Source organism: Cucumis sativus, chromosome 7, assembly GCF_000004075.3.
Source record: "Cucumis sativus cultivar 9930 chromosome 7, Cucumber_9930_V3, whole genome shotgun sequence".
Lineage (NCBI taxonomy): Eukaryota > Viridiplantae > Streptophyta > Magnoliopsida > Cucurbitales > Cucurbitaceae > Cucumis > Cucumis sativus.
Genome location: NC_026661.2, coordinates 18,840,431 through 19,121,992, shown reverse-complemented (window position 1 = coordinate 19,121,992; position 281,562 = coordinate 18,840,431). Strand labels below are relative to the sequence as shown.

The 281,562-nt window shown below is 32.5% G+C and overlaps 36 protein-coding genes and 1 non-coding gene across 57 annotated transcripts in view; 22 read left to right on the top strand and 15 right to left on the bottom strand.

Annotated features, from left to right (window-relative positions):
- LOC101217800 (DNA-directed RNA polymerase III subunit RPC8) overlaps positions 1-337 on the top strand; it is a 3,623-nt gene extending 3,286 nt beyond the window's left edge. The window contains exon 8 of the mRNA XM_004135930.3: positions 81-337. Within this exon, the coding sequence (XP_004135978.1) occupies positions 81-179 (99 nt within the window). The 3' untranslated portion in view covers positions 180-337. The remainder of the gene's footprint in view (positions 1-80) is intronic.
- A 625-nt stretch (positions 338-962) lies between these two features.
- Positions 963-3,317, bottom strand: LOC101217885 (gibberellin 2-beta-dioxygenase 2). Its single transcript, NM_001305719.1, is given in 3 exon segments — positions 963-1,208; positions 1,516-1,885; positions 2,938-3,317. Coding segments are annotated over 3 exon segments (996 nt in total).
- Positions 3,318-18,278: 14,961 nt separating this feature from the next.
- Positions 18,279-26,316, top strand: LOC101218038 (SWR1-complex protein 4). Its single transcript, XM_011661104.2, has 17 exons — positions 18,279-18,686; positions 18,786-18,872; positions 19,770-19,835; positions 19,940-19,999; positions 21,468-21,524; positions 22,168-22,297; positions 22,455-22,522; positions 22,665-22,757; positions 22,854-22,901; positions 23,518-23,694; positions 23,888-23,998; positions 24,485-24,580; positions 24,799-24,870; positions 24,973-25,009; positions 25,405-25,439; positions 25,519-25,607; positions 25,856-26,316. The coding sequence occupies exons 1-16, from the start codon at positions 18,573-18,575 to the stop codon at positions 25,597-25,599; spliced, it is 1,332 nt and encodes a 443-aa protein (XP_011659406.1). The 5' UTR covers positions 18,279-18,572; the 3' UTR covers positions 25,600-25,607; positions 25,856-26,316.
- Positions 26,317-26,423: 107 nt separating this feature from the next.
- On the bottom strand, positions 26,424-28,895 carry LOC101218516 (nifU-like protein 1, chloroplastic). The gene is made up of 3 exons (XM_004135933.3): positions 28,419-28,895; positions 26,909-27,045; positions 26,424-26,789 (listed from the first exon to the last, which is right to left on the bottom strand). The coding sequence occupies exons 1-3, from the start codon at positions 28,753-28,755 to the stop codon at positions 26,601-26,603; spliced, it is 663 nt and encodes a 220-aa protein (XP_004135981.1). The 5' UTR covers positions 28,756-28,895; the 3' UTR covers positions 26,424-26,600.
- Positions 28,896-29,765: 870 nt separating this feature from the next.
- On the top strand, positions 29,766-38,176 carry LOC101218122 (DUF724 domain-containing protein 6). Of its 5 annotated transcripts, none has more exons than XM_011661101.2 (9): positions 29,768-30,489; positions 31,869-32,324; positions 32,724-32,835; positions 32,905-33,095; positions 35,461-35,532; positions 36,661-36,751; positions 36,845-36,907; positions 36,995-37,195; positions 37,277-38,149. In XM_011661101.2, the coding sequence occupies exons 1-9, from the start codon at positions 29,995-29,997 to the stop codon at positions 37,975-37,977; spliced, it is 2,382 nt and encodes a 793-aa protein (XP_011659403.1). In that variant the 5' UTR covers positions 29,768-29,994; the 3' UTR covers positions 37,978-38,149. The 5 variants fall into 5 exon arrangements, with proteins under 5 accessions (XP_031744892.1, XP_031744893.1, XP_011659403.1 ...); XM_011661102.2 differs by having other exon boundaries at positions 29,773-30,489; positions 37,058-37,195; positions 37,277-38,157; XM_011661103.2 differs by lacking the exon at positions 35,461-35,532 and having other exon boundaries at positions 29,769-30,489; positions 37,277-38,176.
- A 40-nt stretch (positions 38,177-38,216) lies between these two features.
- On the bottom strand, positions 38,217-42,877 carry LOC101218276 (probable pre-mRNA-splicing factor ATP-dependent RNA helicase DEAH2). Of its 3 annotated transcripts, XM_004135932.3 has the most exons (7): positions 42,395-42,872; positions 41,267-41,469; positions 40,071-41,155; positions 39,508-39,633; positions 39,183-39,421; positions 38,955-39,073; positions 38,217-38,750 (listed from the first exon to the last, which is right to left on the bottom strand). In XM_004135932.3, exons 1-7 carry the CDS (start codon positions 42,692-42,694, stop codon positions 38,624-38,626), a joined length of 2,199 nt encoding a protein of 732 aa, XP_004135980.1. In that variant the 5' UTR covers positions 42,695-42,872; the 3' UTR covers positions 38,217-38,623. The 3 variants fall into 3 exon arrangements, 1 of the variants encoding a protein (XP_004135980.1); XR_004218333.1 differs by lacking the exon at positions 38,217-38,750 and having other exon boundaries at positions 39,025-39,073; positions 39,508-39,608; positions 42,395-42,877; XR_004218332.1 differs by lacking the exons at positions 38,217-38,750; positions 38,955-39,073 and having other exon boundaries at positions 39,291-39,421; positions 39,508-39,737; positions 42,395-42,877.
- Positions 42,878-43,935: 1,058 nt separating this feature from the next.
- LOC101218362 (probable glycerol-3-phosphate acyltransferase 3) lies at positions 43,936-48,389 on the bottom strand. The gene is made up of 2 exons (XM_004136102.3): positions 47,452-48,389; positions 43,936-45,048 (listed from the first exon to the last, which is right to left on the bottom strand). Exons 1-2 carry the CDS (start codon positions 48,178-48,180, stop codon positions 44,149-44,151), a joined length of 1,629 nt encoding a protein of 542 aa, XP_004136150.2. The 5' UTR covers positions 48,181-48,389; the 3' UTR covers positions 43,936-44,148.
- An 8,972-nt stretch (positions 48,390-57,361) lies between these two features.
- LOC101218752 lies at positions 57,362-61,790 on the bottom strand. Of its 7 annotated transcripts, none has more exons than XR_004218357.1 (7): positions 61,597-61,790; positions 61,445-61,514; positions 60,914-60,971; positions 60,121-60,778; positions 59,768-59,906; positions 59,182-59,673; positions 57,362-58,000 (listed from the first exon to the last, which is right to left on the bottom strand). XR_004218357.1 is itself a non-coding variant. In XM_031889105.1 (6 exons), the coding sequence occupies exons 4-6, from the start codon at positions 60,653-60,655 to the stop codon at positions 59,661-59,663; spliced, it is 687 nt and encodes a 228-aa protein (XP_031744965.1). In that variant the 5' UTR covers positions 60,656-60,778; positions 60,914-60,971; positions 61,445-61,514; positions 61,597-61,790; the 3' UTR covers positions 57,362-59,660. The 7 variants fall into 7 exon arrangements, 5 of the variants coding, with proteins under 5 accessions (XP_031744965.1, XP_031744967.1, XP_031744966.1 ...); XR_004218356.1 differs by having other exon boundaries at positions 57,362-57,931; XM_031889105.1 differs by having other exon boundaries at positions 57,362-59,673.
- A 3,619-nt stretch (positions 61,791-65,409) lies between these two features.
- Positions 65,410-68,384, bottom strand: WRKY52 (probable WRKY transcription factor 68-like). Its single transcript, NM_001280755.1, has 3 exons — positions 68,044-68,384; positions 67,246-67,392; positions 65,410-65,650 (listed from the first exon to the last, which is right to left on the bottom strand). The coding sequence occupies exons 1-3, from the start codon at positions 68,382-68,384 to the stop codon at positions 65,410-65,412; spliced, it is 729 nt and encodes a 242-aa protein (NP_001267684.1).
- An 8,316-nt stretch (positions 68,385-76,700) lies between these two features.
- On the bottom strand, positions 76,701-77,822 carry LOC116404983 (transcription factor UPBEAT1). Its single transcript, XM_031888472.1, has one exon. It carries the CDS (start codon positions 77,553-77,555, stop codon positions 77,052-77,054), a length of 504 nt encoding a protein of 167 aa, XP_031744332.1. The 5' UTR covers positions 77,556-77,822; the 3' UTR covers positions 76,701-77,051.
- A 6,060-nt stretch (positions 77,823-83,882) lies between these two features.
- Positions 83,883-87,020, bottom strand: STS (steroid sulfatase (microsomal), isozyme S). Its single transcript, NM_001280746.1, is given in 4 exon segments — positions 83,883-84,587; positions 84,694-85,061; positions 85,149-85,326; positions 85,429-87,020. Coding segments are annotated over 4 exon segments (2,595 nt in total). The 5' UTR covers positions 86,914-87,020; the 3' UTR covers positions 83,883-84,023.
- A 3,965-nt stretch (positions 87,021-90,985) lies between these two features.
- On the bottom strand, positions 90,986-98,232 carry LOC101219458 (pentatricopeptide repeat-containing protein At2g31400, chloroplastic). The gene is made up of 4 exons (XM_004135937.3): positions 95,956-98,232; positions 94,965-95,181; positions 93,216-93,400; positions 90,986-91,393 (listed from the first exon to the last, which is right to left on the bottom strand). The coding sequence occupies exons 1-4, from the start codon at positions 97,893-97,895 to the stop codon at positions 91,129-91,131; spliced, it is 2,607 nt and encodes an 868-aa protein (XP_004135985.1). The 5' UTR covers positions 97,896-98,232; the 3' UTR covers positions 90,986-91,128.
- A 1,308-nt stretch (positions 98,233-99,540) lies between these two features.
- Positions 99,541-118,480, bottom strand: LOC101219699 (nodal modulator 3). Its single transcript, XM_011661096.2, has 27 exons — positions 118,152-118,480; positions 117,748-117,813; positions 117,473-117,559; positions 117,246-117,302; positions 117,072-117,136; positions 116,800-116,969; positions 114,255-114,316; positions 113,985-114,068; positions 113,133-113,292; positions 112,727-112,842; positions 111,442-111,570; positions 110,022-110,093; positions 109,734-109,829; positions 109,570-109,647; positions 106,393-106,521; positions 106,019-106,195; positions 105,152-105,355; positions 104,937-105,050; positions 104,589-104,836; positions 104,035-104,077; positions 103,702-103,950; positions 103,249-103,479; positions 102,272-102,363; positions 100,969-101,197; positions 100,501-100,857; positions 100,204-100,277; positions 99,541-100,104 (listed from the first exon to the last, which is right to left on the bottom strand). The coding sequence occupies exons 1-27, from the start codon at positions 118,248-118,250 to the stop codon at positions 99,993-99,995; spliced, it is 3,600 nt and encodes a 1,199-aa protein (XP_011659398.1). The 5' UTR covers positions 118,251-118,480; the 3' UTR covers positions 99,541-99,992.
- A 2,201-nt stretch (positions 118,481-120,681) lies between these two features.
- LOC101219938 lies at positions 120,682-126,013 on the top strand. Its single transcript, XM_004135939.3, has 8 exons — positions 120,682-121,107; positions 121,214-121,281; positions 121,586-121,652; positions 121,759-121,907; positions 122,034-122,104; positions 123,722-123,790; positions 124,494-124,594; positions 125,317-126,013. The coding sequence occupies exons 1-8, from the start codon at positions 120,847-120,849 to the stop codon at positions 125,656-125,658; spliced, it is 1,128 nt and encodes a 375-aa protein (XP_004135987.1). The 5' UTR covers positions 120,682-120,846; the 3' UTR covers positions 125,659-126,013.
- A 2,155-nt stretch (positions 126,014-128,168) lies between these two features.
- On the top strand, positions 128,169-131,281 carry LOC101220413 (peptidyl-prolyl cis-trans isomerase CYP21-4). Of its 3 annotated transcripts, none has more exons than XR_004218293.1 (9): positions 128,169-128,347; positions 128,856-129,045; positions 129,248-129,287; positions 129,503-129,553; positions 129,649-129,734; positions 130,031-130,168; positions 130,255-130,405; positions 130,706-130,846; positions 131,101-131,281. XR_004218293.1 is itself a non-coding variant. In XM_004135941.3 (8 exons), exons 2-8 carry the CDS (start codon positions 128,894-128,896, stop codon positions 130,790-130,792), a joined length of 705 nt encoding a protein of 234 aa, XP_004135989.1. In that variant the 5' UTR covers positions 128,169-128,347; positions 128,856-128,893; the 3' UTR covers positions 130,793-131,265. The 3 variants fall into 3 exon arrangements, 1 of the variants encoding a protein (XP_004135989.1); XR_970118.2 differs by having other exon boundaries at positions 131,083-131,281; XM_004135941.3 differs by having other exon boundaries at positions 130,706-131,265.
- Positions 131,282-131,940: 659 nt separating this feature from the next.
- On the top strand, positions 131,941-135,385 carry LOC101220175 (beta-carotene isomerase D27, chloroplastic). Its single transcript, XM_004135940.3, has 8 exons — positions 131,941-132,222; positions 132,323-132,412; positions 132,503-132,607; positions 132,751-132,850; positions 133,656-133,747; positions 133,835-133,915; positions 134,065-134,133; positions 134,701-135,385. The coding sequence occupies exons 1-8, from the start codon at positions 131,956-131,958 to the stop codon at positions 134,836-134,838; spliced, it is 942 nt and encodes a 313-aa protein (XP_004135988.2). The 5' UTR covers positions 131,941-131,955; the 3' UTR covers positions 134,839-135,385.
- A 2,333-nt stretch (positions 135,386-137,718) lies between these two features.
- LOC101220648 lies at positions 137,719-141,499 on the top strand. Of its 2 annotated transcripts, none has more exons than XM_011661095.2 (7): positions 137,719-138,135; positions 138,730-139,475; positions 139,809-140,427; positions 140,536-140,636; positions 140,742-140,831; positions 140,922-141,049; positions 141,154-141,499. In XM_011661095.2, the coding sequence occupies exons 2-7, from the start codon at positions 138,819-138,821 to the stop codon at positions 141,293-141,295; spliced, it is 1,737 nt and encodes a 578-aa protein (XP_011659397.1). In that variant the 5' UTR covers positions 137,719-138,135; positions 138,730-138,818; the 3' UTR covers positions 141,296-141,499. The 2 variants fall into 2 exon arrangements, with proteins under 2 accessions (XP_011659397.1, XP_004135990.1); XM_004135942.3 differs by having other exon boundaries at positions 137,726-138,135; positions 139,812-140,427.
- Positions 141,500-142,266: 767 nt separating this feature from the next.
- Positions 142,267-143,414, bottom strand: LOC101218596 (mitogen-activated protein kinase kinase kinase 17). The gene has a single exon (XM_004136103.2). It carries the CDS (start codon positions 143,412-143,414, stop codon positions 142,353-142,355), a length of 1,062 nt encoding a protein of 353 aa, XP_004136151.1. The 3' UTR covers positions 142,267-142,352.
- Positions 143,415-146,203: 2,789 nt separating this feature from the next.
- Positions 146,204-149,691, top strand: LOC105436179. Of its 2 annotated transcripts, none has more exons than XM_011661094.2 (2): positions 146,204-147,166; positions 147,820-149,691. In XM_011661094.2, the coding sequence occupies exon 1, from the start codon at positions 146,347-146,349 to the stop codon at positions 147,148-147,150; it is 804 nt and encodes a 267-aa protein (XP_011659396.1). In that variant the 5' UTR covers positions 146,204-146,346; the 3' UTR covers positions 147,151-147,166; positions 147,820-149,691. The 2 variants fall into 2 exon arrangements, with proteins under 2 accessions (XP_011659396.1, XP_011659395.1); XM_011661093.2 differs by having other exon boundaries at positions 146,205-147,181.
- LOC101218834 (DELLA protein RGL2) lies at positions 147,779-149,509 on the top strand. The gene has a single exon (XM_004136104.3). It carries the CDS (start codon positions 147,779-147,781, stop codon positions 149,507-149,509), a length of 1,731 nt encoding a protein of 576 aa, XP_004136152.1.
- Positions 149,692-150,498: 807 nt separating the features above from the next.
- On the top strand, positions 150,499-152,240 carry LOC101221975 (cytochrome c oxidase subunit 5C). Of its 2 annotated transcripts, none has more exons than XM_004135948.2 (2): positions 150,499-150,539; positions 151,819-152,240. In XM_004135948.2, the coding sequence occupies exon 2, from the start codon at positions 151,851-151,853 to the stop codon at positions 152,043-152,045; it is 195 nt and encodes a 64-aa protein (XP_004135996.1). In that variant the 5' UTR covers positions 150,499-150,539; positions 151,819-151,850; the 3' UTR covers positions 152,046-152,240. The 2 variants fall into 2 exon arrangements, 1 of the variants encoding a protein (XP_004135996.1); XR_970117.2 differs by lacking the exon at positions 150,499-150,539 and adding an exon at positions 150,548-150,667.
- A 1,119-nt stretch (positions 152,241-153,359) lies between these two features.
- On the bottom strand, positions 153,360-160,183 carry LOC101220886 (probable glutamyl endopeptidase, chloroplastic). The gene is made up of 11 exons (XM_004135944.3): positions 159,801-160,183; positions 158,318-159,314; positions 157,967-158,095; positions 157,220-157,519; positions 156,676-157,134; positions 156,486-156,551; positions 155,593-155,653; positions 155,365-155,514; positions 155,062-155,199; positions 154,584-154,894; positions 153,360-153,897 (listed from the first exon to the last, which is right to left on the bottom strand). Coding segments are annotated over exons 1-11 (2,913 nt in total). The 5' UTR covers positions 160,102-160,183; the 3' UTR covers positions 153,360-153,896.
- A 2,677-nt stretch (positions 160,184-162,860) lies between these two features.
- LOC101221747 (calvin cycle protein CP12-1, chloroplastic) lies at positions 162,861-163,566 on the top strand. The gene has a single exon (XM_004135947.3). The coding sequence runs from the start codon at positions 162,950-162,952 to the stop codon at positions 163,325-163,327; it is 378 nt and encodes a 125-aa protein (XP_004135995.3). The 5' UTR covers positions 162,861-162,949; the 3' UTR covers positions 163,328-163,566.
- Positions 163,567-166,736: 3,170 nt separating this feature from the next.
- TRNAH-GUG lies at positions 166,737-166,808 on the top strand. The gene has a single exon. It is a non-coding gene; the product is annotated as a tRNA-His (tRNA).
- Positions 166,809-166,883: 75 nt separating this feature from the next.
- LOC101219064 (DNA replication licensing factor MCM7) lies at positions 166,884-173,040 on the top strand. The gene is made up of 15 exons (XM_011661091.2): positions 166,884-167,042; positions 167,125-167,192; positions 167,340-167,399; positions 167,484-167,707; positions 168,258-168,435; positions 168,687-168,809; positions 168,917-169,006; positions 169,380-169,522; positions 169,697-169,874; positions 170,096-170,287; positions 170,410-170,582; positions 170,711-170,914; positions 171,380-171,545; positions 171,812-172,033; positions 172,692-173,040. The coding sequence occupies exons 1-15, from the start codon at positions 166,994-166,996 to the stop codon at positions 172,794-172,796; spliced, it is 2,175 nt and encodes a 724-aa protein (XP_011659393.1). The 5' UTR covers positions 166,884-166,993; the 3' UTR covers positions 172,797-173,040.
- Positions 173,041-174,063: 1,023 nt separating this feature from the next.
- Positions 174,064-183,576, top strand: LOC101219303 (DNA mismatch repair protein MSH6). Its single transcript, XM_004136106.3, has 21 exons — positions 174,064-175,094; positions 175,476-175,569; positions 175,775-175,877; positions 175,976-176,029; positions 176,115-176,189; positions 176,308-176,376; positions 176,503-176,586; positions 176,760-176,951; positions 177,540-178,090; positions 178,181-178,310; positions 178,449-178,540; positions 178,628-178,806; positions 178,887-179,089; positions 179,187-179,288; positions 179,904-180,066; positions 180,415-180,701; positions 180,785-180,922; positions 181,292-181,371; positions 181,477-181,576; positions 181,790-181,919; positions 182,600-183,576. The coding sequence occupies exons 1-21, from the start codon at positions 174,248-174,250 to the stop codon at positions 182,848-182,850; spliced, it is 3,924 nt and encodes a 1,307-aa protein (XP_004136154.1). The 5' UTR covers positions 174,064-174,247; the 3' UTR covers positions 182,851-183,576.
- A 737-nt stretch (positions 183,577-184,313) lies between these two features.
- Positions 184,314-190,073, top strand: LOC101221276 (GTP-binding protein SAR1A). Its single transcript, XM_004135945.3, has 3 exons — positions 184,314-184,669; positions 185,025-185,156; positions 189,392-190,073. The coding sequence occupies exons 1-3, from the start codon at positions 184,541-184,543 to the stop codon at positions 189,710-189,712; spliced, it is 582 nt and encodes a 193-aa protein (XP_004135993.1). The 5' UTR covers positions 184,314-184,540; the 3' UTR covers positions 189,713-190,073.
- Positions 190,074-195,589: 5,516 nt separating this feature from the next.
- On the top strand, positions 195,590-197,004 carry LOC101221516. Its single transcript, XM_004135946.3, has 2 exons — positions 195,590-196,069; positions 196,307-197,004. The coding sequence occupies exons 1-2, from the start codon at positions 195,866-195,868 to the stop codon at positions 196,688-196,690; spliced, it is 588 nt and encodes a 195-aa protein (XP_004135994.1). The 5' UTR covers positions 195,590-195,865; the 3' UTR covers positions 196,691-197,004.
- A 4,525-nt stretch (positions 197,005-201,529) lies between these two features.
- LOC101219543 (probable beta-D-xylosidase 2) lies at positions 201,530-206,423 on the top strand. Its single transcript, XM_004136107.3, has 6 exons — positions 201,530-201,980; positions 202,758-203,036; positions 203,118-203,287; positions 203,398-203,846; positions 204,883-205,296; positions 205,482-206,423. The coding sequence occupies exons 1-6, from the start codon at positions 201,579-201,581 to the stop codon at positions 206,084-206,086; spliced, it is 2,319 nt and encodes a 772-aa protein (XP_004136155.1). The 5' UTR covers positions 201,530-201,578; the 3' UTR covers positions 206,087-206,423.
- A 15,081-nt stretch (positions 206,424-221,504) lies between these two features.
- Positions 221,505-224,374, top strand: LOC101222380. The gene is made up of 3 exons (XM_004135950.3): positions 221,505-221,769; positions 221,882-222,279; positions 222,795-224,374. Exons 1-3 carry the CDS (start codon positions 221,710-221,712, stop codon positions 224,077-224,079), a joined length of 1,743 nt encoding a protein of 580 aa, XP_004135998.2. The 5' UTR covers positions 221,505-221,709; the 3' UTR covers positions 224,080-224,374.
- Positions 224,375-231,713: 7,339 nt separating this feature from the next.
- On the bottom strand, positions 231,714-238,683 carry LOC101219784 (BRCT domain-containing protein At4g02110). 2 transcript variants are annotated; one of them, XM_004136108.3, is made up of 10 exons: positions 238,341-238,683; positions 238,142-238,237; positions 237,902-238,006; positions 237,358-237,459; positions 237,172-237,256; positions 236,321-236,390; positions 236,159-236,203; positions 232,965-235,721; positions 232,563-232,779; positions 231,714-232,450 (listed from the first exon to the last, which is right to left on the bottom strand). In XM_004136108.3, exons 1-10 carry the CDS (start codon positions 238,419-238,421, stop codon positions 231,890-231,892), a joined length of 4,119 nt encoding a protein of 1,372 aa, XP_004136156.1. In that variant the 5' UTR covers positions 238,422-238,683; the 3' UTR covers positions 231,714-231,889. The 2 variants fall into 2 exon arrangements, with proteins under 2 accessions (XP_004136156.1, XP_011659390.1); XM_011661088.2 differs by lacking the exons at positions 238,142-238,237; positions 238,341-238,683 and having other exon boundaries at positions 237,358-237,470.
- Positions 238,684-240,140: 1,457 nt separating this feature from the next.
- LOC101222619 (transmembrane protein 205) lies at positions 240,141-244,774 on the top strand. The gene is made up of 3 exons (XM_011661087.2): positions 240,141-240,513; positions 240,931-241,150; positions 244,319-244,774. Exons 1-3 carry the CDS (start codon positions 240,308-240,310, stop codon positions 244,532-244,534), a joined length of 642 nt encoding a protein of 213 aa, XP_011659389.1. The 5' UTR covers positions 240,141-240,307; the 3' UTR covers positions 244,535-244,774.
- Positions 244,775-248,181: 3,407 nt separating this feature from the next.
- Positions 248,182-251,877, bottom strand: LOC101220023 (phospholipase A1 PLIP2, chloroplastic). The gene is made up of 5 exons (XM_011661086.2): positions 250,957-251,877; positions 250,173-250,652; positions 249,880-249,939; positions 249,327-249,743; positions 248,182-249,238 (listed from the first exon to the last, which is right to left on the bottom strand). The coding sequence occupies exons 1-5, from the start codon at positions 251,644-251,646 to the stop codon at positions 248,666-248,668; spliced, it is 2,220 nt and encodes a 739-aa protein (XP_011659388.1). The 5' UTR covers positions 251,647-251,877; the 3' UTR covers positions 248,182-248,665.
- Positions 251,878-255,415: 3,538 nt separating this feature from the next.
- Positions 255,416-257,876, top strand: LOC101223096 (transcription initiation factor TFIID subunit 13). The gene is made up of 6 exons (XM_004135954.3): positions 255,416-255,606; positions 255,913-256,053; positions 256,155-256,192; positions 256,846-256,905; positions 256,994-257,068; positions 257,415-257,876. Exons 2-6 carry the CDS (start codon positions 255,951-255,953, stop codon positions 257,544-257,546), a joined length of 408 nt encoding a protein of 135 aa, XP_004136002.1. The 5' UTR covers positions 255,416-255,606; positions 255,913-255,950; the 3' UTR covers positions 257,547-257,876.
- Positions 257,877-259,118: 1,242 nt separating this feature from the next.
- LOC101222860 (dnaJ protein ERDJ3B) lies at positions 259,119-263,308 on the bottom strand. Its single transcript, XM_004135952.3, has 10 exons — positions 262,965-263,308; positions 262,727-262,875; positions 262,521-262,647; positions 262,148-262,262; positions 260,877-260,993; positions 260,658-260,744; positions 260,361-260,420; positions 260,198-260,275; positions 259,638-259,709; positions 259,119-259,540 (listed from the first exon to the last, which is right to left on the bottom strand). Exons 1-10 carry the CDS (start codon positions 263,033-263,035, stop codon positions 259,382-259,384), a joined length of 1,035 nt encoding a protein of 344 aa, XP_004136000.1. The 5' UTR covers positions 263,036-263,308; the 3' UTR covers positions 259,119-259,381.
- Positions 263,309-264,717: 1,409 nt separating this feature from the next.
- LOC101202981 (probable protein disulfide-isomerase A6) lies at positions 264,718-268,988 on the top strand. Its single transcript, XM_004135955.3, has 11 exons — positions 264,718-265,101; positions 265,662-265,746; positions 265,905-266,002; positions 266,122-266,177; positions 266,970-267,087; positions 267,166-267,193; positions 267,279-267,370; positions 267,465-267,621; positions 267,700-267,824; positions 268,021-268,120; positions 268,696-268,988. Exons 1-11 carry the CDS (start codon positions 264,950-264,952, stop codon positions 268,768-268,770), a joined length of 1,086 nt encoding a protein of 361 aa, XP_004136003.1. The 5' UTR covers positions 264,718-264,949; the 3' UTR covers positions 268,771-268,988.
- A 7,865-nt stretch (positions 268,989-276,853) lies between these two features.
- LOC101203215 (CTP synthase) overlaps positions 276,854-281,562 on the top strand; it is a 7,490-nt gene continuing 2,781 nt past the window's right edge. The window contains exons 1-15 of one of the 3 annotated variants that reach the window (XM_011661084.2): positions 276,854-277,170; positions 277,698-277,777; positions 277,907-277,993; positions 278,083-278,133; positions 278,227-278,344; positions 278,438-278,494; positions 278,615-278,679; positions 278,839-278,922; positions 279,569-279,619; positions 279,709-279,771; positions 279,973-280,019; positions 280,313-280,382; positions 280,863-280,925; positions 281,229-281,318; positions 281,398-281,436. In XM_011661084.2, coding sequence (XP_011659386.1) covers positions 277,053-277,170; positions 277,698-277,777; positions 277,907-277,993; positions 278,083-278,133; positions 278,227-278,344; positions 278,438-278,494; positions 278,615-278,679; positions 278,839-278,922; positions 279,569-279,619; positions 279,709-279,771; positions 279,973-280,019; positions 280,313-280,382; positions 280,863-280,925; positions 281,229-281,318; positions 281,398-281,436 — 1,083 coding nt within the window. In that variant the 5' untranslated portion in view covers positions 276,854-277,052. The remainder of the gene's footprint in view (positions 277,171-277,697; positions 277,778-277,906; positions 277,994-278,082; positions 278,134-278,226; positions 278,345-278,437; positions 278,495-278,614; positions 278,680-278,838; positions 278,923-279,568; positions 279,620-279,708; positions 279,772-279,972; positions 280,020-280,312; positions 280,383-280,862; positions 280,926-281,228; positions 281,319-281,397; positions 281,437-281,562) is intronic. The other 2 variants (XM_011661085.2, XM_031889182.1) reach the window with 2 other exon arrangements.

The following is a 281,562-nucleotide window of genomic DNA, read 5'->3' as shown; positions in this document are numbered from 1 at the left end:
AAGCAATATTATGTTCATTCCATTGCATGTCAACTATGTTGTTAATAAGGTATTTTCCCCCCTTTTTTGGGTTGGTGTAGGCATCACTTGACCAAGATGGATTGGGTCCTGTTTCGTGGTGGGATGGGTCAGGAGAGGCCGAGGCCGAAGACGAGGACGAGGTCGAAGAAGATTCCTAAGATCAGTATCTTGTTCTGTTTTTGTGCAAATTGGTATTCACTTATTTATAACTTTGTATTATATGTCATTTATCATTTGGCACAAGCAATAATAGAGCTTGTAACGAACGATTAAGCAAAAAGTTAAGAAAAAAGGTCCATTTTCACATTTGTACTTAGTAGTGAGGGTGAATCAGGGCCTAAGATAAGGCCATAAGGCGTAGACTATGGACAACAAACTCCAATTGCAATGTAGGTCAAACTTAGCCATAAAACTTTTCAATCCTACCACAAAACCAAGCTGACAAAAATGCTTAAACCCATCACAAAAATGACTAAGGCAAGCTAAGTCAAACAAATTTGAAGTATAATATTTAGCATCAGTTTCATCCGTTATTTCAATTCAATCAGATGAGTAGGACCTGAGCAGATTGCAAGTCTAGTGCTCTTTTAATGGAATCCTTTGATTGATAACTTACAATGGGATTGAAACTAAGTAACCAACTAGAAGATAAAACTTAGTTTTGGCATTGATTGGTAGCAAGTCGTTTTTGTGGAGTTATCTAAATTTTCTTCATTCATACAAATATATATTATTTCAATGTTTTTTTTGTTCGAATGGTCAAACTTTATATCTATCTACTCAATTCTCATCGAGTCGAAGCAAAATAAAATGATCTAAAAGAACCTCTTTTTCCATTCCATATAAAATTTTCACTGTACAAAGTAACTTACAATAATTCAAGTACATACAAAAATATGTGCTATGGTAAGTGGTGATTGAGTTGCAAGTAATTATGAATATTAGAAAGCTTTGAAGAGATCAAGACGTGAATCTGCTAATCTAAGAGAATAGGCAGCTTTTTTGTACTGAGCCCAAGTGAAAGGTTTGTATAGAGATTTGTCATTTGGAAGCATCATTTCTGATAGAGGTGCAATCCAAGTATTCAATGGTGGTGCCCCAAAGTACATGATTGACATTCTTGGATTCTTGGAGTTGTTTGCCATTGCTCTATGTCTCACACTTACAAATCTTCCATTTGTCATTGCCTGTGTTCAAAACAAAAGACAACAAACCTCAACAATCTTTGAACTTTTCTAACCCTAAATACATGTGGCTTCAAATGCTTGTCTTCCATTAACTAATTGTGTGTAAGTACGTGCAAAAACGACTATAGTGTTCTATATGAGGACAAAAATAAGTACTAAACGTTTTTATTTTGTTAAGCATTGTGTTTTTTATTACATGATACAAAAACTTTAAATCGTGTTGCTACTTAGCTGAATCATTTAACAAAACCGATTAGAATATGTAATTTAATAAATGAAACAATGTGATATATATTTAATTAATTACCTGAAAAACGTCGCCAATCAACACGTAGAATGCAGATGGGTCGGGACAAACAGGTACCCAAATTCCATCCCGCAAAGAGATTTGAAGGCCATCGACATCATTGGCTCTCAAGATGGTTAAGACCTGAGGATCAGAATGCTCTCCAAATCCAATTCGGTTATTTGAAGGGTGCGATTTTGTTGAAAGTTCTCGGTTTTCAGTGTGTTGGACTCCAGGGTAGTAATTGATCCTCAAAACCGAGTCACTGTGGACATCTCTAATGAGATTACTAAACACAGATTTGTTTGGTAACCATAAACCTTCACCGATTAGGTCAAGAATCTCGCATCCTAAGTCTCTCACACCTTTAACATACTCATTCACAACATGGCTGCAACAAATTAAAATATCAATCAGCAAGAAATCAAATAGTTCAATCTGTCATAGAATAAATGCTCATTTTCAAATATTGTGAATAACCCTTTTTTTTTTCTTTTTTTTTACCTTGCATGTTAATTATAAAATGTCAAATATGAATCAAATTAATCAATTGTGGGTAAATAGCATAAACTTTCAACTAATAATTTCAAGTAAGAATAATTTTATTTTTTCTTTAACAAACTACTCAATTATAATTCCATAAAATTAATTTTAAAAACAAAGGAAAGAAACTATTTTGAAAATCCCTTGCAAACATAAATTATTCTAAAATTCATAATTCTTTTTGTGATTTCTAAAATTTAAACGTCATGCTTTACCCAAATAATAATGGTTAGATTTTTTTTAGCTACAACTTGAGTTTAGGATATAAACAAAATTCACTTTTGAAGCACAATTATTAAATACAAAATAATTATCATATCTACTAAATAGTTGTCCCTTCCCCCATTTTCTTCATATAATATAATTATACATATATATATGTATGTATATTCTAATAATATCATATGCTTTTCCATCGATAACGACTCAATGTATATAATATTTTTTTTTTCTCATAAAAACTATTGGTCTTTTTCCATTAAAAAAAAGATGTCATTTAGATATTGAATATATATATATACACACACATACATATGAATTTTTGCAGCTTTTAAGGCCAACTGGTTTGACCCCTAAAATGAAAATGCATTCTCTAATAGAAATTTACGCATCTTTATTGAAAAAAACTATAGAAAAATTAATTTTAATCTCAAAATATGATCATACAAATATTTACGAAGGATAATAATTTGCTTTATTTATAAATATTTTGATTTGTTTTATTATACTTAAGAATAGTTATTTTTATGAAATAAACAAAATATTCTAAAATATATTTACAAATGTAAAAAAAAAAAAAACTATTTGCAATTATCAAAATATTTTTTGAAAAAAAGTAGATATAAGTTGAAAAGTAGAACGACATATTAGAAACATTTTATAATACAAAAGATTTATAACCTGAAAGTAAGAGGGTCGTTAGAGATGGAGGTGGAGCTTTGGAGAATGGAAGTAGCTGGGTCGTGGGAGGGAAGAAGAAGGTATTCGAGGTCGCCCATGTCGCCGTTGGAGCCGATGGACTTGCAGCCATAACCGAAGGGGTTGGCAGGACCGGCGCGGTGCTTTTCAGAGGAGGGTTTTTGAAAGAAATCAAAGCCTTGGGATTCAAGTTGAGCAATGGCATGATGGGAAACTCCATGGTTGATTAGCTTGAAGAAGCCAAAATCTTGGCAAGCTTCAATAATGGATTTGGAAGTTATTGCTTTGCTTTGGGAGAGATCTATGGTGGGAATTCCAACAGCTCTGGTTTTCTTGGTTCTAATTGATGTGGGACAAGGCATGGTTTAACCCTTTTTTTTCTTTGGAAAAACTAAGGTTTTTTTTCTTCTTTTTTGGAAGAGTTAAGGTTTTTTTTTTTAAATTATTATTATGAGGGAGAGATTTTGATGAAAGGTTTTGGTTTGAAGGAGGAGAAACCCTTTGTATTTATACATGACTTTTGAGACGAGAGAGAGAGGGGAGAAAAGAGAGTTGTGTGATTGTTTATTATTGTTATTTTATATGTTGATTATAGTAATGGTGATTGTGAGTTTTAATTAATTTAAAGGACAACTTGGGACAAGAATAGTTTTTTTCTTTTTCTACAAAAGTAAAAGGGTATTAGGAGGATGTTCACTTGTGAGTAATTTGTTTGCTTGCTTTACTTTAATAAATTAAACTGTGAGTTTGGGAGTTAATCAATTCAGAATAACTAATATTCATTAAATGAGTTAATTAACTCATTATCGCCAGTTAAAATTTCAAACCTACCTTTATATGAATGAAATAAACATATCAGTATATTAACCAATAGATAAATATAGTTTGTCAATTTATCAACAATACATTCTATTACCGAGGAGTCATTTATATATTTTCATATGTTTAAATTCTTTTTAAAATGTTGTTCTACACTTAATTATTAAAATTATTGTTTTAAAATATACTAAAATGAAAAATATATAAAACAAAATTGCACTGTCTATCAATATCAGTGTTTATTATTGATAAATTTTATTACTACGAGAAGTCTCACTCGTAGATTTTCTATGAAATGTTGCTTTACGCACTTAACTATTAGGCTTTCTTTTAAAATAACAAAATTATAAAAAAAGTTTACAAATATAACAAAATTCACTATTTATAAGTATCACTATCTATTTAAATTAAAGATAGTGATATCCATAGAGAACGATGTTTTGTTATATATATTTTGTAAATATTTCTAGTTCTCATCTAAAACACAATTGTTTTTAATTAATTAATTTTAAAAGTGTTACCATACAAAATGATACCTTTAAAATCTTGTTTTTGTTTTTTTTGGATTTGACTAAAGATTATTCAATTATTTTACCAAATCCTTCTAGCTAACAAATTAGAGAAAATTAGAAAAGATTATTAGTTAGGAAAGAGATATTTTTAAATAGTTTCAAATTTTTTTTGATAAAAAAAGTTTTCAAACTAAATGATTTTGTAGCATTATAATTTGGTATTTGAAAGCATAGTCTAACTAATTGAATAAGATAAATATATATATATATATATATATATATATATATATATATATATATATATATATATATATATATATATATATATATATATATATATATATATGTATAACTTTGTTTGATCGATGTTCTCTATTATTGACCAAATTTACAAGAGTTTTCCTCATATGTTAATATTAGATTATCATTTTTATCATGGTTAGGATACCACGGAAATGAGAATAGATAGCAGTTTGGTTTGGAAAAAAAAAAAAAAACATTTATGATCCTAAGTATGAGTTTACCTTTTCATTTAGTTTTGAAAATCTAACATGGATAGTTATTAAGTTTTGTATTGATTAGTGCTTAAATTAAGAAGCTCTTACTTTTTTATTTTTAGATTATTGTTATGATACATTGAAGCAATCCAAATTTGAAATCACTCCTATTCAATTATATTCAAACTTGCTAGTTATAAAATTCACAGTTTTGTTTTGATATCTGTGAGTTCAGGCTTACGTGTATCTTAACTAATCTCACATAATAATCCGTCTGACCTTACAATATGTTAATGTCAAAAAAACTCGTAGGAAATTAATTTTTAGGTAGGTGGTCACCATAAATTAAACTCGTGACTTTCTAGTTAGTTATTGAAACTATGTCTCCCTTTTTATTACTAAAAATTGTAATAGATGAATTAAAAGTTATGAACTAGACTATTTTTTTTGTAAAAATATTATATGCGGAAAAATGAGGTTGTTTAAAAAAAAAATGTCATTAAACACATTATATGTCCAAAATGATGCATTTTATTGTTGATAGAGTTGAATCTTACCAATGGACCAAATTGTGTTTCATGGGTCAAATATGTTAGTGTGTCAACAATCGCATTACGCGTGATAACAATAGTTTAAATGGTACACATCAACTTGTTTCACAAACAAATAAACCGATCATCTTTTACCAATTAAACAAACGACTTTGATCACTATATATCAAGGATCATCGTCTGTTTTATGTCCCTTAAATAATTAATTATTTAAGCTATATATTTTTATTTTTCATCTTCTGAATCCAAATACTCCACACACACATATATATATATATGCAATAATGCATGATATTAAAAAATTAAAAACCCATACCATATGAGTTCTAAAATTTTTTAGATAAGAATATGTTGTGTTAAAATGAAATAATAATTAAATATATAAAAGAAAAAGTGGAAAATTTGTGTTAAAATGAAAAAAGAAAAAAGAATGATTTGGTGAGATAATTAGGGAAGTAATTAGTGAAAGAGAGGGAAAGAGACAAGTTGGGTCGCGGCTGTTTGTCTCCCCGTGCTTGGATTCTTCTCACCAAAACCAAAACAAACCGTGTGTGTGTGTGAGAGAGAGCGAGAGAGAGAGAGAGACTCTCTCTCTTTTTAATTTGAAAGTAAAGTCTTCTTCTCATCTCCACGTTGCCACTAATCTTTGACTTTTTCTCTCCCTTTGACTCCCTTTTGCACGTGCATCACCACCCCCCCTTCCCCCCCTACCTTCTTAGCTCTTTCCCCCTCCCTCTCTCTCTTATCCATAACACCTAAACAAAATTCTTTTTTTAAAAAAAAAAAAATACAAAGTTATATATATATATGTGTGTGTGTGTGTGTATGTATATGTATGAGGTGTTTTTATTTGTAGGAGGAGAAAGAAAAGGGTGTGAAGTTGAATTATAATGTGTGATATTATAATGGGTTTGGTCACCCACTTTAGGGACAATGAACAGTAAGAAGTCAAAGTGAATATGGAGTTCCAACGTGGGATACACAGCTTTTTTTCTCCTTCAAATATTATAATTCATAAACTTATGTACATATAATTTCTTTTTAACAAAATAACAAATTAATTACATTTTTCTAATTTTAATTCTTTGACTTTTCGTTTACCTTTTTCATTTCCCAATTCCCATCCCCCACCCCTCGGCTTTCATAAATATTTTATCAAGGTAGTTGTTTTCTTGTTCAAATGCTGTCTCCAATCCCTTTTAATTCATTTTAAACTCAAATTTTAAAAAGTAAAACGATTATCATTTTTATGTTTCAATTATGTCTATAAATTTCTATGTGTTTTACTTTTTATTTTGAATATTAAATTCTGTTCAAGATGTACTTTCCTGTTTTAAAGTATTACCAAATACATATATTGTTAAAATAAATTACATATTAGAAAGACATAATAATAATCCTTAATTTAGCAAATACCTACTTTTTACACTTTAGACTAAATTTAGTGATTTTTTTTTAATTAGAGGAGTTTCAAACATATTATTTTTTCAAAATTTGACTTAAGTTTGAAAAATGAACTTCTGTGGACTGATTTTTTTTTAAAAAAAATTAAAATCAAATGGTATCAAACAAAGGCTCTTAATTATTTTACAAGACGTTAGTTCATGTTCATTAACCTTTTCATGTTTAACTTTTAAGCAAACTATATATATATATAAATAAATAAGTAAAAGGGTCTGATTATAGATTGTATGAAGTAAAATGATTTGAAATGATGTAAAAAAAGAAAGATAACTAGCCAGTTACTGATCAAGGGAGGGGGTTGCATGTTAGGAGTATTAATAAAATAATTAAACAGAATTACATCATTAATTGTAAAAAGTGCCACATAATTAAATATATAGTCACATAACAATTATTGGAATTAACATTAATTAATTAATTAATTATATATATAGAAAGGCCGGCCAGCAGCATTAGAAAACATTAAAGAAAAGACAAAGCATATGAATATTTGGAGATAAATTACAAAGGAAATAAGACACCCATTTTCCTTTCAATTTTAAAAAAAAAATATTCACCAAAAAGTTATGTTGTGGGTCCCCTATCTCTTTGCTTTCGCCGCGTGGCACCATTTTGGATGCTCCAACACCCTCCCCAATATTATTATTTATTCCAATTCACATGTTACCCTAATGTATTAAGCTTCGCCATTTCTCCAAAAAAAAATAACACGTTTTCCCTTAAACTTTCTTAATAATAATAAGCTTCAAATATGTATTCTATTCCCCACTTGTTTACTTATAATATATCTATATTATCAATTCTCTAATTATACTCATTCTTCTATCTTTGTTATGTACTCTTTAATTTTAGTTAGATTTTGATATTAAAAACTATATAAATTCAAATTCAACAAATTTGTTTTGATCTAGCAATAATTCTGATTAACATATATACACATTCTATGTGTCTATTTCTTTACAATATTATTTTTAAAAATGGCTGTAAGAAAATATGTAATTAGTTTATTATTAACTCACAACTTATTCAACCATCATTTTATGTTTTCTTTTAAGAAAGTGCTATGATTTAATGTTTTTGTTTGGTTTGGAAAAAAGTTAGGTTTTTATCTTTTATTTTTTAAAAAATAGAATTTTAGTGCACTCAAATTTTTTTAGTTTAATGCGATTTATTTTTAGTTATTTGTTGAAGAAATTTTAGTTCTAAAATATTGTTATTTAATATTTTAATAAAATAGATTCTCATTATTGGTAGGAGCAGGTTTGGAATTTTGATTTTATGATTATATAAATGAGAAATTGCTATAAAGGATATTCTCAACTATCCCACCATTAATATAACAAACATAAATTTCATATATTTTAGATAATAAAGGAAAAACATATTATCTTTTCAACAAATAAATAAATTGCAACCCCAATAAAATTAGAAAATTATTTAAGTAGTAGTTAGGAACTAATTCAATTTTAATTATCATTAGAAATTTCAAGAAAAAATTAAAAGTAAAAACTTTAATGTAATATTATAAAACATATTTTTCTCAATTTCCTTGAAGAATTGGGTATGCAATCACAATTTAGTTAACCAATATGAATGGGATGTACATTGTCCAAAATATATACGAGTGGTCACACATAGGTAAAATATGACATTTTTTTCCATACTTTTTATTGCATGGATAGAAAGACTTTTTTTGTCGACATAAATTAACCTGAACAAAGTGGTCTTTTATCTATGCATTTTATTTGTGTCGGTAATTCAGCCAAAGCAACACCAATTTGTAGATAGAAGTTATAGCTAACGAAACTTTTACATCGACGTAGAAGGTAAAAACTTTATAGTGTATTGTTTACTAGAGAAATTTTTCTCCTCTTTTCAGCAAAATAAACTTGGATTCCATGTTGGAAGACAAAAATGATATTTTTGGGTTTTGCCTTTCTCAATTTGATTGATTCACATTAATTTGTGATTAATCTATTGAAACTTTTTAATCGATAGTATTTATAATATATTAATAGCTCTCGATTTTTCTTGTTCTCATCATTTTCATTTCGTTTCATAGTACTCATAGCCCATATATAGAGTTGTTGTTCAAAGGGCAATCCATTATTATCATTATATACTTTGATATATTTGATATTTCATTTCTTTAATTTTTTTTATTACTCTTAGAATTTATTTATTTATAATTAATTAATATATATATATGATATGTTCTCTCTCTAAATGGCCAATCCATTTAGTTAATTGTAGCTTTAGGAATTGGAAAGGATCAAATATAGGAGGTGAAAGCCTAAGATTACGATCAAATCTGAGATCTCATGCATATACTTAATTAAGATTTAATTTTCCATCTTGAGAGTGATGTCCATGTCCACACACCCACAAAAATATTGTTGTTTGTTTCGCTAATTACAAATAACCAAAGCCAAGAAATAAAAGTACTAAACAAAAAGCTAGGAATAAAGAAGAAGAAATTATTAATTAAAACTGGAAGTAAGTATGAAATCCTATAATATCTTAATGATGCAAGTTTGAGAGTGATGGGTTGTGTCCCAACCCTTCTTGGAAGAAGAATAATTATTTTGGTAAGTTACTAAAATAATAACAAGTATTGAATGTTTATAACAAAGAGTAAGAGGTAAAACTAGGAAAATTGGAAGGGCAAAGATCATATGATCCCTACTCCAAAGGGTTTTTTTAGACTCAGAGAGTACTAGAATATTTCACAATTATCATGTCTTTTGATTCACTTTTTCACACATTATAGATGCATGTATCTATGTAAAATTATGTTTACCATCACTTTTCAAGAAATAAATTCGAATTATAGCTTTGTCTACGACATTTGAATATTTTATTTTGTGTATCCTATGGTGTAATACCTAGATTTAGAGGGGTTGCGTGAATGAACAAAGATTACATTAGATCCTAAACAACTTAAAAGAATTTAAAATTATTGCCGTGCACTTTTTAAAATTTTCAATGACATAGGAACATCAAAGTTAAGCATACTTAGCTTGGACTAATAATTTTTCTAGAAAATACATGAGTAAGGACAAAATATATCGAAATGACTCGTATTGATTTCGTTTTTATGACAAGTGGTTAGCATGAACAAGTTGCAAGAGAATGTCGAGCCATTATGTGTCAAATCCTAATCTAAATTTAGGGTTTAGGGTTAAAATAGAAAGGTTAGAATTCTCTATATCTTAAATTTAGGTCAAGTAGTCCTTTTTGTTACTCATACTTGTTTTATAGGTTGTACCACCAATGGTAGACCATAATAGACATTAATAATGAGTGGAAAGTAGATAACTAAAAGAAATGGATCCACAAAGAGGGAAATTAATGTGTTTTGAGAAAAATGATAAAAGAGAAAGGGAGAGGAACATTGAAAAGACATCCATAGAAACTTCTACATTTCAACAAGTAGAATTTCCAATTAACAAATAGCACTGCAATATCCAATGGATATCTCTTCTGATTCTGCCATTATTTGTGACAAAATATCCAAAGCAAAAACCTCAAATAATAAAGGTTCCTCCTATACCTTTTGATTCTTGTGTTATAGGCTTATATCTCTAGACAATTAACAAATCCCATGAACTATATTGAAATCATTTATAGGTTTAAACCCTTATGAGATTAGGCCCTCTTTCAATAATAATCTATACATTATATTATATTAGTTAATAGTTATATGTTTGATTCACTCGTTCTTTCTTATCCAACGACGAAAATAGAATACATTCAAAAAATTAGTGTATGTTAAAGTTTTCATATTTTTATAGAGTGGATCCACTCAGTTGAGATATCTCGACGAACACACATTGACCTTTGAATCATGCATATTTTGTTATGTATATATCAAGTACTTGTTTTCAAAATATTTTTTCTACTTCATACGGAATAGCATCTTGAACAAAATTTAGTTTAAATCCTAATTGTTGATGGTTAGCTATTGTTATAAAAAAATGGAAAAAAATGTATTATTGTTGTCCATATAAATTATGGATTTAATTTAATTTTCATTTAACCCTAAATCCAAAATATTACTCTTACATTGCATGTCAATTCTTAAGTTTCAAAGGTTAGATTCGAACTTTATTTCAAGTATTTACTTTTAAGTTATTAGTGTTAATGATTAGTAATTAACGATTTAAAAATAACTATATGAGATGATGGAAGAATAGGGGAACTTGAATTAAGTATAATCCTAAGCAAAATCATAACTTAAAATAGTAAAAGTAGAAGAAAGAATTCGTGATATAATAAATAGTTGAGAAGTTGGAATATTTGGTTGATCACATTCACACAACATTAATTAATAATTTGCGTCTAGAAAAAGGTTAAAACATAATTAATAGAGAGGTGTGAGTGTGATTAAAAGTTTGGGCACTATGATCAAAGTTGGATTTAGCTTTTAAACATCCACCCGACATTGTCAGTTTGGTGGCCAAATCTTGTTTTCCATCATAATCATCTTATTAAACTCAATTCATTTTCTTTTAATTTTCTTCCCATTTTAGAAATTAAAAATGAAAATTCATATTTTAAATGCATTTTTACCTTAGGTGTCAAAATTATCCGTGATATATATATTATTATTATTTGAAAACTACCCGTGATCATCTCCCTAAACTTTTCTTTTCTTAATACAAATAAATATAGAAGGATAGTTGTAAAAATTTGACCACTAGTTTTAAATAATATAGTAAAATCTATCATCATTGACATTCATAAATCACGAGAGTATCAAGGATAGATTTTGTTATATTGACAATTTTTTTAAAATATTGTTAATATAATTACCCATATAATGAAGGGATTGAACCTGTTCGATATTTGTATTATTTATTGTGCACATCCAATAAAAATGTTATGTGTCAAAAATTATTATCTAATGACCAATTAAACACTACTTATAGGTGAGTTTAAAGATGATTGACATAGGTTGTTTTATTTCATTGAAATGTGAAGCTCAAAACTCTATTCTCACATCTTGCATTTAGTATAAGATATATATCAAAATGAAACACACGTTGTATTAACTCTATTTTATACTAAATTGTAATTGGTAGTTAAAGTTCAAACCACCTCTAAGTTCGACATTTATGTTTATTGATGTGTTAGAGCAAATAATGTTATCGAGTATATTTAGATATTATAATAGTGTGAATACTATTACCGATGGACTTCTTCATGGATGAAATTTTGTTATATTTGAACTGTAGTTTGAAACTGTTAACTTGACGATTAAAAAGCTAGTTTTTGTAAAGCTTTGGCCGACATTGATAGACAAAATTTGTGAATAATATATTTTAGGGCAAAATTAATTAGGGCTTCACCGACGACAATAATAGAAGAATAAGATGTCAAGTCCACAAAATCCACTTGTAGTTGAGGGATGCAACAACTTAATTTGATAAGTGGGGGCCTAAATATCAATTCTCATACACACAAATATGCCCTTTGAAATGACCCTTTTCTTTTCTTTTCTTTTTCTAATAACTCTTGTACTGCTCTTCAATTGCCAAGTATAAAACACACAGCTTCTTCACATTTTTCTGTGGTCTCTTTCTTGTTCGACAATCACTTCAATAAGAACAGCTTTTTTGTATATATCCTGATCAACCTCTTCAATCACCTCATGTGTTGAATAATGTTTGTGTTATGGATATTCTGTTAGGTTAACTGACATATTATACATGATCATATACTATTTAGTTGTGTAATATTTGATTACTTGTGTGTTTATATATATATTTTACCCACCAATCTCTTTCCAATCCCTCATGTTGAATTTGAACTAGGGAAAAATATAGTTAATACATGGTTGAGAAATACATGTATAGTGTGAGACTTGTGACTTAGGGAATAATAGTTAATAACAATGAAAAATCATATTAGAAGTGGTGAAGAGCGTACTCACATCACAATCGATTAAGATTCATGAGTTATTCCTCTTAATATTTCATGTATAATACTAGTACACGTGAAATCCAAATTAATAAATATTCAATTAAAAAATGTATATGATGATCCAAGAATGGTGTTGATCTTGAATGGACGACGTGCATGTTGACGATCGTTCATTGAAAAAGCAAAGAGATCCTGTAATCTTATAAGAACATTGTAATTATATGGATGATTTTAGACAGGAAAAAAAGTTAGTACGAATACAACTAGAAAAAGTTTAAGAAATAATTTAAGATAAAGCAGACTTAGGATATCAAATAATAAGTCCCAGTAACCTAACAAAATAACACCTACCAATTACTTGTGTGCTGCATGAGGAAAAATTCATCCATCTTAATTCTATGAAGAGAAGATAAACTTTAGGTCATTCTCTACAACTTTGAATCTCTGACTTTGACCGTATAACAATACTTCTTTGTTTTACAAGTTTTTTATTTTCTAAATTACAAATTTGCTTATTGTTGTTATCGCGTTGAAGGTTAGATACGTTTTTTCTTCTTTGGATTTTTGCATCAACAATGGTGATATATACTATAACACGTAATAATGGTAATGAACTCTTTATATTTTTATACAATTGTGTGAAAATCAACTTTAATTTAAGTCAAATCTCTACATTGTTTAAGTTTTATTTTTAAAAAGAAAAGTGCTATATCCAACTATACCTTAGAGTACCAAATATAGAGAATCTTTTTACATGTGTGTCTAGCTAGAATGATAGGAAGGGGTCGTCGTTTATTAATTTACTCATTTTCAACATCGTTTTTATATATCCCTACTTAAGTTTATCCTAATAGGACGTTAGGAAGGCATCTTTTCTTACTCATCATAATAGCCATAAAAGTAACTTGTTTACACTATATGAATGACTTTTATACTTATATATATGAACAATAATAATAGGTGACATATTGTTTCTTACTTATATTTGATAGATATATATTAATCTCTAATTTTGTCCAATGCTGTAAAACTGTATTCACATCATTGATATAGGATTGAGATGACCATTCCTGTCTTCTTGGCAGTTGAGATATTTCCAACTTTTTTTTCTAATAAAAAGAAAGATTGTCCAAATAATACAATGCTTTTGGGGACATAATTGAGAAAAAGTTGGCCACAGTTCAAATTTCTAATAATTGCATTAGCCAATAGAGACTTACTGGTTTGTGAGTTTCTAAAGTACTGTATGCATTTTTGGGATATAAAGTTTGTCTTTCACTTCAGAGGTTTGGAATCATCATTAACCCTTCAACATGTCCTTTCAAAGTTGTGGAATGTGATGAGATGTGGAAAAACACTATAGGATGCAAAAACTATTATTGTATATTAATTTCTAGAGCCACACAAAAGCCAACAAAAACAAAATTAAAAAGAGGATACTAGAAAACTAAACTTTTTAGACAAAAAGGCCACTGTTGACAAACAAAATGTCAAAAACAATTAACGGGTGTTTTGATCGACCAACTTCATGATAACTCAATGTTAAATAATTCAAATTTATCAATATTTACTCATTTGTCGAAAATTGTTATTATATTTTACATTTTTGTCACTTTTGCACATTTGTCGATGAACTTTAAAACTAAACAACATCGATATACACTCTAAACGTTCTAACTTCAAACTTCGTAATTCAACTCGAATCTCAGATACCTCTATAAAATTGTTTCTCTTTAGCATTTTGTTTATTATTATAATTACTAAAAAAATTGTTGTCCCTTTTCCTTCCGTTTATGATTTTTTTATATTAGGTCTTTATGTTGCCACGTAAAAGGTGATTGATCATTATTTAGTTACATCGATTTACAATATAGGATAGAAGATGGATAGACATTAATTCTATCACTTTCATTATTCTTATCGTTTATTCAAATATCTCAACTTATTGATCAACGTTTTAAAAATCTTATAAATCTTTGTTACAAAAGGTTAAATAATTATAGTTATTTTTTACATTTAGCTAGAGTAATTTTGAAAACAAATGACTTCTCCAAAAACATATGAAAAACCCTAAACCCTAATTTAGCAATAAAAACTAAAGAAAGAGGAAAGAAAATCAATGAAATGACAGCATTAATTAAATATGAAGATTTGGGATCTCCAAAACATAAGATTCTCTTCGTACATCCAAAGATGGAAGAAATCCAACTTTGGGTAACCTATTCTTTCTCATTTTCACCAACTTTTTAAAGATTTACCCTCCCCAATTGCACATCTTATCCTACACCTCACCCGTACGGTTTATAAACAATATTCGAGTGTATTCTAAAGTATAGATAGTTATCTCTATGAATTCTATGCTTTTATCTATGTATAAAAATAAATGAAATACTTATAAAAGAAAACTTTAAAAACATTCATTTGATAAATTATGATTGAATAATTTAGTGTGATAATGTAGGAAGATGGAATGGATTTTGTCGGATGTGTATCTAACCTACTTTCCTAAAACAAATTAATCTCTTTTTTTTTTTTTTTTTGTTGCACATCACTTTTTTCTTTTCACATATAGAGGAAATGAGATGTGACCCATTTTGATATTAAGAAAAGGAAATTATATTATTGTGTTTTTGATCCTTTCAAAAGGACATATGATAATACACCACCAAATCTCAACCATGCAAAGCCCTGCTAAAAAAAAGGTGAGGGTTGGAGGGTAGGGGCTAGGGGTCTTTTTTGTTGTGTGTGCACAATTAGAGAGGGTGACAAATTATAGTGCTTTTTTTAAAAAAGAGTGAAGAGGAGAAAGGTCAATTCTTTATTATTGAGAACATTTTCTCTTTTTATATTATTCCACATAAAAAGGTAATTGAATTTATCTTTTTTGAAATTGGTCAATTCTTGGGTTTTTCTCTTTCAAACAGTGAATATTCAATAAAACCATGTCTACAGAGTAACGTTTTCTTACACAACTACGAGTCATACTTGATCTCTTAAGATAACATGAAAAATATTTTATTTTTTTCCTCATTTGCTAATTTCGTGTCTTTTGAAAATATTTTCGCGTTGGTCGTTTGTTTTTACTTTCTTACCCAATATTGAGAGTTTTGAGTTGTATAAATAGTTACCTATAAGTCTTGGTGACTCTGTCAAATGTATGAAATATATTAGTGAAAGTATTTTATTTATTTTGAAAATCGTGCATACCCAATTAATAAAATGGATATAGAGCTAGACATACCAAAAGCAGGGGAGAGAAGCTAAAACAAAAAACAATCCAAACTAATTATTAATGAGGTTATAAAATGATATACTAGCATGAAGAATTACAAAGTCTTAAATCATGGATTGACCTAAAAGTTTAAACTAGTAGTTGAAGACAAATTTAATAATATAAATACTTGTTTTGTCGATATTTTACTTATTATAGAAAAAAGTGTATTTCAATATAATTTTAAAATAGATGAATATGATATTCCAAATAGTAAAAGCATCTATATGATCAAACATAATCTTGGTTCTAAATGGAGCTTTAAGGCCACAGGGATTTTGTTATGTATAGACATATAGTACATATATAGATTTAAACATGTACGTGTTTGGATAAAGCGTCTTTGTACATATTAGAATTTATATATTTTGTTAGAGTAATGCGATCTCTATTATATAGTTGTTGTGCAATATGATAAATTGTATTTATAACCACTAAATTCCACTCCATTGGAAATGTTATAGGATTATAATTAACATCGTGTGATTACGTTTACGATGCAAAAGAACGAATCGATGATAATTTTAAAAATGGACATTGTGTGATTACATTTATGATATATTGTTTGCATATGTACTGACACATGAAATCTATATACAAATTCATACAAAAAAATTACAATTCGATTGACGAGTCGAAAACTTGAACTCTCGATATTAATGTGTATGTATATATATATAAATAACGATTGAATACTCAGAACTTCAGTAATGCTCTATTAAAAAAACACAATATGTGACTTGTGTGAATTTATCATAACATTCTTGTTTGTTTATTCATTTTTAATCGTAGTACTTGTAACTTGGTTAGAATTCTATACCAACCCATAACCTATGTATATTATGTTAATCAGCTTGATAGGAAATTGCATACAAACATACACACACATATATAGCTATTGAATTTGTATATCGATCCCTCACACTATGGCATGAAATATTATACTAAATTTACTAGATAGATAAGGGTTACGTATTAGATTTAGCACTAAAATAAAGAATTTAACCTTATTTTAAGTACAAATAATTATAGTATGAACTCATGCATTTAGTAAGTTATAAGAAACGTAGGGTTAGACATATTTGAATAAACCTATATATCTATTATTACAAGTAAGGTATATATTTTTTTAAAACTTAAGATATATATTAAAAAGATGGATTAGTTATTTGAGTCAACTTCAACGTACATAATTTAACTAGCTAGTATTATATAAGTTTTAAAATTTTTATATCTTCAATCTATTTCGAGAAAACTTATATCAAAAGGCTAAGTTAATATTATTATAAAAGATTTGATCGAAAGCTATCATTTTGACAATATAAGAAATAAATTAATCGAACTAGCATGAGGAAGAGATATATTAAAAGTCGTAGACATGTTTGATTAATGAAATAATTAAGAAAAAACAAATTTGTGAAGAACATGAATGATCATGTCTTCATGTCATTGAGCATATATTGATTACAAATGTCAAATCCTCAGCATAGAAATATTATATTTGGAAACTTTTATATATATAAAATTGAAGTATAAATGAAATTAGAATCAAATAGTTGAGTTATTAATAATAGATGTGATTAGGTCAACTCTTGTCCAAACTCCCATCCATTCAACCTCAAATCATATTTGATTAAGAGATTATAATTTGGTCTATATAGAAATCACAATAGAGGTAGTACACCTACTTATTTTAGCATACTCATCCATCCCTAATCTATTTCAAATGAAAGGTAAAATGTTCCACAAATAAAAGAGATTTTTTAATTTTAATCAAATTTATCAAATGTTCGCTGATGTTGTTTCGTGTTGGTTGCAACACGATAAATAACCAATTATATCTAATAATATTGATAAATAGTCCATGTTAAGAATAATATCAATAAGTAAATAAATTTAAAATTACTTTTAAAAATCGGATGTAGCTTAAATGGTAGAGCATTTATTTGTTCGCCCACACGTCTCCATTTTTTTTTAAAATTAAAATTGTAACTATGAGAAAAAAAGCTCATTTATTAGGTTTATAAGTTGTATCAATTTTAATTGGTTAGTAAGAATTTAATTTAAAAACACTTTTAAATATTTTGTTTGTGGAAAAAACTTTTGTTGGATATAAAATTTGAAATGGGATGACAAGAATGATCTAAAACGAAAATTTGGATTATCAAATGGTTTGAGGTTCTCATCTCACCACACAATTGAAGTCTCATTCTTAAGAAATTTGAGTTAAGTTTGATTTCCCAGAGATAATAACGTTTTAAGAAAGATAAAAACACTAATTATGCACTTACTCACGATGGTGTTCGTCACCTACGGGTGAATTTAGTAAAAATCCGAAAATAACAACTCGTCTTCCTCAGCTCAACTGTTCTTTCGCGCTCTAATGAGGCTCAAAAAATGAAGCAACGACGATCTTCTTCCAATTCATCTAATCAAAATCCTCTTCCAATCGTACCCATGTGATTAAATTAGGGTTAAAGCAACATTGCTCTGTTAAACATTCGATTTCTGAAACTCCAGTTTCCCGGCATTGCCAAGTAGAAAGAAGCCCTAGAATTCGGGAAGTGAAGCTCTGATTATGGATGCTAAGGATATTTTGGGCTTGCCCAAAAACACGCTGCCTTTACCTCAAGAGAAGAAGCCTAGGGCTCAGAAAGATGCCCAGAGAAAGCGAGATGGGATTTCCCGGGAGGTAATGTTTTTCTCTGTGCTTCTGTGATTACATGGTTATTGTAATTTGGTTTTGTTGGTTATAGTAGTAATGGTGAGTGGGGGGTTTTTTGAATTGTAGGTTTATGCTCTTACTGGTGGTCTGGCGCCTATTATGCCCGCAATCGATGTGTCTGAGCTGAAGAAGCGACCTCCATCAGATGAGAAGGTTTTTTCCTGTCTTTTTATGCAATATGGGTATCTGGTAGTATGTTGTAGAAGTGTGGATAATGGTGAATTGAATATGGAAGTTGAAGACTTTGTTTGGTTTATAGTTCTCTGTACTGATATGAGAAATTTGGGAAACTAACTGTATTTGAATGCTTAAATGTGTTATTGAGTCGGAGATTTTTAATTTCTCGGCTGGCTTTTCATGTATTACTTGATTGCTTGGATCATAGTCGGGTAGCTTGCGTGTAATTGATGAATTTAGATGGGATTGGGTCTTTGAATTGTTCAGGTTATGTTTGGGGCAAAGAAAAACTATTGCTCAATGCTAGGGGAGGCGCTGATGCCCCTTTGAGAATAAGGGCGGGTTGTGTTAGATTAAATGCTTTGTTGTGGGCGTGACACTGGGGAGTTCCTCCATCTGTCTTTCAGTGAGAGGCTTGTTTCTGTGGTTTATCTGAGTGTATGCCTTGTTTAGAGATATTTGAGGGGAACAACAATAAAGTTTTTCGAAGTGTGGGGAGGAACAATAGAGTTTTTAGAAGTGTGGAAAAGGACCCTTCTGAGGAGTCTTTAGTGAGGTTTCATGTGTCTCTTTGGATTTCATGCTCTTTTGTAATTTTGTCTAGGTAATACCTTACCCCATTGGAAACCCTTTCTCTAGGTTTTCTTCTCCTCTTTGTATGCCTATTCTTTCTTTCTTTTTTCTCAATGAAAGGAGTTGTTTCTTAAAAAAATAAAATGTTGTAGTTATCAGTTTGGTATGATTCTTTTAGATTGGATTTTCTTTCTTTTGGTGGGCTCCCTTTGTTGAGTTATTGTATTTGTATTGCCCTTACACATTCCCTCATGTTTGAATTCAGATCATTCTTATAATGGTCTAGTGATTTTCTTTCAGATTACGTGGCAGTGGCTTCCTTTTTCAAATTCTGCTAGAAAGGATAATCTGCAGCTTTACCATTGGGTAGGCTTTGGCACCTCTATGAATCGTGGATATTTTAATTGATTTTGTTCTTATTCAAACTCAGTCACTTCTCTCTCCTTCCCTCTCAATTTTTCTGTTTGTAGGTTAGAGTTGTAAATGGCATTCCACCAACAGGGGACTATTCTTTTGCAAAGTACAACAAGGTAAGGCCTAGTCCTTTTTATTTGCTGGTGGGTTGTATTGTGTTCTTTTAAGTAGAAATTTGAAGTTAAAACTGTTTTCCCTGCTTAGACAGAAACTGGAAGTTTGATATGTCATTGACATCCATTTTTTTGACCTTGTCATTTATTATTCTGTATATTGGTGTAAAAGTTCGAATCTTTTTGCTACATACTCATATGCATCCCTTCTTACCAACTGAGTTACCTTATTGAATACCATGAATTGTATAACTCTTCTGTAATTTTATATATCAAAGAAAGTGTTCCTTATAAAAGAAAAATAATAACAATAAGTAACTCCAAGTCTCCAACATACCAGTAATTTTCTTTTTCATATATTGGTCAATTTATATTCTACATGTATGGTTAAAGCTCACCATGGTTTTGAGCAAGAAGGTAAGCATTAATGCTGAAAGATTTTGAAGTCAATTTTATAGTAAAATATTGACATTGATGGATTTTCATCTTGCTCAAGAAAAAGAAAGGTGATGGATAATTCTGAAACAGAAGGAATTTATAAATTATAATTAAGTATTCCACACCGTTTTCATATATTCACATCCTTATCGTTAGTATTTATGCTATTGGTGATATTTTTGTTGACACTTCTGATGTATCATTGGCTTTTGTGGTGCACTGAAAATATTATTGACCCCTTATGTGCGGAAACCTTCTGAGTATGAAATATCAGTTAGATTCCAAGTGATGAGAAAAGATCCTCCAATTGTTCTTGCTTTTCCACTTATCATCCGGTTATAATTAAGTTAGAATCCTCTTGGTTTTTACTCTAGTAACTTGGATAGCTTGGTTTTTACTCTTTGGGATACTACTAGGATAGACCGAGGAATTAGCGTGTTAAAAGTATAATACTAATTAGATATGGATTTAAGAAAAAAAAACAGAAGTTGTTATGGTGATTTGTTGTAAATGGAGTGGGATAGAGGTGCACATTGGTTTAGTTGGTTTAGGCCGAGCGATCTCAAGATGATGATCCAAGTACCTTGAAGCACGATCTCCCAAAAAAATCCTTAATCTTTGGCAACAGATGATCATGAAGTCTGAACACAATCTGAATGGTAAACTTGGTTCTAAGATCCCTGTCTGTAAAGCTTCTCATTTTTTTAAAAAAAGAAATAAATTTATTGATAGTATGGAATTACAAAAGGGAGACCCTAGAAGTTGTATGACAAAAAACATCTCCAATTGAAGAGGAGTATGGAAAAGCTATATAAGTTGATGGCAGAGGAGCATTTATCGCAAGAAACAACCACATTAATTATAGATTCAAGAAAATTGTATTAGTTGATTCCTTTGATTTTGCTTGCAATTAGAATGTGTCCTAGAACTCGCTGATAATTTTAAAAGTTAACCATTTCTTGAAAAATTAAGCACCAATATCTATATTACTTATTCTTAGTGAAACATATTTTATTCTTTGAATGTGGTGCAGTCTGTTGAAGTTGTCAAATACACGGATGAGGAGTACGAGAAGTATTTGAAAGACGCTGTGGGTATATTTGTCCTGTATTTTTAATGAAAAACATAAAAATATCTCTTTCTCATACACACACAAAACACAAAGTTTCGTGATATGTAGCATTTTTAAGTTATTATGGTAAATACTCATGCCTTGAGGCTCCTTTTTTGGGGGAAAAAATTGCCATCGAGACTCTTTAGGCTTACAGCTTAAAATTTTAAGTTTTGACACCGTCATAGTTTGTGTGTTTATATCCTAGATAATAACTTATCCTTCTCTTCATAGTCATACCATGCCACCATATTTTCCGTCTTTATTGTAATTTTGTTAAAGCCTGTTGGATGAAGTGTTTCCCCTAAGAAATTATTGTTTGTTGATTTTAACATACATTTTCTACAGATTTTACTTCATGTCAATTGTATCTTTTTACTATATTTTTTAAGATATAGTAAAAAAGAAGATCAAAGAGATGTGGTCAACTTTTTTTAAAAAAAAGAAAAATTTAAAGAAGGCTATTCAACAATGTTCAAGCCTAAAAACGAAACCATGAATCTAAATTAGAAGCATCAATTCTTTCACTATTGCATATATGTATTAGACTCTAGATTACTGTTCCCTTTTTCCTTTTCTTTTTTTTTTGTGGTGGAGATATTTACTTTTAAAATGTTTTCAGTCATGGACAAAGGAGGAGACAGATCAATTATTTGATTTGTGCGAACGGTTTGATCTTCGCTTCATTGTGATAGCCGACAGGTTTCCATCAGCAAGGACAGTGGAGGAACTGAAGGAGCGGTATTATCGTGGTAAATATAGCCTTTTTTGGTCTATTATGGCATGTACTTCTCGTTTTCACTTAGGTTGTCAATTTGTGCTGTTGATTTTTAATATACTTGTTTTGGATGGTTTGCAAATGCACGTGTGATTAATGAAAACTTATACTGTAATATTATATGTTTATAGTATCAAGAGCAATTGTGGCTGCTAGAGGATCAATATCTCGGGAGAGTTCAGGAAATACTCCCGCCAAGGTACGCAGTTTTTGTATTAGGTCTATTTTCAATGTTACCTATTTAGATTGGAGTTCTTGGATATCAATTTCCTCTAAATGATCAAGGAATTTGCTTTGTAAATTAACATTCTGCATGATTTTTTTTTTTTTTTTATATTAAGGATCCTTACAACGTCTCACAAGAGATTGAGCGCAAACGGGCATTGTCCATGGTTCTCTCCCAAACAAAACAGCAAGAACGAAAAGATGCAGAGGTTTTGATTCTTTTACATTTTAGTAAAGACCCAGTAATGAATTAATGTATATATATGTGGTTAAGTCCAAATCTTTTTTACTTTTTATTGTCCCAGGTTCTTGCTGAGGCAAAAAAAATAACTGAAGCACGCAAAGCTGAAAGAGTGAGTTAGCTTCTATATAGTAATTTTTTTAGGTTTTAGGACATGAATGCACAAAGCAGATCACAGGTCTACTCCGGGACTGACATTGCAGGATTTCATGGCTGAAAGAAATTGCATTATTAACCTCTAGGTTTTACTTAAGTTATTGTGCCATAAAAGTGTTAGTATTATAAATATCATGTACGGTTAATTACTTCATCGAATTTTTGCACTACTTATCTTTCAGGGTACACGCTGTCAAAGCTAAATTTTTCTCTCTTCTTTTTACCATCATGCCTTTTGCTTTTTAAGTATATCCGCACTATCTTTGTAAATGGTCTATACCCGTTCTTTAAAATAATATTTAGGTTAGGGATGCAAACACTGTTACCTTCCGTTTGGCGTTTGCACGTAGATACTTTCAGGAAACTTATTTTAGTAGTGTAATTTCTTAGTGGTATTGGTCTCTCACAATATCTACTTCTCCTACTTATCTTTCATTAGTTACGTTTGCAGTTTCAAAATGGATCCCAATTTTAGCTAAGTTCTATAGAATCTTGTGGATGATTTGTAAAAAAAATAATAATTCCATATTATAAATAGAGCTGGTTTATCATCTTGGTTTCATTAATTTTAGGTGGCTGAAGAATCTGAGTTGCCTGTCACTTCAAATGCTGTCCCAGAAGTTACTGAAAGGGTTGTCGTTCCTGGAGATAACGTACCATCTATATCCAATGTGCAGCCCCCTCCTCCAGCAGCCGTACCTTCAACCGTAGTGGCAGATAATGCTTCTACTCTTGCTTCTCTTCGCATGGTATACAGACTAAAGGAAATCTTTGCTTTTGCCTGTGTATATCTAGAAGCCTTTTATTTTTTGTTTTTCAATTTTATTTTGATATTTCTGTCAAAGAGGTTTTTGTGCTGGAGTTTGCTCTCAGAGCTTTGTTGATCTAGACCAGTATATGAAATTTGAAAATTTGGTCCTGATGACTGTCCCTACATTTCAGCTTCCTGTATACTTGAGAACATATGCACTCGAGCAAATGGTACAAGCTGCAAGCTCATCTGCTGGCCTTCGAACCATCAAGCGAGTTGAACAGACATTACAAGATCTTTCGGTTAGTTAAGATTCTGGCTTTTGTTAAATCCAAATACTCATTTTCTCATGAAGTAAAGCATTGTGGAAGAACTAATATTGATATCAATTTCCTAGCAGCTCATGAGAAGAAAGAAACGACGGGGCAAATTAAAATTCTCTGTTTCGAATTTTTACTCTTTGCTATTGTGAACACCTAATTAAATATTGACAATATCATATTTTTTTTATATTTTAAAATAAAAAGAAAAAACGAAAAACTAGTTACAATTGGAAGCAAGTGTAGAAGAGAATAATTTCAAAACTCTTTTGGTTCTCATAAATTTATAAGTAATGTTATGCCTGTCTCATGTGTTGAATCAAGCATATTGTGTTTTTTGTCACTATGTTAGACTTTCTTCTAAAGTCAATTCCCGAATGCTCTTCATGTTCTAGAGTTACTAAGTTACCATATTAATCACTCACAAAAGTTGTTTTTTTTCTTTTTTTAATTATTATTTGGAAATAGGTTAATTTAAAACCCAGGGTTCCAACAAAAGCTGTCTGTGCAGAGCATCTTGAATTAAGAAAAGAAATATTGACTCTACTGAATCTTCAAAAGCAGGTACAGTTATTTTTTTTCCATATGCATGTCCCAGCTGTAGCAAACTTATGCGCATCAAATTTGCATTAACATCCCAATCACAGAAACAGTAGATTTAATAATTCATTTCTTTTCATTCAGAGGGAATTCTGTTTAATGGAATCCTTTGATCATGCTATATGCCTTTAACATAGTTAATTTTAATTTTTGTTGTATATTTCCTGTTTTTTTTCAAACAGTTGCAAAATAAGGAGGCAGAAGGTTCTTCTTTCCGTGACAGTCCATACACTGAGGCACCTGGCACACCTAAGGTCAGTAGATCTACTCAGCTTACGTGAGCACTGTAATTTCTCATATCTGTGAATCTGTGACTCTTCCTCTGCTAACAGCATTCTTGTCATGCTCTTGTGCAGGATCGCACTTTTATTGCTGATTCTGTGAGTTTTGGAGGTAAATGGATACTCTAAATTAGAACTTCTATATCACTGCATGCTGCATCTATTTCAGAGTGTCCTTCCCCCTCTTGTCACGTGCGACTCTTAGTTCACGCCTATGAAGCTATCTATTCCCATTCATTGTTTTAAAAATGTAGATTTGATTATTTGCAACATAATTCTCACTTCCCAAGAGATTCTGTACATTTAATTCTTCAGTGATATTAGTTTCCATCTTTTTTCTGGAAAAAAGGAAAGAAGAAATTTGAAACGTACGTTTATATTCAGGGATCTAGTCCAATACAAGCAAGAGTTATAAATGAAGTTTTTACGTTATTTCCCTCAAAATGGAACTTGATTACTTTTGTTGCGCATGGGAGTTCACTTACATGTAAGTTTTTCTTGTGCTAGGGGAAAGGTTTGGTAAACGGGATCAAAAACGCAAGGTATGTTTGTCAACTATTAATCTTGTTTTGTGTGACAAATTATTTTTCTTATTGATTACTTTTTCTTCCTCATTGTTAGGCCACTGGAAGATTATCTGAAGCTCCATCATCACCAGCTCAATCTAAAAGGCCAAGAAAACAGAAGGGATCCGATCTGTGATCCTCCAGGTATGTTAGAACTTCATACATATGGTTATATCTCTAATATTGCTAAAATATCTTCTCCTTTTTCTCTTTTCTTTAACCTTTTGAATGAAATAAAAGAAAAGAGGTCCATGAAGTAGAACCTCATCTCCACCCGATTGGTGTATTTGATTTGGAACATTAATGATATTTTAGTGAATGTAAATCTAAGATGGCTGTTGTATTGTTTCATCATCTTTACAATTTTAATTACAATGATATGCATCTAAAAGGAGGCTGGCGGCTTTTGCTGGAAGACTCTGAAGAATATAATTTAGCTTTTGGAGCATCGTTATCTGAACTGAACTGTTATCTGAACTGAACTTTGATGCTGGTGTGGTTAAGACGCGTGATTTCCTCATCTGTGGAGTCATTAGCATCTGTGGAATCGAGTTAACAGCGGTCTGTTTCCTTCATTTTATCTTCATCACGAAGCCAAAGCTCTGGTTTGCTTACATCTATTAGCTAGTTTTATCTTTCTGCTCGCAGAGTCAGCAGGATAGTTCTCTTATATGATGGTGTATTATATGTAAATGGACCCAGAAATGAGGAGAAACAACTTTTTTTTTTCTTTCATTACTTCCATTTTTGTATACCAGTATTCGTTGGATCGTACCATTTTCAGTAGATTTAAAAGAATGATGATGTAAATTTTTTTTTTAAAATGAACAATCTACATATATTAGCAGGAGTATGTTGCCAGTTGAGGCTCTGGTAATTTACAGAGAAAATAATCTTGGTCCAAGGATATAAGGTTAATGTAAATCTGCTATATCAGAACAAAATTTTGTGTGAACAATGTTTACCCTTTTAAAATAAGTGCACTTCCTTTCTATGAGCATAAGATATGGCTATCAATAATATATAACATTTATTGGAAAAGAGATCATTACATGCCTATGAAAAAGATGAGCACCAACTTTTCAATAAATGAAGCAGCTATACATATTCTCTTTGCTTCAGAAACCTGAGGAAAGGTTAGCTTGAAAACACAACGTTTGTAATATCTGGGAATCTCTCCTTAATGGCTGCTTTAACTCCTGTACCAATAGATTCAGGACCCTCATACTTGACCAGGCAATCGCCACCATTAATTGATATTACTTCCACGCTCCCACCGTAGTTCCTTATGGCTGGCCTCAATATGTCAAGGTGACTGTTTACTGCCTGAATTTGTGCAACATCCAGGATTAATACTAAATTGCCTAACTAAATCAGCTCACTTTGTTTTTGTTTGAATTTTGACATCAGCCAATTTTGTATTCGCTCGTCTGCAGAAAACTCACCTCAGGTGTAGTCTCCTTTGGTTCTTCATCATATACTTGGCATATTTCCTTCACTGAATCTCCAAACTTCTCCTTTAGTACACGTTCGATCCCCATCTTCATGGTCGTTGTTGAGCTAGGGCAGCTACCGCATGCTCCTGAAGATCGATTCAAACATTTTTAGTTAAAAATGTTTATCATTATTACTTTTTGTTCATGACTTCATGGGAATACAAAGCAGTTAAACATCAAATCAACAAAGTTCTTACTCACACCCTTTTCGATGAAAGTGAGGGTTACAAGACTTCCTTTTGCCATTTAGTTCAAGGAGACCTTTTTCACCTTACTTGATAAGAAACAGATAAAACACACCAGTAACATGTACAAGATGATGGTGCTGTCCAAAACTTACCTAGACCAAGACAACAAAACAAATGTACTCCAACTAGTATATGCAGGAAAGAAACCGAAAGGCCACATCAGTCTGCAGTCCCTTCAAATGTCATGAGAACCCCACCCATGTCCTGAGAAACATTCCTGTTAGATATATACCAAATCTCCCACAAGATTGGTTAAAAGTGTTCACAAACAAGTGAAATTAAGGATCCTTTTCGTGGTTTTCTTTAAAGATAGATATCAAATCATCTATTCTCTGGTAAATCCTTTTCATTGGAAAGACCCTCATATAAGGAAAGGAAAATCATATCCATCTGCCCAAGTCTAAACTGTTCAAAATTTCCAATAGATTCAGTGCTAATGGAGGAAGATTGTAGTTAGGAAAGTTTAAGATTGTAAATAGAACTGCAGCACTACTAATCTTGATCTTGAGATTTCTCATTGGAGGTATTTTCCTTTTTCCTTCCTTTTCTAGTGGAGCCTTCAGTGTTGTGTAACAAACAAAAGATAGAGATCTCTCCGAGACAAGCTCGTCAGAATTAAAGACGTTGGGATCAGATTAGCAGACTACGGATGGATCAAGACATCGAGTAAAGTCTTCGTTGTCTCCCAAAGCGGGGTGGTTTGTTCCGAGTCTTCACCAATCGGGTGGTCGGACAGGGGTGAGAGCAAAATCTCTGTCATCTCGCTCCTTCCACACAAGACGACTAAGACCAAATGGGTTACAGTAATGCTAAGAAAGAGACCATTCTTTTTGAGAAAAAGGAATCACTTCTATCGGGCCAGCGTCGAGAAAGCATACACCAACTATTTGGCTATGTAAAAAGAGATGGGCTGAAGGGGCATACTCAGACCGAGAATCACAAAGATATCAACTTTGTCCTAAACCATACGATCCCAGGATTGCTTCGATGAAAGAAATGAATTAGACTCAAATCTCTAAAGTGCAGATACTACTAAATACCATAATGTGTAAAAGATATTCAACACAATTTGCTAAACTATAGAAACACCAAAGAACATACCCCAACAACAACCAATTTATAAGTAACAAAAATTTCAACACAAAAAATTAAATTAACAAGGGAAATTAAAACAAACCCATTCAATTCAACGAGACAAGAAATCTACCCACCAACGAGTTTGAGGGAAACTACTCCATCTTCAACAGAAACAACATCGACATTTCCTCCATCTGCAATTAGATAAGGCCTTACGTCCTCAAGAACCAAGTCCACGTTTCCAATGGTCAATTCAAATTTCTGAGCGGAGTACAGCCCTGGTGAGGAGGTCGTGGATGGACCCGAATTCGAAGGTGAAGCTCTAATGGCTCGTCCGGGAAAAGCCCTTTTGAGGGAAACGGGCAGTTGATGTTGCCCATAAGCAAAAGGTGGATATTGGAGAGAATTTGCAGGAGATTGGGAATTCTTAAGAGGGGTTTTGAGGAGGCCGGAGGTAGTTAAGGACGCCATTAATGAAGAAGAAACGAAGAGGAATCTAGGCGATGATGAGGTTGTAGTTGTTCTGCAGCACACTCCAAGGAGGGCTTTTCGTGTAAAATTGCTATTTATTGGTATTTGACGATTTTAGAGACATTGCAATTGAAGAATATTTTTAGTTTTCAACACTTGGCTGATTCTTTTCCTTAAAATATATATAGACACACACATATATATATATATTTATATAGAACAACAAAGAGAAATTTATAACTACGTAAACTCGGGATGATTTAGAAAAAAAATGAATTGAAAAACTCAATCAATCCAACCTAACCCATTGTTAATTCATTTGGGATCAATTAGATTAAGAAAATAAAAATCTTTTAGAATGATTGGGTTGGTTCATAGATTCACCAAAAACAACTTGAATCAATCCGAACTTATTATTGTTTCTAAAAATATATTTTTTCTACTCATGGTGCTACAATATTTATATATATATATTTGAGTTTGCCAAATGATAAATTTATTCCCATCTTAAAATGTTTAATAACAAACTCATATTTTTCAAGAAAACATCATGTTATGGCATAAATCATCTTGATCAAAGTCAAGAAAGCTGTTTTATTATTTCTTTTCATTTAAGTTTGATTAAGACACATGTGTAGTTAGCTATACTCTAAAAAAGTTTGAAAAAGAGAAGAAATATATTGGACTTGACATATCATTATAAATGAAAAAAGAAGTCAAAAACACACTCGAGTAGCATTTTGCTTGAATTGTACAAAACATAAAAAGAGCAAGAAACAAATGGCATATGGACAACAAGTCTCACCTAGTCGAGCATAAATAAGACAATAATCTAATGTCTTGAAGAGATTCAAACAAAGTTAGAATTTATTTCACATTATTTAACCTATAATCTAATGTCCAAAAAATCTCAACTATTTTGACTACAAGTGAGAGGATGTATTTTGTTTTCAAAACTAGATTTCAGGTTAAAATTTAATCCTCTCAAAGCAAACCAAGCTCAAAATGTAGTATAAAGAAGAAAAATGGAATGTAATGGTGTTCATCCTTTGATGTAAAACAAAGCAACTCTGCCGGATATTTCCATAGTGAGTCTACGCCTTCCCAAGAGACTGTACTATCCATTTCCCTTTATCCAAAAATGGACAGCAACGGATTTTAAACGTATACCGAATCCAAAAATCCAAAATTTCAAGGGTTTTTTCCTTTTTTTTTTTTATTTAGAACCGCCACCACGAAATGGGGGAATTTGGATCCCCTTCAACTAACACTCACATTCATCACCCCAACAACCATCGTCTTCATCAGTTCCCCTTCACAGTCGGCTCTGAAATCGAGGTCTCCATCGATGAAGAAGGCTTCAAAGGCGCCTTATTCAAAGCTACCATTTTGAAGCTACCCACTATATTTTCTCCTTCTAAGAAGAAAAAAGCTTTAGTTGAGTACAAAACCCTTGTCACTGAAGACGGATCTACCCCTTTGAAGGAGCATGTTGATGCTCTTAGTTTGAGGCCTTTGCCTCCTGATACTGCTGCTAAGGATTTCGAGGAATGCGACATTGTTGATGCGACTGATAAAGATGGATGGTGGACTGGTGTGGTTTGTAAGGTTTTGGAAGATGGGGGGTACTCTGTTTTCTTTAAGAACCCAATGCATGTCATGGATTTTCAGGGGAACCACTTGAGGCTGCATCAGGATTGGGTTGATGGCAAGTGGATTGTTCCCCAAAAGATGGTAATTTATCTGGGTTACTTTACATTCGAAGAATTATTCACTTGTTAGGATCATGAATGCATTAGGTTTTTTTTTTTTTTTTTCTTTTTGCGTTTTCGAGGTCAAAGGTCTTTAATGCTAACTACTTTCTGATATAATGTTATTATTCAGTTACAAGCTGTAATTGGATTCTGCTCAGTTAATTAGTTAAGTTCTGTTAGATTTGCTAGAAAACTGATCGAGGAAGGGTATTACTACGGTTCGTCTTGGTAGTTGGACAAGATCTTTCTTTTCTTTTTTGCGCTGGTTTTGTTCAAGATTCCTAATTACCGTAGCCTAAGTTAAAATGGTATCCGAGAACCCAATTCCAGGTCTTCTTTTTGGCCACTGAGAGTATCTGGTGATCCTGTTGCAACGATGGTAAGTTTGATCGTGCTGTAGCTGAAACTCCAGCAACAAATTCTTTCTCTTGAAGAAAAATCCATCAATTTGCAATCAAGGAAGGTTTAGTGTGAAGTTTTCATATTGTCATATCTATTAGTTAGCGTAAGATATTTTGAAAGTCTTTGGAGGGTTTCTTAAGGAAATAGCCTTGTCCTTCTGTTGTTGGAGTTTGGAATGCGGGAATGGATAGCAATCAAACATGGTGGGGTTGGGGATGGGACGGTGAATATACTCATGAAAAACATATGAAACTGATCTGCCTATCTGAGGAAAACATCTTCTGTATCTATCAAAATATTTTTATCTGAGAGTTTGGGCTAGACACTCTAATTTGATAAAGTTTTTAGATTTAGCTATAAGTTTTAACTGGTGACAATAGACCTTTAGGCTACTTATTGGCCCAAGACTAGTAATTGTGAAACTGGATGGTGTGTGTGTGTGAAACAGAAGGATTATTAACAATAAAAAGTTGCCTATTGACATATCTGAGTTGGAAGTATGATTAACATGTTACTTCCACCATTTTGATATGTTCTTCAACCTTTTCATTTATTATGCTATTTCTTGGTGTAATGGATCATATCTTTTTGCTTCATACTCATATGAGTCCCTGCTAAACAACTAGGATAGTTTTTGATAATATCATTGACTATATACCCTTTTACTCATTGCCTGAAGATCATTGGCCACAAAATCTTTTATTCTAACTTTTTGTGGGAGTTGTTATGTAGAGGTGGTAACATCTGATATCTCTTGTTGTGTAACAGTTCTGCCTAACTGTGTAGTCCATGCTAACTTTTTCTCCCATTCCTTTAGTGTGCTTGGCATTTTTAGTGACATCCAGTTCTATTTTGTTCTGCACCTAGATCATCTTTGAGAACTTAGATATCATGATGAAAGCCATATGTTCATTCAATACATTTTACTTGATGTTGAAACAATTTTTTCCACTTTAGGATGCGTCACTCTTGAGAGGCCAATTGAGTATCATTTCTGAGGATGCTAATGTACCTGAGAATGTCGAGCACAGAAGCTTAAAAAATAATGAAACAAACAATGAAAAAGAAAACTCTTATACCGTAAACTCAAGGAATGATTTGATGGAAAGGCCAAGTATTTATGATGATAGTTCTGCCTCATTTGCCTTGACCTCAAGCAAGAGAAGAAGAAGTTTCAGTTCTAAGTCGAGAGTTTCAAATCCTTTGAAGAAGTTGAGAGAAGGAGTTATTCTTGGGAAACCAGCAGCAGATAGGTCAAGGATGATAGACAAAACATCAAGAGGAAAAGCATTCAGTAAAAGTGCCACACCAAACAAAGATCGCAGAAGAAGAAGAAGCTACCTAAAGTTTAATGGTGATGATGACAGTGCTTCACCTATTAGATCTGGGAGTCCCAAAGGAGGCAAGAAACCGGTAATTTATCTGTGGTTTGAATCTGGCATCACCTTTTTAATATCTATTGCAGTCCAAACATTATCATGGAATTATCATATTTTTATTGAGGAAAATCTATCTAAACTATCGTGTCATTATTGAGTGCAAGCATGTCAATTACCTCCCCCTTTGATTTATTTTTGTTATGTACCAAAGTGGTATTCCTAAGAACTAATACAATCACTGACGTGGATGTCCCAACATTTCCTTAGGCAGTATCTGAAGTTCCTCATCTTTTCCTCAATTTTTTCTACTTGCTATCACCTATAATATGTTCCACTAAATGAGTTAAAAACTATTATAGGGCAGACTGCTCTTCACTGCTTTCCTCAGTAAAATGACTCTAAATTATTGAAGATGATTCAATGTCATGTGTAGAGAACTAAGGAAGATGTTGATGGCAGTGACAAGTTGAAAGTGCAAGTATTAAGTTTCATAAATGGCAAAAAAGGAAACACATACAAACAAAGCCAACAGACTCAAGTTACAGGTACACATTGCAATTGATGGACATAGGCTGTTATTTTTTGCTTGAATAATTTCTTATTCTGCAACTCAGATAAGGAGAGGAAAGAAGGTTACGATGTCATAGACTTAGAGACCATCTATAAGGAAGTGACTACAAACAATGAATCCGAAAGAAATGAACATTTAGCTTCAGATGAACAACAGGCACCAGTTAAAAATTCTCTTGGTGAGGTTGGAGATGGGGAGGAAAATTCAAAAAATCAGACAAAAGAGAAGGGCATGGTAAGCAAACTAAAGCAATTAACCTGATAAAATTGAATGGATTTTCATAGTGACTATCTCTTGTGGTGGTTTCTAGATGAATTTTCTTTCTTTGCATATTTTTCCCCCCGAAGACTAAGCTTTGTTACTAATGTATTTCTATGCACGATGTCAAGCCTTCAAGATCAATAGAAATAAATGCCAGATTCTAGGCTTGAACAACGATCCTGGTAAGGTGAGAGAGTGGGCCAATGTAGTGGGGCATGAGTCGGGTATCTTTTCAACAATGTTGCACGGTCCTCCTCTTGGAGATAATATGAGGTAGATTTCTTTTTAGGTGAGAAAGATGCTATTCTCCTGGAAGAGAAGCTACTTCTCAAAAGGAGGGAGACATACTTTATTCGTTTAGTTTCAAATGGTATCACAATTACATTTTCTCCCTCTTGAGAGCCTCATGAAAGAAAAATTTTCCTAGGTCATCAGTGCAAGTTTTAAGGACATATAAGCATTACTCACTAGTGGTCTAGGAGTGCAAGCTAGAGGTTGAGTTAGATGCAGCCTGGGAGACGATGAGCAAGCATTGGAGGAAGCAAAAGAGTTGCAATGGAGAATATAATTTTCATTGAGTTTAGGGGTGGGTGTTATTTTGCATAGCTGAAATTTGTAGAGGGAGCTTTCTTCTTTTTGTGGGTTGGTTTTCTGTATGCCCTTGTATTTTTTTCTTGGTGAAAGTTATTTTTTCATAAAAAAAAAAACATTGAATTTAGGGGTAAAATAAATTATTCCCACGCGATAAAGCTCAAAGGGAACCAAATACGATTATGATTGATTGTAGAAGCTGGATCAGCGTATAATTTTATTTCAAATGAATGGCTGATTAAGCTTCCCAACTGAGAAAACTGGTGGGAGTTGAGAATGAAAGGCATTGAAAAGGGCATTTTAACCTTAGGTTGGCGTGGCACCTGGTAACATGCAGGTTAACCTAACCTTGAATGTGAGCCATACTGCTGGACATTCATGGATTCGAGTTTAGGGGCAGTTTTATTGAAGAGCTAGCAAGCCTATTATCTGTTTTACTCACTTATAGCATAGCTTGTGTTTACTAAGGACTCTGCTGTAGCTACTCTATGGCCAACTACCACCATTCGTCATTCAATATAGTGACACAATCTTTTTGCCTCCCTTGCTTGGAATTGCATTGCTAGTCTGCTCTGCATTTCGTTGTCTTCCTAAGAGGGTGGATAATTGGCTCTTACAAGGGCTGTGTGGATGGAATTTGAATGGTAAAGCAAGGATGGTCAGTAGCTGTGTCTTCAGAGCATTCTTAGTGAATCTTTGAAAAGAAAGGAACACTAACGTTTGCAGATAAGCCTTTGTGCTTTAATTCCTTTTGTTACTCTGAACAAAATATAGCCTCTTGGTGGATTGGCTTATAACAAAATAATAATGATAACAATAATAAAAAGAAAGAAATTGTTACCACAGCTTATTAATTCTTATTAACAAGCTCTCAAGTTGTAGTCTATGTCTATCTGGGAGAGGGCTTTCTTGTCCCCCCCTCACCCCCAGTTGGTTCTATTTCTTATTTTCTGAATTATCCTTTATTGACATGTCTAACGGCACAATCTCTCCCCTTGCCTCAACGTACTAGTTCTTAGAGAGATTCGGGCATTAAATGGCTTAAGAGTAATATATCTGTTACAGACAACAGAAAGTTAATGCATCAACTGACAACCATTAACTTCATGTGGAATTTGTTTTAGTTTTAAGTTGCAACTCTGTTACCATGTTTGCTGTTAGGTCCTCCCAACCTAAAAGTTTGGTCATGGACCTTTTCTCATCATTAGTCACATGAGAAAGTGGCTTATCAGTAATACAAATAATTTCTCCTCCTCCAACTACTCACCCGTGTTTCTTGTACCATTGTTGAAACCTGCATTGGTTCTAATATTGACTCCACACTTTACTTTCAAGGCTTTCAACATTTTTGGAGCTCGCGATGTAGTAGCTGTCTGCAGTTTTGGATGATAATGGAAAATTGGGTTGGCCTATTGGCATGCTCTGGTCCCTTGTTTCTTATAGTTCTTTCTTAACAAATTTTAATCAAAATCATGTTTGCATTAAAGAAATTGTTCCAATTAAAACACTATTTGGTAGTAATAGTTTTGGATCTTTTAGTATTTAATACTGGCAAGAGGAACACCATCCAAAATTTAGCAATATCGTTGGGGTCTCAGGTTTCGCCTTTTACTAATAACTCAATAAGGTTAACCTGCTCTGTAGTTCAGGTGTGTGACGGCTTCTGAGATTTGGCATATGTTTTGATTTACCTCTTCTTCAGTGTGCTTGGAGTTTGATAGGATTGATGATGTCTATTCTTTATCAGGAACCTCAGCAGCAAGAAGCTACTGAAAACAGTGATAGACGAAAGCGGGGAAGGCCTCGTAAAATCATGCAGGTAAGATGCCAAGGAGGTAAATAGATCTTCAGTCTGTTTGAACCTCATAAAAACACCACACCACTAATGTCCCAGGAAACCTCCCTCCTTCGAATATACCAAATCACCCACAAAATTGGTAAAGTGGTTAGTTAAAGCAGCAGATCTTCAAACAGCAAAGAGGCGAGCCAAGATAAAAGGATTGTGTGTTAGAGGTTCCTCTATAGACTCTAGGCAACGGACATCTTTGAACTTCAAAAGAGTATCTCATAAATCAGGAACGTAGACTATAGGCAAAGAAGGAATAAGAGTGATAGATCTTGAGCTGCCTTGCCCCAAGAATGGACGTATTAGGGTTGAGAACATGGACGGTAAAAGTGTATCATATCTTCTGTGTAGCACTTTCAGAGCTATTTGAGCTTCTAAGTATCAAGGCCATAGAACTAGAAGTCCTTTAATGACATTTTAACTTGTAGGTCATCTTTGAGATCTCATATCTAAGGACCCTAGAACTCTGTTGCCAGGATATTATCATGGTATGTTTCTAAGGATTTGGGAACTTTTTCCTCTGATTATCTTGGGTGATTCCTTCAAGACAGTAAAATTCCTTGGACGACTTCTTCATATTGAAGGAGATTCGAAGAATAAGATTATTAAAACATTTAAAGAAAGTGAACAAAACATTTTGGTTCTTGAAATTTCATATAACAATTTAGTAATTGAACTTCAGTTTGTAATAATTTAGTCTGACTTTCAAAATATTATAGAAAATTGTAACAATTTATTTTCCAAACTTCAACAAAGAAACACTTTAGTCCATACTATGCATATTGTTAAGATTTAGCAAAAAAATTTACAGATGAAGATTAATAGACTGGTAAGGAATTAAGTTTGTAAATTTGTTTATGAACTATAAAGATTAAAGAACTGCATAATAAATTTGACAATTAACTTTGATAAAATCTATATGACTAAGAGTTACAAGTTTGAAAGTATAGAAACTAAATAGTTACAATTGAAGTTTTACTTTTGTGAAAGTTCAGGATCTTCAGATCTTCCACAAGTTTGTGAGATTTGGCAGGTGTTTATATTTACCACTGAAGAGTGTGCCTAGAGTTTGATAGGGTTTATGTTCTATATCTTCATTAGGAAATTGAGCAGCAACAAGCTAGTAAAAACAGTTACAAAAGAAAGAGAGGACGGCCTCGAAAACTAATGCTAGTTCCAACAACTGCGGAAGGTATCCTGTCCTTACTCCTGTGCTCCCTTTTATATATATATATATTTTACATTACTTATAACTGTGTTCAAGATTTGAGTTTTTGTGTTACAGATTCAAATAAAGATGGAAGCGTATGGAAACCTGAGAAAGCAACTTTAAAAAGTAGTGTAACTGGTGAGGCTGCTTTTCTTTAATGTCATATATCCTTAGAACCCATATAGTAGTATTTGTTTCACCTTTCTGAAATTATCATTTCACTAGCCAAAAGAACCAAAAGAAAAAAAGGCTTTAGGATAATGCCAATTTGTTTTGTGGATTTTCAAGATCTGAACAGAAGGAACGGGAGCGAAATCTCAGAATACAAGACAAATGGCTCTGGAACTAACAGTGTCGACGACGATGATCGACCACTGTTAATGTGGCTTGGAGGAATACAAGGTTCAGCAAGCAACAATGCGTTGAGTATGTATGCTAAACTTACACTAGCACATGAAAACTGTGTATTGTTTGTGAAGATCTTGATTCTATTTGTTCCCATTTTAGAATTAGGACAAGCATCTGGTTCTAGCGCCAAGCGAAGAACGAAAGGGAGTGAACAAGTAGATGCTGTGAATGGGGTGAGAAGAGTTGATGGAACGCCTGAACACGAAGTGGACAAGAATCAAGATTGGCCTTTTGTGAAGAATTCACCCGTTTGGAGTGCAATTGATTCATTAGAAGTCTTCAAGCATATTCCACAAAAGCCTCATTTCCAACCTTTAAGTACACACAAGGAGGAATGTCGTGAAGGATTGGCTATTGGCTGTATGGTAACTTTTGCAAGTTTGGTTGAGAAGATAACCAAACTTCAGTTCAGCAATCCGAGACACATTTTCGAAAGCACATTGGCCAGTCTATACGAATTGGAGCAACATGGATTCAATATTTCAATGCTTTGCAATAGAGTAAATGAGCTACTATTCATCAAAGATTCTGAAATGAGATATGGTGAGGAAACAAAAGTAACTGAGAACAAAATAATGGAGTATATTGAAAACAAAACTAAACTAGCTGAAGAGAGCAACGCTATTGAAGAGAAGATAACAGAGCTGCAGAAGAGACAAGCATCGATCAAAAAGGAAATGGAGACTACAGACAACGAGATTGATGCTCTGCAATCACACGTGGTGACCATCAGAGAATGTACCATGAATACTAAGCTACATTTTGAGAACCAAATTGCCCTCCCCTTGTGGCCAGTTTGAACCATCAGTTCTTTATGTGAATATACGACACTAAAACTCAGTTAGCCTCACTCTAATGATCCTCGATCATTTTGTGAATGGTAGCTCTAGACTAGAAGTTAGTGCTAACAACTCACACCTTTTTGTATGACATTGATGCTTAAAATGCAACATCTTGACAAGGTTTATTTTCTGCTTGTATAAAATCTTATCAGATCTACTCAGTTTGTCTACAAACACGTGCCATTGCACTATAGAAAAGTTGGCAAGTCTGGATATATACCGTTTCAACGAACATAAAAATTACACATTTATGAAAAGTTTGTGCGGAAGAGTTGAAATGTTGGCTATGGTCACATTGGCTTTTGAGATTTCATACATTAAAATAACATATAAGCAAAAAACACCATAGCGTTGAAAAATCAAAATCTAGCGAGTGTAATGTTTCGAGACTATATGAACCCTAAGAACACTGGCCTAATTTAACAGTATAGAAATACAACCAATTTCTTCCGCTCCTCAGCTAATAGTTATCTGCCATGGACGACATTGGAATGAAGAATGAAAGAACGATTAAGGTCCTGGGATGCCTCCCACTTTCATCACCCCAGAAGAAAATTGATGCTAAGTTGAAATCTCCAAGGGCAGAACGAGCTGGGGAAAAACCTCATTTTCTATTCCTGCTTTCTTCACGATCCTTTTCCCGCTTCTTGTACAGCCTTTCGAGAACACGCTTGGCCTCACATTGAGGGAAGTTCTCCAGATCATAATAGTGTGATGCTATGTCCACCAACCTGTTGGAAAAAGAAATTCGTAAAATATCAGTTTAAGTCCTCTTCAAATAATGACAATTACTCGGATGACTATATCAATATTGTTACCCAGCAAGCTAGTTACTAGTGCAAGTAAAGAAAACCTTGGATTATGTGTGGCAAAGTATACGTAAGACCACATGTAACATATATTCTGAATCCAAACATTTGACAAAAGGAACTAACCATTCACCCCGGATATCTGTCACTGTACGGATGAAATTCCTACTCGTTAGGACGTATTCATTGTAAATAACCCATTCTGGTTTATGATCCAAGCAATTTGATGGATGCAAGTGTACCACCTGTAGAACAGATGTTAATTGCAAATACGGGCATTGGAAGCGCAGAATACAGCATGACCTAGTACACCAAAAAACATTCTAAATCCAAAAAGCAAAACAAGAAACATACCTGGTTGTCCTTCACTGTTAAGTAGTGTCCAGTCCGTTCCAAATGAGCTACTTGCATGAAATACCCAGATAGCATGGCCTTCCTTATGTTTACGTAGTACTCACGGTTGTTGAAATCTGTGCTGCATAATTTGAGGTTAAACCTAGACATGATGCGGACTAGTTGCTCTCTCACATTATCTGCAGCCTTCATTGCCCTGTGATTGATAAAGTTCTCGTAGCACCATGACTGATCCTCATCTGTAAGCACAATAATCAGTTTAGGAATCTATCAGGATTGGATGTGCTTAATTGAAAAGGTCAAGGTGAGATCCATAAATACTTACTGTTTTGCTTGTAAGCATGGTACACGTTCAAGAGCGTAAGATGATCTCCATCAATGTGGCCAAACCTAGCTTTTGCTTCGTCAGCAGCCTTTTGAGCCTCCCTAGGCCGGACAAAGCAATTGGGTACTAAGAAAGAAATTGGTAATCACACACAGAGGAGGCCCAGGGAAGGTCAGCAGATGCATAGATGCAAGACGAGACCATTTGCTTCATGAGATAATACTGAGAAACTGCAACTAACTACATCAGCACTGACTGACAAATCTTATGGTGCATGCCATCTGAGGACATGGAACCAGAGAAGATAGTTGCTGATGACAACCTAGTTTGACAGAATAGTGTTCTAACAAACATGCACGTGAAAACACATACATGTCTACCAGTTAGAAGACATGGCAGATACACTGCAAACATGCCACGCCAATAAAAATGCATCAACTTTGATGCATTCTGCCCCTTGATTAACAACCATGGGCATTTGGCGTACACACTACATAGAAACTCGATAGAATATGGAAAGTGGAGTAAAAAAAAAAAGCAAAAGCAAAAGAGTGCTGAAGTACCTGAAAGCATGGCAGAAACTGATAATATTTCATTTGAACATTTGAATTCTGGACTAACAACGAGCATCTTTGACATCTGAGGATCTAATGGAAATTCACTCATTATTTCCCCAAGCTTCGTTAGATTCCCATCATCATCCAATGCACCTAAGTAATTCAGAACTTCTAAAGCTCGCATCAATGTCTCGGGAGCAGGTGGATCCATAAAATCAAAATGCACAAGGTCATCAATTCCCAACTTCTTCAAGGTAAGAACAGTATTTGCAAGGTTTGATCTTAAAATTTCAGGATATGTCTGTGGTTGCAAATCATTTTGGAAACTCTTTTCTGTGTAAAGTCTAAAACATTTTCCAGGCTGGGTTCTTCCAGCACGACCAGATCTCTGATGCGCACTAGCCTTCGATATAGGAGACACCAATAATGATTCCACACGTACTCGAGGATTATAGACCTTCTGTTTTGAAAATCCAGGGTCAATAACATAAACAATGCCATCTATGGTCAAAGAAGTCTCTGCAATGTTTGTGGAGACCACAATCTTCCTTCCAGCAGGTCCATCCTCTTTTACTGGAGGAGGAGCAGGTTCAAATATCTTCTGCTGCATTGCTGGAGGAAGAGTTGAATATAAAGGCACCACTTTCACAGGCCCAACCTGGTCGCCAAGGTTTCCAATCTCTTTATTTATTTTGCGACATGCATCTTCAATTTCCTCCTCACCAGTGAGGAAAACAAGTATATCACCTGGAGGTTCACACAGATGAATCTGTACAACTGTCCGGATAGCAGCTTCAAGATAGTCCCTTTCAGGTTCCTGTGTGTAAAATATTTCGACTGGATGAAGCCTACCAGGAACCTTCATAAGTGGAGCACCATAAAAATAACCCTGGAACTTTTCAGCCTCAAGTGTAGCACTCATGACCACCAGCTTTAGGTCTGGCCTATTTTTCAATACTTCTTTCAAAAGCCCAAAAAGAACATCTGTTGCTAATGTTCTTTCATGAGCCTCATCAAGAATAATTACTTTATACCTTTCTAAAAGAGGATCTGTCATCGCTTCTCTCAAAAGCATACCATCTGTCAAATACCTACCACCCATAAAATGTACAACAAATTTACAATCAAGTAAAGAATAAAATTTCAAATTATATAGAGAAAAGATAGTGGCAATGAGCAGGCACAAGGAAGAATAATCTTACTTTAAAACGGTTCGGGCACTACTGCAGTCTTCAAAACGGATACTGTAACCCACCTCTTCTCCTATAGTCACATCCATCTCTTCAGCAACACGTCTAGAAACTGACATTGCTGCCACCCTGCGAGGCTGAGTGCATGCAACCATCATCTTCTTCCGTTTATCTGGACTATCCAGGTCAACAGCTTCTAAAACAAATTGAGGAATCTGAAACAAGAAAAATCACAACATTAGAAATCAGAATAGGCAAAGAGACAATTTCAAACAAAATAACCATCAGACAGATTAACCAACAAGCAAACAAATTATCTAGAGACTCCACAGACTCCGAAAACCAAGTTCAAATTATCTTTAGATAAAAATGCCACAATGAAAAGTTATACATCATGAACAAACATGTTCATTTCCATAAATAACTGAAGGTAGTTAACTTCTAAATCCAATAACAGCTTCATCCCATTCTAAAGGGAACTACGAGCTTAAACTGAAGAAATTGGAGAGCTTTCCATACTGCCTTAAACACGAATCTCAACCCACTTGCAACACAACATGTGAAGTTCGACTCTCTTTATAGTCCATTCCCAGCTAGACTTTTCTTAAAGAGTAATAACTAGATCAAATTGTGTGCAATCTCCCAAGTCGTCCGATGTTTTGTTCCCTTCTCAAGGGAGGACAAATCCAAATCTTCTAGAATATCGCAAATTAATAACTAAAAAAGGATAAAATGAAAGTTCAGGACTAAAAATAAGATGTAATAGCACAAGCACTAAAATAAGAAAAAGCAAACCACAATATCCTAGATTAACATTTTTAGATATACTTTTGGCTCAGATTGATAAAATATGTAATTTCTAACCAAAATAGCAATACCCATCAATCAAACTACAGAGAAAAGGTTCTCCTAACATAAGCATCCCTAATAAAGCCTGACAATAGCTTGACAAACAAAGTACAGAATATAAATAATCACAATAAACAAAATAATTGTCCCCTAGAATCCAAGTAAAAGAAAAAAACCAACTACGTGTATCCAAAAGAAAAAGGAAGTTACGAAGAATTCTGAAGTTACTTGCAGTCTCAACAACGAACAACTATCTATACATCAAGCAATAGAAGGCTTTCCGCAACTAACCTGAGTAGTTTTACCACTACCAGTCTCACCAACCAAAATCAAAGTCTGACTGCTCTTCAAAACCTGGAAAAATTCCTCTTTCTGATGCCAAACAGGCAAAGTCTTCCTCTTCTCCAAAATCTCATAGTACCTCTGCGAGAACTGCCTCCCAGTCCACCTGTTGATGAGACTATTCCCCGCATTTCCACCGCCATTGTTCAACGGCGCTACTCCACCATTCACTTTGTTTAACTTCGCGGAGACCGAGGTTTCATCCACCACATCAAATAAACTGACCTTTCTCTTCCTCTCCGCACCCATCAAAACCCTTGCTAGTACAGAACAATAGAAATAGCTGAAGAAAAATAGCTGGACTCTACCTCAAGAGAAAGACGGAACCTGGCCGAAGCTTGCTTGGAAAAGCGATTGAAGAGGCCTTGTTTTGGGACTGCAATATTCCGAAACCCTAATTCGAGGGAAGGAAGAGAAAGACGGAGGAATTTACCTTTGTATGTTATATAGAACTTTCCAGATTTCCACAATCAGTCCCCAATTTCTGAATAATTTCCTCGGATGCCACTTATCTTGCGCCACACGCCTAAATTTCTTTGGGTCTGGCCCAATTTATATGGGTTCAAATACAGCCCAATAAAAGGACATGGGCCCAATCGGAGCCATTTCTCCCAAGTTCTAACATTTGGATTCATGTAAAAAAGCCAATAGAGAATGAAGGATAAACTGAAATTCTTCTATATTTGAGCATAAAGAAATTGGCTAAAAATCGAGATGTCATGCACAAAGAAAGGATGGCTTGAGATGGAAATAAACCTAAATAGACAACGATTCTGCCATTTTAGGTATGTAACCCTCCTGGATCCAAGGTTCGAAATCTAAACCAACACGTGATAGCTTTTTATATTTTATTTGTGATCTTACAATGTCAGTTTTATAAGTTTTTTTTAGTATGTTTCGTCCTCACTTGAATGCTTTTTAGAAATGATTCATTGAATTTTAAATTATGAAGGGATTAGACAAATTCATTTTGACCAAATTTACGTATCACAACATTACGTAGAATTTTTCTTTCTGAACTCCGCTCTTTCAATAATAATATTCTTGCAAAAGGAAAAAATAAAAAGGTAGAATCAAAGTTTCGTAGTAAAAGCATTTTAAGATATATTTGAAATCATCTTTTAAATGTGTGTATATGCTTTCCTTTTCACTTAAATTATATTTAAATCATTCACCAAAAGTAGTTTCAAGAGACTATTAGTACTAGGTATACACTTATCTCTATTTTTAGTGCAAAAGTGATAACATTAATAATCTCTGAACTTCGAGAATGTAGGAGTAGATTTTTCTATATTTAATTAAAATATAATCATGTTAGTTGAAATAAATTATTATTTGATGCACAATGAAATTTGTTACACACAATACTACAACAATTCCAAAAACATCAAAGATAAACACGGAAAAACTAGCTAGGAGTTTGGGAGAGATTTTCAAGGAAGGAATAAATCATTTCTCCCAAAAAAATACATGCATAAAAGTTATTAAAAAATAATAACAATGACTACATAATTGGGAATAAGATCAATACAATCAACACATAGTCACTGAACAATAATGTTTGTGTGTATCTTATGTACAATACATCAATATATAAATTAAACTTACAAAACATCAATCTCGTGTAAAATACATCAAATCAATTAAATAACTAATAAATCACCTCTCTTACAAATATTTTTCCCTTTATATATACACATACACTATTTTGAATGTACAATCCCTTCGTTGCCAGCCAAAATCAAGTACTTATCTCTTCTAGTAAGCTTTGTACACTCAAATCTCAAAGCTTTACCAATCTCATTTTGTACAAAATTAGCCACATCAAACCTTGAAGGACAATTTTGATCATCCTTTGATGATCCAAACAACAACGACCCATCAACCATATCCAATCTCTTAATAACGTAACATGGTTTAGGATTCATCAAGAAGAAGAATGGATCAAAGCACTTGAACCCGCTTGCAGTTGTGCCATAAAACATAGTAACATGTGTATCATTTGCAACAGGCACAATTTTTGTACTAATCTCAGTGAACAAAGGGCTAAACCTAAGGAGATATGGCTCTCTGCATGTGGTTCCTTCAGGACAAACAATCAAGTTTCCATCCCCCTTGGAGAGCAACTGCGCCATTAGGGCTGCGTCTTTGTCACGGTTTCGTGTCAATCGAACGGTTCGAATTGGCGATAAGAATTCCGAGATTGGACTTAGACTATAGGTCACAGCTGTAGGCTTGCTGATTTCTAATGCACCTGAAATGTAGAGAGGATCAAGGAGTGTTCTATGGTTACAAACATATAGAAGGCCTTGATTATTATTGTTATTGGATTTGGTTTTAGTGATGGGGTTTGACACAGTGACGGTCAGTCCACTTAAAGCACTGATGGGGTATGATAAAGTACGAGGCAAACACATGTAAGCAAATATTCTAATGAAAGCAAGAACCGGGGCAAAAGGGAGCCAAATGAAAAGGGTAAAAGTGTCAAAAGGAGTTGGGTTTAGGGCTAATCTTCCATCATGAAACACTAATGGCTTTGGAAATTTGTCTTTAGGCAGTTGCTTCCACCTTTTCTTTTCTGCTTCACTCACCGTATAAATTTCCTGTTTGTAAACATTATTATTCATCCATTAGTCAGTATATCTAGAATAATTTTAAAGAAAAAGCTATTAAATGACGATCAGTAATTTTTTCTATATATATTAATGATTATTTGGGTTCATTAACAACATAAAAATGAATGAAAAATCATTTTATATATGTTCATTTAATGATGATATGACTTAGTGATGTAAATGTATATCTAAACATCTATATATATATATTGATACTTTTTCATCAAGCAACTACCCTAATTTAAAATAAAGAAGAAGAAGAAGAAAGAATTAATAAGTATAGAATAATGATTTTTGTTGTTCAGGATAATACATAGATTAATTAAGCTTTTGTTAACTCAAATTTTCCACACAAAAAAAAAAAAATCAGAATTCTAATTAATATATATAACACTAATAATAATTACTGAATGGAATGAATAATTTTCTTTCCTTTTTTGAGTTATTGTGAATGCTATTTATGGTGTTCTTTTCTGTTTTATATTTTTTTGGAAAAAAGAAATTAAATCAGAACCACTATTTTTTTTGGAAGAAAAAATAAAATAAAAATCCATAAAAATCAGAACCAACTTGAAAATGTATAGAACAGAAAAAACCACAAATAATATATATTATATTAATCCACTATACATGTTTATTAGTTGTGATAAGACCTTGTAGATGTTAATGTATATCTAAACTATTAAAGACAAGATAGGAGGTACTGGAGGATTTGATTTTTTTTTTTTTTTCTTTTGTCATATATCTTGTAATATATCAATTTATTAAACAGTCAGAATATAAAAAGGAATGTTTTAAATATTTTAATATATCTCTTCATCATTTTTTATGTGTATATATAAGTACTTACTGATTGATTGATTGTTAATATTAAACATTAGTTTGTAGGAATATCATTAGATATTGGCTTTTTAAAACGTTAATTTATGAGTTGATGAATTTAGGCTAGGTAAATAATTAAATTAATTTACTTAATTGAAAACCATTTAAAAAGTTATTTACAAAAAAAGTGAAAAAGAAAAGAAAAAGAAAAAAAACTATTCACATTAATGCATGATAGTGATTTTGTTAACACCTCTATTCATTTTATTTAATATCTATAATATATTCAAATTGATTTTATTTTAAAAATATTTTGTCCTTTTATGTTAAGAATATGTTTAAAAGATGAAAAATTATTTTTTTAAAAAAAAGATAGAAGGAGGTAGAGAGAAAATATAGGTCTTTAATTTAAAAGATATGTAATGTGAATATTTAAAATAAAAAGAAAATTAATTATTTGATATATTTTAAGTACACAGACTTTTTAAATCTAAACGTACATTAATGTAATTTAATTAGCTAAACTCTTGTTTATCTATTCTAAAAGCTCAATATATAATTATTTCATTGAAAACTCTAAAACTAGAAATTAAGTTTTTCTTTTCTTTGGGTTTGAATTCTTGCATTGAAAATCTAATTTAATTAAATTAACTTTATTAAAGGAAGAAAACCATTAATTACTTGACTTTATTTAGCTACATAAACTCATTATCATCCCTACATGTGTAATCATATTATAAATTAGGTGATAAGAAGAAAAGAAAAAGAAGCTTAGACGGCCACCAATTTTTTGTGTATTAACAAAAGTCTCTCAAAGGGATAACTCAAAAGTTTCAATCTGAAAAATAATTGAACATAATATACACATGAGCCTAAATTCAAAGACTTATTTGTCAATATAATAATTATTTCAATAGATTTCTTGATTCAATTTTCTTTTTAAAAAGTCAAAAAAATATTAAAATATATACCCAATTATCAATATTTTCCCATACTACGTACCATATAAAATTCCAGATTATTTGAACCTACGTTGATAATGTATTTTAATTTGGGTCCATTTTATATTTTTTTTAAAATAATACAAATTAACTAATGTATGTATTTCAAAAAAAGAAAAAAAAAACAAGTATATGTTTTTCTTTATTCCCAAAATCATAATAGTAATATACATGTATTTCAAATAGTTTTTGAACTTTTTTCTAAAATAGAGATAGTTTTCACAATGTTTAAAAAAAGTTTCATTAGCTTAATGATTGATTTCCATTTATTTAGATGTGACAAATGCAAATTAAAGTTTAAAAACTTAATTTGATAACTATTTTATTTTAATTAGTTATATATTTCTTAAAATTAAACATATAAATACTACTCTTACCGATAGCTACACCTATAATTTATTTTCTTGCTACATTACCAACTTTTTAAAAACTTCATATTATTTGTATTTTCAAAAGTAAAGAACAAAAAGAATAAATAGTTATCAAGAAGGGCTAAAACAAACCAAGGGCATGAGATAAAATTTTCAAAAAGACAGTAAAAATTAGGGTTTAAGAAAAGAGAACTTACATTGCAAATGGGAGAAAGTAACTGAAAATCATAAGCCTTTTGAGAGCCACAAATCCCAATAAAATTGCCATTCTTATCAAACGCATCACTCTCTTCTTCTTCTTCTTGAGCGTGATTAATCAAATTTAACAATGACGAAACCTTCACTTTTTCATCCATCAAACCCACAAAATATCCACAAAAAACCTTCAATTCTCTCCCAACCACTTCCTCAACCTCCAAATAATCTCTCAAAAAGCTCTCAATCATAACTTGTGGAAAAACATTACTAAATCCAATTCTCTTCTTCCCTTTTCTCAAAGCCTCGAACGCCTCCAATCCAACATCGTTTAGAAAAAACTTAGGCAAAACTGATGACCCAACTCTAAAGCTTTCTTTTTTCACCCCAAAAAATGATATCATCACCATAATCTTCAACCCCAATTCTTGGCCTACAAGTCGGATTAAAGGGTACAACATCAATAAAGCTGTCGCACGGAGTAGTCCACTTGCTTCAAAAGCCACCAACATGAAATATGAGAAGAAATATGGAGACGAGGGTTTTAATAGACCTTCTTCCACGTTAAAGATCATAACCTTGCCGTCGCCGTTGACGGGGAGTTTCGTCGGAGATGGTTGTTTTTGGTGTTTACGGTGAACTGCGGCCATAGCTCGTCGGAATTTCTTGGAGAAAAATCTATGGAAGAAGAGGAAGGGAGCTTTGAGGAAGAAGAAAGGAGGAGAAGTCATGTTTAATTTTTTCTCTTGGGGGCTTCTTTTTTGGAATGGAAATCAACTGACTGAAAAAACATAGATTGAGGTGTGGTTTATTTATAGGAACTTTTATTTGATATTGCCCTTGGTCAAGGGGTTAATTACTTAGTTTGCCATAATGTTGTTTGTTTTTCTTGAGAGCTAGGGTAATAAGCTAGCCAAGTCTCTTTTACTTCGTCTTTTCTATTTGTGCAATTAATGTCACACGTAGTTTGACTATTATTTGAGTCAATAATTTCCCAAAGAGATTGGCCAAAAGCCTATGGCTAACAAATTCTGAGATTTCATACACGAATATTTATAAATCATGCATTTCCATATATTAATTAATCATTTAATTGTTTGAAATGGTGTGAATGATCCACGTTAAAAAGATGAGAAGACGTCTAGTTTTTATTTTGTCATGGTAATATAAAACACTCCCTATCATGGAACCAATTTTAGTATACGACGTTGATGCAAATCATCTATGTCAACGATTTTTCAAGATTACCATAACCTACCTCGTATCTACACGATTGTAAGAGTAAAGTTAGAATCGAGTATTTTCTTTATATAACAAGATAATTCAAATAAATAGAGGAAAAAAGATAAAGATGTGGGGAGAAAATATTTCGCATATATATGAGACAATTTTTAGTGCGAAAATAGTGTAGTTATCCAAACTTCCACATCCAACAGAACAGATGACAATGATGAGTTCGATGGGGAAATATTTTACTATCACCATTTTATCCCACTCTTTTATGAGTACCAACAAGCTTTAGTATACATTGTAGTGGGACATTATTGCACGACTCGAAAAATCAATATTATTTTTCACTTGTACTAATAATATTTTCTTTTATCTAATTAATGTAACAAATATTGTGATTATAATGTCCTAAACAGATCAAACCATATTGATCAAATTGGTAAGTAGATATAATACATGCATGTTTTAACCACAAAGTTAATCATGTAATTGGCAATACATCAACATCCTAATTCTACAGTAATTTCATTATTACCCAATTTTTAGAACACCTCAACTCCCAATGGTAACTAAATATGTACTTTAAGTTGTAATATCTATCCTATTACAAAGATGTGGCTTACTCATTAAGGTGTATGAAAAGTCACATTGTTATAATGATAGGTCGAAATAGAAAAGGCTGTAAAGTTTAATGTAGTGATGGTCCCATTTCCACTGGGGTTCAAAAAATCAAATTGGCAAATTGGCTTGAGAAATTAAAATTCTCAAAATCTTAAATACGTGTATGTAATTGCAACAAATTTAAAAAAAAAAACTGACCATAATTTTGAACAAAAAAACCTAGCAGTGGGACATATGATGGGATATGCAATGAAGATCAGTTGTTTTATAAAGGCTGGCGCTGACCATTTCATTTTCTTTCCATTGATACCAAGTTGCTTGGAAAGTATACTTTTCATATTGTACGATTGGAGGATTACATTTATGCATTCAAAAGAAACAAAAAATTAAACCAAACTTTTCGATTCAGTTTATCTTGTCGGTCGTTTCGGTTGATACAATTTCAAATTTTGAAAACATCGCTATCAGTTTAAACTTTGATCTATTTTGAGAGTGACCTATTAGTTAGGTAATTAGGGTATATCCTTTCTACGTGTATAAGCTACATGCTTAAATAATTATATAACTTCATGCGTTATGTTGGAATTAAAATGAATAGTACAAATATTAATTTGTAAATTTTAGATACATTATAACAAATAAAATTTTGAATTATTAATTGTATTAGTTTAAATTTTAAAATTTTCTAACTAACAAATGTTCAAAACCAATTTAATTTCTCAAAATAATAATTGTTACGGATGATTTTAGACCAAAAGATTTAATTGACATTTATAAATGACAAAGTCAAGAAGAAGCATATGATAACGTTGAAAGTGACACCAACTAAAAACCAAAATTGGGCTTAGGAAAAGGGGATTAGCTTGAGTCTGGTTCAAGTCAGTAGTCGAGGCCAAGGGTAAGGTTGACCATTGACAAATGTCCAACATGGCATTTTTACCATTCTCCGACCTATAGTCACACTTAAAGCTCAAGATTTAACGTAATGAAGATGTTCAGTCGAGGTCAAAGTTGAGGTAGCGAAATACAAAATTGAGCATACTTTTTGACTCGATAGATTATCGTTTCTTCTCCAAGAGTGCAACTTGAAAATTCTATTAAACAATCTAAGTCAACATTCTCTATAAATTCACCATCGTGATTTAATAGCATTCAAGTTTTTTTTTTCTTTTTTGTCCAAATTAAATGATAATAATAGCTATATCAATTTATATTCAATTGGTATATTTTGTTTTAAAATAGTTAATACCTTTCATACACACTAAGCTAAGATTTCTCTTAGATCTATATATATGACAATTAACTATTAAAGGATACAAATTGATTCAATTTTGGAAGTTTAAAGTTTAATTTAATAAAACTTTTAGCTTAAAATCAATATCACCCTAACATTTTTTAAAAAAAAATTGAAGAACCTATTAAACACATATATCTCTTTTTTAGCCTTTGATTTTGTGTCCAAGGTATGTTGATAGACCTATTTGACCTCCAAAACAATTTTACCCATTTTTTTCAAAAGAAGAATAAATTTAAAACGTATGGTTGAGAAGATTATTTTTGAAATTTTAGAAAACCTAGAGTACATTATCTTAACATAATATTCAATAAATAAAATTTTACTTTCATAATTACTAACGTTTATCACATAATAATAATAATAAAAGTTGGTGTATTGCCTTTGTGACAGTATACTCTCAATTATTGGACTTTTCAACATTGGGAAGTTTATATAATTAGTCCAACTTCAGCCAAATAAAAAGCACACAAATCTTATAAAAAGTACAAAATCAAAATTATTAATTTCAATGTTTAAGATCCTAACACCATGATTATTGTTTCAAACTGTTGTACCCACATAATTAAGTGAATCTATCAAAAAGTTAGATACCAAATCTTCTCTTTTTTAGATATTAAGATTTGAGGGGTTGGTTATCAATTAATTTTTTAAAAAAGAGATCTATACACAATGTATTTGAATCAAAAGTTCTATTGGCATTTTTGTTATGAAAAATGCAATTCATCAAGAGATTAATTAAATAAATAAATGGAGGTTATGTATGAACATTGAACAATAATTAATGGATATAAATTATTTGTGTTTAAGTCCTTATATATCCACAACAATTATTATTTGGGATGATATTGTGAGAAAAGAATTGGAAAGGGCTGCACAGTAAATTGTAGGTAAAGGGAAACATGCACTACATAACATGAGATATGTTTAAGGATTCTAAAATTCATATATAGTCCCATTGTAAAAATCCATAACACATGCATATTGTTGTTAATTAGATATTGTTCGTGTTTGTTGTCGTGACCCCACTACTGAAAAATTGGGCTTCAACGATGCAAAGTTTGTGTCAAGAAATACTATTTAACGACACTTCGAAGAATGTGTCGCTACAGATGCTTAGGTTACGTCAAGGTTGTGTCATTAATGTCAATATATTAACATGGATTGAATCCATGACCACTTAGTTAATTTTTTAAAATTTAACCACTAGGCCAACCTATGATGATTACAACTGTATTCTTGTTTAATAAAGGCTTATATGTCGAAACTTGTTTGGGATCGTTATTTTTCAAGTCATAACATATACTTTTTTACATATAAATGATGGATATAGATAAATTAAATGCATGATTCAACTTACCCATATATGTTTAGAACGATTCTTTTATTGATAATAAAATGTAAATTATCGGTAAATGTTTTGCAATAATCCAAAATGTAAATTAATTGTAATACATGTATGGTAAAGAAGGGAAACTAAAAAATTTTGAAATTTGAGGTTTTTTCATTTGTAAATTACATTGTCATTAAAATAATTTGTCGTTGATTAACAACGCAAAAATTGTGTCAAAATAAATTAAATTGTATCAATAAAACTGTGTCGAGAAATAATATGTATTTTTATTTTCAACAACACAATTTACCTCACCCCACCCCTTTTTTATTTTCAACGACACAATGTTTTGATTAGTAGTGTCATTAAAACTCATTTTTTCTAGTAGTGTGGGTTCCTTAAAGGCTTGACCTTCGACCCATTTCTCGTTCGCCTAAATCTCACTTTTGTAGCAGTCATCTATAGAGATCATCACACTAGTGTATGTAGTATAGGGGATGTATATGTCAATAAAAACATGTGAGAAGTAAGGTCAGAGCTCTCCTTTGTTGATGATAATAGGGTGTTATATTAAGTGTAAGCTCAATTATGTCTCAATCAGTAAACACTACAAGAATTTTCACTTTTATGACGAAAAAAAAATGTTGGTCATATATATAAATTATGCATCAGCATAAATATGTAAAAGAATGTATGAATTTTTCGTTTTTAAAACCTACGTTGACATTTTTTTCGTCGTCATATGTAGAATCTTGCATCGGCATAAATATGTAAAAAAATGTATGAGGTTTTTGTTTTTACAACTTATGTTGACGTTGTTTGTGCGTCGTCATATGTATAAAACTTACGTCGGCATAAATATGTATAAAAAAATGTATGAATTTCTAAAACTTTTGTCCACGTAAATTAATTATGCGCTGGGATAAAAAAAATGTCAGAATTGCCAAAAATTCTTATAGTAAAATATTTACCAATTTGGTTGGTCGACCCAAATCTTGAGGTGTAAACCTTTTTCTTTTCGGATGTGATTACCTTTGGCTTTGTGCCTTGGACAAATGTATAAAAATATATATATATAAAGTTATTAACTAGTGATTTTTAATTCAATAATACGTGGAGTAGAGAGATTCAAATCTCGAACCTCCTAATCGATAATTCATATTTTATATTTATTGAATAATTATGTTATATACGACAAAACAACGAAAAGTAGAGAGATTCAAACTACAAATTTGATGGTTATCAATATGTCAATTAAGTTAAGTTAAAACACTAGAGGAGAAGAAGAATAATTAATTAGGAGTTAAATGCACACTTAATTTAGATTTACTATTCAAAATATAGTAAAATTGTTAGATTGAAATTAATTGATAAAAGCTTACATACCAAACTATATTAATTTACCAAACTTTTTTTAAAACATAATGTAAATTTTGAAACATATGTTGTCAATAGGTGTTTTTTTGATGAAGTCGTAAACGTCGTGAATGAGTACACGACTTCTATAAACTAGGCCCAGTACTTTCCATTTTTATCTTATTTATATATATGTATATATATTTTGCTGGCTCCACACTTTCCCTTCTTTTCATTATTTATATACAAAGAAGAAAGTGTGGGGCTCGTCTAAAAATGAAATGTGCGGGTCTAGTTTATGTTGACTCTAAAAACACCTATTTTTGTCTATAATTTTGCATCTACTCTATTTTTTACCTATGTTTTAAAATTTACATTATTTTTTAAAAATAAGTTCTTAATTTACCCTTAAATTAAAAAATGATGGACGAGAGGTTATTTGTTGTAATTGGCAACAAAGAAAAGGAATCACAATTTGGTGTTCACATAAATAATCACTCTAATAGCGAGAGTTTGTCAAAGTGATTATAACTCCATTAGCTAGGCGTATTAATATTAATATAATATTAAGAAATATCATAAAATTGCCTTTACAAAGTTAATGTGATAATTAATATAATTAAATTACAAATTAATTTCTCAATCTAATTAACTTCTTTAAGTTGGACTCTCGATACTATTTAATTTTTAGTTTTTAAAATTTAGTTAAGTCGATAAACAATACTACTTTCACTTCCAAATTTATTTGTTTGGTTATATTTCACCTTCTACTAATGATATTTTCAAAAGAGTCTAAAGGTTTTAAAGAAGGGAAAGAAGTATAATTTTTTACCTGACAAAACGCAAAAAAATATTTTAAAACAAAAAAATTAGTAGGAAATTGAATGTAAAGTAAAAAAATTGGGAAACTAATTCATTTAGTATTATAATGTGAGTTTTTTCTTTTCTTTTCTTTTTTTCAAAAGTATAAAAATTTGACAATTTATTTCCGGTTCATACAACAAAACCACTAAAAGATAAAAAGAAATTATACTTGATTTTAAATCTTTTATCAAATATCCTATTTTTTACAATTTTCAAAAACATTTTAAAAGTTGTTAAAAAAGTTCATAAAAAATGAGGGAAAAATAATCAAAAACAGGTTTTCGTTTTTGAAAACATGTCATTTCCTATTTATTGGCTATAATTTGCAAACTCTTCATGCTCAAAACTAAAAGACCTTATCAAACTTTACCTTAAATTAATATCTCTTATGATTAAATTTAAGGTCATGTTTACCTGAGTGTAATATAAATGAATTTATAGTAATTTAAAAAGTGAGTTTCATGTGATTGTGTCTAATGTTATTTTTCCGTTTTCTACATCTACGGCACTAACACATGAAACCCACATCGAAATTCATAAACAAAAGTTGCAATTTGATTGACAAAGCAGATGGTGATAAATAATTATGATGGCTCTATAAATGAAATTTGATTACGATTGTACCAATTTTCATTACGAATTGGTAAACATATTATTGAATTAAACAAATACATAGACATGATCTTTTTCTATGAATTAATTAATGATCAGTCTATTCCATTTATCCCTTGAAATTTTCAAAATTATTGTAAAGTCACTTTCGTAATATTTGGGTTCAACAACAAATATACAAAAGAAAATATCATTATTTTTCTTGTATTTTCTAGCACAATAATGTGAATATTATATATGTATACATATATATTTCTTGTATTTTACAAAATTTGGAATATTCTGGTATGGACTAACAATCTTTGTGATGCAAATTTGTCAAAAAAAAAAAAGCTAAAATTTCCAAATTATATAAATGCTTATCCATCCCATTGAAATATTGATATGAAATCAAATTATATATTTCAAACCTAACCATTTCAATTACCTATCATAATAAATGTTGAGCAATACAAGTCAAAGACTCAAACTATCCATCTCATACCCAACGTTGTTCTTAATTCATATTTGTATGCATCCAAGTAATCAATTTTACAACTATAAAATAAAATTTTCATTTTCATGAGTGGTATAAAACCAACATTTGAGGTATTACGATATGTGATTGGCTTATTAAGCCTCTCGATCACAATCAACTTATATCTCAACTTATATGTTAATATCTGAAAAGAAGTGGTTAAAGTATCAAATGAGAATGAAATTGATATATAACAACAATTTCGTCTTTTTTTTTATTATTTAAAAGGCTAAAAGTGTATTTTAGAGGATGTTTCTTATTTCCACGTTCGTAAGTCTCACAATACGGAGAATTTCTTCTTTCACGTTGTTCTCCCTTTATTCAAAATGATTTTCTTCACTTACATGTTTCATGTATTTTTCTTTAGTTTATTAGGATGACAAGTTAGGTTTTTTTCTTTTTAAAAAATTAATTTATTGTGAATATTTCCATTACACTTGAGAATCTTTTTCGTAAAAAAATAAATTTTTTACCTTTTATTTTAAATTTAACCATTTTTTTTGCCTAATTGATTTTTGTTCTTAAATTCATTTATTATGAACTAATTATCTAAGTTTTATTTGAGAACTATTTCATTTTTCATTTTTGAGTTGAGTTTTTAAAAATTGGTATTTTAAAAATATAATAAAGCGCTAAAATATTTATAACAATTTTAAAAATGAAAAAAGTGCACAAGTTCACAATGGAAAAATACCAAAACTAAAATACTTAGAAACAATTTTTTTTTAAATGATCGTTTAGATTTGATTAGTCAAATCTCAAGCATTTTTTTTAAAGATTTTATTTGAAAAACGATTGTCGTACATGATAGTTTGATCGTTTAAATTTGGCTACCCAAATCTCAACGATTTTTTTCAAAAAAAAATTGGTAAGTTTATATTTAGAATATGATCGTTACAAAATTGTTTAGATTTGACTATTTTGGTATGTTATTCAATATCCAACGATTTTTTTCATGATTTTTTATATAATAAAAAAAATAGACCTTTTATATTTGGTACATTATCTTGAACCAAATAATCGTTTAAAAAAAATAAAAGAAAAACTAGAAAAATAGAAAAACATTGAAAAATAAGAAAAACGATGAGAAGAAATGACAAACCTTGAATATTTTATGAAATTGTCAGTTTCATAAACTTTTTTGTTTTGTTATACAGACAATAAATACTTTGTCAATGTGTTATATTTATAAAACTTAACCTTTCCCAAACAAACGGTGCTTATTTAATTTATTTGCATTTTCTTACTATTTTCTCCATATAAGCATTTTAATATATTTTTAATCAATTTTGAAACTATTTTTTGTTTACGATTTTGGTTTTGGATTTGAAAACACTCCTAAAATCTAAACAACAAAACATATAGACTAATTGGTGAAAGTGAACGTTATCAAATTAGGGGTAAAACCATTACCCAAACGAAAGTCTAAAATGTTAGAATGGTTTGAGAAATCGATAAGTTCATTCTTTTTTTTTCTTAATACGACAAGTAAAAAGGGATAAAAGATCAAAACTCTAACCTCTAGATAATTAAATCAAACATAATTGTCATCAACATGTTCCTACACCCATGAAATTTGAAAATAGGTAAACTACTTATATTTATGTTTCATTAAATATATATATATAACATTTGGGGATGGAAATTTCATATGGAAAAGAAAGCTAAAATTAAAGAAAAGTTGAAAACGAGAACGTAGCATATTGACAAAACTTTGTGTTTCCTAAAAAATGACAATAACACATGAAACCACCATAAAAATTGAAAAAAAAAAACTTGACTTAGCAAAGAAAGTTAATTCTTAAACTAAAACTAAAACTAAAATTTTCTTGAAATAATCTTGAAATTTCTTTCAAATGGTTAAACCAATTTCAAATTTTGATCTAAGATGTGGATGAAATTGTTTAGGGAGGTTACACATTGTGTTTGTATTACAACTTGAATTATCTGAACTCACCGAAACAAACTAAAGGAGAAAACACACTATCAAGTGCAGATCAAGAATTGTATGATTTGAACGGTCTAAAATACTTCTTCTTATACCTTTCTTTTTATCTATTTCCCTAAGAAGAATTGTATGACTCGTACAAAAAACGTCTCTATGTTTCTATTTAGTTCTTAAATTTAAAATTTTGACATTTTAGTCCCTCACCATGAGAAAATAGTTCAAATTTTCAATGAAGTTGTGACAGAGAAAGAAAATTCCAAAACACGTGCTCAAAATTCTACTCACGTTGGTGTGTTGCGTGTTGCTTTGGGTACCACAATATTCAATTAATTGCGAAAGAAATTGCCCCATCACTTGAATAGAACCAAATTGGACAATTACCATTTTGTTATCCAACCCACAGATGATCATACAAGCAGAGATTTCAGCAAAGCAGGGTCCCATGATGTCAATGCCTATCCCTATACCTTTTACTGAATGGCTCCGTTGCAAGGCCTCGACCTCCCGAGCTACATCCATGGCATTGCAACCTTGTACTCCTTCGACAAAAAAATGTGATCTTCGTAGTCGTTACAAATCAACACATTGCAGGCAGGTAGACATTCCTTTAAACTGCGAGCAAAATTTTCTTTACCATTCACTAACATTTCTACGAGGGTGATCTTGGCTATACCCTTTCATGTCAGTCATTTGCTGCAACGATGAACCTGCAACTCGAAATGAAAAGGTCGACATGGGATGCTTTCGTACATGTATCTGTAAAGATATTGCTGCAACTAAAGATAAAGTGTTGAGATACCTCCTAACGAGAGATCTAAAAAACACAAAAAACAAACAAAGAACACAAAGATGGATTTCTATTGCAATATCAATGGAGAAACTACAACATACCAAAGTCTTTCGAGAGGGTTACTCCCTCCTAATATTTTGCTATAAGAAATCCCTCTTAATATTTCGCTATAAGAAATCCCACAATATTCTTCAATGTCTTGCTCTCAACCCATTCCCACTATTTAATAATAACTAAAAGCCCGAACAAACTAACTGTCTCATTACTAATATTCTCCTTCTAATAACCATACTAATATTCTACAAATGCTCCCACTAATTCAATAGCTAGGGGTCATACAATAAGTATGACCAAAGAGGATACACTCCAATATCTGAAATAACTCATACTGAAGAAATTTAGTTTCCAAATGTGGCACCAATTAAGATTCATGGTAGTGATTTTTGGATCTCATCTTATGAACTCAATATCATATCATCAGACTCCATATCTCTCACATTCACAGAAATATTTTTAACCCATTTGATAACCATGGTTTAGAGAACCCACAAATTTTCATGTTTTGTTTTCCCTTTTCACTCTTTTTATAAAAAATAAAGTTAATTTTTGAAAACTAGAAAGAATAGTCTTTAAAAACTGTCTTTTTATTCCCAAGAAACAAACATAAATTTCAAATTTAGAAAACTAAAAACTAAATTGTTACACCTTAAGGTTCGATTTGGTAAGCATTTTGTTTTTTAATATTAAGCCAATAAACATTACTTCCACCTCCAACTTTCTTTCTTTGTTATAACCCGGTTTAAAAAATCATTACAAAATTTGAAAGCTAAAAAAGGTAACTTTCAAAAAGTAGTTTTTAGAATTTGGAATTTGGCAAAGAATTCAATAATTGTACTCAAGAAAGATACAAATCATTGTAAGAAACGAAAAAAAAATATTAAATAGGCTTAATTTTCAAAAACAAAAACAAAAAACGAAATAGTTACCTAAACGAGGCCTTAGCTTTCCAAGTCAGTAACAACAGTATATACAAACAAGCAAATCATTTTACTGCCAAATACCTGAAATCTTGGAAACTTTGATGTTTCATAGATTAGAAACTCGAGAGATTTGCCTTTAAATCTAACAAATGTAACTATGTAAGAATCAATTGGACAGAGGTCGTACCTGTTTGTTCTTGAACAGATTGGATGTTGTTTAACAGCAGCCAATCAAAGGTGCAAATGGTTAGGCATCAGCCAATCATATCATCATAATTCTGCAGGTTTGTTATCAAAATCAAAAAGGAAAAAGTTCATAATTCAATTCAACGAAAGAGAGCCTGGAAGCAAGCAGGATTTTCTCCTTAGCCTTTAAGAAGGTTCAGCTACTGACATCCTTGAACGTCACCATGAACTTTTTTATATAAATTATTAACATAAAGTTAAAATACAAAAAGCATTTGATCACAAAAAGAAAGAAAGATAAAAAAAGACATTCTTCGTATTTATGTACAAAAACAGTCAAACGCAACTGCGTATTAAAATAGCTATTCAAAAATCAAGGCCATACGAGCCACCATGCTGGCACCTAGGATCTCAACTTCAAAAAAAACTCCTCAAACCAGCCACCCTTTTGCCTTCTAGAGGAACAAAATCAGTAACGAGCTATGCAGCAGAACTGCATCGACAAGATAGAACAAAATTAGACTAGGACTACTTGGAAACTTCTATTCCATCCCATCAATCATAACCATTCAAATAAAAATACGCACTTAAACGAGGGGGGATTGGATACATTGCTTTCATTTGGGGGAAAGCTTTTAATGTACTGAACAGAAATGAACCCACTACTACCACCAACAGCAGGTTCAGGTGACCCCTGCAATATCGAACTGCTTCTGGGGCTTATTCCTGAAAATACAGTCGAACAAAGTGCCCTTAAAAACATAATGCTAAAAACAGAGATAAATTAACATCCAGATTAAAGAACCCAACAATAAGAACGCCTTCTGAACCTGCAGCTCAGATAAAGCAGAGGCTGATAAATCGAAGCAGTTCAAGTTTTTGAGACCAAGCAGTTTCTAAAAGTAAATGTAATACTGTAATAGAACCTAAATAATCTTACCTTGAATGATAATGACAAGGAAGAAGAGGAATGTGATAATCAAGGCAGGTATGCAACTATTGAAAGAAGATGTTTTCTCTGCTTTTGCCTTCTTCAATGCTTTCATTCTCTCAGCTCTTGCACGTTTTTTCATAGCAAGCACTGCAAGTTCCTTCACCATCATTCTGTCCGCAGCATCAAGCGAAGGACCTTTGGGAGGCCGTGGTGGCTTCGGAGCCTTTTTCTTATTCTTATGCTTCCCTCTAGCATTATTTTTCTCCACGTGCACAAAAACTTCATGAACATCTTCTCCTTCCAAGTTCTTATCTATCAACAATCCTAAGCTCTCATCAGCAATGACGTCGGTAATAGAATTAGCAAAATTACTGTTTGAGGCTATGGCTCGCTCATCTTTCAGCAGTGAATCCTCTGTCAACCTACTCCAAAAATTCTTTACATCTCTTTTGGTTGAACTCGGTTCCCCACTTCCAACCTCTTCAATGATCTTCCCCCCATTTTCGAGATCAAATATGAGATCCCTTTCTCTTAAAGCCATGTACTCAATCTCATAGCCTTTTGACTATAAAAGCCAAAATTCACTTCACACCACAAAAGAATAGAGAAAAGGGAAGTCGAACACCACAATTGAAGATGAATGTTCAATCCCAATGCAAATTTCCTAATCGTTGTGATATAGCAATGGCCATAAAGTTATGAAAGGAAGAAAAAGTAAAGCAATCAGCACTTCAACAAGATGAAATGTCCAACATAGCAAGTGCAAAATTTCAAAAGTCTTGAAACAACTAAAACATACTCAAAGTCAATCTCAAGGACATCAAAGGGACCTCCAAAGAATCTAACCCATGAGTTACCTAAATTAACACAAAATAAGCAAGAAAACAAGAATCAAAACAAGAAGAAGAAGAAGAAGAAATACAAATTCCCAAACATATAAAAAGTTAACATAACTAACATATCATAGCATTGGTGAAGGAAAAGCAACCATAAAAGCAATAGTTGAAAAAGAAAAAGAACAACACAGGAAATGGGTCGACACCAATATTTAGGTACCAATAACCAAACAACAACTTTGGTAATGCCAAAACAAACTTAAAAAAACACTCCAAAAAAATGATAAAAACAAGAACACACAAACACCACCACCACTAAAATCCCCCAAAACTCATCAATCTAGACATGATAATGAAAAAACTAAACAAAGGATCGAAGCAAACAGAAATTAAAAAGAAACCCATTAAACACAAACATAAAATGGAAAATAACCTAAAATGAGCCAAATCGAATAACCCAGAAACCCAATAGCAAGGATTTAGTACAAACATACCCAAATCCAAACCTTTACTTACTCAGACCGACAAATTCCAAATCGATTTCGATATTTTTCTTCTGATCATCTGAAATTTAAAACAAAGCATTATTGGAAAAAGAATAATATAGTTTAATGAAATGGGTCATCGTAAAATAATGGAAGTAAACCTTTATTTCTTTATCAAAATCTGGCGAGAAAAATTTTGCTGATCGGAGACGGCGACCGACGACTGAGTCAAATGCTTAGACGATATTTATATTCGCTTGAAACGGGTCAAAAACCAATGGAAACAATAATTCCCCATCAAATTTTGATTTTGAAATCGTCGGCCACATTTGGAAATTTCTGGAACCGGTAAAGTTTGTTTTTTTAGGTTTTTTTTCTTTTAAGGGGAATTCTTTAGTTTTTATGCAAATTCTTTTTCTTCAAAATTCTTTTTAGATATAATATCATTAAAAAAAAATTACAAATTATAATAAACTAATAAAAAATAACCTATTTTGATCCCTCGTTTTACTATATTTAAATACAATTCTATTTTTTCATTGTTTAGTTGAATCAAAAAATAGTTTTAATAGTTAGAAAATAGACCATTTCTTTTTGGGAAAAGATGTGTTTTTTTAGCAAGAAAAATATATTATTTCTCTAAATTAGAATCTTATTTTTTCTAAAACAAAAAATAGAAATTTATTTTTCTTGCCATTAAATTAGAAGTTTACTTAAACTTTGAGGTTTGTTTGTAATTGGTCTCTTTCAATTTATAAAATACTTTATAGTGAATGGATTCTAATCTAATTTTTCTAAAAGAATTAGAATGGAGTCTTCTTTTTTTTAAAAAAAAAAAAAAACCTTTTTAACTTTAATTTCGTGTGTACGAGAAATTTTTAAATTTATTTTTTAATATTGTATCTAATAAGTCCTTCTTGTTACTCGACTTTTTTTAAACAAGAAAATTATGTACTAGTAATTATATTAAAATTTTAGAGTAGTAGCTATTCCGTTTTTCAATAATTTCTTTTTCAAAAATGAATGTCTTTATGGTCACAATATTGAAAATTGATAAACCTATTTAATATTTTCAAAGTAAGTTTATAAACCTATTTTTTTTATAAATATAACAACCAATAAATATTTAGAATAATTTTAAAAACGAAAAAAAGTTTATAGGCCCATAATGAGAAATACAAAAAAATATCATAGTTAACAGGAGATTAATCAGACATGCATGCATGCAAGTAATTTTCATATAAATGATCGTGTAATACCATCTAAATGGATGACTTGTGATCATTTATATTATAATACACGGTCGTGTAGTTCTTTTTTAACAATAGAGAAAAACTGTTTCAAACTTAAACAATTGTATTGACCACAACAAACGATCATTTTGATCATGGAACACGATAGACCGTGTAGATTATGGTAAGTGATCGTGTAGTCCAATGTAAATATGATCGTTAAAAACTTTAATTATGATTATCGGGCTAACCATGTTAAACGATTATGTTGATTATTTAGACAATCTTTTAAATTATGATACACAATCGTGTAATTTTTTTTAAATAATGAAAAAAAACTTCAAATTTAAACAATCGTGTTGATCATTTAAAATGATATTTAAACGATCTCGATATTCTCTAATACGATGAAGATAGAGAATATTGAAACAATCGTGAAATAGTTTCAAAGAATACTTTTGAAAATTATGATAATGAAGTAGGAGATTTAAACGTAGAAGAATAAATCGTTTAGAATATAAGAAAGTAAATCTGTAATATGAGATAAAGAAATAAGAAAAAAAATAATGTCGACGTCCTCACTATTCAAAGGCAAATATGAAATTTATGAAACTACAACCGTAACTTCATCAACCATAAATATTTTTAGATTTTGTTAAATTTATATCCATTATTATAAAATATGTTCGAGGTCTTGATGTGATATGACATGAGATGAGTTGAGTTTTAAATCCAACCTAGTGTTTGGGGCCCAAGTTTATATCTCCCCACTTATTATAGATATCCACTCAGCAAGACATGGAAACAGTGATTTGATATTATCATATAACATTTCTTAACCCTCTCAACCAATCTCAAACCCTTTCCTTCAAACCATCAAATCTTCATCTTCGTCTTCGTCTTCGTCTTCATCCTATCAACTTTTCTCCTTTCGGATTTCATCTTCATAGTTCGAGACAGTTTCACAAATTTACATTTTGCAGCATTTCTTACTATTTTATTTAAATAAGTTTAAGAAAACATTTCTTTTCCTTTTTTGAGAGAGAAAAGTTCAAGAAAAGTATTTGTTAAAAGTGAATCAGCTATTGAAACCTTAAGTGCATCTATTTCTCCATATTCACAAAGTCAAATAATCATTTCCAACTCTATCTGAAAAAAGAAAAACCATTTACTTATTTTGCGGCGAAACTGGAGAATGTTGCTTTTCAAAGTTATAAAATTCAACTAATAATTATATATATATATATCACCATGTTTTCTTGTTTCTTTTTGTATAATAATAAAGTTTTGAATGAAAAAATGTCATGTCATAAATTTACAAGGAAATTCATCTTATTAGTTTGTCATGCAGTCCTTGTCTATCCAATGTTTAATAAATGCTACAAATGTTACTGTTTGATGAACCAAACATGTATGGCAAGTGTTGGTGGGAGATTGTCCAACGATCGGATAAGTAGCCAAAAACAGTGGTTCGTCAGGTTGGTTGACGACGGTTGTTAAAAGTTTGGTGATCAAAGTTTTTTCGTTCACGTTGAAAGAGATAAAATCATTAAACACTCATTTATTCTTCTAGAAAGTTAGTTGGAAGAGTTATTCGATCTGGACAAACTAATCTTTTATTTAAATGCTTGAAAAAGTATTACAGATACATCTTAAATCAAGTACAGATAGGTTTTGAAACGTTGGAAAAGGGTAATATTTATGGGATGGTAGAAAGAAAGATGAGATGAAATTGAGTTTGTGAGCTGGGTAGTGATAATGGAGGATGTGAGAGAGATGAGGTCATTTTCCATGCCTAATTAAACCTCCTTCCATATTCATTGTATCAAATCCAATTCTCTCACTCCTCACCTCACAAATGAGAGAGATATTAAAAAAGAAAAAACGACATGTCGACAAGCTTAATTAAAGATGGTCAGTAATTGTCGACTCTTATGTTGCATTTGAACCTCCCACTCATCTAACACCATATATGTAGATGTTTCAAATTGTATAAAAAGTAAGATATGTACTAAATATATATCTGAACCTTAGCCTCACATTTTGTTCAATTAAAAAAAATACTATGAAAAAATTATGTACCCCATGTAATCAGATATACTATTTCTAGGAATTCCTAGGGTGATAATTGAAACTTGTGGTGGATCGAATATTTTTGCTAACATAGTGAAACTTCAAATTAGAAAAGAAAAAAAAGTTATAAATTTGATTACTAACTTAATAGGAAAAGAAGTGTTTGATATTATAAAGGTATGCAGATATTGATAACTACACTTTCTTGCTCTATTTTGTGTCAATTAAAACTTTCTATTCACCAAAATTCTTTATAATTAATCACTTGTTTTGATTGAGTTTTCTAGACGTTTAAAACAATTCTTTTTAAGTTTTTCTTTTAAAACCATTATTTTTAATTTTAAAAAATGAAGTTGAATTTAATTATAAGAGAAAATCAACATTTAAACTAAGGTTACGTTTTAGTAAATCCCAATTAAAAATAGACATAAAAAAACCAAGAGTAAATGAAAAATCTACAAACATTCTAATAATGGCCATTGACTCTATTTAGAAAACATTAAACGAAACCAATAGGCATACATCCCATGTTACACGTTATATATGTATGTATAATCTTTCTAAACATGACCAATTGAGTTAGGTTGAGTTGGATCAGATCGAACCATCTGATCTCCATGTGCCAACTCATTGTATTTGAAAGATGTGATATTTTGAAGTAGTCCATGGTTAATGGTGGCACCAAGCAATTGAGTGGCTCATAACATTTGAATTGTGACTATTTTGAATTGAATAATCATTGTAGAGAGTGGCCGAGATGGGAGGAGGAAAGAAGGTTGACCGTGCCATAATGGGGCTAGGATGAGTGTGTTGACCTTCGTAGGTTGTAACGACAATGCTTGGATCTTGCAAACATCTTTCCACCCGTTTTTTTACATTGCATGCTACACTAGTACAACGATAGTAACTCCTGTGATAAAAATCATGCATTGCTAAAGTAAAGATATAACTTAAGAGTAAGCGACGTATATATTCTTTCAAAGTTGAAGCTAAAATTTACACATGATCCTACATGAAAATAAATGCAAACTAAAAATTTAAGTTAAAACTATCAACTTTTTTTAATAGAGTAAGGGTACATTTTGATTTATTAGAAGAAAAAAAATCATTGTTTTTAAAATAAAATATTTTGAGTGGTTAAATAACCTTAATTTTCTTTTTCAAAATATCCTATTTTCAAAATTAATTGCTTAACAAACTAAACTAAACACAACTCATGAACAAAACAAAGTTAATTGTTGATAGCTAAATATGAAATTCTAAAAGCTAATACTCTCTAGAAAGTTAATTTGTCGATGATTAAATATTAATTAGGCAAATTAATAAAAGGAGGAATTAATCCAAAATTAATACTACTACACAATATTATTGATCAACTAGAAAAAGAGAAGACAAACATAATATATATTTTGGTGAGCATATATGTTATAACCGTACCAATTTGGTAATTTGGCAATTTCTAAACATTGGAAAAAAAATGTATAATTTTGTAATTTATTATATACTTGAAGGAAATATTAGATTTGGAAAAAAAAAAAGTTAATTTCTCTTGCACACATACTATTTATAATAATTTTTCATTTATTAATCCTCGTTTAATAACTTTTTTATTTTTTTTTCTTTTCAATTTTTTAGGAAATTATATGTTGTTCTCAGAATAGTTTTTATTATAATTTTCATTTTTTTAAAAAATATTTATTATTTTTATTCAAAATTTTCAAAAACAAAAATTAGTTCTGTTTATAAACTTAACTTTTTAAATAGTTATTAAATTGAATATTGCTTTTTCTTTCTTTCTTTTATTATTACAACTCTTTTACAATTTTTTATTATTATTGTAAGTTTTATTTATCAACTATTCCTTATTGTTTAATATATATTATGAAAGCTTAGTTTTAAAAAATGTAAGTCGTATTTTTATTTGTCTTTTTTTTATAAAAGTTGGCTCTATCTAAGACTTATCAAACAAACTAATTATCTTATTTCTTATTACCATTCTTTTTCTTTTCTAAACAATCAGCAATAACTAAATATGTTAATATAATATATTTTGTTACATGAAATTAAATTTTGTATTTGAAAAATATTTCATATTCATTTATTGTTACACTATTTACTAACATATTTGAATCGTACATGAATACTTCTACGTGGACAGATATTTATTTATATCAATAAAGAACCATTGTATGAGAAAAGTTTCTACTCATGCAAAAAAAGTGTAAGCCCAAATACTCATTTTGCTCAATAAAACATTTTTTTGTAGATGAAAGGTCCTTTTTGTCAATGTCTATTGCATGAGCATAAAACGTTTTCTATCCACGTTTGTACTTGTGTGGATGTACATTTTAAACGTGAATAGACTTTCAATCATGTATGAAAAGAAAAAAAAACTGTTTACCAAAGTTTTTATGCATTAGGTCAGGCCTAGTTGTGATGACAACAATCCTTCATCTAGAGATAAAGATGTATAAATGCAACCTTATAAGTTGAAATTTTAATTACCTAGGATGAGGGCTGTTTTTCACAGCTTTTTGACCATACTTTCTCCATCTATATCCATCCTCCAAATGATCCACTTCACTCTTTGTCATAAATGCAAATCGTGGTTCTGCACCTTTCTTCTTTGGACTCCTCTTCTTTGTTTTTAACCTATATTTACATCATCCCATAATTTTTTTAAAAAAAATTATTTAGCCTTGTTTGAAAATTAAATTAAATTAGATTTTCAAATTTTTCAAATTTAAATTTGGCTAAAATATGTCTCTTCAAAGATGAAAACCATAATATAAAGAATCTCTGCATGATCTTCAAAACTAAAACGAAAAGATTAACTAACGATTTATATATATATATAAATACATAAATAAGAGTCGTGAAGATTATCGATCCAACGTTATTTCATTTCTGAAGTACATATCAAATCATTATATAAATGAAACTATGGTTTATTTAATGAATTGCTAAAATAGCACTGATAATAATCAAATTGAAAATCTGTATCCAAACTCTCTCTACTTTTAAATTTGGCAAGAACTAATTAAAGAAAAGTCTTGTAAACTTGAACTTGAAACTATACAGGAAAAAAAATCATACAAAACTGAAGAGGTATCTATATGTATACATAATAGGGTTCTTAGATTTTTTTTTTTAAAAAAAGGTTCTTAATTAAGTTGAGAAAAACCAATGCCAAAACCCTCTCCTGCTTTAAATTCTGTCTAGTTTATTTCTTTGTTAAAAATACATTATCTAATTTTCATTATAAATCCCATAACTAATTTAATCAGAAAATGAAACACTCACTGCTTGTCAGCTTTTACAGTTGGTTGCTGATCTTGTTTCTGTTCTCCCCCCTCCAGATTCGGCTCCGTCGTCAGCTCACCGTTAACGATCTCGCTCGAAGTTGATGAGATCGAGGACGAATAATTCGGGGTGGTAGGCCATTGGTTCCAAATCTCCAAATTCTCAGGATTTGAAATCAAGGAAGACGATAAAGAGGGTGATGATGTTTCAAACACATCAAATTGCGATGAAAAATGTTGATCGACTTCGAGAAGCTCCATGAACGTCCCTAGACAACTCTTGCTGTCGCTGGCATCGAGAAATGGATAGCGTAGCGAATCGGCTGCCACCACCTCCTCCATCAAAAGGGGAAATATATAAAACCTAGAGAGAAATCAGAGAAGGGTGAAGAAGAATTGATATTTTATAGAGAGAGAAGAATTGGGAGATGAGGTTTTGAGAATAATAATGAATTGAATGGGAAACGGAGATTGGGGGAAGTGGAGGCGGAGGTGGGAGGTGGAGGTGTGACCGGGAATTGTAGGTCATAGTTTTGTACGGAACAGACAATTGGAATGGAAAAAACAAAAACGTGAATTGACAGAAGAGAAGAGAAGGTGTTAATTCAACGTCGTATTTGGCCGGTAACCGGTGGGTCTGAACGGGGTTTTGACGCACGTGAGGTATATCTAGCATAGATACGGCGTCGTTTTGTAAGCATGCGTAATAATAATAAATGTAAGTCTTTTTTTCTTTTTGCTTTTCTCAATCCCAAGATTGCTTCGTTTGTCTCCACATCTTTCACGATCAATTTGGGTCTTTCTCTTTTTTTAATAAATATAAATAAAGATAGATCAAATTCAAATATTTATTAAAATTAATGTTATTTTTGTTTAATTCGAAGGCATCAAAATCATTATAATGGAGATAGATTTGGGATGAATTCAATTCATCTTCGCAAAAAGACGTCGATAAAGATTCGGTTTGGATGGATAATATACACCTTTTTCTTTTTCTTTTTCTTTTTCTTTCTCTTCTTCCTTTCTAAATTTTACTTTTATTAAAAATAATTTGTATTTTTCTTTAACTAAAAAAATATAGAAAAATGGTAAAAAAAAATACAAATATTTACATCATATAAAAATAAGTGTAATTAATTTTGTTTTTGAGTCGTTTTATTTTATGGAGTGTAAATAGTGTATGACATGGGATCCAAACCGACTGGGGTTTTTATTTTTTGTAAAGGTATTGTAATAAATGCTGGGGGTAGGATTTGAACCCGGTTCACAGGAACATACTGCCAGTTGAGTTAAGCTCATGTTGGCCTAATAGGTTAATCTTTGAAACTTTTCGTCATTCATCTCACTCGAAAAACACTGAGATGAGCCTTGAGATTTTACTTCTTTCTTCAATTTTGTTCGAGATTGCTCAAGGGTGTGCCTAGGGTTTCATTTTTTTTCTTTAACCCGTCAACCCAACCCGACCCAACTCATATTTTTTTTTATTGGTTTAGTTTGGATTGAGTTTAGATGGGTTGACCATTGCATGACACTGAACCAATAGGTTTTATTTTTTTATTTTTTGCTCCACCTAACTTATGTACACTATAGTGTGACACTTGCTCTACCATTTCAAATCTCAATAATTGTTTAAGTTTTTTAAATATTCTATTTCAATTGTATTTTGGAAACGTTTATGAAAGTAATTGCAAACTTTGAAAAGTAAAGGTTTTTAGATCAAGTGTCAAAATTTATAAGTCTTTTTTTTATAAAAAAACATTTTTAAAAAATATGAATATACCATTTATCTTTGTTTTTATTATTTTAAAAAATATATATAACTTGGTTTTGTCAAATTTGTCAAACAGGTAATTAAATTAAAATGCAATTTAAAGTATAGCATTAATTTAAAAGCAAAATAATATACTATCTTATTCCATTCCATTGATTATAAAAAATACAAAAATACAAAAATACAAAAATTTTCCCACCCTTTTGCTACTATAATAGTCTATTTTTTTCAATTTCATTAATTCTCCCCTTTTCCTTTAATCTTTAGGACTGATCCATCATTTTAATCTTGAATTTTATAATTTATCCATTTGTTTTATATGCTCCACTAATAATAATAATAGGACTCCATAATTTAAATTATTTTATTTGTTCTAAAAGGTTTCTAAGTGCAATGAGTTTGAATTTTGAAAGTTTTAATCTTAACTTTAATATCTTCACGTTTAAAGAAAAAAGTGTTTGAATGTTTTAAATTTGATATAGCACCTTTAACATTAACAGACATATATTTATTTAACTATTCATGTTATTTATATTTTTTTATTTCTTATTGTTTGTTATATATTGGTTAGGTTGGAAGTTTTGTTAGGATTTTTTGTTTCGTCGCGTATAAATAGGATTGTAGTTTTCATATTGGAAGGTTATGACTTGAATTTAAATAAATTTTTCATAGTGTGTTATCTCTCAAGCTTTATGCTTTTATTTACATTCTTGTGTTATAATGCATGTTCAAAACTTTCAATCTAGTTTGATGAATTAGATTATGGAGAATTTGAAATCTTGAAATTAGGAACAAGTTTTATTTTCTTCTTGATCCTTGATCGGTCTTTTCGAATAAAAATATGTTTAGCTTTCTCGAGTGTGACATTCTGAATTTAAAATAGGGATATGAATGAAACAATATCACATATGAACGAGGGGATCCTAAGGACATGAATGTAAGGTTAAGAAAGACTTTAAATAATAAAAAATCATTACCTATACTAACAAAATACACCTTCCTTTTCGACAGCTCAATCATAAGAACTTCAAACTTAACCATGCTTAGCTTTAATAATTCTATATTGGATAACCAGCTCTTGATGATTTTTTTAGGATGCATGTGCGGTTTGTGGGTACGGTTTTTACTCTAATAAGTGTTTAAGAAAAGTAAGAATAATTTTGTCTTATTGTAGGGGATGCATGGGAATCTTGGACCTAGATTGTTACATTAGGGTTGTTTACCTATTTGCTTAATCAAAATTATTCTTATATTACTATTTTTACAACAACAAAAAAAAAATGATATAGTTGAAAAGTTTCAATAAGAAATAAAAGTTTATGAAAACTTTGGAAGGAAGATTGGTATATTCGGTGATGGGATTATTTTGGAGCAACTTTCTCTTCGGACATTATTCCAAAATCCCAATAATAATAATAAAATAAAAAATCCAATTCTCCTTTTTCTTCGGCTTTTTGGGATATAATCCCTAGAAAAACTCCCACGTGCGATTGTGAAGTTTCGTGCGACCTTAGCCAAATTTCAATTAGCAATAATGTCCTTTCACCTACCCAATAATATTCTTTTCTTTTTATTTCTTTATTTTATAATATAATTTCTTTTCTTTTTTTTTATTATTAAAGTTCATCACATGGTTACAGTTTTTCCATATCATTTCACACATTTAAACAAAATAATTGTGCATCACATTTAATTTAATTTAAGTTAAGTTTTAAATTATTCATTATTTCACTTTTCAAGTTCATTCAATTTATGTCTACATTTATCCTTCTGCTTTCTTCTTTTATTTATTTTAAAGTATATATAACTGTTTGACCAATTCATATGTTAATCCAAACATATCATAATATACCCTATATACACCATGACCATACGTAGATATCTTGTCAATAGAAACTTTATAGGTAATTCAAAATAACTTTTAAAAATATAAAAAAGTAAGGTATACAAAGTCATTGTATATACATAACTAACACAAAGTTTAGGGGAGGTTAATCTTTGTTTTTTGATGCAGATACTTTAACAGGATTTTTTTTTGTTTGAATTCATACTAAAAAACAATCAAATCGTGGTTTGAATACTATTTTTTAAAGCATATATGAACAAAATTTATAATACTAGATATATCGAATAACCAGCCACAATAACAAGCCAATGTAAAACCTATAGTATTAATTGAATTTTAACGATACATGTAACAACAAATCGATAGCTAAAGCTTGTATCTATGATATAAACTTAATATAATTGTATGAACTATAATTAAGTGATTTCCATCGTTTGTAATTTTATGAGTAACTAGTTTTAATTCGAATTAGATGAAGTCTGTATTATTAATCTTAAGATAAATTTGAATATTAGTTGCAAACGGAAAATAGGCATGAGAACAAAAAGAAAATGAATAAAGGAAGAGGAAGAGGAAATTTCCGTTGAAACGGCAGAAAAGGAATCGAACCGAAAGGTATCTGATGTGGGACCGAATCGGCGATCAAAACAAATGGAACGGGCAACATTCACGAGAATTTTTAATATTCGAAAATCTAATTTTTCTTAACTTTTTCTTTTAAGAACAAGGTACGGATCCACGTCATAATCGGGATCCTGAGTCTTATCGGACGGTTGGTGGCCGCTCATGGAGAAGGAGTTGGACTGCACTCATCCGTCGATTTCAATAGTGAAATGTGGTACGAGTCCCACGTGTGACATATGAATCCTCTTGTAATTTTGATTTTTCTGCATGAGTTGTTGTTATTAGAAACAATTCTATAAATGGGTGATATCAATCCATTGAATCATATCTTCAACTACATGTTTATTAAAAAGTTTAGTTGAGTTGTCATTATATAATATAATTACCTAATCCAGTTTTTTCACCAAACTATTTATACACTAACACAAAAAAGTTCATTACACTTTGATTTTTTTTATTAAAGGTAAATATTTTGTTAATTTTATTAATTTTGTTAATTTCATAGATTAAAATAAAACCTATGAAGTGTAAGTAATAATAATGTGTAAAACAACTCTCTTTAATAGAAAATTTTGAGACCAATCACAAATTGTCACAATCGTTAATACAAATAATTAAATTTGTGACCAATTAAATAGCGTAAATTGACCAATTCTGATGATGTCACATGCTTTTATTGTGACCGTTTGATCAAATTAATTGTTTTTGTTCGATTGAATATTTTTCACTTGCCAATATGAGTTTAGCTCAACTAGCATCTGTATGTACATGTGGACCTCAAATCCTCACTCCTACATTTTCATGAATTCTCACCTAAGAGTTAGAAACTTCAAGAATGCTAAACCATCAAACTTTTTTTGAAAATCTCAGTATGATAATATTCCAAAGGGTCTTATACCAGTGAAGATAATTGTCCTCACTTATATATTCAAAATCATCACCTTATTAAATCAATGTGATACTTTGATCGAATTAACATTAAGCACAACCTTTTATAAATTAATCAAACGAAAAAGAAGAAGAAGAAGAAGAAGAGAAATAGAAGAGAAATTCACCATTAACTCTTTAAAAGTAGAAACTAGAAAAATAACTTAGAAAGAAAAAAATTGAACTTACTAAAAGAATGAAAATGAAAGTGAAAAAATTGTGGAGAATTGTTAGGAAAATGTTAGGCGCCGACACCTTATTGAAGAGTCGACAGCTAAATACATTTGAACCACAGCGTCGGACCATTTCTCCCATATTCGTTCGTCATTTATTATTTATTATTAGGGCAGTGGAAATGTTAAAATGGAAAAATAAAATTAAAATTAAAACTAAAACTAAAGAACGAAAAAACTATTTTTAATAACTTTAAATTTATTTAAATTCTTTTTTATTTAGAGATTGTGATTTTTTTTTTTAATTTCTTTAAATTTTCATCTTTTTTTTTTCCTTCTTTAAAATAATATGATTGGGATTGATTGAAATTGAAACGTGTAGGAGACTAAAATATAATATCTAAACTTTAGGAAAGATTTATTGGTCAATCTATAATTTTCTTTATATTGTATTTTTAATTTAATACAAGGCTTCACTCCTAAACCCCAATTTTATTTAACATAAAAAAAACTCAAGTTGTAGTTTATATTATGTTGATTTTAGTACTACAAGTACAATTTCAAATAAATTAGTTGATTTAACTTTTATCCATACCTTTATTCATTCTTTTGAATGGTCGAGTTTTGAGTTTGATAATCATCTGAAATATTGACATTTGAATACTTTGATGAATGGTTGATGTTTGGACCTATCTATTTCTAATAAAAGTTTGTTATTATTTTTTTTCATATATTATCTTCATCCATTACTTCCTTCTTTTTTCTTTTTAAAACAATCCATTGTATACATAAATTTATTTTTAATTTTTTAAATAAAAAAGTTGATAACATTAATCTTATATTGTAATGCGGGACTTTGTTCAATGGAGATTTGTTAATACGACTAAAATCCCAGATCGACATTAATATAAGGCATTTTAGGATGGTATCAAAACGAAAGCATTTTTAAATATAGCCAAATTGAGTCAATTTAATCACAAACTTGACAAAAAAATTTCTTCTATATAGATTGCAATAACCTAAATACAAAAAAAAAAAAAATTACAAGCATTTTTAGCCGTTTTCTCGTCTAAAATAATTTTCAAATATTATACAAAATCTCTAATTATTTCACATTAAATAAATTTGTAAATATCAATTTTCTTATCTCAATCCAAATAAAAATATTAACATATATAACGATATTTTAAAAGTTTACCAATAGCAATAGACTTATAGTTATTTTATTGAAATATGACCATAGAGTCTATTCCTTGTTATTTCTATAAGGGATCATATTTTGGTCCAAACAACCATAATGATACAAAGAGTCAGTTGCAACAGAGCCCAATTACTCGAGGGAAATAGATGTTGGGCCAAAAGCCCAATTTCATATAATATGGTCCAAAACGTAGGATTTTACCTGACTACGGGATGCATTGAGATCGATTTACACCGATTATACCTTAATCATATCTCCGCTTTATTTTGGTGGATAGTACTAAGTTTTGTGCACTTTTGTAAAATAACCTTACATATTTTATTGGTTAATTTATGTATATGGAATGAAATTGAAAATATTTACGTGGTGTGTAACAAAATAAAAAATTGTTCTTAATTTAAAAGTAATATATAATATTATTTTGTCAAAAAAAAAAAAACAAAAATTGTTTAATGATTCGTAGAATTTAATAGAAAGAAGTCCTATTTTAATGAATCAACTCGTAGACTGTCTTTTATTTTATATATTGATACCAAAATAAAATGGTGTTTTTGGTCTAATTATTCTTTCTTGCTCTAGAGCGAGGAATTTTTGTAATGCATACTAAATAATAAAGAAAATTTGCAGTTTATATATTGTGAAAGAATTTGACTCACAGATTCTAAATTTGTCATTTCAAGATTTATTCATCTCCTCTTCCAAAATTTTCTCCTTCTTCGTCGTCTCTCATATTCGAAGTCATTTTTTCATAAAGACAATATTTTATTGTCATTATATTATCATGTATTGTGTCATTCTTCTTCTTCTTTTTTCACTAAACCATCAATGATCTATTCTAGATAGGCCACTATTGCTAATAGATAAGTTATAAATTCAAGCGACTATTTAGATTTGGTATAATGTCATGTACAAATATCTAAATTATCAATCGTTTATCTTAGATAGAGATTGACCACTATCACCGTCTATCCTAGAAATAAATAAGTGATAAATTGAAATGATCGGTGTTCTAATATTTAAACGATATTATACAATTGATTAAATAATTAGAAGATTTTCCACGCGCATGTGGTCAATTAATTGCAAGGTATTTTTGTTATTTTAAGTTTGTGAACTTTTTTTCTTTTTCAAAATTATTATATACGATGTAAATATTTTTGCGTTTTGTTCTATTTTTTAAAAAAAGAATCTCTATTTTATTTTAACTTTAGCTCGATAATACATATTTTATGTCAATCCAAAGATGACGTTGCATTTTTTATTTAGTAAAATAATTTTTTTATTATAAAAAAAACGTTAATTCTTAAAAATGTATTAGGACATGGCTTTTAGTAGTTGATACCCACATAGAGATTTGCCAAATATAATTTTTTTCTAACTATCTCTCAAATATTAAGAGTTAGTTTTATTACTTTTCTTTTGTTTGCAAACCATTTTAAAATGTTCAAGATACATATTGAAAATCGCCAAACGAAATTTTAGCTATCTCGACAAAATTTATGATCACAATTGTTAACATTGTGGGGAAAAGTAAACTTTTTCTACGATAAATATCATCGAAGTATGACATTATTTCAGATGCCACTAGATTTGGCGTTGGGACAAAATATGGGGCGATAACATTTTTTAGGACTTATCATACGAGAAAAAGAAAGCCAACACATGTGCGCAAGAGCAAGAGGATCGAAACCCGTGGCTTATAAGTAGAGGGTATATATTCTTAGGCCGAATAATGTTTACTTTGACAACAAAAATCAAGCTAACATTAAGAAAATAAACTCTAACAAATCTCATCTAATAATTCGGTTAGTCGATAATTTGTTTTCTCTAAATATTAATTAATAATATTTTAACGATTGAGTTGCGTTTAAAGTCATGGATGTCCCATTATAGGTTGGATTATAAATTTAGTTCCCTTTATATAATTATTTGAACAAAGGATATGATATAATACATCCAATAACCTTATAATAACCACAAGAAAAAAAACTAATCATTAGAGGACCCCCAAAAAAAAAACCCAATTAAACTATCTATATCAATAAATTAAAGAAGACAAATTCATAATAATAATAATAATACACAAATACTATTACAAATGAAAAGAAGAGAAGAAGAAAAAAACAGTAGAAATTCTTAAATTAGCTAACCCCAATATCCCTAAATAACTTCTTATAAACAAAAGTCAAATCTTTTCCACACAGCAAAAGAAGAAGAAAAAATCAAAGTTAAATCTCTCTCTCTAAAACTACAGAGACATTTCAAAGACAAATGATCAATAAAGCAAAAGGTAAGAGAAAAAGAACCAAAAAAAGAAAAGAAAAGCAAAAGAATGATATATATAAAATCACATATATCAATCTTTACAGAAGAGAGATAATGATATAAGTTTTACACAAATTAAACACAAATATATATATGAAAACAAAAAATAAAATGAAACTTTTTTTTTCCCTTTCAAATTCTCTCACTCATCAATAGAAGAAGAAGGATCAGACAAGACATCAACCAAAGTCTTCATCAATCTGACTCTTGTTTGTAATGACAGTATGTAATCAGCTGTTTGAGTGAAAAGCTGTTCTAATGATCCGACACAGCTTTCATCCTGGTCGTCGTGGTTGTGGTTGTCATTGTTTGGTACAAGGCTTCTCAAAGTGTTGACCCTTTGCTCTATTCTACTTGATGATGATGATGATGATCTTCTTGATCTCTTCTTCAATATCAATGAATTGCTTCTTGATCTTCTTCTTGTTGTTCTTCTTGTATTAATATTACAAGTGCTTTTGTCGTCTTTGCCTTTGCTATTAATTTCTTGAACTTCTTCTTCTTTCATTGAATTTTTCTTCCACGTGGATTGATCATTTGAGTTGTTGTTCCTGATCTCTTTGATGTCGATGATACGATCTTGTGTTGTTTGATGATCCTCCATGTTGAGTTGAATTTGCAAAAGGGTTTCTTGGGAAACTCCCATTTGGTTTTTGGTTTTCTTTTCTTTTTCACTTGTGGTGAAGAAACTAGAGAAATAGAGAGAGAGAGAGAGAGGGGAAAATGGGGTTTGGGATTGAGATTTTGGATGATGAAGGTAGAGGAGGCTAGAGGGGTTTTATATGGGGGAATTTGTGAAATGGGTTTGGTGAGGAAAGAGAATATAAGTTGGGGGAAAATTGAAAAATAAAAAGAAAAGAGAAGGAGAGAAATAAGATGATAGGGAAAAAATTAGTAATACCTATTCCTTTTATTCAACATTTGACACGTCATTAAACGATATATTATTTCATTTAACTTTTGAAATGAATATAATAACTACATTAATATATAGCTTCTTGGATGCATAATACTCCATTATATTTCTCATAAATATAAAATTAAATTTACCACAATCTATTAACTAAAACTTTTAGATACACGAGACAACGATATCAAATCATTTTATAGCATTCGATTTACACAAAAGATCATAGAGAAGTTGAAAGTATAATTAACCACAAATAAAAAATAGTTAAAAAAAATATTAATCACGTTAAATGATCAAAATTATCCCATTCATGTCTAAGATATAAAATACCCAACAACTTATTTTACTGTCAAATTTATATCTAGTAGTTATTAGAAGAGTACACATTTACATAGTTATCATGAAACTGACAGATTGTAGCGTTCTCATTGAATAATAACAATTCAAAGAATGAAGACGCACTCCCCCGCTATTAAGAAGATGAAGATGTAACCACGTGTCGAAACAACAAAGTTGAATAATAATTCACATTTTTTTTTATATATAGATTAGAAGAAGAGAGAGGAAAAGAGAAAGAATTAAGTGTACGCTAAGAATGGTGGCGGGTTTTAGCTTTAAGGGCATGTTGTTTCAACTCAAAGCACATGGCACCCACATGATTCTTCTTCTTTTCTCTCATCGCATCACCACTCTATACTCTTTCCCCCAGCCCCCCCATCATCCTCTTCATTCAATCACACTCTGGATTATTCCTAACTTTCCAAGTTCAATGGATATATATATCTATATATCTATATTAACTTTACTACTCATCCAAATTAAACATTTCTTTTAATATATATATATATGTAACTAACTCTATTGTTCATGAGTTTGTCGGTTTATATTTATGCAATAATATGGTATTAAAGTTAGAGTGCGTTTTTATAAATTCATTGTTAGGTAGATGGTACATTTTTCATCTAATATTGCACTAACACATAATGTGATTATTGGTTCTTATATGATGAAATATTTGAGAGAAATATTAAGAAATTATCTCAACATATTTTAAAATTTACATAAAAAGTAGTCACCAAAATTAAATTTCTTCTTCTAGCTAGAGTTCTTTTATAGGGTTGCATGCAACTTGCCATATTGCATTGCATGAATTACAGAGCCACGTTCAAAACAGGCACCCTTTTTGTCTTTTTAAATGGCTTTTGTATTAATATCATCCAATAAACAAATAAACCACACCCCTAAACTTCATTTAATTGTTCAATTATAGTTTGTTAAGTGAAAAACATTTTTAAATTTTTTTAGTAATTAGAAAAGTTTTATATGCATAAAAAAATATTGATTTATATCTTTAAGCTTTTGTGTTGTGTCATTTTAAACTCTAAAACAATAATTACTTGTATTAAATCTAAACTATAAACTTAATAATTTTATCAATTAAATCTCTCTAAACTTATTATAATTAGTAAATTAATTTAGACATTCAAATAAGATTTTTAAAAAAATGGTCAATACATAAATTATAAGAATTAAAAGCTCTAAAATTGATTGATAGTTATTATATGTTTCTCACATATGAATAAAATAAAAAGGTATTTTAGAGAGGTTGAGTTGTCAATATTTTGGGCAACAAAAGTAGACAATGTGGATATTATGTGTTGGGATTTTGTTTCTGACATTCATGAATCTCCAAGTTTTTAGTCAACATTATTAGTCTTTTTCTTTGCTCTCTTCTCTTTTTAGGGAATTAAGGAAGAGACTTTTCATATTTTTGTGTACATGATTGGACATGTTTGCTTCATTCATTGTACGGATGCCATTTTTTTCATTATCAAACATTTTCAATATTAAAGATTTATTTCCAAGCACAAAGATAAATGCATTATTCTTTTTCTTTTTCTTCTCTCTCCATAGATGATATATATACCATAAGATATCATAACCTAAAAAATACAGATTAAATTCCATGTATTAATTCTTCATTCATTCAAGAGTGTATATATATAATAATATGAAGAATAGTTATTAATGATATGATATAACGTTGAGCCAGAGTTTAAAGTTAGGTGGGTATATGTGTGTGTGTGTATAATTGGGATGTATTTATATAATTATAATAATTAGGGCATAGTTGGCCATAAATGGGGTTAAAGGAACCTACTAAAAGGGGGTCACATGCATTACTTGATCAACAATGAACTTGAAAAGAGAGAATTTAAAGGTTAATTAATGGGATGTGTGTTTTTTAAAATTTTTAGTTTGTGGTGTATGTGGGAGTGATAGAGAGAGGGATGGGGCATGCTGTTTTTTAAGCAAGAATTCTAGCTAGGGTGGCCATTTCCATGCTTTTTTAGTATGATTAATTTATGTCAAAGCTAATGTGAAAAATGTAATATATATGGTAGAGTTTCGTTGTCGAGAATTAATTCCACATTTTATGATAAGATAGATGAGTTATTTCATTTTGTTGTATCGATTGCTTTTAGATGAAATCTCATGTTGTATATGTCTAATAATATGGTATTAGAGCCTATAAAGCCTTAACATGATTTTCATCTAAAAATGAAAAATTGAGAGATGATTCAAGAATTAACGATGAAATCAAAGAGGCATCATGCATCATGAGAGGCGGCTGGTTTGGGATTTCATACTGGAAAAGTTAAAGGATCTCGTAGTCTTTATAAGACAAATTATTTACTAATTTCATTGACAATTGATTTTATGATGGAAAGAAACACATGTTTAATCATCTAATATTCATATAGATTGCTGATAAGCTTATATTAAATGATAATTTTAAATGTATTAAATGAGAATTAAAACAATAATTTTGTTTTAAAATGTCATAGAGGGTGTTTGATCCAATCCTCTAGTATAGGTTGAATTGAGGAGGTAAAACTCAATTGTTGTTTGATTCACTCATCCCGTTGTTATTTGTGTTAGCTTACATTTTTTATCTTATTATTTGCATTAGTCTCCCACTTACTCTTCTTTATAACAATTATCAATTCAACTTTAATTTGTGCATCAAATATTGAACACAAATTTTAATTGTTGGCCAACTTAGATGTCATCAACATTCCCACGTTATGAAAAGAAAGTATTTCTACACGCATTCCAAAAACTAGAACAAAAATTCTAATTGTATTTATTGATGTAGCCAATTAATTAATTAGAGAATAAATGGTTCTAAAAAAAGAAAAAAACAGATCATCTACACATGTGATATAAGTTTATATAAAACACATGCTTACTTTTAATTGGTGAAGCCATTAATTCCCTAATTATTATTAATTAAAGAACTAAAAAGTGTTTATCTAAGCACATGTAATCTAAAAACATATGTTCACATTTCATTGGTGAAGCCATTAGTTTATTAAGTTCTATGAATTGGAGAAGCCACTTACCTAAACCATATAGGATATACATTATATATAATTATCGCATATTATTGACCAAACATATGTACTTCTTTTTTTTTTTTTTTAAATAATTTGTTATTTTGGGAAATTATTGGATTTAATTAAAAAGGGATTTATCATAATGTTTGCAACTTAAATGCTAATTAATAACAGTCATGGGCTTAATTAAAGTCCACGTGGGTTCTTGACTTTATTTGATGGATGATGTGGTCAATCACATGGGAATAATGTGGCAATGGGTACATAAGAAATATTTTGGGGAAATTTATTTATTTGTACTTTATAGACATGTGAAATTTGTTATATCATGTTAATGGATGATCGTTGCTCGATCTCTTGTTCTAACTTTATTTAAATTATCTTTTTAAAATGAATATTTGTTATATGTGCTCGAGGACTATTCAAGACAATACTAAAAAGTTCATAGAAGTGTTGCAAAAAGATATAGGAGAGCGTGCATTCCAAAAGAAAAACGTAAGTATCTCATGGTTTGAGTAAACTAGTAGACCTGATTGTAAATATATAATGATTAGAAAGTAGCTGAGTTGAGTCCAGATTAACATCTTGTAGCTCTTGAGAGTCAAAAATACTTTTGACATTGTTACGTATTGTCACACGTAACTGTAGATGTGTGTCAGACGATCGACTTATGAATAACCTAAATATTCAATCACTCAAAAGGGAAAGAACAATAAGAAATGATCATCAAATTAGAGATCAATCGAGATAAAAAACTACCAAAAAAGTTTATTTTTTTTAATTAACTATCAAACATATTTGTGTTTTAAAAACTAAAAATAGAAATGGAAAAAGAAAAAACCAATTGGTTAATTACCAAAAAGTTATAGACAACACAAAAAAATCTCAATTTGAAATCCAATGCTTACCTTTCCATAATATCATTGGGCAGTTGGAGTAGTACTGTAAACATGGTCACACTGGAAAACTCTCTCCCAATTCGAAAACCAACCCAACCCCCGAATTTGGGCCGTTGGGTTTAAGGCCCAATTTGGAAAACCATTCCAACCCAACCCCTCAAAATTGTCTACAATATAGGTGTGACAATATTAAATTAATAAATTTAAACTTATATACTATATTTATATACGTTATTACTACATTTATCAAATGGATTCCACTTATTTTGATATATTAAGTATGACATGTATACATAGACTTTTCTTTTTAACAAAATGTAATTAATAAAATAGTCAGACAGTTCTTTACCTCATTTGACTTGAATAGTTGTAATTATTTGAAAAGTCAAATAATGAAATTTTAAAGAAAAAAATTAAAGCAATTGTAGTTTAAAACATATATTCTATGGTTAGATTGAGATGTGACATATCTATATACTCTAAAATGAACCTATACACTAAAGGATACACCACTTTGACCCGAATAGTTGTAATAAGATGAAAGACGTGTTTGATTAAAACATGATGTTTTACATTTATGGTCTAGATCACACACCGTATATACGAAAAGATATACTACTTTATATAGTAAACCATTAGACCCGAAAATAGTTATAACGAGTTAAAAGGACATGATTGTTTGTTCAAACATATCTTCATTGTTAGATCGTGATGTTTTAGATGACCCATCCCGACATGAAACGAGATGCCATTTTAATTATTTTGGAGGAATAAATTATGGAAATGTTGGTGGTTAAGAAGATAACTTGTGTAAGTGTGTCAGTTAAGTCGGTTGGGTAGTCAATTTTATTGATTTTGGTATTTTATAAATATGAATAAATTTAGGGTTGAATTTTAAAGGATTTCAATTGATTAAAAGCAACCACCTTTATTTTTAGTCAAAACATTGGCTCCACTTTTATTTTTTTTTAATTTTCTTTTCTTTTCTTTCTTTTTTTTGAAGGCAACATTAAAATAATTTGTCTTTTCAAAATTTATTTTTTTGGGAAAAATCTTGATTTGGTTGGAAGCTTTAAGAAATCCTATTTTTTAATCTCAAGTCAAGGAGGGTGGAGATGATAATAAAATAAAGCATTAATTTTTGACAATTTGTGAAGTATAGCCCTTAAACCCACAACATTCAACTTGATATCACGACATTTATATACTTATGCTTTTGAAATAACACAAAAAGGTTAATGATTCAAATATATGCACCAAGGGTTCATTTTAGACTTTTTACCTTTAGGTTTTGTTTATTTTTAAATATAAATATAACTTTTACATCCATTTTTTCTTATTGTAAATAAATTTTATGTTTAAATACTATTTTGATCATAGACTTATGACTTGTTCATTTGGTCATTGTAATTTGAAACATTCAATTAATAACATTCATTTTGTTATTAATTGATAGGGCAGTGGATAGCTATTGACATTCATTAGTTGGGATAATATGGATGTAAAAAAATTAGGAGTAGTTTAAAAAAAGATATAGGTGAATAGTTTCCTAGATTTTTTTTTTTTTTTTTTTTTACCATTTCTTAAAAGATAAGAATTTGGACCAAAATTAGAATGGCTATGAAGTCTCAAATTTGCAACACATTTATTTAGTAGAAACAAAATCCAAAATATAATTTCCCTCTTTCAAAGGGCAAATCCTCAAACAAATCTCAATCAAATAAAACAAAATAAAAAGTTGAAAAATACAAAAATAGTAATAATAATAATGATAAAAGCTTTTTATTTAATTGACATGGCTATTCCTTAGCACACATGTCACTTAACACAACACAACAAAATGCATGAAATTAAATAAAATTTCAACTTAGATATTCATTTTTTTTTCTCTCTCTCTCTCTCTCTCAAAAGAAAATATCCAAATTAGAAACTCCACCAGCTTCTTCAATCCAATGAAGATCAAAACTCAGCTTTCCATCGGATTTCCATTCAAATTCCACTTCAATTCCATTGGAGACGCATTTCTTCGGTGACCCACTTGAGTAAGCCAAGAAATTTCCTCCTCCTTTCACTTTCAATTCTACTCCATTTTCGTTATACTTCAAATGCTGAATGGTTCCTGAACAGTTGAACATGTTCGTCAGGCCAATGGGAGCGAATTTGATGTTGGAACCTAGCTTTCTTAGCGGTATGAAGTTGAAGAGTTCGAATGTAGATGGTTGAATGGTCGCTTTTAGCGGTTCGGATTTTGGGGTCGTGTGGAGAATTTGTTCAGCTTGGTTCAGGTACACAATGTATTCGACGAAATTCCCCATTGGGGCTGCTTCTGGTTTTTGGTCCCATTCTATATCATTGACGTGCACTGTTGTGGACATTGGTTTGTAGCATTCGGGATGTCCCTTGATTCTTTGTTCTTTTGGGTCCCACCCTGCTCCTTGGCAGTTGAAAGTCCCAATTACACCTCCATACTGCAATTAAATTTTAACCAAGAAGATGAAATGATATGTCATGTTTTGGAAAGATGTGAAGAAACGGATGTTTTAGTTAGTAAAAAATAGAAGTTGGAAGTAGTACCTTGTTAAGGTTCCAGATCTTTAGAACAGTTTTGTTGTCAAATAATGGGTTCTTGAAGAGGCAGTCTCTAGTGGGGAGGGCAAAATGTTGGCATCTAGGAATAGTTCCATCAGGATACACGAGCTGCTTTATGAGATCAAAATTGTGGCCGCCCACTGAATCACTCACATACACAGGACCTCCACAGATGGCTCTTGATCCTGCATGGAATTTTGCACATAGATGGTCTGATTGGAACATGTCCCAATCAGGCTGTATGATTTGCCCCATCCACATGCTGTTGTATGCACAGTGGATCATATGGACACCTTGTAACCAGTAAACACCCATGGGATCACCATTTGGATCTTGAAACCAAAAATCATCGCCTGTACCCCAAAATATTGGTTGTAGTCAATTTTTTTATAACTCAAACGACTGAAGAACGAAGAAATGGAAAAAGTTGAAATTCTTACCAACTCTTCCTATGGAGTTTTGCTTTGTGCCAAGGTAGAAGAAATCATTGCATTGTTGCATACTAGAGAAAAGGCCAGTCCCTTTGAAGTTCTTAAGAAGAGAGTTGGTCAGACCCTTATAATAGGCTTTTGCAAGATCAACTCTTCCTCCATATTCTTCTGAGACATATTCTAGAGTCTGAATTGAACAAACATTAAGAAGAAAAAGTTGATAGATCAGTTATTAATCACACTAAGTTTAAAAAATTAAACTGAAAGGCTTTGTTTTCAAGATACTTACGTGCATCACATCAACTTTCACTCCTGTAATCCCAACTTTAGAAAGATAAGAATGCATGGAATCGAAGAAGTCGTCAGCTTGATCAGGATGAACGAGTCCAATGCTTCCTTCGATGATCTTCACAACAGCAAGATCAGTCATTGTGCCATCGAGCCCAGGAGAGAGCTTGCAGGGAACTATCTTGGAATTCAGATGGGTAGCACCAGGCCTTACACCACCCCAAGCACCAGCCAGAGCATGCCAAACGAAGATATCGTCCAAACCTTTGAATTTTGTTCTTAAGTCCCTAGTGAAGGCCTTCATTCCAGAGTTATCTGCCTTGCAAGAACAGCTTGTACAACCTTTGTTTATGGCACTACTTTCTTCTTCTTCTTCTTTCCCAAAAATCCCATGCAACTCTTCCTTTAGCTTCTGAATTTTGGTCTCAAACTTAGAGACATTAGTGACTCCTGAGCCAATGGCCTTGTCTCTTTCTTTCTCAGCATGCTCAATCTCGATTGCCTTCGCGATCAACAACTTTGGCTTTTTTGGATCAAACGACGGAGCATTTGGACCCGTCAAAGATCCACCTTTGTACTTTCTGAACTTTTCACACTCATCAAATCTATAGAGCCTAGCAGTCATTTGAGTTCCACCCAGAACAAGATTTTTTGCATCACGAGTCGGGTCTTCACCATCCAAATTGATACTTTGCCATCCATCATCAATGATGAGAAACCTTGGCGAGATACCACCTTCAACAAAATCACTAACCCCATTCCAAATTCCAACAGGGTCTACTGTTAAGTAAAAAGCATCCCAGGTGCACCAACCGAATTTGTCCACCAGATGTGTGACAGGCTTCTCTTCCAAGAGTCTAAAAGTATTCAAATGGACTCTAACAGCAGCATAGGCCTCTTTCATTAACCTGTAGGGGTTATCAGACACATGAACGTAGGCTATGGCATCAAAACTCGATGTTTTCACATGAGTTGAGCCACTTTCAGCACAAATCAAGACTTGCCCATCAGTCCCAGGATGCATGGCAGACCTGAAACTTCCTTCAATAATGGGAATGATAACGACATATGACTTTATTTCAGGGATATTTAGCATGACCCATTGAGTTTCCATTTGTAAATCCGACCCAGAATTCCCAACCCACATGGTCGACCACCATGTTTTGAACCTGAAAACACTCACAAACTCCCTACCCTTGAATTTTCCCAAAGAATTCGTCAGCCTATCAGAAGGCTGTGTTTGGTCGAAACCAAGAAATCCGCCCTTATAGGACAGACTATGCACACGTTGGAGCAAAGGAAGTGGTGCATCAGAGGATTGGCTTATCGAAGAGAAAGGACTGAAAAAGACATTGGTTGGGACTTCGGACAGCACTGGAACTCCTTTAACACTGATCTTCCCATCTGAAAAATCAATAAGATTTTCCAAACCATCAGATTTCAGAACAGAAGCGTTTAAGGCAGCTGGGTCATTTGGAGGTGCCATGGCAGATGGTTGACAAAGAACTTGGAAATAAGATAAACAAGGAGAAATAAATCTCTAGTCACTCAGAAATTTGGAAGCTTTCTAACAAATTTCAATGAAAGACAAACAACCCTGTGACCATACAGGGACAATGTCAAAGCCAGGTGGTAAGCTCGAACAAAAAACTACACTTGTAATGAGAAGAACAAAAGAAGGTTGGTAATTGGTATTTGTAATCTAGTGTAGCTAGAAGGAAAGAGAAGAATGGTATGCAGAAAGAGCTGAAACCTTTGATGGGTTTTATAGAGAAACCATGCAAACCATCAGAATGAAATAGGTGAATGCAAACAAACAGTTGCACAAAGTAGAATCAAAGAAGTTATCCAAAATTAAAGGAGGAAAAGTTCAAGTGGGAAGGAAAAAGAGAAAACTTCACCTCATTGAAGACAGAGAATCAATTTAAGTAGTAGTTTGTTTATGACTGAAGGGTATAAATAGGTAAAAAGTGAAAAGACCTTATCTTGATCAATTAGAAGCCAAATTTACCACCTGAAAATGATGACACACACCATGAGAAAACAATCAACAAATTGTGTTGAGTGGACACTGGAATTTATTCAAATCCAAAAGCTGAAACCAACAAGGAATAAGGTTTGATGATATAAAAGTAAAAGGCTCTGAAGAATTTTGGTTGAGGTTCATCAAGCAAATATAACTATGACACTTGCATATACACGGATGTTCTGGAATTCGTGGGAAGAATTTATTTTTTGAAAAGTAGAATAGAGTCCAATTGGGTCATGTTGACCAAAAGACATAAAGAGCTTTAATTAAATTAGATAAGGGGTTGGTTAAGTTAGTTATGTTAGTCGGTGATTTCGCTTTAATTTTGTTTTATGCACATATACATTTCTTTTAATTTGCTATTGGACCCACAAATCCCTAAATTGACGAATTTAATGGATAATCTTAGTAGCTTTTACATGTCTTAACCAGGAAGCTCCATGTAAATCTCATACTTTGACTATCTGTTCTTCCCTTTACAAGTACTACGATTCAAATGTGGTTGGTGATTTGCTGCCGACTTTCAATGGATCGGAGACAATTTTTTTGTCACTAAGTTTAAGGTTCTAGTTTGTATTTTTAGTAATTAGGTTTTAAGATGCAATTTAGTCTTTAGCTTCAAATGTTACAATTTCATTTTTGGTATTTGAATTTTATTAGAACCAAATAAAAGCTAGACTTAGAACCAAAACCTAAACCAAAAAAATATCTTTCAAGAAAAAAAACAAAAAAAGTAAACAATAGAATTTTGGTCTATGAAATTTCACTTTTGTTGCTTTTTAGGTTCTATGAGTTTTTAAACTTGGAATTTGGTATAATCTTCTTCTTGGTCCCTACTCTTAACACTATATTTTGTTTTTTTCCTTTGGGCAAAGGATAACACTTTTTTCTTTTTAATTACGCTCAATTCTTTTGTCATTTTCTTTTTATTATATAGTGTTGTTTGGACAAAATTTTCTTAATATTATTTTCTAACTGGTGTCGCCTAAACTTATCAATCTTATATTTGTTAACTTGTTGATGTAGTAAAGACCTTTTTTTTCTCTAACTATTGAAAATATAAAACCAATTAAAAAAAAGTACTTTAAAACAGTATTTAAGTTGAAATGTTAAAATGGAAAATTTTGAAAGCTACTTTTTAATAAAAATATGTGCCTGAGACATTTTTCAATATAACAAAATTTCATAATTTCATCTATGTGATAAATTTTGAAATTTTACTATATTGTTATATTTTTTAAATATGTTCAACACATTTCGCTGTTTATAATAATTTTTTTATTATTTATCTATTTTTTCTAACAAAAGTACGGTTACAAAATGTTTTGATTTCTTATTATAATATTTAAAAAAAGTGTCAATGACTTTAAAGTCCCTTTTTAAAAAAAACGTTTTATTATGTGTTTTTAAAATTAATTCAAGTTTTTTCAAAGTGCTTTTTATATCTTAAGAAAGAAAAACGTTTTTAGTCGTCTAAAATTGGTTAGAAAAACTATACTAAACACACGGTAAATTTGCAATTTTTTAAACCCATTTAGAAAAGATAGTGGTTTTATTTCAAGTAATTGTTTTAAATAGAAAATTTTCTTGAAATATTTTTAAAGATAAACCGTGTCATTATCTATTAGTGATACAAAGTGATAAACTCTAATAAACATCTTTCAATATGAATGAAAAATATTGATAGATATTTATCGGTGTCTGATGTTGTTAGATTTGTAAATAAATTGGTTCATCTTGCTATACTTGAAAACAACAATTTTATTTATTTTAAAAAACATTTTTTGACACTATTAATATTAAATTCACACTAGTGATATTTAGTCGACTTTTTTTTGTTATGTTTCATTGATTTTTTTATTACACAAAAAAAATGTCAATAAAATGAGCATAGTTAAGTGGTATCGGTATTATTCCTTTTTCATAAGGTCGGTGGTTCAAATTTCTATATCTTTGTTGTACTAAACAAAATGAACAAAAGAAAAAAAAGATCTTCCTCCATTTCGATATTGGACTTACGAACATAAAGATTATGTATATATAAAATGTCAACATATCAACCAAACTTTAAAACTCTATACTAAACTGAAATCTCAAAACATATACATAAAAGAGAGTATCAATAGAATATTAAAAGTTGTACCAATTGGATTATGTAGCTCTCAAAAACAAAAAAAAAATCAGTATATTTTGTTGAGGTGAGATTCTAGCAAGAGGGCCAAGTAGGCATTGGCTTCATATATTCTAAAGCAATTAATGATCCTTTTAAACTTCTATTTTTTCTTTTATCAACCTTTCTTATTTGCTTGTTTTCTTCCTCAAAATATTGCAAGAATTTCTCTTTAAGTAGCATCTCCTTTTTACATTCACTTAGCTTTTGTTATATTCATTCTTTTCACTTTTTTTGTTTCTTGAGAATTTGGAAAACATGTACACAATTTCACAATTTCTGTTTCTTATCTTACCATGGTGATGGTAAATCCAAAGTAGATTTTATTTGGTTGGATTAGGGTGTTCTTTTGGGATAATGTTAGGAGATATCAGTTTTAAATAAAGGATGTGAATAGTCAAAATATATGGTTTAATTATTTTTATTATTATCATTTTAGTAAAACAATTGTGGGAACATAGATTGAAACCTCTCACCTCTAGAATGGAAGAATATGTTAATTGTCATCGAGTTAAGTTTACATTAACTACGGTTAAATATCTAACAAAGTAGGGGAAAATATAAATTTGTATTTTTTATCGAACTAGAAGTTTTATTTGAAGGAAGAATTATGATAGGAATTTCTTACCGAAGAGTTTGAGAGATAAAACAGTAATTGTAGCAATGGTTGCGAGGCATCAAGGAGTAGCATTTTGAGGCATCCTTATCCAAGCCACCATGATTCGTTTGAGTATGGTATATTGTTCAAAGTAATGGTTCGTTTGAGTATGGTATGTTGTTCAAAGTAATGGTTCGATTGTGAATGGCTATGACAAGCATATAGGCAAAACTTTAGAAAAGAAAATAGGAAATAAAGATTGAATCTCTATCTCCTACTCAAGAATCCTTAAATTTATTCCCTTATTCAGTTATGCTCAAGTTAGTGATTAAGTATAGAATCATTTTGTACAAATTTCATGTTGAGTCCGACGAATATGATATATGTTTAAACTTTTGAGCTTAAGATATATGTTTACACTTTTGAGCTTAAGAGGAAGATGTTTTTGCTGTTAAAGGTACTCTCTTGAACCAATTTATTTACTCATCATTTATTGTTCGTAATTCTTAACTTTGTTTGGTTAGGGAGTTTGTTTTTTCCCATTACTAGTTCATATTCATGGTTATTTATGGAAGAAAAAAAAGATTCCAACTAAAATGAATTGTATTTGTATCTTCGAGTTCATAAGTAATATGTATAGATGTTCCCCTTTCAAATGAAGAAAATGATCGTAGAATCTCAATAAATGTTAATTATTCAAAAGCATGTGATACTAAATATACTCTCTATATAGTTGTAATATATAAATAGGGACTAACAGCTAAATAATTTGGAATTGAATTGAGGGCGATCAGGTATTTGGCACAAAAAGAGTTTGGTTCATTGCCAGTTTAGTAAACTTTTGCCGAAGCCAACTTTCTTTCTCATATCTCTGATGTGTAATAATATTATTATACAAATACTGCTACAAGGAAATCGTTTGGAGTTTGGAAATTAGATCCATATTTTCACTATCTGGATGAGTTCTGTCATCATGAAGAACAAGTAATTTTAAGGTACCAGATTCTTTCAACCAGGCAGCCACCACAGAGCCTGTTGATACATACCTACCTATGTTACATTTTGCAACTCGAAATGGCGCCCCCATGCTAGTTAGAAGTGCCTCAATTGCCCGTCTAAGAGCTCCATCACCGACTACTTTGCTGTGTTTTCCCCATCCTGTCAGAATGCTGCACAATTGACTAAAATTGTAAGAAATTTGCAACAATATGTTTGTTTTCAATGAAAAGAATGAGTTTAAAATATTACCAGACTCAGAGAAACAAAAAAAACTATACAAAGAAGGAAAGTGCATACAGACGAAGCCAAAAGAACCAAAGGGAAAAAAAAACACACCAGAAAACTACAGAAAGAGGCTTCTATTTATGAGAATGAGTGAGAGATAAAGGGTAATAACTGACAATACTTGGTGCCAGAAACCCTAAGAGAGACCTTCAGACATAACCAAAGTTCAAACCGCTCCCAAGGACCTTCCCTTATAACTGAAGGCACTCCTATTTCTCACCAAATATCCATAAAGACGCACAGGAAGCTACATGCCAAAGAAAGGTCCATCTATCACGAAAAGGGGTGGAATACTCCATTAGAGCCTTGCACGACATGTTCCGAGCCATCGGAATACCAAGACTCCAGGAATCTCTCTGAAGTTGCTCTAGGATGTAATACCATAAAACAAGGTCAATATGAGGACCGAGAACGGTGGGAATTCTCCCAGGGAAGGTCTGCTAAGCAAAAAATTTGACTTTCTTGGAGATTCAAACCTTCCAGATCAAGGAGGATGAGAGGGAAAGTGCTACCAACGCAGGAGAGATTAAACGAGCTAGGCACAAATTCCCTAATGAACTAGACGAGCAAAAGTGAACATCTATCCTTGCTCTTCGGCAAGGGCAGAGCCAGAGGCAAATATCGAGCAATGGTCAAAGCAGATTGTGCTTTGGTGAAGTGTGAACTAACAAAAAATTGGCCATGCAAGGTCATTCAGTTTGTTACTTAATTGATATAGTAGGTTAAATTCTCGTGCAAATATTGCTTGATATCTAACCAAATTTCTCAAGTTGATGGAGAGTAGAATACACTTGGAAAAGATTTCTTCCATCACTAAGTTAAAGATCCATATCTTGACCCTAATATTATTGGAGATCCACAAGTCAACCGAACCAACAAAATCTAGTTTATTATGCCATAAGGGAGAAGTCAAATTTTGCACGAGGCATAGTTTTCATTGCTTAAACCACCTTTAGTTGGGTAGGTAAGAAACCTCAAGTGCTAAGTGTATGGAATTTATTCAATATGCACACTACTAAGCACGTTGAAACTCTCTTTTGGGATAGTAGTCTTGCCGCTTATTTTATCATTCAAAAGAAAAGTGTTTATAGCTATGTTTTCTTTCCCAGAAAAAAAAAAGTCTCAGCCACATTTCTCCACTACAATTGCCCCATTGGTGATTTTAGCATTTCTGTGGTCTCATCTGCATCTGCTGCTCTGTTGTGGAGGGCAAATGGCCCTTCCTCTCAGTACCACCACAATCTACTCCTATTCTTGAAGGTTATCAACTAAAATAGAAATAAATTTAGAAAGAAAATAAAAGAAAAAAAGAAGTAAATCTTGAGGCTCGACTGAGGGGTTCTAGAAAGGAACAGGATATTCGACAGGCAAAGAGACTTTTTTCACCTTTCTTTTTTAAATATAAACTTTATGCCCCTTAGAATACAGTCTTCTCTTTCTGCCGATTGGACACTCAATCTTAATGCAGAGAAAGTCGACATTCCAATGAAACGTTGAAGTGAGATACCATACTATGTGTCACAGAGTTAAACCTCGAGATACTGTGCCTTAAGGTATACATAGCATTATATACAATAAAACAAACACGTCCATGAAGAATAAATCAATACCTGAGTAACTAAGGAAGTTAGCACAGTTAAATAACCAGAGATCGAACTACAACTATTAAAAGTAGACTGAAAATAGTGAATGGAGGAATGAATTTACCTTAATAGCTTTGGCAACTGATGGCCCTCGAATACAACAGAATGAATACCCAACAACCACGCATGAACCATGGCACGAGCAGCTCCAGAGGACATGAGGTGCAAATCTAAGCAAGAATCAGACCATAAAGTTTCCCATACTTTGCGCCTTTTTCCTTCAAGTACAACCAATTGAGCCCCTCGTTTCTGTAGATAAGATACAAATTTCAAATTCAAGTTTTTAGCAGCAAAAGTGTGAAAGATATATATCTTTTATAACAAGGAAGAAAAGGAAAAAGAGTTAGACCCTCCTTTCTGGAATAAATCGAGCCCATTTTACGATATTTAAGTTTCCTTTTCGTTTTGGTTCCACTTTTAGGATACATTCACTTGACGGCATTTCTTCCTTTTTTTTCTCTTGGTACAATAAACATAGTAGTAAAAGAGATTTGAACCTCTAAAGGAATATGTTTTAATTTACAAATAAAAATGACAGTTCTTTTTTAGATTTCAATTTACATGTAAAACAGTAAATAGGGAAAAGAATGTAATAGGAAACCGGGAAATAGGAAAGTACCTAGTAGAAAGGAGAAAATAATCAAGAATGTGAAATACCTATGTTATTTCTCAGGTATAAAATGAAACATAAAACTATTGAAATTTATCTTAAAATTCGTAGTCGTTTGTAATTTAAATTCCCCCTAAAATTATATTTTACTCAATAAAGTTGTTATTGACAAATTATTGGTGAAATTGAATACTATAATCTTGAATTTAATAAACTATGGTCCAAAGGCTATCTTAACTAAATTTAAACTTTATATAGAGACATAAACACAGATCAAGTTCGAGTATGTAGCCTAAATGCTTTATAGTATATAATCGTTCATATAGGGACATGAAAGTAGGAGCATCTTATATAAAGAGTTTACATAAGACTGAACCATGGAATAGTCACTTTAACGTTATAACACTGTCTATTGTAAAACATCATGGGTTGGCCTAATGGTAAAAAAGGAGACATAGTCTCAATATCTAACTAAGAGATCATAGGTTCAATCCATGGAGGCCACGTACTTAAAAATTAATTTTCTACAAGCGATGTCCCATTACGGGACTATTGTGGAATGATTCAGTACTTAACGGATGTTGATTAACTTGATTTGAAAATGCTCTAGAGGTCGAAATTAGTCACATAATATTGACTTTGACTAAATTTAAAGAAATGACTGTTTTAACCTTTCACTAAAGTTAGTGAGAAAATGTGTTCTTGGGCTACCATGCAATTTTGCATTTCTTATAAAAAGTGTCTTACAATTCTTTTGATGGGTTGGAATTTTGGGCTCTTATAGAATTTGGCTGTCCAATTTTTTTCTTAAAATTTCTTCACTAAAAAAAAAAAAGAAAATTTGATTTCACCCAAAATTCAACCCTAATCCAAGTTTCCATTTTTTTTCTCTCTCGCGGTTTTCTTCATTCATCAGGTTCCACAACCCGGTTTCGAGTTCGGAGGATAGTACGTCAACTCTAGTGGTGGTTTGGTTCGAGTTCGGGTGGAGTATCGAGCATTTACAAGAGCTATCAAGGTAAGTTTTCATTATCCTAATTTGATTTTATTAAGGTTTTTCATGTTAATTTAGTGTAACTAGACTAAATTTTGATCCGGTTTTCATTTTGCATGACTAAAATCCATAAAAAACAACCAGACGAATAATGAGAAATAGGATATGAGAAATGTCACTAAACAGATTTGAAAGTTCTTAGACTTCACCTGACCAAAATGCCACAGCATATCTGTCAAAGCATTGTAGAAAGCAGACGCAGTGGAAGAGTCCATCTGCTTCACTTCATCAAACAGATACTGTGCTTGAATCCAAACGTTCTCACTAAACCCCATAAGCAGTCCATGAGCTACACCATACACTTGATTATCAAATAACCGTAGCTCTTCCAATAGCATAGAAGCATCTTCAATTGATTTGCAGCGACTGTACCCAAAACTCAAATTCCACAATCAGGATCAAATGCATATTCCGCTTGACTTGAGGTTATAGTTAATAATAGAGAATAAAACCAAAGCAAACAACCAAAGGAAAAATCTCAGAAAATATGCTGGAAAGTAGAAAGGACAAGTTCCTCCAATGATACATCAAGAAAAATTAATCAAGTGGGAGCGTAATACAAAGAAGAGGGTTTGAAGTGCAAAATTTTACCAGACAGAAAGGTTGTTGAAGTGAGGCTCTGGCTCAATGGCCTTTGTTCAAAGGAAGGATAATAGAAAATAAGAGGTCACCATTTACCACTGATTTGTGGTATATTTGACTTCAGGTTGTGACAAAATGTGACAGGGGATCATTTATAATAAATATTTGACTTGTGAAGTGAGCTTGCCAATGCCATCTAGAATCAGATAAACTTAAACCAGACTGATAAAAAAAATTCAATGCACACCACTTTCTAAGAGATATTACTAAATGATGATAGCAGAAAAAGAACCAATGCACGGATAGTCTTTCCTAAATCTCCAATGTTGGTAGTGCATTTGTGGAAAGACTTCATCCTGCATCCTAGTAACAGGTCAAAATGCTAGTTTTTAAGTCCATGGCAGCTATTGATGAAGAGAATCAACTCAAAAGATCTTTATATTAAAAAAGACAAAAATAACTTAATTTGGCAGATATTTGATGAAGGTTTCGAACAAATAATAGAAAAAAGTATAAATAGCATATCCTGAGGGCAAATAGAAGTCAAAACATTTTTACCTGCATGCATTTAGGATTGCTGAAAAGGTCACAACATTTGGTTTGATTTCCAGCTCATGCATCTTCTTGAAGACACTCAAGATGGACCTGATCTCTTCCTTGCCTAGTCTTTCTTTCTTTGCAGGTCCTTCTTTCTCAGAAACGAGTTGCTGATAAAATTTGAAGACATGGCCGTCATCCCAATTGATCTCACTCTCATCCACACCCTCAATCAACATGAAGGATGGGGATTCACTTTGCCTTTCATTCGATGCACCAACACCATCAACTAGAAATTCTGCTGTTGTAGAACGACCAAAGGCATCAATTATGGAATTGTAAGTGACAACATTGGGCCTAATTCCTTCTTTTGTCATCTCATCGAGCAACAATACAGCAGAATCCACTAAACCATTTTTACACAAAGCATTGATGAGTTCACTATAGAGAACTACATCAGCCTTCAATCCAGCCTGCTTGAACTCACGAAAGACCTCCATTGCCTCCTCATACAGACTACCTTTGGAGTATACATCAATTAAGGTAGAATATGTCAACAGATTAGGGAATACACGGTCTTTTTTCATCTCTTTAAATACTCTTGTAACTTCATTAAACTTCCCTTGCTTTCCGTATCCATCTAGAAGTGCATTGTAAGTAACAACATCCTTTTTAACCCCAGAACTCCCCATCTCCTTACAAACTTTCAGAGCATCTTCAAACCTGCCAAGCTTAGCATAGATTGAAAGCAATGTATTATATGAAACCCTATCTAAACCAATGCCCAGAAATTTCATTTCATTGTACAAGTTTAGAGCATCTTCTAGTCTACCAGCCTTGGCATATCCATCAGCCATCGTACTGTAAGTAACCACATTAGGCAATATTTTCTTTCCCGGCATCTCTAACATAATCTCATAAGCCAAATCCATCTGTCCACCTTTGCAAACTGCATCCAAAAGTGTATTATAAGTAAATACATCCTGATCAATACCTCTATCTATCATCTCATTAAACAAGTTTCGAGCTGCCTCCCACAACCCTCCTCGACTACACACAGCAAGAAGTGAGTTATAGGTAATTCTATCAGGTTGGACCCCATTCCTCAACATTTCTTCAAAAATTTCCACCACTCTCTTAAACTCTACTCCTCCTTTCCCACATGCATCAATTACTGCATTATAGGTAACCAAATTTGGCTTCAAGCCTGAAACTTTCATGGATTCAAACACCTTAATAGCTTCATCGAAGTAACCACTCTTCCCATAAGCACTTATCAAAGCTGAGAATGCGAAAACCGTGTTCCCATATCCTTCACTCAATGCTGTCTCAAAAACCCCCTTAGCAAGTTCTACTTTTCCAAGCCTACCAAGAGTACTAATCATCGCACTAGCTAATTTACCTCTCTCATTCTTCCTTCCCTCTCTAACAAGCGCAAAGTCAAAGCATCGAATTGCTTTCCAACATTCACCTCTATTCCCAAGTTCCCTAAGCAAAAACGTATAATCTTCCGACCCACAAAGCTTAGACTCGAAATTAAGCAAAATATTATCCAAACTCGCATCATCCTTACCAAACTGAAGCACCTGGTGCAGTACCTCCTCAGCAATCGCAGAGTGACGAGTGGTCATGGAGGATTTGGGGCGACCAAAGTGAAACTTAGAGACGAACCGAGTTGATCGGCGTCCAGAAAAGTTAGAAGCCAGCTCAGATTTCGAGGTGGGGAGAGAACATAGAGACGGGAAATTAGGGCTTTGAGAAAGCGGAGTAGAAGTGGATTTAGTCGCACTGTGACCTGGAGTTGAAGGCAATGGTTTGACAAGAGGAAACTTGTGGGTCGTCGTCCAAGGGCCATTCTGGCGAGCATTTTGACGATGGTTTTTCAAGTTATTTTGTGGGTATTGATGGGTTTGATACGGCTTCGCCGCAGTGATTGAACAGTGTGGTGGAGTAGAAGCCATTGCAACACCTCAACAAAAGATAATCAAGAGAAAGAAAAACACCCAATAGAGAAAAACTTACTATGGTTGAAGGGCATAAAGACACATGAAGATCGTGATAGCCATTAATGGCAGACAAACCAGATGAAATTGTTGATAGGGATCAGAATGTAGAGAGAGAAAGAGAGTAAATTGTTACAGATAAGAGAGAGAGAAAGGTGGGCTGAGTGTAGAGGGAGCTGCTGACTTGGGAAATGGGAAGTAGAAGAGGGAAAAAGCTAAATATCCATGGATAATCCAATCTCATCAGCCTCATCCTTAGATTGTTTTCCATCTCAGTGAATCCAATACTAAATAGTGAGTGTTGGATTCTTTTGGGTTCCAATGTCCCACATCATTACTCCAAATGAAATAAGATGTTGACTCACTGCTGTCTTGCTGCCTAAGTTTTGGCTTAGCAGTTTTGACTGTTTTACTTCTACCATTTTGATTAAAAGTTTTCTGATTAAAAGTTTTTATTTTTAAATTCGTTTTTCTTTGAAAATTTGTTGACTAATAAATACCACTTTTAAGGTACCAAAGGCAACCTGGAGACTGCCAACAAAAATATAATTAAATATAAAACTAAATATTTATTTATTTATTCTTTTTAATATCAGGTATTACAAAAAAAAAACTATTTTGATATTCTTTTCTTTTCTTCATTTTTCTATTTTATTTTTATATATTTTTTCTAATTATACTTATTTGTAGTAAATTTTGTTGTATAGATTTTTGAATTTTATGGATTAATTTTTAAATTTTTATTTTTATAAACAATGAGAATTTGACATTTTATTAGTTTTAAATAAGAATATTATATATAAATTTTAAATAAACAAAGATTGAAAAATAATATTAAACAAAAAACTAAAAATATTTCTCCATGGAATCATGAAAACGTGCAAAATTGGTGGGATGGAGCATGGATAGGAGCAGCGTCGAAGGATGGCATCCTGGCTCGGCCCGACTCATGCACATCCGACCCATGCACATCTCTATCTAAGTATTAATAGTCTGTTAGTTCATCCAATATTTATAATATCATGCAAATATTCTACTTTTGTTTGAAATAGTTTTGCTAAAATACAATTGAAACTAGGGATAACACGAAAACTATACTTCAAAAAAATATTGAAAAAGTTTACTCTAAAATCTCTATTTTTGTCACTATCATGTATGACTTATAAACTAATACCCATTCCATTTAGTTCACCCAACTTGTATCCATTGCTTTTATGTAACACTGTACCACATTACTCTAAACCAACATTAATTAAATAAACATGTCACATTATATGATAACATTAGTAAAAAAATATCACAAACAAGCAAAATTCAAATTAAGGATCCCAAACAAGCAAAATTCAAATTTTAGGAATGGTATTATCAAACACTTAATGAAATAACATTAGAAAATAATAAAATATTAGTGTTTTATTACTTCTAAAAGTTCAATATAGGTATCGGGCATAATTGCAAAATACTCTTTTATGAAGTGGAATGATTTGAAATAAATGATCCAACTCTTGGGTTCAGTTGTAAAGTTTTGAAAGAATAAATCCAACACATGCTTGCATTGATATGAGAAATTAACTACTAACACGAATTAACCCCTGAGCTCATGTTGCGAATTATGTAATTTCATAGAACTTTATGTGTTGGATAGAACTAATACATAGAACTTTCCATATCTATGTAATCTGATCAATTTTGAACCAAAAAGAGTAAAAGTTTAAGCACAAAACAAATTGTCCTTTCTATTTCTAATTAGATTCCAAATGTGGAAATGAGTTTAACTAAAACCTCAGTAATTCCTAGAAGAATGGTACTAACATGGTGGCAAATAAACACTGCATCAAGCCTAGAGATCAAAATTGTGTACAAGGACTCCTATCCCGACCACTCATTGATCTACACCTCAAAATTTCACAACATTGACATCTAAGTTTACATAATAAAATCGTATGACTACCGTGAAATTGTCCTCCGTAGTGTTAGTTTGCCAATTGAGATAATCAGAAATTTGACCAAATGGAAGGCTTTTTTGCATTCTTGACATGGACAAGCGGTTGGTTCTCAGTATGTCTTTTTTCTCAAAACTGGTTTCCGTGCTTCTTTCTTCAGAGTCACCGCGAATCCAGATGCTGATGATGTTCCCACCGTGGCTTGGTGGTAAAAATCCTTGATTCTTTAAGTAATGGAAAAGTTAGAAAGGAATTAAAAAATATCTGCAAATGTGCGTAGGCTGTCCAGAATAGTAGATATGAAGAAAATGTATTCATATTACCTTGGAAGGCTGACAAAAAGAAGAATCACGAGGATTCCGCTAACGAGAGGGAGTACTGGTGCAGCAGTCAGATCCTGCAGAACAAAGAAGGAGAGAGGGAGATAGCATTTTTAGTTACTAAACTAGCTAAGTGGAAGTGCAATAAAATTGAGTTGAACTTCAGCCCTACAGCATGAGTTAATCGTGTGGTGGCTAATTCTAGAACCAAATGATACAACCTCCTACACTACACTGAAAAACTCACGTCTTGGAAAATTAGAACAAACGTGTTACTACCAGGCAGAGAGTAACACGAACCTGTTTGTGGTGGTATTCTTCAAATTTGTATTTCAGTGGGCCCACGTTTATTTGAGTATTCCCCTCCAAATCAGCCTCAAGTATGCTAGACTCAAATTTGATGGTGCCCAACGGCTCAATTGATCGCAGCTGCACTAGGTACTTACCCTTAGGTAAGCCCTTTACCTGAAAAAAGTTTGAAAGTGGCAGAGGGAATACAGACTCAACTTTAGACGTCTCACTCGCTGACTTGATTTCCACCTGCAAATCTGACTTTAGTCCCTCAAGTTTCTTTCCTTCAACATGGCCACTCAATATGGTCAATTCAGGACGTTCAAAGACCAGAAAATCCAATCCCTTGACATCCTCTGATCCAACCTACGGAAATTGATCAATAAATAGATTTCAGATGTAGAAAACAGTAGAACGAGAAATGAATACACTTGCTTATGCTTTATTAAGTTCCCAAACAAATTGGGTGCATCAAACCTCGACAGTTATTGCTCCAGGAGATGCACGCTCAATTCTGGCCCTGTTCTGATCCTCTCTTTGAACTACTTTTATTATATAAGTTGTATCAGGGAGGAGTCCCCTCAAACGATAATTTCCAGATGCATCTGTCTTCGTTTCCTCATAATACCCCTTTGTCTCTGACCTGGCTTCAACTGAAACACCTTCTTTTGGTTGGCCAGATAATAGCGTCACCACACCTATAGCACTGAACAAGTTTAAAGGAACAACTTCAGCACCTTACAATTTCACAAAATTTGACTAAATTCAATGTGTTTTACTTCAAGATGGGTTTTCCTCTTGTCTAGAGGATGGAATAGCTTAAGATTTTCACCTAGTGTGGATTTTTAATCTAAGAAGCAAGTCTACTATTTCAAGGAAGATATTGACATCCGACTAGTGATGCAGTGTGCCTGCTTTTGTGTAGTTTTTGAAACCTATCGAGACACGCTGCAAGCAGATTTCGATTTCGAATAACTGCGCCAAGACGTGTGGAGGACAAGTTTTTAGAGAGAACAGAGAGTTATTAAGAAGTGATTACATTTTTGTTGGGTATAAATTTATATCTCTAATTCATTTATAGTATATATTTAATTGTATATGAAAATATAGTATGTGAAGGTCTAGAGATAACTCTTTTTTTAAGTTGAATTTTGTCAAACATATCATTGTCGTGTTGTGTCAGGGTTCTAATTTTTTAGAATACAGTAAGTTGGCATGTCCATGTGCCATGTGTTTCCATGTCCACGTACCCTATGTTTCGATTCAAGTCAGATGAAGTACCATCTGAAGTTAGAAAGATAGATCAAACCAAAAAATTGAAGGCCATCATTAACAGAGGACTACCACGTAAGTTAACCAATTAGCCACAATTCGCTAAATGTCATTTATCGTAGTAATATTGCAAGAAAGAGATTCTAGAGACAAGTATGCAAGTTTTTTGGCAATATACTCTTATATTGCGTCTGGTTTTATATAAATACACAATAAATTATCTAATTAGTAAAAAACACTCCTAATTTTTATTATAATTGACTTTTTTATAGCTTACAATCTGCAAACCTTCATTTTTTAAACAATGTGAGAAACGTTAGGTCTTGATTGAACTTTTAATTGTATCGTTTATTATTGTTTGTTCCTTTGTAACTTACTTTTTCTTCCACTCCGTTCGAAAGGTAGTACCTTTTATTTAACCACACCAATCTCAAAAGTACTCCGAAACCTACTCCCGAAAATACTTGAGAAATATAGAAGAAAAAAAACCATGGAGGCAAAAAGAAACCTGTAAGCCACACGGGTAGCCTGAAAATTCACTTCTCTGGATTCCCCAGAATCAAGTTCTATTGTCTGAGCTGCAGGTGAGAAAGCATACTCCTACAGAATAGAGTAAGTTATCAACTTCATAGCATAAAAATTACAACAGTAGTTTGAAAATACTACAAAAAGGACGTTAGTTTCATATCTGTCGGATTAACCTGTACCTTGCTTTCACCAGGTAAATGACAAATTCAAGCAATATTATTGTTACAACCTTCAGTTTGTTATCTTATCAAAGAATAAATATTAATATTATTATTTACGAAGCAGAATAATGTTGATTGACTTACAACTCAATACCAATACTCCAGTCCCCTATATTAAAATTCTTACAACTCCACAAATAGATATAATGTTACACAAAAAGGCAATATCAGTCAGTTGTAGGTAACCAAAGTTACAAGAACTTTTGTGATATCAAGTTAATCTTTCTTCTGACAAGTTCTAGGAGATTTCGGCATTCATTTTTTTCAATAGCCTAGGAAAAATCTTTTTCCTCTCAATCTGTTGCATTACTCTTTCATTGAGGTAAATGTAAATAACTCTTACCTCAAATCGAGACGTTCAAATAAACCGTTATGGAAAGAAAATCCTATTTCTTTCCAAAGGACAGTTATGTTTGAGAAATATTACATGAGGGAGGATAAGATATGTCTAATAAAGGAAAGGAAAATTACAACAAATTAGAACATCTAAAGACAAAGGGATTAAATGTCAAAAGTAGGCACTTTCCATGAAATATTGCAAATTACTAAATTGAAGCAAAATTGAAGGATTCTTTTGAACGAGCCAAATTATCAACAACAAAACATTTAACATCCAAAAAGGGGCCGAGGGAATTTTAAAATAAATGTCAATTACTCCATACTAAAGTTTGTATATGCTGCCACAGATGATCAGGGGAAGAACAAAACAGAAAATTTGAATAAGATTTCGAAGTACCTTCAGTAGCGGACGCAAATAGAAAGTTCCAGGGAAAAGATCATTAAAAAGGAACACTCCACCAGCACTAGATACTGAATTATTTCTATAACCATTTTGACCACTCAGAGATAATAGAACTGAAGGAATAGGTTCTTCACTATTATCTCTGGCATGAATTTTCACAGAAATTTGACCAAGCTTCTGACATGAAAATGAATATGGTCCAACACGCTCCAAATGAAAGCCAGACTGCAAATTGAAACATTAGCAAAAATGAGAAAGAGGGCAAAGATGAAAAACATATAATATGCCTGACACACACATACACACCAAAAAAAACCCCACTGACAACAGTGACAAGTTACAACCTTGCTCGTTTTAACTAGTCAACCAATGCAAGCAGAACAAAAAATGCAATTCCTGCACTACAACGGAGATAATGCAAAATGACTTAAAATAAACATTTCGGACCTTCCTAGCCTCAACGCTGTAAGTTATGTCATCGTATAATGGTCCCCCAACAAACGAGCCATCAATATCAGTGGCAGTTTCAAGTACCAACTCCCCATTCTTAAGAGAAGCAATGGAACTGTCTCCAGCAGCAATGATCCTGATATGAACGCCAGAAAGAGGGGGAGAAACCGATCCTTCAATGTACAAACCCAACCTACCAAAAAATGTAGGAATAGAATCTTGGCATCCATCATTTTTCACCAAGACCTGACGAAGACGATCGAAAATTAAGGTTACAATAATAGATCATTTAATACCTTGTACACTTGAAGAAAAAAAAATATAACTCACATGATGCTGTCTAGGATAAAATAAGATCTTCCTCTCCTGATTCCTACAGCCACCACAGTTTTAAGTCAAAAACATGCAGTGCAGTCACACTCAAACTTAAAAGCAAGATAAACGTAAGTTTAAATTCTTCTTTGTTTATTCTTTTTTTTCTTTCTTTTTTTTTTTTTTGTCAACCAAATATACAAGAGAGGACAAAGCAGAGAGAGAAAGAGAGGTTGACAAGTAAGAACACAGCCTAAGCTAAATACAAGAAAATATCACATCACTCCCAGAGAGAGAGAGAGAGAGAGAGAGAGAGAGAGAGAGAGAGGTGGACAAGTAGGAACAACACCTAAGCTAAATACAAGAACATATCACATCACTCCCAAGACCTAATAGAAAGAAAGTGATCTTATTATTATATTTGTACCACTAAATGTAAGAGTTCAAGATGCGTGTGAGAAAATACAGTTAAATTTCAATCAGAGGGATAATACTCTCTCTCCTTATGTATCAAACAATCAAGTTTAATTCCTCAAAGAGTGCCACCAAGAAAATACTAAAAGTATGCGGACCTGGTATCCAGGGGAACAAAAGTGAGTTCCTCTCCAGCGCTAGCCCAGACAGAGTACTCATACAAGGCAAAATTCGGTTGATTATTGGCATCAGACGTAAGTTTGGCCTCAGTATTACCAACCACACTGCCTCCAGCATCCACAACGTTCAACAGAATATTTTCAGGTAATTCATATACACCAAGTGAGACTGGATCAACATTAATTTTCCCCTTCAGTAGATATTTTTCTCCTCTTAAATAGATGGGCTGACAAATATTTGACAAAAAAAAGAGACGAAAAATTAATCTCATATAAATAATTCACAGAAGTATAATAATGAAAAACAAATTTGGAACAATACAATACCTCTAGGTTTAATGTATCAATTTTAGCGGATGAGCTCCCGAAGGAGATACAAGAGTCGGAGAACTGAATTTCGTGCACTCCAGGAGACTCCACACATATGTACTGAGAACCTTTCTGCGTAACAAAGGGAATCAATTTCAGTGTCATGCCCGCTAGGCTGCTACAACTACAACCATAGAGGAAAACAAAACTTTGGGACTTGGAGTAGAAATAACCTTGATTTTCAAGTTCATAGGTGGCCCATTCATTTGAGAAATATAAACATCCACATCATGAGTAGATATAACGTTAACCCAATAACCTTTTTGAATGAATTCAATTCCATGTACATCCTCAATACCAACATCCACTTCAATGGAGTTTCGCTCCCAGCACCAATCATCTTTGCCAACCCCGCCTTGAATGGATGAGTGTGAAACCTATTAAAAGATATTTACTCAGCATGTATATCTATCTATGTTCAATATTCAATATGGGTCTTTTTATTTTTTTGGAGAGAGAGAAACAACTATAATTTCAATGATGTGATGAAATTATAAAAAGAAGCCATATTGCCTATACCTCAGAATTCCAAAAAGAAAATTCCCAACGGGATGTGAGATAAAAGAGTGAAATCTTTAAGGAAAAGGTAACTTTTATATCAGAAAAACCAGAGATTTAAGAAAATAATTAAAGTACCTCCCCTATTCACAAAATGACTTTCATATACTACAAATGGTCTAAAATAAAATTCTAATGTAATTGACCCAAAGAGTCCTCTTTTCTCCCTTGAAAGGATGCCCAAGCAGAACATATGATACGAGGGACGGTGCTCATAATCACATCATAAAAAATTGTCTTTTTTTCGTGGGAAAAAAACATTATATTGACAAGAAAATATAGGGATGATGCAACTGACATATATCATTTCCAGCCCCCATGAACAACAACACAACAATTCAGATGAAGCTAACTTGAAAATATAAAGGGCTGGGGAAAACAATGTACTAATTCCCTCTCTTTTTCCCCCTCTTGTAATTTCATAAATCCGTTCCATCTACAACAAGAGATTAAATATAAATATTAAGGTCAAATAGCTGTACCTCTATCCTGTATTTTCCAGGCATTACATCTTGAATTTGAAACGCATTACTCTCATCTGTCAAACTGATAGTCTTCTTCTCACTAATATGATTACCAGCCAATCTCTGGAAGGTAATAGATACTGATGAACCACATCTCTCTTTGCATGTTACAGAACCAAGTATATTGACGAGTGCCTTGATAATCAATTGTACAAAATAAAATAAATCAATGGAAGCGGATAAAAAAAACTTTATCATGTGAAGAAATTAACAAATGGTATAAAAGCAGGAATATGAGAATATCCTTTTTATAATTATTAACGGATTCACGAATAGTCTACAAACAGTAAGTACCATAAGGCTAAGAAGTCCGCGAAAATTCAGAATATTACCTGTGAAAAAGCAACATTCAGTAAGGGACTTTTAACTGTAACATCAACATAAGATGGCGAGAACAGTAGTCCAGGAGCACTTTCTGGAGAGATTGCCATAGCAGATAGGCGATAATCACCTGGTGGGACCTGAGAGATTTAAAACACAATGAGGCACAAGTAGATAGACAACTCAAGAAAGTAAGAGGATTTCACGAACAACAATAACTTGCAGAATTGCCTAAATACCAAAATTCAAAAGTAAAGGTCGAGACACCATGTTAGAGCAGTGAGACACTAAGAATTAAAATGCCAATACCCCTTTAACAATCATAGCCTTTCCTCTTTAGTCTTTGGTTTCCAATGGCAATGAATTAGTACCTTTAAGTGATGGCAGCCTTTTAAGCTTCTTTGATTTTTTTTTTTTTAATAGGAAGCTTCTCTTATTCCATTTATCAATAAAATTTGTTTTTCATAAAAATAAAAATAAATAAACAAATAAATGCCAATGCCTATTTCATCCTAGCATACTATGTTATTTAGGACTTCACACTATGATCTACAACGCTTCAACCCTGCTTAGATTATCTCAACATTGCTGTGAGTTTTCTTGTAAAGGGTAAGGTCTGTTTGAGCCCCAAGGGAGGAATTTTGGAGAGTCAAGATGGCAATTTCGGTTGAGACTAAATTGGAGAGTAAGGAAACTATTTGATATCAAAAAATGGAATTTTCAAGGCTTGGAATCATGGAGATTGATTTGGGGACAGTCAATCGACATGACAACATCAAATTCCTATACTGACAATATATCAAATATTGTTGTTCGCCCTCTGTTATGAGTAGCTAAATTATTGTGAAACGCAGTACAGATCAAAATAAAATTGTAGTGTATTGTGTATCAGAACATATCATGTTTTGTAAGTTTCAATTTAATAAATAACAATAAAATGTATAAATAGCAAAGCCTAAAATAAGGGGGGGAATAGCTTAACATTATATAACTATTAACTCCCAAACACTCATACTTGATATTCCACATTCATGAAAAATTCTAAAAAAGAATTTAAAAGTAATAAACAAAGTTAAACGGCCAAGATTAATAATTAAAAAGTCACACTTTTACCATGGGGCATGTGTGTGAGAGAAAAAGCGGGATGGCTTTAATGATATTTTTCAGTAGTTTTAATGATATTTTGATATTTTTTAATTTGGTTATATTAAATATTTTGTTGAGTATTGCAGATATCAAAGAACAACCGAGTCATGCTTGCTTTTTACCCTAAAAGTAATTTCTATGATTATTGAATCAATTCAAGAACAATTAGAATGATTCACAATCTAGAATCATTTTTTTTTATAAGAAACATGTGTATTCATAAAACAAAAGAGAACAACCTAAGGGGCAAGGGACAAGAGGACCCTCCCCAGAAGAAACTAAAAAATGATAGCCTTTCAATTGTTGAATATCATAGAAAGGTTATAATTACAAAAGTGTTTGGTGTAATTCGTACTCCACCAAGAAGCTGTGTGTTGCAACACAGTCCAAAAAGAATCAAAAGAATTATAACTATCTTAAAAAATTCTACTATTCCTCTCTTTCCAAATGCACCACAAAAGGGACCGAGTAGCATATCTCCATAAGATGTTTCCTCTCGGGCTATAACCTCTAATGTTGAGCCCTTTAATCAACCAACCATCAACCTTACTAGGAAGACAAAGCTCCAAATCAAAAATTCTAAACAAAGTGTTCCAAGCTTTCCTAGTACAAAAACAATGCAAAAATAAGTGGTCCATGGTTTCCTCTTCTTTGAAACAAAGGCAACACATCGAGGGGCTGAGCATAGGGTACTGAAACTTTTTTTGTAGCTTCTCATGAGTGTTAAGGCTTCTGTAAGCGAGCAACCATAAAAAAAATTTCACCTTTTTCGGAATTTTAGTCTTCCATATGTGACGGATCAAAGGAACAATGGAGGGCGATCAAAGGAACAAAGGCAACACAATCTAGAATCATACCATACCTATTATTTCCAATTCAAACGCACGAGTTGTAACGTTTTTCCTTCATTTCAATTTGAACTACACGTATCAGACAATTTTAACAACAATCAATGGAACCACCGGATTTTTATAGATGGATTAATATATTTATCCTGATTAGGTGAATATGAATTTGATTTATGTGTTTCTAATCTTCATTTCCATACTTTTAAGTTTTAACCTACTAGTCAATCAATCTTACACTTAAAAGAGATAGTTTCTAGTCAAAACCAAAATCCATAACTGATAGGATCTTTAAATCTGCGGACTTCGAATTCTTTTAGCAGTCACAAAAAGACATGTTTAATAAAGCTTTTGTATTTTATTGGAACTAGTAACGAATATTGATTTCTTAATTAATCAAGAGGATTAATTAGTGCTTGAGAAAGACAGTTGAGTGTTTAGAATCTTCACCTATAGAATTAGTATTTGTTCAATCTTGATTAAATTATTAATAGACTCACAATACATTTTTTAAGTCAAATTTCTTTCACCTTCTTTCCATTGATATACCCTTAGTATTTATTTTGACTATTGCATTGGTTGCCTTCCATATTATTCATCTAAATTAAACTGAGAAATTGTATCTGTGGTGCCCGAGCGATCTAAAAATCCGGCTTGATTGACATTGTACCCTTATGGTCAGCAAATCTCACCACGACTCTCCCAGCTTTCTTCAACTATCTCTCAAAGCATCTCGAAATATACTATACTTCATTTTTATCTAAACCTCCAGCACAATTCCCTCTAAGGACCTCTGTTTCCTTTCAAATGAACGGTCTCCATTTACTGCAAAGTAGCCATCAACTATCCGAAAGCACCTTTCCAAGTCCAATTTCTCATGGCACTCTAGTTTCTTTGCTATTCTATTGGGAGTTTGGCTCAAGAGAAATTATATAATTTTTATCTGGAGGTGGAAAGGTCGGGTGATGAGATTTGAAAAGAGGGAATTTTTATAGTTATGATCAGCTCCTTGTAGTTTTTATGTCTCCTTTTTGTTGGGGTTAATTTTTAATACACCCTTGTATATTCCTTCATTCTGCTCAACAAATCTTCAGTATCTTAATTTTTGAAAAACAAAAAAGAAAAAAATTGTATCCTTCCAACTTTTGCCAACAGGAACAACGTAAAATGTATTGCCATTATTTTAGAGAAACATACCTCGAAACAAAATTTGCCACTTTCGTCAGTTTGTTTGACTTGAGGTTTAACATTTTCTGGTCCATGAGTCAATGCTACCTAAAGTTCAGAAAAGAATATGGTAACAAATCATTTGACATGCAAAGTACATTCACAAAAAGGGATCAATGGGGTATGGACTTTACCTTGGACTTGTAACCATCTCCAATAGTCTTTACAACACCACAGACATCATATAAAGTTGCTTTGATATCAGCAACAGAAATCATGTTTGGCAGTACCTGAACATGGAAAGAAAATTGGAATAAGAAAGGACATGAAAATAACACCTCCCTTATATTGAATTGAACTTGAAGACTACTACTTCCTACATAGTAATTAATATCAAATAGACTTTAATATCCCAGCATGAGTAACATAATTACTGAAGCTTAAGATTAAAAGCATTAAAAAAAATTCAATTGATCCTGTACCATATAGTTTTCCAGTTTGTTGAATTTGAAGTGCTTCTTTCTCGCTTCAATAGTATAATGGTTAGAAGTTACCTAAAACGTTAAAATGGGAAAAAATGATCAAACGAATAACAATTATTAAATTAAAGATAACAATTATCAAAAATATAAAAATTACACTAATTGAAAAACTAATTTGATCATAATAATATATCTTAAAAGAAACACACACACACACACACACCAAAGAACCTAAACTAAAATACACTACTATTCAAATCTAACAAGATTTTACAACTGTCTTTCAAGCATTTCAACTTCATATTATACCAGGAGAGCTAGCAGATATTTGGCGTCTAATATGGTGGATATGGCATAAAAAGACCATTGATAAGAAAATAGCTGACAGGGTATTCATGTTGAAGGTAACATGAGCATATAGCAAAGCCTTCATCTTCTCAATAAAAATTTTCTTTTCTTTTACTATAGTCAAAAGAAGTCAGAACCTATTATTAGAGTAGTCAATAGAAAAGTTTGAAGGCCTTCAGATATTTTAAAAATGAAGAAAATCTTCTACAGAGGCTACCATCCATCTAGCGTTCATATGTGATATGTTTATAGTATACAGCAGTTCGCCTGTCAGTAGAGTTCAAACCACAAGATCTTTTGTACAGTCCTTCAATCATTATTAGAAACTACACAACATTTCTGTGATAGTTTTCTTTGGGAGGGGTTTCATCTATCACTCTTTTTTGGATGGTTCAATACTATATTAGATAAAATGGAGGAGTAGCTCATATATTTTATAAAGAGGACAGATGGCAGGAGGCTATTGATGTGGCGAGAGGTACAAGTTCGTGCGCGGATATGGGTCTGCTACAAATCAGACGAATGCGCCGATGAGGTCGGCTTTGAAATTGACAGTGGCGCGTCTCCAACCAGAAGTAGGATGCACCTATGAAGTCGTGTCTAGGATTCCGATGGTAGATACCAACATAATTATTATGAATAATGTTATTGTATTTATAATTCTCATACAACTATAAGGTCTTCTTATATAGGAGAGAGACCATAACCAAATAAGTAAAAACTGTTCCAAATCTAAATGATAAATATATACAGAATACACTAAATATTTCAGAAAGTCTAAGAAAACTCCAACATAAAGATTGCAAGGTCCCTTGAATTTTCAAAGTGGAATGCTCAGCAATAACAAATAAAATAAAAAATGATGTGAGTTTTGACTACAACCAGCTATTAAACTAAAACTACAGCAATTAAGTAGAAACCTTGTAAACAGAAAGGTTTGCTTTACCACTGACCATTTATTCGAATACCAGTTGTAGCATTTCCTCGGTGAAAAAATCAAGAGCATAGTCTTTTAGTAACATAATATCTTTTTTCTTTACCAATCGATGTGACAGGAAGCAAAATGGTCTACCTGATCGAGCTTGTAGAATCCTTCCTTGTCAGTGACTGCTCTTTCATGACCATCCACTATAATTTTGACACCTTCGACCCCTGCATCATTTGCATCAACGACACGGCCCCCAACAGAAAATCCGGTAACCTAAACAAAGCAGCAAGAATAAGGAAATAATGATTTTTATAATAAAATCAAACCAAATAAATACTCAATAAACTACAATTAATAACTACCAACTTAATTAACTCTTATGAAGTAACTGCTTAAGAAAGGTACCGAGAAAATGATATAAAAAATTATCTAGTAGCTTGATACCCAATTCTTCTTTCTTTGTTATTATATATTTTTTTTTTTTTCCTTTAGGAAAAAAGATATTGATGATTTCAATAAATTGGTGAAAAGTAACATCAACAATGTTTCTCCACTATCATCAGAATAATAACTAAAGATGGCAGTTAAGATGATTGGAACTTAAAATAGTAACAATCATGACAACAATGATGTTTAACAAATAAGTGTTTGTTTTCTCTTTACAGATCAAAGTGACTAAGGGTTGAATCTCAAAAGACCGTGAGATTCATGATAACAAAGCCACTCTGCCACTTACAATATAATAAATAAACACTTTTCTTTTTTTATAAAAGGAGACAAGCTTCTTTATTATTACTAAACTCAATGTACAAGAGATCTATACAATGAGAATAATAGGGAAGCCAAGAAAAGAGAGAGAGAAAGAGAGAAAGGTAAACTGAGAAAGATGAAAAACAAAAGAAGACGATGCTATTAAAATACAAAGTCATGAAAATCGCATTTTTAAAACCTTGTTTTCTTTAAAAACAAACAAACCAATAAAAATAGCTCCAGACTACATATAAATGGTAAACATGGATAAAGTAAGTAAAAGGCTGTTCAACTAGATTATAGGTATAGGTCAGAATGGCAACAAACTTATATGTAGATTATAGGTATAGGTCAGAATGGCAACAAACTTATATGTAGACTCCCTACCTTTTTTTATCAGGAAATGAAACTTTTCGTTGATAGAAAGTTAGAAATTTAGATGTACTGTTATAGTGGAGTGGCAGAGAGAATACAGGCACGAGGAAATACAGAAGACCAAATTAATTGCTTCGGCCTTAGTTTCACATACTTTGAAGTCTTTTCATCTTTCAAATTATCAAGTATGAGAGAGAAGTGAAATCAATAGAATGACATAGGGATCAATCTGAATCAAATACTTATCATCTAATTCAAATTTGATAAACTGCTGACAGTATATAGTGGAAATGACTTTCATTACCTGAAATTTTTGAGAAATTGTAGTGTGTTGATGTTCAACATTTACAGAGATGATGCTAGGTGAAACATCAAAAATTGTATTTTCACCCTTGTAGTACGGCAAAAGTTCATAACGTCCTGCAGGAAAATTAACCTATTAAAACTAGTCACATGAAAGATGCAACAGTTGCTGAGATTTGTTGTACTTCAGACAAAATAAATTTCTTTTTAGATCGGGAAGTTTAGAACTAAAACTCAGGAAAATATTTTAGTGACATGAACAGAAAGGGTTTAAAACAATAACATATACTAAACTTCCTACAATAACCCACTGCAATAATAGTCCAGAGTAACAAGCACAGCTAATTCAACTCCATAGAAGAACTTTGATGACTACCATAGCTGACAACCATCAAATAGATAATTACCGCAAGGTATTGCTTGGAATCTAAACACCCCATCAGCATCAGATACAGCATGACATAGAGCTTTTCTTTGTCCAGGAGCATTACCAGGACCTTGTGGGCAATCAACCTCTTTGACATCGTCTGAGAATAAATAAAAATGAACTCCCAAAATTGGGTTCCCCTAGCAAAACAAAAACACAAGTTACTGTCTACACATGAAAGAAGGTGGAAAGAAAGCTTTCTCAAAGTTGAAATCCCAAAGATGACAACAAGAAGCTCATCTTATGAGAATATGGTTCGTTAATGGATTTCCTAGTTCAATTATCACAACAACAACAAATGAGATAAGGCTGATAAGGCTTCTGGAATTTTTTTCTCTAAAGGCAACATTTTGAGGTTATGACCAATTAAATCGAGTTTTTTTTTTCTAATGAAAACTAACAAAAAAACAAGTCCATAAAAAATGGAGCTCCCTTTACAAGAAGGATCTTCAGCCATGCAATATAATGCATATAGAATAGTTACAAAAAGTTTTCAAAACCCTATAGAGAAACATGAAAACAAAGGAACCAAACTTCCAAAGGATCCCTTATTCACTCCCCTAAAAACCCTACTATTCCACTCACCCTACAAAACCCATAATATCACACTCACACCAGCACACCATAAGAAAACAGTCTTTCTCCCCTAAAGGCGGATTGAGGAGAAACTCCTCCATCACAGCATGAACAGTTAACTCGTGTTCTGATCACAATGGTCACAATCCAATGAAATATGTGTGTGTGTGCACGCGCGTGTAACAGAACAGAGTAAAATGTTCACAAAAAAATATTGGAGGAATCACTGAGTATTGTTTCCCAGAGGACTGCTTACCTGAGCAACAACAGATCCACTAACATCATAACCAGAAACATAAAAAAAATCGTTGACAATACTGTTTCCAAAGCCCAATTCCACCTGCATAAAAATCTCTTATCATAAAATGGCCCATAAATCACAATCTTGTTAATAATCATATCAAAACTTGCCGTGAATAGGAAACTAGAGATAGTGACTCACAGTGAAATAAAATCACTATTAGAGGGGGCAAGGTAACCTTAAAGTAAAATTGAATGGGGAGACAAGGGATGGAAAGCACCAAACCTCAGTGGAACCTCTAGCTTCAACCTTTATGTCAGAGTGTGAAGCACGTAAGTTATATCTTCCTGCACCATCGATCATACATGCAAAACAGAAATCTAATGCATCAAAAAAATTGCACTTGTTTTCAAAGGAATGCAATCAAAGGAGGAAAAACCACAAATTGAGAGACCAACATAATACAGATACTTCATATAGATTATTACAGAAATGCCAAGGGCATTCAGCCTTTTGTCTTTTGTGTAAGAAGCAGTTTCATTTATGTATGATATATGAAATTACAGCAGGAAAAGAAGCCTCAATCCAAAGAAGTTACAAACAAAAAGATCTTGTAAAGTTTTTCATTTCCTTTTTATTTCCCCTTTTCGATGATAAGAAACAAAATGACACAATTATATAAATCATTTGACACAAAGAGGTTAGGAATATGACATCTTCCACCCTCCTAAAAGGGGATTTATAGGAAACAATTTCAATCTACAACAATAAAAAGATAGAATAGAAACAAATGGCCTATGTTTCCGAGTTAAAGTATGTTTCCAAGTTAAAGTATTTTATTTTATGTTGCTTGTATGAAATGCATGTATGCGAATAAACCATTAGCTTTGTTCCTATTATGAGCACATAAAAGTCAAGGCAACCATGCGCTGAGTAGTTCGCATGGCTATGAGAAGGTGGCCAGATGTGTTCAGAGGTCTGGATTCAAGCTAACCGCCTGAGCAACTAGAATTAAACATGTAAATCTCCCGGGATGTTGTTGGTGAAATGAGTCGTCATAGTAGTCTATGCGTGGGGATGGTTCAATGTCTTGACGAAAGGAATAAGTAGAGGCTAATGTGATGTTTAATGTTTTAGCAAATGATGAAGCATGAAATTGATCTTTCAAAATGAATTTATGCATGTACTTGTATTTTCCAAAGGTTTTCCTAAAATGTCACTCACTAATCATTAGGCTTACGTCTTAAGTTTCCCCGTCCCCAAGTAAGCAAAAGCAAGGAGACCACGTAGAAAAGGTGAGCCACTATGTTGTGCCCAGCATTAAGAGCTGGGCAAGGTGTTAGGAGTTTAAGTTCAGAAGTTTAAAGTTTTTAAACCATAGCCTTGTAATTGTACTAAGTTTGTTAAGGAGTTAATAAAATTGCTAAGTTCCCTCGAGTTCTTAAGTGTTGCGTTCTTATATCATATGACAAGTTCTTAAGTAGAAGCTTAATTCTTAAGGATTAGGCGTTTTGACGTTCTCCTTAAGTAGGTTCGAGTTTAAGTTCAACTAAAAAGCTAAGTTTAAGTCCAGGTGTTCTGCCGCTTCGTTAGCGGCGTTGGAGCTGCCCAAGTCGCGTTCGCGCCTGGGAACGCAAGGGAGGGACACGTTCCAGGTGGGGGCGTAACTTTACTGAGGTAGACTAAAACCAAAAGAATTGTAGAGCCCCAAGAGTGGTATCCTAAAAGATCCGGTTGTTCCTCTCAAACTAAGGTGGACATAGAGTGGCCTAGGAAAATAATTCTTTGATAAAATGAAATATAGAGAAAAGATGAAAATCCCAAGCAAAGGAATTTAAAAAGGCTATCTAATTGGGCATAAGGGAATAAATCGAGTAATTACAAATAGAATTTGGAAAGGCTAGACCAACAGGAAGATAAAAGCACTTTAACATCCCAAATCTTCTCCAAAGATCTTTCAACTATCAAAAATCCCACAATGTCACTCGAACCTAATTACTCTAAAGATGGCCCAAATGACAGTAGAGAGAGTCTCAACTTTTCTTTTAAAGAGACGGTCAAAGCCAATAGTGAAAACCTTAGCTTCTTCCTATACCTAAAAGTTCCCAGCACCTTCGTTTCTGTTTCTTCCTACTGAGCTACACAAAACCAGAAACGCAGCTAGAGAAAAACGAAGTGTGAAGGAAGAACAGAAGTGTAGGAAAGAAGATTAAGGAAGAGGAGAAAAGTAAAACCCTTATTCTCTATCCTACACTTGCACACTGCCAGCACCGTCAAACCCTCTTCTTCCTATCAAGAAACTCTAATCAAGGGAGATGCTCGCTACCAAAAAAGTTTAAAGCACGTTCAGGAAAGGTGGGAAAAAATAATGGAGTGAATTTTCCATGGAAGAGGAGCATGTCCATGGTACTTGGTAGAAAAATAAAACTCATTAGAAGTGCTTAAAATTTGTCATTTATTTTCTTCCTGCAGCCAATCTGGCAAGAGTCAACTTGACCAACTTCTTATAGCTGTTCTTTAAAAAAAATGGAGCTGCATTTCAAAATGGTTAAGAGTATTGTAGCATCATTAACACTTCACACGCTGTAATTTATGGGTCAGAGGTTGACCCTATGGCTCAGTATAGTTAGTTCAGTTCCATTCCACTGTTCACTACAAGTTGGAAAAAGGCTAGATAGTAATTTGAAATTTGAAAATAAACTATATTTGGAGAAAGCGTTAGGGTCAAATTTTAAGCTAATTATTTTCATTAATTAACTAAATAATATATACATATATTAGAAAAGAAATAAATAAACAAAAAATGTAAAAAAAAAAAAAACCCTCAAACCTGGAATAATATTAGAGAAAAGATAATTCCCTTCCTGTGAAGTTAATGCTGAAGATACAACATCACCGTTAGAAGATAAAAGTTCAACATTTACATTTGCTGGGCCACCCTTCAAATTGGAACAGCTCTCTCCACCAACAGCCCCAGTAACTCTACCAGATAATGTAAACCTGCAGTAAAAGATTTTCGAAATTAAGTTTTATTATATACAATTAGATACATTGAAATACAAAGATAACTGGAAAGGTAAAAATTCAACAAAAAAAACAAACCCTGTGAAACGAAAATTTATGTCTTCATTCCCGTTGCAGCCAGAGTCATCAACAAGAACAGGAACCTAAAAAGAATTGTCCATGGTGAAACTTAAGGAAAGCCAATATTTATAACAAATGAACCGTATATCCAAGATGATTTGTAATGTTATAACAAAGTGGCAAGTGATAAACCTTATCTGGGTTCCAAGACCACCCTTCTGGGCCATTTATCGTAATTACAAAGGAACCCTGTAAATTGAGAGGATCAATACGAAATATGAAACAATATCCTGCAACAGTAATAATATATGGCTAGTACTAATAGAACAAAGCATGAGTGAAGTTCCTATTCGGTCTTTTGTGAAAATAGTATTTGGCAAATATCTACAAGCTACATTAGCATTTCAGCAAAGAATTACCTTGTCATAAACTGGAATAAAGTAGTAGCCATTAGGAGCACATTGAGTTCTGTCCTTTACTAACCCGTCTACTGTTCGAAGCTCAACCTACATTATAATTAATAAGAAAAATAAAATTCTATGTATTAGTTACAATGTTGCTTGAGCAGATTTCGGCCTCCTGGACTTGATTAGAGATTCAAATTTCAGGGAATTCTATATTTCATGAACTTTAAACAAAAAATGGCTGTCGAGCTGAAATGATAACAAAAGAGGCACAAGAAAATGGTACGTACCGTAATATGGGAATAATCCAACTTCCCGTCATTTGGCTTCCTGGACTTAATTAACGACGAACTTGCCTGCAACATGAAAGATCTAAATTAAGTTACGACAAATAAAAACAAACACAGAACTCCAGCTTCCATAAATCAAGTACTGGCAGTTTACGAGGTCCAGTCAATACTTCAAACCCTGAGAACAGCACACCCATTAAAATTCATCGAAAACCCAGATCAGAAGCCACATCAACGAGCTTAGTATATCTAAGGCGCTTCATATTCCATACTCAGTCGTTCTCACTCAAAGTCTACTTCATCTAACAGCTAGTATCTCAGTCGAAACTCCAAGCTCCAAATGAAACTCTCGAGAATTCTTTGATGGGTCATATTTAATAATTAAGATAAGCAAATCCAATTACCTCGACGAATCCGCCACAGCCGTGGATTGAATCGGCGGAAGCGGCTGAAATTGAATAGATTAAGATCGCAAAGCATACTGCAGTTGCTTTGAACATCATTTTAGGAACGATTGAAACTTCACGCTACAGTCAAACCAGGAATAACAGATCTGGCAACTCGCATGGAAGGAGAGAACTGGAAGAGTTAGTGGCCGTAGAGTGGTGACACAGGGTTTATGGTTTTCACCTTATGGAATTAAGAAAGCTTAGTCCAAATTGTGATTGTGGGTGTAATCCAATTGTTTTTAGCATCGTTCTGATACTTCGAGTTTTTTTTTTTTCCTTTTTCTCTTTTTTTTTCTTTTTTTTTGTTCTTACATTTCAAAAATCGTTTTCACTTAAAATTTGAAGTATCAAAATAGTTAAAAAAAAATTAAATTTAAGAACTACGATGAGATCAACATTTTAGAGGAAGAATATCTCAATTACATATACTAAAATGAGCATTTTAAGATTATAAAATCAAAAATCAATAAACTAGAAATACGATAACAATAACAATATATTTAAATTTAGAGAAAATGTCAATTTAAATTATGCACTTTAACAGTCATATGAATTTAAACTTCAAATTAGTATTAATTTAAATCTTCAACTTTCGAAATGGTATAGTTTAAATCTCAAACTAATAACTCTATCATAATAGACAAGCTTTCTTAAGTTTATTAATTTGAACTTTAAACTTTCATAATTGTATCAATTTAAATTATACAGTGTGTTTTTGTTTGGATACGTTCATACAAATTATTTTAAATCGTTAAAATGGCTATGATTTAATCGATCAATTTTAATAATTTAGAGTAGTAAAATACAGTGATTTTCATTGATTGTTGTTAAGTATGTATGGTGATTTCTATTTAATTGTTATGTAATTCCTATATGATTGTGGATATTAATATTTTATACATATGTTTTAGTGTAGGTTAATTAATTGTACTTTGATTTCATTACGCTTTTTTAATCGTATATATCAATTTAAATAGATGTAGGTGATTTTGAACTTAACAATTATCCTATCTAACTTATATCTTATTGTTGAAAAAAGTTAATGTTAATTAATGTTGAAAACAATTGTGCACGAGAATTAGTGGAGTATTATAGAGGTGAACAACGTTGTATTTATTTGATCGCTAAATGAATCAATAATATTTCATACGCATAAAATAAATAAATAAAAAAATCGTTGAATTGATCCCACACAATGCAAAACTTACATCGACGGTATATAAAATGAATTGTCAATAATTATAAAACAGTGTTCAATCAAATTACAGTCAAGTGATAATTAAATAACAATCATATGTAAATTGTGTGATAATCAAAGAGCAACAAAAAAATGTCTATTATTAATCCAATGATTTTAGTAATTTCAAAATTGGAACAATGAACCTTCGTTGTAAGGTTCCATTGAACATTATGTTAAAATATATTAAATGTAAGTATAAGGTAATTAGACATTCAAATCAGTAGAAGGCAATCAGACATTCAAGCCAATATCTGAAGTTTCAGCAGGATTCATGTACGAACTCACTGATTCAGCAAAATGAGCAAAGTAATCATGGACACTGAAAATGGTCAATATCGATATCAACCCAAAGAAAATGGAATAACATTTTATACAACTGTCTCAAAACTTTATATTGTAATTCCTTATGCACAATCAACCCACTATAAAGTTTTTAAATTTGACTATTTTTAAATATTACAAAATTAACAAAAATATTTAAAAAGCATACAAAATTTACCTTATATATGATACACTAATAGTTACATGTTATACTAACCTGTTTAATCATAGTTTGTTTATACGTTTGAATTTATCGATTCTCATCCAAATGAACAAATATACCCTCGAAGCTTCATTTTGTTGGAGGATAAATGTGTTTGGACATCTTAATCTCATGTTTGGTTGATGAACTTTGCCCATTTTTCTCGACATTTTTATTGCTCTCTACAATTGGATTTGCTTTAGCTAACAAAATGGTGGATTTCTTGCTATCATTTCCACTTGAATTTTGTTTTATTATTATTATTTTAACTTTCTAACCGTATAAACTTTACATAAATATATTTTATTACACAAGAATCGTAAAAAATAGTAAATTTGACAACGTATTTACAACATATAGCAAAAATTTAAGATTTTATCTATAATAGACACTGATTGATACTCATATGCTTCTACTAGTAGCATTGAACAGAGATATAACTTATAAATATTTTAATTTATTTTGTTATTTTTAAATATCTCCCTTCATTAAACTATATAACTAAAATTGAAAATGTAATATTATTAAATATATTAACCAGTTAGTTTTAATTATAAATTAAGCAACTTTCAATTTGTTAAAATTAAATTTCTATTACTATTATATAGAGTGGTCAAATTAAATTTCTTAAATCAAATACAAAATAATTATTTTCATAAAAAACCGGATATATTTTATATTTGGAGATATTTTATAAAATGTGGAACAAAAGAAGCCGATTAAGGGTAAGTTAGGAAGAATGAGAGAATCAAACAACGGTTCCCTCTAAAAAGTATGACGCCATTTTTAGTCAACCACTGTAGCAGCTGCTTAAGGTCCGGGTCAGCCGAAGCAACCCATCCATTTCCACAGCCGAAGCCCAGAAGAAGAATCCTCATCACCAACAAATGATTCCTCTTCTTCTTGCTCTACTGCTTCTATCTGGTTTTACGCCCATCAGGCCCGTCAAATCCCACCAAGAATCCGGCGAGTGGAGCTGCGAATCGGACTCCGATATCGGAATTGTAGCCGAATTTCGCCCCGGCATCATTACTCTCGACGGACACGCTGATGATTGGAATGACATTGATGGATTCGAGTTTTCTCTCTTACCGGCTCTTGACCCTGATGAAGACAAAGAATACAGTGGTGGGAAGATGACCGTTAAGGTGCCTTTTCTTTCAAATTTCATTTGATGGATTATTGTTCCCTTGTTTTTTTTTTTTTTTTTTTTGTTCGTTTGGAATTTTTATGGCGTTTGGGATTTGTTTGCAGGCTTTACATGATGGGAGGGACGTTTTCTTCTTGCTCCAGGTTGATGGGCAATATCGATACTCAAAAGGGTTTGTTTGAATCTGGACTAATATCATTCGATTGATCTCCATTTTTCTTTTTATGCATGTTCGTGTGTCTAATCACATTTTCAGCTTCCAGAAAGTGGATGGGATTTAATCTGAGACAAGTTACTGTACTTGTACTCACTTTTTAGATTTTAATTCCTGATATGGAAATCTACTTGGAACTCATTTTTATGCGAGTTTAGGAACAATATTTTAGCATATCTTTGTTTACTCTGATGGATATGTATCTGAATGGCACGCTTTGTTCAAATATGCTGTAAATTTGGGATACGATTTATTTCTGCAGTGACAGTTCCAAATGTCCATCTGTTGCTCTCATGTTTCAGATCGGTGAGAGTGCCACCTATCACAGTGTAAGTTACTGGGCTGTTTTTCATGGCATTATTTGACAGTTTCCATGGCATTATTTTTCATGGCTTTGAGGTTTAAACTAAGATAACGATTCATGTCTTTCTTAAGATGGGTGGCTGTAAGGAAGGAAAGGATACTTGCACGAACAAAACTTGCAAGGGATATGAAGTTGACCTCATGCATTTTTCTATTGGAAATGCTATTCCAGGACGGTTGTATGGTGGGAACAATGTAGACATTGGAACTGGAGGTGACAGGTGCATAAAATCATTTTTTCATCACCTTCACACCTATAAAGAGCACTAGTGCTCAGATTTTTTTTCAAGAGGATATAATAAAGAACTTTCATGCTGATGTATCTAGCCACCTCTCTATGCAAACAGATTTGGACATCTGGTGGATGTGTATGCTTGGAATCCTCATTGTAGATACTTAGATGGAATTGGCCCATCAGGTAATTATGCAAACCGAATTACATAGTTATACTTTTTAGTTAAAACGCAAAAAGACACCCTTTGAACATTGCCATTTGTTTAAAAAATACCCCCATTTTTTCCCCCTTAAAGATGCAATATTACCCTTGCGCTTCCATAAACGTTTCAAAACTATCATTGCAATAGAAATCTGATGGAGTGTTGGATGAAAATTGGGACCTGATATAGTGTGGTTGGTGGTGACCTAGAACAGGAAATTGGGACCTAGAAATGCCACACCACACCCATTCCAAATTCTAATTTTCATAAAATATTTTGACAGATTTATACTCCGAGGTTAGTTTTAAAACATTTATGAAAGATCAAGGGTAATATGTAGCTTTTGGAAGAATAAGGTATTTTTTAAGCAAATGACAAAGTTCAAAGGAATTTTTTGTTATTTAGCCTACATTTTTCTCTTATAAAAACAAAGTTGATCCATGTATGAAATGAAATTACTTGAGGCTAGAGTTTCCTGAAAATGGCACAGAAAAATTACACCCAGTAGCTAGCTTGTTCTCTACGAACAAGTATTAGATTCCTTGACAACCAAACATAGTAGGGTTAGGCAGTTGTTCATGAGAATATTTGAGTGCTCACAAGCTGATCAAAACATTCTTGGATGTAAAGAAAAAAGACTAAGAGCTAGTGTTAAAGATGACAAACAAATTTAGCAATGAGCACAACGACATTGAAGAAAGTATTCCATTTTATTAGTAGGGTCCCAGTGCTGCTACTTAGACCTAGAAACTCTAGGGGTGTTTGGCATACCTTAGACTGACGAGGCCTTACATGACAACCCCTGATAATAATTTTTCTTTTTTGACGGGTGTTGTTAAATATACTGAATGATCATGTTCAATGATAAGATAGTTGGAGGATTGGATATTGCAGTTTTCTTACCCTGTGGCTGCAGGATATGCCTATCAAAATGAGCATTCCAATCGAATTATTTTTAAGAATATTAAGACACCTCCCCTCTCTTATCAAAAAAAAGAATATTAAGACACCTCCCCTTAATAATTCAGCTAGCGGACCACAAGTCTGCAACTCTTGACATTTCCTAAGTTTTCTCTCCAACGATGGACTTTCTATTTCTAGCTTTGTATCATTTTGTTAACATGATTTATATATATATTCATTGTGAAGTGCAAACCAATAGGTTAACTTTTATTGGAAACTCCTATTTATTTCAATGCATTTTAAGTTCACTTAGTTAATGAAAATTTTGGTATCCTTTTCAAGGGGAAAAACACTTGGTTACGATTTTTTTTTTTTGTTCACAATACTTAATTTAAATTGAACATTTATCTTGTGTACCAAGTTGATGCTTCACAGTTGTTTCTTTTCTACACCTATTTATCATGGGCCCCGTTTAATTATGATTTCATTTTTAGTTTTCTGAATTGCGAAATTTATGCTGGTTTCCTCTAAATTCTCTCTCATGACTTTGTGTTCCATCACCCAGGCCACTTTCTTCCAAATTTCATGTTAATGTTAAACTCTTACTAATTTTCTTGTCTAGTTTCTGGAAGCCGTCTGTTTAATGTTCCACATGATCATAAAACTTGCAAGAGATGACCATATTCCAATTTCAGGAAATGATTCAAGTGCGAAGAACGACTGGAAAGGTGCATGGTGGCACAGCAGCTTTTCCCATCACTCAGGTAATTGAATAGCTTCATTGTGGGATTAATAAGAAATATTACCTGTGTAAAATGAAAGAAGTTTGATGCTTATTGAGCTACAACTGCTCTGGGAAAATTAAAAGTGTGACTGAAGGGAAAAGTTGATATTGTTTGTACGGACTATGGGTACAGGAGGGGCCATTGATTTGTCTATAAACTTGATAGAAAATTGTGTCAAATTAACTACTAGCTGTGGTTAAATAGTCCAATCTTTCCTGTCACTCTAAACAACTATTTTCCATGGTTCCCACTAATAAAGTACTCACACTGTCACACGGAAAGGCTAAGTTCTGTTTGTTAACATTTCAGTTTTTGGATTTTGATTTTTGAAACTTAAGCTTATAATGCCCTCAAGGGGTAGTTTTCAAAATAAAAAATTAAAAACCAAATAGCTACCGAATAGCTACCAAATGAAGCTTGAATTGTTTCTCCTCTCTTTTATGTTTATACATTTCAACCATGGGCCTAAAAGTTTGCTATTTCAGTGATGATACTCAGCTTTCCTTTTACACAATCTTTTCCATGAGAAGCCCAATGTGAGATGTTCAAAACATAACATCACAGAAATCATCAACGATCTTTATTGTTGTACACGTGTTTTATCTTGATCTTAGTATTCATTTCAATTATGCAAAGATGATTTTACTTTAAATTCAGTATCAAACTGAGGAGTTCTTCGCAGGTTTCGTGGAGGAAGATAGTCCATATTCATCAGATAACCAAAAGGGTACTTATTATTTCGAATTCTCTAGGCCTTTAAGAACCTCGGATCGTCTTCAACAGGTTAGAAAGCCTTCTGATACACATTTATGTAAAGAATTCACGTTATATAGAAAAAGAAAAGGCTCAAAATTGTGCAACCGGTTTATATTCTCAAGACTTCACAGAGATCCATCCAACTTTACTAAACGGCGAGTTTTATACTGTTATTACTAGTGAGCATTGATTAGAAGGGGGAAATGTTATACTTTTTTAAAAAGCATATTTTCTTTGTTTGGTAATTCAATTTAAAAAAGATGTTAATAATCCACCAATTATCGAAAACTAAAATCAAGTAGTTAAAAAAAATAAAAACTCTGCTCTTTAATCATTAAAAGGGGGAAATGCTCATTTTAATAGGTTTAAAACCAGTATGGTTTTGGTACTTTAAAAAATGATTTTGGATTAGTTTCGGTGTAAATTTTTAAAAAGGGTTCATTTTGGAACGAAAATAGACATTTCGAAAGTACAAATATTAAAATGAACACTTTTAAAATTACATGAATCAAAATGAACTAAAGTTAAAATTACAAGGACAAAAGCATGATTAAACCATTTTAATATAAAAAACAATTAAACTCGAAACAAACTTTTTATCAGACATGCCTTATTATTCCTGCAACAACCACCCATGTACTAAGATTCTATGTGTTTCTGAATGACACCTGCATCATCATCTACACAACTAAAGAAAAAACACATATATGACTGCAACATTTAAAATTGTTGTCACCTGAAAACTGCAGGATGCCCAGTTTGTCATTGGTGGATCAAGTAAGATGTCGGCTGCATTTTGGTATCCTGTGGATGAGAAGCCGTGGCATGGCTCTGGACACTATTCAATTCACTGTGATTGGACATCTTTAGATTTCTATTCCAGTAGTTCAAAACTGACCACATCGTTGCATGGGAGTGGCTCGAGCAGCACTGCGAGTATTTTTGCCCTCTTGATCTCAGTAATCTCTTTGTGCCTCTCCGTTGTTGTTGTGTACAGACTTTTCAGACCACAAAGTGTGGCTGTTGAGTACACAGTTCTCAGACCTCAAAATGTGGCTCTTACATCCATGGACAACAACAGCAACCTTTAGAAGTGAGTGTTTTTTCTTTTTGAATTGTATTCTCGATCAACTTTCAACTTTCACAGCTTGTTGTTCTTTGCAAAACTTTCCACTTTCTGCTGTTTTTTGTGGGGCTAACAGCTTTTTTATTATAAGGTTTTAATTGTTAGTTTATTATAAGATGTCCACCTTGGGTTGTGCCATGTGGGTAGGCTGTTGTTAGTTTAGATAGTGAATGGAAAAGTAGTGTATGGATTGATATCGCGATATTGCGATTCTTTTCCTTTTCAACTTTCTTTCCTATTGCTTTGTTGATGTAAACTGTAGCGTTTAAAATAAAAAGGAAACAAAATTACATGAAATCTATGGGGTATTCATATTGGAATCTTGGAAAGTACTGGGGAGAATTATTTATGCTTTGGGAACTTTCAAATTTTCCCTGATATTACTATGAAATTTATTTAACTTGAAAGTTCAATTCGTGACTTGAATGAATAGATAAATCAATACTTCTTAGAATGATTAGAAATTGATGAACTATAAACAGTCCTAAATGAGAGTCCAAATCGATAAGTCCACTGAAAATGTAAAGATCTGTCAAATAAATTTATTTTTCTTTCAACTAAATTGATACTTTTACAAAAATTCACGTGTTAGTTGATATAATTATTAGCTAATAGTTGACACAATTCTCAAAAAGATTTAGGTTATGAAGTACTATTTTCTCCAAATTATAACTTTTGGTTGATAGAAAAAAATCAACACATGGAGCGGGGTGTTTCAACTTCTAACATTTTAGTTCACGAGTTCTTTTTTCTTTCTTTTTTTATGTTAATATTTTTTCAGGTATCTTCTGTGATAACTTGTAGAGTAGAGGAATGATTAAACTCAAACTAATGATAATAATAATCATAAATACGTTTACCAAGTCAAGTAACTAAATATATATAAGTTTACTGTTGATCAAAACACAATAATGTTAGTTTGAACTTTCTATCCCAAGGAAGAAAATAACATTGATTAACCACCAAAGAAATGTTTTCTTTTTTTCTTTCAATGATGAAATTATGTGTTTTGGTAAAGAAAATATGTTTATCGCCATGGTTGGTGAACAATCACCATCAACTTATAGCCTACGCTAAAGAGAAAAAAGGATTTATATACTTTTAAACAAAATAGAGATTAACTTAAATTATGTTAGGATCATGATTATTATTATTCTACACAATGTTTAGACAATACCCTTTTTCTTTAAAACATGGCTATCTTAGTACAAATACATCGTTCACAACTAGTGATTCTTAAAATGAGAATGATTGAGACTTGTATCTTCAACCGAGGGATAAAATTTATCCCTACTTAATTCAACAAAGAAGAAATCTCCCTATTTTTTGAATGAAAAAACGGAGGAGGAGGAAGGACAAAGATGTTAAGATGAACCAGAGAGTTTTTTTTAATTGTTTTGGATTATTTATATATGTAACTTAGTTCACATAATTTTATATATATTCGTGTCTAGAAAAATTTTGATTTTTTAAAAATATCTAGTAGTATCATAAACTTTTGATGTTGTGTCTTGAATTCGTTCTCAAGTTTCAAAATATAAAATAGGTTTTCGATCCTTTGATGAATGGCTCTCTTACTTGCTCAAACTTTTCTTCTTTCAACAACTAGTTTATTAGATACATATTTGGTCTTTTTTTTTTTTTTTGTTTAATATGACATAGAACATTCAAAGTGCGTCCTTTACGATTATGAACTTATTAGACATAAAACTGAAGTTTGAAATATATAACATTTTAAAAGTTCACACCCCCAAATATACAAAATCCAAAATTCTAAAAAACGTGCTAAATAATCTTTAACTTAAATAAATAGACACGAAGGTAAAACTAGTAATTTAAACTATATATAATTAAATATAATTTCACAACCAAGATAAAGTACAAATCATATGAAAATTCGTTGATTAATAAATACTTTTAGTTTCTAAATGTTTAGAAAAGTAGCAAATTTAATCTTAAAATTTGGTTTACAATGATTGATCTAGTTAATGTATTTTCAATCTTATAATAATCTAGTTTTTAAACTTTATTATATAACAATTTAGTTCTATAATTTGAGAAAACGATTAAAATAAACTTTTATTATCAAGGTACACTTGTATTTTTTTTTGAATATTGAATAACCTTAACCCTAATTTATACATCAGACACTAAATGGTTACCTATTTTATAATATAACAACTTAATTGTTGCAAAAAAATATTGAGAATATATGGATTAAATCATTTCAAACTAAACTCTTTAATTAAATTATTACTTTTAGTTCTGATTAAAAAAAAAGTTGAGAATATATGGATTAAATCATTTCAAACTAAACTCTTTAATTAAATTATTCTGATTTTCAATCATTAAGAAAAAAAAGTAATTTTTAACCGAAATTAGTCAAATAATAATTGGGCCGGGCCTTCGATATTACCAAACGCGGGCCCATTTAATCTCCCTCAAGACCAACTGTCATTTACATGGAAAAAGAAAGAAGAAAGAAAGTAGAAAATAAGAAAAAAAAAATTGAAAAATTCAAACGAAAACCTCGAACTCAAGATTCTTCCTGTTTCGAACAAAAGGGCCACCGAATTCAGAAATAAAAAAATCCCTTCCAACTGCCAGATTTATTACATCTACGGAGAAATTCGCGGCGCTTAGAGAAATTTCAGGTATTTTTTTCTAATTCTTCCCTCCCCTTAATCCACAAGGCTTCTTCATTGAAGTTATTACACAGTTTGTTGCATAATTCGACATCAAGTTTGTATGAGGCTTAGTCTAATTTCGATCTATTTGATTGAATTAGTATCCTATGAGGTTATGGATGATGGGTTTTCGCTTGCTCTCTTGTGGGTTTATTGTTCGATCGTAGTTCACAATTTGTTTGTAGATTTCAGTTGATTATTGTTAGATAGTTGGGAGTTGTGCCATTTTTAGTAATTATTGGATGAGTTTCTTGATTTACTTTTTCATATACTTGTGAATCGCACTGCAAGTTCAAAAACAACTGCCATCTACCTTCATATGCTTGTTGATGGTGCTGCATGGATTTCCAACTTCAGGGTCGGAAGAATTTTGTAAAGTGGAATGATATTACTGATTCTGTAAATTTGGATTTGGGAGGACTTGTATAAACTGTGAAGTACTAAGGCTCACGTTGTTCTTTATGGATTCTTGCAGCTGAGCTTTCTGTAGCTTGAAACTGAAAATTCGATATCATGGCAAAGATGAAGCCGCAAGCTTTGCTTCAACAAAGCAAAAAGAAGAAAGGGCCTTCGCGGATTAGTCTTACAACAATTCTCACGTGCAGCTTGATTGTTGCTTTATTTGTGTTTTTCCTGCATACCTCATACAGACATTGGTCTCATAGGTTAGTATCTGGGGGGCGTTATTTTCCCGATTTCATATTCTCATGATATTTATGAGAAATTAAATACTTGTACCTCATTGAATACAATGTTTAATGTTTGTTGAGACCTGAATATAGTTCAACAATTTTTTGGTCTGCTTGTATGAAAATGGAGCTTCATTGATATCATCTTCTGCCTTAATTTTTCTTCATCCCAATGCAGGTCAAAGTTACAATTAGAGAATGGGTTTTCAGGTTCTGAGGTACGTAGGTTAATTTTGATTCGTTTTTTAGTATGAATTTGATGATTCCTCAGTTAATTTGCTAGCAGATTCAATTCACTTCTTCATTTTTAGTGATCTACCTGACAATCCATAAGCCAATTTTGCACATCTCAGTGTAGTTTATCGTCATAACATAAAATTTTCATGATCTATATATCCATACTTTTTTAGTCTGCTTGTTAATTGTTTTACAGACTGAAGCCTCTTTGATGGATACAAAAAAGTCAGATCTACCTGGATATGCTGTAGGTTTTCCCATTGAACCCCCCATCTGCCTTGTAACTATTCACACGAACTTATTAACTTATGATAATTGTCATGTTTTCTCGCTGTTATTTAGGTTTTCAGTACTTCAAAGGGCACAATAGTTGTGGAGCTTTACAAAGAAAGTGCCCCTGAAGTCGTTGATGAGTTTATTGATTTATGGTGAGCATTATAAATATGAAACATACGTCTACATTTCATAGTGATTTAGTGGTGATTAACTGATTAGAGGAGATCATGTCAAATTGAATGTTGCCAATTGCCATTAACCTCCATCTACAGAGCACAAAGTTTCATAAGCGGTTCATTTTGCATTTACTCTTGTTTGGCATAATGTTCACTCGTAATTAATAATTTCTCATGGCCTTTCTTTATTTCTTTCTTTTAACTATTCTGTTAAATAATATTGCAACTTCCCATGAAATTGAACATTATCTTTTGAGACGTTGGATTTTCAGTCAAAAGAATCGTTTTAGTGGAATGCTGTTTCATCATGTGATAAAACACTATTCAATTCAAGTGGGCAATAGCCAAGATCTTGGGGTCGCAGAAGATTGGATTCTGGGAGGAAAGCATCATAGTCAGCCTGATGCAAGGTTGATGCCTTTTAATTCATCGTTGATGGTTGATATCTTGCAGTTCAATTTCAGGCGTATCTAATAGTTGTAATTTGTGCAATTAGTTTAAAACACGACGCCTTTTTAGTCGGCACACCAAGGGGGAAACCTAAGAACAAAGGATTTGAGATTTTCATTACAACTGCACCAATTCCAGATCTTAGTGAGAAGCTGATCATCTTCGGGCAAGTAATCAAGGGCGAACACGTTGTACAGGTGATGATAAACTTTGGATTCTGTTTTATGTTGTGAAGTACTTCTGATATGATTTCACTTCTAAGTGAACTTGGTGAGAAATTTCAATTTCAAATTTCAAACCTGACTGAACTTCATCTGCTAGAACATCCTTTACCGTATCTTCCAATAGATCAATTATCTTCCTCCATTGTTTAGAAATTGATGCATCTGATTAAGTTGTTTTCTGTTCTATTTTAGTTGGTCGTACTTGTGTATATATTTTGATCTTTTGATCGTTGTAACATAATATTGATGTTTGTGAAACAATGTACTTTCCAGGAGATCGAGGAGGTAGACACGGACGAGCATTATCGACCTAAATCTACAATCAAAATAAACAACATAACCCTGAGAATGAAAATATGATTGGCTGCCTTGGACAATGGAGAGCATTTAGCATCTTGGGCTTCTACCTTTCAAGTAATTGTTTTTCTCATCTCCTAACTGACGTTATCGTAGGAATAGTTTTTCGGATGAGATATGGCTTGGTATATTCATTCAAGTGTTCATCCATGTTACTGCGGTATTAGCCTCTGGTGGGTGGGCAGGGAGAGAGAAGTGCTTATCAAAATCCTTTTTCTTTTGTGTAATATGCTTTATTTGGGACTTGATTTGACAACTTTGTTTTATAAACTTTGAAATGTTATACTCATTAGGTTCCTGGAATTTTCTAGTGGCCATCGGAACTCAATTAGGGAGATTTTTTTGCAACGTCAGTGGTGAGCATTACATCGACGAATGGACATCAATTCATATATCAAAACATCATATATTCATTATTGGAATTTGTTGTATATTGACTCGAAAATTATAGTAGCCTATTGGGTGATTATTTGATCCACGATGTTTTACTGAGATGAGATTGAACTTTTGAAGAGTTTAGCTGTCTGATAACCCGTCGATCAACCAAAATCTCAGTCGATTTTAGGGTATATGTTGTTTGGGGTTGAATTTGCTCGTTGATTGGTTGGCGGGCCCGATAGCACGCTCAACTCAGCACTTCTCTCGCTTCTTTTCCCTTTGCTGTCTTCTCTCTATTGCCTCCCTTAGCCGTTGTAGCTCTCACCTCCCTTGCCTATTCCGCTCTCGTCATCCTTCTCTGATATCCATCTACTATTCTTTTGGCAATGCTACCCCCTCTGCTCAAACAGGAAAAGAATAGTTTCTCAAATTAACTGTGCAGATCGGTCTGAGCGCAAGCAAGCATAAAGAAGTGTTCGATTCAGTTAAATACTAACTCAGATCACTTGCTTCACACTCCTAAAACTAAAAATGTTAGTTGTGATAATTAAAATGTGATTTGTGTTTATAATCAAGAGTTCTGGTGTATATAATTTGAATTTTTGAAACCAAATCATACCTTTAATATAAAGGATAAATTGACATTTTCAATGTGTAGTAAAAGAAACCAGTAAAACAAAATAAATAAGTAACGATCAACATTTATAACTTTTTTTAAAAAACTATATTGATAAATTCAACATTTTTATCTTCAAATTCAAACCAAGTAGTGAAGGGAATTACACTGAATGGTTAATTCGTTGAAATGCATATCACCAAAAGTAAAATCCATTTTGGGCTATTATGAAAATGGTTCACAATTACAAAAATTGGATAATTGTTCCACCAAACAGTGTAGCTTTTCAGTTGTTCATGTGGAAGTGAAAATGAAGCCAGTGGCTCTTCTTCTTCATCCACCAACCATCTCTCCAGCTCCTCTTCGCTTCACCTCCTCCAAATCCCACCTTCGAAATCGTCCCTTTATCCTCTCCTGTTCCGCACTTCAATCTGGATCGGTAAGATTTCAATCTTCCCCTCTCCATTTCGGAACTCGTTCGACATGTAAATCAGCTTAATTCTGCTTCATCGTTGTCTTCATTGTCGTTGAATCCATAGATAAAGGATGGGGCATCTTCGAAGGCTGAGTACAAGCCTGGAATTCTCGACGACTTCTTTCTCAACGTCTTCCGGAGCAAAATGGTTCAGGTTGTTTTATTTCGAAAGTTCGAATTAGGTTTCGAAGCAAAATGCCATGGTTCAGGTTGTTTATATCTTTAATGAGTGATATCATGGCAGGAGGTGGGCTGGGATTCTGAAAAACCTGGATATGATGGATTAATTGAAGTCGCTAGCAGGCTCACAATGACGGGCAAAACCAATTCTGAGACCATAGAAGCGTCGGTATTTCTTTTTCGAGATATATGCGTAGAGATAGAGCATCTAATTCTTTTATAACTCTTTGAACATCCGAGAGTGATTGAAAATTGTATTAGAAACTAGCCAGCTTCGTAGATTTCATTACGAAATTATGGTTATTGCTGCAGGTTCGGATTTTAATAGCTCTGTTTCCTCCTCTTCTGTTGAAACTTTATCGAATTTTGGTATCGCCTATAGCTGGTGGGAAAGTGGCTGCCATTATGGTCGGTGAGTTAAGCCTTCAGCCTTTATCTGTATCTTCAAATCAGGTTAATTATAAAAAATTAACCAGTGGATACATAAAATTTATTGACCCGGGCTTCTTGTAACTTAGAAAAAAATAAAAATCTGGAAAAAAAAACTACGTAAGTAAAACTTAACTCTGGTTGGAAGGAGGCTGACAAGCATAGTGTCTACAAATATTAAACTCATTGGTTTTGTTTATCCATATTATATAAAGACAATAAAGTTGAGGGGCTCAGGCTCCCTGGGCCTATACTAAATCTGTGGGTGCCTTGAACTATGTTTGAAATTAAGACATGGAATAGTGTAGTGACAACTTTAAACGGAGATTTGAATCACCATACAGTTCTAGGTCACCACCATAACATTTCAATCCTTGTTGACCGTCTAAAATTTAATTGATTTTTACTCTAAGTGTAGTTTTGAAATGTTTACGGGAGTTTAAGAGTACTATTGCAATTTTAGGATGTATAAGAATATTTTCGAAATAGATGGAAAAGTTTTTGGAGTATTCCTTATGATTGAGCCCTGTAAATTATAATTTGGATCGAATTGTGTGTGATTATATAACAAATTCCATCAAAACTTAGATAAAACGTCGAAGAGTAGTACTATATTTGGGTGTTCAATTGGGAAGTAGATCCCTTGTTGCACTATAAAAAGTTTGGATTTGATTCCTTTTTAGTTGGACATCAGTTACTTTCGTTTGTTTGACTTATATCTGTCTGGTGTAAAATTTTGAATATTAGTTGAACTGCTCTGCTCCCTTTTTTCTTCTTCTATGTTAAAGCGAGGGTGACGGCGTTGACTTGTCAATGGCTTATGGGAACTTGCACAGTAAATTCAATTGAATTACCTGATGGATCGTCTTGCCAAAGTGGGGTATAAAATAAAATATTGATTTCTATATTCATGAATTTCAACCGAATAGTCAAAGCTTGTTTTTCACTTTGGTGCTCTTTTATGCAGGTCTTCGTTGAAAAGTGTAAGTACTTGGAAGAAAGCAAATGCATAGGAATTTGTATAAACACCTGCAAGCTTCCGACTCAGGTTTGTTCTTAAAAATCTATATATCTTATCTCTTTCTTTACATTACTGGTTATTTGGGAACACCTTGTTCATTCGAGTGTCTTCATTCTTCATACATTATTCATTTGTCTCGACTTGAACCAATCTCAACAATCTTGATTCTGATGTAGAGTTTCTTCAAGGATCAGATGGGAATCCCTCTATTAATGGAGCCAAACTTCACTGATTATAGTTGTCAGGTAATTATTCTATTGCTTAGCTCAACATTTCTGTTGTACTAATGGATAACAATGTGGGTTGAAGTAGAACGTTTCCTGTTACATGATATCGTATCAGATTAATATGATGCATCTCTGTTTAAGCTTTTAACCAAACAATGTTGTTGACAGTCTGACATTTATAGGCTCTAATTTTATGAAGATTACATTAGTGTAATTTCCTATGAAATGGAATAAATTAAATCCATTAGTTGGTGACTTCTTTGGAAACTAGTGTATGCAACGTGTTGTCGCAGTCTTTGATTTTGATCATATGGTGGCTGAATTTAACAGATTTGGGAGGGAAACATACGTTCCAGCTATAAACCATCTGTTTAATGATACCCATCAGTACCTTACATGAATCTATAGATATTTCATTTCATTTTGCCTAAATTTATTTGAAAAATTCTCCTATTCTTTCCAAAATTATAGAATTACCATTGATCTTTCATAAACCTCCCAAAAGGGAAGAGTAGAGAATATACATAACTACCTTTTTGGTTTAACCTTTCCCTTTTCTTCCTCGTGTCGCAACTGAATTGACAGTTTAAATTTGGCGTTCTTCCTCCTCTGCCTGAAGAAGACAGCATTCTCAAAGAGCCTTGCTTGGAGATATGTCCTAATGCCACAAGAAGAAGAGAAGTTTCAGGGAAGATAAGTGCAGCACAGTGTCCAAAAGCATAGACCAACCGACCTTCAACTTGCTTGAGATCCTACTGAATTAGCTTAGCTACTTCGCTTCTGCTACAGCTGAATTCTCAAGGAAGCCTCTTGATTGCACTAACATATGTTTATTCTTGTTGCATTGTTGTGATTCATCCAAAGGTTATAGAGGAAATAGTTACCCACAACTTGTATATATGATTCATTTCCCTCAATACTCTTCCACTTTGGAATAATAGCTAGAAAATTGTGCAAATCCTACTCCAAAAGAAAGAGTATATGTTATTACCCTCGAGTTATGCTCATGTTCACCCTAACAAAATTAGTTGGTTAAGTGCACAACTCCCAAGTTTCTAAAATTACCCTTCTTAAACCTTTCATTAGATTGTTTCTATCTATACTATTGGCCTAGTCACTTGGTTAGTCTTTCAATTTAGTTAAATCCTCTTTTGCACCATTTGTGCCCAGAATTTAGGGGTGCAATTGTAACAAACTACAAAATTGGAGAGGGCAATGATTGTTCGGGTATGATTTGGTCAAATTTTCAAAAATAAATCTTTATCATCAACTCAAGCTTAGTTCAAATAATTAAAGTGTTAACTTTAATGTAGTTCATTGGTTGAATAATTTCGAATTCAATTGTGAGATTTTATGTTCTAATTTTCATCTTTGTATGTGTAATGATTTATTTTACTTTTAATGCAGAGGTTCTAACTTACTTTGTACAATTTGTTTTTTTAAGAAAAGGAATCTGCATGTGAAATAACATCTTAAATGTTATTTGTTTAGCATGTTATTTGTTTAGCATGATACTTTTTTCTAGTTCTAGTTCAATCATTGCAAGAGTAAAAAAATAGAACAAATAGCATTTAGAATTGTAATAACCTCATATTAAAATACTAACATAAAACTTAATTAGTTGTAAAGGAAATTAAACCATATACAAGACACAAGCAGGTAATTAAATATTCCTCTAAAATCTCAATGATATAATCTATAATATTGATAAACTTTTCTTCTAAATTATCATGGAATTATAATGTCATGTCAGAAAATTTTATTGTATATTTAGAAAAAAAAGTCAAATTTAACCATTACCAAAGAGAAATATTGAGAAATTGTCAAAAACAACATAAAATTAGGGATGCAAAAACTTTGAATTACTTTTTGAAAAGTTGAGTTCTATGATAAATAAAAATATGAAATGTTTCTGACGAGTTTATATCATTGTTTTTTTCTAAAAAAACGTGAAACTATCTTTCTCCTACCTTTTCTCTTATCTTTCTCTGACTTATTTTTTGTTTCAAATACTTGCAATTTCTTATAATTTTTTAGATACTCTTGAACAAACTATTTTGTTGTTCTAATAAGTGTTTATTTATTTAGCAGTATTATTAATAATTAATAGCAATATTGTTATTATTATAATTGTAGATAGTTATCTTAGTTTTTTGTATGTTTACTCTAATTTGTTCTTTCTCTAGATCAAACGTACCGTTAAAAGAACAACTCAAAATTCATTTTACAATTGTTCTAAGTGATTTAGGGTTGTTTTGACACATTTTTAGAAAGTTTTTTTTTTTTTTTCATCACACCAACATGAAATGCTCAAACTCAAGTAAATACTTTTTTATATGTGATTTTGGATGATTCCCCACGTTTAATAAATCTTTTAGCTATTGTTTTTGTATCTCACAATCATCTTGCAATTTTCAAACTTTAAAAGTCCAATCACAAATCAATCATATACTTACTTTTGTGTGATTTATGATAATTCTACCCATGTTTAAGAAAGCATTTAGCTACACTTTTGTATCTTGCAAACACCCGACAGACATCTCAAAACTTCAAATTATAAATGTTAAATCACAAATCAATTATATACTTGTTTAAATAACTTTTTATGTATTGTATTTGTATCTCCCAAACATATCGTAACTTCAAAACTTTAAATGCTAAATTCCAAACAATTATATACTTGTTTTGTGTGATTTAAGAGTATTCTACATGTGTTTATTAAGGAAGTTTTTAGCTATTTCATTTATATCTTGCAAACATCTCACATGTATAAGCAAATATCAAGCAAACATCCAACCTCCAAACTTAAGTGTTCAATTCAATATTAATCATATACTTGTTTTATGTGAATCAAGATACTTCTACATATGTTTAAAGAAGTTTTTATCCATTGTATTTATATCTTGTAGACATCTCACAACATCCAAACTTTAAATGTCCAATGTCAAATCAATTAATACTTGTTTTAGATAATTTGGGGTACTTTTAACCACTACTTTTTATCTTGCAAACAAATCTTGACTATTGTTCTTTATCTTGCAAACATCAAGCACATATCTTATAAATATCTCACAATGTCCAATATCTGAAAGTCTACTAATTGCATCTTATGTGCAGTCACAAAGCATTGAAATGCAAGAACATACATTTGGAAATTTGTTAAATGAAAGTAAGAAACTACATTTTAAATTTAAATTTAAATTGAATTTATTTGTAAGCCTAATATTAAAAGTGAGAAAGGCAATGGAGAAAAAAGTTACATAATACAAAGACCCAAAAAAAGCAATCAAACGAATTTACAAAGAATCCTCCAATTAAACGACCTGTCTGATTCTTAGAACTTCCCAAAAAGAAAGCTGAACTCTTCAAGTGGCATTTTCGTACCATCCTTGAAATGGGAGGGGCATTTACGTCATTTAAGCAAACAAATGACGGACCACACGTGTGTGAAGCACTAAAACGCGCTGGAAAGGGGCGCATGATTACTAAAATGCGCACATACTTGCAGCGCGAGTAGAGAGAAGTAGTAGAGAAGAAAGGGGGGGGCGAAGAGAAAGAGAAAGAGAAAGATGGGTCTGTCCGAGTTGGCTCACTGAGTCGTGTGACCGCATTTGACAAGAGAGGGGGAACCCAAAAAAAATCACAGCGTGGGGATTTTGGGGGTGTGTTTGAGAGAGGGGGTAGTGGAATTAGCCAAAAAATGGTGAACGAGAGGGAGATTATTAGTCCTCTCCTTTACCATCACCACCACCACTCCCTCTCCTTTCTTTCTTCTTTCTCTCTCATTCCCATTATTTTCCCTAATTCTTCTTCTCTTCTAACCCTAGTTCCCTTTTCTAACAACGACCCCCTTTTTTCTTTTCCTCTTCTCGTTCCTATTCTTCTTTCGATTCTTCCCTTATTTTCTTTTCCTTCTCTTTTATTCTTCTCTGCGTTTCTCCATCTGGGTCTCTCTCTTTTCCCTGTTGGCTTCCTGGGTTCGACGATTTCTTGGTGGTGGTGTTGCTCTTTCTTCGCCAGGTAATGGGGTTATCTCCTTTATGCTGTTATTGGGTTTTTATTTTTTTCGGTTTTGGTATCTGGGTTTGTTGATTTTTGCTCCTTTTTGAGGTTTTCGCTTCCTGGGTTGTTTTGGCTTTGTTTCTTTGTGAATAACGATGAATGTTTGGGGGATTTCTTTTTTAATGAGAGATTTGTATGGGGTTGTGTTTTGGCTTTTGATTTGGAGGTGTTGTGATTAGACTGTTTCTTTTTCTTATATTAATGGTTTTTTTTTGTTTTTTTGTTTTTATTTCTTATTGTTGAGCCTGCAATTGATTGCTGGTATTGTATTGGTATTGTGTTTTTTTTTGCCACCGGTTTTGATTCCTTGAGTTGTTTTTTTTCTCAAGGTCTTTCTTTTCTCTTATTCTTATTCTGAAGTTTTCGTTTGGATGTCTGTTAATGTGGTGATTTGTTCTGAGTTTAAGTGTTGTATATTTATCTTTTTGGTTCGTGTTTTAAGAATGACTGTGGATTTTTCATGTTTGAAGTTAATCAAGTTAAGTTCTTGTAGCGTTTATTGTTATTTACTTGATTTTCTTCTGAAGGTTCACTGTTTATGGTTCTTTTCAGGGGTGTTGAAATAATAACCTACTATTGTTATTCGTGATTCGATTCTTAAGGCTTATGCTGTGTGGTCTTGCAATTGAGAGAATTTTGTAATGGAGGAGTTTGGGACTTCGGGGATTTATGGAAGCTCTACTATGAGGCGTAAAAGGAGTCGCCCTTCTCGTCGGCCTCGACTTGAGTCACAGCAATTAGGCGAAGGTATAGATCCTTCCCCTTCATCTTCGACGCCACCTTCGGATGATGCAGTCAAGTTCTCCAGTGATGAGAATGGTGGTGGTGATGGTACTCCTGGGAGAAAAGAATTAAGTCTCAATCAATGTGTATCCAGAGGCTCTTCTGCTAGTGGACCTGAAAGTGAACATTTTCTTAAAAGAAGCAAAAAAGATGGAAGTTTCGGTTCATATTATCGGAGCGAACCTGGACGAAGTGCCAATGATAATAAACGTAGCAGCGAAGGTGTCCTTGCCCCTGCTAATTGGAGAAGCACCAGCAAGGTGTCTGATGGTATGGAATCGGAGTCAAGCAGCATCGATCCGTATGGTGGAAGGTATGGTGGTGAAAGTTCAAGTTCTGGACAGAAAGGACTTTATGTTGAAGAATTAGCGAATGATAACAAGGTTAAGAAGGTTAAGCTTAGGGTTGGTGGGGTCACCCGTACTATTCAAGCCAATTCCCCTCCCAATGGCACATCTAAAGGCAATTCTCAACCTTCAGATGGTCATAGGCAGCAACACAAGCATAACTTTCAGGTACTCAACGTACTCCATTTTACTAGTTGGTGTATCAATAGTTTTCTTGCTCTTTGCTTTCTATGTGCAGCATCTTTTTCTTTCTCAATTGCATAATAGGTTTATATGTAATTGATTTCAAGCAATCGAGTTGTAAAATAATGTTGATAATTTTACCTTTACTAAGCAATAATTTTGTGGATGAGAATTTGACATTTTTTTTCTTTTTGTAATGGCGTGGGATGGAACATTACTCATGTGGAAGTTTACGTTAGTGCTATTGTGTAGGTTATTACCAAATAAGTTAGCAGCACTTGAACTGATATATTATATTCGCTTGTGTGTTTCCAAAAGCAGGAAAACTTTAATGGAAATCATTCCCCTTCAGAAAGAAGGGGCGGTTTGCATGGAGTTCCATGGAGAGACTTTTCTAGGGGTGGTTTTGGTCTTGAAAAGGAGGAAACATTGACGGGGAAGATGCCTGGGAGGAATTCTGCTGGGAAGCATGGAGCAGAGACACTCCGGAAGAGTAAAAGAGCTTCAAAGAAGCGTGTTCTTGATGGAGATTTTGACGACGATGATGACGATGAGATACGGTATTTGGAGAAGCTTAGAACTTCGAAGGCTTATGCCGGGTACCGTGATGATGGTGAAGAACCAAGCAAGAAGCAGCGGAAACTTTCCAGCATTTCTAGTATGGAGAATTATGGTGCATCAAAGCATAAGGTAAGATCAGATATCGCTTCTGATGACAAAGATTATGAGGAAGATGAAGAGTCGGCATCTGACATTGATGCTGATGGTAATCATAAGAAGCAGAGGAAGGAATCCATCGACACATTGATGGAGGGTAAGAGAGAAATGACTCTTACCACACGTCAAAGAGCTCTTCAGTCTAGCAAAGAAGCATCATCTGCTCGAGGTGGTAGTTTAATCGAATTCCCAAATGGTTTACCACCTGCTCCACCCAGAAGTAAGCAACTTCAATCCATTTTGACATTTTGATGTGAACTTTTCGCTCTCTCTAGCTTGCAAACTTGATTGTTACTATTTCTAATGTTCATATTTTGTTTGTTCATAGAGCAAAAAGAGAAACTCACTGATGTGGAACAGCAACTCAAGAAGGCAGAAGCTGCGCAGAGACGGAGGATGCAAGTAGAGAAGGCTGCTAGGGAATCTGAGGTTTGCTCTCTTCGCCAGATTATTTGCATTATTTATTCATATTCAGATATTCTTATACACTATTTCTGATTGGATCTAAAGCCTGTTTTGAATGAATCTTTGTAGGCTGAGGCAATCAGAAAGATACTCGGTCAAGATTCAAGCCGGAAGAAACGGGAAGATAAAGTGAAGAAACGCCAGGAAGAATTGGCTCAGGTATGTAAAGGGTCAAGTTTTATAACTTTGAATTTCGTATCAGACAGTACAGGATCATCAGCTTGACTTTGCTTCCTCTATTTTTCACAGGAGAAGGCTGCAAATGCTCAGAAGCTCTTATCAAACACCATCAGGTGGGTCATGGGTCCTTCCGGTACTGTGGTGACCTTTCCAAATGATATGGGATTTCCAAGCATATTTGAATCTCGGCCCTGCAGGTATTTATCTTCTGACATGCCTTTCGACTTCTCCTTAACACAGTAAAACATTGCTTATTGATTTGTCAATTATCTGAGTACCTATAATACAATGTGTGCTTCAGCTATCCACCCCTGCGTGAAAACTGTGCGGGTCCATCGTGTTCGAATCCGTATAAGTATCGAGATTCGAAGTCGAAGCTTCCTCTTTGCAGTCTTGTGTGTTACAAAGCAATTCAAGAGCAGTTGACAGAAACTACCTGCTAGATTCTTAGCTTTTAGCTTTCTTTGCATTTTGTTCATTGATTCTCTTCAAACGAACTTAGATAGATATATACTTGCAGAGATGATGATGGAAGAAACGTTTTTGAATCTGTTTCAAGTGCCTGTAGCCATTATGATGTTGCTACCCCATTTTTAAGTACATATCAGAAGAATTGAATCAATCTTTTCTTTTCCTCTTCTTTAGAATATATTATTATGGATTTCAAATGTTCATAATTTTGCACCTTGAAAAAACTGCAGAATATAGAATGTACACGGCTGTTAACTAAAACGATGAATGTTGAACAAATAGTAGGATTCAATTAGATGATTATATTAGCTTCAAGTTTAAGGTCAGATTTGACTAATGACCCTATGAAATGTAGACTAAACTAATGGTTCTTTTTGGTTAAAAAGAAAAAAAGCTTTTTTTAGCATCGTTCAATGAAAAATTATTACGTGCACATTGATAAGGGAGGCTTTAAATAATCAAGCTCCCATGTTCTAGGAGATCCTCCAAAACTTTCCTAAAAGGGGATTCTTCTTTTACTCTGAATACATCACTTTACGGTACACATCTATTAGATGACAATATTTACACTTCAACTTGATAGATATTTGAAACATTTCTTTTAAAAACAAATACAATGATTACTTAAGTGGTAATTATTTTAAACAGATAAATGGAAATTATAATATTTCATTAAATATAAGGCGGGGTTGAATGAAATGGAAAGTTTGCTCATACAAATCTAAACTAGTTGAGGAATCTCCAAAACGTTATTATTTAAGGCAATACATAGGAACTTCTGAATGAATCTAAGAATGGACCTTTCCCTTTAAACCAATCAAAGTTGCCTAAAATTAAACTCTTCTCTTTGCTATTTTCATTCAAACAAATTGAATTTAGACTTGCATGCTGTTTGTTTGTTCATAAAGTGAAGAAAGATTACCCAACAATTGGATCAAACGAGTTAAATAATTTGCCATTTATCAATAATCATAAACAATGGAATGCATAGTTAATTGCTTTAATTAAACTTCAAGATTACAAAATCTACTAATTATTACAAGATTGAGCCTTGCTCTTGAAGAATTGATGAGGCAAAAAAATGGCTTTTGAAGGTTTAAGCTTCTCATCACCGTTCTTCGTCTGTTGGAGTAGCATATCAGTCTTGCTCTGAAAGAATTGATGAGGCAAAAAAACTATGGCCTTTGGAAGTTTAAGCTTCTCATCACCGTTCTTCGTATCTTTATTTTCTTCATTGAGGTAGGGATGTTGGAGTAGCATATCAGCTGTCCACCGTTGTTCATAGTTTCGAACAAAACATTTTTCAAGAAAATCTTTACCTTGTTTGGATAATTCCTCAGGTATTGTTGGTATTTCTTCGCTAATCAAAAGTTTTGTTATTAATTCTTCATAACTTTTGCAATCATTCCACACTCGCTCTCCAGAAACCATTTGAACCAAAGTGCAACCCAACGACCAAATGTCATGCAAACCATTGATCTCACTGAAAACGATGGATTCAGGTGACATGTATCTATGTGTTGCTCTAACCTTCAACGCGCCAGAGTAGTACTTGCTCCCTCTGTCTTCTTGATCATCCTCCCCACGTTTACATGATCTCTCAGCAAGTCCAAAGTCAGCAATTTTCAATTTCATCTTTCCATCACTTTGAGGAAAGGCAAGAATATTATCAGGCTTCAGATCGACATGAACAAATCCTTTACGATGAATACATGAAAGGCCTTTAAGAATCATTTGAAGATACTTCTTCACCTCATCCTCAGGTAACTTATTTCTTTGTTTGATCAAATCAGCTAATGTCCCTCCAGCAGCATACTCTAGCTTCAAATTGTAAAGTTCCTTATCATCAAGAAAATCTCCTCCTCCAGTTACCTCACTTCCTAGATATTGAACAATTTCTGGACAATCCGTGAAATGTTTCAAGACATGTTCTTCCCACAACAATGAAGAAGAATTATATCGAAGAGAAGCACGCTTGACAGCAAAATAATAATGAAGATCAGATTCTTCTTTAGTGATTTGTTTTGCTAAGCAAACTAAGCCACAAGAACCTTCGCCTAAAGCCTTCACTAGAACCCAATCCTGATCCATTGTTGAAACAGAAAGCTCTTGAAAAGGATGAATGAATATGTGTGAAGAAGAATGGATGGTTAGAGCGTGGAGAGATTGAGTTTTATAAAGGAAAAATGTGTTTCCATTAAGGAAAAGGAAAATAATCTTTCGACTTTCTTTTCCTTATTCGAAGATCGACTTTATTAAGCTTACAAATCTAAATATTTTCTTTTATCGTATCTTTTAAATTTATTTCTAAATAATAACCTTTTTCTAGTTTTTAAATTTGTTTTCTAGAATACCTTTTTCTTTAAAATATTATAGGTAATTTTAGTTTGATTTTAATTTAATTTATGGAAAGGTTGTAATTTGTTTTTGAGTTTTTTTTTTTTCAACTCAACACTTACATTTTTAATTTTAATTTTTTACTAAATATTTATTATTAGCTTCGATGTTGACATTAGTTATTTTAAATTCAATTAAATATTTGAATTAGAACCATTGTTTTAAGTGATAAAATTATCAAAAGGTTGGAATTGGATGGTCATCAAATTAAGAGGTGAAATATGTTTTGAAAAACAAAGATATAAGATGAAAATTTAAAAGTAACACTTTAAAATCGAAATTGTTTTAATTTTCTATTTATGAAATAAATTAACTATGTAAATTTCATATTTCATATGTCTATTAATATACTAATCAAAGTTTGTGAGTGTCTATACAATAGAATATGAAATCAATTTTACTCTTCTTTTGTAAATAATATTTCAAATATGCTTGCGTTGAACTCAATTACGATTGGACTTTTAATTAAATTTTATTACAATTATACCAATTTTTATTACAAATTAATGTATATGGTCAAAGTTATTATCCAACAAAGACTTAAGGTCTATAACGTTGGTTCATCAGGCAGAAGAATATGATTGCTTCAAAAATGAAAAGTAAGATTCTAATCATTGAATAATATTTGCACTTGAAGCTAAGAACTACTAACCAACCACTTTACCATACAAGAAATAAAGAATAATTGTTCTAACAAATTTATAAACAATCATCAATTGATATGGGTTGGATTAATTAAAAGAGATGAACATACCTTCACCTTTTTTATTCAAAAAAATATCATTGTTTATATGTTTACCAAAATTCTCTATATATATATTTGCAAATTCAAAACCCCCCACATGCATGCAATTTTAAATTTGTATTCAATCTTTATTATAATAATACCTAAATATTTTATTTTACTTTTGTTTTCCTCATTCAAATTATTTAAATTAAAATTTCAAGTAACTTAATAAGTTTTTTAAAATAAAAAATTGTATTAGATGACAAAAAAAAAAAATTTAAAAAAAGCACCATATGACTCTCTAAGAACTATTCGCTTTCAAGTTTATTACTTTTGTAAATTTAGAAAATGACGTGAGATGATTCTATTATTATAATTTTTTTTAGATTCACATTAAAATTTGAAGATAATTTTTTTAAAAGAGTATTATGACATAATATGGTAATTTTATTCCAAAATTAAAATAAATATTTCTAAAGATGAGGAAAATTTCCCTCAAATGTCAATTAAGTTGTTAGGCTAAGTTTGACAATAAAATTCTTCTTATTCAAAATTATATAGTAATAAATCACTTAATTATTGTGCAATAATGTGACGTTGTATATGTATCCTTATAATAATCTAAATATTCATAAGGACATTATATTAAAGTTTGTAGTTTAATAATTGGTATTAGATCATAAACATTTAATATGATAATAATCATCTACCATATTTGAAGTGGCACGTTTGACCTTTTGCTTAACAACATATACATGTTACATTTAATGCATTCAATTACATTACTACAAATCTCATCACTTTTCTCGATAAAAGTGTTTCTATTTATATAGACGGGATTCAAATCTTCGACTTTCAATAAAATAAACGATAACGGTAACTTTAGTTCTCCAATTTTGAGATTTGCATCCATTTTTAACTATCATAATTATAAGTTTAATTATTGGTCATTTTAGATACCAAAATTACAAGTTTAGGAAACTATTAAATATAATATTTAAGTTAATTTTATAATAAATAAATTATTAGTTGAATTACAATTGGACTCTTATGGTAGTTTGAAAAATATTAGAATTCTTTTAAGCAGGATGAGAATTTGAACCACAAACCTCTTGGTTCTCTTGTTGAAAAAAAGTTAAACTCAACTTACCTAGTTTAACAACTTAGAAATTATGTTCTAATTAACTTTTCCCAAATCGTGACACACACCAAATTTTTATCTAAAACGGTTGACATTCAAATATCATCCAATTGTGTTATGTTGCAAGTGCCAAACGACTTTGACCACCAACTTTGCTTCCTTGTAGCTAGTATATGGTTTTTTTATTGATGTGATACTAAGTCTACTCCACCACCCTACAATTGAAGTTAGTATTAGGAGTAGCAAATTCAACTTCTAAGCATGAGAGAAAGGAAAAAAAAATCTATTGCATATCACTTATCATTCTTTGGAGTGGTCTAATGAGATCGTTTATAAGTGAATTCTCTAATATTTACTCATGGTTGAGTGTGACAACAAGAGTGTTAGGAACGTCTATAACACTTGAGATTATAGAGTGTCAGTTTGTCTTCGACTTGTTCATTTCTTCATAGGTATATATTTACTAGGTCGACTCTCTCGTATGCATAAAAAAAGAGAGGGAAAAGAAGAAGTTATATGGTATGAACATAAAAAATAAAAGAAAGCATAAAATAATAATATGAACATAACTTATATATTATATTGTTTGATATGTTATATATTATAGTGTACGCCATTGTGCCATTTGCCAACCAATTCAAACCTCTAGACGTGGCCGCCACTCAACGTTCACATCTTCTTCTTCTTCTTCTTCTTCTTCTTTCCTTCTCCTTATTTACATTCTCATATTCCTCATTTCCTTCTGCAAATTCAGTGCTATGGCTATGGCGTTTCAAAAATGGCCCCAAAATCCCAATTTTCTCTTCAAGAAGCTCTTTCATCTCTTCACTCTCACTCTCCTCTCACTCTCCCTTCCAATTTCTTTCCTTCTCTTCTGCCGACTCGTTCATTCTCACTATCTTCACGCTTTTCTCCCTCTTTCGAGCCCTCTTCCTTCCATCCTCTCCGCCGATCGACTTCTTCTATTAGCTCTCATTTCCTTTATTTCTATATCTGCTTTTCTCGATAACTTGTTCGGTAAATCGATTCTTCCCTCGAAATCTTCTGGTCTGAGTGCGGCTTGGTTCGTTCTATGTGTGTTACAGATCGGTATGGCCTTGGGGATCGGTCAGGAATTGACGATTGTAATTGATGAATCCAGTCTTGGGTTGCGGGGAAGTTTGTGGTGCCGGTTGATGTTCTTCCTAGGGCTGCATACGGCGATGATTCATTGGTCGAATGTGGCGGTGAAGCCGGTGGTTGACGATACCGTTTTCGGAGCACCGGTGGAGGAGAATTGGAGTGAAAAAATCGTCATGGCGGTGAGCTTTGGGGGATTATGGTGGTGGAGATTGAGAGATGAAGCTGAATCTCCGGCGATGGTTACGGAAAGCATGATGGAGCTTCTTATGGATCCAACTATGGCGGATTTCTGCAGTTTGGCTCTGTATTACCTTATCGTAGCGATCGGTTTCGTTAGGATTTTGAGAAGCTTTGTTTGGTTTTTGAAGTTTTTGCTTCGTGAAAGGAAGGAGGAAAATTCTTCCCAATTCTCCCAATTCAAAGTGATCGAAGTCGTCTGAGATTCAAAGCCTTTCTGTAATTATTTTCTGAGTAAATTTCTCTCCATTTCAATCAAAGAAAGATTAATTTTAACGAAATTTTCGAATATTCCATCCATCATTGTTCTGATTATATATTATTTAGAGTCAACTGAATTCCAAATTTTGCTTTCGTATGAAATTTCTTAACAACTATCGAAAATTGTGATCGTGGATTCCAATACAGAGGGATTGGAGTATTATTATATTTCCATTATTTGTAATCATCCTGAAAAAGGAAAGAGACAACAAAAATTACCTCTGTTATTTGTTTGTTTTGATGGCTTAAATTTCAACATTTTTTAATTTGTCTGATTAGAAAATGACAAGAAGAAACGTTGTAGAGTTTGATATCATTTTGTTGTGTCCAATTCAAACTTGCCAGCTTGTTTAGTAGTTTATAAACTTTGATTCTTGATCTTTTCTTTAACATTTGTTCGGGAATATCGAATAAAATCAGATTTAAAGAAGATTTTTGGCTGCTTTGTTTTGAGAAATCTCTGCAGTGACATTGTGCTTAGGTTTATTCATCAGCTTGATTTAAAGTAGAATTAATCTCTGGAGTTATACTGTTAATTGGTTTTGTTCATCAGCTTCCTTTTGATCTTTAATGGCTGATGGTTTCTTTTCCTTCACACCATTTGATTTCAGTGGCTCACAACCAGGTACTTTCTTCCCCTCTAATGGCGGCGTACACGAGAAACAGGAGACAGAGCAACGAGGGAAAGAAGATGATTGTCCATTTAGAATGGATGAGTTTGGAGATTTCAACTTTCCTTCAGCAAATCAATTTGGCTTCTACCAACAAGACATTTCCAAGATTGGAGATCAAACAAACTATGAACACCCCAACACAGATTGTCTTATTTTCGACGAATTGCTGTTCGGTAACGATTTTAACATTTCCGAATTAATTCAGGAGAAATCGAAGATATCGGAAAGCCTGGCTGCAGATTCTATTAGTTTCAACTCCAATAAACAAGTTTCGAATCCATGTTTAGATTCTTTGCAGCTGCTAAACAGTTATGGTACTAAAGTCAAGAGGATGAATGGGGAAAATCTTAACAAAAGAGGCGATGAAGTCAATGAAGAGAACAAAACATTGTCAACTGAAGAGATATTAAGGGTAGCTGGAGCAAGATATGTTCACTTCTTTCCTGAGGGGCATGATGACTTTTACATGCTGACGCATCCGTGTGATTTCGCTCTCTCTGGTTTGTCGAAGGACGAGAGAGAAGATGTTGAGCTTGCCCATGTCCTCTTTGCTGCAGCTGAAAAAGTAGGCTACCAGCAATTCGACCGAGGGAGCCGGCTGCTTCAACGCTGTGAATGGACTGCATCTCCCTACGGCAACGCAATCCAACGGGTCGTTTATTACTTTGCAAAAGCTCTTAGGAAAAAAATCGAAAGAGAAACTGGAAGGGAAGCAATTAAGGAGCAACAAGAAGAGGAAATCAACCTCGATACACTTAGAACATGCATGAAACTTCCTTTTCAGCAAGTGATGCATCTTACTGCTGTTCAAGCAATATTTGAACATGTAAAACTGATCAACAAAATCCATTTGATAGATCTTGAAATCAGAAGTGGAGTTCATTGGTCAGCTTTTATGCAATCACTTGTAGATTTGAAGGAACTTCCCATTAAGCTTCTTAAGATCACTGCTGTTGTAACAGACAAATATCAATTGATAGATCAGGTAGGAAAGTGGTTGGAAAATGTTGCTGAGTCTCTAAACATACCTTTCTCATTCAAAGTAATCTTCGTATCAGATATGATAGAGATAAAAGAAGAACTCTTTGAAACAGAAGATGATGAAATGGTGGCAATCTACTGCCCCTTAGTTTTGAGAAACATGATCTCAAGGCCTTCTAGTTTGGAGAATCTGATGAAAGTAATTCGAAATCTAAACCCATCGATAATGGTAGTTTCCGAAATTGAGGCAAACTACAACCTACCATCATTTGTGAATCGCTTCATCGAAGTGTTGTTTTTTACTGCTTCGTTCTTTGACTGCTTGAAAACTTGCATTGAAGAGGATGATGAAGACAGCAGAAGAAAGATAGAAGGCTTGTGCGGTAAAGGGGTTGAAAACGCCCTTGCATCGGAAGGGAGCGATCGGGTTGTGAGGAGTGTGAAGATAGAGGTGTGGAGGGCATTCTTTGCAAGGTTTAGAATGGAAGAAATGGAATTCAGTGACTTATGTTTGAGCCAAGCTAAGTTGGTATCTAAGGGGTTTGCTTATGGGAAGTTTTGTAGTTTGGAAAAGAATGAGAAATGTTTGATTGTTGGTTGGAAGGAAACTCCAATTATCTCTGTTTCAGCTTGGCAGTTTCTTTGAGTCATTACACCAACACATGAAGGAATGAGACAGAAGACAATTAATGAAAAAGGGGGTTTGATGTTAATGGCCTCCTCAAGTATTTGTTCTTCTTATGGGTATTGTTATTACCATGTAATTGTGTTTTTGTTGGCTATTTCTTATATTAACTTTATAACTATATCAAAATAGTTGTTCGTGTACATTATTTTATAAAACAAATTGACTTCTAACCTTATGCATGAGTTACTAATAAACTAAGTTTACTATGATAATATTTTTTAATTCGTCGTAGAGAGGTGGTGAACTCTACCTTCGAATAATTTAATTAAGAGTATATATTTATTTTATACTAGTTGAGAAATGTTTAACATTATAATAGTTATCAAGAGACAAAAAGAGAGAGACGAGGGATAAAATAGAGGAAGGAGAAGGCAAAGCTTGAGAAGAACGTTGGTGAACAAAAGTTTGTCCAAACAAAGTGTATTAAGTTAATGAACCATAAATATAATATCCAACTGCAGTGCCTTAAACATCTCAATGAGTCATTTGAAAGGATTGAAGATTCACCTATTCTTAAAAAAAAAACTTGATATGAATTTATTATCTAGAAAAAAATTCAAAAACTCTTTCGTTGTATTAAATTAAATTTAAAGTGAGCTTAGCCTATCCTAATTGACGACATTTTCCTTCTTAAAGTTTATTGGTTTCGTTATTCACTCAATCAATTATTGTATTAAAAAATTTACTTTTTTATTTGGTTGAATTGCAACATCTAACTAAATTCAAATACTGACTTGAAATCTTTATTCGTATGGCCTATTGATGATAGTGTCGTTATTAATTTTAATTTAGTTTTCACACTACAAACCAAAAACATATTTTTCATTATATATTTAGACTAAATAAACGGTGGCTTGACGTGTTCAAGTGGGCCCACTCGCTCGCTCCCAATCGGCAAAGCGAAAATTGAGTCTTAAAAGAGAGTTTGGACGCAGCAGACCATAAACAAAGTTTCCAGGCGCCATCCCATCGCTTCTCATCTCCTCCGGTATAAACCCTAACTTTTCTTCTAGATCCACCCTTCTCTTTTATTTTCCCATCTTTCTCTCTGCTTTCCTTTTCCTTAATCTTTGGTTTTTTATTTTTATTTCGTCGTTTAATTTCATCTGATTTTGGGTATGTTGAATCTATGACGTTCATGTATTTCTCTTTATTTGTTGAAATGAGGATTCGTATTCTTTTCGATTTGGATTTTTTGTATCTGAATTTGATTTGGGGTTGGTGTAAGGATTGGGTTCTGTTTTGGGCCTTGCCCCCTTTTTTTGGGCAAAACCTAGTTTCGATTTTCCTTGGGTATAGATTTTGAGAGACTGCGATCGTATGCTGATTTGTTTGAATGGATTTCTCGGGTTTTGATGTGTTGACTTAGTGGCAGACTCTTTTTTTCTTTTTCTGGATACTTAGGAGTTTTTTCGAATGGATTAATCGCTCCCCTTTGGTAACCGATTTATGCATTTTATGTGAGCGGAAGCCTATCCTAGGGTTCGTTGTCATGTGCGTTTTCCTTAACGTAGAGAAATGCAGTGTTGGAATAGAGGAAATACAATACAACATAGGATGAGTGGATGAGAAATTCAATCATAACAGCAAGAGGCTAGATTAGTAGGTGCTCAGGGGATTCATCGTAATATCAACAAAGTTAGTACAGAATGTTGTTGAATAAGACTGCCAGCCATCATCCATTGTCTCTCAATCGAGATTCTGTGATAGATTACATTGTTTGATGGTGGAGAAAGTTGTCTCATTTTCTTTTCAAGGATAAGGGAGGCGTCTTGTCTTGTGGATGATGCTCTTTTGAGCTATTGTGTAGTGCATTTGAGTTAAGGGAACAGAGTGAACATGAAGGGGTGATTATAACTTGGGAGGAGGTTAGATCCTTAGGGAGGTCCAGACCTCCTCCCTTTGGTTGTGTGTAACTAGAAAATTTTGTGGTTATTTTTTATTTTGTACCATTGGACCCTTTTTCTGTAGAGGCTTTTGACTTTTTCCTTTACTCCCTTCGACTTGGGCTGATTTATTTTTTGTATTGCAAGTAAAATAATAATAATAACTACAAACGAACTCCAAAGTTTTGGTACTGAAGTAGTGAGAATTAGCATTATTTCTTCTTAAATGATGAAGGTTTTCGTTGAACTTTCCCTTTGTCCTTGCAACTAGTTCTGAACTATGCTGGTGCAAGTACTTCTTAACGGATGAAAGTAGAAAACATTATGTGTTTAAATGTCTTCTTGTTCTTATGAGTGTTTTTCTTTAATCACCTTGGGCAGATTTTCTTACCGTTTTCAAACGTGAAAAGCAAATGGCTGCAGGCAGGGTGGCTCATGTCACACTACAAGGACCGAGTGTTGTCAAGGAGATATTGACAGGAATGGGACTTGCTTTGTTTGCTGGTAGCTTTTGGAAAATGCATCAGTGGAATGAGCAGAGGAAAGTGAGAGCTTTCTACGATTTACTGGAGAAGGGTGAGATCAGTGTCGTTGTTGATGAAGAATAGATCTTACACTCTTATCATGATATTATGGAACACATTCACCAGCTTGTGTTTATCATTTTAATTTTTTTGAAAACCTCTTTGTATTGCTCTTGGAACAGAGATGACATGTTTACGTTTTGCAACAAATTCTGCAAATAAGAGATGCGTGAGACAGATTTTGGTGGATTAATAAACCTTATTTCATGATTTGTTATTCTTTTGTGTATCACATTCGAATTCTCATTAGAGCCGGAAGCTGTCCTGGAATTCTGCAATGCATGCTCTTTTTAGCAAATAATAGTAGTAGTGAATTTTTGTGGAGATCAATCATATAGTAATTGTTATCATTTGCAAGATTTTTGTGAATCATTCGCAGTATTCGACCTCATTGCGTTTAAAAAACGATGTTGGGAAGTGATTTTGAATTGTTAGAGTCACCGATCACTTTCAAATGTCTTAAATTGTTCGTCAAATTCTAGATTGGTGGAGCATGCAAACGAGTGCCATGCCTTTCATCATGTAGGGGTGAACTAATCAAATACTAGTCATTTTGGTTAATGTGATAAGCATAAAATCACAAAAGGTACCCTTGAATTTTTCATTCTTCATTGTAATGTTATCTTTGGAATATCATATAAAATGACTAATTATATTAAAATGTTGGACAAAAATTAAGCCTTAAAACCACATAAACCACAAAAAATGATCGAGAATGGTTGTCGTTTCGAAAAATCTTTATTAAATGTCAAAAAAGCATTTATTAATTGTCAAAATAATGTTACAACTTTTAAAAGAATAAAGATGAGGATATACTTCAAAGTACGAAATTCAAGAATACATTTTATATAATTTCCCTTAACAAAATTAATAACAACAATCTCCTTTTACTCAACAGCCGATTCTACATAACAATCAATGATTCGATTATCGTGGAACTTATTTACAGTTTTTTGGGTTCAACTCTTTTGTAAGTGGTCGCCAAATTCTATTTATAGATTGTAAAAACTGATTAATTTGCCACAATTATATAATATACCAAGTAAAATATTGATGATATACATAAGGTGTTTTCAAATACACGTGAATGGATTATTCATTGTGAAAGAGGAAAAAAATTAGATCCTTTGTTTGCCAATTTGAGAGGGATCTATAATGTTCCTAAAATGCCTCACCCTGACCCTACATTTATTGAACTAACCAAAAGATACATTTGGTTGTCCAAACTCCGAAACAAGCATCTTCTGTTGCCAACCAATAACGAAAAGAATTGCTATGACCCCTAAAAGGAAAATACATGGGTGGAGAATCAAAAGCATTTAGAAAAAGAAAAAAAACTTAAATAATGAACGGACTTTCACTTGTTATAAGATGTAACACATTAAATACACCATTAGTTAATGGATTTATGCGTCGTGTGATAAGATGTAGATATCGATAGGCAATACAACATTTCGAATCATTATACTCTTTATTCACCATCATCTTGGTTAGCATAGAGCCAAGAGACATTTATATACTATTTTCAATTCATTAGCAACTTATGGGGAGGGAAACGGTTTCTTGCTTCTGAAGATTCATCAGGCTGCCGTTGATCAAATTGTTTACACGAATTTTCTTCCATAGATTATATATATAGCAACCAGAACATGCTATCCGAATAATTATGTGTCTTTGTAATATAGAAAAACGATGTAAAATTCTTACCAAAAGCCACTCTTTATGTTAATCTGGAATGCTACGGCTTCAGAAGCATGATCTGTATCGTCCATTCCAACGCACGTTGTTGTACTTTGAAGGTCCTCCACCATGCTTCTTATTTGATAAATTAATTCTTCAATTCAATCTTGGGTGCAAAATGATCCAGCAAGAACATCTACATAACAAAAGCAGAACGTTCCAAGTGCTGAAGTAACAAGTACATGAAAGAGACAGAAACCTTGCATGAAGTATCATATATTGTCTAAGTGAAGAAGCTGTGCATTTGCAATTAAATGGTAGAGAATCCTTGATTGAATGAAACAAATTATGCAAGTAGAAGTTTACGTTATCCATTTTATTCATAGTCTAGTAAACATATTGATAGCAAACCACTTGGTCACCTAACCTCCAACTTGACAAGCTAGTGTTGTTGAACAAAAGCATTAGAAATAAGTACTTTTTTTTTTTGTAAAGGATACGAGTCTCACTATTATTAATATTGAAAATAGAGAGACAAAGCTCAATGTACATGAGAGACATACAAAGAAAAGAACAATGGGGGAGGGGAGGATCAGCAGGCGCACCCAGGCATCTCAACTAGAAATAACCCAGCCATCTCAACTTGAGATAAGTACTTTTTAGCTTCCTCTTTTTGCCGAACATAAACCAAAGCTATGTTTTCATCCGGCATGCACTGCAGCGATTTTTTTTTTTTTTTTTTTTTTTTTTTAGAAAAGTAAAAGTTATGCAGATATGATATGGGTTAGAGGAATTATATTTCCTGTCTTTACTTTCTGTTGTATGGCGCCAGGTTAAGATAATTTCTTTATGTATTTCAGCAATTTAAAGTGAAGCAATTACCACAAGAATGATCTTTGAATAGAGTAAAATCCATCATTATCAGGACTTGAACTCTCTGTGTCACCACCACCAGAACCAGCAACAACTTTTCCTGCAGAATCTGCTGCTCCATTGCCTTCCTGTTTGTTTTTATCCCCATCTTGCCCTAAATCAGAAGCGTTGGAGGAACAATATTTCTCCAGCCATCGATCTGTTTCCCAGAGGACATGCATGATACTCTCCCGTGAAGAATAACCGTGGCTTTCAAAGGGAAGAACCACAAGGCGACATAATGCTCCATGGCCTTTCAAGGCATTGAAAAATCGATCGGACTGCAAAGCATGCAAAATATAAGTTTCTCAGAAAGTTAAAAATGAAACTGTAGCCATGATATTGCTTTTCTTCGCAAGGTTAGACCAAGATGCTGTCTTAGGTTATTATTTCATAATTTATTTGTTGAAGGAAAGAGAACCAAATAGTTAAAAATTCCAGACTACACCTGCATGGGTAAAGTTCCTGGGTTGTTGTCTTCTTCGCCATGAATGAGTAAAATTGGCTTCTTGATTTTATTTGCTGATATAAATGGACTCATCTCTACATATGTGCTGGTTGCTTCCCAAAGGGTTCGATCCTCATTCTGTGACAATAAAGTATAACTCCGCAGATTAGCAGAACAAATGAGAGATAGAGTAGAAGAGTGTGGAAAGGTTGGAACAGACTTGTAACCATAGGAATTTTGGGCATATCACTTCCGTATGGTCAATTGGTTAGAAGAAATTTGAGCATTTAAATATGCAACTACCTGAAAGCCAAAAGGGGTCAGTGTTCTATTATAGGCACCGGAACGAGCAATTCCACAACAAAAAAGATGGGGAGCATGAGCCAGAAGGTTTGCAGTCATAAACGCACCATATGAATGTCCACCAACAGCAATCTTACTAGGATGAGCAACCTAGTCATGGTGGCATAACAACATGGTTAGCTATGTTATAGACCAAGAACATATTTATAAAGAAAACACAACACTCACCCCCCGTTTAATGACCTCCTGTACAGCAGCCTCTGCACTCCCAACCAATTGCTCCACGTATCTAGTAAAAATATGCATCTTTTAGTATCTTTTCTAACAAAATTCAATTATTTAAAGAAAGCACCGAATGAAAATATTCAAACAAAGTAGAGATAGATAAAAAAATATATAAAGTTCTATATATGAAGTCGCACTGCCATACTTCAGGTAAATTGGAATGTGGTGCTGGTGAGTGTTGTGTGTGTGCAGTGGGTGGGTGTGGGAGGGTGGATGGTATTGGTAGTAAAGACTAAATAGTGCTGGAAGAAGCTCCATTATTCTAGAACCTCAGGTCCTCAGATCTTGAGAATGATATTATCAATCTTTTCGAATCTCAATTCTCAAACATAGCAATAACTGCATGTAACTACTTTCATTGTGGGACACTTTTTTTTTCTTTCGGCAAGTTCATTGTAAGACAGTCAGATGCAGGATGTCTGTACAACCAATTTTAAATTTTTTAGGATATACAAAAGAAACTTAGACAGTTCTACAACAGTGAAGTAGTTTGTAGACAATGATCTGAACATATACTAAACCCACTTTCTAAAACAAGAGGTCGATAAACTAATTTTTGCTTACAGGATATTTCTTGGCTACGTAAAACCTATCTCTACCTTACTATCGTCAGAGACAGCTCTAACGTACCTAAGTAGTAAGCACTGTACACATCCAAACATCCAAGAATTACTCATTGCAGCATGTTTCCCAGATGCAGGTAAAAGCTTTTAGTTTTTTCATCAATGTCGAACAAAATATAGACAAAGACAATTGAGACTTTCAGGAACAAACTATCCAATGAGGATTGAAAGGGGAAAAGGAACCGATTTTGCAGTAAATAGGCAACCAGTTACCTATCATTTGCCTCCTCGTTACCTTCACCAATGATAGGTATTGTTGGTCCAGCCAAAATGGCAAACCTGAAAGACTTGAAGAACTATGTTCAGTACAAAATAAAATATAATCCATTCATAAAAATAAATAAATAAATAAATATGATCCAAAAATATTTTAAAGGCTATAATCTTGAAGCGGCACTTCTACCTCCGAGCCAACCAAAGAAGAGCAGATGTTGGACCTATACCAGCAAACTCATTGGGTGAACCACGAACTTGTCCAGCTGCATCTTTGCTTTTGAATTCTCCAGGGTAAGACCAGATCAAGCAGGGAAGAGGGCCATCTTTTGCTGGATCGTAGTTTGGTGGGAGATATAGTGTGGCTGTTAGTTGAACTCCATCTTTTCTCTCGTATCTAATCATCTCTTTCTGCAGTGATGCCAGCTGTGGATATGGATGAGGGAATTTTGTAATTTGACTTGCTGTCTTACCAGGCCACCTCAGAATGTAGTACTGAGTATTTTCAGTCTTGGATTCTTTGGAAGTCAGAAATTTCAGCTCATTAATATTTAAATCTCCTTCTTTCTGATCAGACATTAAAGCTACGACACTCTCATAATAAGTTTCTCTGTCGCTCTTCCATATTCTTTCTTTGCTGCCTGTGTTTCTGAACGAAAAATTTCAGAACCGGTGTTCCGTTAATAGCACTAACAAGTGTGACCAAACAAGATATGATTAAATTAAATACTTACATGTCAAATAAATCAATAAAAGGGATGTTCCCTTCCGGAGTAGCACCTCTACCATTGAGTAGAACATATGTGCCATCATAATTTTCCTTCTTTAACTTTGCAATTACGTAAGTCCCAAAAGGAGTCCTCCGTACCATTGGTGACCCAGGGTCTGAATACACATCTTCTGATGACCTATCAAATAAAAGGCGAGCATTGTCCTCTTTAGAACCAGGAGAGATTACCCACGTTCGTATTTTACGCGTTTTGTACCAAGATTCGTAAACAAGAGCCAGTGAGTCATCACACCAAGATATTCCTCTGCAGCAAGAAACATGACAAACATATTAAAACAAAGTTTTGAGGTTGGCCATTTGATTTAGATCTGCAAAAGAAAACTGGTAGTTATGGTACAAAAAGATATAGGAATACTTGAAGCATAGATTGGGAAGATATGTTTTAGTCTTTATCAAAACTATATGATAAGAGACTTAATACAAGAAAGCGTAGGTGAGACCATGTACGATTTTAATTCCCAAAGGTGGACCAGTTTCAATTGTGAACACATACTATCAGTTTTTGCAAAGATCAAGATCTCCAGGATACTGTATTCCCAGGGAACGTGTTTAACTGAATACATGAGAAAGACTATCTAAAAATAAAAATAAAGTTCTGTCAAATTTGAACAACGTCGCAGTAAAAGATGTTTTCAACTTTGTGACTATCTAAAATTATGACCAGGATAAAGAGCAGAGGAAGGAAAAGTACCCATAACGAAGATCAAGTTTATGCAGTATCTCTGGCTGTTCGCTTTCCAGTGGTTCAGCAGATTCTGTATAAACAATGTCACGAGGAGAAACCTCAACTCTGGCATCTCCACCATCTTGAGTTTCCACCCTAAAAAAAACAAAAACAAACGAACAACCAAATGAATTTAGATCAGCACACTAAAACAAATGCAAATGATAACAGTAACTAGTAAACGTGAACTAACTATCATTATAGATGGTGCACATGACACATAAACTTAAATATAATTAAAGAAAGAAAGAAAAAATGTCAATAAAGATGCAAAGAGAAAAGAGCAGTAAAAATAATATTAGAAACTCAAATGCTCACCAGTAGAGTGTCGATGGCTTATCTGCTCTCCAATTGATGGAACGCTTCCCCTTTCTTACACTGTTGAATGCAATAGGGATATCCTCAGCAAGAGGCAAATCACAAAGATCCCTGACAAATTTGCCATCAGTTGTCCACACAGCTACCCTGTTAGGAAATCTTCCACATGGAACAATAAAAGAATACGGCCGGTGAATGGTACTGATCAAAATATATTTGTGATCGGGGGAAGGGTCCAGCGACGTATATACAGCTGGTGGGCTTGTGCCAAATTCCTTAACTGTTCCATCCTCCAGCGAACCCAAAACAAGCTGGGAAGTGGCGTAGTAATCGAACAAATCCTTATCATATTCGTCCTTCAGCAAATCCTGATAGGTTCTAGCTTGGATAATGTTCTTCTGCTCATTCGATTGCACTTTTGGACCAGGAGGAACCAAAGGTTTTTTTGGTGGATCTCCACGAGAGAAGGGAATGGTGCAAACTAATAAAGTAGAGTCGTTTACCCAAACAAAATTATCAAAAACCGCATTCACATAGATGTCTGTATTCTGAAACAAAGGTCTAGCTTCCCCAGTTTCCACATCAGCAACCCAAACTCGAAGCTTACTGCTACTGCCATCATCCTCATCAACTCGAACAGTGAAAGCTAAATGACGTCCATCAGGTGACCAGGTAACAAAATTGATCTTAGCACCATTCGGTAAGCCACGTACCTCCTTCTCTGGACCTAGGGAATCATCAGGCATCAATTGATGAATCCCTATCCCAGTGTAAAACGAAATTCGACTTCTACAATTGCACTGTCCATCAATACGAATACCGGCCAGCTTTTCTTCTGGTTTCGCAAGTTCAGCTAGTGGAGGCAATGACCTCCGCTTGAGAAACAATATCTTATCCCTGTATGGCGAGAATGACAGTAGGGGAAGCGGTGGAGCATCAACAATATCCCTGATTTCAGCTGGAGGAAGCCGATACCCAACTCCCAGAACTGAATCCTCTGATTAGAAGCATCACGAGTCAGAAACACCATTGCAAGCATAAAATAACAGTTCGAACAATGTTGTGAAATTATTTGATTTCACGATGAAAAAAGCCACGAACAAACTTGGTTACAAAGCTCAAAAATCACTCGTAGGAACATACTGAATTTCCATTAAGCACTTCTTAATACAAATAGCACGTAGTAGAAAAACACATGCATACATACAAAAATATACATAAATATATAAATGAACGGAGAAAGAGTAAATTTCTTTGCGCAAGACGAAAGTCTTAATCACAATCATATAAGAACAACATAATCCAATATGATTTGCTGAAGTTCATAATCTTATAATAATAAAATCATTCCCACCAATTAATTATGACCAGTTCAACTAAACATCACCAAACTACTTATTTTAAATAAACAATCGGAAGGAAACAGCCACAAGAGAACAAGTAAAATAAATTAAATTAAATTACGAAACTCTTTTTCCAGTACCATCGTCTACAGTTGAAGCTACAGCTGAAGAGGACGAAACAGAGCCATTGGAGCCTCCGCCTCCGCCTCCGGAACCGCCGTCTTCGGAAACGATCGCGTTGAGATGAACAAGGTTACGGAACCTGGATGAGGCCATGAAGGAGGAAGTTGAGAGTGGTGGAGAGTGGAATCTGCGGCGGGTTCTGAGACTGAGAGAATGGGAATGGGAAATGGAGAAGAGGGAGGTAGAGGAGAGGGAAAGGGGGAGGAGAGAGAAAGGGCGATAGAGTTGGTGAATGCGAATCACCATCGTCATCTTCATCGACGGTGAGAAGAATAAAGCAGTTGGATTGTTCAAAACCACTGCCGCTACTATCGACCATATCCTATACAAACCCCCCCAATAGAATATCGAAATTTTCTTTTCGTATATATATTCGAATATTAATTTTTATATTATATACTTAAATACTATAAAATATAAACTATAATTTAGTCATTTAATCTAAATAGATTGCAAATGTAAATTATAATTGGCTCTCACTTTAGATTATTTATAAGGTAAGGATTGTAGTGGTAATCCACATAAATCGTTGAAATTATTGAAAAAAAAGGCAACCAAACAAAGTTTTTACTTATATCAAATTTTTTTCACTTTTGTTGATGGTGTCTTCTCTCTCTCTATTCCTCCCCTATCTTTGTTAGTTTTTTTTTTTTGCGAAAATCGAATAAGTTGAGAGTATGAAAAATTAGGGAGCGAGTTTCAACTTATCGAATGAATGTTGAAAAAGCTTGCTTCAATTTCTCTAGCTTCGTGCATACATATCCTGTGGCGATAAAAGTTGAATAATAAACCTCTACGAAGAGAAGGTGTCAACAAAGATAATGACAAATTTAGAAGATAAATCAAAGACAGACACCAAAAAGAGGTAGAGTGAAGGAAAATCGAGCATCATTCATTTGTGTTTTAGTAATTTAATTGGGAGATGAGATAAGCACGAGGCTAAAAAATCGTGTTTTCAAATTTGACATTATATTTCATTGGCCTTCAAGTTTGGGTTATCCGTATAATTTGTTAAATTTTTTTGTGTTCGTGCACACTTTTACCTATGTTTGAAGTAGTTTGAAAAATAACAATATGACTACATACTTTAATATTTCTCAAAACAACGAATGTGACAAGAAATACTTGAAGATACATAAGCTAAACTTTAGATGGTATTGGATCTTAAAAGTTGCATCTAACTTTCGAAGAGATTCCTGTATTACAAATTATACTTCTAAAAGTTTTAGAAAATTATGACTTCGGGTGTCAATATGTTCACGATATTAAATTTGTTTACCTAAAAATACATATTAAAAACAATAACCAAAATCGTTAGGGCCAAAATAAGCACACCTAAATGAAACTTCACATGTACTCTTGTCATGGTTTGAAATTTTTTTTTTAAAGAAAAAATTGGTGTGCTTTAATGTCTACTATCTATGTTAACCTTAAACAATGTCGTGCCTATATTTACATCAAACAAAAATTGGAGTTTAAACAAAATATCACGTCTATACTTACAAGATACATATTTGAATTAGTTAACAAACTCAACTACTTAATTTTTTTTTTTTCACCTGTGTTTCCTCTTTTAAAACAATCTTTTAAATTTTCATATCTTACTAACAAGTATGTAAAATAGATAGATTGAACACCATGCCTTAAGACGAAAAGCGAGTAGGGAGATTGAACATCGTATCTCAAAATAAAAAACACATATTCAGTGAATTTTGAGTTACACTCAAGCCAACATATCCACGTATCAAAAATAATAATTTTCAAACCACTGTTATTTACAAATTATTATTTGCAGTTATTGTTACAATTTTCATTAAATATTAGTTTTCACACTACTTCAACCAACCTGTAAAGTTTTAACATACATCAACATATTAATATTAAAACAATTGATCTTAAAAGGTTGATTTCCTAAAAACCATATATGTAAAAAGTTTGGTCACCAAAGTATATATTCTTAATTAAAAAGGAGTCTAAACTTGCAGATTAAATGGGAATTAGAGTAAATTATTACTATTTTCAACCCTAGAAAAGAGAACAAGCAGAAAAAGAGGGGAAAACAAGATAAATAAATAAAAATTCACATAAAGTAACAACGAACACCAAAAGAATATATTTGTATTTAACAACAATGGGCCAGGGCCGCGACTATTTCGGTAAAATTACTCATCTGCCCCTTTAAATTACTGGCATAACCTCTTTCATATATACATTTTTTAAGAATAATAAAATATTTTGAATAAAGTAACTTTTTTTCGGATAAATAAAGTTTGTTCATTGAGTTAATAGTATATGTTTGGAGTGTCGTGTAACAAATAATAAAACAATTATAAGTGTCAAATAGTAAAAATTATAACAAATTGAGAGTTTTAAAATACTGTTTATTATATATAATTAGAGACTTTTAAATAGTGTTGTAGTAAGAGGTTATTATTTACTTGATATAATTTTTTGACGATTTTTTTTACACTTGAATCTAAATTATTATACATCGAAGTTTAATTCGTTACAAACAAAAGTTCGAATATTGGTATATTTGGCCTAATTTTTCGAAAAGAAAGGTAAAAGGAATGTTTTAATCCAAAATACATTTTTGAAAGAAAATAAGTTGGTTTAGGATTAATAGTTCAAGTAAGAAATTGTTTTTTTTAGTGTTTATAGTTTAGTATATCCCTAATTTGTATAAAATTTAAAACTACCAAAATGCCCTCAACAAACTCTCAATTGTGTTACATATAATTTTTTTTTTTCTTAAACCATAATTATTAAAAATGTTAAAATGAAATTAATTTTCTTTAAAAAGATATTGTAAGTTAATTCAAACCAAATGGTTATTTCAATTGAATTTTAGATAACAAATTTATTTACTCCTTTAATAATATACTAAGTACGTAAAAAGGAAAACCAAATAATACGACAAAATACCCACCACGTGGGCATGTCTCACTGGCCATCCTCGGATAAGAAATCTGTGCTCCAAAGCGCATGGCGAATTCAATTATATACCGAAGAAGAGGAAGAAAAAAAAATCTCACTTAATTCTGATCTATTGTCCAGTCCACCGCTCCATTCTCCGATCAAGAAACAAAAAAGAAAAGAAAAGAAAATGGCAGCGATCACCGGTTCTTCTATGGCGGCCTCGAAAGCAGTGACTGACTCGCCAAAAATCGAGTTGCCGGTCCTCCGATCCTCACGGCTCAGCTACCCATGGAAGCGGTGGACATCCGGTCGGATGAGCGCAGTTGGAACGGTGGCAGCCGCACCAGACCGGATATCGGAGAAGGTGGTGGAGAGCATAAAGAACGCAGAGGTGACGTGCTCGGAAGATCCGGCGAGCGGGGAGTGTGCGGCGGCGTGGGATGAGGTGGAGGAGCTTAGCGCCGCCGCCAGCCACGCACGTGACCGGCTCAGCCATTCGGACCCGCTTGAGGATTTTTGTAAGGATAATCCCGAGACGGAGGAGTGTCGCACGTATGAAGACTGAGTAATTTCCTTTTATTTCGATCTTATTTGCAACTTTTCTCTCTTTTTTTGGGCTTATTTCCTTTTGGTAAGGTAGAAAAGGTTATTTGGGTGCGTTTGTTTTTCCTTTCAAGTTAGGAAGGTTGGGTGTGTTTTTATGTGAAATAAAAATGACTAGAAAATATTTTAGTTTCCAATCATTTGCTTTTTTGGTTTTCTTCTTCTTAAACTTAAACACTTGGGAGAAAAATGGTTTGTAAATATTTACGACTTAAAAGAGTGATAGATTAGGATAGTTTTTTTTTTATATGTTTCAACATCTGCCTGTAATATTTTCCTATATTTGTCGGTTTATTTTGTTGCATCTCAAGAATCTATTGTTAGAGGATAATAGCATCATTAAGGTTAGATGTATTTGTTGGAGTTAAAACCATGGATTTGGATTTACATTTATCAATTTTAAAAGAAATCTAGTTGTTAATTGATGAGTTGTTTAGCTCTATACCCTATTGTTAGAGACATATGTTAGTGCTTTTAGCACTAATCTATTTGTAAGTTCCAAGGGTCTTTGTAATTAATGATCAACCTGTGTCATTCTCAAATCAAAATTATGCAAGTATCATAATAAATATACACATTCTATAATTGCATTACAGCTCACATGATGATCATCTATTACATCTCGTTTTTTTTTCCATTTAAAAATGCAACAAGATGAAGATGAATATTAAGTTAAAAATATAAACACTTGTGATTTTAAACTTTTACGGAAGTAACATATAATGGTTTAGTTTATATTTGTAAAAAGCTAGTATGCTCAATTTGATAACATATATACTATCTTCTCAAATAGCAATCATTGTTTTTTTCTACCGTTTTATTGTTGAATTGAAAAACAATCAATGCTATGTACTATTCTAACACTATAGTATTTGAAATTAATACGCAATAATTTGGTTAAGTATTTGTCTTTCATTATTTAACTAAACCACTCTATAATAAAATTTGATGAGTACAAATTCAATCGTCGTAAAAACAAAATAAGTTTATAAATTTTTTAGAAACAAATTTATAATTTGAAAGCTAAATCTATACACAAATTCAAACTAGGGATGTTCAAATAACTCGAACAATTGAACTATCTCAATCCAAAATGTAAGAGTTCGGTCGGGTTAGTTTATATTTTGTATTGAGTTTGATTGTTTTTTTTTTGTTCGAGTTGAATTTAATTGAGAGTATATTTTTTAAAATTTTAAATCCATTTCAACCCCAATTCAAATATAATTATTTAAAATTATTATTTTTGTTCAAGTACAACAAGTATGGACATGAAATCCAACCTTTCACCTTTTCACCACGATGATAAATTTTACCAATTATTTATGAGCTACACTCAATCTGATAATTGATCCTTCAATTCTATACCTCAACTTGTGCTGTTGAATCTTTGAATCCTTCCAACCGATTAAATTTTATATATACATACTCACACACACAAAAATAACTATTATTGTATCATAATTCACAACTAGTGTAGTTCTGGGCTTTTGGAAGATTGTACATATGAAAACTGCATTAAACCAAAAACATATCGTAATACGCCGCCATCAGCGGCGGCGGTGGCTGGCTTTGTTGGTTGAGTTGCCAAGGTTCCAACCAAGGATCACGAACATCAACAACAACAACGTTTGCATCGTCTTGGATTTGAAGCATCAAATCCAAGGCCCTGAGCCGGCACGTCATTTCTATTGCTTCGACTCTCAAAAAATTATTCATCGATTCAATTTCAACCATAGCTTCCTCCCTGCCATTGACGCTTTCTACAATCCGACTGTTCACAATCTGTAATTCTCTCACTTCCCTTGTTAAATTTTCAAATCGCTTCTGCTTTCTCATTCGCGATCGTCGAGCAGATTCTCGATTCGATTGCATCCTCTTCATCTTCTTCTTCACGTCGTCGATCATCCTATTTCGCGAGCCTGATGTGTTGATCTGTCCTAGGAAAGAGGTAATTTCCAAATGAGTTGTGGGTTCTCTATTTGGGTCGGTATTTTAATTGAGGAGTTAGGCTTGAAGGTGACGATGATTGGAGTGCCAATACGGCATCAAAGCAGAGATCGAGTGGAGAAGATGAATTTGGCGTGTAAGGTAGAGCAACCACCATGAAAATTTGAGAAGAACTTGGATTCATTTTGATAAACGGATGAATTTTCCGAAATTGGAGTATAGATATTGAATTGGGGAAGAATGAATCTGCAGGAAAATGGAAAAATATGGATGCCAAACTAGGAGTTGATTAACAATCAAATCAAGAAGAATGAAGAAATTAGTCGTCCATTGTTGCTTTTCAGTACCACGTCGTGGAATAGAAATCATACCTCTCACAAACTTTAGATTTGGATCGAAAAGAATACCGTATGGTGAACCCAAAAGAACATAATTTAAACACAGTGAATATGAAGGAATGCAATCTGGATCTTGTGAAGTGGAAGGAGCACAAATTGAAGATCCCATGTTTGTCATTTTTGTTTATCTTTGTTAATGGCAAACAACCCATTTTTTTAGTTACCGTTTGATTTATATTCAAAAGTCATTTCCCCACGTTTGACATTTTTACTCTTAAAATGGTATCATTCCATTTTAGTTCATGCAATTTCAAATATAGTTTAATATTTTTTGTTTCAATGGTTTTTTAAAATTAGTTTTTGTTAGTTTGAAGCTTCATATACAATAAAAAGACATTTAAATTGTAGCGATTGAAGTTTTCTTCAACAACTGTTATTTTTAGTTTGAAAATATATTATGGACGCTGGGTTTTTAAAAAACCATTATCATTGTTTTTCAATAAGTGATTACAAATTAAGTTGGATTAACTAGATTTATAATTTGTATTATATAGTGTACTATAAAATTATTATTACAAATTCTTCCCAAGCTTGTTTAAATTGATTAGAGAAAAAGCAATTTTCAAGAAAATTCAACTTTATTTAAATTATTGTGACAAAAGCAATTTAAAACAAATTTATAAGGATTTAAAAAAACCATTTTGAGCAGTTGTTAAACACTTAATTGGAAAAAAAAAAACTAACTTTCATAATCAAAACATTAAAAAAGATAAATAAAACACACCTTTGGACACGTCAAAAGTAGATGGTATGAAATTAGAGGTGTAAGAAACTGAAAGAGTACTTTTAACTTAAACTATATATACCCACAATTAAGCATAGTTGGTGACTAAAGTATAAAATGACTATTAGGTGCGTATTTGAATGGTCTAATCTAAAGTGAGCTTGGTAAAATGAGATCGATCCGATGTTAATGGAGGTTAGAGATTCAATACTCAACTTTATCGGGGATAATCAATTCTCATTTTCTAATTTTAAAGAGTTGAATATAAAATAATTATAAAGCGAAGCTTAATCAACAATTAAGTGGCTGTAGTTTAGTGGTAAGAATTCCACGTTGTGGCCGTGGAGACCTGGGCTCGAATCCCAGCAGCCACACTTTTTTTAATTCTGCTATTATTGTTATTAAAGCATTTATTTAATTACTTTTACAAGCTCTTCATTTTCCCGCCAAAAAACATCCCCTTTATCTTTTGCCGCCAAATCCTTAAGCTCTCACTCGCATCCTTAGAATCTCCATTTCCCTCTCTCTGCCTCTCCTTCTCTCCGTCTTCTTCTTCGAAATGTCAGCCATGAAAGATTCCGGGCCTCTAGACTTCAGCGCCGAAAGGGGTAAGCAATATCCATGGTTTCATCGTCTTTTGTTTTTGCCCTCAAAGTTGTATTTCAATACTACCTGTAATTCCTTTTTCAGTGCTCGCAAAGGAGTTCCTAGCCAACTTTGCCGATGCAAATGGTGAAGCGAAGTACTTAAACATTCTGGTATACTTCCACATTCTCATTTACGTTTCTCTATCTACTGTAATTGGGAATTAGCTTGGTGATTTAGTCTGAAAACCCTAAAAATTGCCATTACGATGTTTTACCTAGGTTTTTATTGAATTGGATTTGTTTTTTTGTTTTTTTTAGCAAGAGGTTGCAAATCGCAGAGTTCGTGCAGTTCAAATTGATCTAGAGGATGTGTTTAATGTACGGTTTTTTTACTCTTCATTTTTTTTCTCGATATTGTCTCTTTGTTTAGTCGACTAACACAGTTGTGCATTCGGATTTCAGTATAAGGACTTGGATGAGGATTTTCTCAGACGTATTACAGAAAACACCCGGCGTTATATTGGGATTTTTGCTGATGCTATTGATGAGCTCATGCCTGAGCCAACAGAGGCGTTTATTGATGATGATCATGACATATTAATGACACAAAGGTCTGATGATGGACCAGATACGGTTGATAACCCTGACCCACGCCAAAGAATGCCTCCGGAAATTAAACGTTACTTGTGAGTTCATTGTCTCCTCTTCCTTCACAGTTGAGAGTATACAGAAAATTAGTCCAACATGACCGATCACTTTTTAGTTTAATACACATCGGCTTTTACTTTTGTCTCTATGGATTGTGTGTTTTCTTTATCGATGGTACTGTGTTTTCGATCACCTTATATAGGAAGTTAATTGGGAACCTGGCTAGTTGGTTCTGGATTTAGGATTACTCTGTGGGTGATGTTTCGTTTGTCTCAAGACTGCTACACAGTTGTTGCTGCTACTTGTTTAGCTTACACTACTTATGTCCTGAATTGCAAAAATCTTCATGAATAAATAATACTTTAGTTAACATTAATTCTAACAGAAGTATGTGGCGGTGCATGTCATTCAGTGTATCTATTTGGATTTACAGTATAAATTCCTCAGCTGATAAATTGATATTGTTGTTTAATCTTGGGTTTTCATCGAAGCTTCTCTTTTGTACTGAATTGCCCACAGTTTGCTTTATGCTTGAAAAGGATTCTGCCATTGTTCAAATTTCCTTATGCCTGCTCATTCTTCTTTCAGTGAAGTTTACATTAGAGCATCTTCAAAGGGTCGTCCATTTACCATAAGAGAGGTCAAAGCGTCATATATTGGTCAACTCGTAAGGATATCTGGAATTGTGACACGCTGTTCGGATGTTAAACCATTGATGCAAGTGGCAGTTTATACATGCGAAGACTGTGGTTTCGAGATATACCAGGTCATCTAAATTGTAAAGAAGTTGATGTTTGCCATTTCTTTTCAACAAGATTTTTTTTTGATGAAATGAATCTTTTCCCAGTGATGAATTATAGTTTTAGAACGTGCATTTATATCACTTGTGTTATTGAGCTTCAAAATTGTGCGGCTCTTCTCTCAGTCCTAATGTTAACCTCTTTTTTTCCCCTATTGGTTAGTTCATTTCTACACTCTTGCTTTTTTTACTCATATAGTCACTTTTCTGATTCACAGGAGGTAACAGCTCGAGTCTTCATGCCTCTATTTGAGTGCCCATCTCAGCGTTGTAGAACAAACCAAACGAAAGGCAACTTAATTCTTCAACTTAGAGCATCCAAATTTCTGAAGTTTCAGGAGGTTTTTCAATTACTTCTTCAAAGGCACTGTTAGAAAAATATTTCCTTTTCTCTTTCGTAGTTTGATTGATATTGGTCCTAATTCATGCCGTTGCATTTGGTTTGCAGGCCAAACTGCAAGAGTTAGCTGAGCATGTTCCAAAAGGTCATATTCCTCGGACAATGACTGTTCATCTCAGGGGTGAACTAACAAGGAAGGTTCGTTTTCTTCTAATGAATTCTCACTTGGTAGTTCTGAGGGTGACTAAGATTTCTGTTTAGTGTGGCTGATTGATCTATATCTAGCTGGAAGATATAGAAGGTAATGCTTGTGACCTTGAAACACTTGCTGGTTTTGTCCATCAGGACAATATTAATTTAGAGCAAATGTTTGGAACTCAAATACATCTTTTAAGTTTGCATTCAGCTTTTTTTTTTGTAGGGTTTTAATTTCTGTTTCTTGTCAACCAAATATAAAGTTTTAATTTGACACCTACTCATTCATTAACTTGTGCAGAGGCAATCCTTTTTCTCTACGAGTATTGGTTATATGATAATAATTTGCTCACACGTCTTTTTCGGGTGTTATCAGGTAGCTCCAGGTGATGTTGTTGAACTGTCAGGGATTTTTCTTCCTATTCCTTATACGGGGTTCAGGGCAATGCGTGCTGGGTTGGTTGCTGATACATTCTTAGAGGCCATGTCTATCACCCATTTCAAGAAAAAATACGAGGAGTATGACATTTTTTTAACCACTGTCTTCTACTGTTTCATCTGCAATCTGCTTTTTGCAACATTTTGGCCACTCTATTCTTAGCTTTCTTTCTTTATGAGTATTCTCTTTTAAGTGATCTTGTGTTTTATATGGTCGATGGTAGAACTTATTTATTCAGCTGTTTTGTACTGCAGCTATGAACTTAGGGGAGATGAGGAGGAACTAATTGCACGTTTGGCTGAGGATGGCGATATTTACAACAAACTGGCACGTTCACTGGCACCTGAAATTTTTGGCCATGAAGATATTAAAAAAGCTTTACTGCTACTTCTTGTTGGCGCTCCTCATAGGAAGTTGAAAGATGGGATGAAGGTAAGAACATAAAATCAACCTGAGTTTGTTTGATGCATACAATGTTTTTCCTGTTAATTTCTGATGCTGCAGTAGACTAGTTCTCTACTAATTTACATGAAACCGTCCTTTTTCTCTCATTTTTTCCTTAATGGCTGCATTCTGTTAGTTTAGGATAATTTTCATCAACTCTTCACTGATGGAATTAAAAATTGCAATTCCAAACTAATTGGTCATTGCAGATTAGAGGAGACTTGCATATATGTTTGATGGGTGATCCTGGAGTTGCAAAGAGTCAACTTCTTAAACACATCATCAATGTTGCTCCCAGGGGAGTCTACACAACTGGCAAAGGGAGCAGTGGTGTTGGTTTAACTGCTGCTGTTCAGAAGGATCCTGTCACAAATGAGATGGTCCTTGAAGGAGGAGCACTGGTTAGGCGCATACTTTATGTCTCAATATAGAATTTGTTTTTTTTCCTTTTCAATGTATCATCATAGCTTAGCTTGTGATTTATTGAAGTTCCACTGAGTGTGAAATTGACATTTTACTTCAGGTGTTGGCTGACATGGGAATATGTGCAATTGATGAATTTGACAAGATGGAAGAGTCTGATCGTACAGCAATTCATGAAGTCATGGAGCAACAAACTGTGAGCATTGCCAAGGCTGGAATTACCACGTCTCTAAATGCCAGGACTGCTGTCCTTGCTGCGGCCAATCCAGCATGGTACTTACCTCTTTATCTTTATAGACCACTTTCTGATTTTCACGTTCTACTGGGTTTTGATGTCTAAACTTTAAGAAACTTCTCCGAGTTCTATGAGATTTCTAAGTATGCTTCTGTGTATATCTTAGGGGAAGATATGACCTACGTAGAACTCCAGCCGAAAACATCAACCTTCCTCCAGCTCTATTATCGAGATTTGATCTTCTTTGGTTGATCCTAGATCGAGCTGATATGGATAACGATCTTGAAATGGCTAGACACGTTGTCTATGTCCATCAGACTAGAGAATCACCTGCTCTTGGCTTCACCCCACTTGAATCATCTGTTCTTCGGTAAATTTTACCATTGCTTTCTTTTTACACAATACATATGAAGTTTTGTAGTTTCTGTTTGAAAGAAAAACAATAGGAAGTTTTGCGATATCAGATTGAAGTGAGGGTCTTTAGTTTATTACAAAATAAACATTCTGAATCCTCGTGCGTGCTCTTATAATATGCTTGAAACTATATTAAAATATAAGTATCAATGTTTCTTCTTTTGCTTTCTTTTCCATTTCTGTTAAATCAATCAGTAAGCTATACATTTTTATTTTAAGAATTTCTTCAGAATTTTTGTTATAAGACTGCCAGTGCTTTTATCATCCAAATTTCCACCATTAAAAGAGATCTTTCGAAGAGAGAGTTACTGATTGCATTTACCTTTTTCAATTATTAAGTCTCAGATTATAGTAAACGTGTGTAGATCTCAATGCATTCTGACTTTTAAATCTGTACTTTGTTGTTTTGGTGCTGGGTCAGAGCTTATATTTCAGCGGCAAGAAGATTGTCTCCTTACGTTCCCAAGGATCTGGAGGAGTACATTGCCAGTGCCTATTCCAGCATTCGGCAGGAAGAAGCTAAATCTAAAACTCCTCATTCGTACACCACAGTGAGAACTTTACTAAGCATTCTCCGGATATCAGCTGTAAGTCATTTCTTCAGTTAATTCGTATGAATGCCCTATGTACTCTTTCATACGTTATTTTGCTCCCCATAGACTGAAATATCAAGCAGAGGATAAGAAGTTGTTCCCCGCATGTTTTATATTTCAATAAGATTTTGGCCAAGATGAACCCTTGTGTTCTGCTTGGTTGGATTGGTAGCTTTAAAAGTGCTGACCACGTAGGTATTCATAGATGTATTTATTATTGGTGAACTCATGAAACTTTGATTTGAACTCATCCTAAACAGGCTCTAGCGAGACTTAGATTCTCTGAGACCGTGGCTCAGAGTGATGTTGATGAGGCCCTAAGGTTAATGCAAATGTCAAAATTTTCTCTATACTCAGACGACCGTCAAAAATCTGGTCTTGATGCCATCTCAGATATTTATTCAATCTTACGTGATGAAGCTTCCAGAACCAATAAAATGGACGTGGGCTATGCACATGCCCTTAACTGGATTTCTAGGAAGGTCAGTTGTAATTCTTATCATTGTAGTTGTTTACACTTAGCAATCCTTGAATTTTGTCGACCCAGTTAGATGCACTTCATAGGCTGAACATATAAGAGTAGACACTTCTAAACTGTTGTATTTTTTTTTTTTTTCTCTCATTGTTGCTTCTATAAAAAAGAAAAGAAAAATCAAGAAGGTTTCTGTAAATAATTGATAAAGGTTTCACTAGTTCTTTTTTTCCCTGTATAGGAGACTGCTCTAAAATTTCAAAGGCCTTTCTTTTTCTCCCTTGCAAATCATTTAAAGTAGGTTAAATAAATAATTTAGTTTTTGTACTCTGAGGTTTCTCTATTTAGTCCAACTTTTGCACCAACAAATATAACCTCTAAACTTTTTTATCTTTTTCTAAAGTCATGGATATACTATACTAGACTCAAAAGTAGAAATTTTGAGTAGAAATTTTAAGAGTTTCAATAGACGATAGTGTTTTCTGTAGGGATACAGTACGAAGAGTGTATTCTCTGGTCTAAGATCGCTTGTTACAAAATTAGTTAGGAACAACTATGGTTCACAACAAAGTCATGCTAAGTTGGCTGAAATCCTATATTTGCTAAAAATTGCATGGATCCTACGTATTGAAATTGAAATGCATTTTTGTTTGTTTTTTCCCCCTCAGGGATACAGCGAAGCTCAGCTAAAAGAATGTTTGGAGGAGTATGCAGCATTGAATGTGTGGCAAATACATCCACACACCTTCGACATTCGGTTTATAGATGCTTGATCTGTTATTTGAATTCTTGAGTTATTGACTGAGAGGTAGTTTAAATTGTGTTAGGATATGATGGGGTTTTGAGACCCACAATCAGTTGGAATATAGAGTAAAACGCACAAAAGTCATCCAGGGTTTTGTGTTGTATCTATACTTGTAGCCGTGGATTTGTAGAATTGTATTCTAGTTTTTTATGTGATGGGTCTTACCATTTATTTAACATGATGTTCTCATGCCTTGCTAACTGTTATGAATATATATATGTATTTTAAGTAAATCCATATACCTAAGCAACTCATGAATTTTGTGTTTGTTTGAACTAAACCTAACCTAAATGAGTCTATAACCCAACTTAGACCGGACTGATTTGAATTGAGATGTGTTTTTGAGTTTAACGTCCAAACTTTATTTGACCTATTATAGAGAAAATTTGTAGCACTAGAGTAGCATTGAAATTGTTATACTACTTTCATTTGTTGTTGGTTGCATGTATTAATAATTGAGTGGAGTCCACACAATACATATTTAATAAATTAATATATCATTTAATGATATGACAAATGAGGTAGTATATATTATCATAGTAGTATATATTTTTCCCCTTTATATATATTTGGTTAAAATTCTCATTTGGTCTTTAAATTTTGCATTTTGTTCTTAAACTTTTTAAAAAATGTCTTCTTGGTTTTTGAACTTTTGAAAACAACTTACTTTGGTCGTTGTTATTAGGATTCCGTTAACTTTTAAACGTAACGAAGGTATGACTTCTATTTGGATGATTAAGCTATGCATTTATTATATTAATTTAGTCGACAAATAAATTCTCTATCCAACACAAAATTATAATTAACACACTTTAATCAAATAACCTAAATAAAAAAACTAAATTTTTTCTTTTTTTCCTTCAAAACTTAGATCTCTCGCATCCTCTCTTCAACTCTCCACCGTCAATTTTCTTTTAAAAATTGAAAATTTAAAACAAACCGAGAAGAACGACATTCGGTAAAAGAAAAAAAAAATAGAAATGACACATTAGTGTTAACCTTGATGACAAATAAAAGAAACTAACAAAATAAAACAAAGTACAAAATTTCAAAAAAAGGAGAAATAATTGGAAGAAATAGAAAGAAAGGAAAACAATTAATACAAAAAATCCCAAACTCGAGGTACTACGTGGATCAATAAACACATAATAATGAATGAAAAAGAAAAAGATAAAATACAAAGTTTAAGTAACACAATGACATTTGAACCTATATATTTCATTATATTATAAACGGACGTTATTTAAGGGAACCTCCGTAGTCCGTACCGGCATTATCGGCTTCCGAGGGTTCCCGCCAAATAGCACCGCCGTAGTCGTTTCTCAGCCATTTTCCCGCCACTCCATTTCTCACTCTAAATCCCAAAATCACTCCTTTCTCTTCCACTCTTCGTCGCCACCAGATTATTCGAAGAACAAAATGTCATCATCTCGTCGATCCAGCAATGGCCGATCGCCATTAGTTAACCAACAACGTCAAATCACTTCCTTCTTTACCAAAAAACCCACCGGAGACAACTCCGCTGCTAGAACTCATTCCATTTCCTCCCCGACTCCAAGCCCTAGCCCTAACATTAATTCTCCTCCGTCAGTACAGTCCAAGCGCAAGAAACCCCTGTTGGTTATCGGCGGCGGTGCTCCGCCTTTTTCTTCTTCTTCTCCCGGTTCTTCTTCTTTACCTGATGCGGAGGAGAAATCGCACGGTGATGGGGTTATTGGGAAGAAGATAAAGGTTTATTGGCCGTTGGATAAGACCTGGTACGAGGGTCGTGTGAAAATGTTTGATGAGAAGGCTGGAAAGCATTTGGTGCAGTATGACGATGCGGAGGAGGAGTTGTTGGTGTTGGGGAACGAAAAGATTGAGTGGGTTGAGGAAAGTGCGAAGAAGTTTAAGCGATTGCGACGAGGTTCTTCACCGCCGGTGAGTGCTGCAGTGCTGGAAGATATGGATGATTTAAATGATTTAAGTGACGGGGATGGCAGCGATGACTCTAGAGATGAAGATTGGGGGAAGAATGTGGAGAACGAGGTGAGTGAGGAGGAGGATGTGGATCTGGTGGAGGAAAATGAAGACGAAGATGGGAGCGAGGAGGATGGAGTGGGAAAGTCAAGAAGGAAGCAGGGTGGGCAGGTGGAGTCTAAAAAGCGTAAGATGAGTAATGGAAAGAAAGTTGAAGTTGCTCCAAAGAAGATCAAGAGTAGCGGTGGAAGTGTGACTTCTGGAGGGTTACAACTTTCTTCAATGGAGACTAAGATTAAATCAGAGAGTGAGTGATGAACATAAAATGTTTTAAGTCATTTATCATCGTTGCAATATACAATGCTGTGTATAATTCTTAAGAAGTCCTTTAAACTATTAGATAGGCGTTTCAATTTATTTCCTGAATTGAGTTTCATTTGGTAGCTGTTAATTCAAATATATTATTGTTATTGCTCTTACTGTCAGACTGAAGTAATCGAAAAGAGAATTTGGATTTGTGCAGTAGCCTTTTTTAGTCTGTTGAAATTATGTACCTTCTTAAACTCTGAATTTCTTATGAATATTGAAACTTGAAACTATCCATCTTCCCTGTGTTTTGTTATGTAGTTAGTTAAAGTCTTCTACTTTTTTGCTTAACGTAGACCTTTTCCCCCCCTCCTTTTCCTAGGTACAAGTGTATTAAAGGGAATAAATGAAATTGCAAGTGATGCCTTAGAAAGGTTCAACTCACGAGAAGCCGAAAAGTTCAGGTTTCTGAAAGAGTAAGCTGTCTATATGTTTTTGTTTCTTACTTCCGCATCATTTTCCCCATTATATTCTGCATATCTTATATGGTATTAAGAATTAAGAGAAAGGTAATATTGATTCTCGCTAATCATAAGACAGCTTCTAGTTACATTTCACATCTACTTACCATTTTGGCCTATGACACTCACTATATCACGAAATTCCTGGATCTTTAAGCAGAGATAGGAAGGATGCAAATAAAAGATGTCCAGGAGATCCCGATTATGACCCAAAAACTTTGCATTTGCCTCCATATTTTGTGAAGAATTTATCAGATGGCCAGGTCTTTAGTGTTGAACTTTTTTTTCTTGAAGTTTCTTGATTTTCTTGGTAGTTATGAAGTTTTGTGAGTTACTTTCCTTATTGATATTCTGTGTACAGAGACAATGGTGGGAGTTTAAGTCAAAACACATGGATAAAGTTCTGTTTTTCAAGGTTTGCCTCTATGCTTCCTTGGTTAACTAGTGGCTCATGCTTACTGTTGGCTAGTAATGCTCTTCTCATTTTTTCTCTCAAGCAGATGGGTAAATTTTATGAACTTTTTGAAATGGATGCACACATAGGAGCTAAAGAACTTGATTTGCAATATATGAAGGTAAGACACTGGATATTTACTGAATGTATCAGTGTACATGCTTGATGCATACGTTGTATTTTGTTGAGGCATTTCTGTTATTAATTATCTTTTTTTCTTTATTTTTATTTTGAAAAAGGGAGATCAACCTCATTGTGGCTTCCCCGAGAGAAACTTTTCACTCAATGTGGAGAAGTTGGCAAGGAAGGTTAGCTTTCATCCTTCTTCCTTTTATTTCGGATCTATTTTTCCAGCTTATTATTGGGTTGATAAATCTTTTATAAGTTTCATGTTCTCAAGGTGACATTTAACTTAGCCTGCCTTGGCAGAGCAGGGTTATCGAGTTCTTGTCATAGAGCAGACAGAAACTCCTGAACAATTAGAGAGACGGCGTAAGGAGAAAGGTTCTAAGGACAAGGCATGTATACATATCATAAGTTGCCTCATCTATGCAATTTGTGTAATTATTTTCTATTCATAAAGATTAAAAATCATGCACTCTCCCACCTCTTTGAAGTTGGATGCTAGGAATGAACTTCTTGAGCTGAGATCATAAGGCTGTAATAATACTAATTGTTTTCTTGTCTGCAGGTAGTGAAACGCGAAATATGTGCCGTAGTCACAAAAGGAACACTAACCGAGGGTGAGATGCTATCTTTGAATCCTGATGCTTCATATCTGATGGCAGTAACCGAAAATTTTTATGGGTTGGAAAATCAACAAGAACGGATTTTAGGGGTTTGTGTGGTTGATGTGGCTACCAGTAGGGTTATCCTTGGGCAGGTAAAATGTTGAATCACCCTTGTTTGAGTTCATGCTATGGAAGATAAGATTTATCTGCCTACTTAGCCAAAATATATTTAGGCATTTTCTCTTAATGAATAAAAGGGAACCTATTAGAAAACTACCAAACCTGGTTGCAATGTCAAGGATGAATTACAGAATAAGAAAAGCTTTTCTTTTTGAGAGTGCTATCTCTCTCTTAAAGTTCTTCAATTGACTATCCCCACCAATATAATCACCCCCTCTAAGATCCTCAACTCCCCCGTATTTATAACCAAGTCCTTCCTAACTAATTACCACTATACCCTTTTTAGTATCCTATTAATATTTCCATTATATTTCTTGCTTCTCACAGAGCCATGTCTTGACTTCTGAGATCATTGTGGGACTTGATTAATTGAACGAGTTGCCAATTTTGTTTGGGTGATTGAATGTGCATAATATGGGTTTATACTATTTTATTAAATGTTTCATGCTTAGGTGTCCATGGTATGACTAGCATTTTAATCAAGTGATGATATATGGTAAGCAATGTGCTACAATACATCTATCGAATTATATTTTTACTAATTTTCTGCTTTTCAATAGTTTGGAGATGACTCGGAGTGCAGTGCCTTGTGCTGTCTTTTGTCCGAGCTTAGACCAGTTGAAATTATTAAACCAGCTAAACTGCTAAGTCCTGAAACTGAGAGGGTGCTGCTCACTCATACGAGAAATCCTTTAGTGAATGAGTTAGTTCCATTATTGGAATTCTGGGATGCTGAGAAAACTGTTCAAGAAGTTAAGAGGTTGTTTAAGGGCATTGCTAATAGATCGGTTTCTGGATCTTCAAGTGAAGCAAGTTTACTCAATGACAATGCTGCCAGAGAAAACGATGGGTTGAGCTACATGCCAGATGTTTTATCCGAACTGGTTACTGCAGACGAAAATGGGTCTTGGGCACTTTCAGCTCTTGGAGGCATTCTATTCTATCTGAAGCAAGCTTTTCTGGATGAGACATTGCTTAGATTTGCAAAGTTTGAATTACTTCCTTGTTCTGGCTTCAGTGATGTTATTTCAAAACCCTATATGGTTCTTGATGCAGCTGCCTTAGAAAATCTAGAGATCTTTGAGAACAGCAGAAACGGGGATTCTTCTGGGTAGCCTTCTTTGACCACATTTTTTACTATTCTCTATTATTGCTGTATGCTTATTTTGAGAAATTTTCCCAAATTTCAATCTTGTTTTAGGACGCTCTATTCACAGTTGAACCACTGTGTAACTGCATTTGGGAAAAGATTACTTAAGACATGGCTTGCAAGGCCTTTATATCACGTTGAATCAATTGAAGCTAGGCAAGGTGCTGTGGCGAGCCTACGGGTAGGTTTAATAATTACAATGTAGCATTTCTTGTAGATTTGCTTCAGTTTTATTTTTCTGAAGTGTAAAAGCGTATCTGTTCTTATATTTGACTCTTAAGGAGCTTTCCTTCTCTAATTTTCTGTATTTTCATTATAGGGAGATAACTTATCTTTTTCTCTTGAGTTTCGAAAAGCATTATCCAAACTTCCTGATATGGAGCGTCTACTTGCTCGCATTTTTTCTAATAGGTGAGGTCAAAGAACTGTTAGTAATAATAGTTTAGAGATGCAATGGTTGTTAGAATAACTTTTATTCAATGATTGTCTTTTTAACAGTGAGGCAAATGGGAGGAATGCTATCAATGTGGTTCTATATGAGGATGCAGCCAAAAAACAACTACAAGAGTTCATATCTGCTTTGCGGGGTTGTGAGCTCATGCTCCAAGCTTGTTCGTCGCTCCGTGTCATTTTGCCAAATGTTAAATCAAGAAGACTCGATTGCCTATTAACGCCAGGTATTTTGATTTGTGATCTATTGAGGACTTAAGGATTACTTCAACAGACTTGTTGGAATATGATGTTTTGTTTAATTCAGGTGAAGGTCTTCCAGATCTTCATTCAGTTCTAAGTCATTTCAAGGATGCTTTTGATTGGGTTGAAGCCAATAGTTCAGGACGTGTAATACCTCGCGAAGGTGTAGACGTGGAGTATGACTCTGCCTGTGAGAAAATTAGGGAGATACAATCTAGCTTGACAAAGCATCTAAAGGAACAGCGGAAATTACTTGGGGACACATCTGTGAGTAACTTTCTTGAATCATTTTTATCCCTGTGGTACGTACATAATACTCGAAAGTTTCACGTTTCGAAAACTTCTAAATTCTGTTTTTTTGTAGATCACTTATGTGACAGTTGGAAAAGAGACACATTTGTTGGAAGTGCCTGAAAGTTTGCAGGGTAACATTCCTCAGACTTATGAGTTGCGATCATCTAAAAAGGTAGGTGCAACTTCTTTAAGTTTTGTTTGTGGACTTACTTGAGTCAAATACCGTGAGAACTGATGCACTAGTAGTTCTCCAATAGTTTATTAGTAATATTTTAGAATTGTAGTTGGGAGAGTAATGTATCCTGTCGTTGGGACCATGTTGTGATTGTGCATATTCCTTTGATGAAAAACCTATCTTTCCTAAAGTAAATATGCTCTTACATGTAAATTAGACATTATTCTTCTTTCTGCAACACAAATTTATAAACAATTGGATTTGGTTGTTTAACCTGAGTGTCAGTGTCATTACAACAGGCTCATGAATCACAAAGGCAACCACTTTCACTTTGTAGTTGGATTTGCACTGTTTCTAGTTTAAACTGAAAGCTCTATCTTTCCTTTATTTTAGTTTATTATTATTATTATTATTTAGTTATCGGATTATATTCATATGCCAACTGCCAGATAAATTCGTTCTTCTTAATCAAATGCTCATCATTTATCTCTTAAAAAAAGATGACTTAGTTCTAGTAATAGATAACAACCCAAAACTAAACTTGACCTCTATTGTCGTGAAATAACTTTGGTAAGTCTAATGCATTTTCACATTTTTCACTGATGCACCCAGGGCTTCTTTCGGTACTGGACTCCTAATATTAAGAAGTTGTTAGCGGAGCTTTCTCTAGCTGAATCTGAGAAGGAGTCCTCACTGAAAAGCATTTTGCAAAGGTTAATCAGAAAATTCTGTGAACATCATCTCCAATGGAGACAATTAGTCTCTGCAATTGCTGGTAGGTAGTTAATACTCTTATTATTGGATTGAGAATATTGTTTTTTCTAGCATTGCATATCTAAGAGAACTATAATAATTATGATGATCTCACATGTAAAATATTATCCTTATCTATCATACAGTAGTAATTAAGTTTATTAATTAATATAGGCCTCAATTTACTCTCTCCTTTATGTCTTTATATCCTGGATTTGTGTGTGGGCATTTTTGCTTTACCCTATAAAATACACTGCTATGTTTCAAGGTTGAACTATTATATTCTGTAATGCTCATCTGGAGTGATATATTTCTTTACCATATCAATTCCATAACGTTTCATGGCTGATGTTGGGAAAACTTCTTGCAGAACTTGATGTTTTGATTAGCTTAGCAATTGCAAGTGATTATTATGAGGGTTACACATGCCAACCACTTTTCTCGAAGTCACAGTGTCAGAATGAAGTGCCACGTTTTACTGCTAAAAACTTAGGACATCCCATTCTAAGAAGTGATTCACTGGGTGAGGGTACATTTGTCCCCAATGACATTACTATTGGTGGCTCAGGAGCCAACTTCATTCTTCTGACTGGGCCTAACATGGGTGGAAAGTCTACTCTTCTTCGGCAAGTTTGCTTGTCTGTTATTCTGGCTCAGGTAATTTATTTCCTTATTTTTAAGTTTTAATCTCAAAAGTCTTGTTTTTTTCAATTTTTTTTTCTAAAACAATGGTTCTGCAGATAGGTGCAGATGTTCCTGCAGAAAGTTTTGAGTTAGCTCCTGTTGATCGAATTTTTGTACGGATGGGTGCTAGGGATCAGATTATGTCTGGCCAAAGTACATTTTTGACAGAACTATCAGAAACTGCACTGATGCTGGTAGGACATTGTTGCATTACAGATCAATTCAGTTACTTTGCAGCTTCAGGCGATTTAAGCTGTGTTCCCCTTAGGGACCTAAGCTGGCTGAAGTTTTTAAATATCTGAGAGAGTTCTCAGGATGAGAGGGCCTTTTGAACTGCCTAGGATTTTAGTGATTTTTTTCCCTGACGACTTGATGTCCTAGTTATTAAATCTTCTAAAAATCTGCATATAAGTTTTATCCTTCGCTTAACTGTTAGTTTTCTTACAGTTATCTTTTTAAAGGTCTTTTACCTCATGTCACCAAAACTGCCGGACCTTTTTGTGATACATTCTTTTTGAGGTATTTCTGCTTTCTTATTATCTGACTAAAATTGCTTGATGCAGTCATCAGCTACCCGTAATTCAGTGGTGATCTTGGATGAACTTGGACGTGGTACGGCAACTTCAGATGGACAGGCAATTGCGTAAGTGTTAATTTTTTCAGATTCATTCTAGTGTTTGGTTTATCGTTTATTTATGCTTGATTGTTATCTTTACTTAATATTCATCTCTTCTTCTGCCATCAACAGGGAATCAGTTCTTGAACATTTTGTTAGCAAGGTGCAGTGCAGGGGAGTATTCTCAACTCATTATCACCGATTGGCCTTGGCTTATCATAAAGATCCTAGGGTATTGTTCCTCTTCAAATCATTCGGGATTCTTTCACAGTTTCATGCAATGAAATTGTTGTGTGATTAATGCATTCCATCATAGGGGTGAACTTCATTAAGCTTAAGTTAGTAGTACCACCATAAGTATAGAGTTTTTCACTATGGAAAGACATCTCAACAATATTCTCGAGATTATATTGGTTCTGCTTGTTAAATAGAAGCTCTTCTACAGGTTTCATTACACCATATGGCATGTCGAGTTGGAGAGGGAAACAACGGTTTAGAAGAAGTTACATTTCTCTATCGTCTAACTCCTGGCACATGCCCTAAAAGTTATGGCGTGAATGTTGCACGGTTAGCTGGTAAGGCTTGTTTATTTTATTTTATTATTATTATCTTTTGTTTGTTTCCACTTGAAATTTGTACGGTGCACCTCTTTTTTTTTTTTTTTTTTTTTTTAATCGAATGCCTTGAATTTGATTTCAAGTTATTATATGATATGTTTGATTCGCAGGTTAAGACCAAGTTGTTAAATTTGTTATAGGTAGATGGTGTTAAATTACCAGAGTATGGTACACAGAACGAGTTCAAGAAATTAAATTTATCTAACCTATATTTGACTGTTGTTTTTCATTGATTTAAAAACTGGGTCTACATAGTTAGTAGATTTAAGCCTAGGTTTATGTAACTTAAGTTTAGCTGATCTATTGCTTGGAATTTGCAAACCCACCTACGAAATATTGGTTCTATCTCTTATTTTCAAGTTATAGATCAGCTAAACATAATTTTAGAGTTATGTAAATACTGAAGCTATTCAGTTCTAGCCTGAACCCTGGCTCATAAAAAAATGCTATCTAAAGTTAACCAGAAACAGTAAATCAAAACTCAAGGTAGATGAAAACCGCAGCACAGGAAAAACTCTTAAAGCATCGTATCTGTCAAGCATCTAAGTGTTTTACATGGTTGGCCTTTCCGCTATGGATTTTCGTTGTCTTCTAACTGGTAAATGGTTCAAGAATATAAATTAATTGTGATTTTTTAGGACTCCCAAATTGTGTCTTGACCGAGGCTGCGGCTAAATCAATGGAATTTGAGGTTACATATGGCATGGCTGGAGAAGAATCTGAAGTTGACTTGTGCAATCAAACTTGGGTAGATGATACAACAACTTTGATTCAAAAGTTGATAAGCCTGGAATCAGCTGTGAGATGCAATGATGAAACTGAGAAGAATGGTATCGGTTCCTTGAAACAGCTTCAACAACAAGCAAGAATACTTGTGCAGCAAGGTTGACTCGATGCTCTGAAACATTCATCGGTGAGCAACATTTTGCAGTATACCTCGGGGTGCTGCAGTTCATCCTATTTTGGCCGTTGCTTTCATCAGAAGCATCTTGAACTGGGACTTGGAGCAAATCTCCATGAGAACAGAAACTTCAATGTATAAAATCCAGCTTCTGACCTCAGATTTTACCAGATTTGCTTATAGAATGAACTCTAGACGGCGACCAACATTTTTTGAGAAGCAATCTTGGGGGATTGGTTGCGCTCATCTTTATTCTTCAATAGAAGAAGAAATTGCTTTTGATCTTTTGTGTAAATTGTTAATAATGACAGTCATTATAAGGTTGTGTTATTGTTGAACTAAACCTGCAGGTTTGGTCGCCATATCCAAGTTGGCAAAGCGCATTCTAGTTTCAAGTTGTTATCAAATTTTTTTGAGTTCACTACTTCTTAGTCTTCTTAGTCTAGCTATATCGGTAGCATTTGAGCTATGCTTGGGTTGGTAGTTCAAAGGGTCGAATTAAGTTCTCTTATGTAGAGGATTAATTTTTAGTTACTTGATTCTTCTTACTCATAGTGAGGAATGCTGTTTGAATGTATCAGGGGAAATGTGCCAGAAAATTGTATGGCAATTGACTCAATTTGAAATTTTAAGCCCTTCTAAATGCTTTTGATTCAACAGACACCACACTGAAACTGTAAAGTATTGAAATGTTATTGATGGATATTAGTAAAATTTGCGTAAAATTTAATTAATTAAGTACTTTTTTTATTCTTAATTTTGAGGTTCTATCCATTTAAATTTTAACTTTTAAATATTTATTGTACATTGTTTTATCACTATCTTCAATATAATAATATAGAGTGTATGAATTTCTAACAATTGAGATATGTTGAAAAACTTTCACCATTAAGAACAACTTTCTCGTTGAGTCTTTCATTAACCAATAAGTAGAAAGGAAGAAGTCCACAAAGTTTCATTACACATCTACGTCTGGTAGCTAAAACATCATGAATATATCACTTGCACTCTAGAGGTATAGCAACCCAACGCATCACAAAAATTAGAAATAATATCTCAAATAATCGAGTTCACCTCCAACCAATCATTCAACATTTGAACCATCAGGTGCGAATTAGATAAAAATTTGAAATTCTGGATCTTCAAAATAGCATAAGCCTTCATCGAGAGGGCTAAATGTATATTATTTTTATGACACAACAAATAGGTGGAAGATCGAATTTGTAACTTCTAGAGTCAAAGGTCCAACCAACGCCATTTTGACAATTTCTACGTTATTTTCTGGTTTGAAGTAATATCTCCGAATTAAAGCTAACTTTAACAACCCCTGCATTATTTATTGGAGAGAGACAATATAATTTGTATAGTATATGATAAATGGTAAAATGGAAGAAAAGAATAAATAAGACATATAATTCAAATTCCTCAAAATATACATTATAAAAAGAATAATAATAATGGAGAAAATTCGATTGTATTTCCATTTCCTAATTCCAATTTCCTACCAGGTTTTAGAACTTTCCTTATTGCGTCTTCCTCTCTCTCTTCTAACCTCCCCTTCTGCTGAGGATTCTCAATCGGAGTGACACAACCCAATCAATCACCGACCTCTTTCTTGTTGCTGCTGGTGACTCCGATCGATTCTCCCCTCCCCTTCCTTTCACCCCTATCCTCAATTATGTTTCTTGTTGACTGGTTCTATGGCGTCTTGGCCTCCCTTGGTCTCTGGCAGAAGGAGGCCAAAATCCTGTTTCTTGGCCTCGATAATGCCGGAAAGACCACCTTGCTCCACATGTTGAAAGATGAGGTTTCTCTTCTCTCACTCTCATCATTCTTTCTGTGAATTGTTATTTTTTGCGCCTTATTTACTGGAAAATTCTTATGTTTTAATCTGAAAATTGTTGACTGATCGGTGAGATGAGGACAGAGATTGAAGAGTTATGTTTGATTGTTGGTAAGTCTGGAGATAATACTATAGGTTGAATCTCTTAGTTGATGTGGTATAACTATTCGATTACACGAGGTGAAAGTTGTTCATGGCTTTCTTCTGGTGCTCGGTTTAGACGCACAAATCTTATTTATTATTTGCGATTTTTTTTCTCTTTTTTTTTTCCCACCCTGAATTGGTCTGCTGTGATGACGTCGTTTCTTATATGCTTCAGAGGTTAGTACAACATCAACCAACACAGTATCCTACTTCAGAGGAGTTGAGCATCGGGAAAATTAAGTTTAAGGCGTTTGATTTAGGAGGCCACCAGATTGCTCGTAGAGTTTGGAAGGACTACTATGCTAAGGTATGCTAATTCTGCTTACTCTCATCTTTTTCTATGTCAATGGGGTGTATGTTGTAAAGGAACATTTACTGACGATTATTGACATGAATTAGATGCAAATTTACATGAACATTTACTGATTAAGGTGGTATGGGCCATGGGTCCTTTGGTTTTGTAGTTTGATTCATTATGGGATTTTTGGAAGGAATTTCAACGTTTAGTTATGTTTTTTGCATTTTAGGGCACAATTTGAGAATTCTGTTTTTATCAAGCAAGGTAAAAACGTATATGGTAACTTGTTTCCTCGTGAAGTTTGAAGATGAAATAAAAACATTGTTTGATAATTTTTTTTTCTCATTTATTATTTCAAGAAAATTTTGAATATCAAGAAAAGAACATGTTTAATTGATATTCTTTTTGATAAGATATATTTAGCATTTCCTTTTAATTCTTAAGTTTTAGGTTTTGTATTAACCTTGTAATGGGAAAGATGGATGATGGAAGCGTATTCTTTTATGTCCAAGATTTCAACTTGAGGTTTTTGACTGGAACCTATTCACCTAGGCATACCAATTCCAGTCTGTTCCTATTGTTTTGTACTTTTGTACTAAGATGCCTCTATTGCTTTTTGTATCTGTTGATCTTCCTTCTATTTGTTGTCCAATATATTTTCCTTTTATGAAGCGATTAATTTTTAGGTTGAAGACAACAGAAATGAATAAGCACTCTGGAAGAGCTTTATTAGAGAATCTTGCCGGACCATTTAGCTAGAGATAAATAGGATGGATGAGAATCTTCCCCATCACCGTTTTATTTCATTCTCCCCTTTTCCACTATTTTAGCTATTATTCCCTCCTCGCTAAGTGGAGAGGTCTTTGTTAATCCACCACATGGGGTTTACCCTGTTAATAAATTCATACTATCATTGAACTTGTTTCTTATCTAAAAAATAAAAAATGTTGAACACAATCTAGTCTAGTCCAGAAAAATCTGATCACAACAACAATGATGGCAAATAGTAATAGCGAAACTAAGAATGACTAACCCATCCAGTAGGATTGAACAGAAATAATTTCTTTTAATGTGATATAGCTTGAGGGGTGGAAGATAGGTTAGAATAGAGATGAGATAGGGAAACCAATTTTGTATAGTTTGGGAATATTTGCCTGCTGAAATGGCTTAGGAGTTAGGATACTGGAGAAATGATTGCAATCCTTGGAATAACAATGTTTCAAGAAGACAAAATGGCAAGGGGGATCAATATGATTTCAGAAACTTTCTGTGAGGGTGGAGTTTATAAATTTTTCACTTTTGTCAAATTAATGTGAGAGGATTGGTTGGAACTTGGAATTCCTTTCTTTGATCGAGCTCTTCTTTGGCTATGTCGTTATGTATTCTTTCATGCTTCTCTATGAAAGCTTGGTTTTCCAGTTAGGAAAATAGAAGGTAAAATTTCTTTTCTTTTTGAATTTATTGGACAACTTCCTCTCTATTGCTAAAGGTAAATGAAAGGATGAGATTGTAAATGAAGGTATTTCTTCGTATGTTGATGTGGTTGTAAAGGGAAGAGTGAAGATATTTTCCGTCGTAAGAGGTTTGATATGGTGACTTAGGAGAGATAAATTATTCCTACCAGTGTACGTTTCCATGATAATTGGTATTTGGTATGACATTTGTGATGTGAAGTAGAAAATTACTAATGAAGATTGTTTGCCAATCTGTAAACTATTCCAGCAAGCGAGACCTTGCTTTTGTGTGCTAGCGTAAATAATGTGAGAACTCTGTGTAGCAGTGGAGGCTTGTCTGAAGGATGGGGTAGGTTTTTATGTCAATTGCAAGTGCCAGGATAAGTATAAACATAGTAGAGCCGAAGTTGTTCTATTCTTGCTGGCAGATTAAACCTGGTAGCTACCCATTGTCTTCTTGGAATGAGGAAGGAAATAAATGTGTAGGTTGAATATTTGAGAGGCTTGCAGTCATTCTTGCAGAAATTAAGGGAGTAGATGCTAGTGGTTGTGTTCTTCATGTTCCACAATAGTGTCCCTTTCCTCTAGGCCACTTCTGATAAGGTGATTCCGGGAAGTTCAAAATGTTTTTCAAAGGAAGTTGAATGATCCCAATGAGTTCCTTTGGCGGACGGATGATTGGAATTATGAAAAAAACTGATAATAGCAAGGAGGAGCAAAGCTGGGTACAAGCTGCTTACTTCAAAATTGAAGAAAACACTCAACAACTTAGTGTAATTTCAGTTTATTTGGTTTATTGCTAGTTATATTCACATTATATTGTTAGAAAATAGTCACACCTTCAACTTCTGTGGTCAAATAGGAAGAGACTTCAGACTAAAGGAAAGGGTGGTGGTTGTATCTTTATGGAGTTTTTTTTTTTTTTTTTGGGGGGGGGGGGGTGGGGGAGGTAAAAAGATTCAATCAGAGCATATACTGTAGGAAAAATACGCATGAGAATTGACTGAAGGGTTATGAAATTAATTTGAAGTTCATCAAATGTTAGCCGGTCAAAGATAGAGGGCATGTGGCTGATTGGAAGGTATCTTAACCTTGTGATGTAAAACAGAAAGTTGTCTGGTGGTTTCATAAAATGGCTTTCTTCCTTTAGAGATAAAATTAAAATGTGAGGGGATGGTAAGTTGCTTGGATCTTGAAAATTTATGGTCCATCAAATAATAGTTGTCGAATGGAGCTCGAGAGATAATTGGAAAATGAGTGGGTACCACTATCAAGTTTTCTGGTGGTCGAGGCCTGGGACAATTTAATGTTTAATACAGTACTTTGGTCACATGAAAAATCAAACGGAAGGAAAACATGTTGTGTGGAAATTTTTTGGTGATATTGTGTGCCATCGTCATTTTTTTCAAACTATTGATAATCTAGATTGATTGAAATTCCTCTTAACCATAGAATTTTTTACACAGGCCAATGTAATTACCACTGCTTTATAAGTATTAGAGTCTGTTTGGAATATTTTTCAAGTGTAAAATAATGGTTTTTAACCATTTAAAAAGTCATTTCAAACAAGCTTTCTAGTTTGGATGGAGAAGACCAGGAAACTACAAGTGATAAAAGGACGTGGAGTAACATGTGGTTGTGCACCCATTTTACTGAAACCAGGAAATCTAAAATGGGGACCAGACAACACCTTTCTATTACGGAATCTCCTTAGTGTTGGTTATCAAAACCAACTTGTTCACTCACTACTTTATATGTCGGTTTTATATTTCTAAAGGAGCGTTTGGGACAAGGAATTTTTTATTATAGTTGGGTTATTATAGTTTGTGTTTCGGTGTAGATTATTTCAGTTTTGATTATAATAGTATGTACTTGAGGTGTAAAGTATTTTAGTTTGAGGAGAAAATAGTTAACACTGGAGCAAAAGATAAAATAATGATAAAAGTAAAATAGTAAAAATATGGTAGCAAATGGGGCTCTTGAAGTAGTGTTGACGACAATTAACTAGGGAATACAAAATAGTATTTACTATTGTATTTACTATCGCAAGAAGGTGGTTATTATAGTCTTTAGATAGTCCTTGCTCCAAACATGCTAAGGAGCCTAGCTCTGAAGTTTGAGAAATGGATGATGAGCTACAATTGCCAATTTGGGAAAGTGGGTGATGAAAGCATTACCTGTAGAAATGGGAGGACTGTATGTGGGAAATATTAGGAAAAGAAGTGAAGCACTTGTGTGTGGATTTATAAAATTGAAACCATAGTCCTTGGTGGAACATTACTTAACTAAACTGATCCTCAAGATGTTCTCGACAAGGTTAGGCAGTGAAAACCCCTCTTTGGGACTATGGGAGGATGAGATTTGAGACAATTAATTTTCGAACTTTAATGTTCTTATTCCGTAATTTTGTTTTACTGTATACTCCGAAAGGAAGTTTAAACTCAAAAAGAGTTTTACTCTTTTTTTTTAAGGAATCATATATTTTTTTCTTCTATCCACTAATTCTTTAGAACTAGAAATAGAATTGGAGCTGCTTCTTTTTCTTTGTCGGCCGACTGTAAAGTTGCTTTCGGCATACCATCACACATCACAAACAAAGTAAAAGAAAGAAATTAAGAATAATAAAAAGTTTGCCACTATACGCATTTGGAGTTTATTATAAAGGCTGGATTGCTTTTTTCTCCCCTTGACATGTATTAGGTGACATCTTATGTGGGACCTTCAACCACAAAACATTTCTTTATAGCCTTTCCGTTACCATACCATATGATTTAATTTCGGACTTTACAGGTCGATGCCGTGGTATACCTGGTGGATGCCTATGATAAGGAGAGATTTGCTGAATCCAAAAAAGAACTTGATGCCCTCCTTTCGGATGAATCACTTGCAAATGTTCCATTTCTCGTGTTGGGGAACAAGATCGACATACCCTATGCTGCCTCAGAGGATGAATTACGATACCACCTCGGCCTAACCAACTTCACCACTGGAAAGGGGAAGGTAAACCTAGCAGACACGAACGTCCGTCCGTTGGAGGTGTTCATGTGCAGCATCGTCCGCAAAATGGGGTATGGTGATGGCTTCAAGTGGGTTTCTCAATACATTAAGTAGGCGGGGATAGTCACAGGTCATGATTGCCATGGCACACTCCATACTAGCCAAAAGTTTGCATTAGGTGCACATGTACTGTTGGGTTCCATGTGGGATTGAGGTTGATACCCTCTATCACTGGTCTGTAAAATTTGTGTATCAATAGTTTGTTTATTGGCCATTCCATCCAGATTGGTATATGTATGCATTTCTTTTCTAGATCCAGCCTACAGGAATTTCCCTTTTCTAGAAATTGTAAGACTTGAAAGCAATACAGCCTATGTGGTTTGTTTTGGGTATAAAATGTTTGGTTTTAGATGTGAAGCCAGGAGGACGTTCATTCACAACCGTTATATTTATCATCGTACCGTTTGTTTCTCCATCGTCCCATCCTATCCCGGTTTCTTTGTAACTGATCAGTATTGTGAAGATACCTTGTATTTAAGTCAAATGTCTATAATCCTTCTCTCTTCCTCGTCTCACCTTGCCTTTGTGATACCTTATCTTAGTAAAATAAAACTATGGAACTCTCTCCAAGCTTACCAGAAACTGTCCTCCACTATTTTCATGCGAAGGATGAGTAGTAGTTTCATTACTACTATGGAATACTTATCATTCAACCTCATTATTTATTAATTTTTCCATAAACCTATTACTAAAATCTTGATAACTATTTGGGCTAGTCGCAAATATAATAACAACATCAAAATATTAATAGTCAAATATAATAACAACACCAATATATTAATAGTCAGCACAAGTAAAGAGATTTGCAAATATAATAAAATTTACATCTACTTCTTGGAGTTTATTGGCGACAAATTATATCACTAATTTGAGTTTATCATAAGTTGATTTAACTATATTTGCAATTTCTTAAAGATATTACTATATACTTAATTATTAATTAGTCTTAAATATGCTGCTTACTGTGATTACTTTTAAGAAGAAAAAAACAACTCTTTTATATGGTTTTCAAAATTATATGAGGTTTTCAAAACAGAAAAATATAAAAATGTACTAAATTTCAATTTTGAGAAAGAAACATTTAGTTATATATCAACAAAATTATGGGAAGATTTCCCATGTTATTAGGGAGTCAAAGGTAGGTTTAGAAGTTGATAAGTGTAAAAACTTCCTCCAACCTACACCAAAATGCACAAGTTTTGAACCCGTTTGGTCAAATAAAACTATGGAATTTCTAAACACCAAAAACGTTTTCTTCTCAATGAGAACCAAGAAGACAATAAACAAGGACTAGTGACAGACACCATAATAATATATGATAATAACAATAATAATAAAATCAAAAGCCAATTCTGAGAACATCAAACGTGTTGATTGAAAGGTCAAATATATATATTATAATTGGTGAAGTTTTTTGGAAATGGAAGTCAACATCATATCATCATCATCAAATGGGCCAACTCATTTTCAAGTTTCTGTTCCAAAAACAAAAGATGAAAAAGGTTTGGGTCAGCTCCACTTTCTGTTTCTGTGGCCACAAGGATCCAACAAAGATGACGCCTTTACATACACCACAACTTTAATCCCTATGATTTGAACTTAGTGTTTTGGGGTGTTACCCAATTTGTAAAGTTTGAAGTTAATATGTTGTTTTGTTTGATTGTTTTAGGATCGATTACATGATTGAATTGTAATATAATTTAGTTTAAAGTTCAATTTAGATTGACATTTGATTTATAATATCAAATTTATCCTGTTCCTACAGTTTTCAACCAAACTCTTATTTTCACCATTGTATCTTATTTTTGTTACATTCTAGTTTTTGGAGTGAGTTTTTCAATAATGTGTAAAAGAAAGAAAGAGAAGAAGATATAATTTTTCGATAAGTGTAAAAATTTCAGTGAAAGGTACTACTGAGATTGATATGATTCTATTTAAAACTTATGAAGTTAGTGAATGAAACACTTAAAATTTAGTTTTTATGATTTGATAAAACTTCATATTTAGTTCGTGAGTCAAACACATCTGATGATTAAAATAATCGGTACTAAGAAACTAAAACTTAAGTTTTGGGATTTAAGTTTTTTTAAAAAGAAAAAGAAAAAGAAAAAGCAAAAGTAAAATCCTTCACTTTCCATTCTCAACCCTTTTAAAGACCTCTTCTTTACACTCATTTTACAGTACTCCGCCGCGTTTCTTACACTTATTCTCTCTCTCTCTCTCTTTCCCTTTAAGACTATATATTCAGATTTCACAACTTCATTCTTTCATCAATTCATCCAAAAAAACCAATTAATTCTCTCTCATCTCTCTCTTTACTCAACAACCCAAATCCTAAAATTTCTCCGTTTCTTTTATAAAAAAAACCATTCAAATGGGGTGTTTTTCTGCTTGTTTCTCTTCCAAATCAACGAACACAGCAAAGCTTCTAGACATTGATGGAGGTCTCATCGGAAAATTCAAGCTTCCGGTGAAAGCAGCGGAGCTCATGCTGGAGAGCCCTGGCCATGTCATCTCTCCTGTGGATGTGCTCCGGCGAACTCGTCGGATTTCGGCCTTGAAAGCCGACGATGAGCTTCTGGGTGGGAAGATATATGTGGTGGTGGCTGTGGGAAGAATTGGGTCCAAGGTTTCAATGGCGGAATTGGAGAATTTTGATTTGACTTGCAAAAACAGAGTGAAGAAGAATGGTTCGAAGGTGCAGCCGGCGGTGGCAACGGCGGCGATGGTGGCGGAGGAGGAGGAGGAGATTGGAGGTGGAGTTTGTGGTTCTGATCAGTTGAATTGTGTTCGTGGAAATTATAAACGGTGGAATCCTAATTTGGAATCCATTTGTGAGGATTTTTCATTATCTTTTAGAGAGAAACATTAGAAGGGATTTAGGGGTTTCATTGATTATATATAGAACACAGAGTTTAGACTAATTTGTATCATAAAATTTATCATAAATTATACTTCTCATTCTCCAACTCCTATCCATTATATCTTTCTAAATTTTGAACAAATTAAAGACTCACTAACTTCTAATTATTCTTTTACGAGAAGATGAATCCGATCGAATATATAGCCGAGAATAACTATTTTTATTGGACAATTACAAGAATTCTTTTGTAATAATATTAAAAGACGACTTATGAACTTATGAGATATCACCAAAGTGGACAATATTATACTATTTCAAAGATGTTTGGAGGGTTGGAGTGTAGTAACATCAATTCTTAGTGTGCAAAAAACAAGCCACTAAACCAAAGATTTTCAATCTCATGAATCAATTCAAGTAGCTTAATGCTTTGAGATATATATAAGTATGAGACACTCAAATTTCTTTAAAAGGATATAGTGTAATAATAAAAACAGTAAGTATAGTTAAAATTAGTCCTCCATAACAAACTTGGTAGAATAGTTGTCACGGTTGAGATATACAAAAAGTTGTTTTGTTGATTATACTATTTGTTTCCTCTAGTTTGAAGAAGATTTGGTTGGTTGATAAGAGAGAAAAGGAAGATTTTAAGGGTTAGATTAGAGAAAAGAAACTAATAAATCATTTAGAAGAAATAAAATGGAGTTAGGGTAATTACTTATTAAAAATAAATGATGTTAGTTGAACATGAATTATACACATAAAAGATTTAATCTCATTGTCACAGCACTAAAATAAAGTTATGACAACTATTTTATACATAAAAAAAAGCTTAATAATAACAATAATGAAGTAGTGGAAGTGAGGTGGAGACTATTATTATTCTTATTTGAAAACAGTGAGTGGGAGAACGATGGTGGGTGAGGTTGGAGAAGAATGATAGAGATTATTGTGTGTACTAAAATTTGCAACTTACTATGTTTTCTTTTTATTCTTATTACTGAATGATAAAGAATATTGCTTCAGCATTCATTTTCCATTCAAATAATAAACATGATAAAATCCAAGTTTGATAGAAAATAAAATACAAAGACGTATGGTATGTTATGGTATATGATGACTAAGGATCACATTATTGATATCTAACTAGTTCGTGTGTTTGTGTGTATAGACAATAGCAATATGATATATTTGTTATAATTCTTTGTAGCATTTTGATAAGAAAAAGTATATATGTCTTTTAGATTTAGTCTCTAATTGAGGAAAGTAACAAGGGTCTAGTTTAGTATAAACTACTAATTAAAGTTAAAAGAATACTACTTTATGTTGTAAAGTATGTGAATTTGTTTTTTCTCAAAAGAAAATGAGTTGTTCTATCTAGTGTTGAGTTGTCGATTAATGTATATATATTTTCTCGTTGCAATTTTTAATTGACTTGGAAGAAAATGCTTTGATATACATCGTAGAATTAAGAATACAATGGTTAAGTCAAATGATAAACTAATCAATTTGTAATCATGAATAATTTAGTAATATCATTTATAATTATTATATTTGAAATCAATTGTAACATAGTTCAACCATCAAAATACGAATACATTTTTTTTAAAGTCAAGATTTTGAAATTGAGTTGCTTCGTACTAAAGAAAAATGAGTAAAAAACTTTAAGTTAAATTAATTGGAATAGCTGTAAATATAAGAATTAGATTCAAAATATTCAAGTAATACATAACAATCTTTTTTAAATAATGTAAATATATCAAAATCTGTCCAAATCTACCAGTGATAGGATCGAAGTTTATCACTAATAGATTATATTGCAAATATTGATATAGTAAGAGTTTATCAACGACAAAAGTCCATCATTGATAGATTTTGCTATATTTACAATTTTTAGAAAATGTTGCTATATATATATATATATATATATTTTTTTTTTTTGTAAATGTTATCTTCAAATTTGCTATTGCTACATTTATCTCTTGTAATTATCTTAACTAATTAATTAAGATTGATTGGGTCTATGACTACAAGAATGAATGTATGGGCTGAAGCCCAATAAAAGGCATGGGTTGCTTAACGAACCCTAACAAATGTAAGGTTCGTTCAACACTATCATTTTAGCTTAATAAACCATTAGTCACCACGTGTACCTTTTTATCATTGTTATCTTTTCTTCTTATTCTTCTTTTTAATTTCAAACCTGGTGAGTAGATAAGAGTTGAGATTTAAACTTCTAATATTCTTAATCGATTGAAATTCTAATTGATCTAGTTGTATTTTAAAGGATTGAGATTGATATTTTATTTATTTATTTATTTATTACCAACGACTATGAAAAGTGAACCAAACGACAAACTTTAGGTTCAAAGTATATACTTTATGATACTTCAATCATGCTCATTTTGAATCAAATTTTTATTTAGTTATATAGTAACCTAGAAAGAAATATCATACATTAATATTATTTTTAAAGATTTTGTTAATATAAGTAAGCATATTTAAACTATTTATACCTTCAATAGTTTAAATAATAATATTAACATATTTGTATTTTATTAATAAACATGATTTAATATAAAAACGTTGTATACTGTTGGATAATAATTTACTTCCAATTTTCATTAGAATAAAAGAGATATATTTCTTGTTCCACCCTACTCAATCTTACTTGCTTAAAGTGGAAACTTTTTGACTTATGAGTATGCATGAGTTGAGAGATTCAAGTCTTTGATTTTTCTTTTATCATATATATAAATGGTTTATAACTATGTTTACATTGACAATCTTTCATCACTAGAGTTTAATAGTCATTCTTCGGTAGACAATCCAAATTTTTATATTATTAAAGTCGATTCTAAAACCAACCAGGTAAACTAACTCATATAATTAATTTAAAAAAGAAAAAAAAATCAATCCTTTCTTACACAAGAAAGAGGGTGATGATTTAATTAATTGATGGGTTAAAGTTAAAAAAGAAAAGAAAAGAAAATGATTTAGTTAACAGAATTATTGTAATAGTTGAACCATTTTCTTGACTTTTTAGTTAAAATTTCCACCAAATCCCTTTGTTGTTGACCAGATCTCAAGAAACCCAACAATGATCATTCATCATCATCATCATTCCTTCATTCCCTTTTTTCTCTTCAACAAAACAAACTTGCTTTAAACTCAAACCTCAACCACTCAACAATCATCTAATTTTTCACCTCCGTATACCATTTCACAAAATAAGCCCCCTAAACTCCCCATTAATGGAGCTGTTCAACAAACTCTAACATTCCCTATCTCTCTTCTTATAACTCCTTCCTCTCCTTAATTCTCACCTCGCCTTAAGCTTCCTGAAGATGGGAAACGTCACCTCCGTCGTCTCCGGTGTCGGGAAAGTAGTTCTCTCTAATGGTTCCATTCAAGAATTCAATGAGCCGTTCACAGTGGCTGAGTTGATGCTTGAACATCCACGTCAAGTTGTCGTCGAGATTTCTAAGAGCACCGTCGTAGGAAAACGACCTACTCCGTTGCCAGCCGATGAAAAACTCAACTCGAACAAGGTCTGTCAATTAAATCATTGCTTTCTTTTAACTAATTTATTTATTAGTCAATTAGTTTTTCAATAGAGATTTTAGATGATTCGCTTTGTATTTATTGTTTATTGTAAATTAGTTAGTAAAAACAATGTGCTTAATATTAAATTGGCATATGACAAATGACAATTGCTTTCTTAATTTAGGAATTAGGATTATTATATTAATTAAAGTGGATAATTCATCATATTATCAACATGCAAGGTTTATATGATGCTACCCATAAGAGGAGGCAAGCCAGCATCATTGTCGTCGGAAGATATCCGTCGTGTTCTTCTATGTGCAAACTCGGCTTTACGGTCGCGCTCTCTCCTCCTTTCATCTTCTAAGGTTCTCCCTTGGTTTGCGAGGGCATGCACGGCAACGACAACAACGGCGTCGACAACAACAAGAGAGTACCGAGCAGATACTAAAAAGGAATTAGATGTTGTGAAGATGGAAGGAGAGGAAGTTGAATGGGAAACGGTGGAGGGAAGGCCGGAGTATTTGAGCAGACAGTTATCGGGCAGAGGTTGGAAGCCAAGTTTGGATACAATTAAGGAGAAGAAATTTGAGAAGAAACTTTCTCATTGGTTGTTCAAATTTTGACGAAGGCTTTTGGGAAGGCATTATGTCACATATTGTGCATTATTATTAGTATTAAGGTGCTTTCTATATAATGAATATATTTGAAAAGAGATATAGGGTTGATATTATTGTTCCCCTGTTGTTTCTGTTTTTTATTTTAACATTGATATTATATTGTTGGTAGTACATACGACGTTAGAGAAACGAACCTTTGACTTTGAAGTTTGATAGTACAAAGGTTATATCAATTGAGTGGTACTCACTTGACATGTTTATATTTGTTTGTTAAAAGAGAGGATATATTGATCGATATAAAATAGATTAAACTTGAACAAGATGATATATCATGAAGTATGACACAGTTGAAAGTGTTTGGTGTAAAATTATATGTTTAGTAAGTAGTAGAATTTAATTTGAGGAAAAATATCCATCCATATTCTAACAAACTATTATATCAATTTAAATTTTAAATTTGTTTTAGAGTATATCAATTTATACTGTTTTTCAAAGTTTAATCAACAAATATCATGATACTAATTGCTTCTAAAAATCATCTAAGTATTTTCAAAATATTAGTTTGAGTTGATGTACAATATTAATATTGATGATTTATTTAAAAATTGAGGTGAGAGTCTAAATATATTCATTTACGAAAGTTTAATGTTATAGTCGAGTCGAGTGTCTAGCTAGCTAAAGCTCCCGCGACCAAAAACAAACATGAATATAACTCGTTATTCTAGATGAAGATTGTTTATGTGGTGGATAAATCCATTGTCTTGAAAGCAAGAACGGTATGATATCGATGTAACCAACGTGCACCTAGTCGGAGAATGGATCAAAATCGTTCAAAAAAACTAAGCTAAAAAAGAGTAGATGCGATCAGAGAAAATAGATGGAGGAATAGCATTTTTTCCCTTTCAGTGTTTTAAGCAGAGGTGCATATACCTTTTAAAGGAGGAGACCAAGTAGAGAAAAAATGTTTTTAGATATGGAATTAATTCCAACGTTTAACAGTAATCTTTTTAGTATAGGGTAGTAAAAAGTTAATATTTTCACACAATTACTCGACCTATTGACAACTAAACCCACACTTTGGAAGTCTCTTAGCAAGTATTCACACATATATATACCCTCACTTGTCAATCTTAAATTTTTGGATGTGAAACAATTTCTACCTCTTTTCTCTCATATAAATCACAGTTCAAAGTACAAAGTCATATCTAACTTAATTCAACTAGCATGAATAGTTAGAAAAATAAATTCTAAACCAAATAATATATATTCAAATTTAACACCACAATTGTATACAAATTTAAATACAACCTAGCAAATAAAACACTCACTGGTTTTTTATTAGAAAAAAATATACAATAAAAATACACACTATTCAATGTTGACATAATTAAACAAAATCATGTTATAAATTTATAATCATATATATATATATATATATATATATTAATAATTTATCATTATCTCTTTATGATCTGATATATGAGAATGTTGTGATTGAACTTTCCACTTTAGAAAGTTAAAAAAGATTGCTTAGTTTTTCAATAAAAAAAAAAAAAAAGGGTTTACTAAATATTTTTTAGATTTTCTTTTTTTAAAGAGCTTTAATTTTAATCACTATGGAATTGTGTTAGGTTTGTATTGACTTTATAAGGTATTATTTATTGATAATAACACTTAAGTAAGCAATTCAAATTAGTTAATTCATTCACAATAAATTTGTTAATTATAATAATAATATTAATAATTAAAACTTACTAAATAAGAGCATGGCTAGTTTTCTTCTTCTTCTCATTATTTTAAATTGAAGGTTAGTTCTCCACCACACTTTAAGAACTAATCACCAACTAATGAAATCATGAGGCTGTTGGGAGAAAAATGATGGCTTGATCTCCAAATTTATGACCTAAAGTTTTAGTAACACTTAACTTCCAAAAGACTTTTTACACAAAATATTTTCTACATAATCAATATATATAAAGATGAGAAAGGCTTTTCTTAACTACTCGATTAGTTCCAAAAGAAAAAAGAAAAAAATAACTTTTGTTTGTTCTTAATGTCATTTATTTTTGTATCAATATATCTAACAAAAGTTGTTTTGTTACACATTGCTACACATGATGTGGCTTTGTAATTTGAATTTTACTAGATAATTAACCAACAACTATATATTTGCACACTCAAAGATGACATATTAACAAGAAAATTCACAGACCATATTATTAATGACATCTTCATTCTCACTTCACATTGTTTATTATTCATTTAATATCTAATATTACTTTTTCCTCCCTAGCTATGAAGTGATCGATAAACATATTTGCCTAAAAGGGATTTGGAAAAAGTAACTTCTAAATCTTATTTCAACTAAACTATTTGTTTTTATCTTATTAATTCATAAACTCGCTTATGATACACTAATATGTGATTTTTTTAAGTAAAACAATGTTCACATTTCTCTATAGAGCAGAAACGAACGTAATTGCCAAAACATATATATGATATAATAGAAGAGTCATTTACAGAGAGATTTATTCATCCAAATTTCTGCTATAGAATTAAATTGATGTGCAATATTTATCATTGTATTTTAAGTTATTTAATCTAAATTTTAAAATTGTGAGAATTTAAAAGAGTGAGAATATTTTCTGAATAAAAAAGGCTTTAATGGTAGTAGGTTAAAATAAAAATCACTTTATTTGGAAAGTAATGTTAAAAAAATAAAATAAAAATAGCACAGAGGTAAGTTTGATCTGAAAAAGGCCAATGAGAAGAAAGCAGCAAGCACACACCTCAAGAAGCTACTGAAAAAATGGAAGGAGACAAAATCATATCATATGCCCTTATGCAATTGCTTATGGGCACCCTTTATTAATATGTACACTTTCTAACAAGAATATTCTTCACTTCCATTATTATACAATATAGTTTGATCTTTTTCTAGAGCAAAATATTTGAATATCTAATCCAACATACCTCAACTTAACATACAACATATATAGATTACTGATTAAGAGATCTATGGTTTTACAAAAAAAAATATATTAAAAGCTACTGATTTTTGTCAAGCATTTAATAGATAAAATGGTTATGTAGTTTTATTAATTTATTTGGGTGTGATTTGATGGGAAAAAGAAGAAGGAAATGTCCCATTGCATGTGAAAATATTAGTTGTAATGTTTTGCATTATTAGCTTTGCAGCATGGGCTTCCATTGTCTTCTCTTGCATTACAAGTCAAGTTAATCCATTATATCTTACATTTTCTTATTATATCTTTCAGAGGAAAATTCACAAGTTTGATCTAGAATCTAACTTCTAGTTTAAAAATTGATCAAATTAAATTAAATTAATAAATAATAATCATAGTATAGGGTTAAAATTTTAAATATTCTAACAAACCATATCAAACAACTTAATAAAAAATAACGATCTCATAATTATGTTTTAGCGAAAAAGTTATTCTCGTGTGAGCTTTTGAGTCACATATACTCTATTAATTTAATAAGCCTCCTTTAACTCCTATTATTTATAATATAGAGTTAAGATTAATAATTTAATACAAATAAAACATAATTTATATAAAGATAAATAAAGGTGGGATTCTTTTGTTAAAAATAAATATATGATATAATCTATCAACTATGATATCGATAATCTAATTATATTTTAAATTTAACTACTATATTTATAATATTTATAATTATTCTAATTATATTAATTTAAGACTAAAGAAAATCTACTCTTATACTGCTTAATTAACACTCACACATTACAACCCACGCAACCACATACAATAACTTATGCATATTGTTGTGCATGACCCAACAAATTAGGAAAAAAGAGAAGAAAGTTTATTAGAACTTGTTTTCTAATATAAAAAGGAAAATAACGAAAAAGAATATAAGAATATATATTTTTAAAAATTTTAAAAGCTGCTGAAAAAGGACTTTTTTCTTCTTAAAGAAACTTTTGAAAATTAGTAAAAGGAAAATGAGTTTAAGGAAGAATAATATTAAGCTTGAGGAAGAAGGGTTAGAAGTGGAATGCGTCTTTCCCATTCCGTCACCACACAAAAGTCCAATATCACATCACATCATCTTAGCTAACTCTCATTTCATTATCATATCCAATTTCATCACTTAAAACTTCTAATGTTTGTATGTGTTTTTGCTCCTCACATCATCATCTCTTGTTTGTGTGTATATATATATATATATGTATTGGTATAATGAGAATAGGTTGAATTATGAATTTGTGGTTATATATATATATATGTTAGATTTAATTTATATTATTTAGTTAAACTCCCTAGCTACTTCTTTTGGTACCAAATTAACACGTTGAATTCTTGGTAATATAATAGGTGTTGGGTATGATTTGTATTTTGTTGAGTTAGTTAGCCAAATCAATGTGAAGAAAAATGCTTTTAAAATCTAAAAAGAAAAAAAAAACTTATTTTATAACTATTTGTCATAAACTTTTATTATATTAAAAAAATGTTGAAACTCTATTTTTTAGATTTTAGCTTTCAAACCACACAAATTTTTTTAGGGTAGATCAAATTAAAATAAACAAATAATAAGAACTAAACCAATAATCTACTAATAATTATAAGATAATTTGTCTTTTTCAAACTTTTATGAGTTTGGTGTGTGTTTTCACTTTCCTATACTAAAAAAAACAAGAATAAAAAAAATCACACCACCAACTTTCAATTGGTTGAGAAAGACAATCCCACCCTTGAAAAAATGCCTTTACTCTTTACTTTTTTATCCTTTATTATAAAAAGAAAATATCCCTCTTTTCAAATTTCTTCTAATTTGTCTAAAATATATTGTTATATATATGGTTTGGCCATTAAACCCACTTTTTCACAACCAATTCTCTGATCCAAACATGGCTACTGCCGCCCACCGGATCATTCCAATACTCATCATTCTCTCAGCAATATTCCGGCACGGCGGTGGGGCTCGGGAGCCATTTGCTTGCGACCCAAAAGACGCGGCGTTGAGTAGGTATCCCTTCTGCAGGGTGGCGTTACCGATTCCGGAGAGGGTAAAGGATTTGATAGGACGGCTGACATTGCAAGAGAAGGTACGGCTTCTGGTGAACAATGCGGCAGCGGTGCCTCGGCTTGGGATTAAAGGGTACGAGTGGTGGTCGGAGGCCCTTCACGGCGTCTCAAATGTCGGCCCTGGTACTGAGTTCGGCGGTGATTTTCCCGGCGCCACCAGTTTCCCTCAGGTCATTACCACCGTTGCTTCTTTCAATGTGTCCCTTTGGGAAGCTATTGGACGGGTAATTCCTTTCTTTCTCTATCTCTACGATTTTCATTTTTTTTTAAAATGAATTTCAAATTTTTATATATATTTAGTTTTGAAATGGACCTAATAATCTTAGATTTTATATTCGTCAATTAAGCAAAGCTTAAGTACGAATCTTGCTACGTATGTGTTTAGAGTAAAACAAAGTAATCGATAATAATTGGCGTCGAAATTGATTGTTAACAATGATTGACGTGTAAGTTATTGAAAACATATTACACAGAATTATATAGCTAAATAAATTAAATTTTGAAGTTGAGTTAAATGGATAAAATATTTTCGTGAATATTAAAATAATATGTTAAAAAAGTTTATAACGGGAAAATAAAAGTATAGAATTCAACTTTTGTTATTTTAATTAGAAGTTAGTGAATGGGTTTCTTTTATTTATCTTGTCGTGTTAATATTGATTTAGAATAAAAATAGACTTTTCCCCTTAGTTAATAAAAGCTGCTTTTGTAATACAAAATAAATGCCATAATTTCCTTTTTCAAAAGTGAGTGTATTTGTATTTCCAACTTTATACCTTCCTTCAAAGCCAATGCATCGTATTAATTATTTTCTAATTTTCTTTTAAATTTGATATCATTTAAATGAGTGTATTTATTAATTTATGTTTCTACTACTTTCATATGTGCTTAAAAACTAAACCTCATGAGATAACACATATTTTAACCGATCATAATTCATAGTTTTTTAAAAACAAAATCTTCATAAGTTTTTTAATACTGACATTATGGTCATTGCATAGGTTGTGTCAGATGAAGCAAGGGCGATGTATAACGGTGGTGCAGCTGGATTGACATACTGGAGTCCAAACGTAAACATATTTCGAGATCCACGATGGGGTCGAGGTCAAGAAACTCCCGGGGAAGATCCAGTGGTCGCCGGTGAGTATGCTGCTAGGTATATCAAAGGCCTCCAAGGCAACGATGGTGACCGCCTCAAGGTCGCCGCTTGCTGCAAACACTTTACAGCGTACGATCTCGACAACTGGAATGGTACGGATCGCTTTCATTTCAATGCCAAGGTAAAGTGTGTAATTGTATATGTAAGTCTAAAAAAAGAATGATCAAATTGAAAGTAGTATAATTTGAATGTATTGGTATAGGTGACAAGACAAGATATGGTGGACACATTTGAAGTGCCTTTTAGGAAATGTGTGAAAGAAGGAAAAGTGGCAAGTGTGATGTGCTCTTATAATCAAGTTAATGGTGTTCCCACTTGCGCTGATCCTAATTTGCTTAAGGGAACTATACGCAACCAATGGGGACTCAATGGGTGAGTTTCACTTTCTATTTTTGCTCATTCATGTTATCATACAAATTAAGAGACTATGGATGTTCAAATTGAAATATATGAATTCTGGACTAAATTTTGGGGTTTTGCAGCTACATTGTGTCGGACTGCGACTCTGTTGGAGTATTCTATGACAACCAACACTACACATCCACGGCGGAGGAGGCGGCGGCTGATGCCATTAAAGCTGGCCTAGACTTAGATTGTGGACCATTTCTAGCAGTCCACACAGAAGACGCTGTGAAAAAAGGATTATTAACTCAAACTCACATCAACAATGCTCTTGCCAACACAATCACCGTTCAAATGAGACTCGGGATGTTCGACGGAGCGCCGTCGTCTCATGCGTACGGTAAATTGGGCCCTAAAAACGTTTGTTCTCCGTCCCATCAACAGCTCGCACTTGATGCTGCCCGTCAAGGCATTGTTTTGCTAAAGAATCGCCTCCCCGGTCTGCCGTTATCCGCCGATCACCATCGTACTGTTGCTGTTATTGGGCCAAACTCCGATGTCAATGTCACCATGATTGGCAACTATGCTGGTAAGTTACGAGTGGATCACCATTGGATCTTTTTTTTTTTCAATTCTAATATTATTCGTTTAAGTCCACCTAAACTTTTAACTTTGTCATTATCATTTTTTTTTACATAAACTTATCTTTTTCTAAATTAAAAATATTACTTTTATTTTGGAAAATAATTTCAATTTTATCTTTATGTTATTTAAACATTCAATTTGGTTGGTAAAAGTTTTAAAAGTTTTAATAGGATATTTTATCATTTTAGCTTGACTTCAATTTTATTCCTTATAGTTTTAACATAGTTTTAAATTTTGAAATTCGATTTAATTAAAAATAATTATAAATCTAAATGTGAAATTAATAATATAAGCATTTATACCAATTGAGTTATATTCGTCTTATCTAATTTAATTAAACATATCCTTTTTTTTTATCAAACCATTTGTACGGAGGGAATTGAAATTGTGTTAGTTCATCCCATTAAGATTTATGATTAAGTAAAATGAAAAGATAATGGCACTTAATTAACTATATAATTCTTAGTTTTGTGGTCTATAGATTTTAAAATGTCAAATGTTTTAGTTTGATTTTAGAATAATTTATAAATTTCAAAGTTTTAGTTTTAAAATTTTAAATTTGTTTCAATATAATCTATAACTTTTGGAGATTTATACTTTTACTTTTTAGTAATAGTGACTTTTAATTTTGGGGTTGTAGTCAATTAATCAATTTAAAATAATTAGGGAGGAAATTTAAAATTAATTTTAAGTATAATGAAAAGATAATTACGCTTAATTAATGGTAATTCTTTTACATTGATTAATAATAATAATAGACATTAGTTCCAAAATCTCCAAATTTAATTTTAAACTAAAATGATAGTCGAATGTAAAAGCTAAAATCGTAACATTTAAATCAAACTCAAAATTTAAAAAACTAAAAATAGAAATTCAAAACCGAGGGTTTATTTATTTTAAAATAATTGTATCTTTTTATTCCAAAAATACCCTTTAGCCAAATCTAGCCTAAACACATTGTTCAACCGTGGTTTATTTAGGTGTAGCCTGTGGTTATGTAACACCGCTGGAAGGAATCAAGAGGTACACGACGGTGGTCCACCGGAAAGGCTGCGATAACGTGGCATGTGCAACAGACTATTCCTTTACCGACGCCTTGGCCGCCGCCAGCACCGCGGATGCGACGGTTCTGGTGATGGGGCTAGACCAGTCGGTAGAGGCAGAGACGAAAGACAGAGACGGACTTTTACTACCGGGACGGCAACAAGAACTTGTTTTAAAAGTTGCTGCCGCTTCTCGAGGGCCAACGGTGGTGATTTTAATGTCTGGTGGACCCATTGATGTGTCTTTTGCTGATAATGATCCTCGAATTTCTGCCATTTTGTGGGTTGGGTACCCTGGCCAAGCCGGTGGAGCCGCCATTGCTGATGTTCTGTTTGGAACAACCAACCCAGGTATGATATAAGATGAACAAATTATATGCTAAAGTATATTGATTAAATTTAACTTCATTCGATTATGAAGAAAATCACATTACTTTCTATTCATTCTATTCTTGAATATGTTGTTTTTGAGAATTAGTATTACGTTATTTTGAAAGTTTTAGGCAATTTTCATGATTTGTTTTGTTATCTTACAGGTGGAAAGTTGCCAATGACATGGTACCCACAATCTTACCTCTCCAACCTACCAATGACAAACATGGCAATGAGATCAACTTCATCATACCCCGGACGAACCTATCGTTTCTATGCTGGTCCGGTGGTATATGAATTTGGTCATGGTTTGAGTTACACTAACTTCATCCACACAATTGTCAAAGCCCCTACCATTGTCTCCATTTCACTTTCTGGTCATCGTCAGACTCATTCTGCTTCTACATTGTCTAGCAAGGCCATTCGAGTCACTCATGCTAAATGTCAAAAGCTCTCTCTCGTTATACACGTTGACGTGGAAAACAAAGGAGACAGAGACGGCTTCCACACCATGCTCGTATTTTCCACCCCACCTGCTAATGGCGCTACGTGGGTACCCCGCAAGCAATTAGTGGCATTTGAGAAGTTGCATCTTGCTTCCAGGGAAAAACGACGCTTGCAAGTTCACGTTCATGTTTGTAAGTATTTGAGCGTTGTGGATAAGTTAGGGGTGAGGAGAATTCCACTAGGAGATCACTATATTCATATTGGCAATGTCAAGCATACAGTATCGCTTCAAGCTGCGACATTGGGAATAATCAAGACGTAGAGAATGAGAAATCATATCGAGAGAGTAAAACAAAGTGGTGAATGATTCTATACCAAAAAAAGAATTTGGTGAGCAATTTTTTTTCCTCAAACAGAATACATAGGGAGGATGTATTGTTATGAATATTAGAAAAGGATGATGGTAATAAATTGATAATGGGGTTTGAGAGAGGTCTAAATTTAGGACTAAAGTAAAGATTACTTTACTTTTACCAATGCCAAAGGGCATTTTGGGTGGGAGAAGTTGAAATAAACTTTTTTCTTGTCCTTTCTTCATCAAAAGGTGTAATCCAATCCATGGATTTAAATATCTATAAAATTATATTACATTATCCATAGATTATAGAAAAGAGTATCATATTACTACCATTTGTTGATACCAATACTCAAAGGAACAAAGATTTCTTATGATTCCAATGCTCTTAATGCATTTAGACACAATGGTTATCCATCTCATTTTTCTAAACAATACTATAATTAGGACAAAAGAGCAATAATTAGAGTTTGCAATTTACCAAAAACTCGATGAATCTTCTCTAAAGTGATTTTAGAAAATCAGCCCAAGCAAATTCCATAGAAGCCCATATCTTATCACAGTTGGTCCACAAGGGCAAGCCATATAATACAAGACCCATTAAGAAGCCCATTCACTTGTATCTCTCCAAAGTAAGCAAGTATATAACAACAATAAACCAAAATCTATCCACATCTATTATCTATAGACTTTGTTATGTACTTTTATTAAAAAATTGCATCATAATTAATAAAGAAAAATAGTGATGTTGAATGATTTTTGTTTGGCTTGGAATTATTCAAATAAAAGATCTAAAGAGGAGAATTAATGCCAAAGTTTGACATCACTTGAATAACAAACTTCTTTCTTTCATTATTTCTACATTATTTATAACATTGTCTGTTCTAACTTCCAAGTTTAATAACCTCAAACAAAATTGCTTCTAGACTCCATCCAAAAACTCAATAATAATTAATACTTTGTATTTAAAAAGAAAACAGTCCATGTAGTGAGATTTTCAAAAAAGAAAAATCAATTTCTCAATATTTATTAAATTGAAAACAACTTTCGAGTTTGTTAACAAAAAATACAAAAACAATTATAAGAAATAGTAATATACATAAAAACCGCTAACTATATACCAATATTCTAAAAAAAATTACAAATATCACAAAAATTTTATCGATAGAACATGTTGTAAATATTGGTCTACCATACTATATTTGCAACTTTTTAAAGATGTTGTTATATACTTAATTATTATTACTAATTGTAATTATCTTTATAACTCAGTTGAAACATATTATTATCAATTTTTGGGCCTAAGCCTACTAGGTTTAACTCGGTTTTATTTGATCTAGTCAAAAGAATTGAATCGTTGTCTTTTGAAATGGTACTTGATGTTCTATTCATAACTTATAATTTTCCTTTTTTTCAAACAATGTTTACATGTGATATGAGGATGAAAAGCAGTTGTTGAAGAATAGAGTTATGATCCACAAACAGTAGTTATGAACAATGGAAAAGAGAAAAGAACTGTTGTAACAGAAAAACATAGACACAGAAACTTTAGATTACATAAACACATAAAAGAAAACCCTAAGGATTAGGGAATTGAGAGAGGGAAAAAATGGAGATTTTTGATGAAGAGGAGGAAAAGGGAAGTGGGAATGGGAATGGATGCCAATCCAAAAGTACAAGTATCAATGATAAGGAAAACAGTTTGCCTAAAGGAGAAAGTGTTATCCAAAAATAGGAAGGACTATTCAATAATTGGCAAATCCCATTGGTGCCTCTGCCCAACTCATCAACAGACCCTTTATCTTTCTTTTCCTTTTTTTTTTCCCATGTGCCCTTCACTCATCATCATCGTCTTTGGAAGAGCTTCCATGTGCATCCCATTACTTATATTTCAAAAACAAACATCATATTTATTATCAACTCTTTGTTTGTGTATGTATGTTTTTCTCTTTACCATTTTTGTTCTTTCTATGGATGTGATCAATGTGGGTGTGGCTCTAATTCTTTATCAGTTCGATATTTTAGATACTTGTTATACTTTTTGTGTTTGTGTGGATGAAGTTGATCAGCTCATTCAATTTACTAGCAAAACGAAAAGTACGGGAAAATGGAGGCAAGAAAAGGTATAGTAATACCAACCAGAGAGACCTAAAAACAATTCTCATGTGAAGTATAAAATCTACAGTGATCTCCTAGATCCAAATTGTGAGCCTGAGGATGAAGGAAAGTGTGACAAAGGCTTAAAAGCCCATCCAATAGAGGTAGTGCTAGGGTAGTTGAGGTTGAGGTGTGACTTTCATCTAGAGAGGTGTATGTCTCTAACTCAAAAAGCTCTTGATTAGCTTAATTCAATCTCTTCAAACCCTTATATAAAAAGAGAAAAAATCATAAGGGTCTAGAATACATATGTTATTTTGACATATTGATTGAACGTCACTTCATCTACGTTAAAAAATCAACTATAAAAAAAAATAAACAAAAAACGAATTCAACCCAAAGATTCACCCGATTAACTAATAATGTATTAGATCTATATACAAGAGCAAATTTATTATTACAAAGAAGAGTAGATTCAAATGTGATTGAAAAGTTAGAGAAGTATAACAGAGAACCATCCAAACCTTTGAGAGTCAAGATCGTAAATAACATAAATTTAAACACGAAACTCATGTTTGGCATTCTTCCAACAATGCATTATCAAAAACCCTAAACCTCTCTACACTTTTGACTATAATTTATGATTCAATCATCGAAAACAATACGACAAACACCACATGCATATATATATATACATAAACCTTCTCTTTTAACATCCTAACTCTTTTCTTAATCATGAAAAATTAATTCACCTCATCCAATTTAGAGATGGAACAAAGAGTGTGTAGGACAGAAAACAAATCTCTCTCTTGCTTTGATCAATTAAATCACATTGATGATTAAATTCAAAACAACAATAATCTGAATACATATTTTACGTTTTAATTAAACTTTGCCCCCCAGATTGAAAAGAGCTGTAAAACAACCAAAAAAATATATTCTTTTTTTTTCTTTAATGGCATAAAACGCCACGTTGCACCCCCCTATTGGTGCACGAAACTTTGCTTGGAAGCAAAGGAGTTGACGAAAAAGCAATTAACAGTTACCCATACCTTTCGGGGCTTAAAAATATCATAAACAATTTAATTAATTAATCAAATTACATTTAATTCTCATAAAATAACAATAATTTATTATTTTAATTTAAGAAAATGCATGCCTTTCTTTGGCAATAAGGCTGACTTAGAGGGGTGGGCTCGAAAAAAATTCTCAAAATTCAAAATTAAATACAATTAAGCAAAGAAATAAACAATAAATATGATCCCATCAGAGCAGCCAAAGCCATATATAATCACACGTTTTTTTTTTATTTATTTATTCTCTTTTCCCTTCCTCTTAACTTTTTTGCTAATTACGTTTCTATCCCCCGGTTCTGGGGTGGTATTCTCTACGCTCGAGTTTATTGTACCAACAGTCTGAAATTGGATCGGAAGGTCCAAAAGAGCGGTGGTCATAATAATGCTTTTAACTCTTTTAGATCTTAAATTTCGAGTTTTGACTTTTGAATAATGATTGGATGTGGTCAAAGATTGAGTTCTTTCTTTGCTGGACTATTTATAAACTAAACTGTTCATGCTATAGATTTAATACCATTTTCTAGAAAAATAAAATTGGAGTTTTAATAAAATATTTACTGTATAGTAAAATTAAATAGATCAATTTAATACCATTAATTGATCGTTCACACCTAAAATATTTTTAAAATAGTTAGTTTCATCGATTTTTTTTTTATTTTAAGAAAAATTAAGCAATAATAACAATGTGGTGTGCAAAATCTGGAAGGAAATAAGTATATGTAATAATTCCATCATCAAATATTAGACCTCATTAGAAAGGGTGGATACCATCTGGATTTACACGTAGAATCCACGTAAGAAAAAGAAAAATAAAACTCACCAAATAAAAAATATATCTATAAGTTTTTTTTTTTCAAAATATTAATTAATACTAATGATTCCATTGTGGGCAGACATGAGAGACAGGTAGTAATAGTACATGAATCCTTCCCAATTTTCTTACTTTAAATTATTATTATTATTACTTTTTTTTTTCTCTCCATTCAAATGCTTAAATCTTAATTAATCTTGTAACTTATTACTGATGAAGCAGCATTTTCAAGAGGATTACAGGTTACTAAATTAATTTTCTTTTAAGAAAAAGTAAAATCTTGAAGGAGAATAGGTTTCAAGAAGTTGTTATCTTTTCCCCATCAATAAGTACACAAGATAAGTTTATAATTTCGTATAATTAATCATTCATTAATTAAGTTAATTAAGTCATTGGATTAAGCTACTACATTAAGGTGTGTGATTTCTCTCTCATCAACCATGTTTTGGCAGAGAGACAGAGATTTAATATTTTATCTCTCTTATGTTATTTTTAATACACAAATTGGACATTTTAACTATATGATTCATGAATCACACCCATTTTTTGAATTTTATTTTTATTGTAAATTAATGATCTATCATCTTAATTATAAACTAACGATATTAATTTGTTAACGTGTGTAATACATCAAATCATCGTTATGGACAATTTTTTAATACATACATTGATCTACTATATTTATTTTAAATCTAACATTCTAGTGTAGTTTAGAAAAAAAAGATTGATCTATGAAAGTGACATTTAATTTTTAAAAGTATGAAAAATTTAAATAAAAGTATCAATATAGCCATGAAAATATAATATGAAAACAAGGGAATGCAATTCAACAATTTCAACTTATTTCTTTCTTTCTTTCTTTTATTTTTCTAATGTCCATTTCGATCTTTTCAATGTATTATTATATTTGTATACTATATGATCATAAAAATGGGTATCTTAATGTTTTATTTATTTATTTTTTATTGTTTAATATAATTGGCAAGAACCACACCATTCATTTTGGTAGAGTGCTATTTTCATATCTTTCGAGGTGACAATTAAATTTGGCACCTTCCTCTAAATGAATGGCTAGTTTTCCTTTCTTTTTCTTTTTTGGGTGAATAAATGGCTCATTGTTTACAATATAATTTTAAAAAGGAAAAAAAAATGAACCTCAATTAGTTGGGGTGCAATTTTATATATCTTTTCTCTCTCTCTCATTCTTAGGTCATTTTTACATCAAACTCTTTTTTCCCGCTCTAAATTTCCTCAAATAACTAAGTAATATATTTGCATTAATTACACACTGATATGTGTGATAGAAAAAGGCCTTCATTTCTAACCCCAATTGCACCAATTTAATGAATATAATCAGTATCTTAATATAGGAAATGTAGAGTATAAGTTGAACAAATTAGAGACCTATGACATACAAATCCGCTATCATACTCTACCATCACATTTTTGTTTTGACTACGATGTTTACGTATTTTAACACCCATCTAGTTTTTAAATAAATGGATTACGTTCTGAAAAAGATATAATTATAGTAAAGTTAGGAGAAAGGGTGGAAGGAAAAGCAAAGGAGGGGGAAAAGAGGGAAGAGGGAAAGCAATACGCACATGGGAAATGGAAAAGGAAAAAAAAATGGCATAGGGGCACGTGAAGGGGGCATCGGAGAGCACGTGGGAAAGGAGCAGAAAATCCTCACAGATCAGAGTTTGAATAATCCACAATGAAAAAGGAAGAACAGCCATTGGAGGGCAATGAGAGTTTTTAATTATGAGAGCTTCATCATTATATAATTTGGATTATTAGTGACGTAGAAATGAAATTAGGATGAAAGGAGAGGGAGGGAGGGAGAGAGAGGAGTTCTGAGGTTTTAGGGTATAATTTAGGGCATCGTGCAGAGTGAAGGGATAGAGAGAGGGTTATTTATATTATAAATGTGGAATTGGTAAGGCCAAAACACCTTATCCAAAATAAGGGGAATCTTTAGGACTTGTTGATATGCCTTTCTTATTGCCCCCTTCCTTACAAACATGTCTAGTTTTCAAGTTTTGAGAGAGAGAGATATAGAGTACTGTAAATATATCTTCACAATCGCAGCAAAATATTTCTTTTTGTTTATATAAACTTTTGTTACGTCTTCAACAATAATAGTAATAACTTATTTTATGTATATAATGTTGTGAGTGTTGACATTACTATATCCTTGATAAACTAATATCCTCTTGATTGATGTATGTGTGTGGAATCTTCCATTCAACTTATCAAGTTTTTTTTTTACTTGGCTAATTAATCTTACTTCACACAAGTGTGTAGCCTTTTACATATAACCGAAGCACCTATCTTTACTAGAGCATGAGACATATATACTAGGATGAAATAATCAAAAGTAGAAGCATGAACCAAGGTTTATGCGTAAGCATTTGTCAAAGTTTTATTGAAAACTTTGAGACTATTTATAAAATTACTATCAAATTATTGAAGATAAATTAAAATTTTAGGCATATTTAATTTATCATTTCTTTGTATTATAATAATAGTGTGGTTATGTAATACTTAATATTAACTTCATTTAAATTTGACATATAACAACAAATTTCTACAATAATTATAATAATTAGGAGTATATTATTCCGTAGAACAATAACGTACTTCCTATGTCAATAGATACTCTTTTCTCTCAACCATGTCTCTCCTAACTATCATTTAACCGTGTGTTGGAAAATATTTTTTTTTTCTTATAGCATAGAAATTCTTTGGTATCTTCGAAAAATAATAATAGGAATGAAAATTGGAAAGTCGACCGTTTAGCGAATTTTGGACATGTTCGATCATGTGCTTACAATCAATTTTTTAAAATGCTTTTTTAAAACTTGTTAAAAGTAGTTTTTAAAATCTTCTAAGTACAGATTAAAAATTGAAATTTATAATGCTTTTAGATAAAGCAGTACTGTCCTTTAAACCTGTAGTAAATGTTTTAACTTAAATAAAGCACTTTGCTAAACTCACTCAATTATATATATGAACATAATTTTGAATTTTAAGCTATCATTTGTTTGATGCTGTTTTTTAAAACATATTCTTTGTCAGAATAGTAAGCAGAATAAATCAAATTATAATAGCAAAAAACTTGATAAGTTGAGATAAAGTGACGAAAATGAACTTATACATAAAAGACAAAAACAAAAGATATAATTAACGACTAAACTAAATTTTGTGTTAAAAGAAATTCTAAAATATAAACATAAAAAGAATTAATTGTGAAAATGCAAACATGCATTTCATAAACTCTTTATCATTTTTCTTTTTTCAATTATTTGTGTTTTAAAACAACTTAATTATTTTTAGTTCAAATCATTGAGGCAATAATTTGTCTATATAACCTCTCAAGTCCTCAATATATCCCAAGTAGAATTTCCCTACAATCTTCTAACATAAGCTTGACTCATGTGGGGTTTTTTTGCACTACAAACTTTGAAGTTCCACTTAAAAGTCAAACCATAAATATAAATAAATTAAAAGAAAAAAAAAACATATAGCAATTCAACATGACACATGTTTTGGCCACCAATAATTTCAAGCAAAAATAGTTGTCTCAAATGGCTTCCCTTCATTATTATACCATCTACTCTAATGCATGAATATGGAGTAAAAAGATAGAGAAGAGAGAGAGAGAGAGGAATCAAGAAACTCACATCACAAACAAAAAAAAAAATGGAAATGACAAGAGGGAAAGAAAAAAAAAAGAGTTTTGAAAACAATTCAATTGAAAAGCAAATGCCAATGTCCCCATTTATGAAAATATACTCATATGTTTATTTTTCTCCTCATTGAGACAACACCATGTGTGTTTATAAATATATGTATTAAAGAAGGTTTATAATTTGATAAGGTTTATATACACACACACCAATAATGAAAAAAATGTGATCACATAGGTTAATAATTAATTAAGCTAGAAAATAACTAAAAACAAAAAAAAAAAAAAAAAAAGTTTTTCCCGTAACACTATGGAAAGAAAGTCTTAGCAACACTCAATCTTCCAAATTGAATGCTAAAGTGATTCGAGAGCTATCGAATTTATCTTTTTATTCATTAATTTATTTTTGACAAAATACAAAATTAGGGTGGGAGGGTTTCCTTTTTATCCTACTTCTTTTCATTAAAATTAGGGTTCTTGTCTTAAAGTCCAAGACACCCATAGGGCCGATTTCAAATGAAAAACAAAGACTTACTTTCTAGGAAGGACAATTTCTTGTATATAGTACAAAAATGTGTATATACATATACTATGAGAGGGGGGGAAAGTCTTCACACATAATTTATGAAATGGGATTTATTTATTTATTTATTTATGTATTGTGTTTGGGGTATGTGTAGATTGAAGGAGAAGATTGATTGACAAATTGTTGAATAAAGATAGAGGAGATAGGAAAGGGAAAAATGGAGGAGGCTATGAGTTTGAAATTGAGCCAAAAGGAGTGGCCCCTAGAAGGCAACATAAGTGGAAATTATTTGAGGCAATAACCAACAAGCCTCATGTCGCGCGTGTATATTCATTCCATAATTGTTGGTTTTTCCGTTTTCCTCTCATCCAATTTTCTTACACTTTGGTCCCAACTCTATCACTTCTATATCTCTACCCCTTCTCATTTAGGGTTACCATGAAACCCTTTCTTTTTTGTTTTAAACCCTTCCAATAAAACAAAATTTAACAGATAAGTTCTAAATTTTATAAATAATAAAATATGACTACTCTCTAATATTGTACCAACCTAATAACCTTGGGTTAAATTGTTTCTATAGTTTCTCACAATTTTGTTGCGTAGGTGCAATATGGATAATAGGCACGTTCATAGTGTACCAAACGTTATTGATTTGAAACTCGGGTCATCCGTATTTTTTTTAAAAAAAACTATAACTTGACAATAATATTCTCTATTGTAAATATCGAAAATTTATTGTTTTCATGTAGATAATTGCAAAAGATTCGAAATATATTTTACTTTTTTCATCGAACCTAGAGTGAGTAACAAAACAATGAACTATCTACATGGAATTTTTTGTTGGGTACGTATTCCTAACATGTATAGATGTATGAAGAAGAAACTAATAACTAAAAAGTTGCAAATATGAACATAAGAATTGAGGTAGAAGGGAGATAAAAGCATAAAATAATGTGATGGGTATAATAAATAAATGAATAACAATAATAAGCAATGATGTGTATATGTGGATTGGGGAAAAGAAAAATAATAAGAGAGAGTGCGATGTATACGTGGATGACAGCAAGGATGAGATGAGCTGTGACAGAGAAGCCATGTCTGTGAAAGGGAGTTTTTATTGGAAGGTTAGTGACCTTAGCCAATTTCTTTGACCCAATATGTGGAGTTTTGGTCCTTAATGTTAAGCCCCACTGGTCCCTAAATGCCTTACCCCTCTTTTCAAGGACATAACCCCAATGGAATCCCCTTTTGTAGGGTCTTCTGTCTTCTATCATCATCATCATTCCCATACCATTTCTCTCTACTCATATACACAAACACACACACACACCAATCATTTCATTTTATATATAAGTTTGGATAATTACTTCCCACTTCATTGTTGTATTATTTAATATAACAGTATCTCTATGTATATATTCTTTTTCCATATATTTGATTATTGTAAAATGATTTGTATTGTGTTATTTGTGTATGAGTTATGTATGTATAGAGAGAAAAAGGATATTTTTTATCATTATGTGTAAATAATTACCTTCTCAATGGGAAAATATATAAGATCTTAATGAGTTGTGAGATGTCAACAAAATATAAAATGACTCAATTCATATCTTTTATGTTAATTATTATGTTGGTTGTTTCTAAAGTTAAAAGTATATTTTTGAACTTATACATAAAAAAATATTTTTGTTGTGAACTTTCAAATTTGTTTAATCCCCCAACTCTACTTTTAATAAATCTTTAAGTGTATTATCAATGCTAGTTTGACGTTATTGATTTCTTAAAATATTTTTTGTTATTTAATTAAATGCATTTTTATTTCATAATTCGAAAACATATTCATGGAAATGGTAGCAATTATTTAATCAATTTTAGTAGAAATTAATTCTGAGAGACTAGATCTAAAATTTATTAAAAATATAGAAGCTAAAATTTACAATAAAAAACAAATTATCACATATTATAAAGTAGGAGACTAAATTGTTATAAATTTAAATGTCTGTAAACTAAATCGTTTTCCATTCAAGTTTAGGTACTCTCCGTATTGTTATTAGTTGTATTTTTTTTCTTCCTTCTTAATATTGATGATTTGTGTAAAAGATAAATAATACGTCATTATTAAGTTGACCAACCTCCATTAATTTGATAATTAAAGATCATTGATTGGAAGTACTTAAGCTTTGAATTAATTGGATTAATTTAGATTTGAAAAAACAGCTATTAATTAATTATAAAAGAAAATTGATTAGTTTTTCTTTTCCCCTCCTACTAATACTTTCCCTAACTTCCATCTCAAAGAATGAATTGGTAGAATATATAAAACAAGCTATATGTATATAAATATAGATATAACTCTATAACCCAAAACGTTGTCGTTTTATTTCCATAGTTGTGTATTTCAAATCATTGTTCCTATAATAGCCAACAATGCAATAATGAAAACCAAGACAAAAACTAAATATATAAGTAAAATAAAAAAATAAATAATAAATAAATAAAAGGATGCTGAGCTGGCATGAGCACAGTCATCATTTTAATGATTCCAAATCATGATTCGACACGTGGAGGCATTATATTGAAGTTATTGTTGGAACTGATTTTAGGTATTGCCATTATTTATGCCTGACGTTAAGCGCTATTGTTTTTTTTTATTTTTCCCAACAAATTAACCAATATGAATACAATTTGTTTTATATGTATATCTATAAAATATTATGAATTATTATTTACTAATATTTATATCAATTATATGTATCAAAATCATTCTAATCAAAAGTTAAAAAGAAAACTCTACATTATTGTTAATTATTTTTTTTAAAGTTGCAGTTTGTTGATATATATATATATATATATAATTATTTGAGTGACTATGATTTTTTGGATTAATTTTCATAAATATAACCTAACATCAAAATATGTTGACACCTATGATAAAATTAAAATGAACCATTTTTTTAATTGTTTAGATTATTAATGTTGGAATATTGGTAGATTATTTAAGTTTGATTGTTGGTATTAAATTAAAGTAAATTTTTAGATTAGGAAAGTCTAAAAATCATGTAAAAACCAAACAAATGAATCACTTGAAGTTCAATAAACAAAATACCCAAAATCAAAGTTGAAAAAATTGATAGAAGCAGTGGTGTGTTCACATAAGAGACATGGTAATATTAAGGAAATGGTTTCATTGGATCATAAAAACAATGATCAAATAAAAGAATTTGAAAGAAATGTATTAGGTGAATTGAGCAAATTAAAAAGTGGAGTACTAAACTTAAAGTTTTAGAAAGAATAATGTTTTAGAGAATAAAAGATTTAGAAAGAAGAAGAAGAAGAATCTTCATCCATCTTTTTATTATTATTATTATTATTTACTAGAAATTCATAATCCTCCACTGTATTGATCTTTACTATTGAAGTACAAAATAAAAGGCTAAAAAAGTACAAAAAAGAAATCAATTATTTCTCATACAAAAATAAGATATAAACCCAAGTAGATAGACAATTATATATAGATAGATAGATAGATGAGATGGCAGAAGAAGAAGAAAGAGAGGGAGATGGGATGGGATGGGATGGCATGGCATGGCATATATAACAGAAAACAGAAAGGAAAGGCAAAAATGAAAAATGGAAAAATGAGAAGAAATGGGAATAATGGAGAATGCAGGGTTTGGGGGGAACGAGGACAAAATGGGAATTTTGAAGTATTATTATTATTATTATTGTGTTTAGAAGACAAAGGCCATATGGGATAGGTAGATATGGCTATCTAAATACATGTGCATTCATTAAAATGAAAGAGAGAAGAGCATGAAAATGATATCAAAAGCAAACTCCCAAAAGGAAAAGCCATGATTCTTGTGCCCTTCCTTTTTCCATATGCTATTTCTCTTCCTTCTCATTTTATATTATTTAACTCTCTACTCTTCTTCTTCTTCTTCTTCTTCTTCTTCTTCTTTTTCTCATCAAATGGCTTCCTAATTCATTTTATATATCTTTTCTCAACAATTCTATCTTTAACTTAATCTCAACACATATTACCTAATCTTATTTGTTTTGTTTCATTACTAATTTATTTGGTAAAGTTAATATCTTTTTAATAAAACTCAAGCTAAGTGCTATGGAACATAACCTTTTTGAGTGGTTAGGTATATCACTACTTCCTTCTATGTGTTGAGAATTTGAATTCATTATCCTCATTTTCTTTTAAAGAGAGAAAACATAGTTAGACGGTTAAATCTAACTTTTTAACAACAAAAGATATGCAAATGAATAATATGTACTCTTTAAATTTAGGAGAAGTTTATTAATTAATAAATTGAAACCATATGAATGAGAGGATTATGAGGATATTAAAGTACATATGATTAAAAAAAAAAACTTAAAAGAATTATAAGTTTACTACCAAGTAGAAGGTAAAGTGGCTCCTTAGTTTGGAGCAATTTTACCTTAGATAACCTAAAAAAATTTCTATAAACAGTAATACGATTGAAGATGAAACATGTTGAAATACGTCAAGTTTGTTGGAAGTAACTCAAAAGTAAAAAAATGTAACTAGGTCTCATAAATTTTGAGGTCATTGATTAAGTCTTAAGTGCTAATCCAAACCCTAAGTCTATAAGATGATACAATAACAACATCACCGAGTAAAATTTAAGTAGTAAAAGTGTCAAACATGGAATCAAAAAAATGTTTGTATCTAACTATACAAAACAGGTTTGGTATATGTAGTGCATCCTCTTGATGGATTGTGAGTTGAACTCTCTTATCTTATCATTTGTAATATAATATTCAAAAATAAAGAAAAAGAAAAAGAGGGTAGTTGGGTTATCAAAAGAAAATTAAGCAGTAAACCTGTCATCTAATCTAATCAAAATAATATCCATATCCTAACTCATAATTAACATTTAATCCTAAATGCATGATTAAATAGTCCAAAAAAATGTCTAATCCAATATAAAATGTACTGAAAAATCAATAAATAAATAAATAAGAGGTACAAAACTACTACTTCCCTTGAAAAAAAAGAAGTCAATTTTACAAATCTCCTTAAAGAAAGAAGATATCAACTTATTTAAAGCATAAAATTTGATTTGACTTAACTTAGTTTTAAAGGTAAATTTGACTTTAGAGAGTAAAAGGCTCTTATTGATTTTTTAACAAAAAAAACTTAATCAACAAAGTTTGATTCATTTGTGAATAATAATCCAATTTGTAATAATTGTAACATGGGCATCAACCCTTTTGGCAACATAGTCCCTATTGCAATAAAAGAGTTGTTCAGATTAATGATGTAGGGAAAGATTATTGGTTAAAGAAAGCAAAATCATTGAGAGTTCTTTTATTTTAGTCTTTTCTTTTTTATAAAGAAAAACAAAAACAAAAAATATTAATTTAATAATTATTCGGTTATTCATTTTTTTCATATCGTTTTAAAAATGTTTATAGGCGAATTTCGCTTCACTTTTAATATTATATTTCTTAACTTTTGATTATCGTAATTTTGAAACGTTATAAATGAATATTAAAATATCAAAATAAACTAAAATAGAACCGTGTATTTAGGTTAAAACATGTTTAATTAATTAAAATGAAAATTGGAATAACTAAGTTTTGAGAATGATTATTATGTTAACCTAATTATGATTAAATATTAATGTGATGATTAAAATGGTAAATTAAGAGGGTAATAAGGAGAGATATTTGGCATATGTCCTTTGCTTACTTTTAAGGCAATTTGATGGGGTTTTTATATCTTTTTTCAAACCGGTAGTTGAATCCAAAGAACCCGTGATTAGGCAATTACCTCCAGTATCCGGTCACTTCCATCCCCTTCACTCCCTATAACCGGTCACTTATTAAACCTTCTCTATTTTTTAGGATTAATTTTTCCTTTCTTCCCACAAAAGATTATTCTCCTTTTCATATATTCATTTTAATCAATAAATAACTGCAACACATAAAATTTGAAAATGTTATAATTTTGTATGAATATTATATTTTTAACTTATAAAAAGATAAAATAATTTTGGACGTACTTGTTTTATCAAAAAGTTTATTAACGGTCAATTTTATCATTTCAAATTTGAAATTAAATTAGGAAGACGATATATATAAACGTTAAGTTTGGAAGTTCTCCTATTTTCAAAATCATAAAATCCAAAAGCAATTACGTCAACTAAATATTCATTGAACCAATTTGAATTTTTTTTCAAAATATCTCATTTAGATTACATACCAAACTGGATTAAATAGGCTTTATGAAAAATTCTGGTTCACGTTATTAATTTTTCTTCATTAACTAATGTGACAATGTTGTTAAACTATACCTTACATCAATTCTAAATTATACTGACGTGACTTATAACAAATGGAAGTAGTACTTCCTATTACATAAACTTGTTTGAAAAAGCTTCGTATTCACAATGAAATAAATATGAAAATTATGATATTTAAATGAGACTTCAATGGAATGAAATTGATATACTTTATTACAAAGTTTTAAGAAATTGTAGAAGTAGAAGGTTAGACAATCGACTTTTAAAAATAGTAAATTATTAATTAACTTGCTCAAGGAACCTAACTTTTTAATTAAGGAAAAAAAGGTTAAAAGACGTTTGAATTTTGTGTTTACTTCACTCCTAAGCTTTTAAAATTACATATTTAGTAAATAAAGCTTAGTTTGGTAACTATTTAAAATTTTATTTTGTTGTTTTAAAAATAAAAAAATAAAAGAAATTGTGAGAAAAAATAAATAAAACCAAAACTAAACAAAAATTTGAAAAGGCTATAAAAAAAATGTAATTTGAAAGGAATAAAGGAAGAAGAAGTTTTGTAAAATGAAGAAAATAATTTGTGTAAAATATAATTAAAACGAAATAGAATGAAATGAAAAATGAAAAGCATTATAAAATGTGACATGGAAGGTGTGGAGCCCAGTGAGGGGGGGGGGATAGAGTTATAGGACACCTATAGACCTTTCCCCTGCCATTAGAGAGAAAGAGAGAATCTATTGTGTGTTGCCAGCTCATGTGATCCTTTCTCTTTCCCTCCCCTTCCCCTTCAGGTCAAAGCTGGCATTTCTTTCTTTCTTTTCTTTCTCTCTCTCTCTCCCACTCCTCCTCCTCCTCCTCCTCCTCCTTCTCCTCTTCTTCTCCTTCTTCTTCCCCTTATTTACTCTCTCTCTCTCCCCCATTTCTTCTTCACATTTCAAATCTCTCTCTCTCGCTCTCTCTCTCTCTCTCTCTCTCTCTCTCTCTCACCATTTCTTTCTTTCTTCCTCCATTTATAAACAGGCCACATTTTCTGAGAGAGAGAGAGGGAAAAATAGAGCCCCCCACCCGAAAGGCTTTCTCTTTATGTTGGCTTGCCTCACTGATTCCTTCAATGGCTGTTTCTTCCCAATCTTCCATTGACAAGAAAAACTGGTGGCTTACCAACCGTAAGGTAAATTCTATTTTCTTTAACCCCACCCCTCCCCTCGTTTTTTTTTTTTTTTTTTTTTGTTTTTTCTCAAATGGGTTTTTTATCATCTTCAATCCTCCTCATTTCGTTTCAGATTGTTGATAAATATGTTAAAGATGCAAGAACCCTCATTGCTACTCAAGAACACAGAGAAGTTTCAGCTGCTCTTAATCTTATTGATGCAGCTTTAGCACTTTCTCCTCGTCTTGAACAAGCCCTTGAGCTTAAAGCTCGGGCTCTTCTTTGTCTTCGTCGATTTAAAGATGTTGCTGATATGCTTCAGGATTATATTCCTAGTTTTAAGATCGCTGGTGAGGATTCCACTGGCTCCGATGGGTCCTCGCAGCAACTCTCTAAAGACAGAGTTAAGCTTCTTGGTTCGTCGGAATCACCGGGTTGTGACTCGACGTTTAAATGTTTCTCTGTTTCTGATTTGAAGAAGAAGGTTCTGGCTGGGCTTTGTAAAAACTGCAACAAAGAAGGGCAATGGAGGTAAAAAGAAAGAAAATGGAAAATGCTCTGTTTCATTGATTTTCTTTTCTTTTTCTTTTTCTTTTTCTTTTGTTTTGTTTTTTGGGTAATGGTTTGTTTTTGAGTTGGGTGTATTAAATGTTTCATGGGTTCGACTTTTTATGTGGTGTTATTATTGTTATTTATTGTTATGATTCAGTCGACATGGTTTCTGTTGGTTTTTCAGTAAATGCTCAGCAAATTTTAAACCTCATTATTCATTATCTTTTTTTCTCCTTTTAACCTTTTTGTATTTTGAGTTTCTATTTGATTTTCTTTCTTTGCAAGGCTCCTCTGTTTATCATTGATTTTTTTTACTTGTGGTAACTTTCTCATTTTGATTAAGTTTGCTTCTCATTTTTTGGTGTTGGATTCAAAAAGCATTGTTGATTTTGTATTTCTTTTTCACTTTTGTGTTTGTGTTTTACAGTTTCTCGATGAATATGATGAATCTTTTCTGATCTTTTTTGTGAACACTCTGTTTTTCTCTGCTGTAGATATTTGATCTTGGGTCAAGCTTGTTGTCATTTGGGGTTGATGGAAGATGCCATGGTTCTTCTTCAGACCGGAAAACGCCTCGCAACGGCGGCATTTCGTCGTGAGAGTATATGCCGGTCTGAAGATAGCTTCTCGCTGTCTGATTTCCCTTTCTCCAGTGACATTTCAACGACAAATCCTCCGAATACACCACCTCGAGCCTTGTCCGATTCCGAAACAATCACCAATCTCCTTAGCCACATTAAGCTTCTGATTCGCCGCAGGACGGCTGCTCTTGCTGCCCTTGACGCCGGTCTCTATGCTGAGGCTATTCGTCATTTCAGCAAGATCGTTGATGGTCGCCGAGGAGCACCTCAAGGCTTCCTTGCTGAATGTTATATGTACCGAGCCTCAGCTTATCGATCGGCTGGTCGAATTGCTGAGTCGATTGCTGATTGCAATCGAACATTAGCTCTTAATCCAAGCTGCATTCAAGCGTTAGAAACCCGAGCATTACTGTTCGAGTCGATACGATGCTTACCGGATTGTTTGCACGATCTAGAGCATTTAAAGCTTCTGTATAATACCATATTGAGGGACCGAAAGCTTCCTGGTCCAGCTTGGAAGAGACAGAACATGAGATATAGAGAGATTCCTGGGAAGCTATGTGCATTAACAGTGAAAATTCAAGAACTAAAACAAAGGGTTGCTTCAGGAGAAACTGGGAATGTGGATTACTATTCATTGATTGGGCTGCGACGTGGTTGTTCCAGGTCCGAGTTGGATAGAGCTCATCTGCTACTATGTTTACGACACAAACCCGATAAAGCTACAAACTTTATCGAGCGGTGTGAGCTTGCAGATGACCGTGATATCGATTCAGTTCGAGACAAGGCGAAAATGTCAGCATTGTTACTGTATAGAATGCTACAGAAGGGCTATTCGAGCATAACGGCGACAATCGCGGACGAAGAAGCCGCAGAGAAACAAAGGAAGAAAGCTGCAGCCGCATTACAAGCAGCACAAGCTGCTGCAATTCAAGTACAACAGCAACAGCAGCAGCAGCAACAACAACAACAAGCTCAAGAATGCCTATTAGAAATGGAGCTCATCAAAGCAGCCACAAAAACACAATCCAAACCATTGAAAACCGAACAAATCACCGCATCAGACACCAAATCCTCAAACGACAAATCAACATACCAAGGAGTATTCTGCCGTGATCTTGCCGCAGTTGGTAATTTGTTATCGCAAGTCGGATTAAACCGACCCCTACCTGTTAAGTACGAAGCATTGAGCTGCTGAAATTACTTGTAAAACATGGGATTTGAAAATCATGAGGTTTTTTGTTGATACGGCAGGGAAATCTCAAGTTCAACTTCTCTCATATTCTTGTACAAAAACAAAAGAATGCCTGCAAAAAAAAAAAAAAAAAAAACAACTTTGAAAATTACTGCCGGAAAAAATTTTGGTCACTGTTGTTCATTTTGTTCTTTCATTACTACTGTTTTTTTCTTTATCGTTCATGTACAGAATACCATTATGATGATCATCAGTTCAGCTTCTCCATTATCTAAATTTTTGGAATTGAAACTTGTCACTGAAGTCTCTTTCAATATTGTAAATTGTAAAAAGTAGTTTGGTGGCATTAAATAGTTGGCAATGAACACAATGGTAAATCTTCAACAAAAACTGGCATAATGACAGCAGAACCCATGTTTGGACTGTTTCATTTGTCTGATTTTTCTTCTTGGGGTTGCCTTTTATCAACATGACAACTCAGATAGGTCCTTTAAATTTCATATATTTGAGAAATTCACCCAAATGGGTGATGGGTTTTTTTAGTTGAGTCAGCCTTGGAGTAAAAGGGTGGGATGTGGCAGAAGAAAGCTGGTGAGAGTTTAAGAGTTTGGTAGGGTCTAATCCAAACACTCAATACGAGAAAACCCAATGAGGGATTTTTTTCAATTTAATTTTTTAAAAAAAATTACTTTTTGTTTTGTTTTTGTAAAAAGGAATTGTCATTTCATTCAGCTTTTTTTTTTTTTTTCTTTTTTCTTTTGGGAGTTTGTTTGTTTGTATCTTTCTTTATAATCCATTCATTCACTGTTGTTTGCTTTTGTTATGTTATGTCAATTTTTCATCTTCTACTTCTTTTAGAAGATCTAAAATTATTGCAACTAACCTTCACTTTTTAACATGGGAATTTGATTCCTTTCTCTCTTTGTTTTTTCACCCACATTCTTTCTTTCTTAACAATCTTACTTCTTAGATTCTACTTTCAAAACTCACACACTCACTCAACCCTTTATCAACTAATATATAATCTCTCTATTCAAAATTTTCTTTTTTCTTATTATAAACCCAAAAAAAAAAGAGTTGAAACTAGAAAATTGTTATTCTACAAAATTCTTTTGCATTACATGATATCCACTAATATGAAAAGAAAAAAGAACGAAGTTGAGAACAAAATAGTTATAAAGCGAAACGTTATTGTCTTATTTGGAGTTTTATATTTTTAGTAATTTTAATTTTGTTGGTGTGTCTTTAAAAAATGGCAGATTAGGAAGGTAAAGAAGAGTGATTTAAAGGTATAACTCACATGAGAAAGCACTAATGTTTGACCACTTAATTATATAGTTTGCAAATAATTTCTTATACTCTACTACAAATTACATTAAAATTACTATATTCATACATTCTTGTAATCCTTTTTATAACCTAAAACAGAGAGATAAGGGTAAATAAATAAAGTGGTTTTGCATTTTTGGAATAGAAGAATCATCCAAATACACAATTAAAGATGGTTGTTGGGCAATCAATTACTTTTTCACCTTTTTAACCTCAAAATGGTGAGTAATTTCAATGATTTTAAGTAGTGGGTGTGGTAATAATTTTACTATATTTAACCCATGTATGAAAGAAAAGGTAGAGCATGATTATATGGAATTGATTCTAAGGTTTAGTCACCTTTAACACAAGCATTGGATCAATTGATTGCCTTCACCCCAAGGACATCTTTTATTTCTTTTTCTTTACCTTTTGTTGTTGTTATTTTTTTGTTTATTTTTAAATGTGTGTGAATTCTCTCTTCAGATTCTTTATGAAAACCTACACAAGTTCTTTTAAATGCAACATTTATTGCTAATGCTCTTCCACTTGAAAGAAAGAAGAAAAAAAAAACCCCAATTGATATAATGAGCTTTGGCCCTTTTTCCATAATGTAAAACAACCACCCTTGGTGTAGGGTTTGAAATATTAATTTGATTCACGAAATCAAACCAATGAACCATTAATATCCATAGAAAGAAAATATAAATGGCAAACGATTCGAATGTGCGTTTTTAATTTTCAACGGCTAAAATAGATTGAGAACAAAAGAGTCCAGACGTTTTAATTGTTGATGTTCTCCCTTTTCCGTTTTTAATAAATCTTAAACTCGAAAGAAAAGACAAAACGATTCATAAGTTTATAAATATGATAAAATGTCAATGTCGGTGTATATTAGTGTCTATTATAATTTTTATATATATAGCATGTTTTGATGTATGTGAGTGAAGTGTGTATCTTTCCTTGGAAGAGATGTAAAGAGGTTTTAAGATTGGGTTATGAAATAGATTTAATAAACCTTTAAATTGACTCCAAATGCACATGTCTTCTTATCCCATCTCTCTTCACTTTAAGCAAAGTTTTTCACAACCAAATTCCCCTTTAGAATAACTTGAGAGAATAGCAAATGGGGAAGGGATTTTTCTTTTTCTTTTCTTTTCTTTTTCTTTTTCTAACTTTATTTTTAAAATAAAATATATTTGTAATGTAAAATCAAATCAATACACACAAATATATAACATAACATGTTGGTGCTGTTGTTATTATTTATCAAAACCCAACTTTTATGTATTCTTTCTTTTCATATGTGGATGTGATTATTATTATTGCATTGCTGCCACATTATTGGACTGTTTCTTCTGCCAATTCCCACTTCCATTAAATTTTCTTCTTCCCAAAAAAATAAAACATTAAATTATGGGATCTGTTTGGATGGAAATTGAAAATATAACTTCTTTTTTATTTTCTTCAATTTAATCCATTTTTGTATGGAAATGGTTCAAAGGATTATTGGGCACAGCTAATCTGATAAATGCTGCCAAAATGTTTGTCATAAAATGTCAAACTTTGTGTTATAGAAAGAGAGAGAGAGTATGTAAATATAAATAAATAAATAAATAAATAAATAATCCATGGGGTTGAACATTTCAACACACACTTCAAAGTTTTTTGAACTCATCTAATAAAAAAGCCACTTGTACTATTTTTTTGTAATTATCAATCCACTTCTCTGACATTTTTTTTCTTTCATTTGTTCTCTTTTTTAAATTCCCACTCTAAATTTTTAATCCATTTTGTATGTTTTATGCATTAATTTCTTTATTTCTTACAACTTTTTGAGAAGGTATGTTTAGTTTAGTTTAGTTATTAGTGGATAGAGTGTTTTTCTTTCTTCTTATATATAAATATTTCTAGTAGTAAAATTTAAAATTTTGAAGGTTGTTTTTTTTTTAATTTATATCACATTATTCACCATCAATCATAATATCTAATTAAATACATATAAAATGTTTTTAAAAAAACCCACAAAGCAAAGTTTCTATAAACTAATCTAATTTGTTTACTCTAAAATGGAAAAACACATTCTCTTATAATTTCTAAAGGAAATTGTATTTTTCTTGTGGTGAAAGAAAAGATAGGGTTTGAGTTTTCGCATTGTTTCTCACGAGAGGGCACTGCTTTAAAAGAAGAGATAAAAATGGGTTTAAAAAGGAAGATTATATATATATATATATTGTTGTTTAGATCTATGTTGAAAAGATGAAATAATTAATCTTTTTTTTTTCAAAATATATATGAAATGGAAGTTCATATATATGTCTGTGTTTAGGATAAAAAGGTATAGTTTGAAGGTCTCCAAATATATGGATCATGTATGGTTTCTTGATTTAAAAGATATTGTAACTTTTTTTAGTTTGGAATTTTTAAGAACATATGTGTGCTTTCATGTTTAAAGTTTCTGATTTTACTTTTTTTCTTTTTCTTTTTCTTTAGTTCTTAAATCTATTAAAATAGGTATCAACAATTGATTTATGAACTAACTTTTCTTATATTAATTGTTTAAAAAATTATTTTGAATTGTCACAAAATTATTTAAAATATTATTTTATAAAAAATAATTTTGTAAATATTTAACCCTATTATTGAATTACATTCATCTACTTCTAAAATCTGGATGACTTAAAAATATATTTAATTAGTTTAACTTTCATCTACATGTATTGAGAGAACAAGAGGCTTTGAATTTAGATCTCTCAATCATCAATTTGTACAAATGCAAATAAAAGCAAGAATATGGAACAACAAAAAAAATTTAAAAAAAATATCTTTTTTATTTTTTACTTATAAAAATTAAAATGACAATTTGTAAAAATCAACCGTAAAGTATATGAATTGTAATTACACTTTTAAACTTTCAAGAATAACAATTAATTTCCTAAACTTAAATTGAACACTCAAGCTTACAGTAATTACAAAAATTAGACCGACGAAAATTAAATTCTCAAACCACGAGGATTCAATTTTTAAATTTGAATAAATTTAAAAACTTACACTCTAACGTTAAAAAGTTAAAGAGTATAATCTTACTTCATTAGGAACATTTACGATTTGCAATAACTAAAATCATACATTTTTAAAATGTAGGATGGAATTGATTTTTAGAAAAACATATTTAAAACTAAAGAAGGAAAGACAAATATTTATATGTAAGAAGTGTAAATATTTTTGGATTATTATTTGAGGAAGTGGAAATAAGAGAAAGAGTAGGGGTGTTTTTATAAATAAGGGAAAGGAGGAGGGGTTAGAAAGAAAGGGGGAAGGAACACGTGATGTATGAATGTTAATGAGAAATGGAGGTCGTGGCCAGTTATGATGATGTCAGTTACACCATGTGATGCTATCATCTCATGTGCATCTCTCTCTCTCTCTATCTTTTCTTTTTTCTTTTTCTTCTCTAAACTATTATTCAAAATTAATAATATTATTATTATGGGGTTTATGGGTTTTGGTCAAAAACAGAGCTGCTTTGGTGTAATGGGAAGATCTGACAAATTCTTTTCACATTACACAATTTCAAATCATTCCAAATCAAACACACACAAAAAAAAATTAACTTTCATTCAAACTATATAGAATGTGTGTGTGTGTGACAAAAGGGATTTTTTTTTTTAATTCACTTCTTTGGGTATTTTTTTAAGGTTGTTTGAATTGTATGAGATCTGAAAATGGGTCTTTTATATTAAAAAGAAATTAAATTAAATAAACCATGTCTTGAAAAGAGTTTGTTTCGAAATAATTGTAAATGTAAGAAAGTGTTTTCATTTAGGTAAATTATTTCTTTAGAAGAGATGGTATAAACATGGTCTTTTCAGGTCTCATATGGTAATTCCTTCTTCCTTTTTTTTGGTTTAAATTTGATTTTGTTTACTCACAGTCAAGTTTTATTCTATTGGTTTCCTAATTCTTGAGTTGATATTTACAAAATTAGCCCTAATTAAGTATGATATAATATTTTATGAATTTATGCATTGATTTGCATAACTATTAACTAACAAGGTGTAATGAATGTGCATGAAATAAATTTACGAATATTGACTGTTAAAAAAGATTGAGCAGCAAGTAAGAATTGGAATTGAACTCAAAGTAAATAGTAGGAAGGAGTAATTTTGGTGGGTGAAAAACTTTCGACTCTTTTTTCCCTTACCTTTACTGGTACACTTGTTTTTTATAATTACTTTTTACCATCCTTTTTCTCAGCTTTAAACAACGGAAAAGATTGGTAAATTTCTTTGCATTCTTTTCTTGTTCAAAAGGTGCATTTATTTTTCTTCTTTTGTTAAGATTTTGGATGGCAAGTAGATAAAGGGAAAGGTCAGAGGAATAAGCATACGGATATTTTGAGCTGATATAGTAATTAATCAAAGATTATGCAATCTACTTTGAGATGTTGAAATAGTAATACAACTTTTTAGTATTTTATTTGAAATGACATTTAAATAAATCATTATAAAATTTACTATTTAATCTGACTAACATACTATTATATCTTTGAATCAAAAGGTTAAATATGTTTGATACTATAATATCGGTTAACAATAAGCCATTGTTAAGTTGTTTATGAAATATATTTGATGTAAAAATTATATTATTATTCTTCTGTAACATTATATATTTTATAACACCTTACACAGTACATATTTCAAATATTAAAAAGGTGTATATCTTCTTAAACGGTTTTATCCTTGTTTAATATATTTCTTCATTATAAAATTCAAATTCAAATATAAAATTGAATTTGCATATTTGGATAACTAGATCCAAAGAAAATATTATCAGAAACGGAATTGACTAATCTACTACACTAATAATTAAAAAACATAAACCAAATTCCAAATTCTCATCCATCCAATCCAAACACACCCATAGTTAATTCAAGAGTTGAATAAATTGATGCAAGTAAGCATGTAGAGATCTCATTAGGGGGAAATTCTTTCATTTTTTCCCCTCAAATGGTGACTGACATACACCACCGTAAGACAGGGTAAACCATGGGGAAAAAATGAATTAATACCCACAATTTTTTTAATTAGGAAAACAACCATTGTAAATAATAATAATGATAATGCATGTCAATAACTAATAGAAGAAAAGAAAAAAGATGCTAGTTGTAATGAAATTCAAAGTGAGTAGTAGTAGAGACAAGCTACCCTACTTACCCCTTTAGAAATAGGTTGAACCCTTCACTATTAACACATCAACTTTACATTTTAAAATAATATTTGAATAGCAAAAGTTTCCAAATTTGAGTGAAATATATATATATAAATATATAGAAATGAGGTCACCCATAAATACAATCAGGTTGGGTACATCCAAGTCATAGAACCTAATATATCTTTAGGAAGTCTGCAGATATGATAGGAAGAGTTAGTTGTTTTATGATAAAAAGGCTGATGGGACCCAAGAAGTTTCCACAAAACCAAGAAAACAAAAGGCCTACTCTTTCTATACTTTCCTATTTAAAGAAACTGCCACCATATATTACAAAAGTGAAAGAAATTTCACTATTCACAACACCTCTTACTTACATATGAACCCTAAACTTCAATTCTTAAATAACCCAAAAGCAATTTTTAAGAAAACCGTCAAGTTATTGCAAAATAATAACAATTTCAATCCACATGTAAGTCAAATCTTTCTTGAATCCCTAAACTTTAATTCTTAAATCAGAAATTATTTCAGTATTTTACTTCAATATATTTTGTTCCAATTCTCACCCTTTTCATAATACTTAATTTAGTTTCTAGTAAGTCATTAGTATATGTAAAATTGATTTTAAGTCACTTATGTTCAATTTAAACTAATACATGTGTACACATTGCACAAGATTTCTGACCTAAATTATGCAAATATCACACAAGATTCTATTAATCCAACATAGCATAGCATAATTACAATTAAAAGAAAATTACAAACCCTAAAGATAGGTTCAAATTCTCACCTACATGGGCACAATTCCAACTTGTTAAAGCATATATCTTCAACCTATGACTCAGAAAGTTCAAATCTCCAACCTTACATGTTTTTAACTCAACATTTTACGAAAGAACGTGGATGCATAAACTTAAATCGTTCATAAATTCATGCAAATATCAAGGCATGACTAACATTAAAACAAACGTGTAAACTTATTAGACGAGAGAGAGGGAGAGGCTAACTCAAATCATAAGCCAAGAGGATTGAAGGATGGCAACCTATGTAAAACCCTGGCATGATGAATCGTTACCGTTACCACCAAGCATGCAAAGTAAAGAGCTTGCAAACCTGAATGAGTGGAGAAAATGATTCAAACCCCAGCAGATCATCAATTGAGTAAATTCCCTGAGGCATCTAAAAGACCTGGAATAATACAATCAACTTCATTTGTTTAAGCAAGATGAAAATATACAAGATTTAAACTAAAATAACTTTCCCGATAATTAAAATTATTATGCAAAATCAAATATCACTTTCTCTTAACTGAGACTCCCTTTTTCCTTTTATTCGAAGAATTGCTGTTTCTACTGTTAATACAGTCTGAACAAAACCAATCACCCTCTGGAATATCCAGTAATGGAGGATTGCAGCAATCTGTATGCATGCCAATTCCGCAACCACTAGAACCATCTTCATTACCGCAAATGAGCATAACTTCACCTCTATCGCGGGATCCGCATTCTTGGCAGGCTATATCATTATCAGAACAATCATCCTGTGAGCTTAAGTCTTCAGCAACTTCTTCTGCTTTACTCTGAAGGTTGCTAAAAGATCTTTCCGCCCACGCATGAGTATTGTACAAAACATGTTTATCAAGAGGATAACCAGGTTTGCACACATACTCAACCAAGTAATCAGCCGCTACACAGGGTATCTCATTGTTTAAGAACTCTTGTACCCATGTATCAGCACGTGGCATGCCAGGACCAACGACAGCAAAATCAACTCCAGACTTGAGGAATTTAGTATAAGGTGGAGATGTGGCTAGTATTGTTCCATCTCCAGCCTTCACAGCACGCTTGAGAGTATCCTGTTTCATGGTTGGCGGATGATGTGTATGTCAAAATAACAAATATCGTAATGATTGAAAGGAGCATTACAGTTACAACTTGAGTGGCTGTATTGTAGGATAGCAAACGTACCAGAGGTGGAGCAATACATTCCCCGTATATGATAATACGCATTCCATAGAACGCACCATGACCTGTTTTCTCCCTCAAGAGCCGCCATTTCCTAGGAGCTTCCAAATTGATTGCACCGTCTTCAGTGAGGCCTTTTTTGTACCATTCATAAGGCTCCACATCCAAGAGTTTTCCAGCCTGACTACTATCTGTTAGATAATCAGATTTGAGAATCCACCTGCAACAAAGAACCCTGTACTTCAGATCTTTTACGTAAACTAAGTTTTTAAGAAGTAACATACGACAATTCACTTCTAAGTTTCATACATGAAAAGACCAAAAATAATACCTCCATCACTTATTTACTTGATCTTTGAATTTCATAAAACCTTAAAGAACACAATTGACGGAAGAAACGTGTACCTTCCAGATGCTGCAGCCGAAAAAAACTTTTCAGTTCTACGGACTGGATCGGGGGCTATGAAATGTGTAGCCTGATATGACCATTGATGAGAGTCTCTACAAACCCTTCCTCTCAAATGCTTTATTACTTTCTGAAACTCCTTCCTTTCAAGACGATGTCCACTCAAGATAAAACACATAGGTTCAGGTTTTACTTCACTCAAAACTTCCTCAATTTCCATGGAAGAATTGGCACTGATCTCAGAAGATTTTTTAGTGACCTTTCTTTGCTTTGTATTAGACTTAACTGTAATTTTGTCAAAATGCTTGACAATATGACTATTTTTGTCACCAACATCACATGGTACATTTTCCTTCTCTGACTTATGATCGGGTATTGTATGGACTTCAGTATTAAGCCCTGCAGCAACCAACTGAGGTTTCTTCCCAGTCTTCACATTTTTCTTACGGGAAGGTGCTTTACAAACCTTACCTTGTTTAGATTTTTCTTTAGAGTTTTTCAACATTTTTTCCTCCGTTGGACTTCTATCCCCCACATTCAATTTTGATTGCTCATCTTCTAGACTTAATTCATCCAGCTGTACATTTCCGATGGAAACTGGAGCTTTGGGCTCAATCACTTCTTCCAGTGTACCTGAAGGAATCGTATCATCAAGCACTCTAGAGCTATTGTTACATTTCACTCCAGATGCAATCTCTTTCTCTAGCTTATCATCATCAATCATCAGCGGAACTCCATTAAAATTCTCCATATCCATCATTTGCTGCTCAAAATCTGCTTCTTTATTTTCTACATCAAAGGTTTTGTCATCTTCATCCATGGCTTCGCATGGTACATTTACCTTCTCTGAAATATAATCGTGTATTGTATGGACTTCAGTATTAAGCCCTGCAGCAACCAACTGAGGTTTCTTCCCAGTCTTCCCATTTTTCTCACGGGCAGGTGCCTTACAAACCTTGCCTTGTTTTGATTTCGCTTTAGAAGAATTTATCAACATTTTTTCCTCTGTTGGACCTCTATCCCCCACATTCAATTTTGATTTCTCATCTTCTAGTCTTAATTCATCCAGCTGTACATTTCCGATGGAAAGGGGTGCTTTGCGTTCAATCACTTCTTTTAGCGTACCTGAAGGAATCGTATCATTAAGCACACTAGCACTACTGTTACGTTTCACTCCAGATGCAATCTCTTTTGCAACCTTTTCACCATCACTTATTTGTGGAACTTCCTTAAAATTTTCCGTATCCATCATTCGATGCTCAAAATCTTCTTTATTTTCTGGATCAGAAGTTTTGTCATCTTCATCCATGACTTCATATTTATGAGAAAAGTCCCCCTTATCTGCTGTCTTCACAACCTTTTTCACTCCAATACTGACATCCTGAGGTGATGAGCTAAAGAGTTTTTCACCATTCCCACAAGATGAAGAAACTGAATCGTTCAAGGAAGTGGTTTTACTCGAGAGAATAGAACCCCTGTGACTGCCACTGCCCAACTTTGGTCTCGAACCCAAGCTCTTTTTGGCAAACATCTTGATTCTTTGTGGTTTGGATTGCAAATTATTATTTTGAAGAACAGAAGAATTCAAACTACTGGGCGAGGCTGATTTCGTTTTCGTAACCTTGGTACCACTATCACTTTCAGGTGCAGCCAAAACACCATTCTGCTGCCTATCTGTTTCTTTAGTTTTTCCAACCAAATCTCCAGAAATTTCACAATCATGAATTGGCTTGTTGGGCTTGTCAGGTGAGAGGTCTTTTCCTGATATCTGGAAGGGAGTTCGAGGAGTCTTCAAGCTGCCTCCAGCAACATCTTCAGTTGGAGAGCGAACACTGTTGCCGAAAGGTAGGTCACATATCAATGGTTTCTTAATAGGACTAGAGGTGTCAGTACTGCCCCTACTATGCTGCAAGGTCTTAGCACGACGCTTATCAGAATCATCATGGTTTAAAGAAACACGACTCATTTCCAATCCTAAAACTTTTTCATCTGTGGAGGGGTTATTCAAGGTGCATGATTTTGTGTTCTCACTCATCGAATGAGATCGAGGGACGTCATAAGATACATCTGAATTTTTTTTCAGTGGCAATCCAGCATTTGAATCTCCTGTACCAAATAAATCAGTTCCCTTCGAAGAATTTTGTTCATGGCCAGAGAAAGTAGCATAAGTTACTTGCTCCATCTTTTCTAACGACACATCAACACCAATAGCATCTTTTATTTCACCTGTTGCAATTTTACAAGAGGCATCAGCTCTTTCCAATCTTTCTCCAGAAAACAGTGGAAGTGGCGACTTCAATGGGGTTCTCCTAGAGTAACTGGTAGCACACAGTTGCGGGGACCTCGCTGCATTTGATGGACTTGTCACCGCCTCATTTTTCACCTTCTGCTTCTCAGATTCAGAAGTTGTCGTATGCATGTTAAATGGCACGGAATCCCAAGGAGTACTAAAAACATCAACTTCCTGACAAATTGGTCCTCTGACCTCATCATACTTATCAAACTTTCCAGAAGGAATAAATTCAGTGTTGGTAGTAGGAACTGTCAACATGCTCTTAGTATCAGAAAAGCTTGTGCGCTCATCCAATGTCTTTGAAGCTGGCACTGTATTAGATATTACACTGGTTGAATGTAAACCAAATTTCATTTTGTCAGGACTCTTGGTGTTTCTCATTGCAAAATGTTTGGTGATGCCGCTGTTAGATTCCTCTTCAGAATCCTTAGCCTCAGCTTCAAGCATCTCCATGTCATATCCACTGTGGAGAAACGCAAGAGAATTGAGAACGTGAATGGATATATTAAGAAAACAGTAATTTAATCTCAGCAGGCTAGCATGCGAAGAACATAGTACAGATATTTGGAGAGACACCCAGATATTTGGACGCATACATCAGTTAGCACCCCGATAAGCTACACCTAGCAATATATTCTGCAATTTCATTAAAGATTCTGCAATTTGCAAACAAAGGGTGGTATCCTCTATCATACGAAGGCAATTTCATTAAAGATTACTGAAACCCAAAAAATATCCCTCATAACAAGAGTATGAAATGACATCACATAATTCAGATCCTTGGTTATTTTAATAGACGTAATAAAACTCCATAAATTAAAGGAGCCAAGCAAACGAAACAAATAATTGCGTCAATGCAGGAATGTTATGCGTTGTGACCAAGACAATTCGCCCACGTACCTTATGTTGTAATTAGATTCTGGAAGTAACATCCATTCTCTCAAGCTGAGGAGAAATGAGTTACAAGTCAAATAAATAAACAAAAAGCTATATTTTTTTTACAGAACACATGAAAATGAGTTGATATTATAGGAATTGACAAGGGAACACAAACAAAAGCACCTGTCTTCCAGCCAACGATGATTGACAAGCTTGATGGTCCTCAGTCTTTTAGCAAGCTCATATTTGTCCCCTGTACATGGAATTACAATGATTCACTCTCTTTGATAAATTGAATAACAAATCAACATAAAAATAAAATCAAATCAAAAGAACTTAAGAGGAGTCCTGCTCACAAATTAAATACCGCATTTCAAACTTGACACAAACCAAATACCCCATTAAACTTATGTAATCTAATGTTAGGAAGTTGAGTGTAAATCGTATATTACATTTGCTCATGAACAATAATAAATTTCACATCAACCCATGTAAATAAATTACATAAAACTAATCTTTTTAGCATAAATTTTATAACTCATCCACACATCCCTTGAGATTTTGGAACAAACAAATATGAGAAATTGCCCATTAACTAACGAGATAATCTAGCAAACTATTTGTTTAATGCATAAAACATGCCTAATTCCGAAAGAAACTAACATGAACTGATAAATCATAAGTATAGACAGGACATTTATATGTTTGACTTGGAATGAAATCCATAGATAGACAAGAAACCTAATACAGCATTCCCATTTTGCCCAAATTATCAAATAATTGAATCTTTTAACCACGTATTTTAGAAGCCAGAAGTATTAGATCCACTTATATTAATATATTGGATCAAAAGAATCAATAGCTAATGAAGCAAGAATGTCACTTCTTGAATGGAAAGTACTTAACTCCAAAAATCCTGAAAATGTTCAGTATTAACTCACTGACATCAAATCTTTGCTCGAGACAGTCAAGAGTGAAAAGTAACTAAGGGAAATATAAACTCTAAGAAAGGATGGGTATCAAGATAGACGTACCTTCAAATTTGTAACATATGAGGTGGGTAACCTTGTTTGCCACCAATGGCTTAGAGAATTGAGCACCTATCAAGCCAACCATTGTCTGCGAGGTACATAAAAAGCAATTGTAAGATTCTAACAAAAATAGCCAATAATTAATCACTGGTCGGGCAAAAGAAAATAGAGAAGGGATATAGTCGATACCATAACATCATCTCTATCCTGTCGCTGGTACCCAGTCAAGCACATTACCAAACTTTTAGCCCCTGGGATTCCATTCAGTTCCCTTAACGGTCTGTACAATACCTGTTAAAAGGCTAACAAGATAGACCTGTAAATATGCTGATAACAAAGATTAAAGATATAGAACATAGATTAAAGAAACTCGAGAATTCTCAAAATCCCAATTTACCAAAGGAACTTCTCATTTCCCCGTGAACGTAATTGTATTGAGCGGAACTATAATCGAAAAATAAATAACAACACAGAAATTTTATCATCTGCATTCAATTAATAACAGTGTCTTTTGAAGTTCACAGTCAAATGTATTTCCATATTAAAAGCTTCAATCCAACAACATTGGCATGAGAAATTCATGAAACATTTGCTTATGCTATATGCAATAATGTGACCCGTATTCGAGAACCATGGAAGCAGAGTACTTAAATACAGAGACAACCATTCCAATTAAACGCAGAACAATGTGAAAAAATCATAAATAAATAAAATAATTGAGTTAAGAACCCACCGAAGTAGCATCAGCAAGCAACCCAGAATCATATCTATGATCAACCCATAACCCCGTGACAAGCAACTTGCCATCATTTCGAGCAGCAACACAAACCGGATCGTCCTACAAATCATACAGAAACAGTGAAACTAAATTCACAAGGCAGCGTTGCAGTGCAACATCGCAGCTAGTTACATAAAAACCGTGAAAACTAAAAAACCAATTGACAAATTGACTAGGAAATGACGTAAGATTTACATAAACAATCTTATTCTTGTCCACGATCACATGACTACAACTCGGTCCATACTGACCAACATCAACCCCTCCGCCATCAATTAGCTTAGACCGAACCTAAAAAGGAGATAAAAACAATAAAATAAAGCTCGAAACAAATTCTTCAAGTAACAAAACAATAAACCAACAGAGAGTGAAAAAAGACGAAGAAACGAAATACCTGTTTCTCATCAACAATATTGAACCCAAAGAGAACAAAGTGAACACCTAGGAACGGTTGGCGGGAATAATCAATTTCCATCGGCAAGTCAAATACGATTGAAGAAACAATGCCCTAGGAAGCTAGAGAGGGGGGAAAACATCAGTGTGCAAAACTTGAATTGGCGGCGGTAGATGGAGAGTGAGAACCTGGTGAAGATCTTTGGAAGTGTGGATATGGAGGAGAATCAGTGAGCGGTTTTGTTGATTGAGAGTGAATCTTGCAGTGGAAGTTTGAATAATGGCGACAAAGAGATGGAGAAAGATAGAGGAGAGGGAGAAAAGTGTAGTGGAAAAAGGAGGGAAGTGGGGAAATTTTTTGCTTTTTGATTTTTGTGCCAATGGCGGGAGGGTTAAAATTTGTGGTTCCGTGAGATTCTGCCACGTTTCTAATACATATGTTTGACACGTGTCCCCTGTTGAACCGTTGAATCAAACGAATTCATTATTAGGCCGAGCCGTTGGATTGTTAGTTGAATTGAATTTTGGCTAATATTATTCTCACTATAATTATTATATTCGAAGGTACCTTCTCTATTGTATATGTATTATTTAAATTTCAAAATTTTATTCTTTAACACTTTCTTTTCGGCAAAAATCCTATTGTTTAATAGTTTGTATTAATAATTTGATACATAATTATTTCTCAACAATTAATATTTAAGAATACGTGAAATTGTTAATTTAGATGATTTTCATACTATATAATTAAAAAGTAGTTTTTTTATGTGATTTCGATTATTTAAAGTGTTAAAACTAACCCGATTAATTAAAAGTAATTGGATATCAAAGTATAATTGATATGAAATTCATTTGTTATACTAATGGGTTTGTTTTGATTTTAAAATTGAAATATTTTTAAATAAACCAAAATATAACAAAAACTTTTAATGGATAGTGTTGATATAACAACTCTTGCACTTTACATATTGTTTAAAATATAGGGGTCAAACCCCTCTTGCAATTTACACATGGACACTTTCAAATGTTAAAATCAACTATATCAATTTTTTGTGTTAAAAAAACAAGACTGCATCAAAGTTATGTTTAATAACAAACTAAATGTAACAATATATTAAAGAACCAATGTATATATAATAGATACCCAAAGTTAGATTCGTTCAACTACACTATAACAATTTCAAATTGATCGCTATACATTGGATTGACTGAATATATTTCTATTTAGAATGCATCAACTTTAATAAAGGAAGTGTATTTTGTATTTTTTGATAAAAAAAAGTTCGAACAAAACACTTTTGATAACTCAACCGTACAAAATATCCAACAAGGAAGAAAGTATTTCATACAAACATAAAAATCATTAAGAAAATAAAAGAAAACAATAATAATAGACGTGTAATAATGATAGTAAAAAAGACTAAAGATCAAAGATAAAACACAAAGTAGAAAAATTCCATGTAAAAAAATATTACAACCACATATTTACTCTGATAATGTTAATGTTGTATTCTTACGAGTGCTACATAGGATCAGCCAGTGATAATCCATGTAACAATACACAAAAGTTGTAACATAATTACAAAATAAATAACAAGTCTCTGTAGTTTTCAAGCTAATTGAATAGGACATATTTTCTAAATCATTGATTATCTTTCTTGAAGAATACATTAATGCTAGATATTAATAGAACGATAAATATTTTGGTTAATTTACTGGAGGATTATATTTGAAAATGTAATATTTGTTGAATAATATATTTTTGACCATCTATTAAGTTTTTCTTTAATATATGGTCAAAATTTTGGAAAACAACAATAATGAAAAGAAAATAAAAGAAAATTTGCGTTGGCTTACCAACCAAGTACTAATAGACATTACCTTCTTCTGCTTCTTCTCGCCCATCGGCTCAGTTCTTCTTCAATTTCAATTTCCTTCTGTACACAAATCGCCTCAAGAGACCTAGAAATGGCGTGGTTGACCCGGTTCCTAACGGCGGTGGTTTTTCTCGCTATAGGAGTAGTATTTTCGCCGGAGACCTTCGGATCCAACTCCAAAACCTTCAATGCGCCCAAGCTTTCCATGTATCTCAAATTAGCTCATCTTCTCAGCTATTCCACCGCTTGGGGCGCCTCTCTATGGGTCACCTTCATTGGCGGCATCATCATGTTCAAGTAAGCCCCCTTCTTTCACTTCTCAGTAGAAAGAAAACTGATTGTTTTGCTCTGATGACAAGCAAAGAGGAATTTACACTTTTAGGAAATGCGAATTGGGTTACTGTTTGCGCGTCAATTCAATTGAGTGGAGTTTTTTTTTTTTTTTTTGATATGTCTTACATAATTGTTAGAGGCAGTGTTCAATGGTTGTTATGATTTTGAGTTATTTAATTGGAGTTCACATCAGTTTTGAAAACATAACTTCAATTGGATTGACGAGATTTAGGGTGATCGAAATGGGTATCTTGAGATTGAATTTCCATGAAAATAAAGTTCATGATTTAATGTTTATTTTTGTTCTCACTGAAATATCTTCGAGTGGTGTGGCATATTTCATTTTGGGTAGTAATTGCTTTAACCCTATATCCATTTTAGGAATCTTCCGAGGCACCAATTTGGCAATCTTCAAAGCAAGATGTTCCCTGCCTACTTCTCAATGGTTGGGATTTGCTGTGCCACATCTGTTGCAGCTTTTGCTTATCTTCACCCATGGAAGTCTGCAGAAACTTCTGAGAGGTACCAGCTTGGGTTTCTGATATCGGCGTTTGCTTTTAATTTGGCCAACCTGTTTGTCTTCACACCTATGACAATTGAGGTAATTTCTCGTATTTCTGGAATTTCCCCCCTGAAATAATTACTATTCTGATGTGAAAATGTCTGTTGTGCTATTTTGTCTGTGTGCACTTCTCACTATCTTTCTCATTAAATAAAAATAATAATTAAGAAAAAAAATCTCACCCTCTGGATACAGCATGTATCACGTGGTTTATTTTACGTTTTAATGGAAAGTTCATGCCATGAACACGACCTTATGACCTTGCCTTATCAAAACAGCCTAAGGTTGCGACTATAGTTTCACAAGGCTTGGTGCTTATGATTTAATCCTAACTTCATAACAGGACAGGGATCAAAAAGCTTTTATTTAGTTGCCGTAACTTCGTTTCTCAACCTCTTCTGACGTAAATGAGAATATTTTTTTAAGAATATTGAATGAGTATAAGATGGCACAATTTTACATTGGTCTAGGGAATTAAACTCTCGTTAAATACTCAGTCTTTGTTTGTTTGAGTTTAATTTGATGTCTTATAAGTTCTAACCTGGAAATCTCTAAATCATCATGGATTCCCATGCTTTTATGAAATTCTCAGAATCCAATATGCTTTGTAATCTTATGATGTCCAAATTTTAGATTGAAGTAATCAAATTACCTTCAGTTGGTGGTAAATGTTAATCTTGGATTATCATGACAATATGTCCAGAGATTGACGATTATTTACTTTTTAGGCTTCAATAACAAATTTGTTAATAAGTGCCATTTTACATGCCAATATTATATTAACATCTTTTGATATTTTCGCCATTTGGTCGTAGCAAGTACTAGGGGAAAATGAAAACAATCGACATCACATATTCAACAAGTGGACTAAAACATTAGCTTAGCAAGGGGTCTAGTTTAGACTTGTATATATTTATTTGATATTTCACATAACACAGAGTTATGACTATATACTTTGTCAAATGAAAATAATTGGTATATTATTTTTTAGCGAACTTGCTTGTTAACTGTTATGCCAATTATATAAATGAAAATAATAATATATGACTATATTATTTTGTAGGTTGGAAAAGTACTGAAAAAAATGAGACAAATTTCATAATTTTATTTTCATGTACAATTCCAATTGAAAGAAATAGTTTTTGTACACAACATTATCATGTCAAAGTAGTACAGTGATTCAAGATTTCCAGAAAGTTTAGGTACCGGACTCCCAGGTTTCAAAATTGTTCAATTACATCTTAGATGACATGCTAGCAAACTAGGACTAAGGAAATAGAATATACATAGCATAGCTATACTTAGGTGAGGCATAGAGAAACAATGCCATTAGACGCATACCCCTCCCAATCATCCACAATAACAGATAAAGGTTGATCCTTAATGATGGGATATGTGAAAGTAGCATAACGTAATAGAAACATTCTTAGAAAGATTTAGATCTGTGGGCCACAACATGAGGGTGGAGCCAACCTATACATTCTCTGAATTTGGACATGTTCTTGCTTGCTGAGAAAAGGAACAGAAAATGTAAGCACTGGTGAAGATCATAAATGGTGGCCTTCCAAGGGTTATGATGAGAAGCTAAAGAAACTTGGTTTGAGTCTCATCCATCGGAACAGAACATACCCCAAAGCTATTGGTTACCATCTTCTGTCATCAAGTTGTACTCTTCCCAAGAAACTACCGTACTTATTGGAAGGCTAGGAATCCAGGATCTTACTCACCATATTACTAACCTCAACCCACCCCTGCATACGGCCACAAATATGCACAGAATAATTATCCTTCATGGTTGTGAACTCCGTAGTCCCTCCCATAAGCCCCTCAATGTCTCTTCAACCCTCTTAGCAGTAGGCTTTGAAATTTTGAATACTTGCAGTGATTTGAACCTTTATTCACTATATGCTGTCAAAAGAAGAAAATGCGGAAAACCTACCCATGGAGCTAATATGCGAAATGAGATACTTTTTTTTTTCTCTAATCTTAAGGCTCGAAGTTTTGCAAAAGGTGGAAAGAGTCTTGATAAGACTGTCATTCCTACTCAGAAAGGAAAATTTTGTGGCAGTCCTATGTAGGAGATGGAAAAGATGCGCTACTCCATCATTCTAAAAAGCCCTCCTTAAGTTATTTATTTATTTTTCCATTCTTGGATGAAGAGAGAGGACCGACCCATCTTATCCCTCTACCTGGCTCGAATTCTTTTGGCTTGTGAATGAAGAAGATGGAGTAGTTAGAGGACTGAATATGGAAAGCTATCCAACTTATCCTCCGTCTGTCTCAAAGCCTCAACCATAAAGTGTTTTTTATTTTAAAAAAAACTTTTTAAAGAAAAAAAAAAAAGAGAAAGAGAAGAAATAAGGGGAATCCCAAAGCACCTAAAGGTGATTACAATAAAAAATTTCAATTAGAAATAAGGTAAGAAAAACTGAAAAGCAGGGTGTTTGGTTTTGCCCATACAAAGTTGTTGAGATAACCAAATCCATAAAATTATCAATAGCTGAAAAAGAATCTATGAAAAGACGTTTATTGCGCTCACCCCATGGAGTCCAAAGGAAAGCTCTAAGGAAAACTCTAAACCCAATCAAACCATCTTCTTTGAATCATTTAGAGGAAGCCCAGCCAAAATAGATGCAAGAATTAAAACATATTATCAAAGCAAGCCAACGACCAGTCAAAAGCATCTAATACAATGAGATGAAGAGATAAGACTTATGGAAAAAAAAGCTGAGAAGGGAATTCAGAATTCATTTGACTTATGAGACACCGAGATGGAGAGATAGACTTACAGGGCATACGACATTGAAGCTAGAACCATAAATAAGTCAATCATCGAACTTGTGGTCCACATGGTTGTAGGCCTTTTTGCTGACAATTTTACTGTCAAGTGTCAAAGCCTTATCGATTGCTTTATTTAATCTTGTTTTGTTGTTGATTAATGTAGTGATTGTTATTCATATTTCCCGAACTACATTACATTCTTGAGCCAGGAAATCATTATTAAGTAAGAGATAGAAAGTTATTGATCAAATTCATAAAAAAATGCCACCATCCCAGACACCTACCACAATGCTTCATATGCTTGATAGTCTCACACTTCTCTCTGTTCATCCTAATTTTACCTGCTTTGAACTTCCTATATCTCAATATATTACAATAAAACAATTCAACTCCATCTCTTCTGTTCTTTCCATTCTTGTTCTTCAGCTGATGAAACAAAGACACAAAGTGGAGAGGGAAAGTAACATTGGCGAGGAAGTTGGATGGTCAAAAAATGTAGAAGTTGCAAAAGTGAACCCAAAACTTGCAGCAATGAACAAGAAATTCGGGATGATTCATGGGTTGTCTTCTCTTGCTAATATCCTAGCATTTGGTAGTCTTGCAATGCACTCCTGGTATCTGGCAGGTAAACTTAATCTGTAACTCAAAATGTTCTCCTTCCCCTTTTAAGTGTATGACTGTAGTTTTACATCCATTAAGCAATTGCTCAAGTGCTCTCTTTCTCTGCTAGACTAAACATATATCGTTGGATGGTTTGATGAAGAAAAAAATGGGAAATAAAGGTGTTGTATTGATATCACTGTCTATGTTTAGTGTCTGTCAGAGGAATGTTGCTTGTTTTTTTGTCCATTGCTGCAAAGGGATTTTGTTATATTTCTACTAGTCCGAGCTATGCCGAGTTTCTATACTCTATGTGAAATCCTTTTATTTAGGAATCAAATAGTAAGGAGGAAGATGACTACATAGAGGGAAAATATCTAAAACACCACCACCAATCATATCGAAGATTTTCTTTTGTCATTTTGACATTTTCTCTTTGCTTGCTCCTAATTTCAAACCCCACTCTAGTCCCTGTTGGCCTTCACCATGAATTTGTAATTTCTTGCTCCTTGCCGACATTAAAACTCATGGTTGTTCTAGAAATCTGATTGCTTTAATTACACTTGGAACTAAAAAGTATTGCTTCTTTCAAATAAATAAATCAAAAAGATATTGCTTCCAACTTGAAATACTTTACAACAATGGATGAAACCGAGAGTTCTTTTATCCATTGCAATGATGCAGCTTGAAATTTTGTACGGTGTAAGTATTTTTCCCCTCAAATAAAGAACCCTGTGCAAACGAGTCGTGACCAATGGAAAATCTTAAAAGAAAACGATCTTTTCTTTTCTTTATTTGTTTTCTAAACAGTTTTGTTAAAACTTTTATTATTCAAACTGAAGCAAGTTCGATGGAATTTTTAAAAAAAGTTGTGGTACTTGATTGAGATCGTTATAATTAGCAAATAAAATTTTCATTGTGGTATGATTAGAATATATTGTGAATAAATGTTGATTTGAGAGCATAAATTTAAGAAATAAATGGAAAAAATCATTGCAAAATAATATAAAGTTTAGGAATATTTTGAGATGAAATAGTTTGAAAATTATGAATGTTTTGGATTGTAAAGGGAAAAATAACTCGTGTGTCGAATGAGGTTAAAAATAGATGTAGACTATTATTCGTGGCTTTTTTAAATTCAATTCCTTTAAAAAAGAAAATTTGGGTCACAAAATAAAGATAGAAGTTGGAGATTAGAAAAAGTAGTAGGTAAAAAGGCTTAGTCCTTTATCGAAAATAACATTGCTATATGAAACCATAGGACTGTGTTTAATCAATACCATAAAATTGAAAAACTTAATTGGGCTAATGTTAAACAAGAAAAATTAAAACTTTCTCAAAATCTTGAAATTTGTAGAAACAAAATATTCTTGAAAATTTGAAAATTCTCAAAAAATTTCCATCCTTTTCAAATCCTACAATTTCAAGATCTCGAAACTTTATGAAATAAAAACACTCAAATTTTGAGGAAGACAACCAAGTCAGTTAAGCTAGGACAACGCCTGAAATTGAGCAAAATAGTTTCTTCATCAAAACAAAATCGAACGAATTATTCCATGGAAGCTAAGTTAAGAGCAATAAAATAAAGAGGTCCATTGGTTGCCACGGTTAAAAAGATGTGCCATGAGAACCTTAACTCGAGATTCCAATTTAACATCTTCAAATCAATCAATGTGAGAAAAAATGCAATTATGAAATTGTAAACTCCATAAAAGCTTCCATTTATAAGAGAGGAGATTAAAACTCCTACTGGGAAAAGAAATGTATAGGTATTCTACATTTTTTTCGAAATGATTAATCATTGATTATTCAAAAGATAATTACAAAACTTGACGAACAATTCATAAATTTGTTTAAGTCGGACTAAACCACGCAAGTTAATGTTATTTAGAGAATAAATGACATCACAAAAGTTCAAACACGTGGTTTCTTGCTTGAAGTCATATAAAATCACTAATTCACTAATGGAGGAAGATTGTTTTAATATTATATCGAACACCCTACCATGTACTTCCATTACTGTTCTTCAGCTAATGAAACAGAGACACAAAGTGAAAGAGGGAAGTTAACATAGGGGATGGAGTTAGATAGATGGTCAACAAAAGTAGAAGAAGCTGCAAAAAGTGAGTCCAAAATTTAGAGCAAAAAACTAGAAATCTGTGATGATTCATGGTTTATCATTTCTTGCTAATATCTTGCATGCATTTGGTTCTCTTCGTATTTGGCAGCTAAAAATAATCCATAACGATAGTTTGATAAAAAGAAAAGAAAGTGGGAAATAAAAGTGTTGTATTGAAGAATGTTTTGTTTAGGGTTTGATCAGCTGGGTTTAAAGTTAGATATCTAATTAGTGTTGGTTTGATAGTTTGATATAGTAATTTGAAAATCTTTGAAAATAAACTATTTAATTTGATACATCAAATTTAGAATAAAAAATATATGAATTTCATTTTCTAACCTTCTTTACATTTTGGTTTTCTATAATTCTATCCGTCGCTGTCAGCCGACGGATTTTTCACTTCGCCGCCGGACTTTTCTCACTCCTCCGGCATTACCGGTTGGGTGCCAAATTTGACGACTGGGCCGCCGTCAAGTGGGGAACGACAACCCCTCGAAGCTTCCTTTAAGTTTCTCCGCCGATGGGACGTCGCTCTTACTTAAACTTTCATCAGCGTAGTTTCTTACAAATTTTGAAGAAGAAAAAGAGCCAAAATGATGTGTGAATTGAGAGATTTATGGCATGCTTGGGTGATTGGTGTTGTTATTAATGTTACAACTAGACACACTCTCCACGCCCCTTGGAAGTGCGAGTAGGCAGTAATGATTATTCCAATGGATCAGCGACGCTTTTCCTTCAAAAGCAATTCTTATTTCACAATTTCTACACACTTCCTTTTTTTTTTTCTTTTTCACTTTTCAATCATATACTTCAATTTCTCATAAATTCCAATGATTGTAAAGTTAGAACTTGGATTACATTTTAACTATTAATAAAATATCACTTCAAACATCATCTCAAATAAATAGTTAATTTCTCTAAGTTTAGAGAGGTAAGTACGTCACCTTTTAGAAACTCTCCATTATTACGAATCCATTAACAATAATTAGTTACAATCTTATCATCCTCATTCATAAACTTATAATCTGCTTATAATAAAACTTTTGAAGCTAGTCTAAATTAATATAGATTTTACAAATAAATGAATAAGTTTTAAATATGGAATCACAATTGAGAATTTCCTTGTTGGATGGATAGGCACGAAAAAGAAAAAGAAAATGAGCTTTTTCTTCTTTTTTTTGTCTGGAAATGAAAATTTCATAATTGAGAGAAGAAAATTTAAAAAAAAAAAGGAAAAAAAAAAGAAGTGAATTGTTTACCGACACGTCGGATTCAGATAACTTGGACTGACTTCTACATGTCGTTAGCCACGTGCTGAACACGTAGAGTGTGTACATTAAAACGTGTAGACAGATTGTTTTTTGAAGGATGGTTGGTTGGTCGGTCGGCGCATTTCCAAAATAATTAAATGTAAATGAATATGTTCTTTTCTTTATGATTTGTTCAATATTCAAAACAAGAATGGGGAAAGATTTAGAATCCCACCATATTGAAAGTTAATTTTTAGAAAAATGTTAACTACTTCACAGAGGATATTTATTATACGTGCCCATATAATGAGACGAAAATGTCTTTTCTAAGTTGATCTTTTGTACTATTATCAAATTCGATCCACAATTTCTTGTTGACAAATACAGAAACTAGAATACAATTGAAGAATACAAATGCGTGTAGTAATTGTTCAAATCATCGTTATCAATGAAGATTTAAACCAAAACAAAAGAACAATAGTAGTGTACAAGCAACTGTTTCTTGAAGGCAGAGAACAACTTCCAACAACACCTTTGACAGACAATGTATAAGAACTTTTTCATTTCTATATATAACATTTGACTTTTGACAAATGATATTTGCTTTGTTGCATTAAATTAGCAACATGTAAGTTAATGTTGCTGTCTATGTTTGGAACCAATGAATAAAGAATCGTCTAAAGTGTTTGGCCAACCACCAATTGAACCCCATTTGTACAAATAGGCCATTCATCCAGCTCCACCAAAAAAACGACAAGAAACCAGATGAAGAACAATAACATAATCTTTTGATCTTCTCAAGTCTTAACCAACCACCCTGTTGACTTCAAAGAATAGCATTCTAGCAGGGAGTAACAGCACCACAAGCAGATTCATATGTTGTGAAGCAACGAGTCGACTGAACCGTCTCAATGACTCTCTTCCTGTTTGCAGGATCCCAGAGAAGTTGAACTGGTCCTGTCCAAGGTTGATCGAAATGGTGGGTCGTCCTACTACTATTCCTAAATCAACTTTTCCTGGAGACACGAGAGCCCACCAGACCTTTCGTCGATGTTGTCTCCTTGCTTTCCTTATACGGTTTAGTTCTTGACGGATCACTCCTCGGACTGATTTTAGGTATGAATTCATGTCGTGATCTCTTTGGATTGTTCCACCTGAACCGTAAGCGGATCGATCGCTAAGAGTCTCGAGTGGATGAGGCGTGTTTAAGAATACCATCTGTGCTGCTCGGAGTTCCTTCTCTGCATCATTGGCATCAGATTGTGGACAGCTTAGTAGATACAGACCACTACCTGAAGGAAGGAGATCATGGCTTGGAGAGAATTTCTCATCGGGCTGAAGAATTAGAAGCTCGCCCATTGGAGCATACAACAATTTCTGCAGTTTATATAGTTCATAATAGTTAGAATATGACACTTAAACATGCATTTGTCACAGAAAAATCGATATAAGATTTGAAGCTCACCTGGTTCCTTAAACATGGATGATTCCTGAAGTTCCCATTGACCGCTTTAAGAAGTTCTGCTACGTGGTTTGGATACTGGCACGAGAAGGCTCGTGGAACTATGTCTCTATGTAATGTTACAGCTTGAAGGTGGTTCCGAGGTAAACCAAGTTTATGAAGTAAACGGTCGCCTCCACACATTATGGATGGTGCACCAAATGTAATGACAGGAAGCAAGGAAGAAACAGGAACCTCATTTCTTATCAAGAGCATGAGATTTACAAGCAGTGCCAAACTTCCCCCGAGAGAATGTCCGGTAAATCGAAAGGTTGCACGGTCACCGTGGGATTTTAGGTGTTCAAGGACATCGGGCAACATCTGTTCATACATTCCTTTAGCAGCCTCGTAGATTCCTCTGTGGACAAGGACTCCTAGTCCCTATATAACAAGACATTTGAACACATATATCAGTTTGTTGCATATTTAAAGATTCATCATTTCTAAAACATTTATGGCAAACTTATAAGCGAACTAAAGCAATTGATTTTAAAAAGTTTGAAGCAAGAAGTTGTACCTCGAAATCGATTGGTTCAAAAAGCAAATTTGCTTGCCAAGATGCCAGTGATTCAGATCCCTGCACCAAAGAGAGAAAGTTCATTAAATTAGGCCAAGTACAAACGAATGGTCACACAGGTGATTGTTAAGGTATATAATACTGTTTTAGCATCAGATTAACATTCCAAAGGACCGATCCAAATAGAACAAAAGATCTTTAAAATCGATCAAATGCAAGCAAGCATCACGTAATCTCAACCTAAGCTACTCTTCAATTTATTCTTTTTCTGGCAAGAGGGAAGGGAAATGTACCTGAATGACAAAGAATCTTGTGCTGCTCTCAACGTCATCACAAACATACCATTCGCACGGCGAGGACCGAGTTGAATTCAAATTGTCTGCAACAGCCTGCTTTACTTCCTCCTTTGCAGCAACGACAGCGGTAACCGAATCTGTGGTTGCCATCAAAGAAACCATGTCTGAGTTCATCATATCATCATTGTTCTGACTTGCTTCAAGTGAATCCTCAGTTTTAGAAGATCTGAATGGTAGTATTTTTATGGTACGAGAATGCAAATAAGAAGCAGCAGAGGCAGCAATCTCATAAGCAGTAGATGCACTTATTCCATCCTTTTTCTGCCCTTCTTCACAATCAACATCATTGTTTATGTCCTTTTCAGCCTCTTTAGATTCATCTGGCTCTTGGGTTTTCTCAGTTTTCAAAGCCAATTCCCTCTTTTCTATTGAAGATGTTATATAACGTAGACCATAATATCTCAGCAGATTCTTTGGCTGGATTAACAAAAAAAAAATCAGATTTATAAGAATCTTCAACAAAAGAACCAAAACTTCAGTTTATCAAGCTATAACTCAACAGAGCATGTAATTAAATGAAGCTAAAACCAACAAAGCAACAGAACAGGAGCATTCCAGATTGTTTCTTAATTCTTGTAGTTGTAAATTTTCACTGGAGAATGCAGCAATTTATCGTCGAGAGCCACCCAGACTTTCTTGATTAGCATACAGATCTTAACATGGGGTTCTCTAATTTATGAAACAAATTACAAAATTGTCGTCGTTGAATCAGAATCTGTACCTTAATTTCGGAAATGGAGTATGCAAGGCATCCTAAATACGACATTTGAGCATATAACCTCGCTTCAGCTAAGGAAACCCGTCGAAGCAATCTTGAAAACGAATGTTTATCAAATTCAATCTCCTTTTCATCTTCTTCCTCAACGATTTTACAAGTATCACAAAACTCTTCTTCATCACAAGAAGTTTCTCGATCTTCCACTACACGGTCTTCTTCCCTCTCGCTTCCAAGCTCATCTTCACCACTTCCCTGCTTCTCGTCCTCTCTCCACAGAGATCTAACTCGTAAAATCTTCATCACCCAGTTGCCACTTCTCCACTCTGATCCCGTTGCTACATTTTCACTTTCCTCCTCAGGAACAACTCTCCGATCAACCTCACTCTCCACCAAAACAGCGTCGTCAAGCGCCAAACCACCACGCCTGGAATTCCCATTTTCACCACCCCGACTCCATAGAGATTGCAATGGATACTTCAAAGAAAACTTGAGAAACGATGAAGACGAAGCAGACGAAGAAGAGGACGGAGACGGAGTTATCGTTTTCGAGGATTTCTCAACCACCGACGACGAGGAAGACCGAACGGCTGTACTAACTTGAGAGGGATTTACACGAACATCAAGAGCTGCATTCAGTGATAAAGAAGAAGTAATCCCATGGATTCCAGGATTCAAACAAAAACTATCAATCATTCTCACTTTTCCCTCTAATTCCAATAGAAACACTCTGTTTCCAACAATTAATCAATCGATGACAAATCAGAATCAGATTCCAATACTTAATAAAAACGAGATTCACGCGAGAATTAGCCTATAAAAAAGACAGCGACGATCACCACGATCTTTGAATTTCGGTTGTCTTGTTGAAGTCCGACGAGAAATACGTAAACAGAAATTTATAGAGAGAGAGAGAGAGAGGTAGAGAGAGAAATCAGGAAACTGTGCTCTTATAGACTTTCCCAAGACGAGGTTCACGCTATTTCCGTATCCAAACAGGTCACCTACCTTCCAAGATTTTTCCTTCTCCTCTCAGGAAAACCCAAAAAAAACGACGTCGTTAAAAACCGTAGCCAACTCACACGACGCCGTTTTAACAAGCGCGTGAGCGAAATGATGCCATCTGTTCATTTTCAAAAGTTTCGGGAAAGCTATCCGGATTTAACCACGTCAGCAGGCGCGTGAGTATCACATGCCACATAAGAACATAAAACCCTGACGTGTCCGCAAAATCTACGTTCCTATCTTACGGAACCACACGACTTTTCATAATGATCGTCCTCCTACTCGTCTCCGAGTACTGCCAAAACTTAGTATTCGCCCGTTTTGGTTGACGGATACACCGTCTGATTGCCCACGTGCCATGCTTAACAGCCGTCAGATTTTAAATTCGACGGGAGGATCTCTTTTTCTTCACAATTGGGTTTTGTTTCAATTTTTGAAAAATGGATAATGCATTTGTCCTTGTTTGAGTTTCGTTTCTATTTGATTCCATTTTGGTTCATTCTTTCTCTAACTTATTTGGTAAACCAAAGCTTGGTCCTCCTTTTTGTTTTTGGTTTTAGAAATTATCTCGTTTCAATTATAATATTAGAGTATTAGTTCATTTTGAATTTTACAATAGACTCATTCCTCGTTTTTTTATAAAATCTTATCGAAAACGTAACATTTTATGTATTATTTTTAGAAAAATTATTTATAGATGGTCGTTGCTAGTTGCTATTATATAATATATTTAATTGCATCAATTATACTCGTTAAAATAATTAAATTGTTTTTCAAAAACAAAATAATTGATAATTGTTTTTTATTATTATTTACTTTTAAAATTCTTGGTCTATATTTTGAAAAGTTATCAAAAAGTATAAATTTGACCAAATATTTACGACCTAGAGTAAAACTTTCAGATTCTATCAATAATGACATTGATAGTTACTGGTATACTTTTATTAGTAACATTGATATAAATCTATACGTGATTTATCATTGATAAAATATAAAATTTTATCATAACTTGTAATTATTTAAATTTATTTTTAAAAATGTTTGTATATTTTTTAAAAAATTCTCACCATCTTAAAAATGTCGTCAAAATATGTTCATATATTTTAGTACCACAAATATATAAAAGAAAAATTGAGATCGATCCTCCACCTTTTAAGAAGAAAAATCATGACAACTACTTCTAAACTTCTCCATTTTAATTCCAAATATTAAATTTGACCAAATATATAAAGAAAAACACACATTTTCAAGAGATAGCGATAACATTTGTGCACGAGATCATTGATTTATTTGTTATTTGTTTTGTTCAACAATTACAAAATTATATGATTGACATATTAACTTTACCTGATAATAATTCACTGCATGTATTATATTTTATAATAAGCTAAATTTATAGTTGTTAGGTAAATTCCAAGTAGTTAGCATATATTTAGTTTGAGTAATAGCATTTAATAATCAATAATGAATGGTACATAAGTAGTAAATTGTCAATCTCTACTCAAATAGCACAAAAAATATAACATAACTCTCAATATTTAATTAGGTTAGATTTTTTTTTTTTTGTAGAGAAAACTATTTAGGTTTGATTTAGTTAGCTGCCCTTTAATTAGTCTTTCCTTTTGTTTTCAATGTCTAAATATTATTTATTGATGAACCATAATTGAAGTTGAACCTAATTAATGGGTTAACTAATTCAATTAATTGTCAATATTAGGTTTAGTTTACTTAGGGTTTTTCGTATTGCTTTATAAAATATATACTTTCATGCTAATTGTTAATACGCAATCTCTAATGCAAACGGATTGATTAACATATTAATTACAACCCATTTTAATTTTATAATTCTAAATCCCCAATCATTCCAATTTTGTTTATAAGTTGTGGAAAAAAAAATAGAATTGCAAGATATTTGAATTTAATTTGAAATGGTCTACGATTAAATTTCTAAGTTCCGAAACTAAATCATAAATTTCTTGTAGTGTGAAAGCATAAAATAAATATCGTGATAAAGTATGTGTTTGAGTTAAAGGTCGATTGTTTTTGTTATAAAACAAATATGCTAACTATCGAAAATCCAAATTAAATGTAACTAATAAAATTATTAAAATTGAAATACCCTCTTGTTTTAATTTAAAATTTGTTCGACTTTAACTTTTAAACTCTTAAATGGTCGTAGTTCGGATTTCAAATTTTTAATAAATTTTAATTTTAGTCCTTATACTAATTTATTGTTGATTATCGCGTTTTATCTTCTTATAATAAAATTATTATTTAATAAAAATTAGTAAAGATGATTCGATAAATGGAAATATATACTAACTATAAACTTGGAATTTTTAAAAAATATAATAAATAGTCAAAATATTTATAGAATGATTTTGAAAAGGGAAAAGGACTTCTTTATAGGTTTAGTAGAATACAAATAGTTTAGATTTGGCTATCTAGAAACTATTTTTTTCAATATATTTTAGTACGCAATCATTTAGATTTGACGAATAGATACCTATATCTAATTTTATATTTATTAAGTTTTGTTGTAGCAAAATCAAAAACTGTGCAAAAGAGAAGAGAAAGAGACGATAAGATAGACCTCTTGATTTTGTTAAATGGACGGTAAATATTACGGTGTTTGATTATACAAGCAAAAATTAACCCACGATTAACTATTGTTATTTTAATCTAATAATATTTATTGTCACTTTCATAGGTTGATTTATTTATATATTATTTTCCTTTTCAATGTTTATGGGATGTTAAAAGTTTTAAACGCATCATTAGAAAAAGATTGATGGCAATGTGTAAAGTGATTAAATAAAATTTAACTTTGAAGAAATTAGAAATTTAAGTCAAAGTTAGTGATTAGTGTATTAATTAGTGTTTTTTTCATTTTTCTAAATTTGATTATATTTCACTGATTAAACTATTTTATAAAAAGTTGTCAAAATCAACAATTAATTGATACAAATAAAAATTGACTTTAGTTAGGTTTTATTTATTTTATTTGAATAGACTTCAATTAGAAATGATTTTATTTTTGACGATTAGGAAGTAATTTGGTACAAATAATAATTAGTTAGAAACTTTTATTAATTATATTCTAATGTTTTCCTTTTGTCTTAAAAAAAAACTAATACACATTATTTTTTGAGGCAACAATTTCTATTTTATAGTTCTTCTCTTAAAATGTTTAATTATTATTCATAAAATCGACATTATAATTAATATATAGTAATCAACAAAGTTCAAACTCAAATCACCAATGTAGTTTTTTATTTTCGGGTTTGAAAAAGTTTATAATTTTAGAGAAAAATAGAAAGGAATTTAAAATATGTTAGAAGATTTCTCCAAACTTCTAATTAAGGATGGAACGAACATTCATTTGAAGAACAAATGAACTAAAAAGATTGTACAACTTCTAAACCAAATAATAATGCTAACCTTCATACCAATAAGGCTAAACACAAATTTACTCGGAGAGATAAAGAATCATAAGATAGATATTAGAAATTGTACTCTACACCCATAAACAAATCAATAGTAAATCAAGTTTATTGTTGAAATCTCGTGTGTACTCTTGGCTTGGCGCTCGGATATTGTCTGCGTTGTAGGCTTTTGGTGGGAATCACCGCTCCGATTCTCCATCTCCTGGTGAGAATCATGGCCCCTTGCTTAGCTGTTTTAAACAACTACTCCCTTTCTTTTCTCTTTTTTGGCTTGTGATTATTATTCCATTAATTGGACTCGATTATCTCAATTTTATTTCTCTTTTCCGAGGCTCCACTTTTGAAATTCCCCCCTTTCTGTTTCAATGTTTGCTTGACATTGTCATTAGGGTTTATCTTCTTTCCATCGAGTCACTGATAAAGTTCCCTTTTGGGGATATTTCAATTTAGTGGGTCGATAATTCTAGATGTTTGATATTGTTTAATTTGATTATTTTACCTTCACGTTTAGATTGTTTTCGTTTTCATTGCTGTGGGAAGATAGTAAAGATGAACAATTCATCTGCTGGGCCGTCCTCAAAGCAAAGAACTGGATCGTCTCAGCCCTCTGAAACCTCTTTTAAGCGCAAAAGAGGGGTTTTTCAGAAAGAATGTAACTGGTTTCCCTTTTCTTTCTTTTTTTTTTTCTTTTTCTTCTTCTTCATCTCAAGTTTGTATGTTGAAATGCAATTATGTGACCCTTCCTCTTTTCAGTGCAGCACATGATGTATGGTTTTGGAGATGACCCTAATGTAAGTGAAATTATCATATATTACTTTTGTTTTAACTTGTATAGAAAGGATTCTTATGTATGTTTCCATGGAAATTCAAACGTGAAATTTTGTTTTTGATGCTTTTTTGGGTTTTTCTGATCTTCCTCTTCCATGGCTTTGTATGTTTTGTCGAGAGAGCTTTGAAAGTGACTGTTGTTTAGTAGATGAAATTTTGATTGTTTAGCTTTTCTTTGAAGATATTTGGAATGATCAGTTGCTCATAAACTCGTCATAGGAACAGATATCTTCACGATTTCTGATAGCTCAAATTTTAATGTAAGCTGTCACCCCATCCCTTAAGTAAAATGTTGCCTGCCTGAAGAAAATTGGAAAGAAGTAATCAATATTCCTTGTATTTTCTAAAATTGAGCTCAAGTTTCCCATCCCGTGAATGGCAGAATAGAATAACGGTTTTGAAATCCTGAAGCTTTGTATAGTGGCTGGGTTTTACGAGTCTTAATGTTAAGTAAGAGCCATGCTAAGAATTTAATTGGCTGCCTCTCTCTTTACTCATATGTTCTTAGCAGATCAGAAGTACAATGCAACCGTGGAAAAGTTCTAGTCTTTGTGTTCTTGTTCTCATTTAGAAATAAGAAATATCTATTCATGAGTTTTTGTTTGCTGCACTGCAGCCCCTTCCAGAGTCCGTAGCACTTATGGAGGACATAGTTGTGGAGTACATTACTGAACTGGTAAGAATTTCTTTGCAAGTATCATAAACCTTCCTTGCTAAACCAATGTTGTATGGTTAGGATTATCTGAAATATATGTTCTCTCTAGGTGTATAAAGCTCAGGAAATTGGATCAAAGAGAGGAAAGCTATCGGTGGAAGACTTTTTGTATTTAATGCGAAAGGTACATTTCTATATGACATAGTCTCTGTCTGTATGTTTTCTTATCAATGAATGAACTTAAGTTCTCTCAATATTTGGCTATGAAACAACTACAAGGCATCCTTAATCTTTAGAAATTGGACATATTAAAATTTTCTTACTGCATTTTGTAAGCATGGATTTCTTCTGTACCAGCTTTTGTATTAATCTTCATTCCAATGTGATTTCGGGGATTTACTGATTGCATAAACAGATCAGCTCAATAATTTTGAACTAAAATTAGGTGCCTCAAGCGCCCTTTCCTACAATCATTTAACTAAAGATTTGATGTCAAAACTTCTAAACCTATATGATTTTCCACATTTTAGGACCCACGCAAACTGAACCGTTCAACTGAACTGTTGTCGATGAACGAAGAGCTGAAACAAGCGAGGAGAGCTTTTGAGATAGATGAAGATAAGCTGAAAAAGGCTTTTGAAGAGGAAGACAAGATGGATTAGTAATCATTGGAAGATACTTTGGAGGTCATATGTCATTGTTGCTGCACAGACAAAGCATGTCTCATTATGGTTCCTTGTGATATTAAAAGACAACTGACGGGTCTTAGAACTCTCTGTCTTTGTCAAGCAAAGCAAGGTATATTTTGTTTTTTCTGCTTAATGGCAATCAATGTACCTTGATCCCCTTCCTTTCCGCCCTAACCTACTTATAAAAGGTAGGGGCTTCCCTATTGTACACGCACCCCTTTTGGAATTAATGAAACGAACGCATCCTTTAAACGTTTGTAGCAGGTATATGCTTCATTCAATATGTCAAAGAGTTTCTTGCCAGTGCCTATCTAAGAGCAAACAACTTATGTGGCTGTCTAATTGAGATTGAATCTTATTGTTTTTTAGAACGTTTTTTCGAAAGCCATCAAAGAGTATAAGTTACTCTCGTGTATAACTTAGTTGGTGAATTAAATTTGTAATTTGTTTTTGACATTGTAATCTTAAAAGGCTATTAAAATGTTCATCTTTTTTCACGTGGACTCGACATCCACCTCGAGGATAAGTGAGATTATCTTTTTTTAATACAACAATTGTAGAGATAAATGATCGAACATTTTTTACCTCTACGATGAAAGAACATTTTTTACCTCTATGATGGAAGATCGTGTTACCAAAAATTGCCCATCACTAACACGTGGAATTGAATTTGAGAGATGAGGTTTGTTTTTTTTCAGAACTTTTAAAAGTTTGGGTATAAATTTCAAACTTTTCCAGACCTCACAATTATAAATATATATTTTTTAATTCCACATTTTTTAAAAGATTGAAAATAACAGTTTAACAAATTAAAGATAATTTCAATTTTTTTAATACGAAGACAATTCAGTATTGAAATTGTTGACATCAAACTTACATTTGTTGTCCTCATACTAACTTAACTGTAATAAAAATCAATGGAAACAAGCTCAATCGTAATTTCTGATTGAATTGTTTTCTTTATTCATGTACTTAACATGTTGAATTTTGTAAAAATTTATTGTTATTGTTACCCATGCCTCTACCTCCTCCAAGAGTCAAAAGTAGTAACAGTAATGATAGATATAACTCTTGAATGTAATTGATCCTCTACTCATCAATCGATTCATTCTCTACCTTATCGATCCCATGTGTCAATACAAAGTAAGTAATAAAAAAAAAAGTAAACCATGCAACCCACTTTTTAATTCTATTTTTTAATTTTCACTCATCTATTACTTTTGACCAAAAATCCCACAAAAAGTACCATTTATTTAGAATTTAGAATTTTAGTTTTTTTATATTTTTAAAAAAACCTAAAATGGAAGTACAAAATCTCCATACTTTTTCAAATAAATTTTTATTTTTCAAAGAAAAAGAAAAGAAACTTTGATTATAAATTTGTTATTATTGAGAATATAAAAAGATCCTCATCCTTGGCCTATTTGATCACATCCACAAGACAAGGAAAACACTACGCAAGCACATTAACTTTTAGCTAACAGTGTTAAGAATTATTAAAGTATCAGATAATAATTTGCCCTCACAAAAGGAAGATGTGACAGATCAATCTTAAATCCTCTTTGAGAGGAAAAAATTTCTTAATCTAAAAATCTACCTAAAAGAGGCATATCAACATTTAACCATATCAAAATCAATATCATTTTGATAACATTGTTAAACAAATCAATCAAAACTTCTGCAGGGCTCAGAGATACCAAATTATACCAAATTTTTGTAACGATCCTTTCACATGCTACAGCCTAGTATACATCTTTGAGCACAACAAAAAAGGGCGAAAATGCAAAATCTATATAACCTATCAATAACTAACCCAGAATTTTCTGGATGCTTGCCTTCTGGTCCTCTGTTAGCGATGTGGGAAATAAGACCTCATATGTGACGTAAAGATCTCCTTTCTTTGTGCTAAAATGCAATGGCATTCCTTCTCCTTTGAACTTCCTTACTTCCTTGGGTTTTGTAATTCCCTAATATTAAACAATAATCAGAGCCACATAAGTTATTTTGAGGTGTACAAATGTATTGATCTATAATGGTATAAATGGTATAAATTCTCTGGCTTACCTTTGTTCCAATTTCTACTAAATGTTCGTCGAGGTGTTTGAGACTTTTCTCGAAACCAACAAGGGCTTGTACCTAATAGATTGAAATGGTTGGATATATTATTAACCTTGAGATTCAAGAAGATGCCAATGACAACTAACTAATCTGATTGATTGATGGGATAATAAATGAGATGAATATTCAGAAAAACTAAGTCAGAGCACAGGTATCCTAAATAAAGTTTATCAACCATATTAAAAAGATTGACACTTTTTATTTGTAAGAAGAATGCGTATCCAGGTCTCGAAAACTATACTTAGTAGCAAGGTCCACATAATATAAAGTTTAATAGCCACAGGGCGGTAAAATGTTATAAAATTATAATAAGTTGAAACCAAAATTAAACCACCAAACATAAATTTCACACATGAAAAAAGGGCTGTGCATTTTCAAGGTACAAAAACTGACGTGCATGATCAACAGCTCAAAGCAGTTCACAAAGGCAAATAATCTCACATCGATTAGTTGTTAAAAATAAAGTATTGCATGGGAACACTATTAACAACATTAAATTGAGTTACCAGGGTGATGGTGATGGTAGCATGCAAGTCGTTGCCATCCCTTCTGAAAACGTCATGTGGTGCAGTGTGGATGCGGAACTGTTAAACATAAAGTAAAGATTTTCAGAACTTTTAGCAAAAACAATCACAAAAGAACAAGTTGAATAATAGGAAAAACACTAACTCTAAGATCTCCAGCTTCTCCATCTATCATTGGTTCACCATCTTCATAGAAAGTGACCTCCTGCAAACACCAAACAAATCTTTGTTAAAAAAAAGGTGATAATCACATATATAAATCACTTGACAAACTACTATTGTCCCTACAGATGTCTCGAATTTAAGAATTCAATGTCATAGAATCACTTCTTTAGAAAACATCATAACTTCCAATAACTTATTGGAAGCATTCTGCCTCTAGTACGACCATCATTAGCATACACTCCATTGAACAATCTAGATGAAGATTGGAGTTTCTTACTTGGCCATCTTGCATGCCTTTCTCAATATCAACAGTAACAAAATATCCTTCTCTTTCAAATTTAACATTGGGGCATTGCTCACACACCTGAAAGTGTACAAATAAATCATTCAGTAACTTCAAAAACCACCACTCACATACGAGGAAATGTCTGAGTGTAAGAAAAAATTGAATCTGTAAATAAGTGTCGTTGTAGTGTAATTAAACAAGTACACGTACTTGTTCTGTCATCTGTTGAAACATTCCAGGACCAATCTGCTTGTGGTAGACTTCATTTCTACAATTACAACGCCTCTTACCAGGTGCTGGCTTCAATATGTTTTTCTCCCTCCATACCTGAAATCCAATGTTCATAACAGCTATTAGAAAATTTGCCATTCTGGAAGCTTAGACATTTAGGGGAAAAAATGCAGTCTCCACCAGGAGAAAGCTCTAAACAGTTATGAAATAAAAAAAAAAATTAAAAGTGAGATGCCGCCATTAAAATGGTAGAATGAAGATGCAGAAGACTGTTGGTCAATAAATTTCAAAGTTAAAATTAAAAAAGAAGAAACAGTTTCGGTGGATCAAATCTGTTCTGAGGAATAAGAAAGAGACCAAAAGCCACATTGGGATATTGATAACTTTGGTTTAAATGGTCAACAGAGGAAACAAATACTTCAACTAAAGTACAAACTTCAAGTTCGACAATACAAACTTTATGCTAGTTGAGCAAAGTTATGAAAACAGTTCTCTAAAATAAGGCAACTCTTCAACGGGAAACAATTTCATAAATCGAATGAAATTACAAGGAAAAAAGTTCCAAGTCTAAGGAATGACAAATGTCCTGTCCGATAGATACAAAACAAGGAAAGACAATTGCAAACGGCCCAAAGAATAAGAAAACACAATTCTTATCATATAATTCCTACATCTGTTTCCTCCCTTAAGAGGCCCTGATATTTTTCATCTCCAACCATGCTTCCCAAAAAATGGCTCTAAAGGCATTAAAGCACAGTCTTTGATTTATCCATCAAGTGATGACTACATAGAACAACACAAGGAGAAATGCAAGCCCTTCAAGGCATTTTAACCCAACCCATTCATGAAACATGCCAATAATTATACTCCAATACTTTAAAGTGAAATGACAACTTAGGAAAAGGAGATCTATCGTATCAATTTCATGTTAACAAATACACACTTGTGGGAAGAAAGGCGTGGATACCAGTAAGGGATATTTAGCCTTCTAACAGATGAGTCCATAGAACAGATTTGAACCTTCTCAGGATAAGAACTCCTTTGACATTGTAGCCACTATGATAGTTACTGTAACTTTTTGTAGCTCCCAGTGGCTAGATTTTGAGGTTATCTGCCTCCCCATTAAACCATTCTTCTTTCTCGTTGATTGGACACCAAAATTTTATGAAAAAATACAACTAAACCAAACTTGTACCCTAGGAAATAGCAAACAAATATGTCAAATAAAATGCAATAGAAAAGCGTCTTACCCTCAATGAACCACCCATGTAGAGATCTTCTAATGACGCATCCAATTCCACGATTACATCGTCACCTTTTGGAATTTTTTCTTCCTCTTCCATACCACCTCCTCCGCCAAAAAACCTTCAGTAAGTCACACAAATTCTCAAATTCAAATTCAAACGTTTAGACGACTCCCAATGTTCTAAACAAAAAATGGGAGTGCATATCTAAACTAACTTGGATAAGTTATAGATGGAAGATCATAACTAAATCAACAGTAGGTATCTTTGTTAATAAATGCAGCTTATACCAATTACCAACAACGCGCTTCATTAATAATATAAACACTAAAACCTGTAACGATTATACCCTGAATATGGCAAGAAGAAATTTACTTACTGGCTAAAAATATCCTGAATGTTCATCCCTCCACCTCTACCTCCACTTGCAGCATGCTGTTTCAGACCCTCCTCTCCGTACCTATCGTAAATGTTCCTCTTCTCCCCGTCGGATAGAACCTCATAAGCTAAATCATACAACGAAATCGATAAATCCAGAAGCTGACAAGTAATGTCACAATCTTGAAAATCAATTAACATAATTACCATTGCTAATCTCCGCAAATCTTTTATTGGCTTCCTCGTTTCCCTGATTCTTATCAGGATGATACTTCAAAGCAAGCTTCCTATAAGCCCTTTTGATCTGGTCATCCGACGCACCCTTCTGCACTTGCAGTATATCGTAATAGCTCTTCCTGATTACCAAGAAGAAAGAAAAGGGTGAGATGAAATGGCCATTGCAGTGAAGCTACAAAGAGAATGTAGGGTAATTAAAGAATAATACCCCGCAATGGCGGAAAGAACGTAGCAGAGGGCACAAACAACGAAGAGGAGCTTCGTTCTTCGGTGCGCCATCTGGGAAAGTGAGAAATGGTGGAAGAAACACAAAGGGGTAATCGGATTGGATCTCTAAGAAAAGAAATTGTTGGATTCGATCACAGATCAATGAAGCACATTACTGGGTTTTTCAAGAAGATTAGACGAACTTGCTTCTTGAAACCTCTCCTCTTGTGTTTGAAACTTCTGGGTGTAGAATTGAGGACCGGAGTAGTCGCCTGAATTTGGTCGTCGAATCGATTCCACGGGAACAAAAATATGAAGAAACCAAATGAATGACTTAGCCCACTCACTACGCTTAGGCGACGTGTTCTTCTTACGAACGGACCAATCAAATGCGAGCCTGATGAATATCGGCCAATCATGTTACGCCACGTAAGACTTTACTTTTGCCCCTGACCTATGGGAAGAATAACGTGTTCTTTTGTTGTGTCACGGAATACTAAAAAAATAAAATTATATGAACATGTAAAAAATGGAAAAAAAAAAGACTATGTTAAATTTACTATTTAATTAAAACCATACTTAACACAAAATAAGTACTTTTGTCTTGTGCTTTATGGTTTTGTTAAAATCAACCAAATATTTTAGCCTCTATTTGCAACAAAATCGATTCTTTCTTTAGTTCGTGGTAGATAGTTTAAATTTTGTTTATGAAAATTGATTTTAACTTTTCAATTTGAATGGTGTAAATTAGTTTTTAAGTAAAACAAGTTAGAAATACAATATATTATATTATGATATGTTTTAATATAATATGTATTACACGTCTATTATAAATTATTTAATAATATAACATAATAGTTATATAGTTTTTTAGGTTAAGTTACAAAATCGGTGGTCGTGGTAAAAAAAATAGAATTTAGCATGTATAATTTATAACTATGATTTAGTTATTTTGGTTTTATAAAATCGTAAAATGTGTCTAGTTTGTGGGACTATTTATGAACGGTATCAAATTGTGAAGGCTATATATATGTGTATGTGATGTTTTATCAAACCATATATTAAACAATGGTTTTTTTCGAACAATAGAGACTAAAATATATAATAGGAAAACTTTTAAACTTTTTTTAATTAGTTGGGTCTTCTTTATATTTAAATCTGATGATGGGAAGTGTTTATATATTACATCGAATATGTATTTCTCTAAAAAATTAAACTTTGGAGTCAATTTGTGACTTTCTTCAACACCGATTCTATACTGCATAATAGGGTGCAAATCTTCACACTATTGTTTCTTGACTTTACTACCCAAGAGAATATGACAAAACTTTCCTATACGTCCGTTGCAAAGATATTGGATTACTAAAAGAAAAATATAGTCCAAACTAAACCAAATCAAACCCAAGTCATGTTGTCAAGTTATTCTTAATGGCCTATTTGTTAGGATTAGAAAACCAAAATAGAGGATGTCCGGTTCAACCATTTTAAACAATTGGTCTATTTAGTTCGATCAATGGTTTGTTCAAAGTTGGACCGGACCAAACCGTGAGCAACGTAAACAACAAAGCTCAAATGTAAATTGGGCCGGGATCAGATGGGCTGAAGAAGGCCCACATGCAGGTTTCCAACCCAAGGCCCAATGAATTACAAAAAAGAAAAGCGTACTCAGAAAATACAAATCTGGATCTCAACGTACTCTAACCTCTCACAGTCCGCCACGTCAAGAAAACACGTCAATACTTTAGGCGAAAATGAAGCGAAGAATTCCCCACAATAAGGAATCGTAAATCTCCAAAAGGATCCAATCAGCATACGCCATCGGAACAAAGCAACAGTCCATTGGAATATCGTAGGGTGAGAATAAGTCGCATTCCACAGACTAGTAATTCTTAGTCAAACTTTACCTGCTTCAATCGGCGGCCGATTTCCCGATATTTACAATATTTAGTTCCGATTTTTCCCTCGAAGCTCTGAAGTATCGTAACAATGGCGAAGCATCAGATCTGGTTCGCTGTCGCCGCATTGGCCTTGTTTCTGTCTTCGGCAGTGGCCGACGATGTCGTAGTGTTGACGGAGGACAATTTCGAGAAAGAAGTTGGCCAAGATAAAGGAGCTCTCGTTGAATTTTACGCTCCATGGTAATTCGTCTTCTTGTGATTTGAAATTGTAAAGTTTGTGAAATCTTTTGATTCTAAGTTGTGCTTTTCTGTGTGTTTTACGTGCGATTGCTTGGTTTTAGATCTGTATGTTTTTGTTAGAAATTTGTAGTCAAGCTATCTACTTGCCTTAAGTGGAAGAGAATACAAAATGGAATCGTGAATGATCGATACCGGAAATGTTCTTGTCTTATTTAGGGGATATTTTTAAATGTCTATGCAAGGGTTTTTCATATGTCGCGTCGGTCATTTGTATCTTAGCTATTCACTGTTCACTCTGTTTGAGTATGTAGTTTTAGTTATCATGGACTAGGGATAGATCTGTATGCTGTGAGAAGTCTGGGGATTTATCCGCCAATTTTATTAATTTACTTTTGCTGTAGTTTTTATTAAAAGAGATAAGTTTTGATTGGAACGATAGTGTTGGTTAAAAAATTTCCTTCATGGGGAATATCTGTAGTCATCGGGGGATATTTCCAATTGTTTGCTGTTTATTTCCCCGATCATTAGAATACTGAATCTTTACCCTGTAATGACAATAGGTGTGGGCACTGTAAGAAGCTTGCGCCAGAGTATGAAAAGCTTGGAGGCAGCTTTAAGAAAGCAAAATCTGTTTTGATCGGAAAGGTCAGTTCTCACCGTGGTTCTATAACGATTATATCTATATTCGTTGAATTATGTACATTATCGTTGATTTTGTTTATTTATTTATTTGTTTTTTTTTTTTTTTTTATGGATTTCTATTGCTGATATATAATATGGAAATTCTTAATCATATTGTTTAGGTCGACTGTGATGAGCACAAGGGCGTATGTAGCAAATATGGTGTCTCTGGGTACCCAACGATCCAATGGTTTCCCAAGGGATCACTTGAACCGAAAAAGTAAAGAAAGTTATTTGATAAATGATAATGAGGAGGTTTATTGCATCGAGTTATGTTTTTAGCAGAATACTGGCTGTTTAATATACTGATAAACTTCGTGTTTGCAATATATAATATAGATACGAAGGTCAGCGTACAGCAGATGCCCTTGCCGAGTTTGTGAACAGTGAAGGAGGTAGTTGTCAATACCTGTAAACTCATTTTATTTTCAACGTGCTAAATTTTTTTAAATACAACTTACTTGGTTTGAATTAGACTATATTCTCCATGTCAATTCTGTTGAGTCATTCTTCACGCCTGTCAATCTTTGGCTTTGCCATATAGGGTGAAGTGTGAAAAATGCCCTTTAATATTCTGAGATCGTATATGGTTACTCTCTTTGTATCCCTTTTCTTAACCTATCTCTTGTGCATGCCATAATATTATTTAGAGGCATTTAAAGCATTAGCACAATAAGTTTGCTCCCAGATGTTTCTCCCTGTACTATTATTGCCAATTGAAGTTGCAAGAAGTGGTGTCTAGGAAGTCCCACCCTATTTATTTGATACCGAAGAAGCACAAACACTTTAGATGCTTGGACACATCGACACTTATTGGACGTATCGGATACTTGTTATGCAATAAATATATTAGACACTAGTTGTACAAATCAAAATAGAGGACCAGCATTTGGTAGACATGCATCAAACACTTTTACTTGTACTAAGTTGACACATACTGACTAAAATAATAAATTTTGAGAGCAAAATATATCAAACTAATTTTTTAAGCATATAAATAAAGAAATTAATTGACTTCGTGGTTCCTTCTTGTTTAAAAATGATACATATCTTAAAAAATGTACGTTGCAATTCTAATAAATGTGTCCTTGCCTTAAATTTTTTTTAAAATGATGTGTTGCTGCGGTCATCTGTATCCATATCCTTGTTGATGGACTTTCGGATTTACTTGTCTACTTTTCTTCTAGGAACAAATGTGAAGATAGCATCTATTCCATCCAGCGTGGTAGTGCTTTCTGCTGATAACTTCGATGAGGTCGTTTTGGATTCAAGCAAAGATGTGCTGGTTGAGTTTTATGCACCCTGGTATTTTACTTTCTTTGCGCTTTTCTCGTGTTATTTCAGTATTGATTTCAAAGTATCTGACTAAACTCTATATTCCAGGTGTGGCCACTGCAAGAACCTTGCTCCTGTAAGTAGTTTTCTTCTTATGCTTTTGCAGGTAAATTGTCATGAATAACAACAATTTAATATCATTCTACATTTTCCCTGTGCAGATTTATGAAAAGGTGGCTACAGCATTTAAATTGGAAGAAGATGTAGTAATTGCTAACTTAGATGCCGACAAATACAGGGATCTAGCTGAAAAGTAAGTATACAAGCATATTATTTTGCAGTGGGGTCGGACTCTTTAGTGTTTTCTCCAAGTCAATGTTAAAGGTCTATATCCTATTATATTACAGGTATGGCATAAGTGGCTTCCCTACGTTAAAATTCTTCCCAAAAGGCAACAAAGATGGTGAAGACTATGATGGTGGCAGAGATGTTGATGACTTTGTTAGTTTCATTAACGAAAAAAGTGGGACCAATCGTGATGCAAAGGGACAGCTTACAGTAAAAGTTAGCAACCAACAATGTTTTAATTTTTTATACTATACTCTTCTTTTATGGTCTGTTCAAATATGTGTTCTCTTGTAGGCTGGTTTAGTTGCTAGTTTAGAATCATTGGTGAAAGAGTTTGTAGCTGCTAGCAAGGAAGAGAAAAAGAGTATTTTTGCCAAGATAGAAGAAGAAGCTGGAAAGCTTAGTGGATCAGCTGCAAGGTACAGAATTCTTTATTTGATTTTGTCATTCAGTTTCTTAACAACAACATTTATAGTGATTCAAAATGTGCTTCACATGGTTTGTAGTTTGCCTGACATCGTCTTATGAAAAAAATTATATTTAATGCATATCCAGGAATTAATTGCAAGGATTATGTAGAAAATGTTGTCATAGTTATTGATTACTTTTCTGCAGGCACGGAAAGATATACGTGAAATCTGCTAAAAAATGTATGGAGAAAGGTGGTGATTATGCCAAGTCTGAGATTGAGAGGATCAAGCGTATACTCGAGAAGGTTAGTTTGAGTTTTACCTTTTGCCCATCTTTTGATATTTTTTTCTTCTTGCATGAAATAACAATGCCCTGTTTGGAGTTTTCGTTCAAGAAAGAAACCATCATGTTATGTTTTACTTATAGTATATTGCTAATTTATTGGGCTTCATTGACAATGAGAAGTTTATATTTGCTATCATGGGTTTTGTTGCTCGTGTGCTATCTTATGAGTTTCGAGGGATGGAAAGGGATTCGAGTGAGACTTGATCCCTCCTCATATGTGGTTTTTTTTTTAATACTTCTGCATTCTTTCATTATTTTCCCTCAATAAAATTTGGTTATTTTCACAAATAAAATAGAAGTTTATATACTCTTTACTGTTCCAGTTTTAGAATGTAGTGTTAGCTAGTTTTATACTTCAAGAATCAATATTAGGATCCTCAACATTTAGTTCATATGATATAAATGCATTTCTAGGGAACTTGTCTAAGCATTTAGAAAATACTATATATGTATTAATATCATTCATATATTTTAATTCTCTTAATAAGATAATAAAATGAAAGCTAACAACTTCATTTATTTCATATTACCCAGTCGGTGAGCCCAGCAAAAGCAGACGAATTCAACCTAAAGAGAAACATTCTGTCAAGTTTTGTTCAATCTTCTTAATTTGAAGGCAATTGGTGGCGTGGTGGTTCTTGGCCAAACTTTTTCTTTTTCTTTTTCTTCCATTTACGGCTAGTAGGCATAGGTACATTATGATCTTGATCTTATATTGTCCGAGTTTTATTTACAAAGGAACTCGCTCTCACGTGGCTTATTATATTTTGTAGTTTTCTTCTTGCTCCCAGTTTATTGAATAGTCTTCTGTTTTCCTTCACATATCACTTCTTTTCCCATTGATAGTGGCTATTAGAGTATTAAATTTTCATTCACACATCACTTTTCTTACAAATCTTCCTGGATTCATTGTTGACATGAGTCTGAATAAAAAATGATTATATATGGAATAAGCTACAAAGTCACTAATGTGGTACAATATAAACTATGGATGGTAAATATTCCGAATTGAAAATGAAGTTACTGAGGTGGGTATGATGTAAACTATGGTAAAATAGTCCCTCTAACGTAATGTGGACTTGAGGGTGAATCAAGAATGATAATATATAAAAATTAGCAACAAAGTCATTGTCCAATATGAATCGAAAATGATTTTATATAAAAAATCGGCAACAAAGTTGCAAATACGAGTACAAATGATGGTTATATAAAAAATTACCAACAAAGTCTACAATGTAAACTATGATAAAATATTTTGTTCTATGTTTTGTCATCGAAAACAATGTAAAATAATTAGCAACAAAGTTGCTCTATGTTTTGTCATCGAAAATAATGTTGTACAGAAGAGTTAGCAACAAAGTTGCCATTGTGTGTACAATGTAAACTATGGTAAAATATTTTGTCCGATAATGTCTATTTAGTTAATGTAGTATGATATTCCAAAATAACAATTGAGAATAAAGCAATAATTATGGCTAGAGGTAAGTTCATGTTAACGCATGATGTGTTAAATATATCGTTTTAACTTTTCTTAAAATTAATTTTGTAATTGGTTTGTGAAGCAACTAGATAGAATTAACACATCAATAACATCATCAAAATAATCAACATTCACATTAGTACTTAATTACCATTAACCTTTGGTTGATTTCAAGTTAAGCAAGAGACAAACCTTTGAGGGCTAAGTGGACATCAACAAACTTATATTTTACCTCAAGGAACATTACATTCATCAGCATCCAATATTTTATTGATGCTTTCTATAAAATTGGACCCCCAACACAAAAGTGTGATTGATATTTTAAATATCCATATTAAATGTAGTTAGTATCAAGTTTGAGGCTAAGTATAATTGCCATAAATAAGAATAAGTATTTAGGAATAATATTGGAGCACACAACATTATTGTGGAGGACTTAAAACAAGAAGAATAAATATATAGAACCGAAAGATACTGTCAAAGTCTACTAAATAAATAAGTGTCATTTTCTTAACATTATTCATTGTGATAGAATATAATAATCTCAATACTTAAATGAAATATTATTTGGTATTTAGAGGTATATTACAAAGTCACCACACCAATAAGCTTGGACTATTGTGCTTTGATCCACATCCAAATCGAACCTTTTTAACTAAAGTTCTCTTCTTTCAAATGGATTCTTAATATCTTTAATTAATTTGATGGATCTAAACTACTCGTCTTATCAAACTTTAATAAGATAGAAATACTTTTTTGGATTGACTTTTTATGTTTAATATTAAAAATATATATATTTTAAACTTTTAGAAGATCAATCTAAATCGATCATGATATTTTCTTTAAGAAAAAGTATAATATTAAGAATTTGATTCGATAAAATAATAGTCAATTTGCAATTTGTAAGATTAATCTTTAACTTTTAAAGTCGTGCCTCTTTAAAATGAGAAATTTTGTTCGATCAAAATATGTTAAAAGACGAATGCCAAAATTTATTAGATATGATTAATAAAAAATGATTGTAATCGAATGTTAACATTTGAAGATAAATTAATGGTAAACTAAGTCACATGTCTACTTTTTTTTTTTTGACAATTAGATCAAAATAAACGATGATTAAGCTTGGGTCGGGGTTGATAAATTTGACACGAGATCCAATTGAGCTTGAAATTATATATATTGAATTGGATCGAATAATTAAAGTCACTCTAGTCCAAAGTCCAAAGAAAAGACTAGGCCACAACCAATTTTAACCAAGCCTAAGATGCCGCCCATGGAAAACCTCTCTAAATAGATGCATTACCTCTTCCTCTTTATATCGGAAAACTTGAAAGGATTGGAGGTTGAAACCTTGAAGCTCAAGATTTAAAACTTGGAAAATATAACTCTCGTGAGGCTTTGAAAACTTGAAAATTAAAGTTGTAAAGCTTCGAAGAATATAACTCTTCTAAAGTTTTGAAGATTAGATAACGTCTAACCCCAAGAACTATAGCTTTGAAAACAAATTGAAAACTCTTTGAGTCAAGTCTAGGTCGAAGAGTAAGGTGTAAAACCATTGAAACAAGTTTATTTTCAAGAGAAAAACACGAGTTGTTTACTAGAAATTATACTCATTATACTATACTAGAATCAATACAAGTAAAAAGTTTATTCAATGAATTAATTTTTTTCGAAAATTTCATCAGACAACCTCTCTTTTTCGTTTTGTATCTAATAGATCTTTAAGCTTTAAAAATTTCAAAAAATCTATCAAAGGCATAATTGAAAGTTTATAGATCAAAATAGATACAACACACACCTTGAAGCTTATAGATGATAAAAGCACGTTTTGTTTAATTTAAAAAAGAAAAAGAAAAACCCTTTTTGTCAAAACTAAAATGTTTAACAATTACACACAAAATAGTTTTTGAAGCACTTTTTAAATATATGTTGAAGATATTTTTTTTTCCTTATCAATTCAAGCATGTCCTAATTAGCTAAATTTATTATTACTTTTAGTTGCTGACAAATACTAGGAGTTAAAAGCACTTTGGGATAATATTATTTTTGGCCTTTTCACACTCCTTGATTATATATAGAATATGTCAAAGCCAAATATCTGCCCAATTAATTACTACTATCATTTGATCATTTATATAGTTTCTTATTAATTTATAGATTCCTTGATTAATGGCACTTTGTTATTATATTGTTATTTTACTTTTAATAATAAATATAAAAAGCAAGAAAGAAAAGAAACTTCACATTAATTAAATTCAAGCATATATCTAATCTACCTTTCATATGTTCAAAGTTGCTTTGTATAAAAGGCTTCCTGTTGACTTAACACTTAAACCACAAACCCAATATCCTTCAATTCTTTAATATGTTTTTTAAATACAACCATTATTCAAGTGAAGTCTATTCTCACCCAATATTTTGCTTACATTTCTATATTTAATTACATGACCTTTTCTGATCAATACTATATATATTGTAAAATCATTCAGTTATGGGTATGAATCATTAAGTGTGGATTTGCCTATGTTTCAAATCCTATAATCAATTTAAATTATATATATACGTTTGAGTGGATAATCATGGTCTTTTTGTCTTACTATAATTAAGTATTTGAGTTAAAATAGTTATATGATAAAGTGATATATTCTTTCATATGTGTGGGTGATCTATACCACATATATAAAACACGACATACAATTTAATAAAATAAATATGTTTGAATGGAAATCACATTATTTTCTTTTTAAAATATAAAAGATTCGTGTTTTATCTTTCTCTTAAATAATTATAACCATTCAATTTTTTAAAATAAAATAACTATTTGAATTAGGAAATGTGTTATGTGTGATGACCGACTCTATCGAGCCCCAAGTTTATTTGGCTAAGAGTGGAGAATGACCCGTAAGATCAACCATACAACTATATTCTCTTAGTATAGAGGACAAAGATAATAGAGTTTGGAGAAGATTGACCATATGGATGTAATATTTATGTTGATCACTAGTGAATTTACATTAAGTTGTAATGACCTTATTATTGACTTGAATAGTTATTTAATGATAACCGTTACAAAACACAGTCTTATATAAGCGAATTGACACACAACAACTGGGATTTATATATGTTGAAATACATCATAAACTCTCTACTTTACGCGCTCTAAAGAGATAACTAACTTGATCGTTGGTGTGTATGTAACCCAAGCATTGCATCCTTCTTCTATTTTGTGGGGTGGTTGTTCAATTTGATATTTCGAGAATTATAGATTCACAATTAATACTAGATTTTGATATCAACGCGATGTCAAAGACTATTTTTTCCCTAAAGGTACTGTAATTAAAGCTAGTGGAGGAATTGAAATCTTTAATTTCGAGATTGATAGTACAAACAAAATGTCAATCGTACAAACACAATGTCAGTTGAACTATATTCATGTTTGACTTTAAAGACTTTTATAAATTCTAATATAATTTTCTATATGTATTAAAATAAATGTATTAAGACGAGTTATGGGTTGTTGCTATAAAATTAAAGGTCAAACCTAATATGCTAAAGTGATTATTATTCTCTTTGAAGGGGTGCCTTTCATTTTCAAAGCTTATGGATTTTTCTTTTAGTACCAAAAGCTTCCCCACGTAAGTTTGTGCGTGTGCGTGTTTCTCTTTTCTTTTTTGGAAACTTCAATAATATATAGCAACAAAGGAATATTAGAAGTATAAAAGTTTCATATTCTTCTACCAATTTATCAATCTTTTATAATATCAACAAGGGCAAGATATACGTTGATGCATTATTGACTACGACAATTTCTAAGCATTATTTTCAATCATAGAAAGAAATATATAAACATTTTCTTAAAAAATACATTGTGTAAAGAAATAATTTGTTGTGTGACAACTTGTGATCAAACACTTAGATAAGAAGTATAAATGTGTTAAGAGCTTCCCAAATCTCATTTTTGTAAGATATATAGGGGAGTAGCATTGTTAAGTTACAAGTTTCAACGTAGTAAAAGAAAGGAAATAAATTAAGAAAAGAAAGCTAGCCAACTTTGTTAATAAAAAAATTATTACTCACCAATATGAACATAACTCTCTAGTTATGGTGCATTTATTCTAAATGTGGATGCTATAAACAAAAACATCTTATTCACGTGTTGAATGTTATCCAATAAAACAAAGTTGTACTAATTGAACAATAAACTCAAATTTATCTCAAACTTCAACCCAGGACAAATCAAGCACAAAATTTAGAAAACTACCGTCTAGATTACTTCAAGTAAAAGATTTATTTACACATGCACGGGAGATTACAAAGACTATTTATTTGTGTTGTAAGTTGCCTATATATAATAACCTACTATGGTTATAAATTTGGAAGGTCGTTACAACTCTTGAAATAAACGAGTTCAAACCCTATTTGTTGTTAACACATCTTTATGCTAGTTGAATTGTTTGGAGTTCAGAAGTTAATGGGAGCCAACTTTATCTTTGTTCGTGATTTATTTGAAGATTTAAGTAATTTGTAAGCTAGCCTATCTTAGGAGTTGATTCCCTATTGTTTTGGTAGATCTTTTTTAGTATAAAATCTCAAAATCTTGTTCTTTCAATAAGGTTGTTATACAGATCCATTGTTGAGTTTCATTTGTCCATGTGCTTTTGCCTTGAGGTCCCCTTGTTGATTGAATAGAGTTATCTTTTCGAAAAAATAGTTATAATATTCTTTCTTATTACTAACTATTCAATTTTTTTTTATTTAACGGGTAACATTTTCTTTTATGTCTTACTCTTTTCTAGTTTTTTTACACAACAACGATAGAAATGAAGAATTGAACTTTCTACTTTAAGGATAGGATATGATGTGAGTTATCGTTAAAATAGGTTTAGTTTGTCCATTACTCTATTCTAATTGTCTCATAATAGGTTTTTGTATGTAAGAGACTTTTTCGTTGATGAGGTAGGTACTATTTCATTTTTATGTTTATATGGATTATATTATATACAAGTAAAATGGTTTTATTTATAGAGTATGATTAAAAAACATATAGATTTTTTTTTTCAAATATCATCAGAGATTGATTTTATCTTGTTATTTGGAATTATATAGTAGGGATGATTGACCAAACTTTTAAGGCTCAAAATAGAGAATGCATGTGAAGTAGTACAACTCATTAATCACTTTCTTAAAGATTCAAGGAAGGTCAATTTATACCCCCAAATTTAGTCACTTGAATCAATTAATACTTCATACCAAAATTGTTTCCCTTTTACCTTTTTTTTTTTTTTGGAAAGATACCATCAATTTTACTAATTATCCTTAAAGTCATTTTTTTTTAGAGAACATATCGAGACAGTAAAAAAAACAAACTAATATGAGTAAAAAATATGACCAAGTATATAGTTTTAAGACGATGATACAATCATTCTAAGAAAAACGATTCTTTTGGTTAAAGATGAAAGTTGACTAATAGACTCACCACAAAGGTTCAAGAGATCAACAAAACGATAAAGGTCAAATTGGCCATAGAAGTTATCAAGACCAACCCAAATGGTTGATCATCGAGGGACAAATAATGCCTACATGTTCACCTTCTAGACTAACTATATAGATAAGGATATGTCAATAATGTAATCTCACAGTTTATAGTAATCAAATTAAATTAGTCACACCGGTTAATGACTTAAGGGATTAATGAGTCGAGTAACAGGTAAAAAGCTAATCTCTACGTAAAAAAAACACAATACACTTTAAGTATACTAAAATTAGTTCGAATTCTCTATTTTCTAACTAGTTTTCTACCAAAATCCTTACTAACTTGATTGTCGGAGAACTTGTGACTAAGTACTATACTAATGTAAAGAGTGAACTCTTTTACACAATGATCATTCAATTGTCTAACGTTTTACAAATTAATTGTCTCTATCAAATTTTTTTTATAACAACACTCATTGTTTGTTTTCATTTGATATTTTTTTTGTCAAACTCTATTTGAGGAGATTTTGTTGATGTTGTTTTTCTCTTTAACTTGTTTGCAAATGGGGACACACATGTGGAGGCTATCCATTTTTATATTCTATGATTAAAAGGTAATGAGATACACATAACAATGAGTATCCACTAATCATATAAAAGCATAATGATATCTTACATCCAACAAGTAATAACAACAAAAACAGATTTATCAAATGTGATCCACTAAAAAATGAATCACTAGTAAAAACATAGCTCACTAAACTAAATGACATCATTCTCTTCCAATACACACACATCATCATCAACTAAGACAATAGTCCCATATTAATTAAATAATATTTAGGGATATGCTATTCGAACATAACAAATGCCTTAATTATGTGAATACGACCCATGAGAAAAATTGAACATGCTTCCAGATATCAAAGATCACGACGAAGATTGTTAGTTAAAAGTTAACCTACATTTGTAGATCTTATTACACCTTTTTTGTTATTGTTTTTTCAAATTGAGGAATTTCTATAAATAATAAACAAGTTATCACCGACAATATTCTATTTAATTTTTTTCTTTTTTACTTTTGAAATTCAACATCACAAAATATATCTTAGACACTTTTATCTGGTGTTCATTTGTAAAATCTCTAAACATTTGAAAGTGTTCTAGTAAACTAATTTTATATTATTTGTGATGTGCATGGCTTGTAATGTTCAAAATATTAAATAATTGCTAAAGTTGAAAAGAAAAATACAAAGTTTAGTAATTGGAAGATAGAGTGTTGCTTTTTGAAATAAATATATTTAAAGTTGGTTGAGCTTGAATTGCAAGAGGATAAAAATGTTTAATATATATTCTTACAAGATGTTTAAAAAAAATAAAAAAAGTTGCATTTAACTAAGAAAAACAAGTTTGATTTAGTAATATCGACACGATTTTCATCTAGAGAAGTTATAAGCTCAATCACCTTTTCTATAGTTAATCATGAATTAAAATGTTAAAAAAACCTACGTTTGGTTGTGAATTAGAACAAATATGAATATACATGGATGAAATACCGACAAATATTCACGTAAGTGACAAAATTTGCTCTTACCTCTTATCCCAAAGTAAGTTATAGTATGGAAGATATTTGGATGAATATTTAGTATTAATTGATTTAAGGGTAGATGAATATATTCAAAATTGAGGGGTTAAATTTAGAAGTAGAAAAAAGAGCAATGGGTAGAAAAGAAATTAAAATGGTTATAGTTTGAGAGGGAGTCCAGTCCAGACTAATAGTCAAAACCCCTTTTTACTTCGGTCTCTCTTTCTAGGTTTAGTATAAAAGCTGGTAACAAACAAAGCCGAACCTCCCACCATCTTCTCCTTCCTCTTCCTCTTCTTCTTCAACCTTTCCCGCTTTACACATAAGCGCCAACTCTTTTTCTTCTTCTACACAATGAAGTACGTTCTAGTTACCGGCGGCGTCGTCAGTGGGCTCGGAAAAGGCGTTACCGCCAGCAGTATTGGCCTTGTCCTCAAAGCCTGTGGTTTACGAGTCACCTCCATCAAAATCGGTTCTCTTCTCTTCTTTTCACTTCTTCTTTTGCTTCTTCTTTTTCATTTTACTACGATGTATCTCATCCTCTGTTCTTTTGTTCTTCGTCTGCGGTTTTTGATTCCTGCTGCATTTCCTTCCTCCACCTCTATAATGTTGTTGCTTTTTATGACTTTCCTTTCCTCTGTAAACTTGTTTGGTTTCTTCTGCATGTTTTTTATTCTATTTATTTGATTTTCAGCAGTGTTTCTTTTCGGATTTTTGAAAATTTTCATATGCTTCTGTTCTTTTACTCTATGATTATGATTACTTAGTTCTTCATGTTGGCTTGCTGATAACGAGTATTTTACCTACTTTATTTTTTATTCTTAGAAAGCGTAGTTTTGTTTTTGTTTTTGTTTTTGTTTTCCCGATCATTTCTCAGTGGTCTGGCGATGGTATGCATGTCTGTTTAACTTTTATAGTTGATAGGAGAAGCGATAATGGTACGGTTTCTTGCGTGTGTCTGAGTTGGTTTTTAATGCTCTGTTGTGTTTGAATTTTCAGATCCGTACTTGAATATGGATGCTGGTACCATGTCTCCTTTTGAACACGGGGAAGTTTTTGTTCTTGATGATGGCGGTGAGGTATCTTCCATTCCAGCCATACAAAAATGACACTGTGTTTTCCTTTAAGCCATGGTGGAAAATTGGTTGATTAAATTTCACCTTTCGGTTTTAGTGGGGGTGTGATTGGCTTTATATTTCTCGTTTCAGGTTGATTTAGACTTGGGAAACTATGAACGATTCCTCGATTTAATGTTGACGAGAGAGAACAATATTACCACAGGCAAAATTTATCAGGTTATTGAAATGATTTTTGTTTCTAGTGCATATTTATGTTTGATAAGTTCTAGTTTGCTCATTGATTCAATCTATGCAATTTTTATCAGTCTGTTCTTGAGAAGGAACGAAGGGGTGATTACCTTGGGAAGACCGTTCAGGTGATGCTTCCTATGTATCTCTATCTTGCTGCCACTTTCCCATGCACTGATGCAACTCTTGACCTTCCATTTTTGTATTTTCATTGAACTCAGGTGGTTCCACACATCACAGATGCCATTAAAAATCATATTGAGTCAGTCGCTACCATTCCTGTGGATGGCCAAGAGGGCCCTGCAGATGTTTGCGTGATAGAATTAGGAGGGACTGTAGGTAACTTAATTGTTACATTTGTCAGAAGCTTTTCCCTAATATTATTTTGATAATGTACGTTCCATGAAATAATATTTCAGCTGTCTTTTTTAGGTGACATAGAATCAATGCCGTTCATTGAAGCTTTGCGACAACTTTCCTTCTCAGTTGGTAAGCTTTTTCTCTATGTTTGATAAGCTCTTGATGCTAGTCGTCCATGATTCTACGCACTGGTTCTTGACAAAGCTCTTATGAACAATAGCTATCAACTGTTTCACTTTTTACTCTTAGGTCCAGATAACTTCTGCCTTATCCATGTGAGTTTAGTGCCAGTATTGGGAGTCGTTGGAGAGCAAGTAAGAGTCTGCCTCTTTTTTTTTTTTTTTTAAATTTATATATATATATATATATATAGTTTGTATGAAGCATATGTCCTATGCTCAGTTATGAAGGCTGGTTGTAAATTTTCTGTCTTTTTTTGACAAATGTAATTTTCACTCTGTATTAAAACACAGAAAACAAAGCCTACACAACACAGTGTTCGAGAACTTAGAGCTTTAGGCTTAACTCCACATCTGCTGGCGTGTCGATCTGCTCAGGTACATTTTCCTACCAACAAATACAAACAATAATTTTGTTATATTTTTGAGGTGTTTGGCTTTCAGTTTGCCTTCATAGATTTCAAATGAGATGATTGGGGAGTTCCTTCTCCATCCTCCATCTCAAGGTAGGAGTAGGCTTTTATGGCGAGTTGGGTTGTGTGGATTGTTGTGGGGTATTTGAGATAGAGAAGCAATAGGACCTTTAGAGGAGCGGAGAGGGATGATAGTGATGTTTGGTTCCTTGTCAGGGGTTCTATGTTTCTTTGGGTGCAGTGTCAAATTCTTTTTGTAATTATTCTTCATGGCTTATTTTGTTTGTTTGGAGTCTCTCTCTGTGGTGGGATTCTTTGGATGCTCTTTCATTCTTTAATTTTGGTTGCTTGATTGTATTCTCCCTCCCATGTAAAAGAAATACAAATTACAAGAGGCTTTAAAATGCACTAGACTGTTCATTTGATTATATGTATTGTTGTTTCTTGTTGTATTCGGCAGTTATTTTGTGTATGTTTACTATGATTTGTTGGACCATGCCCCAATTGCACTTTATATTTATACAACGATAACTAAAATTTTGGCCTTCATATTCGTTACAATGGTTTTGATATTTTAAGGTGTAGTAATGTCTTTTTTGGATTCTTTGTAGCCTATACTGGACAATACAAAGGAGAAGCTTTCACAGTTTTGTCATGTTCCAGTGAGTTGTCAATTGAGATTTATTTCTGGATGGATTTTTTTTTTCATGATTGATTATTAAATACCCTACTTTTCTTGAATTTTTTTCAGGCTGGTAACATTCTCAATGTCCATGATGTTCCAAACATCTGGCACGTTCCACTCTTGCTCAGGGTAGGTGTTAACCATACATACATGCATCAGACACATGCACACTTCCACACATGCATGCATATATATATATATATGTATGTATGGTATGCATCTATGGATATGCATATTTTTATTATGTGATCACGTCTTTGTCTGTTTTTGGCTTAGTTACATCTTGTTGGAAATTGCACTTACGGTTTCTTGGGTTTATGTTTGCCACAGAACCAGAATGCTCATCTTTCAATTCTTAAACAACTCAACTTGCTCAGGTAGATTCCTCATCTCTTTTTCAGAAAGCTGTCGTAACATTTTTAGATAGAGACTTGAGGGAACAAATCAACTCAAGGAGTTTATTCTTCCCAAGAATTCTAGTGGTCACTTTTAGAAGCCAGCCATTAAATTGTATTTTGCCCTTTTAATTAAGACATTATTGTAAGTAGCACAGGAGAAAAATAGTAACGCTCAAGAAAATGTTAGTATCTGTCTAGGATATAAGCCAGCCTAAAGTGTAACCTGACTATGCATGCTAACTTTGCTAATAAATGTTTACGTTCTGTACCAGAATTGCTGCAGCTCCTGATTTGCGTGACTGGACAAATTTGGCTGCAACTCATGATAATCTCACAAATTCAGTAAGTCTAACTTATTCTGTAGTTTATGTATGCCTCTGTTAGGATACTAACAATAATTTAGACTGAAAGGACTGTATAAATGGCTTAAACAGAGGCGGTACTCTGGTTTACTTTATTTATATATAAAGCCAAATGATCCAGATTCACAAGATGAAAAGAAATAACAAGAAACAACAAGGAAAAATGCAGAAAAGATCATACCAGCCTCTTGGTTTTAAGAGACCCTGGTGGCTGCTGTAGCCCTACCTCCTAAAAGTTAAAAATACCCTAGCTACTCCAACCTAATAATCCTATTTATAGACTCACATATTCCTCAGCCCAGTGGGCCCTACCACTCAGAACGTCCTTCCAATCATTTCTCCATAATAATTCCCTGTGCAGTTACTTTTCTACCCTTCCTCCTATAAGTATGGATAATTGGGGGTCTTACAGCCTCATCTTATATTGTGTATAGATAATTAATATTTTGGTCTTTTTTAGGTGAAAATTGCGATGGTGGGAAAGTACGTTGGTTTGACAGATTCATACCTTTCTGTTGTGAAGGTGCTCTTTTAGTACTTTAAGAAAGAAACTTTTCTTATTTCTACATGCGTGATTGTGGGCCACTGTTTGAGTTTTCAAAATTTATTGGGTGAAAACTTATTGGCTTACTATATATATATATATATATAGATAGATAGAATATGAGCGTTAATAACTTTTTCTTTCAATCTTGCTTATTTTAACTGCAAATGAGTATTGTTTCATTTATTTGGGGGTTCCGTTAATTTCTAGCTACAAATAATAAGAAATCATTAAATATTTTTGCTTTTGTATTACCTGTTGTGATGCATATCTATTATGCAGGCCCTTCTTCATGCATGCATTGCATGCTCTTTGAAGCCATCAATTGATTGGATTGCTGCTTCTGATCTTGAGGACGAAAGTTCCAAATTGGTATATTTTTAAATGGCATCACAAATGCTTTCTATTAGTCTAGAATTCCATCATTGTATAATGTACTGTTCTTTTGTAGACACCGGAAGCACATGCTGCTGCATGGGAGACTCTGAGGGTATGCGTTCCCTGTATTTTTTTTGGCGTTAAAATATGTTTGTATTGCTTTTTCGTTTTTTGTTTCACTTGGCACACACCCATTGGTTTTCTTAATATTTACTCATGAGACGATATCATGTTTTAT

Bases quoted from the DNA above. Each gene is read 5' to 3' on its own strand.
- LOC101218038 (XM_011661104.2), top strand. From the start codon at position 18,573: ATGGATGCTAAGGATATTTTGGGCTTGCCCAAAAACACGCTGCCTTTA. The intron at 18,873-19,769 runs GTTTTTTCCTGT...ATTTTCTTTCAG, and splicing joins GACCTCCATCAGATGAGAAG to ATTACGTGGCAGTGGCTTCC. The intron at 24,581-24,798 runs GTACAGTTATTT...TTTTTCAAACAG, and splicing joins TACTGAATCTTCAAAAGCAG to TTGCAAAATAAGGAGGCAGA.
- LOC101218516 (XM_004135933.3), bottom strand. From the start codon at position 28,755: ATGGCGTCCTTAACTACCTCCGGCCTCCTCAAAACCCCTCTTAAGAAT. The intron at 27,046-28,418 runs GTGGGTAGATTT...ATCGATCTTCAG, and splicing joins AGTTTCCCTCAAACTCGTTG to GAGCATGCGGTAGCTGCCCT. The intron at 26,790-26,908 runs GTGAGTTTTCTG...GCACAAATTCAG, and splicing joins CAAAGGAGACTACACCTGAG to GCAGTAAACAGTCACCTTGA.
- LOC101218122 (XM_011661101.2), top strand. From the start codon at position 29,995: ATGGGGGAATTTGGATCCCCTTCAACTAACACTCACATTCATCACCCC. The intron at 36,752-36,844 runs GTATCCTGTCCT...TTTGTGTTACAG, and splicing joins AGTTCCAACAACTGCGGAAG to ATTCAAATAAAGATGGAAGC. The intron at 37,196-37,276 runs GTATGTATGCTA...TTCCCATTTTAG, and splicing joins AGCAAGCAACAATGCGTTGA to AATTAGGACAAGCATCTGGT.
- LOC101218276 (XM_004135932.3), bottom strand. From the start codon at position 42,694: ATGGGTGCGGAGAGGAAGAGAAAGGTCAGTTTATTTGATGTGGTGGAT. The intron at 41,156-41,266 runs GTAAGATTATTC...TATGGGTGGTAG, and splicing joins AGTGCCCGAACCGTTTTAAA to GTATTTGACAGATGGTATGC. The intron at 39,634-40,070 runs GTACTTCAGCAC...TTTCTTTCTTAG, and splicing joins AGTTTCTGCCATGCTTTCAG to TACCCAATTGCTTTGTCCGG.
- LOC101218362 (XM_004136102.3), bottom strand. From the start codon at position 48,180: ATGACTTCTCCTCCTTTCTTCTTCCTCAAAGCTCCCTTCCTCTTCTTC. The intron at 45,049-47,451 runs GTAAGTTCTCTT...GTTTACAAACAG, and splicing joins TACTTTCTCCCATTTGCAAT to GAAATTTATACGGTGAGTGA.
- LOC101218752 (XM_031889105.1), bottom strand. From the start codon at position 60,655: ATGGCTTTAAGAGAAAGGGATCTCATATTTGATCTCGAAAATGGGGGG. The intron at 59,907-60,120 runs GTAAGATTATTT...CTGTATTTTCAG, and splicing joins CCTTGTCATTATCATTCAAG to GAATAAGCCCCAGAAGCAGT.
- WRKY52 (NM_001280755.1), bottom strand. From the start codon at position 68,384: ATGGAGGAGGTGGTGGCAGCCGATTCGCTACGCTATCCATTTCTCGAT. The intron at 67,393-68,043 runs GTGAGTGTTTCA...ATGTAAATATAG, and splicing joins ACTGTAAAAGCTGACAAGCA to GTTAAAAACAAAGAAGAGGA. The intron at 65,651-67,245 runs GTAATTAAAATT...TTTTTATCACAG, and splicing joins AAAAACAGCCCTCATCCTAG to GAGTTACTATCGTTGTACTA.
- LOC116404983 (XM_031888472.1), bottom strand. From the start codon at position 77,555: ATGGGAGTTTCCCAAGAAACCCTTTTGCAAATTCAACTCAACATGGAG.
- LOC101219458 (XM_004135937.3), bottom strand. From the start codon at position 97,895: ATGGCTTCTACTCCACCACACTGTTCAATCACTGCGGCGAAGCCGTAT. The intron at 95,182-95,955 runs GTAAAAATGTTT...TTTTGGGTACAG, and splicing joins GCAATCCTAAATGCATGCAG to TCGCTGCAAATCAATTGAAG. The intron at 91,394-93,215 runs GTAAATTCATTC...TCAATTGTGCAG, and splicing joins CAGTTGCCAAAGCTATTAAG to CATTCTGACAGGATGGGGAA.
- LOC101219699 (XM_011661096.2), bottom strand. From the start codon at position 118,250: ATGATGTTCAAAGCAACTGCAGTATGCTTTGCGATCTTAATCTATTCA. The intron at 117,560-117,747 runs GTACGTACCATT...ATTATAATGTAG, and splicing joins TGGATTATTCCCATATTACG to GTTGAGCTTCGAACAGTAGA. The intron at 104,837-104,936 runs GTATTGTATTGT...AATATTTGTCAG, and splicing joins TTGATACATTAAACCTAGAG to CCCATCTATTTAAGAGGAGA.
- LOC101219938 (XM_004135939.3), top strand. From the start codon at position 120,847: ATGATTCCTCTTCTTCTTGCTCTACTGCTTCTATCTGGTTTTACGCCC. The intron at 121,108-121,213 runs GTGCCTTTTCTT...ATTTGTTTGCAG, and splicing joins GTGGGAAGATGACCGTTAAG to GCTTTACATGATGGGAGGGA. The intron at 121,653-121,758 runs GTAAGTTACTGG...GTCTTTCTTAAG, and splicing joins AGAGTGCCACCTATCACAGT to ATGGGTGGCTGTAAGGAAGG.
- LOC101220413 (XM_004135941.3), top strand. From the start codon at position 128,894: ATGGCAAAGATGAAGCCGCAAGCTTTGCTTCAACAAAGCAAAAAGAAG. The intron at 129,046-129,247 runs GTTAGTATCTGG...ATCCCAATGCAG, and splicing joins TACAGACATTGGTCTCATAG to GTCAAAGTTACAATTAGAGA. The intron at 129,735-130,030 runs GTGAGCATTATA...TTGGATTTTCAG, and splicing joins GATGAGTTTATTGATTTATG to TCAAAAGAATCGTTTTAGTG.
- LOC101220175 (XM_004135940.3), top strand. From the start codon at position 131,956: ATGGTTAATTCGTTGAAATGCATATCACCAAAAGTAAAATCCATTTTG. The intron at 132,608-132,750 runs GTATTTCTTTTT...TTATTGCTGCAG, and splicing joins CTGAGACCATAGAAGCGTCG to GTTCGGATTTTAATAGCTCT. The intron at 133,748-133,834 runs GTATAAAATAAA...TCTTTTATGCAG, and splicing joins GATCGTCTTGCCAAAGTGGG to GTCTTCGTTGAAAAGTGTAA.
- LOC101220648 (XM_011661095.2), top strand. From the start codon at position 138,819: ATGGAGGAGTTTGGGACTTCGGGGATTTATGGAAGCTCTACTATGAGG. The intron at 139,476-139,808 runs GTACTCAACGTA...TGTTTCCAAAAG, and splicing joins AACACAAGCATAACTTTCAG to CAGGAAAACTTTAATGGAAA. The intron at 140,637-140,741 runs GTTTGCTCTCTT...GAATCTTTGTAG, and splicing joins AGGCTGCTAGGGAATCTGAG to GCTGAGGCAATCAGAAAGAT.
- LOC101218596 (XM_004136103.2), bottom strand. From the start codon at position 143,414: ATGGATCAGGATTGGGTTCTAGTGAAGGCTTTAGGCGAAGGTTCTTGT.
- LOC105436179 (XM_011661094.2), top strand. From the start codon at position 146,347: ATGGCTATGGCGTTTCAAAAATGGCCCCAAAATCCCAATTTTCTCTTC.
- LOC101218834 (XM_004136104.3), top strand. From the start codon at position 147,779: ATGGCTGATGGTTTCTTTTCCTTCACACCATTTGATTTCAGTGGCTCA.
- LOC101221975 (XM_004135948.2), top strand. From the start codon at position 151,851: ATGGCTGCAGGCAGGGTGGCTCATGTCACACTACAAGGACCGAGTGTT.
- LOC101220886 (XM_004135944.3), bottom strand. From the start codon at position 160,101: ATGAAGATGACGATGGTGATTCGCATTCACCAACTCTATCGCCCTTTC. The intron at 159,315-159,800 runs GTACTGGAAAAA...GCTTCTAATCAG, and splicing joins AGCTTCAACTGTAGACGATG to AGGATTCAGTTCTGGGAGTT. The intron at 154,895-155,061 runs GTGTAGTCTGGA...CATGCTTTGCAG, and splicing joins CAGGAACTTTACCCATGCAG to TCCGATCGATTTTTCAATGC.
- LOC101221747 (XM_004135947.3), top strand. From the start codon at position 162,950: ATGGCAGCGATCACCGGTTCTTCTATGGCGGCCTCGAAAGCAGTGACT.
- LOC101219064 (XM_011661091.2), top strand. From the start codon at position 166,994: ATGTCAGCCATGAAAGATTCCGGGCCTCTAGACTTCAGCGCCGAAAGG. The intron at 167,193-167,339 runs GTATACTTCCAC...TGTTTTTTTTAG, and splicing joins CGAAGTACTTAAACATTCTG to CAAGAGGTTGCAAATCGCAG. The intron at 167,400-167,483 runs GTACGGTTTTTT...TTCGGATTTCAG, and splicing joins ATCTAGAGGATGTGTTTAAT to TATAAGGACTTGGATGAGGA.
- LOC101219303 (XM_004136106.3), top strand. From the start codon at position 174,248: ATGTCATCATCTCGTCGATCCAGCAATGGCCGATCGCCATTAGTTAAC. The intron at 176,952-177,539 runs GTAAAATGTTGA...GCTTTTCAATAG, and splicing joins GTAGGGTTATCCTTGGGCAG to TTTGGAGATGACTCGGAGTG. The intron at 180,923-181,291 runs GTAGGACATTGT...TGCTTGATGCAG, and splicing joins CAGAAACTGCACTGATGCTG to TCATCAGCTACCCGTAATTC.
- LOC101221276 (XM_004135945.3), top strand. From the start codon at position 184,541: ATGTTTCTTGTTGACTGGTTCTATGGCGTCTTGGCCTCCCTTGGTCTC. The intron at 184,670-185,024 runs GTTTCTCTTCTC...TATATGCTTCAG, and splicing joins TCCACATGTTGAAAGATGAG to AGGTTAGTACAACATCAACC. The intron at 185,157-189,391 runs GTATGCTAATTC...CGGACTTTACAG, and splicing joins GGAAGGACTACTATGCTAAG to GTCGATGCCGTGGTATACCT.
- LOC101221516 (XM_004135946.3), top strand. From the start codon at position 195,866: ATGGGAAACGTCACCTCCGTCGTCTCCGGTGTCGGGAAAGTAGTTCTC. The intron at 196,070-196,306 runs GTCTGTCAATTA...TCAACATGCAAG, and splicing joins AAAAACTCAACTCGAACAAG to GTTTATATGATGCTACCCAT.
- LOC101219543 (XM_004136107.3), top strand. From the start codon at position 201,579: ATGGCTACTGCCGCCCACCGGATCATTCCAATACTCATCATTCTCTCA. The intron at 201,981-202,757 runs GTAATTCCTTTC...GTCATTGCATAG, and splicing joins TTTGGGAAGCTATTGGACGG to GTTGTGTCAGATGAAGCAAG. The intron at 203,847-204,882 runs GTAAGTTACGAG...TGGTTTATTTAG, and splicing joins CATGATTGGCAACTATGCTG to GTGTAGCCTGTGGTTATGTA.
- LOC101222380 (XM_004135950.3), top strand. From the start codon at position 221,710: ATGGCTGTTTCTTCCCAATCTTCCATTGACAAGAAAAACTGGTGGCTT. The intron at 221,770-221,881 runs GTAAATTCTATT...ATTTCGTTTCAG, and splicing joins GGTGGCTTACCAACCGTAAG to ATTGTTGATAAATATGTTAA. The intron at 222,280-222,794 runs GTAAAAAGAAAG...TCTCTGCTGTAG, and splicing joins AACAAAGAAGGGCAATGGAG to ATATTTGATCTTGGGTCAAG.
- LOC101219784 (XM_004136108.3), bottom strand. From the start codon at position 238,421: ATGGAAATTGATTATTCCCGCCAACCGTTCCTAGGTGTTCACTTTGTT. The intron at 237,460-237,901 runs GTGGGTTCTTAA...GCCTTTTAACAG, and splicing joins TGCTTGCTGATGCTACTTCG to GTATTGTACAGACCGTTAAG. The intron at 236,204-236,320 runs GTGCTTTTGTTT...ATTTCTCCTCAG, and splicing joins CATCGTTGGCTGGAAGACAG to CTTGAGAGAATGGATGTTAC.
- LOC101222619 (XM_011661087.2), top strand. From the start codon at position 240,308: ATGGCGTGGTTGACCCGGTTCCTAACGGCGGTGGTTTTTCTCGCTATA. The intron at 240,514-240,930 runs GTAAGCCCCCTT...TATCCATTTTAG, and splicing joins GGCGGCATCATCATGTTCAA to GAATCTTCCGAGGCACCAAT. The intron at 241,151-244,318 runs GTAATTTCTCGT...CTTGTTCTTCAG, and splicing joins TCACACCTATGACAATTGAG to CTGATGAAACAAAGACACAA.
- LOC101220023 (XM_011661086.2), bottom strand. From the start codon at position 251,646: ATGATTGATAGTTTTTGTTTGAATCCTGGAATCCATGGGATTACTTCT. The intron at 249,940-250,172 runs GTACATTTCCCT...TCTTTGGTGCAG, and splicing joins CAAGATTCTTTGTCATTCAG to GGATCTGAATCACTGGCATC. The intron at 249,239-249,326 runs GTGAGCTTCAAA...TATAAACTGCAG, and splicing joins ATCCATGTTTAAGGAACCAG to AAATTGTTGTATGCTCCAAT.
- LOC101223096 (XM_004135954.3), top strand. From the start codon at position 255,951: ATGAACAATTCATCTGCTGGGCCGTCCTCAAAGCAAAGAACTGGATCG. The intron at 256,193-256,845 runs GTAAGTGAAATT...GCTGCACTGCAG, and splicing joins GTTTTGGAGATGACCCTAAT to CCCCTTCCAGAGTCCGTAGC. The intron at 257,069-257,414 runs GTACATTTCTAT...TCCACATTTTAG, and splicing joins TTTTGTATTTAATGCGAAAG to GACCCACGCAAACTGAACCG.
- LOC101222860 (XM_004135952.3), bottom strand. From the start codon at position 263,035: ATGGCGCACCGAAGAACGAAGCTCCTCTTCGTTGTTTGTGCCCTCTGC. The intron at 260,276-260,360 runs GTTAGTGTTTTT...TATGTTTAACAG, and splicing joins GAGAAGCTGGAGATCTTAGA to TTCCGCATCCACACTGCACC. The intron at 259,710-260,197 runs GTAACTCAATTT...TCAATCTATTAG, and splicing joins CTACCATCACCATCACCCTG to GTACAAGCCCTTGTTGGTTT.
- LOC101202981 (XM_004135955.3), top strand. From the start codon at position 264,950: ATGGCGAAGCATCAGATCTGGTTCGCTGTCGCCGCATTGGCCTTGTTT. The intron at 267,088-267,165 runs GTATTTTACTTT...TCTATATTCCAG, and splicing joins GTTGAGTTTTATGCACCCTG to GTGTGGCCACTGCAAGAACC. The intron at 267,622-267,699 runs GTTAGCAACCAA...GTTCTCTTGTAG, and splicing joins AGGGACAGCTTACAGTAAAA to GCTGGTTTAGTTGCTAGTTT.